At 44.6% G+C, this 254,891-nt stretch overlaps 2 protein-coding genes across 12 annotated transcripts; one reads left to right on the forward strand and one right to left on the reverse strand.

The window, feature by feature from the left end:
* Window positions 1–24,873: 24,873 nt before the first annotated feature.
* PURG (purine rich element binding protein G) lies at window positions 24,874–68,207 on the reverse strand. 7 transcript variants are annotated; one of them, XM_090031998.1, is made up of 4 exons: window positions 67,923–68,207; window positions 66,757–67,596; window positions 44,266–44,342; window positions 42,696–43,770 (listed from the first exon to the last, which is right to left on the reverse strand). In XM_090031998.1, exons 2-3 carry the CDS (start codon window positions 67,581–67,583, stop codon window positions 44,309–44,311), a joined length of 861 nt encoding a protein of 286 aa, XP_089888124.1. In that variant the 5' UTR covers window positions 67,584–67,596; window positions 67,923–68,207; the 3' UTR covers window positions 42,696–43,770; window positions 44,266–44,308. The 7 variants fall into 7 exon arrangements, 5 of the variants coding, with proteins under 5 accessions (XP_089888122.1, XP_089888124.1, XP_089888123.1 ...); XR_016440169.1 differs by lacking the exon at window positions 44,266–44,342 and adding an exon at window positions 60,815–60,917 and having other exon boundaries at window positions 42,710–42,836; XR_016440170.1 differs by lacking the exons at window positions 42,696–43,770; window positions 44,266–44,342 and adding exons at window positions 58,122–59,100; window positions 60,815–60,917.
* A 23-nt stretch (window positions 68,208–68,230) lies between these two features.
* On the forward strand, window positions 68,231–240,194 carry WRN (WRN RecQ like helicase). 5 transcript variants are annotated; one of them, XM_090031990.1, is made up of 36 exons: window positions 68,282–68,355; window positions 79,723–80,044; window positions 91,456–91,568; window positions 94,473–94,588; window positions 96,043–96,188; window positions 114,975–115,123; window positions 118,790–118,939; window positions 132,263–132,335; window positions 138,867–138,978; window positions 142,977–143,397; window positions 146,043–146,123; window positions 148,161–148,308; window positions 150,501–150,576; window positions 152,489–152,556; window positions 152,773–152,881; window positions 154,033–154,101; window positions 158,594–158,676; window positions 174,288–174,394; window positions 177,608–177,795; window positions 181,525–181,699; window positions 185,286–185,467; window positions 187,584–187,685; window positions 188,037–188,129; window positions 191,722–191,863; window positions 204,053–204,223; window positions 204,306–204,403; window positions 206,755–206,827; window positions 209,770–209,843; window positions 215,380–215,440; window positions 216,581–216,693; window positions 220,114–220,228; window positions 220,902–221,033; window positions 223,445–223,607; window positions 228,293–228,516; window positions 229,144–229,293; window positions 239,256–240,194. In XM_090031990.1, the coding sequence occupies exons 3-36, from the start codon at window positions 91,485–91,487 to the stop codon at window positions 239,376–239,378; spliced, it is 4,371 nt and encodes a 1,456-aa protein (XP_089888116.1). In that variant the 5' UTR covers window positions 68,282–68,355; window positions 79,723–80,044; window positions 91,456–91,484; the 3' UTR covers window positions 239,379–240,194. The 5 variants fall into 5 exon arrangements, with proteins under 5 accessions (XP_089888119.1, XP_089888115.1, XP_089888116.1 ...); XM_090031989.1 differs by lacking the exon at window positions 79,723–80,044 and having other exon boundaries at window positions 68,232–68,355; XM_090031992.1 differs by lacking the exons at window positions 68,282–68,355; window positions 79,723–80,044 and adding an exon at window positions 68,640–68,793.
* Window positions 240,195–254,891: the final 14,697 nt, after the last annotated feature.

Raw genomic sequence — 254,891 nt, forward strand, 5'->3', positions numbered from 1 at the left:
AACAGCAGGGTAAAAGTGTCTTGTGTAGGCTGATTCTCCAGCACTACTCTCTCCTTAAGCATGGCCTGACAGCCCCCCTTTTCCTTAGCCACAACCACGCTGCTGTGCAGGCAACCATGTGGGACTGCTGACATTTTGAGGTGGGTGGTTTAATTCACCATCTGAATAGTGCTGCAACAATGTGCCTTCTGCTCTGTGCTGGGAACTCAGCAGACAATCCACCTGCTGTGATGACCTGGTCAAAGTAGTGGGGTCCCCCTGTATGAGCCAGGGAAATGCCTGCGTGGTGTTAGGGAGCATGTCATGCCCAAGTGTCTGTGTAGCTCCCAGTCACAGCTCTTGGTATATTGTAGGAGCTGCCTGAGAGAGGGTCTTTGTTCTATGAGCACAGTGGTATGTAGGGGTATCCAAGAAGCATCTCTTTTTCAGTGCTCTGGATAGTGCTTCACTCCAGATTTTTCCTGGAAGTTTGCTGGAGGAGGGAGACATCAAGGGTACATGTGTGTGTTTAAGTGGGTCAGTAGTTGTTACTTGCATTGGATGGCATATGTTTGTGTCCCTCCCAGAAGATTAAGATAAATTCACCTCCACCAAGTGCAACCTGGTGTCCTTCCCTGGGAAAAGACTGAAGGATTGGAAGCACAGATATCCATACTGTGCTGTCAGGGAAAATGAAGTTGTCTGGGATAAGGGTTATGAGAAGCTTTTTGTTTTTTTTAGGACTGGATGGGATAACAGAAGATCATCTAGTCCAACCCCCTGCTCAAGGAAAGATCATCCATATCTGGTGCAGAAGACACCAGTGAGCAGAGAAGAAAAGAAGCAGCAATTTGCTACCAGGAGGCTCTCTAGTATCCATAAGGTGTATGGATAGAAGTCAGTAACTGTGTCCAAGTACTTTGAAATGGAACAGCTGGAGAAGAGGCAGAGGCAAAGGCAACAGTTGGAAAAGACCAGAGGCAGACCCTGCAATCCAGAATGCAAAATGTGCAGGGCCTTTGAGATGGGGGTTCCAAGAGATTTCCACAAAGAAGGAAGAGGAAAGTTGCGGTGGTTGAGGACTTCCATCTGCAAGGGATGGAAGCACTCATCTGTCCTCCAGATCTGGAGTCCCAGGTGGTGTGCTGTTTCCTTAGAGCCTGTGTTAAAGAGCTCACAGAGAGAGTGCCAGAGTTCATCTCTGTCAGACCACCACCCTTTCCTGTTTTTCCATGTAGGCACCAATGATACTCCTAGGAGTAACACTAAACATAGCAGAGAAGACTATGACAGTTTTCGCAGCAGGATTAAGGGATTTGATCAATCCTCCTGATCAAAGATGAGGTGGTGTTGATCTGAAGACCTTGAGCTTTTGACAATAGGGAAATATTCCAAGGAGGACTGCTATTGAGGACAGGATCCACCTGACAAAACTAGAAAGAACATCATTGAGCACTGTCTACTCAACCTAGTAAATAAACTAGGTTCCACTGGGGATAGTGAACAAAATGCTCCAGGCACAGAACAAGCAATTCAGAGGGAAAAGTGGAAGAAGCAGCTCAACTCAGAGGAAGTGTCAGGGACCCTAACAGGTAGCCCAGCCTAGATGAATTGCTCAGTTGGCCAAATCTGCCAGACGCTCTAATTGGCAGACCCACCTTAGCTGATGAACCACTGTCTATTGCTGATAGACTGCTGGGGACAGCAGACTCCCCGTTTAAGTTAATCTGTGTCAAGAGATTGCAAACAGTTTCACCAGGTCTGCTGTGGTAAGCCTCTCCAGTCTCATGCTCTTTGGTTTTCTGGTTTCTGACTCTGCTCAGCTCTGCTACTAGACTCTGGTTTTGCAAACTTTGCTCAGTTTTGGTAACTTGGTCTCAGACTCCAGAACTCTGACTCTGTCTCTCGAATTTCCCCTGGTTTTGATAACCTGGACTCCAGGTCCTGTCTCTAGCTCTTTCCTGAATGTGGCCTATCAAATTGCACCCACTAGGCTATGACACCTGCACCCTGGTCTCTACAGGAAGGGCCAGAGAGCCCCAACAGGGGAAAAAAAGAGGGTAGGTTGCAATGCAAAATACCTCAGGTGTGTGTACACAAATGCAAGTATTGTGAGAAACAAACAGGATGAGCTAGAAACCCTACTCTATGAAAGAGACTGTAACCTGATTGATATTACATATTTGGTGGGACAACTCTCATGACCAAAATATCAATGTTTGAGAGGACAGATATGGGAGAAAAGATAGGGATGTCATCTGTCATTGGCAGCTATTGGTCTCAGGAGACCATAGAGATTGCACCTTTGAGTTACTGGGCACCACCACAGCTTCTTGAGTGGCTAAGGAGTCCAATGCATGACAAGAGGATGCTCCAGCAAGTTGAACATACAACTCAGTTGAGCTTGCACTGGCATGCTGAGTACTGTCTTGTCTTGCTTGCCTCTGATGCCTTTTCTTTATCTCATCATTGAACCTCTCCATCTTAAAGCAATGTAGGCCCTGCTTCACAGTGGCTTTCTATTCACGGCGGTCCAAAGCAATTTGATTCCCAGTGGTAGCCATTGATGCACATCTCACAAAGGTTTTTCTTGCAGACAGCAATAAAATGGAGGTCAGGCCATCTAAGCTGACACTTGCCAGTGACCACCTCACTGTAGAGTATGTCCTTAGGGATTCACCTATTGCTCATATGATTCACATGTTTTAGCCAATGGATCTGTCTGTGTCTCAGAAGTGTGAACGTACTGGGTATCTTGGCCCATTCCAGAACAGTGAAGTTGGAGATTTTGTAATGCCCAGGATGTGGTGGAGATATCAAAAATGGAAACTGTTCAGATATCGAAAATGGAACTGTTCTTCCTTGGCATAAGGAATCCATGTTTCACTGCTGTACAATAGAGAGCTAAGTACGGAAGCGCTGTAGATAGAAATCTTTGTCAATAGAGTGAGCATTATTTTTTTCCAAACTCTCTTTTGAAGTTTAGCCATGGTGTTGCTTGCCTTTCCAATGTGAGCATTAATTTTGGCTTCCAAGCCAAGATTTTGCTAGATGGTGGAGCCCAAGAAAGTGAATTTTTCAGCCACTTCCAGGCTTCTATCATTTATTCTAACTTCAGGAGGGCAGTCAACTTGTTGATCCATGACTACTGTCTTCTTTAAGCTAATGGTCAGACCAAAATCATCACAAGCACAAGAAAAGTGATCCATGAGACTTTGCTGTCCTGCTTCTGAATGACTAACAACTGCTGTGTCCTCAGCAAGAACTTCTTGTGTTTTCATTTTTGCTTTGAGACAAGTGAGATTAAAGAGTTTCCCATCGGATCTGATCCAAAGATATATACTCCTTCTGAAGAGCCACTGAATGCATATTTGAGTAGGACAGTGAAGAAAATCCCCAAAAGCATTGGAGCTAATACACAGCCCTGTTTGACACCACTCTTGATTTCAAATTCTTCTGAATGTGGCCCATCAAGTTGCACCATTCCATGCATACTGACATGGAAGAACATGATGATGTTCAGGAGCTTAGGGGGGCAGCCAGTCTTCTTCAGGATTCATAACAAACTATCTCTGCTAACAAGATCAGAAGCTTTGGTGAGATCAACAAATGCTATGTACAGAGATTTCCTATGTTCACAGCACTTTTCTTGTAGCTCTCTCAAGGAAAATATCATATCTGTCATGGATCTACCAAATCTGAAACAAGGATAGACTCTGTCCACGAGGGTCTGCAGTCATAGCAGGCCAACTTTTGGCGAACAGCTTCCCAATGATCCAAAGTAAGGATATACCACAATAGTTACTGCAGTCACTCATATCACCTTTGTTTTTGTACAGAGTGACTATGCTTGTATCTTTTACGTCTTGAGGAACTTTACCTCTCCAACACATACATATTAATTCATGCAGATAGGAGGAGGACAGATTTCCCACACTTAACAACTTCAGCAGAAATGTAATCTGTACCTGGGACTTTACCACAAGCAAAATGATCAATGCTTTTTCTACTTCATCTATGGTAGGTTCATGATCAAGCACTGTCAGGGTTGAGAGGTCCTCACAGACCACATTTTCACAAGACTAGAGTTCTGAGTAGTGTTCAACCCATTGAGCCCTCTGCTTATTGCAGTCATTGATAACTTTACCTGTGGAAGATTTTAAAGGGGAGGTCTTCCTTGGAACAGGCCCAAGAGCTTTCCTGATGCCCCCCTACATTGTTTGTATGTCACCTCTGTCAGCAGCTTTTTGGATACTTTTGCACAGTTGTAGTCAATAATCATTTGTATGCTGTCTTGCTGTACATTTGACTTTTTGCTGGATCTCTCAAAGCACCTGAAAATTGGAATGGCTAGGGTCACGCTTATATTTAAAGAGAGCTGACCATTTCTTTTCTATGAGTGGGATAATTTCAGATGAGTTCTCATTGAACCAATCTTTTGAACTGTGATGCAAGGTACCACAAGAGTTTAAGGCAGTTGGATAGATGGCTGTTTTGAGCTGAATCCATTTCTCCTCAGCAGTATTACATAGAGATGATAGAGCCCCAGACAGAGTTTAATTGAGACAATGTGTATTCAGCTTTCAGTTGTGTGGTATTTATTTGTAGTAAGGAGAGTTTCTTGGTCTTGTACAATTTCTTGGGATGCAAGATGACTTTAGTGCATAGCAAGGAATAGTCGGTGTCAGAGTCAGCACTCTGATAGGATTGTATAATGATTAGCAGGTGATAATCAGTTGATACCAGTGGGCAGATCATGGGTGGCACCGAGATACTTTGTGCTGAGGTTTCGCATAGAAGAAAGAATTTGTTATACGTAGCTCATTATATGAACATAGTTTGAGCAAACATTGTTCGTTTTCATTCCGTTTGCTGACATCACTGGTGCCCAAACAGTGAGGCCAGGCAGCGTGCTCAGCACCAACCCTTGTGTTGAAGTCTCCGAGCAGGAGGACTTTTTCATTAGGTGAAATATTACTGAAGAAGGCACAAAAATCATCACAGAAGCGGTCCTTTGATTTGGATGAAGCAGTGAGAGTTGGAGCATATGCACATACGAGATTGACAGGACCAGAGGCAGCAGCGAGTTGAAGTACCATTAATCTTTCAGCTCCTTTGTTTGGGAGCTCTGTTACAAACAGCAGTTTATTTTTGACTGCAAAGCCAATACCATGCTTTCTGATTTCTTTGGGCTATTTCCCACACCAGAAAAAGGTGTCGTTCTCTTTCAGGCAGCCTGTGCCTGTTAGTCTGGTGTCTTGTACAGTGACAATGTCAACATTCAGGCTCAACAATTCTGCATCAATGACTGCAGTTTTGTGTGTATTGTCAATGGTTTGGAGGTCTCTGGCTTCATTGTATGTACATTCCAACTTTCAGTCTTTAGGACTGAAGATTTTTCCTCACATTTTTTGTAGTGGCTGGTGATGCATGACAGCAGTCTGCTTTCAAGTTGAATTTCTAAGCTCCAACCACCCATTGAAGCAGCAGACTGGTGGAAAAACACCTTATTGGCTGGGGACTGCCCAGCTTGAGCGGGGTGGTAGTTTTCCAATGAGGTGCAGTGACCTCTCCCACTGTTGAAGAGAGAACCCTGGGTGCCTGAGACCAGGAAAGCAAAACTAGGACACTAGATTTTAACAGAGTGGATTTTAACTAACTCAAGGAGACAGTAGGCAAGGTGCCATGGGAGGACAGATTGAAGAATAAAGGGGCCCAGGAAGGGGAGCAGCTTCTATGGGGCATGGTATTGCAAGCTCAACAAGAAGCTATTCCAACCTGATGGGAGCACAGGAAGAATGGCAAGAGGCCAATGCAGCTATACAAGGAATATCTAGGATGCCTTAAAATCTAAAGAAAAACATACAGGCAGTGGATGGGTTGGCAGACCAATAATGGAACCAGGAAAAAGCAAGAAGTTGTAGGAAAAATATTGGGGAGGCAAAGTCAAAAAATGAGCTATACCTGACAAGGGAATCTAAGAACAAGAAGGTGTTCTATAAACATACTGGTCAAAAAAGAAAGACCAAAGAAGCTGTAAATCCATTGCTAAATAGCCAGTGAGCTAAAAAGAAGGTAAAGCTACTTAACAGTTACCTTGCCTTACTTTTCACATAAAAAATAAGCTGCAGTCAGCCTGCTAATAAAAAAATTATATAAACAAGGACAGGGACAGGCTTAAGGTCATGATAATGATAATGAAAGAGATTATCAGAGAACTTCTGATCATTTTGAATGAATTCAAGTCAGTCGGGCTTGATGAACTTCATCTCAGAAAACTGAAGGAATTGGCAGAAGGGATCTTAGGGCGCTTGGCAATTATATTTAACAAATTGTGCAAGATAAGCAAGGTAGCAGAGGAATGGAAAAGGATCAACATAGAAAAAAGGTGGGGGGTGTGCAAAAAGGAAGATCAGGGTAATTATAATCTGGTCAGCCTGACTTCAATAACTGGGAAGTTACTGAAGCAAATCCTAAGGAAGTCCAGTTGTAAAAGGACTTCCTTTGTTGGAGGAGGTAAGACTGATCACAACCAGCTAGCATGGATTAGATATTAGGAAAATCTTTCTTCCTAAGAGGGGCAGTAAAGCACTGGAACATGCTATGAGGTTGTGGACTCTCCACCCTTGGAGATTTTTAAAACCCAGCTAGACAAAGCCTTGGCTGGGATGATTTAGTTAGGGATGGTCCTGCTTTGAGCAGGGGATTGGACTAGATGACTTCCTGAGATCCCTTCCAACCCTGATTTCCTATGATTTACTAAGAATAAATGGTACCAAACAAATGCAATCTCTTTCTTTGGCAAAGTAACTAGCTGAATGGATGAAAGGAATACATTGGACCATCCTGTACTTGGACATCAGTAAGGCTTTTTCATGAAGTCCTATACAACCTTCTCATAACCAAACTGGAGTAATGTGGGCTAGACAAAACCCACTACAAGGTGGATGGATAACTGGCTTAGTTGCCATAAGCAAAGTATAATTATAAATGAACCATGACAGAACTCTCCCAAGGGCAGCTGTGGTGCTCCCTGGTGACCCAACTAAATCCTGCCCTTCACTCTGGCTTTTCTGCATACTTTCTCTTGCTGTCTCAGTTGCCACACTCAGTTGGTGTAACTTTCTATAACTAAAAGGGAGGCGCACACCCAATGGAAGGGAGGGGCCATCACCAGGGAGGATTATACTGAAGTTGCTCGGGGATGTAGGGGGCAGTTAGGAAGGCCAAGGCAGAGATGGAACTGGGACTAGCTACCCGGATCAAGGACAACAAGAAGTCCTTTTTTAAATATGTAAGGGGGAAAAAGAAGGTAGCGGCTAACGTGGGGCCCCTGCAAGACACGCTAGGAAATTTGGCCATCATACAAAGCTAACCTATTTAACGATTTCTTTGCCTCCATTTTCCTGAGCAGGGACCAGATCGGCCCCCTCCACCAGGCCCCCCTCAGGCCCCAGGGGAGGCGCACCTAGGCCAAGGGTCAGTCAGGATCTAGTCAGGGAACTTCTGGAGGGACTGGATGCATTTAAATCAGCTGGTCTGGATGATCTCCCCTCCTTGAGCACTGAGGGAATTAGCTGAGGTCATTGCGGGACCCCTGGCACGGCTGTACGAGCACTCGTGATGCTCTGGTGTGGTGCCAGAGGACTGAAAGAGGGCCAATGTGGTTCCCATCTTCAAAAAATGGAAGGAGGAGGACCCGGGGAACTATAGGGCAGTTAGTCTTACCTCGATCCTGGGTAAGTTTTTTGAGAGAATTATTCTGGCGCATGTCCACAAGGGGTCAGCAGGGGTCAGCTGCCCTGATCATGCTTAGAGGCAACCAACACGGGTTCACTAGAGGCAGGTCCTGTCAGACCAACCTGGTGGCCTTCTACGATCAGGTCACAAAATCCTTAGATGCAGGGGTAGCAGTGGACATAGTCTTCCTGGACTTTCGGAAGGCCTTTGACACTGTCTCTCACCCTGTTCTCGTTAAGAAACCGGGGGACTGTGGTATCGACACCCACACAGTCAATTGGGTCGCCAACTGGCTGGAGGGCTGCACCCATAGAGCAGTGGTGGATGGGTCATTTTCAACCTGGAGGGATGTGGGCAGTGGGGTCCCCCAAGGCTCGGTCCTCGGGCCCACACTGTTCAACATCTTCATCAGTGACTTGGACAAGGGGGTGACAAGCACCAGGCTCAAATTTGCTGATGACACTAAGATGTGGGGGGATGTGGGCATGCTAGACAGGAGGAATAGGCTACAATTAGACCTAGACAGGTTACAGGGGTGTGCGGACAAGAATAGGATGGGATTCAACACCAACAAGTGCAAGGTGATGCATCTGGGGAGGAACAACCGGCACCATACCTACAGACTGGGGAACTCCCTTCTCGTCAGTGCAGAGGGAGAAAAGGATCTTGGAGTCATTGTTGATGCCAAGATGAACATGGGCTAACAGTGTGGGGATGTGGTCAGGAAGGCCAACTGCACCTTGTCATGCATCCACAGATGCATCTCAAGCAGGTCCAAGGAGGTGATCCTCCCCCTCTATGTGGCACTGGTCAGGCTGCAGCTGGAGTACCGCATCCAGTTCTGGGCGCCACACTTCAAGAGGGATGTGGGCAACATGGAGAGGGTCCAGAGGAGGGCCACTTGCATGATCGGGGGCAGCAGGGCAGGCCCTATGAAGAGAGGCTATGGGACCTGAACCTGTTCAGCCTCCACAAGAGAAGGCTGAGGGGGATTTAGTGGCCATTTACAAACTAGTCAGAGGGGACCAGCGGGCATTGGGGGAGTCCCTGTTTCCCCGAGCACTACCAGGAGTGACCAGGAATAACGGTCACAAGCTGGCAGAGGGTAAATTCAGATTAGACATCAGGAGGCGCTACTTCACTGTCAGGGCAGCTAGGATCTGGAACCAACTTCCAAGCGAAGTTGTGCTGGCTCCTACTCTGGGGGTCTTTAAGACAAGGCTTTACAATCACCTTGCTGGGGTCGTTTGACCCCAGTACTTTTTCCTGCCATGGCAGGGGGTCAGACTCGATGACCTGCTCAGGTCCCTTCTGACTCTACTAACTATGAAACTATGAAACTATGTAGGGAAGCTGCCCTCAAACCTTGGAGTGATCCTTGTGGTGCTCTCTGTAGTTTCATTTCCCTTCCTTTGCTGGACCCTAAGTCCTTCTCATCCACAGACCCTCTGCATGCTGACAAGGTTAGTTCACTTCTTGCCTTGTATGACTCATGCCCTGTTGCCACCAAAATGGCCCTTTTGACAGATTCTGGCTCTACCCCAGCCTAATTGCATCAGGGCACTAATCATGACCCTCGTGGTCTGAACTGCACCTTGAGGACTCGAATTGTGACTTCAAGCCTCCCCTGAAGCTGTGGCCGTATCTTGAAGGTCTTATTTTAGTTTGTGCTGCTCGGGCATTGGCTCTCAGCCTCAGCCTGTCTGGCTTTGCCCTCTGGGCCCCTGGCTCTTGCAGGGCTCAAACACACAGGGCTCCTCGGGTACCCTCCTGTGGCCTTCACATCACCTCTACAACCACAACCTGGTCCCCCAGTGAATTAAACACAAAATACAACATAAAACCTTCAATATCTAATGCAGCCTTCTACACTCATCTTGGCTTTCTGTGCTGCAAACTCCTGGCTATTCTGTCAACTTCCCTGCAGCCACCACTGCAGACAGGAGCTCTTCTCCCCCTGGGGACCAAGGCCTAACTGACTGCTCTGGTTCATCATGGCTGAGCTTTTATTTCTCTGAACTCCTCCCTTTTCTGGCCTCACAGGTCCCTGACTGAGCCCAGGTATCCTCCTTTAGCTCAAGCTGCTTGTTTCCCTATGCTGCATCTTGCAGAGTTAAGGTGCTTATTTAGCAACTGGCTACGCTCAAATGCCCCGCCAGAATGCAGCACTAGACTGCTGCTCTCCCCTCATAAAGTAATAGGGACTTTAGCTACATTATACAAATCCCTGTCAGATTTGTAGGATGTTTGGAGTGGAGTCCCACAGGGACCTCTTCTGAAATTAGTACTATTCAGTGTGCTTACTAATCATTTGGATGCCAGAATAGAAAGCTTCCTGAGGGAATCTGCAAATGACTCAAAACTGGGAAGGACTGCAAATACACTGGAGCACAGAAGAACTATTCAGCAAGTTCTTGATAGATCGGAAAGATGGCCTACAACCAACAGGATGAAATTCAGCGCTGACAAATGCAAGTTGCTGCACCTTGGGAAGAATTATCAAAATGGATGGCAACAGGCTGGATGGCAACAATGCAGGGGAAGGTCTTGGTGTCTCAGTGGATCACAGACTCAACATAAATCTGCAAGGCAAAGCAGCTGCAAAAAAAAAGCAAATGTAGTTTTAGGTTGTATCAATATGAGTGTAAAGTATTATTATACATATAACCATGGCTAAAGAAATCTCTCAAGCCAAACTTCTATAGAATCACCCCTTTGTGAGAACAACAATGAAAACCTAGGCTAACACACATTAAGTAATTAAGCTCATATCCATCACCTGTATGTAATAACATTGAAATTAATGTTAATAATTTATTAGAAAGCTTCAATATATGGGAATATATTGGTATCATATGTTTTAGATAACTATTCTAAGAACATATATTTAGAGCTTTTGAAGACATACTGTGTACTACAGGTGACATTAAAATCCCATTTTTCCAATACCTGCAATTAAGACCCTTTTCAACACACTCCCAAAGAAAGGTAAACCTCAGTAGAAATTACAGATTTTGGAAACATACAGGTTACGCTCTAGCCTATTATTTGTATAATAAAGCCATTATAAATAGCCATATAGAAGGAAAAACATGGTATATGACAAGGTGAGCTAATGACATTGGATCAGAAATTAATGCTGAAGAATGGAAGACCATCTGGAATAATGGCCCTCACATATCCATCTGCATGTTAATAAAATAAAATTATTTTAAAATCTTATATCAGTGATATCTCACACTGCTTGAAATGAAATACATTTATAGTATAGGAAGAGGCAAATACTGAAGGGAGTGTGGTTAGCTTGGAGAATTCTGCCACATGTGGTGGATGTGTTCCAGAATTAAACTGTTCTAGAAGTTTGAAGACATGGTGAGGGAAATAACAGGATGCCATCTATTAGATAACCCTTAGTATTCCTACTGAACCTCCCTGAGAACTCTGAAACATGTAAGTGGTATAGGGAATTGATCGCTTATCTTCTAATGGCTATAAAAATTACAGTTGCAAAAGTTTGGAAAAGAAATTACATCCCTACAATCACTGACTCATTTTTAAAAGTCTGGTACGTTTTACTAATGAAAAAGTTATCCTATCAAGTCAGTGTTCTACATGGGAGAAGACAAAAAGATGGTCGCTCGGGAGTCTGATGGAAATTATTTGAATCTGCTAAAAAAATAATCTCCTGCCTTCAAAGCAGAATATCTGAGAAACTTTGCTGAATATTGAAAGTTCTATGATTTAAGACTTAAGAATAAATTTAAAAATTAAAAGCAGAGATGAGTAGAAGATAAGGAGATCTGTGTTACGCAGAGTTGTATAGAGATGAAGAAATAGGCTCAGCACTGAGAAATGTTGAGGTACTATTGGAGAGCAAGGTGAGGGGAGGAGGGAAACGCAAAACTTTTGAAGACATTGATTTGGGTTGTGGTAGCACTGCTGATAGAAGATTAATGTCTCTCTTTGCGTATAATTTGTGGGATTGGATATGTTTTTTAAAGTTAAATCTGTTATTTTATGGTTTGGATTCATTAATAATTGTATGTTGTTATTTACAAGATGTATATCCATGTTTGTAACAATACCATTCTTTATTAGAATTGCGTGCTTCCCTTCCCAACAAAGTCTTGAGATAGCTTACATGAAGACAGTAACCGGCATCCCAGAGTACAGTAACCAGTATCGCAGGGTACAATAGGAAGCTTTCTCTGACATGGCCAATGCACAGGTTATTCCACAGCTTGCCTGAAAGCCTAGGGCCTCTAATAGCAGGCTTAGTTGCCTGTACACTAACACCAGACACATGGGAAACAAGCAGGAGGAACTGGCCCTCCTGCTAACCAACAACCAAGATGACCTCATAGGAATTACAGAGACCTGGTGGGATTCCACCTATGACTAGACCACAGGCATAGGGGGGATACACCCTGTATAGGAGGGGTTGTGCTGGGAAGAAGGATGGTGGAGTTGCTCTCTATGTGAAGGAACATTACACTTCCCTAGAAATGAAGAAGGGTGACTTGAAACCCTCTGGGTCAAGATACGGGGAGAGCATAGGGAAACGGATTTGACTGTAAGAGTTTATGACAGACCTCCAAATCAAGAGGAACAGCTCAACCAGGAATTCTCTGGAGAACTAGCAGAGCCTGCATACACTTGGAGTATAGTCGTCATGGGTGACTTCAAATACACAAACACCTTGTGGGATGAGCACTCAGCTAGACCCAATTCCCCACAAAGCTTTCTCACTTGCATTGAGGAGCTCTATCTAACACAAGAAGTCTATGGGGCAAGGCACTCCTAGACTTGGTTCTGGCCAAACGGAATGATCTCATAAGCAACCTGAGGATCAAAGGGAAACTGGGTGACAGTGACCATGAGATGATCACTTTCTCCACCCACTGTAAGTCAGAGAAACTGGCTAGTAAAGTAGAAATTCTTGATTTTAGGAAAGCTAACTTCCACAAGGTTAGGGGGTTGGTTGGCAAGGTCCTGCAGGACCATGGTCTGATGAGGAAGTGGGTACAAGAGGAGTGGTCATTCCTCAAGGAAGCGATCCTAAAAGCTCAAAGGATGTCCATTCCTTTTCATATGAAAGGCAGCAAAAGGCTTGGAGACTGGTGCCTCCTGGGTCTGGGGGGACACCCAGGGTTCCCCCACGGCTGATTGCTGAACTGGGCGGTGCGGGGGTGGGGGTCCTTTGCGCGCTTGGCAGCAGACCCAGAAGTGGACTGGAAGTCCTTCCGGTCCACTTCTGGGTCTGCCACTAAGCACGCAGGGCCCCGCCCCCACACTCCTGTGGGATGCTCCATCCACCCCACCATCTCAGTGTTCACAAGCTGCGCTTGGTACCTCGAGGTATGTAGAAAAAGCATATAAATCTGTGTCTATGGCTGAATCACTGATTCTCCGAATCAGCATTGAATCTTCAGATTTGGATTTGAATTGGGACAGTGATCCAAATCAGGTAATCGAATCACTGTCCCCCAAATCAGGCCAATCTGAATAAAATATGGCCTGTTTTGCACACCCCTACTGATCAAGTCACAAATTCCAGGACAGATTCTCTGACTTCCTGAGCCATGAAGTAGAACTCAAACTTTTCAGCTGTCCTCATTCACTGTCCCATGCACATATGTGTATGAACAGATGTTCTCAATGATAAATATCAGCACATCAAATCAGTGCCCAATTCTTAGTGAGAAGCACTTGAACACCAGCTTGGGAAACACTGTCCTTGCAACCAAATACTGGGGAGCTGGTTGCAGTGAAGAACCTGTGTGGATTTGGGCATGGAGGCATGGGACTCGGAATCCCTGGTGCTCCATGCCTCCACACTGGGACCTGCTTACCCAGACCAGATGAAAGTTATCAGAGCTTAGACTGTCATCCCTAGGGGTTGCAGGAAGGGGGACCTGTCTGTTCATGCTCCATGAACCCCAAACAGACATTAGCAAGATGTCTGAGCAAACAGACTGCTTCACTGTGCCTCCTGGTCTGCATGGAACCATTCTAAGTTGCTCCTGCTCCTGGCTTGGACCTCCCAGCTCAACCAATGGCTAGCCTTAACCACAAACTTGTCTTGACCCCCAGCTTGGTACCTTGCACTCCATCTCTTGACTTTGGCTTTCACCAGGATAACCCCTGTTCTAATGACTGTCTATGCTTCAGTCTACCCTAACATACACAGATACATCCTACTTCTTCCTGTGGAGGAGCTAGGACCCCAGACCATACCTCTTAAAGTCTAAGGGCCTGACTCTACTTGCTGAGGCGTTGCTGGGGACAGACAGTTTAATGCTTTCATTGGCACCAAGTTAGTCATAGTCTGTGAAGTGAATCTGGTCTCAGTGTTTGCAGGACATGGCTCCGAATGTTCCCCTTGCAGCCTTTTATTTTACTATATTTTGTCTTTTCTGTTTTGTTTTCCATTACGGGTTGCCTTAGATGCTCAGATCAAACCATATCAAAGAGGACAGACAGCTCTGCTGCCATGCCAGCAAGTCAATTAACATAATGGGAGGTGCTAATACCTAAAGCAGGTATTACAGCTGTTTCTTTACATGTTGCAGACAACAGAGATAGAGAAAGAGAGAGACAGAAAGAGAGAAACTGCATTATGGAAGGGCGCTGAAGCATTGGAGAGGGTGTAGAAAAGAGAAAGTACTGAAAAATATTACAGCAAGGGAGACTTGAATAACCCAACCTATTCAGCTTCATAAAAAAGAGTAAACTGTGACTTGATTACCATGTATAAGCACTTTCACAGTGAAAAAGCAACATGACCCAAAGGCTCTCTATTTTTGCAGAGAAAAAGAAAATGAAAAGAAGCCACCCATCTCTTTCTCAACTGCCCCCATTCTGATAGCTTCTTACTAGGCTTCTGTCTCCTAGTGCTGAAGTTTCCTGTTTCCACTCACCACATCAGGGTTTTATTCAGATATATCTTCTGTGGAAGAAATCAAACTTCACGTTGTGGTTGAATCAGCATTGACAGAATCAGCTTTTCTTTATTTAGGGCCATACTGTGATCACAGGGAGAATTCCAGACAGCAAGGGGAATCACCCACTTGTCTGTTTCAAAGGAATCCTCCCCCTCTCTAAGTTTTCAAGCATATTTATACTTAAGATAGATAAAGAGAAAAAAAATACGACCTTGGAGACACCAAAACAAGTTTACTTAATTGGACATCTGTGCACAGGGTAACAAGGCATGCAGGATTCCTTATCTCAGAACATGTAACTGAAATAAGCAGTATCAGCTCTTCTGGTCTTTGTCTGTTTTCCTAGTCAAGTAGGCCAGAAGCCCGACTAAATTTACTACTACACTTCACAGGCACCAGATCCTCTGACACACTGTATCCCCAACAGCAGCTAATTTTAAGTCAGCAGTCAACTTGGTTCCACTTTGCATGAGACTCTGTAGAGAAGTTAATCTCAACCAGGGTGCCAAGGAACTCTGAGGTGTCAGGAGATCTTTTTAAGGGTGCCTCAAGGTGTGAGGACACAATCAAGTGCATGGAGGCAAGCACAGGCTCAAGCTTGCACCTGCCTGGTGACTGCCCCACCTGCAAGGAGATAAGCACTATAATACATTTGCTTTTGAAATTAAGTGCTGCTAAATTCACAAAAGTTATGGGGGCGAAGGGGGGGATGTGCCTTGAGACAAATGAAGGGTGCCTCAAATCTAAAAAGATTGACAAATACTACTATAGAGCCTGATGCTAGAGCACTTACCTGGGAAGGTGAAAATCTGAGTTCCAGTTTTTCTCCAAAGAATATTTCTGTATTTTATGCAGAGTGGAACAGCTTTGACAGGAGAAATTCAGAGGGAGATTTCTCTGCAGAATATCCTATAGTCTTGTGGGTATGCCACTCTTTTGGGGCAGGGGGGAGGCTAAGACCCCCAGTGTTTTGAATCTGGGACTCCCACTAGGGGAAAGCCTAAATCACTGAGCTATTGAACAAAAAAACCTTCCTGGCCGTCTTCCACATGGGACTGTGTGTGCTCTGAAAATGCCTACCAAGTTAAGCCCTGCAGGGAAAAGGAAGAAATTTCCCAGCTGTGAATATCAACAGGGCTTAGACATGAGCTAGGCTGAGGCAGTACTGGATTTGCCCTGTAGCAAGCATCCAGTCTCCCAAGGAATTGTACTGACAGCAACTTTGGTACCAGCCAACAGGGGTCTGAAGACCTACACTTTGGAGTTAGGTACACAATATTAATACTAGTCTGTAGAAGTGAGCTTTGTACTTACACCTTGTGTGTCTCCACATCAGTGTACTGTCTCTTAAGCCAAGGCATATTTCAGCATTGGAAAAGAACAGGAAAAGCATTTTGGTCAATGTACCACAAAGAAATCTGTTCTGGTCTACAAGATTTGCTCTGTCATCTGGGAAGCACACATCATGGCAGCAAGGATGTTTAGACATTTTAGTATCAAGATTCTAACAAGCATTATCAAATAGTGACTTGATGTCATTTGTAACTTAAGGTAGTTTCATGGACAGGAAAAGAGGCACTTCTCTGACTCCAGGACTGCCTATCACATTTCCAGTTCCTGTTCCAATGCCTTGAGTTATCATTATTATAAAAAATGGGTCTAAATTGTTAAAACTGCCTATTAAAAACAAACAAACAAAAACCCCAGATCTTTTATGAAAACTGAAAAAAAAATTCAACTTGAGGCAGAGAGCAAGAATGGCAAATTTTGGCCTCAGGATTGAGTTTAGTAGTTAATCAGTTAAAAGAGGCTTATACAGGATCTGCTAGTCGTTTTTAATTATCACATTTATTTGCATAGGACACACCTTAAATCACATCTTGCTTTTGGAAGGCATAAAAAAATATTTCATCTTACCTACTGCAGTATAGGCTCACCATAGCTGAAAGCTGGCTCCACCTAGCAGAAGCAGAGTCCACTAATCAGCATCATACCCCCTCCCCTTGCTGTTCAGCCAAAATCTATAGGTGCACTCTCGTAGCTGCTCCTGAATAAAGCAATAAATATTGCTGGCTCCACCTATAATCTTTAAAAGAAAATTGCTTGTTCCTGAGTGAATAAATTATCAAACAAGAAACTATAAGGGTAAGATTGTCTAGGAAATTCCAAGAGGGACTCTGGAAAAGGCTCTATGGTAGCAATGCATCAAGGGAGGCTTTGCTACAAGTTGGTTATCTGTGTCTGATCAGAGCCTGTTTGCAGTGCCTGTTTGATTGTATGTTTTATATGTGGCTGTGTGTTGGGCCTTTTCTGGCTTATCAGAGAATGAACCAGGAATAAAAGGTCATCCCTTTTGAACATGAACTTGCCTGAGATCTTTTGAGCAGAATAGTGGGAAGACTGTGGTTCTGGGTGCTGCAATTTGAGAATTTTGTGGAGAAATTGGAGCTGTATGAGGAAAGGTTAAGAGAACACTGGTTAAATTAAAGTTGGCAAAAAGATTAAATGTGCGAACACAAGTTCTTAGATGACATAAAGAGGAGAGACAAAACTGGTTCTCCTTGCTGCTGAGGGGAGGACACAAAGCAACGGGTATAAGCTGCAGCAAAGGGGATTAAGTCTAAATCTCAGTTTTTCCTTAATGTCAGAATAGTAGAACAGTGGAACCAGCTGCCTACAGAAGTTGTGGAATCTCCTTCCTGGGAGGTTTTTTTAGAAAAGGCTGGATAGGCAGCTGTCTGGGATAGTATAGAAATAAGTGCATCCTGCATTTGTGCAAGGTGTTGCACTAGATCAGGGGTGGGAAAAATATGGTCTGTGGGCCGGTTCTGGCCTGCTAAGGGATTTTGTCTGGGTTACAGTGAGTCCTTTGGCTCCACCCAGCCCAGGGACATGTGGCAAGTCCCACCACCCCTGTGTGCACAGTAGGGATGGGGTGGTACAGCAGCTGGACTTGATTCCCAGCAGCTCTGGGGGCAGAGCACCTTCCAGCTGCCACTGGCAGTCTTTGCCTCTGCCGTTGCCAGCTCCAGCCTCAGCCCCGTTGCCCAGCACCCTGCCCATCCACCCCATACCTGCCACCAGGAGTACTGGATGGACCAGGCAGCTGGGACCCAATTGGGTAGGGCACATGGACCTGGATGGAAACCAACCTGGGACCCAATTGGGTAGGGTACACAGTTAGGTGGTTGGGATGGGGCTGTGGGCAGGCAGGCAGGGAGTGGTGTCCAGGAGCAGAGCAGGAGGGCAGGACCAAGGCCAGGGCTGGGATCAGGATCACGGGGTGGTGACAGCACAGGGCTGGGATCTGGGACAGAGCCATGATTGGAGCAGGCAGGTTAACTCTTCCCTATCTGCTTCTTTGGGGGACATAGTGTGGGCAGCTAGGTTAACTCTTCCCTATCTGCTTCTTTGGGGGACATAGTGTGGGCAGCCACAATGCCCTGGGGGCAAGGGACAAATTGGGTAATGCCAGGGTCAGGGAGGAAGCCCAGAATGGCAGGCAGGGGGGAATTCTTAGCTTTCAGTCCTCCAGGCCCCTGCTGGCCTAAAGTGCAACTGCTCCAAACTCCAGCTAGCACTACTACCAATCAGGACTTGTGCCACTCACAACGTAAGGTTTAATTAAGCCATCACTTAAGTCTTCAGGCTAAGATTACAGTGTGTTACTAAAGAAGGAACATTGACACTTTTTTTTCAGAGACTTGAAGGATAGAATAGGTTCAAACTTGGGTTTTTCAGTCTATTTAGTGCAGGGGTGGGCAATTATTTCAGGCAGAGGGCTGCTTACTGAGTTTGGCAAGCCAACGAGGGCTGCATGGGTAGCCCCACCCCTTGACATGTACTCCACACCCTGGTCGCCACTGTGGAACTGGAAGTCCTGCCCACTAACCCCTGACCTTTGCCACCAGAAGACCCTCCCCTTGCATCCAGAAGTACTCCTTTCAGCAAGGGGTTTTGCCATCTCAGAAACAGAAAAATACCAAATGATATTCTAAAATGCAAATGTACTACAACATTCATTAATTTAATTTCAAAAATATTTTTGTCCTGATTTACATATATTTGTGTAGCGTACATAGAGGTGATTGTATAATAGGTTAAAATGAAGTCTTACTCTTGTATATTGTGGGAGGGCGGGCAATTATTTCAGGTGGAGGGCCGCTTTCTGAGTTTTGGCAAGCCATCAAGGGCTGCATAACAGGCAGCCCAGGGCAGATTAATATTAATTTTCTAAATTTTTTAGGGGCCCCGCGGGATGGATAGAATGGCCTAGTGGGCCGCATCCGGCCCCTGGGCTGCATTTTGCCCACCCTTGAGTTTGTGGGTATGAGGGGGACGGGGTGTGTGTGGAGGGAGTGGATGGGTGTGGGGGGTGTGGGTTGCGTGGGTATGAGTTTTGTGGGGTGCTGTGAGTGTGTGGAGGGAGGGTGGCTAGGGTTGTGGAGGGGGAGGGTTTTCCCACAGCCTGCCCTTCCCCATCCCCTGGTGGCAGGCAGAGGCCCCACCAATGCATCTGCAAGCCTGGCCTCTGTGCTTCTGCCACTCCTGGCCCCAGGGCACTGGTGCAGGTCCTGTGCTCCTGCTCGCTGCCTCTCATCCCCACATCTGCCACTGCTGCCATTCTCCTGCTGCTTCCCTGTGTCCCCCCCAGCCACTCCAGCACCACATCCCAGTTGCTCCTGTGGTGCCAGCACTGCAGCCAGGACCATCATCCACCCCATACCTGCCACCAGGAGTACTGCAGCTAGGAACCACATGATGCCGGAATGCAATGAGTGGAGAGGGGGAGTGGGAAAATGGCTGTCAGGCAGGGGGAAGAGGCAGTGAGCAGGCATGCAGAGTGCAGCAACAGCCAGGTGGGAGCACAGGGCCCACACTGGTGCACCAGGGCCACTGCTGATGGGGCCCAGAGCAGGGTGGCAGGAGTCCAGGGTCTGGGCTGCCAGGGGTCTATGGAACTGGGCTGGGCTGTGCTGTTCAAGCAGGAAGAGGAGGGAGCCAGCCCAGTTCCACAGAACCCCTGGCAGCCTGGCCCCGTGCTCCTGCCACCCTGCTCTGGGCCCCACCAGTGCACCAGCATGGGCCCCACACTTCTGCCCAGCTGTCGCTGTGGTCTACATGCCCACTCACTACCCCTTCCCCCGCCTGCTGCATCCATTTACCTGCTCCCCCCGCCCGCCGGCACCATGTGGTTCCCAGCTGCAGCCCTGAGTAACCAGGGCAGTCTCTGCCTTTGGTTTGGGAAGTGTGTGTGAGGAAGGAATGGCAAAAAAATAGCAGTTGATGCAGTGGCTTCTGGATGCACTACCACCATATGCCTGACTGTATACCACAAAAACTCCAACCCAACCTTGGGCCTTGGTCTGCTGTTAGCCTCCCAGCCCCTTCACTTGCTGTCTCCAAGCAACACCATGTTCATGGTCCATCATTAGCATGCAACTCCCTGCAGAGCTCTTTTCTCTTCTATAGCCAGACGAGAGCAGGCTGGGACCTGTCGCCACTGTAGGCTCAGGCTGGTGACAGCACCAGGTTCTTTCCGGCGCTCGGGGTTCAGGGCATGGTGCAACCCAGTGGCTGCAGGCAGCTGGCATTGGCTGCTCCCAGGGCTGCTGCAGCAGGGGCTGTGGTGAGTGGGGAGAAGCGGAGCAGCGGGGTGAATGGGAAGAAGTGGGGTAAGTGGGGCTCCCACCTACCCTGAGCCCAGTGCTGCCCCTGCTGCAGCCCTGGGAATGGGAGACACTGCCTGCTTGCGGCCACTGGGCTGCTCCACACCCCTCTCCCCGCCCCTTCCCTAGCCCCAGCCTCACTCCCTGTCTCCCTCACTGCCCTGGGAACACATCCCTATCTGTTTCATTGTAAACTGGGTTTGCTTTATGCAAATTTGATTTATGTGCCATTCCCTGGGAACGCATATACCACATAAAATTGAGGGAAACCTGTACTCTAGTCAGTAAAGCAATACTGTTGATAATGATAGGAGAAACAGGGCTGAAGAGAACTTGGGAAACTCTCTATTCCTACCTCTTGCTTTAGGCAGGATCATCCCTACCTAAATCATCCCAGACAAATATCTGAATGTATTTAAGTGGAAGTTAAGTGATGCTGGAGAGTCTACACTCCTTCTAGGGTAATCTGTTTCACCTCTTTCAGAGTTAGAAAGTTCTTCCTAATATGCAACATATATCTCCTGTGATTTCAGCCTGTTACTTTTTGTCCTGTCTCCTGTAGATCCAGAACTGTAATAAGTATCTGCTTCATAATAATACTACGGAAATAGAAAAAGGGTTATCAAATCCCCCCTGCCCCCACGAGTCATGTTTTTCAGTTCAAATAATCCCAGTTCTTTCCACAAAGGTTTAGTTTTCTAGATTTTTCGTAAATTGTGTTGCTCTCCTCTGGAAGATTTCCAATTTGTCCATATCTTCCTTGAAGTGTAATGCCCAAAACTGGACCCAGTACTCCAGTTCACCACTGCTGAACAGAGCTAAAGAATAATTTTCTATAAATTGCTTATCACACTCCCACTGATGCATTCCTGTATTCTATTAGAGTTGCGGTGTGTTTTTTTTTCTTTGCAATAATATTACACAATTGACTCTTTCAGGATGTTATCTAGTAAAGCCCCCTGTTTAAAACCCCTTGGTCCTCTTTTTTCCCTGTTTTAGAGATGGGCACTAGAAGTGTTTTTTGTTTATTTTATATGCTGTCCTTGCCAAGAAACCTTGGGGCAGTTTACAATAAGAGAACAAAATAAATTATAAAATTGGAAAATGAACAAGAGAATAAAGTAACTTAAAAGGCAGCCCCCCACCTTTTTTTTACTTAATTTCTGTAACTTCACGAGTTATCAAAGATAATATCCAGTGGCTCTGCAATTACTTGAGCCAATTCCTTGAATACCCGTCTGAATCTCAGCAAATTTGCTCATTTGAAAACATCTAGCTTATCTAAATAAGCAGTAACTTGTTCTTTTCCTTACTCTAGGCTGTGAGTCTACTCCTGCCCCCCCTCATTACTAACTATGCTTTATCGACTGACAGTTGATCATTTTTTTGTGAAGACTGAAGTAAATATATATGAACTCTTCCCATTCAGTAAAGATCCTATGCTTTCCTCAGTCTTCCCCTTACTTCTAATAAGTACATTTTTACTGCTTGTTTTATATGTCCTTTGCCAACTATATCCTCAGTTTGTGCCTTAGTCCTCCTGATTTTTGTCTGTACATGTTTACACTACACTCTTGTACCCATCATTAGTAATATGACCAAGTTTCCATGTTTTGTAGATTCTGTTTTTTAAGTCCTTGAAGAACTCATTTAGCTAAGTAGGTCTTCATTACTATACTTTCATACTCTTGTGCCCTGAATGTTGTCTCTTTAAGGAACAATTAACTTTCCTGGTCTCCTTTTTCCTTTTGGATTTGTCTGCCATATGATCTTGCCTGCCAGTTCCCCAAGTTTGTTAGTCTGCTTTTTTGAAGCCCAGTGTTTGTGGGTTTCTTTTATTCTATTCTTCCTTCTTATGGATCATGAACTTCATTGTTTCATGATCACAATCACTGAAATTGCATTTCTATCTTAGATTTTTATCCATACCTCCCTATTAATAGTCAGAAAGTCAAAAGCAGCCTTCACTATGTGTACCAAGGACCTGACCCCAACACTATAAAGGAAGTCATTGATCTGCTGTGTTACCCTCTAGCAGACACCATGGTAATACGTACAACATACACCTTTTCCCCCAAAATCGGGGTGCATATGTTAGGCAGGGAAGCTGTTTTCTTTACTGGAAGAGAAGTATACCTGGACACAGGAGATGCCATGAAACTGCTAAGATGACTGCCACTTGCCCAGCACAGCAAGCTAAAAGGGTGGAATCATATGCTAACCCTCTCACAGCCATAACTATTAGCTGAGCATTATAGCTTGCACCTGAAAGCAACAAATAGCTGCTGGTAGTATCCTGATGAGGCTTGTGATGTGGAAACAACATTTTATTTACAGGAACTTGTATAAAGAACTACTTACAGTAAAAAAACTAATAGTCTTGCTACTGTCCTTTCAAGGAGCTGGGGCCTAACCTTGTGTGACAAAGTAAGTCCTCCCTGGTACATAGTGTCCAGGAAGTGTGGCACCCCAGGAGACAGTTTGGGTGGGGTAGCAGGCAGCAGGAATTACCTGGCACACCAAGAAGCAACACCGTTGGCCATGAGTCTGAAAAGAACCCTTTTTTTCTATTTTCAGCTTTCCAAAAACAAGATGCATGCTTTATTTGGGGGTATGTTGTATGCAAGAAATGTGGTTGATTACTAGATCAAGTCAAATTAATGATGCAAGGTAATCATATTCAATAAGTTAGTTCTGAATTTGGAATGAAGCAGGATGAGGTACTCATTACCTGAAATATTTCAAGTGCCAAAGTAACTTTCCCTCAAGAATTCTAGAGACCAAGTATATCTCTTGCTTATGTACATTTTTAATAAGTTTTGTAATGATGGAGAAAACCCAAAGACTAGAAGAGGGTAAATGTTGTGTCCTAATACACACAAGACAAGCAAAATCAACTGGGTAACTATAGGCTGCTTGGTCTTGCAGCAGTTCTGAGCAAGGTCAGCTATGGGATTCAGTTACTAATTGATTATTCATTAAGTCTTCATAATAGGTTAGACCGGGGATTGGCAACCTACAGCCCATGGGCTGGATCTGTCCTGTGGAGCCATTTTATCTGGCCCATGGCAGTGGGGGCTTTGTAGGTGGTTGGTTGTAGGGTGGCGGGGTGGGGAGGGCTTCACCTCTGTGGTGGCTAGGTGTTAGGCAGAAACTGCGGTGGTGGCACTGCAGTGGAATGGGGGGCAGTAATTACAGCTGTGACAAAGCAGGCCAGGTTGGAAGTAGCTTGCGCTAAGGTCCATCTCTGTTATACTGACCCCCCGCTCCAAAATATTGCTAATGCCTGGGTTAGAAAAAACACTTGTCTAGTATGATTCAGGCACAGCTGATCCTGCCTTGAATGGGGAGTTGGACTAGATAATGTCCTGGGGTCCCCACTTTATGATCCTATGCATAAATATCCTGTATGGTCAAAACTGAAAATACTAAAACAGGTTCAATATTCTGATTATGCCAGATTTTTTAAAGTATCACTTTGAAAGAGAGAGTTCTGTGGGAAGCCTATGTACTGGCCCTATAACCAGGAGATGCACTAGAAAAAGATTCTATGGGGAAAAAGGATGGAGATTGCAACCATAGTAAAACATGGGCTCCCTAAAATCCCAAGTGTTGGCTATTGACAAGGAATAAATCAGAGGAAATGTTTTCTGATATTTGGTTCAGTTTTGGTTTGTTCCCACCCAAAGTGGCAACTGGTCTGTTTGCTGAACTGGTCTAATCTGCTGCCTGGTCACTAGACATGACTCCTGACCTGGGAGAGATGGTCCAGAAACAAAATTCTTGGGTAAATGATAATTCACAAAACCAAACCATCTCAATATTACTTAGGGTTTTAAAACAGTATCTCGGGTACTTTTGCTTTTGATGCTAACCATTCTGATCTCCACGGCCCTCTAGAATATAAGTAATTGAAAGGTCAGACTTTTAAAGGAATGCCAGAATACTCTGAAGCATATGAACCATAGGAATTTCCCCAGGCCAAGTCACTCTCATATGTGGATGATTCCTTTATTCATCAATTAAAATGTTCCTTTTTGTGTGTTGCTATAGGAGACCAACTTGTATTGTATTTGCATTTTAATGAAGAGAGTATTTTGCAAAAATTTCTGCCTTGTGGTCAAGGCTATTTCTTGATACCACTCTCAATTACTGCATTGCCATTAATGAGCAAACAACAATAAACAGGACTAAGCTTAGAATTTGTTTATCTTGAAGAATTCCTTTAATAACTACAAAAAATTCTTCATTGATGAATATAATGCCAGAGAGCAAGTCTTCTGTTAAGCACTTACCATATAGATGATTTCAACGATGAAAGCTACTGGAAGGGCAGGAAAAGAGGAAATAAAATTAGCAAATAGAAAAATAATTGCAAAAATACAAAGACTTAACCTCTTTATGAGGTTTCTCTCCCTTCTAGATAGATAGATGTTCTTCCAGGACATTTAATGGAAAACGTCCAAAAGATTGAACATTTAAGGATGCTTCCCAATTAATATTTTAAAGTAAAATTACATTGTAAAAATGAAACCAAACTGTTAAGACTACACAAGTAAGCAAATTTATTTTAAGACAGAACAGATATTGTGGCAAACAACCATATGCAAATTCAGTTGATAACAGGGGTAAATATCAGACTTTTTTTCAAATAGATAAAAAATATATTCTGATTTTTTTTGTCCTAAAAAGCAGCTTGTGTCTTTTTTTTCTTTCTTTCTTTTCATCCAATAAGCCAAGGAACTCCACAATCAGAATGTAGGCTCCTCAGCTGGCAGAGATGTTTGAAGACCCCATCAGGAAAATGGATGTTTCCTTGCAGTGGTTCGAGCTTCCACTAAATCTACACTAGTGTAAAATGAATGTGTCCAACAACTGCAGCAAAAATACTATGGAAACACAGTCTTCCTAGTGTAGATTTGGTAAATTCTATGCATTTGTAATTCTGGTTCTCTCTAAGACTAATCCTTTTCTAGTTAGTTTTAAGTCTCCTATCTACCATTTCCTTTTCTTGGCTTCTGGCTCTTGATTTTCATAAGAAAAAATCTATTACTACCAAAGACATTGCCTTTATTTTGACAGATTGGGAGAAGCACTGATTTGACAGTCAAAGCTGTGACAAATTTAGCTACTTGGATCTGATACTCCTGAAAGCCATCAATTTCACAAGCTAGACAGCTGCTTCTCATTTTTATCTGTGGGACACGTGTCCACAAAGTCTAAAGAACAGTAAGTAGTGAAAACCAAGTTTCTCTTCATTTGTACTTCATATATGACAGAGCAGCTGGGGGTATAGACCTTACATGTGACTAAGCCATCTTACCCTGAATGGGCAGAAGTAGCATTAAAAAGATGAAGAAACGCGTTTGAATCTATATGCAATGCTCAAATAATGGCTTCCAGGGTGAATTTCTAGTGCTACCAACAAATCCACCCGATGTCTTTACTATTACATTTCTTCATCATACAATACACAAAATATGTTCCTAATTTGTCTTGGCAAATTTTCCATCTCCTCAGTATTCACCCAGGGATCTGTGCAGTGACTACCACTCTTTCTACCCCAGAGTAGAGCAAGCTGCCAGTATTACTCCTGTATGAGGCCCAAACAGCAGCTGCAAAAATACTTTCTTTCCTTTCTGGCTAAGTGGGCAGTCTCTAAAGAATTCCTATTCCCATCTTTCACTCACTGAATAAACAAAGCACCTAGCTCTTTTGCATGGCTGCAAGAGGTGCACTACTATGTGCTCTTTGGTTTGCTTCTGAATAAGACTGAAGTTGTTGTAAGGCCTGGCATAGACACAATCATGCAACTGTGATGCAAGCAGAAGACCAAGCTACATGACATGCACAATGCTGAGGCAGCATGAGGACTGTTGATGCTTAAGAGATGGAGTCCTTTTTAGGCCTGTACATCCTATTCACATCAGAAAACAAATGACTAAATTCATGTGAATGAAACTGGTGCAAAAAGCAGGTAAAGGGTCAACCAACTTCAACTACCTGAGGAGTTGGACAGATTCTTGGCCCTGTGAGGTGAAATCATCTCTTAGAAGAAATACCAGTGTGTATTGTGTAGAAACACAGCTGCTTTCTGGAAAAAAAACAATTCCAAACCCAAATCAAGCACACATAGAAAACATTAGATTGTCAATGATACTTTGAAACAAATTCAAGTTTATCATCATTGTGTGTGTGTTTACATTATACAAACAGACAAGAAAGACTTTTAAACTTCAAGCTTTTGTTCAGCATGTCTGCAGTTAGCATCCACAAAAGCACCATTGGATATGGAAGAATTAGCACCACATAGTTTTAGGACCTAACTGGCAACATGCATCACTGAAAAACTTGGAATATGGAAATTTGTGTAGTATATGGTACAGTCTATTATAAACAATACAAGGCAATTGATGATTTTTCATACAGTACAATACAGTCACTGATCAATGAAACCTTTCAGTACAGTACGTGACAAGTAACACCTTGTACCCTGTTAACACTAGGATAGGCTGTAGATTTAATTTTTCCTATGAGAGGAACTTGGCTGGTAGTTTATCTCCTCCCTTCCTTTGAAATTCAGGGTCTAATATTTACATGGTCTCAGAAAGCCTGCCCAGATTTGTCTGTGTGTGTTTTGGCAGCATCAGATATGAAACTTTAACTTGCAGATTTGGAGGTGAAGGAACTGAATGAGAGAAACAAAAATAAACTACAAAATATAAAGATGAACTCATTCCCACCACCAGCCTTAGCTTTCTTGAAACTTACTCTTTGTGTTATTTCATGGAGTCTATATGGTGAGGGAGTGCCCTTTGAATCTGATGCCTGGTGTGGAGGAGATCCTGCCTCAGTCTAAATCTGAAGGTTTCTGTTTTAACATACTGGTGTATGGTGAGCAGGATGGTGTCCACTCCATGGAAGGGAGCGAAACCTAGGGAAATGAGTGCTTCCTAGGGTAAGAGAGCCTGCCCCTACTCCCCAGGATACTGGAGCTTCACAAGGGCCAAATGACAGTACAAAGACAACTGCCTTGCACTACAGCTTACAGGAACTTCCAATAACCAGGATTTAAAATGGCCAGGACCTCTACACCTGCTACACTGCTTGTGGACCCATCTTCTTAAATCACACTCTCCTCCTACTCCCCATTTGCTGCTACCTCAAGCCCTTGTCCACAGCACCTCTTAACCTGTTTTTATTACTGCAACCTCTACCTCCCTCCTTTATTGCTACTATTGGCACTTCTCTTGTTGCCCTCCCTTCCTTACAGTATTTTTAAACCTGCTGTTTGCATACATCCAAATCCCTCCTTTGCTCCCTTCTGTCTCATCTGCTTCTCTCAGGTTACCTTCGTTTGTCTTTGATCTTGCCTTTTCTTCACATCCTATCTCATGATGCCTTGTCCACCAGCATGTTTTTAGCTATCATATTTAAGTGGATCACTCTCAAGTTTATCCCTTTGCTAACAAATTTGTATTTTGCTGTCATCTCAACATCTTGGCCTATCTCCCAATCAGGTCTGTGTCATTCAAACAGCATCTCACCTAGCCCGCATGGGACTCTTGATCTTCTTCCCTCCTCCCTTGTATCACCACAGAGATCCTTGTAACTCCATAAACGTGGGCATCTGCCTCAGACTAGTCTCCAACAGAGTACACACCCAGCAAGGACAGAAGCTTGTTGCTACTTTTTCACTAGCAGCATCTCCAAGACTAGATATTTTTTGTTTGTTTTGCTGGCTGTGGTTCCTGGTGACATCACCCCTACCAGTCCTAGTGGCTATGACCTTCTTGTAAGCCAGGACTCCTGAAACTAGACACTTCTTACTCATTCCTTTGTTATATCCCTGTCTCTACAGTCTTGCATCTGTATTTTCAGAGCTTATAAGCAAACAGGGGCCTCCGGGCAATATAATGTTAAACAGGATTACCATGATCATGGATGCTACTATTAACAACAAAGAGGAAAATAGAAAACCAGGTTTAATGTGTTCATTTTCATTCTGTTGATAATGTAAAAGTGTACTGCATTTTATTTCATGTGCTGGGAATAAGCACCTCCACGTTCATTTCTGTATGGCAGTGCTATACAAGATAGATAATATTGTGAATCAGGATATATGAAGTCTTGACTCAAGAAAGGCAGCCAGTCCTTCAAGAAACAATCCCATTTCATCAGGGACTTGGGGAGAGAAGAAGTTAAAGGCAAATTCACAATGATACTAGTTAGCTCTCTGAATAATGAGAGAGTGCAATGTACAATACAACCTCTGTCCCTGGCAACCCTGACCTGCCACCCTATTTGACAGTGAAATATCTTTCTGCAAAAAGATCATGTAAAGAGACTCTGAACTTTTAACTGCATTTAGGCCAATTATAATATTTTTAAGATGTGGTGTAACAAACGCATAGAAAATGTTAGTATTTTAAGGGCTAATATGTTAATATTAATGGAAGTTGTGTTTACATGTCAAGAAGGGCAAAGCCTTGATGTACTCATGCAAGCATGATTACATCTTCCACAACAAAAGCATTTCCTATCACTTGTTTAGTGAGAACAGGGCCCATTAGAAAAGTGCTAAATTACAGTACATTTGCATTTTTATGTCAACTATTGAACAGCAAAACAGATTGTTTGAAAACAGAATCAGTATCGTACAGTAGGTTCACATGTAATTCTCCACCATTTCTACACTTGTAACACATGCATTTTATTTCCGTTATTTTAATTCCAGTAGGACTAATATCCTTCAGAACAATGATCTAACATTAAACAAAACTTTCTAAGAAAAATATTAAGCATCACATACATTTCAGAAAATTCCGTTAATTAGCATCACAATGTACTTGGGTTTACATTTACGATTCTTCATGCCATGACTTTAAAACACCTTTCAGCTAATAATATCCTACTGAAAAAGTGCTGTTGGGAAAGAATGTTTGAATTTGCTACCTGCTATACACAGGTTACTGATAAACTTGACTCATTTCAATGTCATTTCACAAATATATGCAGCTTTGAAAATACTTTGAAAATAAGTAAAGAAAATGGAAATGACATAATATATTGTTAAAAGGAAAAAATGTGGTAAACTACAGTGAAACATTGTGTGCCATTATAATTTTTTTGCCGATAGTTCTACACGTGTTTTTTCGACATGTTTTCTTTTTGAAAGTGTTCTGCTGAAAAGGGTGTTTTACTCTAAATTACATGTGGGCTTCATGTGTGAGGTGTAAGTAAAGAACTTGTAAATTTAACTTGTCAAAGAAGATTCTTAATTTAGGGGGCAGAAACTTCATCTTCAGAAGAACAGCTCCATGTTCTCCTTTATCCTGGTCTAATTAAGTAAAGGCATACTTCTACCTATTTAGCTCACTCAGAACTTTTTTGAAAAGCAGCTAAGATTTCTGGAGCCCATGTTCCACTGAAAGCCTGCAGGATCTAGGTTCCTAAATTATAGAGGTCAGGGATTTTCAACTGTTTTGGATCAGTGTACCCCTGGTGGCTGGACACAGAGCAGTGTACCCTCAGTGGCCAAATGCAGAGCAGTGGCAGCTGCCGCGTGTGAGCTTCCCCTGCCTGGGGCACCTGCAAAGCAATGTTGAATGGTGCATGGCAGCACTCTGTCCCTGCCCGCACATACCCATTAGGGTTTTCTCAAGTACTCCCAGAGGTATGCATACCCTAAGTTGACAACCCCTGATATAGGTGCTTTGTGAAAATGCCCTTGCAATAGAGCTGATCACTAAGATATACCAAGATTTCCAGGTGTTACGCACTTGGGCCATAAAATAAAAACTAACTACTTGGTTTCAGTGCTGCTAAAAATATAGAACACAACATTAAAAAAATAAGATTCCTATTAGGCTGATAATATTTAATCACTGAATGTTTTTTAATTGCATCAAAATCTAGTCACATGCCAAACCAGTATGAAATCCTACTACAACAGGAAGCTCCAATCAAAGCCAAGGCAAGTAGTTATTCAAATCCAGGGCTTGTCACGAAAAATCTCAACTGCTGCAGCAAAATAAACATAAATGATATATCTACTCTTTAGTTGTATTAGAGCATTCAGGCTAACAACATTTAGTATTTTATTGTTTGAAGTGTATCGCTATGATATAAGCTGTTTAGTAGTTATGTATGAAACCCAATTAACAGTTTAGACTGATCATACAATTTACCTTATTCTGTTTTATCCAGCAGATACTGTAAGGGGAGAACTTTCAAAAGGGATATTGCCTGAGTAAGACATGATCAACTAGTAACGAGTAAATTGGGATGAATGTATGTCCCGTACTAAAATCTAGATACCCATAGCATTAGAGTGTAAGGCAATGCCTTCTTAATTAAGAAATTTGCACCTGCAGCCCGGGGGGGGGTGGGGAATGTAAGGTTTCACTTTTTAAAGAAGCTAAACATTATCAAGTTCTTGAGATTGCAGTGTGGGTATATTAAGAAATGCAAATACTACAACTTTAGAGTTTTACTTTATTTTCAAGCATTCTAAATTAGCATAATGTTTAGCAGTTGGTAACAAATGATCAAATCAAATAGTTTTGCCAATAAATTTCCTCCAAGGAATGCATGTTTGGAGATCACACAAACTGTAAAGAATATGTGCATCAAACTTACTTCATACCAAAAAATGCTGTACATTCTTAACGCTGCTCCTCAAGTTCAACAGCAGACCTAATGGCTGTTATGCATTACACTCCATCCCTCCAAGTATTAGTTCTTTCATTTAAAAACACCTGTTTTAGTTCCTAATACATCTAAATTGAACTTCCAGAATAGACAAATTAACCGATTTTACTGTAATGGCTGAAGCACAATTTATACTGATACCACATCTAACAAACTCAACCTTAAGAGAGGTTTTAATTTTTATCATCCATCCTACTTACCTTGGTAACAAAGGGAAAATTCTGGTACCAAAAGCAACCATATGTAACCATACGTTTTAACTGCATTTCTTATTTCACAGCTTCTGGTCTGTGCTTAATTTAAAATACAAGTTTTGCACTGTTTTTATTCTTTTCTCTTTTTTTAAAGATTTCTCCTATATTTTTGTGTTTTTAAAAGCCTCGCGCATGCTTTTCCTGATGACATCAACATTTAAGAGAAACTATTTGCCTGGATGTCAAAGATTTTTTTAACAATACATAAAGTTACATAAAATATGTTTGGATCATTTTTGTTTAGTAATTTGTGATTTCTAACATACAATTAACTGAACTCAGGCACCAGGCTCTGGTCATCTTCACCTAAAATTCTGATGGCCACTTTATATTTTAACACCTTATAATGGGAAAATAAATGGGTCAAAATCCAGGGCTTCTAGTACTTATAAAAGTGCAGTGCTCCATGTAGTCAGAAGTAAAGTGACAACTAGTACTTAAAGTGCTAGTTTTATTAAAGTCAGTTTGTTTCAGTGTCCAAAAACTGGTCAGAATGCATATGGTAGATAAGGACTAAATTAGGAAGAGATCACTACAAATGTACATGCCACACCAAAAATGCTCCAAATTACATCAGTTTAGCTTAAAGAGACGTACAATGTTCAGCTAGTGAATGTATACAAACACTCACGTTTTATGGATTACATTAAAGTACACTTCTACAAACCAACTGAAAGCAAATTATATCAATTTACAAAAAAACTGAGTCTCTTGAAGCACTACAACTCTTTGCTGCTATAACAGACTAGCAAAAGCATCCCTGGAAAATCTAATAAATGTCAGCAACAAGCTTTACCAGTGCTTCATCATGCAGTTTACAGAATAGTCATGTTGACAACTGCTTCCTTGTACATTCTGTCTTAGAATTAGCCTATTTTTGAGTGCTCTGCCTATGCATTAAGCTCATTTTTTCTCTTTATCACTGTAGCAGTGAAAAGGCAATTAATACAATTAATACAGCCTGACTGAACATGAAGTTCTTAACATTAGGTATTTTTTTTCTACAAAGGAAAGCATTGCAGATATGATTTTGGATAAGCAAGTAATTCACGTGCACATGGTGCCCTTGCCTGACTGCCCTCCTCCTGCTCCCTCCCAGCCCCCTGCAGGCTGGAACTCTGCCAGGTAAAATGAGCCATAAACTAAAAATTGTGATTCTAATATGAGCGATTTTTACATGCAATAATATACAAATGGTTTTAGTTTTCCCGTATTGATTCAAATAAGCATGTGATTCTATTAACCAGTGATTCTATAAAGCAAAATCCACTGTATTGTCTTTATGCTTCCAGTGATTATTACTATACAGCTATGAAAATGACCAAGAATGCAACAAGGAACAACATTACATGAAGACAGAGAGCCAAATACCAGCAAGCAAAACAACTGTAAATCTATTTTGTCATTGCATGGTCAATTACTACAGCATTTTTACATTTTTTGGAATAAAGATGAGAAGTATAGGATCCCTCTGAAGAAATGTCTTTGTCAGATGTTCTCTAAGTAAGCTGCATGTAAGCTAAACTATGTACCAAGATGAATTTTGTTTCAGTTGTTAATGCTAGCTTTATTGTTACCTGTGAATTATTATGTCAAACTAAAGGCCTAAACCAGCTGAGACAAGTATCTAAGGATCAGGTAGTTAAGATCAAAGAAATGTAATGTAGGAGAATTAAGTAAATAGCTAGAATATCTGTCACTCCTACATGGCTTTACAATGAAATCTAGAGAGAAGAATTTGAGGTATGAAGTAGCAAAGTAGACTGATGTCCTTCAGTGCAGATAAATGTAAATGTCTATTTTCTTACTGTGTGGCAACTCTTGCACAACATAACATGTCATAACCTACTTACTCCTCTGCATTGGTTCCAGACAATACCACTGGCCTGCCCATTATTTTAAAATAGAGAAAATGTAAATTTAAACTAAATTTAGAAATGAAAGAGTTCTATTTAATAGAACTAAGAATCAGAACATCTCTGCTAAAGATATGAACAGATGAAACAATTATGCCAACCTAAGGAGTGGGAACAATTTACCATGTCAAGTTAGCCTGCAGTAACTGTATTGTGTGCCTATTCTATCCTTACAGTAAGTGGAATCTAAAACATAGCGATTCAGCAGTTGTTTCTTTCAGAGTAAACTGCCTTGGTTTAATTTCTATTTACTGAGGAATAAAGTGAACCACAAAACAATTATTAGGGATCAACATGACATGTGATAAGCCCCAATATTGCATCCTAGAAAGACTGGATAAAATCTGAAGGTTACAAGAGGTAACCAGATGAACATAAACTCTCAGTCTAATCCTGTGACTAAAGTGATCCTTTGGTGCAAGAGGAGGGAGGAGTTACTCTGTATATATACAGTGCCTTTGAGACTATTTAGGTGCATCTACATGTCGCTGTATGACAACATTGCTATAGTACCGTGCTTTAGTATGTTTTGGAAGTACTAAAGCACAGCGCAGTATGGGTGGTTACTGTGCCATGCACAGTTAGATTTCCTCGCTATGTCGCTGAAGCAGAGTGCTATACCTGGGGAGTGCGCTGCTTTGGCAATGTAGCTGGTGATCATGTGTAGACACGTGATTGCTATATCACCATAGTGAGCCATATGGCAACATAGTGTATTGCTAGGTCACCGCAGGGTGATGTGTAGACACACCTTTAATGTAATACTGTGTTCAGTTTTGTTCTCAGCACTTCAAAAAGAAAACTGAAAAAATTGAGCGATACAGAGAAAAACTACAAAAATGCTTTGTAGTGGAAAGTATGTATTACACTGAGACTACAGGAGTTTAATCTATTTAGCTGATCAAAGATACAATTAAGAAACTTGACAAACATTTGGACAGAAAAGATACCTGAACCCTGCTGACTCACTAACTCAACATGAGTCAGCAGTGAAATGTTGACACAAAACAGTAATTGAAATTTCGTGCTGCATTAATCTAAATGTTGTGTGTAACATACAGGGGATAATAGTACCACTGTACTTAGTACTGGTTAGGCTTCAACTAGAGTTGTGCGCCGTTCTAGGCACCATAAGAATGAGGGAAAAAAAGTGGGAGAATCTAAATGTGAGCAACAGAGATAAGGGGGTTGGAATGCAAGTTGTATGAGGAATGGTTAAGAAAACAAGGGGCATTTGTTTGCCAAAAAAGGTATTAAGGAGGGTACAATGGAGTTTCAAATATTTGAAAGGCTGCCATAAAAAAGAGGGAAACTGTCCTCCCTTGCTGCAGGGGGCAGGCTACAAAGCAGTGGATTTAAACTGCAACAAAACAGACTTAAATTAAATTCAATTAAATTAAATTTCAGGGGGGAAACTGCTGACTAAGAGCAGTAGGTCAATGGAACAAGCGGCACAGGAAAGCTGTGGATTCTCCCTTGCTGCAGATTTTCCAAGACAAACTGGACAGACACCGCTCTGTGATGCCTTAAGAATAGTGCATTCCTGTATCTGTGCAGAGGGTTGGATTAGATGACTGGTGACAGCCCCTTCCAGCCCTATGATTTCATGTATGTAACATTAGGCCAGTGGTGCTCCACCTTTCTGGCTGGCAGGCTGGATGGGCAAATACTTATCCACAATAAGTATATGGATGTCCACATGTTAAACAACAGAGCCACTTGATATATTAATTTGTCATGATTATCTGCCTCATCTGCTCTCTACTTTCCAGGACTTCTAACATTTCAATCTCCTGAACTGCTTCAGACAGCTGCTATTTACAACAGAAGTCACCTGCCGTGGAAACATTTTCTTTCTACTTCCCATCCCATGACACCTGCCTGAGCCTCAGAAGAGGAATATGCTATCTCTGTTTGAATATTGCTTTAATGTAAGTAATTCTGGAGCTCTCTGAGGCTACAGACAACTCTTACACATCACACTGGGAAGCTACCATCTCATATTTCTGTTATTACAAGGTTCTCAATATATAAACTTACAGGCCATAGATTTTTAAGTCACGACTGTTTCTGTGAGGACGGTGCATCTAAAATGTGACTTTAAAAGTTTAACGGGACTTCCATAGCCCTAGAATAGTGATTCTCAACCTGCAGCACCCTGGGATGCCTTGAAATACTTCCAAGGGTGCAAGAGTATCATGCAATGTTAGGTGAGCAAATACAATTCACGAGATATTCAGAGATTTCAACTAGGAATTCATAGTGTTAAAAATATTTTGAAATGTTGTGGTTTTCTGAGTTCTTTGGAATAGAAAAACTGCTATATGATTGCTTAGGCATCAAAAAACAAGTGAAACTAGGAGTTAGCATTTTCTGAGGGATGCCTCAAATCTAAAAAGGTTGAGAATCACTGCCCTAGAAACTTACACAAGTGGTTAACTAATCTGGCATTAGCAGTGTGAAGGATACAACCCTAGTCTCAGTATAGCTTCTATACATTCTAAAACCCTCCTAAAATAATGTGTGTTACTGTATATGTAGTGGCATGGGGTACAAGTTTTATTGGTGCGCATATGGGACAGATTGCACCAATTCAATTCATTCATTCTAGGCCATACTGATAAAAGCTTTGTACCGTATCACCCCTCATGAATCTATCCTCTTTCATGTATATACTTACCTACACACTTGGTTTATCAAGTACTCAAAGATTAGAACATTCATAAAAAATGCAATGGCATTTCATTGTTAGAAACCATTTGAAAAGAACCACTAATTGGGCTACATTTACAACCTTTAACTAAAACAATGTGGGTTGCATTTTCCTGACAACCCTGAAAGCAATATTACAAACAATTTCTGGAATATGTTTAAATGCATTTTTACAATAAGCAGTAAAAAGGCACTCACAATTTACAGTTTTACTTTCTTATATAATATTTTTACTAATACTGCTTTTAGCTTTCAGTTTTTAAGAATCAAACACTGTTTACACTGAATGTCCAGAAGTATCAGAACTTCAATATCAAAACTGTTTTTACAGTTTACTTTTCTATTTTTCTAACTAGATTTTAATAATTCGCAAATAACTATAAAGTTAAAAAGTAAAATTAATAACTTGTTAATCAGAAAGCTTCCCTTCACTGTCATACATACAAGTCTTGGTGCATTACATCTGTTGTTGACTTACAATGATGAAAGAAAACATAGGGTGCATCCAGATGAGTGAGGCGATGCAGTACGTGGCGCCACAAACATGTCTGCAGCACCACATACTGTTCATTTAGATGTTCTCTGTGCTGCAAGAGAGCACTGCAAGGGATATCCAGGGGTCAAAAAAACCCACAGAAAAAAAAGCAGGGCAGCAAATGCACAGGCAGGGTGTACTGCACAAAAGCGAAGCTGGGCTGCCCAGAGCTGTGCCGTAGCTGCTGGTCAGGCTCTGCAAGGCAGAATCTCTTCTGTTGCAGCCCCGGAAGGCCCCCAAGACCCAGGTAAGGCTGCTGGGGCAAGCCCAGTGCTGGTCCCAGCCTCCCCTACCCGAACTGGGGTAACTTGCTACTTGCTAAAGCACGCATGGCACAGGTGTTCCCTGGGGACAAGTAACGGTGGCACAAGGTACTGTTACTTCTCCCCAGGGAACCAAACTGCCATGCTTGTCTGGACACGCCCATAAAGGGCAAGACTAGGTCAAATTTGTGCTTTCTACCAGTTTTGCTTTGTCATTATGTGAACTTTTAACACATATAAATAGTTTTAAAAAGCACATTTTGCCAAGAATACTTCATCAGCAAGTTTAGAATGTGGTTTGAAGCCATAATGGTCCAGGAAATATGCAAGAAGCAAGACGTTTTAGTGATATCTTTTGTTAGACCAACTGCATAGTTGGGAGAGATGTTAGACAAGCTTTCAGGCACAAAGACTACTCAGTTTTTGTGACCAGAAGTTGAAGACACTTGCACTTCACAAATAAATGCTATTTTTCAGTGCTACATAAAGTAATTCCTCTATGAAATATATTGTAGAATATCAGAAGAAATTTGAGATCTTTCTTTACCAAAAAGCATGAGGCCATTAAGGAACCTTTTTTTTAATTACATGCAGTTTACTGCAAAGATAATAAGTCTGGCGTAGCATAAAACCAATTTCAGGTAATGGTTTCCTCCATCCTCTGTGGTCTTACCAGTTTTCTGTTCAACTATTAAAAAATGTAAATGTTCTTTAAAAAACGGTTACTAATAAATGAGACAACCATTATATAGATATTGTATTCCATTATATAGAATTGTGACCCAATTCCAAAAGAATTCCCATTGATATCATTACGAATACTGTAAGCTGTGAGTTTACAGGGTCGATCCCTCAGTTCATCTTCAGAAAAATAATGCTTTCTGATCTTGGATGGACTGTATTCTTACTCACACCTTATGTCCTGGTACTACTAAACTGTTTCATCTTTGAAAATGTAGAATTTTATTGCTGTCCTAAAATAACTGTGCACAACTAAAATAAAAAAGATCTACTTTTAATTCATTGTTCTTGTGTACTGACTCCCTTGGTGATAGAACAGCAGGGCACAGAGTTGGAACAGACGTCCAAAGTCTTCAAGTTCAGGCCCCTGCTCTTGTATGTAAAGTATTCTATTAATGTTTATAATATGCATGCGTCCCAGTAAATGTGACTGATAAGGGGAGTATGGAGATTGCTCTACCTACTCCAAAATACTACAAAATAAGTACAGCTTCTAGGATGAAATTCAACAGTTTTTTAACTAAATGTAACTACAAGCTTGAATTTCAGGGTGGAAAGAGGAAGAGAACTGTATACAACTGAAAATGCTGAGGGAAATTAGTTTGGTAGAATATAATTAACCAAACCAAAATTTAACCAGGAACCCGAAGTTAATTTTTATACCGCTAAAAGCAATGGTATCTGACCACAGTAAATGGTCCAGATCTGTTTCAAGAGACAGCACTTAGAGGAACAGCTCTCCAGTACAATCTGATTGCAATGGCTGTCACTAATGATTCAATCACAAGTCAAGTACTAACTCAGAGAGATGAGTGACAACTCTAAACACCACTTCTTGCAACAACTGATAGTATTTGGAAGTTTCCCACCAAAGGGCTAATATTTTTCAAACTGTTCTTGTTTTGGCAGGTCTGTCAGGAAGGATGATGGTGTACTGAAGACAGCACTGCCAGAATTACACTGTCTTGGATTCTCATCTGTAAAATGAGATAATTGTTCTTTTTCCTCAATGTTATGTTTTGCTGATTATAAACTCTTTAACATCAATCTGGAGAGAACATCTGGCACTGAGTGCAGCTCAACATGAAGCAGCTTTGATCCAGAGGACGGAAGCAAAGCAAGAAAGCACCAGCTTGCTATAAAATGAGACTCAAGTCAAACAACACATGGATCTGTGAAACTTGTAACAAGCCATGTCATGCTCTATTCAGGCTTGTAAACCAGAAGTGGATTCATCAGGCATCTTTAAGATAGGAATTATTTTTTACTACAGTAAAATCTCTGTTATCTGGTACTTCGCCAACTGGAATACCTTATTAACCGAAATTTCGGCGCCGCACTGCACAGCAAGCAGCAGAATGCACGTGGCACTGTGCCATGCCAGTTTGCTTTCTGCTGCGTGGGGGGAGGGGAGTTCGAAAGCTTGCACACAGCTGCCGCCACCACTGCCACACACCTCCCTGTGCTGCTGCCACTTTGTGTGCAGCCACCATCCCCACTCCTCACTCCACGTCCAGCCAGAAACCCTGTGGCTCAGGTAACCAGCACTTTTAGCTTATCGGCACCCTCCATTCCCCACTTATGCCGGATAACAGAGATTTTACTGTATAGGTATATATAGCACATAACACAAAGGAGCCTGATCTCAATTAGTGTTATACTAACAAGCAACAGCACAAAACAGTATGAACATAGGGCAGATTGACTGGCATATCAGTTTTGTTCAATGTACTGGTTCCTTTCATACTACTGATGACCAGCTGCCATTATCAACCAAATATTTCAAAGCAGAAAACTGCAAAGGAGCAAGGAGGAGGCAGGCAGGTGATTTTAACCTTTGCAGTAAAAGTGATGAGACTGCTAAAAGAGTATTGTTTCCAGTTCTGATGTCCACATTTTAAACAGGATATTGAAAAATTGGAGAGGATGCAGAAAGAATCACAAAATTATTTGAAGACAACAGTAAATGCTTTAAAGGGAGACTGGTCTTTCACTCAGTCAAAAAAATCACAAGACATCTTCACCATAGCACATAAGCATCTTTACAGGTAGAAAAATACTTAAAGGTTTTAAATGTTGTCAAAAAAGTCAAATGAACTACCAACAGCTAGAAGATCTAGATTAAAAAAAAGTGTCATATTTCTAAGTCGATGCCAACTTCTTGGACTTCCAGAAGGCCTTCGACACAGTGTCCCACCCAATTCTGGTGGGCAAGCTGAGGGACTGAAGCACTGATGAATGCACGGTCACATGGGTGGCAAACTGGCTTCAGGGGCACACCCAGAGGGTGGTGGTGGATGGGTCGATGTCAACCTGGGAGGGTGTGGGCAGTGGAGTCCCCCAGGGCTCGGTCCTTGGGCCGGTGCTGTTCAACATCTTCATTAGCGACCTGGATGAGGGTGTGGAGAGCACCCTGTTCAAGTTCGCTGATGACACCAAGCTGTGGGGTAAAGTGAATACACCGGCAGGCAGGGACCGCATCCAGGCAGACCTGGATAGGTTAGAGAAGTGGGCGGATCTGAACAGGATGCAGTTCAACAAGGACAAGTGCAGGGTGCTGCACCTGGGGAGAGGGAACCAGCATTATGGTTATAGGTTAGGGGCTGACCCTCCCAGCAGCACAGAGGCAGAGAGGGATCTTGGAGTCGAGATTGACTCCAGGATAAATATGAGTCGCCAATGCGATGAAGCAATAGGCAGAGCCAACTGCACCATCATGCATCAACAGGGGCATCACTAACAGGTCCAGAGTGGTCTTGCTCCCCCTCTATGCGGAGAAGGGGGAGGGTGACTGGAGGCAGGGGGTGCCACGTGTGTGTGTGACTAGTATGCAGCCAGGCAGAGTGGTGTGACCAGCATGCAAGTATAGCGGGGGCAGGGGTTGGAGGGCCAGGGCTTGGGGATGCGGGTGGAAGGGATGGGTGTGTGACGGGGGTGGGGGCAGGTGCCTACTGACACTGAGAGAAGCTGCCCAGATCCTGGGGCTGCAGCAGGGTGGGGGGAGCACCTGCCCCTGCAGTGATGGTAGGCCCTTTGAGGGCTGCAGCACCAGGGTTGGTGCCTGTGCCTGCAGGGGCAGCACAGCCAACAGCCGTTGCCCAGAGGGGGCATGGCCAGGCTGCCTGGCATGGTCCAGGAGCTCCATCCTAGAGTGGGGGGTGCCACAGGCATCCCCATCTCCTCTCTCCAGCCTACGCAGGGGGCCAGACTCACTCCACCACTGCCTGTACAAGTCAGAGCTGCTCTGCTCTGGGCCAGTTGGAACAGGAGCAGCTGAGGGCCCCCTCTGGCATTGTTGGGCTGCAGGTGGGGAGTGAGGGGCACCAGGCTGTGGCTGAGAGTGTGGGGCACTAGTAGTATCAGGGGACTGCAGGTTGGGAGTGAGGGGCATCAGCAAGGATGGGGGGCTGCAGGTCAGGAGCAATGAACACCAGCATGGCCTATGGGGGCTTTGGGTTGGGTTAGGAGTGAGGGGAACTGGCAGGGCCAAGGGTCTATGTCTTGGGAGTGTGGGGCAGCAGCAGGGGCAGGGGGCTGCAGGTTGGGAGTGTGGGGTGCCGGCAGGGTCAGGTCGCTGTGGGTTGGGGGGGGAGGTGCCTCCCCCCAACAGGAGCTCTCCTTTTTTGGAACTGGAAATATGGTAAGCCTAGCTGTTGCCAAATATGGTGTCAGGCTCAACAAAGAGCTATTAGGTTAAATTATCTGGCTTGTTTTAAACAGAATGTCTAACTAAATAATTTAATGGTGTTGTCAGTCTTGAAATCTTTGTTAAAACTAGAAGGCAGCTCAGCCAACATGTTGTGCATCTTAACACCAAAGTACTGAACAAACATTAACTAAAACTTTGACACCTGAAAGAGATCATCTTTGTTACGTACAATGAAATTTTACTGATATTTTAGCAGTTTATCTCCTTTTTGAAAAATAGGAGACAGTATTGCCTGAACAGAGAACAGTGGTAGATGAAGAACTTGTGGAAAAGACTGCAGATCTCCTCTAGGAATGCTTAGAAATCATCATTGGCACTTCCTCACAGTCAAAGATGATTGTCTTCCACGACTGCTTTATCTCTGGGTCCCAAGATGGCCGACAAGGTTGATCCAGGACTGAAAAAACAAAAAAACCCAAACAAACTGTTGTAACTCGGGTACAAGTTTCTGTGCGGGGTGGGTGGCTCTGGATTCTTGATTTGGTCTGTGACGCACTGTTTCTGCATCTCCTGTTGTCATTATAAGGTTTCAAAATACTGAGATCCTTGCAGCAGACTCTTCTTTCATTTGGCATGGTCCTGGGTGATAGTCTCCCACAAGTTGATGTTACATTTTTTCAAGTTGGCCTTGAGGCTGTCTTTGAAACACTTTCTCTGCCCTCCTTTTGAGCATACACTGAGAATGAGATGGAAGAATAAAACTTGCTTTCGGAGTCTGGAGTCATAAATCTGGATGGAGTGGGAGGCCCAGTGAAGTTGTCAATGATCATTGTCTCAATGCTTGTGGTGTTTGCTTGTTGGTGTGTAAGGATCTTCTGCAGGCAGCATTAATGGTACTTGTCCAGCAACTTGAGGTGTCCCCTGTACATTGTCCATGTTTCAGCCCCATATAATAAGGTGGGGATCATGACTGCTTGATAAACCATGAGCTTGGTTTTGGATCTGATGCCATGATTTTTGAATACCCATTTCCTCAGGCATCTGAAGGCTGCACTTGCACTTTTAAGGCAATGTTGGATTTCTTTGTCAATGTCAGCCTTCTGAAAGAGATGTCTTTTGAGGTACAGGAAATACTCAATGTAAATCGGAATTTCCAGAGCTGGGGACTGCTCATTAAGAGCTTGTTGATAGAGGACCTTAGTCTTCTGAATGTTAATCATTACCCCTATTATCTTGTATGCCTTGGTAAAGATGTTGATAAGTGAGCACATACTACTGGAGTTTGATGACTGAGGTTGGGGTGGTCTTGGCTTTGGTTCAGACTTGGCTGAGACAGTTTACCATCCATTCAGTAGTTTAGCTCCACTCCGACTGGAAGCTTGTTGGTGGTCTGATATACCATTGCAGGAAGAAATATTATGGAGAAGAGTGTTGGAGTGATAACGCAGCCTTGCTTAACTCCCATCTTAACCTCAAAGGGATATGTGATAGATCCATTACTGAGAACTACCACTCACATATTGTAATGGAGCAGGCAAAGAATGGTGGTAAATTTTGGAGGGCATCTATCTTCAGAAGGATCCCTCCACAGTGCTTCTTGATTGACAGTCAAAGGCTTTTGTGAGGTCAAAGAACACCACATAGAGAGGTTTATGCTGTTCCTGGCATTTTTTCCTCCAGCTGGCAAGCAGTGAAAACTGTGTCAGTTGTGCTTCTTGAACCTGTGGAAAAGACTGCATATAATCTCCTCTGGGAATGCTTAGAAATACCTGACATTCAGTAAAAGTTTTGCTTTATCTAATTTACATCCTTCTAAATTGTTAATATTTTTCTCTTATTGTAACAATTTTGGATCTTGGATTCAAGTGCAAAATAAAGCCTATTTTGTACTGTAGGATGTGATTTTCTAGTGTACTGCTTGAGTTTGTATACCCGTAGCTGGTTACTTTGATGACGAATGCTGAATTTCTCTCTTTCTTAATTGATTGAGGCAGTTGGCGCACAGTTCTGAAGTTGGGTATCTACAGTCCACATTTAAATAGCAATCTCTGGTTGATATTCTAATCAGAATCACTGTCCACTTTAGTTTCTTAATATCAATCAAAATGTCACTCCCAGTTTGGGCTCTACTCATTACCAGACTTTTAAAAAATGTTAAGCCCTCAAGCAAATTTTTGTTGGTAATATCTGTTATTGATGCTTAGGAAAGATATTAAATAAGATTTTAGGCACAATGTGCCCATCTTCAGGTTTGGAAAGAAGCACATACAGCCTAAGGTATATATCAGATAAAACAATGACTTTTGTTTAAGACTATTCCAACAACCTTCCAACTATACAATTGGTTTAAAAAAAGATAGTAACAAATAAACACTGTTTCTTGCATATTTCCTGAACCATCACAACTATAACAACACTACGATCCTACCCAAGTCCTCAGTTAATACAGAACATGCCCTTCTTGAGGACAAATCTACAAGTGAAGTTTGTTGCAGTTTTTGTGCATCTGCATTACACAATCCACAATAACTGCTGCATAAGTAGTGCTTCCACACTACATTGTTATTCTACGATTAAGCTTCTTCCACCTCATGTCACTTCAGCCACACATCCTTGTGATGTTTCAATACAATATTCAGTATTCTGGTCAGACATCTGTTGCATTATGAGAAGGAAAAAAAAATCAACTGTTAACTGTGTGCAAAGTTAAAACCCATTAAAAGCTAAACTCAAACTATAGTCTGAAACCAAGTTTTTTTGCAAAGAGCTTCTCTCTCTATCTTGGTGTATAGGATGGCAACAGAAAGGCCTATCTTTTACAGGTGAGAAGGACCAGTATTCTCTTTGTTTTCTGGCACAGAACATCTAGAAAAGGATCTGCATGTGGGTGCTGTTGTAGGAAAAGGTGCATGTCAAATGCAGAGATGTCAGAATTAGAGGACTTCAGAGGACAACTGTTATGAAACACTCCTTGTCCAGAGAATCACCATATTCTCAAAGGAAGCTGTCAACCTCTTTGTTATTCCCAAAGGTTGCCTCAGAGACATTCCTTCCTTCCCCCTAACTGTATACTTTTAGAACCTTTTCCTCCACTCCTATCTTTATACACCCTCCCTCTTTGACAGGTATATAATAATGCTTTGACCATACCATTTTTTGAGTTCCTTTTCCTCCTACATACCGTGGCCAGACATCACCCCACCTGGTTACCACAACAGTGCCAAGCGCTATGGGGAAGAGAAGGAACAAGTAACTAGTTATTGTCCAAATTGTGGTGTTCATGACAGCAGAGATAAGATGTTTCTTCCTCAGTTTTGGAATTTAAGTCCCAGAGGGTCTTGACATTCTTGGGAGCATATAGAGAAGTTAAGATATTTTCAAACTGTTGCTCTGGGTCTGTAGAAGGAGGATATTGTAACAACTTGTGGAAAACATAAGTAAATGACAGATGGCCTGTTTATTATCAGCAGAGGCAGGTTGTAACTGCCCATGCACCTCTGCAGGTTGTCCTTACTTTGGAGGAAGTTACCCAGCTGTGTGTACTCAAAAAGAGGAAAAGGACACTGTTCAGAACTGCTTACCAGAGCAATGCCTTCAGAGCTAGTAGAGGACTGGAACTAAACAAGCTAAATGGACAGTACAGAGGAAATTGAATTGTCATGCAATCAATCTCTCTGCCAAATTACAGTGCCATCTTTGGCCTAAGTTCTGTTTTGAACACCTCTGGATCACATGGAGTGCACTGCAAAAAATAAATAAAATTCCGAAGCAAGCCAAATGGTAAAGCCAATTGCTTCAAGAGTTTCTCTATACCTTGTCCAATATCTCATATATTGGCTAAAAGCTGAAGGACATTGATAAGAGATTGAGCCTGAAAAATAATTCCAGGGCCTTTTCTTTTCAATATCTGCCAATTCAGTAAAAGTGTAATTCCTTCAAACTATCTTCTCATTAAATCCACACAGGGTCTTGGTTGTGAAATAACTGAGCTAGGGCCAGTGCAATAAAAACTGCAGTAAGACAGAGGATAAAGCATTTAGAAAACTTAAGCAGTGTGTTTTCATACTTAGATAAAAAATGGGGCAGACATCATTCTGAGAACCAGGAAGGGAATGAGGGGAGGGAGAGGTAAAGAGGACAGACTAACATGATAGGGCCCAAAACAAAGTTGTTTGAGTTTCCTCTAGTTGTACTGTATTACAATACATACAGAAAATAGTTCTGTTCATGGTTTGGGGTTGCATCTATGATCCAGATGGATCCTCAGACTACCGGCTGTGGGGATCTGAGAAGATCTGGACTGTGTCTTTTTTTTTTAATTCAAGGACTTGGCAAGATTCTGAATTTCAAGCCCTGCCCTGTCTTGGTTTGAGTCCTAGCTGACACCAGCAGGCATACTGTTGGTGGAATCCACAGAATGCAGTTATGATTAATGGGATCTCTAGTAAATACATGATCAGCTCCTCACCTGTAGCTACAGACACTCCCAGCTTTCCCTGGGATCTCATTATTGTCTACAGCACTCCTCTAGCCTGGGAGTTCCCAACCTTTTTTTGCTGTGGACCTGCAAACCACGGACTGGAAGTGACCGCAGACTGTATGTGACCAGCATACTGCGGGCAGGCAGCCAACTGAGTATAAAAAAGGGATGGCTGCTGGTCTTCCACAGTTCCAGTCCAGCAGCCAATCCTCCTGTGGACAAGCAGCTAACCTGGTACCAAGCCATGGCCCAGGGGTTGGGAACACCTGCTCTAGCCCAATCAGAGCTCCTTTCCTTTATCATAGCATTGGGTGGGTTCCTGGTTATGCTCCTTTGTTTTTACTTGTTCAGGTGCCTGGTTGATATCTGTGCATTAGGATGGACAGCACTTAGAGATGCCTATGCATGAACCTTTCCCCAGAGAGCAATGAACTCCAGGACCTCAACATGGGACCAAGCTAAAACACAGGGCATGACATAGGCATGTGAATTCCCATAAGCTGAAATTGCAAAGGACCTCATGTGGCTGCAAACCAGCATTTAAATGGGAGATGATTGCTGGGCAGGATGATCTTGCACACTGATTTGCAAGATGACACACGTAGCACTTTGGGGTAGTAGTGGGAAGACTCTGAAGAAGTAAAAACTGCTCTGAGATTCGGGTGCATTCATACCTATTTTGAAGGTAAATTTACCTTGCTTGCTTGAAAAGACTGTGTTAGCAACCCAATACAGTTTTATTAGTATACATTAAAGTGAGTTGTATCCACAAACACAAATGTGAAATAACTGCAATTAGCCTGCTACCATTTTCTACTGCCAGTGTAGGTAAGTTCTTAGGGAAGCACGTAAGTGAAATCATAGCACCATCCAGTTAATGAATTCTTATGGACTTCAAAGACATGAAACTTCAACTAAGTTGTAGGAGCATGCTGCTTCTAGGAAAAGCACATTGGTTGATTCCTTTAAACCAGAAAACTCAAAACAATGTAGAAATGCCATACAAAGGAATAGCTGGAATTGTTTCATTATTTTAAAGCTGGTAATCATCAACTGCAAAAATCTAGTGGCCTATAAAACAACTGCCTCATTACATAAAGATTTCCTATTGCACAGTGGATAGGCATTGAAAAATCAACAGGAAATCTTTATGTAGGACAACTGCCTCATTATGTTATGTACAGAATGACAACCAATATGATGGTGAAGTAAAGCTTATTCAAAACACCATGGTATGCATGGAGAATGAAGGACTGTGGAGCTGGTGGGATCAGAGTACAGAGGAACTGCAGTCTCCTTGCCTAAGCTTCTGAGGATGTGAAGAGCTGTTCAGTCCCATCATATCATTCCTTATTTGTTTTTTGCAATTCCTATAGAACAGTATCAACTAAACTAGCCAACTGACCATCAAGAATGATGGGGGGAAAGGGGCAAGGCAGCGGGGATGGAGACCCCCTTCCCTGCCCCCCATCTGGGCCCATTCCCCCTTCCCTCCTGCTGCTTGGGGTCTGGGCCTGTGCCTGCTCCCCCCTTCCCTGTGGCAGTGGAGGGGGGATGGGAGGAGCAGGCCTGGGCCTGATGCAGGGGATGTGGGAGAGGACCAGGCCCAAGGGTGGGGAGAAGCTGTAAGATTTATGCAATATACTATATTTGAATAATATTGTTTACCTGTCTGGATAAATAGATATCAGCATGATTAGTCACATACTTAACACTAAGGCTTTATAATAAATGTTTAAGAAATGAGAAACCCTTTTGAAGAGGTTAGATGTACACAAGCGCAGTTGAAAATTAGAAGGGGTTCTATGCTTAGAAATACTGTAAGGAATATTATTTTTTAATTTTTAATTGAGTAATTAGTGACTGAAGTGCAAAACTATATTGTGGTAGCTTGCATAAAAATTAAGAAACACTCAAAAGAAAACAACACAAAGGAAAAGTTGAAATTGAAAATATAGCTGATAAACTCTGGAAAAAAAAAAAAAAAAAAAGAGGTTCTTAGTCCCATTTTGGAAGCCTTGATGTCATAAACCAGTTTTAAAATAATGCTATCTTAATACTACAATTTCCAGAAAATTATAGTAAAAAAGGAACCTAGACACTATTAAGAAAAAAGGAATATAGATCAATGTTACTCATTAGGAGACATTTATAAACTTATGATTTTTTCCAGAAGTCCTAAATCACATGGCACACACCAAATTAATGTAATCTTAAAGTTATCTAATAGAGGCAGATGCAAAAGAAAACATGACAATGCAGATCATAAATCAACAGCTTCTGAGATAAAAACACATTAGAGTCAAAAGTAGTTCTTTATTGGTAAACTTGCCCTCTCTGTCCTAATGAATTTTCCCAAGGTGTTTAGGTTGATGTTAGAACAATTGTAATATAATGTGATCTGTTTTAAAAACAGTCTTTGCTATGCCTGACTCAGACTTCTGAGACAGTTGCTCTAGAGTCATCTTTCTGGAGACTTAACAGGGTGAGATAAAAACATGTGGCTGCTTACAGACATGGAAAAAAAACCGAACAAAACCTCTGTGCTTTAATTTCAGCTCAACACACCCCTGCACTGAGCGCACATGCCCAGAAGAGGCATCACATTAGTCTGACCAAGCTTGCAGATCACACACTTCAGCAGAGCTTTTTGGTGCTTTTATCTAATAGCTGATTGAATCAGCTTTTCCTGGTAAAGGATTATTTTTTGGGTTCTTTTCATGTCTGTCAGTGCCTACTCTGGCAATCTCTTGAAAAACCAACATTCCAAAAGTTCAGTGTTGACTGCATTTAATCAACTTCATAGTTGGTTTCCATTGCTAAATACATGCAGCTTTGGGCAGCATTTTAATGATAGACAAAGTATTTAGTAAGATTTCCTTGTATGCAGTAAGACAAAACACTCCTCCTCCTCCCCCCCCACACCACAGTTGCGGGGAAAAACCTCATCTTGTATTCAAGTAAATACAGTACCTTAATTGAGCTTCAATCTGTTATTCAATATCAGGTGATTGACTCTTACCTCTAATAATAGAAATTGACCAATTTATTAAATTTTCAATTGCCATCAATGCTTGGGGAACTCTCCATAAACATCTAGAGAAGAACATCTATTCATTGTTCTTCAGATCTTTCAAACCAGTTTTGATGCTTACAAGCAAACAAAATGCCAAAACAACAACAACAAAAACCAAGACCCTTTAACAACACTGGAAATACTAAGGCTAAGTACACACAGTCAAAAAGCCAAGGCTGAATCAATTCAATCTTCAAAGGTTAGTGTAAACTGCATAAATTGAACTGATTAACCAAGTGAACAAACATTCACTTTTGATTCTGGAAATGCAGCCATATGCCTGCAGTGGCTAAGGCCAGAAGCCCGGGGGCACTACAGCATGCCTCCCTACCTGGCTGGAGCAGGGAGCTTGGGCCAAGGCTAGCCCCCCCGCATCCTGCAAGGGGGATTTGCAGGGGAGGTGCAAAGCATCCTGGGATACTAGGGGACTGTGAGTTAACTCGAATCTGGAGGGGATCTGGGAAAAAAAATTCAATAAACTGATTTAACCTTAATCAGTTAAGTCTGGTACTACATTCATCCAGGTTTATCTTAAACAAGTTTTGGCCATTTTGGAGGTGGTTTATGTGCATTGAATTTCTGTTGTGTTAGATTTGAAATGGTTTCTGATCACTTATATCCATTCATGTGTAATTTCTGTCCTTAGCCTAATAGTCTTAAATCCACTGCCTATTATGCAAGCCAATATCATTTCATTATTTCTTTGTGCACCCAATTTGTCTGTACCCATCTCTTTTCTCCTGTGTTATACTTAGATGTTTACACTCTTGGGGAAAAGACTGCCCTTTTGCTTCGTATGTGTATTGCAAATAGCATGATGGGCTTCTAGTCACTACATTAATACAAATAATAAGTGTATAAAACAAGAATCAATTATATACAAAGATGGGGAAAAATGATGCATCCAATCTAAAAAAAGAAGAATTGCTAATTGGAATTTAAGAGAGAAGATGATGAAGATGAGATCATTTAAACAACTGTCTGCAAAAACTAATCATAGAGCCTAAACTTTTTCATTTTTACTAAAACTAAACATCCTCTATGAAATGCCCGAGTCAGTGAAATCTTCAGAAGAAATTTCACTATCAGGCACAATACAGCTGTCCATTCCAAAGGTGACAGCTTAAATATCTAGGAGACAGTGCTTTCTAAAAGCTGCTCAAGTGCAATAGAACAAAATCCTACAGGCAATACTGCAAACCACTTTCTGCTACAAGAGCAAAGGCATACTTCTTCAGCTCTACACTGTATGATCAATTTTCCCCAGAAAGAAAGGAAGAAAGAAAGAACAATCCTTACATTTCAGTTGTTAGTAACATGCTAAACTACAACTTCAGGAAGATCCTATGGTGTGTGATTAAGGCAGAATCAATACCTGGATAGAACAGAAAGGTTTTCTTATAAAGCTGTATCCACATATTACGTTGCCAGATTACCTTGCTTTTCAGACTGAATAACATTTTTACTTAGGAAAATCCAATTAATTCTTCAGCAAGAGCTTTTGGCAGGTTGAGGAAAAACAAGCAAAATAAACAAACAAACAAAAAACCCAAGGACAAGTCTTGAATCAGAAGTTCCTTCAATGGATAGGCATAGCTTGAATCAGAGCTTGGAGTAGATGATGTCAGAACCTGCATAGAATAACACACTTTACCAGTATCGCATGTGGTGTGTATCAGTCAAGACCCAGCAAGAGCTGTCTAAAGCAATGGTTTTCAAGTATTAATTTGTAGAAGCCTAAAAAATTTGGAATGGAGATGCAGATTCCTTTGAATGTTAAGTGTGGGTGTTCACATAGTTTTGATTGATCATAGTTATTTTTCATGTACTCCTTAAGCCATAGTCTGTGGACCCCCAGGGTTGGTCTAAAGCACTCTCAGAAGCAGCAGCAGCTCAGGTAAAAGAATGGAATGTGATTGTGGCTTCATTGGTTGCAATCCTTGCCAACATCAAAACACCTAAAGACTTCATCCAATATATTTTTCTTCAAATTTCCAATTAAATCAGATGGTAGCTAGTCACTTTCAGATTGTTAAATTAGTTTCAACATGGGTTTCAAAGAAGGATAAATGCAAACTATATACAATCACATAATGTTTTTCATTGAAAAGACCATCTTCCAAAGGAGAAACCCTACTAAAACAACTGAAATGTTATAACATTTCTCACCCAAAGTAATTACAACACTTTGGATCTGCTTAGCACTAGCATTGACCTCAACCATTTCCTATCCAAGCTGAGCATGAGAGAAGTCTCAATAAGAAGCTATAGTTTCATGAACTACTATAATAGATCATTTTCACAGTGTGGGGACACAATAAGCTTATAATATAACTATATCTCTCTGGCTCTACTGACCTTGCAGGACTTTCTAGATCAATCTTTACTGGAAGATGGTTGCTTATTACTTTCATAATGTGGATCTAAACAAATGCCAACAAACAATGACAATGAATTCAGGGAAGATGTGCCCCACTCCAATGAGCCAAAAATCTTCTGAGAATGTTTTCAACAGGGGGAAGCACAGGCCATCCTCTCAGCATTTGATAGGAATAGTCTAAATGCTGGTTCTAGATTCTGGGTCATGCAATACCACTGTTCTTGACGATAACACTTGTGCTTTTCATACTTTCCTGCCCGGCCAAAAGGTGCAATCATCCTATAACTTCTAAGATAAGATCTCTACAAGCAAGAAACATAAGTAAAATAGACACTAACTAATCTTTTCAGCTGTATAGCTTCTTTCCAACCCTGAAAAAAATGCAGTAGTCTAAATAGAGGCTTAATCCCTTTCTGTTAGGAAAAAAAACTTCATTAAGAATTGAAGCTATCCCATCAGATATGAGTTACACCAAGTTAGATTTCATTAGAATCAGACAAACTGGACAATGGATCAAATTAGATGGGGTGTTGAAGACGGATGGTAAGTTACATGTCAGAAAGCAATACCTGCTGCATTGTATGCATTTGGGTAATTGTTTTAACCTAGAGAATCAGATCCCCAGAAAATGATGTTAATATTAATCATGTGGTTCTGGAAGATTCCTGCCATGGGTCTGTGGTTTAGTATTTATGTGTTTTTCTTTTATTTCTGGATTAGTAACTTTAAAAAACTGAACTGCTCAAAATAGGTACAGCAAAGATTGCAGCAATGCAGGCTTCTCCTGCTACTGCTTTTCTAATGTGTCTCAACTCTGACTTAAATCAAATGAAGCACTTGCCTACTCCTGAGCTTTTGCACTAATTACTTCTGTTACATGTTTATTCTAAAATTGGAATTGCATATGAAAATATTCGGTTGAATGCTGCTGTCGTTCCATGTCTGAACATCCCCCAGTAAAGCTGGCTACAGTCCCTTACTAATAACGCTGTTTACCAAGGCACACTTGTTTTCAGTATGTTTGCTCAGAATTATTATACTTTACTGTGTTACAGTTATATGCAGTCGTAAGTAATCTATGACAATAACCAATTACAGGCTGAAATAATATGTGAAAAAGCCAATAGGCTTGCTTCATTATATAATATTAAGGTGTATTTGCCAACTGGTTCTTGAGTAAACTGCTATAATATAATCCAGTTTCTAGATATTAAAAAATTACCATGCTGTGGTCTAAAAGATCACACACAATTTGTATGAATTGGGAACTGTGGGTAAATCCTACAATATTGTTATCTTCACTTCAAACTGTTTGCTAGTTAAGCATTATAGCCTACAATATCTTGAACTGTTTTGGAATGCCTTATTAACTCTATTAAGGGGGAGAGAGACTGGCTGCCACTAGTGCTGATGGAAGGTAGCCTCACAGGTGGGTATGAAGTGTGGCTTTAAATTAGAAACAGGCTTGATCTTCCATGTACTAACCATTTGATTCACACAGAATGGACTTCTGCAAGGACAAGAGTAAGTCTTTCACAAAAGTCTTAGACTTCAGAAGGGCTAATTTGGATAAACTAAGGCAATTGGTTTAACAGGCCTATTTGATTAAAGAGCTAAGAGATGTTGACAGGGTAGTAGCATGGAACTACTATCTTTTAAGGCAAAAGTACATATCTTGTTGGTGGCTTGTACACGAGACAAGAGGAAAAAATTGGTAGAGAAAGATTACAGACCTGCATGGATGAACTAGAACCTCAAAAAAGCCATCAGAAATAAGCAAAAGATTTACCACAATGGAAAAATAAGATTAATCAGTAAAAAGAAATGTCTTTCTGTGGTTAAGGAATGCTGGAACAGAGTAAGAATAAATGACCAAATCCTTAGTTGAGCTTGACCTTGTGAGGAATAGTAAAACTAACAGAAGTGTGTCCACTATATGCTGGGGGAAGACTGAAGTTCAGAGATAATTTAAGCATGACCCCAAAACTCAACAACTATTTTGCCTTAGTTTTTAACCAGAATGAAGTGGTAACTGAGAATTTTGGTGGTACATCACAGGGCAAGGACAACATGAATATAAGAATTACCATGCCAGAGGTGGCAGAAAAATTTGATTCTTCCTGCTAAAAACATGGGGGACCTGGATAATTTTCATCTGAAATACTGAGCGAATTCCCACATGAAATAGCAACTCCTCCAGCACAGAACTTCATGGAATCTGTCCCTTATGGGATAGCACTCTATGACTAGAAAAATAGCAAATGTAGTGCCCATGTGAAAAAAAAGAAGGCAGGGAGAAAGACTTATCCACCCAATCACAGGTCAGGCCTGCACGGATTGGATTTTTTTGTCATCCTCAGTAGCACAGGGTATGAACCTATTTCTAAGACCTTCTGTACATATATTAACTGCTTCCATGTCTTTGTAGTGGAAGATGATTGCCAGTGCCCTCACCTTCCCTACCTTTACCTGCACTGCATTGTAAGGTGCTCTGGGTATTCTGGATTTTGTTTTGGCTCTAAATGGCAATTCCCTTGGTTATGGCCCCAGATTCCTTTGCCCAACTGGATGGCCTGAGATCAGAGATGTTCTGTAGGTTACTAAAACCATCTATGGGGAAGCACTAATTAAAAAAATGACATTTACACAAATATTTCTGTGGCTAAGCTAGGTTTTAGAAAAAATGGGAAGCCTACATCTAAAAAAGTCTTCTCAAGAATGTTTGCATTTTCCCTATATATTTCTTTGACATTATTATAAAGTATTTCTACTCGACCTTTCTGAGTAAGTTGAAAGAAATGCTGTTGTACTGAAAATAAAATGTATCCAACTAATTTTTCTTTCCATCTAATATTAGGGCCAGGTCCTTTGTAACTGAGATTTTGGAAGGCTAATTACATGATTTTTTTTTTTTTATCTGCATGATGTACACCTGGCTAAAACAAGATTGTGGATACTTTAAGTTCGAGAGCACAAGGACAGTAAGAGCAATTTATCCTGAACTCACGAATATTCAAACAATCTGTTATAAACTATAAATATTATTTTCGTTCATCCTAGTTTAACATTTCAGAACCTAGAATGCCACTTAACATGTCCTCCTTTTTAATAGGATTATACACAGTAATAACTCATCAATAGGCATTCTACAGCAGACCATGCATACAAGAGAGCATAAAATGATTTGATTTCACAAAACATGTTTAAAATGGTATTGTGATCTTTGAACATTGGGGATCCTCAAAATGTTATAGGATGGAAGTAAGTTACAGCATTTGCTTTTGATAATGGCTAGCTTAGGAGCAGGTAGCGAAGAATGAGATTTGGCAGTCAGAGAAAACATATTTTATATTCCTTCTTTTTTAATATGATTGATGAAACTGTGAACCATTATAGATGCTCCCTAACACCTTCCAATATAAAAAGATTATTTTTTGAGAAAACCCTCATACCTTCACTGCCTACCACAAGATTTGAAATTCAGGAGAAGAATAGTGCTTAGGCTAGAGTTTGGCTTTGTCTTTATCTCATGCAGATCCAGTCTGGCTTGGCAGAACTAGAGACTATTAAAAACAAAACAAAACACCAACCCTCCCATCCTTGCAGGAAAATTCTAGCAATATGCTAAGGGAATTGCATACAAAAATCATTAAAATTTGAAGTCAATCTCTCAAAGTCAAGAAGTCCCATCTGATCATGTGTCGCAGGGCACTTAAGTGCCCTGCGCATGAAATGCAAGCAACCAGGGAGAGTCCCTTAGTGGTGAGGAGGGGGAGGCTTGGCTGCCAGTCACCAGGGCAGCACAGGTGCGGGTTGCCAGGACAACCAGAGAATACCAGCTGACGAGAAGGGGCAGGGCTTGACCCTTCTTAAGCCCAGGACTGAGGGCAGAGAGTGAGTTCCCTGCCAGCAGCTGAGGAAGAGGGAGCTCTGCTGGAGTAAGCAGAGCAGAGAAGCCTGATGGCCTGAGCAGCTTCTGCTTGATGATGCTGGGTGGAGGAAAACCTGGTAGGGATATGAATGATGGTTAGGCAGCTGGCTTAAAATTTATGTTGTAGCCCAGGGGCTTGAGTTTTCCGTTTGTAGTTTTATAAGACCAGAGGACCGGGCAAGGTTATAAGGGGTTGGAGGAGGCCTCATGGGGGCTCCACGGTAGCATGGAGACCCAGTGCCAGAGAGGGTGCAGCGTTTAGGGGCGTATTGACCCCAGCCCCAGTGCGGGCAGGATCGCGAGGCAAGGCCCCAGTGCGGGCCACGAGAGTGAGAGGAGCCCCAGTGCAGGGCGTGAGCATGGAGAAAGGCCCCAGTGCAGGGCGTGAGCGCAGGAGGAGTCAGGGAGCACCGTGAGGGCGCAGGCAGACAGTGAGACGAGCCAGAGAGTGTCTGTAAGGGCACGGGCAACGGAGATGACCCATGAGGGCAGGGGCGACTGTGGGATGAGCCAGGGGGTGCCCGTGAGGGCGCCAAGAGGGGAATTGACTAGACAATGTCTGGTACACCTGTGAGGCCTGGGGTGTGATACAGGGGTGGTAGGAGCCACGCGTAGCCCCTGAGGCTTTAGTGCACTGTGTCACCGAAGGCAGAGCACGTACTGGGACATCTCAGGGCACCGTGCCAAAGAGAATAAAAAGGCAACCTCCCTTTAACAATATTAACATCAAAGATGTGGCGGGTGAGATAGTAAGGGTGCATTGAAACCAATTTGGCACGGTAAGGGGCACTAGGGGAGTTCACGGCACCCCTAGGTCCCACCGTCACATCGTGCCTTCTTAATTTTACCTTCTGCATGTGCACAGTATTTAACTGCCTTATCTCATGCTATTTCTTCCCTCCAGAGAAGTCTTGCCTCAGTCAACATGCAGTATTGATGTTACTCTAGGAATGACTTGGCTATTTTACTTTACTTTTTTGTTCATCATATTTGAGCAAAACTCTGGCTTGCATCCACAGAAGCTTCTCAAGCAAATCCCAGGATGTCATCCTCCTGCTGTACTCGGCCTTGGTGAGGCTGCAGCTGGAGTACTGAATACAATTCTGGGCTCCACAATTTAAAAAGGACGTGGAAAAACTTGAGTGAGTTCAGAGAAGAGCCATGTTTATGATCAGCCGGCAGGAGAACAGGCCCTATGATGAGAGGCTGAGAGTCATGGGACCCTGAAGAGCGCAGGCTTGGGGGGAGGGAGGGGAGAACGGGACGGGGGACCTGGTGGCTGCCTATAAGTATATAAGGGGTGTGCATCAGGGCTTGGGGGAATGCCTGTTCATCAGACTGCCTCAAGGGATGACAAGGTCAAACAGTCACAAACTCCTCCAAGACCGTTTCAGGCTGGACATAAGGAAAAGCTTCTTTACTATCCGAGCCCCCAAGGCCTGGAATAGACTTCTTTCAGAGGTGGTACAAGCACCTACTCTGGACTCTTCTAAGAAACACTGGATGTCTATCTTGCTGGGATCCTTTGAACCTAGCTGACTTCCTGCCCCTGGGGCAGGGGGCTGGGCTCCTAAGTCCCTTCCAGCCCTAATGTCTATGAAATCTATGAAATTCCATGTACAACTCTATTTTACTGCACAGTATGCAAATCTTTCACCAAATATAGATTTAATAATGTTCTTATGACATTTTTGCCAATGATTATCAGTATCTGGGTGCTTTATAAGCATTAATGAAACTTATTTTCATCAAAACCCTGTGAGTTAGGGAGGTACTATTTTACATAACAGAGGCACAGGGAATGAAAAGTAAAAATTGTCAAGTACTTATGGATTTCTCACAGTACTTTGCATTACATTGCACTTTATATGTTCAAAGCATCCAATGACTTCAGTTCAGCAAATTAGGCCCTGCAGAACCAAGATGGGGATGCAGAAAATAAGGAACACATAATTAGCAAGCTCCCGTGAAAATTTTTTCTTAAGTAGTTTTTTCAACATCATACTCAGAAGTCTGTAGAAGAAGCAAGTATAGAATTAATTTCTCTAAGAGACCATTGTTTTTTTAAGTGCAATCTATGCTTTGTTTACTGGACAACAGTCAGCTTTTGCAACAAGCACCAGGGAGCTACAGATGACAATCTTCTTCATGAAAGAACCTGATTCATTCTCGTATATTCATTAGCTAGCCAGTAGAGTGAATGAAGCAAGGGTCATGTGGACGATGGCCTCTCCTTACATGATCACATACTATCACAATACACATGGGAAGATGGGGGCAACTGCATAAGGCGATCTTAATTCATATTTTAACTTTGGACTACTTGACTTTGCAATTTTTATTTTTTGGGGGGAGTCGGTAATATTCTAAACAGTCTGAAAAACAAATTGGAACTCCCTGCTACACAAAATTTGCATCACTTGGAACTTTATTGCCCTCTACATGTCTCCTCATCAGGAATAGAAGTTTAAAGTCTACTACACTAGTCTCTGCCTCTAAGGCTAGCAGAATAAGTACTTTTTGTAGTAGACTGTCATCTTTGTGGGCCAGCTTTGAAGATGGATGAGGTGCATATACTTTGTCAGTAGTTTTCACTGCTGACATGCTGAGACTCAGGACTCCTGAGACAAGGTTCTTAGGGTAAATCTGATATATTTTATTAGGCCAACTCAAATAGCTGGAAAAATTCTTGTTAGCAAGCGTTTGGGTTTAAATGCCCTTCATTAGGTTGAGGAACCATCTGCAGTTGGTATGCGCTCTACCTGGATGGAATGAATAGTAAAGCCAGAGGCTGGTATGCATGCAAGAAAGCCAGTCTGTGAGGATGTAAAGTGAGGAGTCAGTGGGTGAGAAACAGGCTGCGGGGGGGATGAATGTACCAGGTAAATAGTAGATAGGTTTCCTGCTACATTCATCCCCAGCCTGTCTCTCATCCAGTGACTCCTCAATTTACATCTTCACTGACAAGCTTTCTTGCATGCATGCCAGCTTCTTTACTATTCATTCCATACAGGAAGAGCACATACCAATTGCAGATGCTTCCTCAGCCTGATGAATGGTATTTAAACCTGAAAGCTTGCTAGGAAGAATTCTTCCAACTATTTGATTTGATCTAATAAAAGATATCAGATTTATCCTAAGAACCTTGTTTGCCTCTGTCCTTAGACCAACACAGCTACAGTCTACACCCCTGTAACATGGAAGGACTCCTGAGATACATTCTAGATTCTGGCATTAAGTGTTCGCTAGTGGTTACAGGATATTCTGTACCTGTTCAGCTCCTTTTCTCATGGGTATGGGTAGTTATTAATCCCTGTGCTCCTATCCTTCTCATACCACTGAAGGAAGCTTTCACCCCTGTCCCTATTTGCTTCTGTTTCTCCACCTTCTTTGACAGCTCCTCTCTTTCTCCTACCATGTTCCTATATAAAAGGATCCACTACAAATATAACTGGAGAGGTATCTCCAGGACTTTGAGGTTGATCAATAACATTTATTCCAGGTATTGTTTTATATTATAATAAAATAGTTTTGGAGATTCAATTGTACATCATTTTGAGTTTAAGTTTTTTGTTTTTACATTAACATCAAATATGTTGATATTGCTTGATGAATCAGGCTGTTTATTACATACTGAATACATTTAAGAAATCAAAAGTTGTTCTTACTACAATTTACACATAATATATCCTGTTGCTAAAAGGAAAAATCCCAATTACTTCATGTCTGCTCACAGAGAGACCACTGACACTTATCATGGGGTAAAAGAAACCTCACAGCTAAATGTTTAAGAACAACTATTTTTTTTAATATAGGCTAATCAGTATAGGCTGAATCAATTTTAAATTATCCAGATTAAAAAGGCACTTAAGCCATGTGATATTCCTCTGCCACGGGGTGAATTTTCCCCATAATGATCAAGAAATCAATTTAATTGAACATATTTAATAGCAACTCAAATACAAATTCTAATACCCATGATTATCCTGCTTCAAAAAATTACAACTAAGTGCCACATAAGGGATTTAATATATTTTTTAAACATATACTGTATATCCACAAAGAGTTTAAAGGTTTCATAACTCACAGTTCCCATCTTAAGTGTTTGAGGGATCGGACTGTCAAAAACAAAGAGGAATAAGAACACTATTATAAGTAGCATTATTGCACAGTTTAGGAAGCTAAGTTATGGATCAGAATCCCACTATATTATCAGATTTAAAAACACAGATCAACAGACTAAACAGGAAAGGGCATAAAGATAGGAAATAAAAATTACTGAACCCTCTTCCCCCCTAAAATGTAATATAAATTTAAAAATACCCTAGAGCTTTGGTCATAAGTTAAAATAATTAGAACCAGGTAAAATAACAACTGTATTAATCACTGGAATGCCACAATTACATCAACATAACTTCAATTGATGCTTTGACGTTTCTAGAAGAAAACCACTGTTATCGATGTCCTCTGAGGCTTTTGTTAGCATTTTTAAAAAATTTAGAACCCCTAGGGATTCAATGAGGCACACACTCTCACGTGGAAAAAGTGATATTTTAAACATAGTACACCAAAAGCATTTTCTTATCTCTCTATTACACCTGAAACCATGACTGATTGGTTCCCTAGCTGGGCACTGAAGGTCTTTGCTACGATCATGAAATGAGCATGGACGGCTATCACCCATGGGATGTTTGGATTGTATGCAAGCCTTCAGCAGATCTGCAAGTGGGAAACTGGGCTGCATATGCAGTTACATGTGCAGATTAATGCACCAGTCCACAGTGAGGACACAAAACTTGTTATTTCAAATCCATTTTAGTTTAATCAAGTAGTTTAATAAGGAACCATAGTGTGCCACTTGGATTACCCTGGTGGACTGCATGTGGTTTGTGTGTTGTGCACCACTGAATTAAGGTGGCTATTTCAGGCTATTTTAGAAGTTGCCCTATTTCACTAACTGAAATTTTGTTAGAAATGTACACTTCTAGCTACTTCTTAGCTATTCTGTTTTGCATGCTGCTAAAATATGCTTAATTTGCTTGTGAACTGATCAAGTTACCCCTAGCTATCATGCAACACATGGCACTCTAGGAAGCCATGACAATTTCTTAGGTCTTTACCTTTCAAAATATAAAGTTTCTCACATACAATACAGGTACTGTACTGATCTCAGGTGTGGTATATTTTTGGGAAAAGTTGTTTGGTTAAAGTAAAAACTGCTAATCCCATAATATGTAATAGGCTGTCAACAATATTTAGAACTTCCTCACATTTCAAAGACCTGCTGGGCTAAAGAAATTCTGATTCCAAATTTCCAAAATGCCTAATTCTAAAAGTGGACTATTTCCAAACACAAAGCTTTTATTCTGTAACCAGGACAGAATCCAACCATTCTTACAAAAGATTCTACCACTATAAACAAAGTCACCAACTAGAAATTCATAGTGTTGAAAGACTTCTAAAAGATAAACTACAAGCATTTACTATATAAAGAAAAATCAATAACCTTTACAAGAACTGCATTCAGGTATGGGTTCATTTCTACAAATAAAAGCAATATAATGGATGAATCTTATGCTACTTTCAGATAACCATTCTTGCTTTTCACTTTGTAGCAGTACAATAAAAACTTAATGACTCCAGCTGAAAATGAAAGTACAATGGGTCAACGTAAGAGACATATAACTTGTTTACATTATTAATGCCATTACATTACATTAATAATGTAAAAAGTTATATCAATTACTGAACTGAGAATATACAGTGTAGCTATACCTACAGACAAAGGCTTCTGAACTCAAAAATATAACTTGTTGATACTGAAAAACCTACCTGTATAAGGAAACTGGCCCAGTCCTGTTTCCATTGAAATAACTGGCAGAACTCCAACTCACTTCAGTGGAACTAGGGTCCAAGTCTGAAACCTACAGCATTACTAACAAAGATAAATTACACTTTGTAAACTCTATCCTATAATCCTTACCTCACACAAATACTCCAATAGAATTACTTTCAGCAAAGATTGCAGGACTGTGACTTCAGTTGCATTTCAAAACGTGAATCTGCCCATCCAGGTATTTGATACATATACTATTATAAATACATGCACACAAGTACTTGATCTATAACTACATTGCTATAATCATTCAAGGATTTCTGTTTATAGTATTAATGTACTTTTGTACAAAAGCACAATGGCTGGAATGTTAAGTGTTAACTACATTTTCAGACTATTTTAATGGAAAAAAACTATTTTAAACCTAAATCATCATGGAAGGATAGAGGAAAGAAAAGGTGATTTTTTTAAAGCCATGACACACAGAAGAAACAATTAAATTTTTTCACCTTGGAAGATGTAGCATAGAAAATAAAATGCAAAGTGTATAATATTTTTAGGAATTATTTTGTAAATGGTGTATATAATTGTATTTACAGCAAACAGATATGTACCACTACAGTGGGACTATAACCTTTGCTTTGTAACTCATTTTCCACACTGTGAAAACATCCCACAATCAAATTAAACAGAAAAATAAATTCATTTCCATTGTACAATTACTACACTTTTGGTTAAAAGGGTTGTCAGTCACCTGAATAACAATCTTCCTAACTATTACTAACTCTTTAATTTGCCTCTGAAGAATGATGCAGACTTCAGACTAAAATATGATTAGCAGAAAAAAGTATGTTAAATTTGTTCATGGTAATTTGTTTGTATGAAGATCAGTTTTCAATTCTTCTAGCAGTGTATTTGGGATTTCATGATTATTTTACATAAAGATTTGGAGCATTTGGGGTTTAAATATAGACTTAAAGCACTATGGCAACCCGCAGAAAATTTCTATAAGTAATTGCCAGTAAAGTATAAAACTTTATTTCTCATGAAAGATACCTTGAAATAAAGTTGTTACCTTACTTTTTTCTACTATTTTTTCATATCAGATTTCTTATCTCTTCCCACCCCACCAAATCCAAATAAATTAAATGAAAACATTTAAATGCAGAAACATTACATAACATATATAACAGCTCCCAGTGAAATAAAGCATTTATCAAAGCTGTGGTTGTGGCAGAAGTTACTTTTTATGCCCCATCCTTAAAAAGTATTGTGTATTTCAGATAAATAGATTATTTCTCCATGAGCTATTGTGTAAGTACAATATACACAGATGAACATACTGAGTATAATTATATGTAAATATGGATTTATACATGTTAAATACAAATATGAAACACTTACGATGAAAAATAGATTAATTTCTTTCTGGCTAAAGTATCCAGTTTTCAAGCCGTGATACTCAGCATTCTTAAACTTTGAAGCATTACAGCATATTTCCACTCTCTTAGATGCAATAGTGAGGTTATTGCTTCTGCAAGTCCATAATCTAAACCTTCCTTTAAGGACTTTCTGTTACTTTCTTTGTATTTTAGAAATTTGATAATCTATTTGATCACAACTGGCACGATGTCCTATGCTGGTGATCCTTACCATTCCAATACAGAAATCTTTACAAGTCCCCTGTAACACTTTTGCTAACAACATATTACATTTGTACTTTAACTAGAGCGAAAGCTTACACACTTGGGACTGGACTCAATACAAACTATTCAGTTTCAACACTGCAGAAGCCCATAAAATCTTTCCATGCCAAATAACTATTCTGGGACTGCATGGGCATCTCTGGATGCGGTGAAGAAAGCCAAGAAAGATGCCATTACTGAACCCAGCTCTAAAAAGTTTATAAACACATGTCCTTAAATCAAGTATAAATGTTTGGGGCCTGATTTGCAGAAATGCTGAATAACCACAAATTCAAAGTCAGTCAGTGGGAGTTGTGGTATTTAGCACATCTGAAAAGAAGCCAGGCTTTTTGGAAGGATTTTTAATATAAATGTCTATCCTCTGATATACCAGTGTAACTGGATCAAATGATTTGGGTAGGTCTCTGAAAGACATGTGCATGCAGGAGACCACTCTTTTCAGAATTAGACTGTGTTTACTGAATCACATCCTACCAGACTAGTAGCAGAAATGTGCTCCTATTATTTACAAAGTATAAAGTGCATTATGATTTAATTATAGAACTGACAGATTTTCTGCCTGGACCATACAACTTTGAAATAGAGGTGAGGGCTTTATGTAAAATTCTCTCATGAGAACCTATTAATTCAAGAGGTTCAGACTGATGTTCTTCACCCTGTCCTCCTAGAATTGTTTTTGGCCATTCTCTTTAGTGCAAATAAGCTTGTGTTTTTATCAAGTTTAAGGGACATGGCAGTTTTTCGGCTTAAAGAATGAAGATTTAAAATGCATCAGGAATTCAGTATTCCTCTGCATAATGATAGGCCCTTCTGCACATAAGCAGCATGTTATTGCTGCTCTCAAAAGCTGGGAATACACTGCCAAAATAATGAGGAACCCGTTTAGAAATTTAATCGCTTTAAGCTTGCATTGCTACATTTCCAGTTCGCTGTATTACCTTGAAATAGAAGTTCTGCAAACATCAGTGCTTTACATTGCTGTGGAAAACTAGTAGCTAGTGCTTACCCATCAATAACTAGCTACTAACATTAAGGCTCGGGTTTCATCTTAGATACTCAGGTGGGAGAATAAGTGCAATAGCTGATTTTACAAAGTAGAAGGCAGCGCCTGCCTGTGTGTCAAAACTGAGAATTGAGCCCTATTTAGTAACCAGCAAATGCTGAATTCCTTGGGTAATATTTAAAACAAGCTAATTTCTTTTTGAACTCCAATAAATGAATACAGGAAGTAAAATTAAGAAGCAATGGTGCAGAGTGACACTGGTCTGCATCTAAACTGGAACACTTCTAAAACCCAAGATGCAGTGTAACTGTAATTGTTTATACAATAATTAAAATGGCAACCTGATACTAAGAAGCAACACTACATTGCATTTTTTTTGTTTTTTGTTTAAATCTGTGAAGAAAATTTATCTTTTTAAATTACTTGTTCAAGGAAACTATTCTCTCCTTTAAGAGGAAAGGAGCACATGGAATGCAAACTTATGGGCATTAAACATATTAGCCAAAGGAGATTTAAACATTGACTGATGAAAACATAACTTTAAACTGGAAGATCTTGAATGTACAGGGGAAAATGCCACACACAAAGAGAAGGTATGTGTATGGGGGAGGAGGAAGGAGAGTAAAGGGGAGACCGGGATGGTGGGGAAAGGGGGAGCATAAAAGGTTCCTACATTCATAGCTCCAGGTGGTTGGAATATTTGACAATGTCATCATTACTCCAGGCACTGTGATGGGCAGCAGCAATCAGTGATACAATATCTCATGCATCAGTTAATCTTTCACTAAATTCTATAATCAAACCAAGAATAGAACAGAAGGCTACTTGATACCATTTTTTACCTCCTTAAAACTTTTTTTCTCTATGGAATATGAACCAGCATCCCCAAGATTAAGAAAAAATTATAAACCTTAATTGATTTGTCATATTGCCAGATGGCCTACTAACAATTAAGTAACTGAATAAGGAAACACTGATTTTGATTAGAGAATATATGAAACAGCAATCTATGCATTCATTTATGGTATTTTTGGCACAAAGCCAACTACTTATTAGGCATAACTGTTACATAAGGGGGAATCACCTAAAACAGTTAAATTAACTTCCTTATGTCTATTGTTTTCCATCACAACTATAACATTTTCATAACGGTTCTTTGGTGACTTTGGTGCAAATTCATTTTTAATTAAGCCAGACAAATTATTTTTAGCACTCAAACTAAAATTCAGATTACTTGCTCAATCCACTCAGTCCCCACACACAGGCCTCTTTGAAGTTAGTGGTGTGGGAGATCAAAGATATGATGCGGCATTGGAATTTATTGAATTTGCTTCATATTGTGTAGGTGTATTAAAGTAAGACTTAACAAACATCTTGATGGCAGATAAATATGTTTCTGGGCAGTCCAATATATGTTTGGATTAAAAGATAGGTGGCTAATATACATGCTGGGGCAACTGATAAAAAAGGCTGATTTGTGTAATAGTAAGTTTCCCTACCTTTATGGAACATATTTTAAAACACTTAAAAAAAAGGCAGGGAACATAGACAGATGCAATACAGAAAGAACTCACTGCCCAATCTGACTCCTACTGACTTCTGTGGGACAGAAACTGGCTCTCCTGGTTGAAAAGTTCCTTGTAACAATTTTCTTGATTTAAGGATAGAATATTCAAAATGCTATCCATTTCCCCTTTTCTAACTTCATACTCCTGAAGCACTGTCTCCCTCTAAGAATCCCACAGTATTACAAGAGACTTTATTACAGACATAAGAGTCCATGAGCAAGAATGAAATAGCCAGATCATAGCTCCAATTTACCACAGTGAGGAGGCAGTGTGTGTGTGGTTGACTGGAAGCATGATATTATCTTGAACTATTAAAACACAAACTATTACTAAAGCTATTACTTATCAAGAAAATGAAAAACACTAAAAGCTTTAGCCATGGCATTGCAAATATGCTACCAATAAATATGAAAATTAAATGATGCACCAAATCCCCCATAAGGTCTCTCTCTAAGTGTAAGAAAACCCCCACCCCCAAAAGTTATCCTAATACGTTTAACATTACATAAGTGCTATGATTACATTTGGGAGAAAACCCTGGAATCTCAATCACAACAATCATCCAACCACCAGAATGCCCACCTCTCAGCTGCTTCCTGGAGCCCCAGAACACCACCAATACAAAAATATTTTTTGAAATTTTGAGAAATGCATTAAAAAAATTCTCACCCTTATATAATATCACAGATAGATGAAAAACTGATCATTATTAATTTTCATTAAATTTGGAATAACCAATCAGAGCTCAAGAACACATTTGCTATTCTGTGGCATTCAAATAATTTGGTTATCACAAAATTTTGGAATTAAAAAATTAATATTCCACTCTTTATTAGTACATTATAAAGGTTTGGTCTGCTATCGAGATTTTTCCCCTTAAGAATATAGTTTAAAATTCAGTAACCAATCAACAGATACCGATTTAAAATTTCTACTTTTCCTTACACACAAGTAGATAAAATTCATATAAAGTCAATTTGGGAGTTAAATGCCCTGTAGTTAAGTGTTTCAGATTTTAACTTGTTATGGACAACATTTATTTCTGGAAAACCTGTCATAAGCAGGAACTGATACTTTTCAGCCTAAGATGCATTTGTTTTGTTTTGTTGGGTTTTTTTGTATCATGTTCTACTGCAACACAAGCCTTACCTAGACTATATAAAGGTCAGAATGTCAGATTTTTGTGCTGATACGCATACTTCCATAGTCTTCGACAATTGAAGCAGCTGACTCATAGATTTTGGAGGCTGGTATTCCCATAAGAATTTCAGAGATGTGTTGGGTATAATTTAATGTGATAACCAGACTCCTGAAGTATGTACTGGAGTTATTACTAATAAATGGGAAAGGACTTACGAAAAAGAAGAGAGACTTCTTCAAACTATTACACATCAGTACCTCTATAGCCAATTTATAGTTTTCTGTATTGCCTTTCGGCCAGTTGAAATGCACTCAATGCACTCTACTCGAGACCCTCTTGCTCTTCACCACTGTCCCCTCTGACATCCATTCTTTTTTCCTTATGGCTGTTGTAAATTCTCCTCATCTCTTCTTCATACTTGATAAAATTTTCCCCAAACCTTGTCCATGCTTTGTAAGGGACAGTGATGGTGTTACGGTAAGGTGGTCTCACCTCACTTACCTTCAAAAAAATGCCATACCTGTTGGATCCCACATCAAAATAGAATCGCTTGTTGTCCACCCTGAAGGAAGTCCCCTCTGGAAGTTCAGGGGGCTCATCACCCCCACTTCTTCGTTCTTCTATATCCCCCTCACCATACTCTTCAATTAGCTGGACCAAAGCATCCCTGAATTCAATCATCCCTTGTGCTGGAAGGACAATAGTCTGCTCCTGTCCCAAACTGTGGCCAAAATAGCCTATCATGCCAGGTCCTCTGATCATGGTTTGTCTAATCCTTAAGAAGCGCCCACGCTGATTCTCCTTTAGATCTAAGTAATATTTTCTGTTGTCTCTTTCTATGTACTCAGTTTTCAGGACACTATGGGGATGTTCTTCAGATCCAACAGATGCGGGAGGGGAAGGTGGATGATGCGGCTGCCGCCTCCTCAGATCCTGCTCTTTGCCATTACTGTGCTCATGTCTATGACTATGGCTGCCTTTTAGGCCCAAATGGGCATAGTGTTCAATGAAATTGCCCAGGCAATCCTTCAGCTCAGCTGCCACGGACAAGGAGAGAGTCAGTTTACTTTTCCTGATGTTGTCTTGCCTGCCCCTTCCTATCCAGACCTCCGCTATCTTCAGGAAGCGCCCTCGGGAGCTCTGCTTCACATCCAGGTAAAATCGCTTTTTCTGGATGTCCACTCTCTTGGAGGCCAACTCCTGGATCTCCATGCAGCCCCCTGGAGAGGAGGCTGAGTACTGATACTGCTGCTGAGACTGGGAGTACACACTCCTGTGCAGGCCAGAGCCTCCCAGGCTCCTTCCTCCTCCTCCTCCTCCTCCTCCTCCTCCTCTCCCCTTCTCCATCTTTACCAGTCAGCTGGAAATGACACACACCAGAGACACAGACCATCACATCGGTAGTGGGGCCTGCTCTGCTTCTCAGCCGCCCCAGGGGGATGGATGCTTCCCTCCCTGCCGCCCTCCCGCTGGGCAGAGCACGCAGTAGCGGCACCCGGCGGGGCCCACGGCCTCCCCCCTGGACCATCGCAAACTTCCCCCACAAGGCCCGGCCAGCGGCCTCCCCGCAGCCGCCCCATTCCCGCGCCGGCAGCGTCGCCCGCGTCCCCCCACCCTGCACCGCCCCGGACCCCACTGCCCCCCGCGCTGCGGCGGGCGCCGTTGCCAGGCGACGGGGCCACTTACAACATCCCGCCCCGCGCCGCCGCCCGCCGCTCCCGGCCCCGCCGCCGCCGCCGCCGCCGCGCGCAGCCCCGCCCGCAGCAGGCAGGATCATGCCCCGAGGGCGCCCCGCGGCCGGTACACCGCCGAGACCCGCCGCGAGGCGGCCGAGCGGGCTGCCCGCAACGAGGCTCGGCAAGCGCGGGTGCTGCTCGCCCGGGAAGCCGCCAGCCGCGGCCTGGAACTACAGCCCCCAGGGGCCTCCGCGGCAGCGCCTTGTGCGCCGGCGCGTCACCTCGCATGACCCACTCCCCCACCCAACTTCGGCAGTGGGAGGGGAGACAGGCAAGGGGTGGTGGGCGTGACGTGTCTGAAGTGCGACCAGTCTGCGGGTGGTGACGCATTTTGTAGGCGCCTATGGGCGGATGCGGGATTGGAGGCTGCTGAGAGCGGCAAGGTGAGGGGGAGCCTGGGCCGGGGCTTGTGACGCCATCCCGGTGGCTAAGGGTGGCGACCCCGGCGCGGGGGAGCACGGAGAGCGCTGCGGCGAGCGGGCTGGCGCATGCGCGGGACACGAGGGGGGCGGGGCTGCTCGGGGCACGTGCGGGATGCGACGGGTTTCTTCGGCCCCTTGCGTGGCTCACGAGGCACTGCGCGTAGCGAAGTCCCCAGCATCTTCCGTCAGCCCGGGTGGGGGCTTGGGAAGGCCCCGGCGGGGCAGTCAAGGAGCCGGGGCCCATGCCCTGCTCGGTTGAGAGCACCTGCCTGTCCCCAGAGGTTCCCTATCTTCCTTCAGCCGACGGTACTGCCTGCTGCTCCTGCCAAGGGGGACTTGCCTGGGAGCAGGGCCATGGTCCCAAGCGAGGCAACCCAGAACCGAGGCAGGCAGGATCTGGTGAGTTCCTGCATGTCTCACCACAGACATTAGCTCTACTGAAAGAGCAAGCTGTTCAGCTAGGGTGGGTGTGGTCCTGTTTTAAAACCCACTGTCTCCTGTCCATTTGTTAATGAGGAACGGGCTGCAGAAAGGCTTGTTTTTCAGTTCATCAGTAGAAATCTATGTCGATCACTCATCCTCTCAATTCTGCTTGCTGTCCCTAGAGCCAGGGCAGTGCACAGCCAAGAGGAACAGGGCTCTATGCCAGGAAGAGGAAGGTGGACTTCCTCCGGTGGCCCCACCCCTTGCTGCTGATTGGCCAAGGGAGCTACCACTAATCAAAGAGATGTTTTGTATTCTGGGCATGTGGCAGTGGCCACCTTCTCTTCAGGGGAGCAGCTGCCTTTGTTGTGACCCAGAGGCCTTCATGCCTGGGTTTTGACCTGTGTGTTTAACTTAAGCTGCATGCTTAGCTTGAATGGTGGTCAAGGCTTGCACCCAGTAAAAAGGAGCAGATGGAAAAATACTGTCCCCAACTTAAAACGAATCAGAAAGTTGGCAAACTAAATTGAGTAAATATAGCATAGGCAAAAGAGGAACAGTCAGAACAAAACTTAGCCACCTCCCCCCAGCTAGGAATGAGAAGATTACCTCAGAATAGAAAATTCCAGTTAAGGCTAGCCATATTTGGGAAACAGAAGCAAGATGATTAATATGGATTGGAGGGGCGGGGGGGCTTAAGGTAATTTTATGTGTTAACAAATGCAAGCTATCTGGTATGTAAAGCTCCTGGTGAGAGAATGTATATTTCTGAACCTACTCTTGAAAGATCTGGTTACTGATCTGAGATTCAGAACTTTAGATGAAGGAGTTGGGAATCATGGACAAGACCTCGTGGACTGGCCATCTAGTGATGTTTCATTCATTAAGTTTTAGGGTGGTGAGCATGTTGTATTGCTTTCGACTAAAGTAATAGAATTGTAACTGCTAAAGGATTAATAAATTCCGTATTGGTTAAGGAGTAACCATGTCCTAGTTTTGGAATTAATACCTGGTATGAGGCCCAGTTTAACATTACTCAACATATAATGCCTTGTCTGTACATCTTGTAACACTCTTATTTAGGGTGACCATAAGGAAATCCAGGACATCTGAGCCACTGCTTCCCCCCTCCCCAAGTCACCAGGCAGGGGTGTGGGCACAGTCTGATGTGGAGATGGAGCTGCCTGGCATACCATGCCTCCCTATCTGACAGTGCCTGTGATTCAAGGACTCTTGTTTTAATTTCTACCACCCAGCTAGGACCGGCCTTCGAAATCTGGGACTATCCTAATCAAACCAAGACATATGGTCACCCTACTCATACTGTCTTTAATTGTTATGGTAGTAACAGCTAGCGATCTCCCCAGAAAGGGGTCCATCCTATCATGCCAGATAATATATGTAATGTAAAGGTGACTAAATGAGACCCTGGCCTGAGGAGCTTTATAGTCAAAATAGATAAGGTCTGTAGGATGACTGGAAGGGGTATAATAGAGAAGAGCAACCAGGGATATGTTTTGAGGGGCTGCATGGATCTTGGGAAAGGAAAGTGAACAGAGGGAGGCCCTAGGGGGAGGAGGGCAGAGGAAGAGAGGGAGATAAAAGGCACCGTGGAGAGTGATTTGTGATAAAATGGGGAGGGGGCAGAAGGAGGTTGGCTGAAACAACAAAGTTCACACGGGGCAGAGAAGACCCAGTAGAAACGAACAGCAATGACAAACTGTCTGTCCGTTGGTCCTAGCTTTAGTTGCTTCCCTCAGCTCTTTAGGGCTTTGTGTTGGCTCTGTCTTTTCCTGTCGTGTTTTTCTTGTAAGGCTACAAGCAGTGAGGGTAGTGTTTGGTTTCTTGTATTCCCAGGCTGCAGGGCTGTGTCAGTTTCCTCCTTGACCAGTTCTGGCTTTTGAGTGAATGGACAGTTCTGGCGTATGGATTGGTGGATGGAGTGGCTGGGGTACCAGTTATAATGGTCTCATTTGTGGTGCCTCAAGTCTACAGTCATACACATTATTCACTTACTGCTTCTGGAAGTTGCAGTGTTCCTTATGGAATTTCTGATTTGACTTTGAATTTATTTCCTTTTAATAAAAATATTGTTACCAATTATCTGTCCTGTTCTTTGGTGGTGGTACACTAAAAATCATAGTGAACGTTGTCCGTGCCTATTAACATTTAGCATTTGTACTGCAATAGTGTTGTCAGGGCCCAAACAGGATGAGATACCTCTATACTAGCTGCTGCTCAGACATATAGGATTTCACCCTGTTTCAGAACTGACCTCTTCCTGGAGTTCTGAAAATGTTGCATTTTCTTAGCATATTGTTGCTAAGAAAGGCTAAGAAAACTGATTAGTATCTTCAAAAAACATTGTCTGCTGTATTGCAAAAAGAATTATTTAGAGAGGACTACACATAAATTGTGAACATAATGCCACTAAGAGCTCCTTTTGTCTTCCAAAGAGATGGGGATTTAGTATTAATAAAAATAATAATATTTGTTATCAACTTATGGATGTCAAATATGCAGGACTGCACTTTCAGAGAAAGTAACATATTTCATAGACATTAGGGCTGGAAGGGATCTCGGGAGATCATTGAGTCCAGCCCCCTGCCCAAAGGGCAGGAAGTCAGCTGGGGTCATAGGATCCCAGCAAGATAAGCATCCAATTTACTCTTGAAGGTGTTCAATGTAGGTGCTTGAACCACCTCCGCTGGCAGGCTGTTCCAGAGCTTGGGGGCTCGGACAGTAAAGAAATTCTTCCCTATGTCCAGCCTGAAACGGTCTTGCAGGAGTTTGTGACTGTTCGACCTTGTCATCCCTTGGGGCGCTCTGGTGAACAAATGTTCCCACAGATCCTGGTGGTCACCCTTGATAAACTTATAGGTGGCCATCAGATCACCCCTGCGCCTGCGCTTTTCCAGGCTAAAGAGTCCCATGGCTCTCAGCCTGTCATCGTAAGATCTGTTTTCCAGACCTCTGATCATGCGCGTGGCTCTCCTCTGGACTCTCTCAAGCTTCTCCACATCCTTTTTGAATTGTGGAGCCCAAAACTGGATGCAGTACTCCAGCTGCGGCCTCACCAAGGCCGAGTACAAGGGGAGAATGACTGGGATTTGCTCGAGAAGCATCTATGGATGCAAGCCAGCGTTTTGGTCGCTTTACTAGCCGCAGCATCGCATTGCAGGCTCATGTTCATCTTGTGGTCAATGATGACCCCCAAGTCTCTTTCTTCTGTAGTGCTATCCAATATAGCACTGCCGAGCCTATAAGGAAGCTGCAGGTTTTTCCTCCCAAGGTGGAGAACCTTGCATTTTTCGGTGTTAAACACCATCAGGTTCTCATCTGCCCATTTGCTGAGCTTGTCCAGGTCAGCCTGGATCACCCGCCTATCTTCTGGCGTGGATGCTTTGCCCCAAAGTTTGGTGTCATCGGCGAACTTGGCCAGTCCACTCCTGACTCCAATGTCCACATCATTAATGAAGATGTTGAACAGTATGGGTCCCAGGACAGAGCCTTGAGGGACCCCACTGGTCACAGGGCACCATGATGAGTGACTGCCATCAATTACAGCCCTCTGGGTCCGACCACGGAGCCAGTTTCTCAGCCAGCGGATCGTGATGGAGCCAAGGCCACAACTGGCCAGTTTGGCCACGAGGTGATCATGGGATACCAGATCAAAGGCTTTTTTGAAGTCAGGATATATGACATCAATCTCTTCTCCCTTGTCCAGACGATAGGTCACCTGGTCATAGAAGGAAATGAGATTGGTCAAACAAGACCTACCTGCAACAAACCTGTGCTGGCTATCCCTTAGGATGTTAGCCTAGGCCAGTCCCTCAAGGATGGCCTCCTTAATAAACTTTTCTAAGATCTTCCCCAGGATAGTCAGGCTAATGGGCCTGTAGTTAGCGGGATCCACTCTCCTCCCTTTCTTGAAGATCGGCACCACGTTGGCCTTCTTCCAGTCTTCGGGCACTACACCAGAGCGCCAGGAGTTTTCAACGATCCGTGCCAGGGGCTGGGCTATGACGCTCGCCAGCTCCTTGAGTACCCTGGGGTGCAGATTGTCAGGGCCGGCTGACTTGAAGGTATCCAGCTTCTCAAGGTGTTCCTTCACGAGGTCAGCATTTATGGAGGGGAGGGGATCCCCATCACCCGGATCTCCCTGTCCCATAGCAGGCATGGGCGTCCCATGGGACTGATGAAAGACTGACGCAAAGTACCTATTTAATAGGTTGGCTTTTTCCTGGGCATCAGTTGTTAGTTGCCCCATCTGGTTTAGCAGGGGTCCAACATTGCCCTTGCTTTTCCTCTGGCTCCCCACATATCTGAAAAAGGACTTTTTGTTGTCCTTGATGCTTGAAGCTAGTTGGAGTTCAGTTGCAGCCTTGGCTTTCCTGGTTTGGTCCCTGCAGGACCGGACCAATGCAGAATAATCCTCCTTGGAGGTGAATCCCGTCCTCCATCCTTTGTAGGCTTTCCTTTTTAGCCTCAGGAGGTCCGCTAGGTCCCTGGAGAGCCAGGAGGGCTGCTGTGCCTTCTTGCTGCCTTTCCTCCGTGTTGGAATAGATTTAGCTTGTGCATTGAGGATCGCTTCCTTGAAAAGCAACCACTCTTCTTGAACTCTCATCTCCCTGGGGTCATGGTTCCTGAGGGCCTGACCGACAAGCCTCTTGAGCTTGTCAAAGTCAGCTTTTCTGAAGTCAAGGACTTCTGTGTTGCTGACTGACTTGCCAGCTTTACGGCGGATGGTGAAGGTGATCAGCTCGTGGTCACTGTCACCCAGCTTCCCATCGATCACTAGGTCGCCGATTAGGTCATCCCCCGTAGCCAGTACCAGGTCAAGCAGCGCTTTGCCTCTCATTGGCCCATAGACTTCTTTAGTCAGGTAGAGGTCATCCATGCACGAGAGAAAGCTTTGCGACCGCTCGGATTTTGCTGAGTGATCTTCCCACGAGATGTCCGGGTAATTGAAGTCACCCATGACAACCAAGGTCCTGGAGCAAGCGGCCTCAGTCAGTTCCCAGGTGAACTCCTGGTCAAGCTCAGGACTTTGAGTGGGAGGTGTGTAGTAGACTCCCACCGTTGTGTCCCCTGTGCCGTTTTTCGCACGAATTTTTACCCAGAGGGTCTCTAGCTGTCCATGCTGGTCGCCAACATCAGCTTGCAGGGACATGTAGCTTTCCTTCACATAGAGAGCTACACCCCCGCCCCTTTTGTCAACACGATCCCTCCTGTACAGGGTATAGCCCTCTATCCCCGTGGTCCAGTCATGGGTTGAGTCCCACCAGGTCTCCGTTATCCCAATGACATCATAATTCTTTGCACTGAGCAGGAGGATAAGCTCCTCCTGCTTGTTGCCCAGGCTCCTGGCATTAGTGTACAGACAGGCAAGTGTGCCCTTAGGGGCTCTTGCCTTGCCCACAGATTGTGCCAGGGCTGAGGCAGGGGTGGGCTCCCTTAAGTGCCTTAGTCTGCTGGCTTTGCAAGGGTCACTCAGTGGGCCAGTGGTGGCAGTAGTCCCCCCATATCTTCTGGCTGGTCTACTTAAAATACATTACAAGGCATGGATTATGTATTTCCACATGAAAATAATTTTTGATCAGAAGCATCACCAAATTGATAGGGATTATATCAAAATGCCACATTTACTTGAATACAAGATGAGGATTTTTCCTTGATTGGCATGGAGAAAAATACTTTTTGCATACAGAGAAATCTCACTAACTATGTTGTTTATCATTAAACTTGCCAGAAGTAGCATGTGTCTGGCAATAGAAACCAATATGAAGTTGATTAAATGCAACCAACACTGAGCATGACTACAGAATGCGTGGCCCACATTGGGCAAACACGCTGAATCTGCCACAAAAATACATTAGCATAGCCCATCTGAATAAAAACATATGGTAGTGCCCATTAAGTGCAGTTGTCCTCACTGCTGACTCTTTTTCAAGTGATGGTGAGCCATAGCATTGTATATAGTTCTCCAAGAATCCCTCTGTTTGGCCCCCTCTCTCAGCCTGGTGCATATGATTAGTGTGGCCCAGCCCTCCAGGTGAAGACAGACCTGGTTGCCCTGTGCCTCACCTGCATATACATTTTTGGAGCATGCCAGCACTTGTGACAACAATGCCTTGTTCTAGTCATTGGGGGAGCAAATTAGCACATGGATCGTTTGGGTGAGGGTATCTGGAGTATACACACTTGCTTAGCTGTGGGGCGACTATGGCTTGAAATACTGTTGATTCTGGGGCCCAGCCCAATGAACTATATGGTAAATCATGGGACTTCTTTGATTTTGGACCCATATTATGCATAATTTGTATTACATATAAGTAGGTGTCAAAGTGCTGCTCAAAAGTATGTCTATGGAGTACTATACTAAAACTTGCAAGCAGTTTCAAGAAAAAGGTAATATGCATCAATTCTGGATGAACTGAGTGCATGGGTACTATATGCAAATTGCTACAGCCATGTTTAATGTCAAGGTTATTGTTTCCAAATTTGCTCCTTGTTTCCATGTGCTCAGGGAGGGCAGGGTCTGACGGTAAGGAGAAGGGAATGGGGCTGTCAGGGGAAAAAGTTGGGGGGGAAGAGAGAGTGAAGGGCTATCTGCCCTCAGATTTATTTTCCCTGCTGTATCAGCGCTAGGGGGACAAATTCAAGGCAAACCTTGACAAATTGGATTCTACGTATGGAAAATTATAACAAGTTTATAAATTTTACATCTATAGAATATAATGTGGGGGTTGGGATGTTGTCCTATAATTGGGGTAGTCTTCTATTCAAGTAAAAATGGTAATTTTTTGGTGAAAAAAGGCTTTGCCTCATCTCATAAAATAATATAATAGGAGTTAATAATAGCTTTTAATATCAATCATTACTGTTTATTTTCTTCATAGCCAAAATGGATTGGGAAAAATATTGCTGCTGCTTGTTCAAAATAAAGAACATGCTAATTACTAATACTGGTAGTTGGACAAAATGATGAATAACTCTTGATTAGCTGGGCCTCTGATTAAAACTTCTTTACTTATCTAAGTTTATATTTATTCCCAACTGGAATGCACCCTCCCCCCACTATAATTTTTTTGCATAAAGAAACCAATCTCTTCAGAACTTAATTAATCTGAAGAGTGTATGTTGTATAATAGACCAGTAATGGCAAATTAGTTACTTTAGAACACGCTGATGTAGTAAAATTAAAGTAAAGATCTTTTCTCTCTTGAATACTCAAGGACCTCATGCTTAGGTATTTGACTGGTCAAAAAATATTTGGTCAGTTAATCGGTCAAATATTCTTAAACGCTTGTAAAATATGTTAAGCATTAATATATTGGAACACTAGAGAGACACTTTAATCTTCAAGAGGTTAAATACTTGTGAAAATAACAAAACACAGGTTGCTTAACTTAATGGAAAACAAAGTAATGGAACGATTATAACAAACAACCTTAGATAAGTAAAAGTGTGAAGGATATTCAAGGCAGAGCAGTACTTCTATGGCTTTTATCCCAGGACCTCAGGGTCAGCACAAATAGTTACAAAGTAAAGAAAAGAAATTATACAGACATAAAGTGCATACAGTAACTGTAAAAAGAAAAAAATCTGTTTTTAAATACAGTTAAGATAAAGTAGACAGCAGGCTAAGTTCTTAAGAATCTTGCTGTTTGTATTTTCATAGAATCATAGAAAAGTAGGGCTGGAGGGACCCTGTAAGGTCTAGTCAAACCCCCCACCTGAAGCAAGTTTAGTTTATAGAGAAGTTGTTTATTTTAGTTTTGTTGCTTGCCTTGGAACACTTTCTGTCTTCTCCATGTCTCTCTTTCTTTAAGAAAAAATACATAGCCCAGAACTGCATACAGTACTCTGCGTGGTGTTGGTTCACGTCTCTTTTCTTCCACCTTACACTTCTGATGAGCAGCCCCAAACTGCATCTTTTTTTTACAGCTGGATTACATGATAGACTTTCACTGAGGTTGTGATCCACCCAAACCCTAAGATTCTTCTCTGCAGTGCTGCCATCCAGCCATTCTTTATTTGTACTTTGGATTTATTCTTCTTGAGGTGCAATACCTTGCATTTGTCAGTGTTGAACATCATGTTGTTTCCAACTCAGCTTTTGAATCTGTCAAAATCTTTTTGAACTGTAATGTTTTTTTAGTTCTTCCTAGTTTTCTCATCTACAGATTTGCCAGCAAACTCTCTATTCTAGTATCTAAATCATTAAAGAACACATTGAACACTACAGGTGCACCAGTACATTGGTCCATATTGTATCGGCACCAATAAAAGGAAAATCAACATTATTGGCAACTGGCATCTTTTGGCTGATGTGGCTGATAACGTTTCCAATAAATGCTGCATGCATGTGCACAGCTGCAGCATGGACACAGCCAGGAGTGCAGCCTGGCAGAGTGGAGAGCAGCATCCGGTCAGGAAGTCTGTTGGGGTGGAAGGGGCGTGGGGGTGGAGACAGATCAAGGCCCCTGTAGTGAGGGAGGGAGTGGGGCAGGGGCAGGTGCTATCTGGGTGGGGCGGGGCACAGAACAGAGCCATGAGTGGCTCATCTGGAGGTATGTGCAATCCGGATCTGCATACGGGGTGAGGGCAAGCTGCCACTGTGGGCTGGGGCTGGGGGTGGTGCCAGGCTCTTCCCAGTAGGGGGCAGGGGGGCTGTGCTTGGGGTGGGTGATGCTGGTAGTGGGGGCTATGGGGTGGGCTAGAATCACCCCAAAATTCCTCATAGCTCCCCCAAACCTGCTCCCAGCACCGCCACTACCTCCTGCCCTGAGTGCAGCCTCAGCCCAACTCTGCTGCTGGGAAGAGCCCAGCACTGCACCCATGAGCAGCCTGCCCTCACCCTGTGCCCAAATCTGGGAGGCACGTGCTCCCCATGCCTCCCCTGGGGTTGCACACAGCAGCAGGACACCTCCCCCCGCCCCCTTCTCTCCCTGCCTGCCCCCTCTGATCAGCTGCTTGCAGCTTTGTCCTGTGCCCCGCCCCAGCTGGGCAGCACCTGCCCCTGCCCCTGCCTCAATCTCCGCCCCATTCCCTCACTCACCATAGGGGCCTTGATCTACCTTCACCTTGCCCCTTCCCTCCCCACACAGACTTACCAGCTGGATGCTGCCCTCTGTCAATATGCAAGCATGGCAGCTTAATCACATTGGTATTGCTCGATATGGCTCATTAATAATCAGCCATTGGTATCTGCCAAAAAAATCTTTATCAGTGCACCCCTATTGAAGACTACCATAACCAGGACAGACCCCATGGGACTCCAACCAAAGATTCCTGACTTTTTTACATAAATTCATTTATAAATAACCTTTGTTTGCAGCTTTTAATCCAGTTGTCTATCCACCTTGTAGTTTTATCCAGTACATTTCATTTTGTTAATTAGAAGGTTGTTAGGGACTGTCAAAAGCCTTACTGAGGTCCAGGTGCACTATATCAATTGCATTGCCTTTGTCCATCCAACAAGTTTCCTTGTCAGAGAAGGAAATCAAATTTGTTTGGCATTATTTGTTTTTGTAAATCCATGCAGGATGTTTGTGATCAGTGGGGATCCTGGTTTTCTTTATAACAACTTTATAATTTGCTCCAGGAACTTCCTGATTATTTAAATCATGCTAACTAATCTATTATTTCCCAAGCCCTTTTTAATTTTTATTTAATTTGAATTTTATTTAGTTAATTAATTAAAAAAAAGACTGGCATTATGTTAGGCAAGTTACCAAAGGACTGGAAAAGGTCTGTCTCCCATGACTTAGATACTTTAGCAATTATATTTACCAAGATTTTATTCCTTCTGCCAAATCCTTCAATATCCTGGGATGAAATTCATCAGACCCTGCTGACTTGAATTTCTGGTGACTGAACAGAAGCTCTCTGACTTTCATTATCATCATTATAGTGACTCTTGGCATTTCTCTTTCCTTATAATCATAAACCTCATTAACTGTCTGGCTGCAGTTGTTTTGTGAAAGTAGTTGTCAAGTAGCTCTGCCTTCCTTTCATCTTGTGTTAAGAGCTCACTCTGGCTATTTAGCAGTGGACCCACTGCTTCCTTTGTCTTTTTGACTGGTATATTTCTAGAACCCCTTCTTGTTCTTGACTTCCTCACCAGATGTAAATCATGTTTTACCTTTGCCCTAAAAATCTTTGTTATTTCCTGCTGTGTGTCCTTTCCTTTGCTTGAATGTTTATTCCTCATTTTGAGGCACCCTAGAAACTTCTTGTGCACCCGCATAGGTCTCTTCCCATTCTTCTTTTGCTACCAAGCTTCCTTTACCAGGTTCTTTTCAAGCTGCCAGCCCTCCTGGGCTCTCTTATGTTGATCCACCTTTGGTACCTTGCCTAATATTACCCTGAGTCAATTGAAATTCATCCTTTTGCAGTCAAATATCTTTCTGCTGACTTTATTCTTTCCTAATCTTAGAATCATGAATTGTGTTGTATCATGATCACTTCCTGCCAAGTTTCCCATCACCTTCACAGCCTCAATCAATTCTTCATTATTAGTCAGGATAAGATAGATGATTCCACAATTGTCCTGAACTTCCTGGAACAGAAAGTTGTCCCCCCCTGCAAATTAGAATCTTGTTCATTATAGTATTCTTTCCACTGGTACCTGAAAAGTTAAAATCCCCCATTAGTACCATTGTATAAATTTTGGGTAATTTTGTCATTGCCTTGAAGGATACTTCATCCACCTCATTTTCCTGACTCGGCTGTCTATAAGAAAACCCCACCAAAATATCAGCACTGCACTCTTACCCTCTTGTCCTCCCTAATATACACTCCAGATCTACTTTCTTCTTCCTAGATCAGGGAACAGGTATGTACGTTTGACATATAATGCAGTACTACCTTTTATTTATTTTTTCTTCCCAACCTTAGTTTTAAAGAGCAGTGCAACAGGGCCCCGACTGAGACCCTGTTACTAGAGGGATGTGGACAGCTAAAGACAATTACAACTCAGGGAGAGGAGGTGAGCCCTGCCCATGAAGGACCAATGAGGCCCGGGCCCAAAGGATAAAGAGGGAGAGAAGGCAAAGGAGAAATTGCCTTTGGGCACTGCAATCTACAGAGACACCGCGGAGGACACAGCTACGAAGGATCCCAAGGGTGGATCCTAAACGTGAGAGTCCCTACGAGGATGACAAGGAGTACTGGGACTGGCTACCTCCTCTCTACATACCTGGAGTCCACACAGGCGATGGTGAGTCAGAGAGAAGCGGAGCCGCACTGCAGGAGAAGCTGCAGCTCCAGGCTAGGACGCGGCGAACGTACTTGGGAGAAAAGGGGAGTGGGGAATGCCCGACCTGGCCCTGAGGAGGCAGGGATCCAGCAACCCAACCCTGAAGAGAAGGGGATTGGGACAAGAGACCCCTAGCACATGGCGAACTCCACTCTGGCGAAAGATGCGGCAGGAGGATGTTAAACGCGCCGCTAACAAGCTGTTGATGGGATAATTAGTGACAGTTACCGGGACTCTGCGTGGTACTTACCTGTTGTATAAGTGGACAGGGATTGGCCGGGAGGTCTAGTGGGTCCCGAAGATCGGTCTGTCAGACTGCTTCCTCTTCCTGTAAATAATAGAAAAAAAGGGCTGAATAAAAGCACCTGCATTATACCTCGATCCAGTGCGGACACGCTGACAAGCAGAGCATACCCTCAGTGTTGATGTTCCAGTTGTAAGACAGTATGTCTTTGTGATAACAGTCAAGTCATAAATTTCTTTACTTCTGCAGCAAGCAGATGGGGGGAGCACAAAGAAAAATAGATTGTATTTGTTAACGTGTTGGGCAATGATCTCAGCATACCAGCTGCCTAATGGTTGTCAAGGATTTTGCAGGAATCCTACATGAGAAATGAAGAAGAGTGGTGTGGTGGCTTGGAGAATGCTTGGAGGGAGGTCCTCCAAATTCTCATTGAGCGAAGAAGTGCCAGTTTGAAATGTTTAGAATTCAGTAATGAGGGCTAACATTGTGGCAGAGTGGAGACTGAAATTTGATGTGTTGATGTAGCAGTACGAGTAGGGATCTCTATATATCCCATCCGAAGTTCCCCCCCTCTGCAGCGGCTCCTTGAATATTTTTCATTTTGCAGCATATTTAAAACTGTGGTTTTCACTTCCCCGGCAAATGGCCCAGCTGGGATCTGTTGCAGGGCACTTCCGGCACAATTTACGGAGATTATGTATATTGTAGTATATGCTGTGAAGCATCTTGAAAAGGAAGATGTATACTCTACTGCAGCTAAAGCAAAGGCGGAGCCAGAGGAGGAAAGGATAGACATTTTTCTGGGATGACATCAGAATAGTGCATCCTGCATTTGGATAGGGTTCTGAATTCAATGACCCTTGGTCCCTTTTAACATTATGCTTTTGTAATGTGAAGAGGGGGCATATGGATTGTTTATGACATAGGTGCTAACTTTAGTTTTTGCTGGGGGGGGCAAAGATGATGGACACATGGGAAGTTTTACGCATTTCAGGTGACAGCCCTTTTATCAAGGTCCTTGGGCCCCCATGTACTCGGCACCTCCTGGTTTATGAACTTTTTATGATAAGTAACAAGAAAAGGAAATACATAAGGGTGGTGTTAGGGACCTACCTAAGTCACAGCAAAACAACCGATTTTTCTATGGCCCACTCACAGCATGCAGAGCTGATTTTTGTTGGTATTTCAAGGTGGCCCCACCAGGGATACAGAAAATTTTCCAGTGCTTTATTTTTCCGGGGAAAATTTTCCATTTCTAAAAATTCATTGTTTCATAAAATTCATTAGTAACAATGACTAGATGCCAATACAATATTAGGCAAGCTTGGCAATTTCAAAGTTGTAATTAATGTTTTTCAGGTGATTATCCCTAGGAAGTGTGCAAGAGAGTACATATATAGTTTATTGATTTGTAAACAGGGTAAATACACTCACATAATATTCTAACCCAAAAATCAAGTTATGAATTGACTTAATTGCCTGTGCAGGTCAAATCAAAACCATATGAATACGCCTCTAAGCTTGTTTCAATTTCTCAAAATCTCTTGCTTGTGGAGAATCAGTCAGAAGCACAATTAGTGAAGAAGTTGCAGTGTGATAAGTTGCTCTTGCCCATAGACTCATTGGTAAAACTCATGTCTTCGTAAATGATTTGGACTCTGGTGTCAGAAGCGGACTAGCAAAGTTTGCTGATGACACGAAACTTTGGGGAATAGTGTCCACACTTGAGGATAGGTTGGTGATCCAGGTTGACCTCGATAGGTTTGCAAGGCAGGCGGATGAAAACCTGAGGCATTCAACATGGAGAAACGCCAGGTGTTCCACCTCCAGGGAGAGAAAAAAAACACATCGCACTTACAGGCTTGGCAATGCTACACTCGCTAGCACCATGACCAAAAGAGACTTGGGGGTCATGATTGACCACAAGATGAACGTGAGCCACCAATACGATACCGCAGCTGGCAAAGCGAACAGAACTCTTGCTTACATCACTGATGCATCTCAAACAAGACCCAGGATGTTATTCTGCTGTTGTACTCAGCATTGGTGAGGATGCAGCTGGATTACTGCATCCAATTCTGGGCTCCACAATTCAGGAAGGACATGGAGAAGCTTGAAAGAGTCCAGTGGAGAGCCATGCATATGATCAGAGGGTAAGAGAACAGGCCTTATGAAGAGAGGCTGAGAGCCATGGGACTCTTCAGCCTGGAGAAGCGCAGACTTGGGGATTTCATAGACATTAGGGCTGGAAGGGACCTCGGAAGATCATCAAGTCCAGCTCCCCGCCGAAAGGGCAGGAAGTCAGCTGGGGTCATAGGATCCCAGCAAGATAAGCATCCAATTTACTCTTGAAGGTGTTCAATGTAGGTGCTTGAACCACCTTCGATGGCAGGCTGTTCCAGATTTTGGGGGCTTGGATAGTAAAGAAATTCTTCCTTATGTCCTGCCTGAAATGGTCTCGCAGGAGTTTATGACCGTTCGACCTCATCATCCCTTGCGGCGCTCTGGTGAAGAAACGTTCGCCCAGATCCTAGTGGTCACCCCTGATAAACTTATAGGTAGCCATCAGGTCACCTGTGAGCCTGTGCTTTTCCAGGCTAAAGAGCCCCATGGCTCTCAGCCTGTCATCGTAAGATCTGTTTTCCTGACCTCTGGTCATGTGCATGGCTCTTCTCTGGACTCGCTCAAGCTTCTCCACATCCTTTTTGAATTGTGGAGCCCAAAACTGGACGCAGTACTCCAGCTGCGGCCTCACCAAGGCCGAGTACAAGGGGAGAATGACGTCCCGGGATTTGTTTGAAAATCATCTATGGATGCAAGCCAGCATTTTTGTTGCTTTACTAGCTGCAGCATTGCATTGCAGGCTCGTGTTCATCTTGTGGTCAATGATGACCCCCAAGTCTCTTTCTTCTGTAGTGCTAGCCAGTGTAGCACTGCCAAGCCTATAAGGAAGCTGCAGGTTTTTCCTCCCAAGGTGGAGAACCTTGCATTTTTCAGTGTTAAACACCATCAGGTTCTTGTTCGCCCATCTGGTGAGCCTGTCCAGGTCAGCCTGGATCACCCGCCTATCTTCTGGCGTGGATGCTTTGCCCCAAAGTTTGGTGTCACCGGCGAACTTGGCCAGTCCGCTTCTGACTCCAGTGTCTATAACATTAATGAAGATGTTGAACAATATGGGTCCCAGGACAGAGCCTTGGGGGACCCCACTGGTTACAGGGCACCATGACGATTGACTTCCGTCAATTACTACCCTCTGGGTCTGATCACGGAGCCAATTTTCCAGCCAATGGATTGTGGTGGACACAAGGCCACAATTGGCCAGTTTTGCCAAGAGGTGATCATGGGATACCAGATCGAAGGCTTTTTTGAAGTCAAGATATAGGACATCAATCTCTTCTCCCTTGTCCAGGTGGTAGGTCACCTGGTCATAGAAGGAAATGAGATTCGTTAAGCAAGACCTACCCACAAGAAACCCGTGCTGGCTATCCCTTAGGATGTTGGCATTGACCAGTTCATTAAGGATGGCCTCTTTAATAAACTTTTCTAAGATCTTCCCTGGGATAGAAGTCAGACTGGGCTTATAGTTAGCTGGATCCACTCTCCTCCCTTTCTTGAAGATAGGCACCACATTGGCCTTCTTTCAGTCTTCGGGCACTGCACCAGATCGCCAGGCGTTTTCAAAGATCCGTGCCAGGGGCTGGGCTATGATGCTCGCCAGCTCCTTGAGTACCCTGGGTTGTAGATGGTCGGGGCCGGCTGACTTGGAGGTATCCAGCTTCTCAAGATGTTTCTTCATGAGGTCAGCATTAACGGAGGGTAGAGGATCTCCCTCACCCAGACCTCCCTGTTCTGTAGCGGGCATGGGCATCCCAGGGGACTGATGAAAGACTGACGCAAAGTCTCCGTTTCATAGGTTGGCTTTTTCCTGGGTGTCTGTTGCCCCATCTGGTTCAGCAGGGGTCCAGTGTTGCCCTTGCTTTTCCTCTGGCTCCCCACATATCTGAAAAAGGACTTTTTGTTGTCCTTGATGCTTGAAGCTAGTTGGAGTTCAGTTGCAGCCTTGGCTTTCCTGGTTTGGTCCCTGCAGGACCGGACCAGTGCAGAATAATCCTCCTTGGAGGTGAATCCCATCCTCCATCCTTTGTAGGCCTTTCTTTTTAGCCTCAGGAGGTCTGCTAGGTCCCTGGAGAGCCAGGGAGGCTGCTGTGCCCTCTTGCTGCCTTTCTTCCAAGATGGAATAGACTTAGCTTGTTCATTGAGGATGGCTCCCTTGAGGAGCAACCATTCTTCTTGAACTCCCCTCTCCCTGGGGTCATGGTCCCTTAGGGCCTCGCTGACCAGCCTCCTGAGCTGGTCAAAGTTGGCTTTCCTAAAGTCAAGGAATTCCATGTTGCTGACTGACTTGCCAGCTTTACGGCGGATGGTGAAGGTGATCAGCTCGTGGTCGCTGTCACCCAGCTTCCCATCGATCTCTAGGTCGCCAATTAGGTCATCCCCTGTAGCCAGTACCAGGTCGAGCAGTGCTTTGCTTCTTGGTGGCTCATAGACTTGTTGAGTCAGGTAGAGGTCATCCATGCATGAGAGAGAGCTTTGCGACTGCTCGGATTTTGCTGAGTGATCTTCCCACGAGATGTCCGGGTAATTGAAGTCTCCCTTGACAACCATGGTCCTGGAGCATGCAGCTTCAGCCAGTTCCCGGGTGAACTCCTGGTCAAGCTCAGGACTTTGAGTGGGAGGTGTGTAGTAGACTCCCACCATTGTGTCCCCTGTGCCCTGTTCCCCACGGATTTTAACCCAGAGGGTCTCCAGTTGTCCACCCTGGTTGTCAACATCAGCTTGCAGGGACGTGTAGCTTTCCTTAAGAGAGAGAGCTATACCCCCACCCCTTTTATCTACATGATCTCTCCTGTATAGGGTATAGCCATCAATATCCGTGGTCCAGTCATGGGTGGAGTCCCAGCAGGTCTCCGTTATCCCTTTGACATCATAATTATTTGCATTGAGCAGGAGGATGAGCTTCTCCTGCTTGTTCCCCAAGCTCCCGGTATTTGTGTACAGGCAGGCAAGTGTCCCCTTGGGGGCTCTTGCCTTGCCCACAGATTGTACCAGGGCTGGGGCAGGGGTGGGCTCCCTTAAGTGCCTTGGCCTGCTGGCTTTGCAAGGGTTGCTCAACAGGTCAGCAGTGGCAGTAGTCCCCCCAACCCCCAACAGGCTTAGGTTAAAGCCCGGTGGAGCAGGTCAGCCAGTCTGGCTGAGAAGAGCCTCCTCCCCAGGGGAGAGAGGTGGAGGCCATCTCTTCCCAGCAGCTCGCTGCCTCTCTTGCCAAAGAGCGGGCTGTGGTCATGGAAGCCAAAGCCTTCCCGATGACACCAGCGCCCAGTCTTTGGTTGACTACGTGGTTCCTCCTCTCCCTCCTCAGCCCATACCCTGAGACTGGGAGGATCGACTAGAATACCACCTGTGCCCCCAGACCCTTTAGCCCCGCTCCCAAATCCCTATAGGACCTCATGACCCAGCTGGGAGTGCTCCGAGCCGTGTGATTGGTGCCCACATGAATAAGGAGAATAGGATAGTGGTCTGTGGGCTGGAGGAGCTTTGGGATATTCTCCACAATGTCCCGGATGCGTGCCCGTGGGAAGCAGCAGACTTCCTGGGCTAAGGGGTCGGTGCGGCAGATTGCCACCTCAGTCCCCCTCAGGATGGAGTCTCCCACAACAAACACCTTGCCTTTTGTCTTGGGGAGAGTGGAGGTGGTAGCTGCACTTGTGAGCCTGTGTTGCCTGTGGAAGCTCGCAACTCAGTAGGCTCTGCTGGAGGAGCAAGAGGTGCGTACCTGTTGCTAAGCTGTGGCGGGGCAGAGGCCTTGGTGTGGCAGGCCTTAGGGCCCTTAACCACCTTGGTCCATGCCCCTGACTGGACAGAGCAGGAGGTCCTGGAGTCCTCCTTTGTCCTGGAGGGAGACTGTAGTCTACCCTCCGACTCCCAGGGGAGAAGGGCCTGGCAGTAGGAGTTGATCTCCTGCTCACAGTCCCTAATGTGGCCTGGGGCTCCTCCAGTTGGCATGCCAGAGACCCCAGTAGGGAGCAGACCCCACAAGGGGAGGTGGCCATTCTCCCGGGCCCCAGATCCTGAAAAAGCAACAGGCAGCCCCCGCAGCTGAGAGCCGGGGCCTCCATCTGTATGGATCCCGGAACCACGGGCTCCGTCTGGGTGGCCATCTGTGAGGTGCTGTGGGGGGAGGGCCACAGAGCCCGAGGGGACCCTTGGGGTGTGGCGCGTTCCCATCCGCGTTATGCCTCTGGTAGGCTGGCTACGGCTGGGACTATCTACCCTGGGGGATTCGCAAGCAGGGTCTCAGGCCCTCCTGCGCCAACTCCGTGCTAACTCATGTGCCAGCAGACAAGCGCGCTTGTTTGCGCAGCCTGTTTGTGTGGCTCCGGTTGCGTGGCTCCCTGGGGGGCTGCGTGAAGTAGGGGCCTGGGTGGGGCTTGACCAGGCCTGGCTCCACTCAGCCGCCTCCTCCCACTCACTCAGGGGTTAACCCCCTCCCACCTTGCCTCCAGCTGTGCTGGGGTTTGGCAGGGTTTCCGTGGCTGATTGGGGGGTCTTTGGGAGAGCGGGGGTGCAGTGGGTTTTCACCTGCACGTTTCTTGCCACTCCAGAGCCTAACTGGTTGACTTGGTGGCAGCCTATAAGTACATAAGGCATTTGCACCAGGATCTGGGGGCACGCCTATTCACCAGAGCACCCCAAGGGATGACAAGCTCCAATGGCGACAAACTCCTTCAAGGCCATTTTAGGCTGGGCATAAGTAAAAACTGCTTTACTGTCTGAGCCCCCAAGGCCTAGAATAGATTCCTCTCAGATTTGATTCAGAGAGATTAATGAGTCTCCTGATTCCATTCAGATTTGGAGATTCGGCTGAGATTGGGCCAAATCTCCTCCGAATTAAATCAGCGACTGAAGCTTCATGCAGCCCTAGTGTGTAGACTTCAGCCTTGCTTTATGCTCAGTATGCAACCAATATGTGTTCCTTCCTGTGTTCTTTCCCAGCCCTGTTCACAGGAGAAGTACTTTCATATATTGTAGATTAAAATAAACCAAACACTGTCCTCCCACCCCCTCAAACAAGAGTCCTTTTAATTCTTTTAAACCTTTGGAATGTGAAAGTCACTAGTGCAGGGGTGGCCAGTTATTTTGGGCAGAGGGCTGCTGACCGAGCTTTGGCAAGCTGTCGAGAGTCACATGGGTATCCCCGCTCCTTGACAAGTGCCTCCCCCTGGTTGCCATCTTGTGGCCAGAAGTCCCACCCCCTAACCTCTAACCTTTGCCACCAGAAGTCCCTCCCCTTGCCTTCAGAAATATTCCTTTCAGAAAGGGGTTTTGCCATTTCAGAACCAAAAACGTACGAAATTATATTCTAAAAATCAAATATCTACAAGATTCATTAATTTGATTTCAAAAAATATTTTCTAGTTTACATGTGTTTGTGCAGTGTACACAGAGATGTCTGCACAATAGCTTAGCATGAAGTCTTACTCTTGTATTTATGGAGGGGGGGCATGGGTATATGTTTGTGGGGGGGCTTTTAGTGTGTGGGTATGTGGGGGTGTGAGTGGGGTGATGGAACATGTCAGTATGGATATGTGGAGTGTGGATGGGTATGGGGTATGTGGGGGAGGGTGGCTGGGGTGTATGAGGGGATCTGGGCGCATGTGTATAGTGGGGGGGTGGTGTCTGGGATTTGCCCTTTGAGCGCACACACACACACACACACACACACACACACACACACACACACACACACACACACACACACACACACACACACACACACACACACACAGCCTCTCCCCCCCGGCTCCCCCCATACTCTCTCCCTCCAAGCTGCCCACTCCTCCTGCTCTCTCTCTATCTCTCTCATGTGTGCTCTCCCTCCCTCTCTCATTGCAGTGACAAACACACACACCTCCCCCTCCTGGCCTTGGGGTACCCGCAGGGTCTGTGGTCCAGCAATGCAGCTGGGGGCTACTTGATGCTGGAGGCTGATAAAAGCTGTGGCAGACATAGACTTTGGGGTGGTGTGGTGGGACCTGGCTGGCTTTGTTAGTGAGTGCTTCTAGCTTTCCCTGGGTCCTATTGCCCCTGGCTCCTGTCAGCTTTGACAGAGAGTGAGGAACAGATAAATATAATTTTTCTACATTTTAGGGGCTTTGCAGGCTGGATAAAATGGCCTGGCAGGCCACATTTGGCCTGCCCCTGAACTAGTGAGGTAGTCTTTATCAGGAACATCAGACTCACTTGGCCCTGGCAGTGTGATCTGGACCATGGGGTTGCTTGCGTGCCGGCTGACCTGTGAGCAGCAGCAGCATTAATTATTGCAGGTGCTGTAGCTGCTGTATCGGGGCAGCTCTTGAATCCAGGGATTAATACTGCCACTAGACCCTCTTTTCCTTGCCACTGATCTTAGTGGCTAGTGGTGGGTAAGTCGGGGAGGGAAAGCGGTGAGCTACAGCAGCATTAACTCCCTGGGTTCTGGAGCCATACTGATAAGCATTGTGGGCCAAAGCTGGCCCACTTTCAACAAAGGTCGGTTGAAAGTGAATTAAAGTCTATATAAATCAAGAGATTTGTGTCTACCAGTGCTAACAGTATTGAGGAGCATTCTTTTAGCACAATTGCAGCTTCTGTGTCATGCCTTAGGTCCTTCTCAGTAGTGGAGACCTCTGAAACAGCCATTTGGAGTTCAGAACATACTTTTGCCATTCACTGATCTTGGAGCTAACTGTCTTACTTATGCTCAGTTTGCGAGAATTGTATTACAGACTGTTTTCCTAAGAAATCCTCCCACTGTTCACCTGGGCTGCGCTGCTCGTTAGTCTTTGAGATGGAATGCACAAGGGCTCTCAGGGAAGAAAGATTTAGTTCTCTAACTTCCCCAAGTCTTGCCTTTCTACAGGTACACTTCACACATACCATTCCCTTCTACATCAGAGTCCTATATAACATCAGGACTCCTTGATTCTTGGACAGGGACAGAGAAGGTAAGGTGCAGAGACAGACTTCTGTTGTATATTGTTGGCAGCTTTAAAATATGAAGCCAAGAGAGAGCACTCACCTGCCTTTGCACCTCTCACTCCTGCAAATATGAGCTGGCAGTGTGAGTTTCATGGGCCGGCAGTGTGGGGAGGCAGTCAAGAAGGCCAACCGTACCCTGTCATGCATCCACAGATGCATCTCGAGCAGGTCCAGGGAGGTGATCCTCCCCCTCTATGCGGCACTGGTCAGGCCGCAGCTGGAGTATTGCATCCAGTTCTGGGCGCCACACTTCAAGAGGGACGTGGACGATACGGAAAGAGTTCAGAGGAGGGCCACTCGTATGATCAGGGGTCAGCAGGGCAGGCCTTATGAGGAGAGGCTATGGGACCTGAACCTGTTTAGCCTCCACAAGAGAAGGTTAAGGGGGACCTTGTGGCCTGCTACAAACTGGTCAGGGGGGATCAGCAGGTATTGGGGGAGTCCCTGTTCCCCCGTGCGCTCCCAGGAGTGACCAGGAATAACGGTCACAAGCTGGCGGAGGGTAAGTTTAGATTAGATATTAGGAGGCGCTACTTCACAGTCAGGGCGGCTAGGGCCTGGAACCGGCTTCCAGGGGAAGTGGTGCAGGCTCCTAGCCTGGGGATTTTTAAAAGGACGTTAGATGAGCACCTTGCCGGGGTCATCTGACCCCGGTGCTCTTTCCTGCCAAGGCAGGGGGTCGGACTAGATGATCTACCTAGGTCCCTTCCGACTTTAGCTACTATGAAACTATGAAATAGGAAGGTCAGCACAGTGCTTTCAAGAGGGGTCCGTGTGTTTGCTGCTGGTGGAAAAATCCTACAAAAGTGATTTGGGAATAGTGAGTATTAAGAAGTGGCATTTCACTTCCTTTGGTTCCTCATTCCCCTAGTTTACTGTGGCTGCTCCTTCTCTAGACTCTTCCTTTTTCCCGTTTAGAAGTTCTCACTTTATTTTAAAATCATCTTCATTGCATCCCTTTGGACTGCCACTCCTTTTTTTTACTTGCCCTTCTATTGCACTTTAATAGGTGAGGCTACTGAGGATCTTTCAGAGTTCAGCTGTTGATAATTTTTGTTGTGACTATCTGCTTTGGTACGGAGAGAAAAATGAGTGAAATTTGGAGTGACTGGGGGCTGCATCATGCAGTCTGATATAACAGCTCAAGCTGGCCAATGCAAAGTTTCTTATCCCCACTACAGGGAGAGTTTTAGTGAATGTCTTTCAAAACATGGATTAAACTGAGTAAACTAAGTAGCCAAGTAACACAACTGTGTATCACTAGCTTAAATAGACCATGTTTTCTCAAACACTACCTCCTGCCTAAGACTAGTCTGCATGGATAGATCTGTGATTTTGAGATTAGCTAAAGAGTTTCCAGGGCTGTGAAATAAGAGGAGAAAGACCAGATATGTCCAGCAGACAGAAAAATACCCTAAGAAAGGTTAGCTTGATTAGTAGAACATCAAAACTATTAAAAAGGAGAGACTATCAGTAATACCTCTGAAGTAAAGAACAATGGGTCACTAAATCAATTAACTTGCTTAGCTGCCTAAATAGTAATACCACAGCTGCTGCACTGTGGAGCTGGGTACTTCTATCCCAGGAAGAAAATCAGCTTTTCCACTTAATGCACGCACCTCAATTTGGGGGGACTGATTTTGGGGGGGAGGAGGGAGGTGTGTGTTGTATGAGAAAAAAATATAGTAAACATTTTCTAAAGATTATTTCATGTTTTAACACCATAGCTGAATTGTCTGGATAACTGGAAATTGTTTGTTTTTGTAAGGTTGTGCGAAAAGCTAAACCGAACCTTATCTTTCTCAGAAGGAATTATACGTCTATTCCCTTCCCACGCATTCTTATTCACATGTAGCAGGTGGAAGAACTCTGAAGAGTTACTGCATGTACCTGGGTCATGTAAATTTCCTTCCCCCTGTACCATGTATTGATTGGATCCTAGCTGATAATCTTAAATGAAGTCCCTCTAGGTCTGGGGGAAATCCTCCAATACAGTAATAATTCTTTCTATACTGATTATTTACTGTAACTTTTTTTCTTTTTTTTTCAGTTTTACAGCAGTAACAAAAATGTAGGCGAATGAATAAAATGAGTTCTCTGCAACATAAACTTCCACAGTGGATGTCTTCACAAAGGAAAGGCTATCCTTGGGAAGACAAAAAGGTATGATGTCATGTTTTGAAAGTCTGGTTGGTTGAGGCTATGTAATGTAACCAAATAAAATGATAGATATTTTAAGTTAATCTCTAAGCTGTATTATTAATTATTTAAACATTTATAGCTTGCCTCTAAGATTAATAATAATTATGCACATTATGGGTCAATTATCCATCTTACCTGCATTCAGTAAACCTGTCAAGGGAGAAATTTATATCGAGTTGACAATACAATACAATTCAACCTTCAGGTTTTCTGTCAGTGACTAACAACGGAATAGCATAAGAATAAAGTTAATTGCTAGCAGTCAAGATGCACACATTATGGTGGCTTAAACACAAATCCATATATCATGTTAACTGACTGAGCTTGCTAGAGTTGAATACTTTTAGACTGGTACTAATAAATTCCACTATTAAAATTGTTGCACAGTTTCCACTTTGAACGTGATTTAACCTTCCCTTAAATGGGACAAAAACATTTTATTGTTAACTTTATTCTCAACATTTATGAATAGATATGAAGTCAAATTATAATTTATCTATCTAGGATTTATGGGGAAAGGGTTTCGTAAATAGATAGCTTATACGTTCTCTTTTTGTTCTTCAACGATTGCTTTTAGTTTGTAACTGTTAGGTAGTTTCAGCCATGGATTTGAGTTCTTAAGTGAATGTGAGAGTTTCATAAAAACTGCTGAAAACTTGTTTATGATTATTTGAACAACAAGAACAAAATCCTTGTATTTAAGTGCTTCTATGCCATGCTTGAAACTAAAGCAGAATCCCGTTGAAGTTGTGTGGTAGAGGCAGAAAATTAAACTTTCCATTCTGGTCCAGTTTCTTAAGATGGGTGAAAGATTAAAAAAAAAAAAAAAAGGTAAATCTAGCTTTTATCACATTTGTATATGTTCAACTTTCCTTGCACTTTATTAAATTGTAACAGTGAAGTTTTTTCCTGATACCCAGTCTAAATGTACTTTGCTGTAACTTCAAGCCATTGGTCGGCATCCTCCTCTCTGGAGCAAGAGAGAAAAGGTGCTTTTCTTACTCTTTATGGCAGCCCTTCAAGTATCTGTAGACTGCTGTCAAGTCCTCTCTTAAGTGCCTTTTCTGCATGCTGAACACCATCTGGTGACTCAGAGTGGCATGGGGCAGCCTAGCTACAACCTGGCCCTGTGGGGGGAGGGGCCATGCCCCTCTCCCCACTGGCCCTGTAGGGCAGGGGGTGTGGCTTATTCCCAAACCAGCACAGCTAGGAAAGGGGGCATGGCCTGGTATCATGGGGGTAAGGAGTATGGCTTGACCCCAACCCAGCCCATGCTGGGTGGGAAAGGGGTGTGGCCCTGCCCCGATCCAGATGCGGGGGGTGGGGTATGGCCTGACTGCACCCAGTAAATGTAAATTTAAACCTGCTGCCATCTGCACAGTTTTTAATGCATCCAAATTGCACAACAAATGTTATTTGTTATTGGTGCTATAGTTTCTTTTCCTAATGTGGATTTAGATTCAGTGTTATTCTCAAACCTAGTTATTTCTTATTTCCATGTTTTATGCTAGCTGTCAAAGCACTGAAGCTCATTTTCATTGCAGCCATGCAAAATTATATTTGTATAAAATTAAATCAATTGACTCAATGTTGCTAAGGTCATATTCAACATTATATTAATGGCACTCATTTTCTTTTATTATCAGTTTCTTTAGTCACTCTTCAACAATTAACATTTTGTAGTAAAGACAGAACCTGAGCCAGATCTTTGATGTGGCACATTACAAATTAAACAGGAGCAAAATAGAAATACTAAGCCAGTAAAGTGGATTAGAGATGAAAAATCAACTAGAATGTCTATTACTTTTAAGATTCAGAGCACCTGTCCGGCACAAATTTAAAAAATGTTATTCTAATAAACTAGGTAAATTTCCCTCTCCCTCTCCCCTTCTGCCTCCCCACCTCCTCACTGATGCACATGTATATTAAGACCATTACTCCGGTTACGATGTCAAGCATTTCAAAGTTAGGTGGCCTTCCTTGCACCATTCTGATACAGTTCAGGGCTCTTTAAAGAATGGGAATGCCGGAGTGTTTCCAAGGCTACAATTGCAAGAATTTATAACATGGGTAAAGAAACATATTTCCGTTAGTCTTGTTTTTCGGAAATAGCTGTTTCATTTTGGTCAAAATTCTCAAAAAAAAAAAAAAAAAAGCCAAAATACATACTCGGCATGCAGAATTTAGTCCACATGGTTATTAGCAGTACAAGCTACTAAAACAGTTAGACAATCTTATAATAGTGGGTATAATCAGCTCTACCTATGAGAAGCTTTGTAAGTCAGAAGGCAGGTCAAGGTGACACCTGATAGATTCACTCATTCAGAGAGGCGTGAGCTTTCGTAGACTACAGCCTACTTTATCATATGGCATAGCTTATAGTACCTTATAGACCAACTTGCAGATCAGTAACCTACAGCCCAAGGAGCCTTTGAATCTGGCCTGAAGACCACTTGGACTAACTTGTCCAGAAAGAAATGTGCCTTTTTAGGCTCCTGCTTCCTTCATCAGATGCTATAGATATAGCAAGTCAACCTCTGTTTTGGGGGAGGGGGGTTGTTAGTGACTAAGGTGATAGCTTTAGCATCTGCCAAAGTAGCCTGTAGCCTACAAATGCTTATTCCTTTCTGAACAAATTAGTTTATAAGGTGTCACCCTGCCTTGCCTTCTGCCTAACTTTAGACTAACACAGCAGACTTGCAACTGTTCAGAAAACTATTTAGCAGTAACAACTAATGCTAGATTTGTTGTGGTGGCCAAGAAAAGGCTTTAAGGCATGTTGAGCTATTGTAGTGCTAACAGACATATTTGCAGTGTGGCTTAATGTGCCTTGTAACAGAGCCTCCTTTAAATGTTGTTAAACAGAAGTCTCATGTTCAGAAGAGTCTTCTGGAAGATGACCTGCCTTTTTTAGTGTTCCATGGCTCCATTGTCTACAGCTATGATGCCAGCGATTGTTCCTTTCTCTCAGAAGATATCAGGTAAAAGCTGTGTATTTACTTCAAGTGCCTTTATCTCTCCATTAGAAGGGTTTATGTCTCTGAAAGTGCCTGTTCATAATGATTATGCAGTTTTTATATGGAGACTGGGTCAGTTGTCTACCACAGAAAATGTTGGCTTATACTGAAGTCTTTTTTTTAGCAAAGTGGTGTTCAAAGTCTGGCTTGTGGGCCATGTCCAACCTGCGGAGCTGAGTCATGTGGCCTGTGGGGATGTCAACAGGCTCAGAAATTTGGTGGAGGGGAGCCATGGCAATGTTAGTTATCATGGCTCTGGTGTTCCCAGTGCACAGCCCTGCAGCAGCATACAGCCTCAGCCCACATGTGAGATTTGACCCATGTGCTGGCTCCCCTTTGCTCATCCAGCCTGCATGTTGGAAAAGTTGAGTACCACTTCAGCAAGTAGCAGAATTCTCTCTGACTTTACACATAGCTTATATCAGTGGTCTGAAACGCATCCAGCTGCTGTACATAGTGCACATGCCGGACTGCCCTGATCTGGCATATGGGGCCAGTCCAGCATAGAATCATAGAAAACTAGGGTTGGGAGGGACCTCATCTAGTCTAATCCCGTGCTCAAAGCAGGACCATCCCCAACTATATGACCGCAGCCAAGGTTTTGTCTAGCTGGGTCTTAAAAACCTCTAAGGGTAGAGATTCTGCCACCTGTTCCAGTGCTTTGCCACCCTCCTGATCAAAGTTTTTTCCTAACCTAAATTTCTCTTGCTGCAACTTGAGACTGCTGCACCTTGTTCTGTCATCTGCCACTGCTGACAACAGTTTAGCTCCGTCCTCTTTGGAACTACCTTTCAGGTAATTGGAGGCTATTATTAAATCACACCTAGGTCTTCTCTTCTCCATACTAAATAAGCCCAGTTCCCTGAACCTCTTCTCATAAGTCATTTGCTCCAGCCCTTTAACCATTTTTGTTGCCTTCTTTTGGGTTCTCTTCAATTTGTTGACATCCTTTCTGGGCACAGTACTCCAGATGTGGAGTCATGAGTGCCATATAGAAGGGAAAAATCACTTCCCTTGATCTGCTGCCAGCACTTCTACTAATGCAGCCCAGTATGCCGTTAGCCTTCTTCACAACAAGGGCACACTACTGGCTCATGTTAAGCTTACTGTCTACTGTAACCCCCAGGACCTTTTCTGCATTGCTGCTGCTTAGCCAGTTGGTTCCCAGTTGATCCTAAGTGCAGGACTTTGCACTTACCCTATTTGAACCTCATGGGATTTTCTTTTGGCCCAATCCTCCAATTTGTGTAGGTCTCTCTGAATCCTAGTCCTATACTACTCTTCCCCATTACCTTTATTTGGAGTGAAAGTAGTACTACCAATAATTTTAATCACTCATTTTTAAGTGAGGTATGTGGCTGTTATGTTCAAAAATACTCAATTTTTAAAATAATTAAATAAATTTATTTTCTTTTCAGAATAAATTTAGCTGACGGATCTGTGATAGGATTTGACGTTGAATGGCCACCATCATACATTAAAGGAAAAGTGGGAAAAGTGGCCCTAATCCAAATTTGTGTGTCTGAGGAAAAATGTTATCTCTTTCACATATCTTCAATGTCAGGTGAGTGCTGTTTTTTTGTGCCCCAATTCACGTGAACATGAATGGCCTCTTCATGTATTTAATCTATGTTTTTGCTCCTAGAAGCAGCTAGTAGTTAGTACTTCAGTTAACAGCAAAACCCTCTCACTATAATATGCATGTCCAGTTATGTTGTGCTCTGCAGGTCTCTGAGCCCATGTGCGTCTCTTAAGAAGAAACCGCAAATTGAGCCCATTATAACTGAGATGCTTTTGCAGCATGGCATTTGGCATTTGTTAAAATTAATCTGTTATCTTATCACTGAACTAATGCGAATTCTTTAAATTTTTGGAATAGTAGTTTTCAAATGTTTTGGACCGGAGCTGCAGTTTAGACCCCATGATACGGTAACACTCATTCGAGAAATACCTATGTAAGATTCTGTGAAGAGTGGACGCAGAGGCCATAACAATATCAAAATTGTAGTGTAAAACGTAAGTAGTGAAACAATAAATTCTGGGACTGCATATACTTACCAAGTTAGTGGAAAAACTCAGTTTCTGTTTTCTACAACTAACATTTCTAACTGTTAGTATTTTTGGGTGCATATTTACAAATCAGATGAAAGTTCCTGAAGATATATACTGCTAAATAAGATGTCTAGAATGCAAACTATCCACAACTGAGGGAAAATAGATAGCTTTTATATACATACAAGTACAGGACTGGAAGAGGCCCTTAAGGCCATTGAGTCCAGTCCTTTGCATTTTCAGGCACCTGTTTGACATTATAGAGTCCTAAAAGTTCATTCACTTTAAACTCTCACACTACAACCACAAAGCAAAAGCACATTTTGTAAGCAAAGAGTTAAAGATGTCGCTATACTTTCAGTGCTACTGCAATGGCAGAAACTAAATATTTTGGCTGCCATGTGCTCAGCCAGATCCAGGGAAACTACAGATCCTTGGAAGAGGACTATGCCTCGTATTACGGAGAGAGGCACCTGCTCTCAAATAATCCCATCTGACTTGAGGAAAAATTCCTTTCTGACCCTAATCGGTGATTGGTTTGATCCTAAACAGAAAAGCAAGGTCCCCTAGTGCGGTTCTTGGATGGTTTCTAAGGCTCCTGACAGGCATTAAAATAATGGCGTGACGGAATTTGATCCCTGATCCCTACAATGCTACATCCTACCGCGCCACATGTTGAGGAAGCCTAGTGGGAACTGCAGAGCCAGACATGACGACATGCTGGCTTGCCATGAACCCCATGGACCAGCACCACCTGATATAATATTTGTCTTGCCCCTCCGCTCCTGAAGGAGTTGGAGAGCAAGACATGGTGCTTGCAACCCCTTTGGGAACTGCTGGGCAAGGGGTGATGGTGGTAAACTGTATTTTCCCATTTTCTGTTTACTTCCATGTCTTTGACTGTTCTTTTCTGAATATCTGTTCTGAGACCTTATGCACTATTGAAGTCGAGATAACAAACTGTAATTCCCTGAATCACTTTTTCCTGCCAGCCGCCCCCCGCCCTTTTTATAAGAATAGGTAGTACATTTGCTCTTTTTCAGTCATAAACTGCTGTACTTGAGCTGAAAATGTTGAAGATCCTGTTTTGTTGAAAAACCTGTTTTTTCAGTATTGTGGAACAGAGATTATTTGGACCCCCTTACTTTGTCACAGTTAGCAATCTAAGTTGTGTTTCGCATCAGATGTAGTATTTCCCTAAGCATGTCCTCATTCCCATTTGCTATTCTGCCTTTGCTAGGGTTGGTTCTTTGACCAGTCCAAAAAATCCCAAAAAACATTTGATCAGTTGACCAGTCAAATATTGTTAAGTAATTTTCAAGTGTTTAAGCATTACTTTATTAGAGCAGTAAAGGGAGAGACTTGAACCTTCAGTAGCTTAGTTACTTATGCTAATTACAAAAAAAAGTTTATTGTAAAACGATGAAATTAGTTCATTACAGTGTTTTTTAGAATTTAATAACTAACAATATAAGTGTGAATGTAAACAACATTTGAGATTGGGAAGTTCTTATTCCCATTTTTTTTAATCCCAGAATTCCAGGATTAGTCTCAACAGGTACAAAATAAAATACAAAGAAATGAAACAGAAATAGAATGCACATAGGACTACAAAAGACACAAATCTGCATTTAAGTACAGTTACAATAAGTAGGTAGCAGGCCAACTCTTCAAGCATTTTGCTTTGTGTTATCATCACCAGCATCAACTGCTTTACTTACAGCTTCATCATCATCAGTATCTCCCTCTTCCCTTTCTTTTGAATATTGACCCAGCTCTTTATTTTCTGTTTTCATTGCTCATCTTTAAATTGTGATACACAGTCACCAGCTTTGCAGTATTTCTTTCTGGCTTTTGAATGGATGATTCCCCAAACTGACTAGTCTTGTTCTGTACATGCAGTAGTGCAGGGAAGTGTTTAAAGAATTTCTGCCCCTGTAGCTAGATTGAAAGGAAGACCTAAGCCTTTCCACTCTGATGGAGTTTTGATTCAACTGCTAGGATTGCACTCCACATTTTTTTATGAGTGAATGGGCTGCTGCTTGCTTTATAATTTGCTGCCTCTGCCAGAACTGCTTGCTTGTTTGTTTTTATATTGTTTAACATTTGCAACAGCTACCATAAGGCTGCAAACTGAATCAGATTAGTCATCAGAAAGGTCATGGTCTTGGAAATGTGGGTCAAGAATGTAGGCAGCGCTGTGTGTGGGAGGGATCACTTGGTCTTTTCCATGATAAATAATATTTTTGTCTTTTTTTTTTTTCTCTTCTGGCTTTCTGAGTGATCTTTGTTCAGTGTTCTGGCAAATATGTTTCTTTAAGGATCAGGAATTCATGCTAGGCATCTGGCAGTGTAGAACTTATCATTTTCCATCTTTTGAATTGGACTGTGTAACAAGCTCAAGTGGTGAAATTATTAACATCATGAAGAACATCAGGGTGGATTATGCAGGACAATACCTGGCTGTTCAGCAGCTGACTGATGTGTTTTCTTACATGTTTGAAAAGCTTTAAGAAATTTAATGGAGGTTGTCTGTTGAGTACAACAAGGCTTACTCAGTATGGATACAATTAAGTGCTATCCTGTCTGATGCATCACTTGGATACTTGTTTATCAGTGAAGCCCAAGTACCTTTCATATTCATAGCGGTTTTAGTCACAGCCAAAATGACCTTCTTTGGACCAAAGTGATTCAAGATATTTTTAACTGGTCAGCAGTGTACTAGGCTGTGTGGTTGTGATGCTCATTTGTGCATTGGAATAAGAAAAACACTGGTTTTGGCATTGTTAAGAAGTTAATGACACCCTCATTGTGAATATTGCTCCATCCATCAGACACTAGAGACACATGAGAAGCTTGTACAAGCCATTTCTTCATAGTTTCATAGTAGCTAGGGTCAGCAGGGACCAGAACAGATCATCGAGCCTGACCCCCTGCCACAGGCAGGAATGAATGCCGGGTTCACAAGACCGCAGATGGGTGATCATCCAACCCCCTCTTGCATTTGCCCAAGGTAGGGGCAAGGACCACTTCCCTGGGAAATAGGTTCCAGATTTTGGCCACCCTAACTGTAAAATATTGCCTTCTGATCTCTAACCTAAATGTATTCTCCATCAGCTTATTACCATTGTTCCTTGTCACCCCAGGTGGTGTTGGGGAGAAAAAAGGGCTCTACCTATTTGTTGTTGATCTCCCGTGATGAGTTTGTAGGCAGCTACCAGGTGCCCCCTCAGCCTCCTCTTGCTGAGGCTAAACAGGTTCAGGTCCCTCAGTCTCTCCTCATAGGGCCTGTCCTGCTGCCCTCTCACCAAGTGGGTGGCCCTCCTCTGAACCCTCTCCAGGCTGGCCACATCCCTTTTGAAGTGCGGCGCCCAGTACTGGATGCAGTACTCCAACTGCGGCCTGACCAAGGTCTCATAGAGGGGGAGTATCACCTCTCTGGACCGGCTTAAGATGCACCTTTGGATGCATGACAAGGTATGGCTGACCTTGCTGGCTGTGGTCTGGCTTTGGCAGCTCATGTTCATCTTGGAGTCAATAATGACTCCAGGATCCCTTGCTGCCTCTGTGCTTTCAAGAGGGGAACTCCCCAGCCTGTATGTATGCTATGGCTTCCTTCTCCCAAGGTGCAGCACCCTACATTTATCTACGTTGAACCTCATCCTGTTATCATCTTGCAGCTTTGTAAATTGGATACAGTTTATGAACGTACTCTAGCATATAAGTATTTTCAACTAAATGAAATAGCGTACTGCTTGCATTATTATCTGTAGGAGAGAGAGAGAAATGCATGTTCAAGTTCCCTTTTTTGACCATTGTACATTCAATCCAGAAAACTCTTAATACCAATTTTAGTAGCATCTGAAGATGGTACTTCCCAGGAGTAAGAGCTCTTGATACTGAACTATGTGGAGTAGCAAAACTGTTAGTGGATGGTATAAAAATGGAACTACCTTTGCTTTCACTATCACTTGCATCTTCATTTAAGAGAATCTGTGCTTTATGAAGATACTGCAGCAATGATGAAGTGGGACAATGCAAAGGGAAAAATAAAGTTTGATTCAGACAAGTTTGCCCTTCCTTGCTGTTTGACTATAGTATTCATAATCTGTTTTGATAGTATCTGGACCCCTAGCACAGTGGTTCAACAAGTATTTCTCCATTTTATCTGCAACTGTCATATACTTGGAAGAACTGAAATTGTACTGAGCTTTAACAGCTTTTCCACATACCTTCCTACTAAAAATTTCCAAAGATAAGATTTTGGCCTTCCTAATTATCCATAATTGAATGTCTTACAATATCTCTTGAATTTAATTTAGCTAGTAGCCTTCAGTGCATCTATGATATTCTAGACAACTAGGATCCAGTCCTTTCTTGCAGCTTTACAGAGCAGACTGTTGGATCCCAGTGGGAGTAGGTGGCCCCACTTCCCTACAGCAACTGCAGTGACATAGGGGGAGTCATGACTTGTAGGCACTTGTGACCTGTGACACTGTGGTGACTGCTTGTGTGTGTGTGGCTCCCTGCTTCCTGCAATTACAATAGATTACCAGTAAAAAAAGCTTTATTATTCTGTTGGTTTGGGGTCCTTTTTCAGCACACAGTAGCTCAGGTAGTCCCATGAGGCTTAATGGGGGAGTAAGAGAATTGCTCCGGAGAGAGGAGCACAGCAAGGGGTTCCTGCTTCTAAACTGTGTGTGCGCATGCTTGCTTATACCAGGGATGCTCAATCTCTGGCCTATGGGCCAAATGCAGCCCATGGAGCCATTGCAGCTGGCCTGCAGGGTGAGCATTAATATCATCACCCTCCCCCTGCCAAATTCCCAAACTCCAAGTCCCAGACTGCTGGTTGCAGCTGGTCCATGCCCCCTTCCCCACATCTGGAATCAGGGTTGGGCCACAGGCCAGGCTGGGGTCAAGCCATGCCTCCTTTCCCCATTGGGCTGGTTTGGGGTGGGCTGTGCCTCTTTTTTCCCTGCTGGACCAAACCACACTTCCTTTTCCCCCATGGCACCGGGTTGCAGCTGGGCTGCCCCCTGCTTCCCCGAGCCTTCTTGCACATGGTTGTCTAGTGCCCAGTGTGCCAGCCTCGGTGCCAGATTTGGACTACTGGAGGGATCTAGCCCACAGACAGATGGAGCACTGCCCATCCAGCTTGCCAGGGAAAAAGGTTGAGCGCCACTGCCTTATGCTGACACCTGCTGGGCTAAAGGAAAAGGAGTCCTCCTCACTCTTACCTTTGCTATAGGTGGCACCATGATGCAGTAAAAAAGGTAGGCCACAACCTACACAAGGGCATTCTTGGCTTCATGAAGTATTTTACAGTATTTGACTTTGTCAAATAAAAGGTGGTCATTTGATCTGCTAATTGACATTATTTGACTGATCAGTTAACTGGTTTGCCAACCCTAATCTTTGCCCTTAATTACATCCTCATCCTTGTTTAAGGCTGAAGCAAAGTATTAGCATCTGGCCCATACCAAGCTTCTCCTGAATCTTGACACTATCTTCCGTGTATTACAGCCTTACTTCCTTCTTCCTAGCTAACCCCTTTTATATAGCTGCAGAAGCTTTTGCTGTGTGTTTCTAATTTTCCTTGCAGGATCAGACTTAGTTAAGGCTTTAGCTATTCTTGCTCTGTTCCTGCATTCTTTCACCACTGAAAGATCTTTCTCCATCAATCCCTTTTCCCAGTCCTTGTAGATCGGGGCAGGGAATAATTTTGGGCAGAGGGCAGCTTACCCAGTTTTGGCAAGCTGTTGAGTGCTGCATGGGTAGCCCTACCCCTTGACAGGTGCCCTGCCCCCTGGCCACCATCTTGGGACCAATGTCTTGGGACCAGCGTCTCAGGGCCAGCACCGGTGGGGCCCAGAGTGGGGTGCAGGCTGGCAGGGGTCTGTGCAGCCGGGCTGGGCTGCACTAGCAGGGAGAGGGGGGAGCTGGCCTGGCTCCATAGAGCCCATGCCAGCTGGGACCCAGTACTCCTGCTGCCCTGCCCTGGGCCCTGCCGGCGTTAGCCCCAGGACACCGGTGCAGGCCCTGTACACCCACTTACTCCCAGCGCCCCCTCAGCCCTGCGGTATACATGGTGGGCAATGTGCAGCCTGACCCCTTGCTCCCTGGCAGGGAATGAGCTGGTCTGGGGAAAAGTGCCCCCCTCCCCTGCCCTGTGACCGGCACTCCCTGTTGCAGCCACTCGCAGCCTGCGTGGGGCTGTCCTGAGCAGGCATAGGCAGCCCCACGCAGGAATGCGAGCGGCTGCAGCGTGAGGCACCGGCCACGGGGTGGGGGAGGGGCCACTTTTCCCATGCACAGCACCAGCTTGTAACCCGCCCCTGCTGCCAGCCTCGGCCCTGTGCTCACTCTGGGCTTTCCCATCGGGGCTGTGCAATGGGGGCAGCTGCTGCCTCCTTGCTTGCCGCACCAAGCAGCGTTTGCCATCTCTGCATCTGTGCTGCCCAGCGCATGAGCTCCGGGTGGGCAGCAGCAGCAAACACTGCCTGGTGCAGCAAGCGGGGGGTAGGGGGAGCCGCAGCTGCTGCTGCTATGGCGCAGTCCTGACAGGCGAACCTGGATCTGGTGTGGGGCCAAGGCTGGCAGCTGGGGCAGGTTATGAGCTAGTGCTGAGTGCAGGAAAAGCAGCTCCTCCCCTGCCCTGTGACTTGCGCTGCAGCTGCTCACAGCCTGCGTGGGTGGGGCTGCCTGTGCCTGCTCAGGACAGCTCTGCATGGGCTGCAAGTGGCTGCAACAGGGAGCACGGGCCACAGGGACGGGATGGGCTGCTTTTCTCTGGGCTCCTTCCCTGCCCACGATCCTCCCCCATTTACCTGAGTTTCCAGTGTGGTGCAGCCACATGGTCCCTGCTGGGGCTTCCGGCTAGGGATGTGGAGCTGGGTGGGCCCTGCTGTTGCAGGAGCCCACCGGGCTTCCCCTGGGTCCTACTGCCCCTGATTTCTGTCATTTTTGACAGGAACCCAAGACAGATAACTATTAATTTTCTAAATGTTTTTAGGGGCCCCATGGGCTGGATGGAATGGCCTCGTGTGCCAGATCTAGCCCGTGGGCCGTATTTTGCCCACCCCGTTGTAGATACTTTGCTCATTGTTTAACGTTGTATTTGAGGAGCTTTTTTCATCCAAGTAAGTTTGCAGCCCTTCCCAACCAATTTTTACTTTTTGCTTGGGATGCAGCCTCCCATTACTTACAGATAGAAGTACTGTAGACAATTACTGTCACTTTCTCTGTATACAAGCTCATAGACTAGAAGGCACAAATTGCAACATCCTGGAGATTGGTGTTCCATAAGCACCAAATTGAGGAGGAATATAGTAGTGGTCAGGTGAAGGAAGCAGTCGTCTGTTTTCCAAATCTGGAATCTTGTGACATCTGCTGCATGCCTGGAGCTCAAATTCAGGGTATGATGAAGACATTGCTGTAAGCCATACATTCCTTAAGCCTCAACCTTTTTCCTGATACCCCTTCTGGGTATTTATGACACTGCCATGAATGACTTGTAGTAGGTGAGAGGAGACTGTGAGGCTCCAGATAGAAGGATAAAGGAGTTTGGATTGCAGGTGGTAGGCTAGTTGATGCTCCTCACTGAAGTTAAAAGCTGAGGTAGGAACCGTGCCATTATGGAAGTTAACAGTCAGATCAGTAGGTGGTACTGACTGGAAGGGTTTGAGTTCTTTGAGAATGGGTTGATATTCTGGGAAGGATTCCTATCTAGTGATGGGATCTGTCTTACAAAGAACAAAAAGATTGTCTTTAGAAACTTTACAAAAACTTGGATGGATAACTTCCATGATTGGAAAATTAACATTCAGAGATATCCCTCATTTTGGAAGGATCAGTTTTGGGGGGATGCAGATAGTACTGCGCTCTGTGGACAGTACATATCCCTGCTCCCAGATCTGGGAGAAAGAAAGCAACAGATCTGGGTGTTGTATCTGGGTAAAGATGAAGGGTGAAAAGAGCAGCACTGATATTATGATGAGGGCTTACAAAAGGTGGAGGAGGCATTCTTCGAATAGGCAACAAGATAAAAATTACAAGACAGGTTGAATGGTGAAATTTTAAATTCCTTTTGTTTTTTTTGGAGAAATAATACAAAAAAGATGTTTTCTATACGTTAAGAATTTTCTGGACAGCTTTCTGATTCAGAAAGTTAAAGATACAACTGGAAATTACCTACTTTGGAACTTGTTCTGAACAATAAGGAAGAATTTGATGTGAATATGAAGGTAATAGGAATTTTAGGAGGAAAGGATCATAACATGACTGATTATTCTAAGAAAGGGAAGGAATAAAAATAGAAAGCAAAGGCACTGGACTTTAAAAGGAGTAGATTTTAACTGACTCACAGAAATAGATGAAAACCTTATGTGTAGACAGATTGAAGGATCATGGGAAAGTAGGACCGGAAGGGACCTCAAGGTCTAATCCAGCTCTCTGCTCAAAGAAGGATCATCCCTGACTAAAGCATCTCATCCAAAAGACTGTCTAACCTGCTCTTAAACTTTTGAGGGTGGAGATTCTTTGGTTTCTCTAGGTAATCTGTTCCAGTGCTTGACCACACTTATAGTCAGAAAGTTCCTCCCAGTCTCCAACCTAAATTTCCCCTGCTGAAGCCTAAGGCTATTGCTCCTAGTCCTGTCCCCTGCAGTCACAGAGAATAGCCCTTCTCCATTTTCTCTGTAATAGTCCTTCAGGTGTTTAAAGACACTTACCAAAGCCTCCTTCAGTTCTCTGTTCTCCAGACTAAATAGCCCTAGTTCTGTCAGCCTTTCCTCTTAGGTCTTTCTTCCCAGGCCCCTGATTATTTTTGTTGCTCTTTGCTTGACTCTCTCCAAACTGTTCACATCTTTCTTGAAGTGTGGGGCCCAAAACAGGGCACAGTACTCCTAGTGAGGCCTCACTAGTGCTGAATAAAGTGGAAGAATCACTTCCCTTGATTTGCAGGCGACACTACAACTCAGTACACTGTTTGCTTTTTTTTGCAATGGGCACGCTGTTGTTCTGTCCCAAGTGCAGGACTTTGCACCTGTCCTTGTGGAATTTCTTTTGATTGATTGATTATGTACCATTTCCTCAGTCTACCCTGGTCATTCTAGATCTTGGCTCCACCCTCTGGAATGTCTGCAACTCCACCCTACTTGATGTTATCCACAAATTTAGCCAAGTGTACACGCACTCCCGTTCTTCAAATAATTGCTGAAGATATTGAACAGTACCAGACCCAGGACAGACCCAACCTAACCTTCACAAGTCCTCAAAGAGGATAGCTAATGACTCTGAAATTCACTTCAGCCAATTCCTTCTGTACTGTAGGGGTGCATCCTGTCTGGCCAACTTGAAGGCATCACACTTCACTAAGTAATCTCTAGCCTGTTCTACTGCCAATTTGGGCTGTTTGTCTCCTTCCTTATTTTTGGCTGCCATCTGCACTAATCTGGTAGCTCCTCCATTTGTGAAGACTGAATTTAAGAAGGGCATTAAATACTTCAGTATTTCCTGCATTATCTGTAACTAGATGGGTTGAATAAAGGCTGGCAGTACCTAAATGGCACATTATTGAAAACTCAGTAAGGCTAGGGACAGACATTACACATAACCTAGTTTAAGTGATCAGGCTTTTTGTAGCTAATCAACAGGTGACTTAATGTCCTTCCTTGGAATTGCTGTTTGAGAAGAGCTGTTTGCTCCCCTCCCTCCCCCTCGCCACTCTCTGCTAAGCGCAAATTCCGCCCTCCCCTCTGCCTTGCTGAGGAGGTGTCTGTGTATTAGCCAGCAGACCACATGCTGGGTCTGTATTGAATCAACAGATAGGCAATGGCTTTCTGTTTTCTTAATGGGGCAATGAACACTGAGATATGGGTGATGAACCCTGTTATCAGCCCTCCCCCCCGCTCCCCCCGGCTTGTTTGCCTGTCAGTTTGGTGCAGGCAGTACTGTATACAGAAGCATGGAGGGAGAGTGAAAAGCTCTGTATCATCAATAGATGCATGCACTGTACACCCCACTTTGCCTCAGAGTGCTTACCCAGGGCTGCAGGCTGGCAACACTCCCATCCCTTGAGCAGCCAGTGGGGAAAAGCCTGGGACTGCAGGCAGGGTGGGGGTTCACATCCCTCCCTAATCAGAGCCCTGCTGGGGCCTGGCCATGCCCCCCTCAGTTTAGCTCTGTGGAAGGGCAGGGAGGGTTGTCTAGCACCCCCACAGCTTCTAACCTGAGCCACTGCAGGCATTTGCCTGAGTTTCCTTAGTCCAGAGGAATTTTCTGTATGGTTGGAAACCAGTTCAGCCTAGACAAGTTAGACTAACCTGCAAAGGTTAAATAAATTCAGGCTCTGGATTTTTGAATGTCTGTCCCTAGCCTAAGAGGTTTATACCAAGCTGGTGGAAAGATAAGAACTGCAGGAGACCTATAGGACTATGCAAGGAATTTCTTAACTACTTTAAAAATGAGAAAGCAACAAAGAGATTTCAGATTTCATAGACATTAGGGCTGGAAGGGACCTCAGAAGATCATCGAGTCCAGCCCCCCGCCCAAAGGGCAGGAAGTCAGCTGGGGTCATAGGATCCCAGCAAGATAAGCATCCAATTTGCTTTTGAAGATGTTCAATGTAGGTGCTTGAACCACGTCTGATGGCAGGATGTTCCAGACCTTGGAGGCTCAGACAGTAAAGAAATTCTTCCTTATGTCCAGCCTGAAATGGTCTTGTGGTAGTTTATGACCATTTGACCTCATCATCCCTTGGGGCGCTCTGGTGAACAAACGTTCCCCTAGATCCTGGTGGTCACCCCGATAAACTTATAGGTAGCCATCAGATCACCCCTGAGCCTGCGCTTTTCCAGGCTGAAGAGCCCCATGGCTCTCAACCTGTCATCATAAGGTCTGTTTTCCTGACCTCTGATCATGCACATGGCTTTTTGGGGTTGATACCGATAGCCGATTTTTAAGAAGGCATATTGGCCAATACCGATCTGATTTCTGATACCAGCCCGGCAGCTTGAAGAGCAGTGTCCGGCTGGTAAGTCTGTTGTGGTAGAAGGAGTGTGTGGAGGCATATCAAGCCCCCCATGTTGAGGGAGGGAGTGGGGCTGGGACAGGGGCTGGGGCAAGTGCTGCTTAGCTGGGTGGGGCGCGGGATGGAGTTATGGCTTGTCTGGGAGGCGTTGCGGGGAGGCAGCTCCTGCCGCTGCATGCCATTTGTCCAAAACTCGCCCACTCATCCGGCTGCTCCCGCTTCTGCTCCCACTGCTCGTTTGGGAGGGCATGGGGGGAGTGTGCCCCCAGATTTGTGCGAAGCAGGTGGGGCTGGCGTTGGGGTGGGCTGGGCTGTGCTTGGTGCGGGCGACACCAGTGCTGGGAGGGGGGGCCTTTGCCAGGGCTACGGCAAATTTTGGGGTGGCTGCAGCCCCCCGTAGCCACTTCCCAGTGCCACTGCTGCCCGCCCTGAGCACAGCCCAGTCTGGCTCTGCCCCACCCTGCGCAGATCCGGGGGCATATGCCCCCCACAAAGCCATCCTGGATGAGTGGCAGTGCTTGCCTCACTCCCTTCTTCACTGCGGGGGCCTTGATCTGCCCCTTCCCTCTCCTCTCTTTGTCCACCACAACAGACTTACCAGCTGCATGCGGCTCTGCCAGGTTGTGCTCCCTTCTGCCTACGTGCTGCTCTGTGGCTGCACATACATAGGCATTTACTGGGCAAATTATCAGCCACATCTAGCTGATTTTTGATACAATATTGGTGCCAATCTGATAATAGACCAGTGTATTGGTGCACCTCTACAAATAGACAGTGCCAGGGTGTAAGCAGGTCTTGCCCAAGGAATAGTAAAAATTTGCTGAGACAAAATTGGGAAAGCAGAAGTGAAAAATGAGATACAACTGACAAGGAATATTAAAAAGAAGAAGAAGGGGTTCTATAAATATGACTTGCATTTCTGACAAGTTTGAAAGGTAGCAAAGCTCGACAGAATTCATCCCATGGTGCTGAAGAAGTCTTGTAGCCATTGATGGTAATAATTGTGAAGTCATGGATAATGGGCGAGATGTCAGAGAAAGAAGGCTTATAACATTACCTGTGTTTGAAAAAGGGACTGGGGAATTATAGATTGCTCAGCCTAACTTTTATACCTGACAAATTATTAGAGCAAATAGGGCAAGAGTGGTCAGTGCCTGCCAACCACCGAGACCTGCCTAGGTGACCAGTCTGAGTGTCATCCCTTACCAGTGAGAGACAAGAAATAAGAAAATGACCAATTTTTAAACATCAAGAGTAGGAAATATATTGCCAGCAGCCAACATGGTTTTCTTAAGAACAGATCGTATTAGATCTGCAAATACAGTGGGCTCAGTGACACAGGAGGCCCCTTCCAGACCTTTGTTCCTAAATTAACAGGTCTTCCTTCTGTCAGTAGCTTGACAGATTTGGTTATTGGGGGAATGAGGTGGACATAATACACTTGAACTGTAGTGAGCTTTTTATATAGTCCCACAAAATATTCTGTTAAGTAAAGTAGAGAAATGTGGGCTAGATGGATACATAATTGGTAAAATAAATACAAGCAGAGAGGCACTATGAATGTATCATCATAATGGCAGAAATTCTTGAATGGGTTTTCATAGGGATGTATTGAGTCCTTGTTAAACACTCTTATTAATAACTTGGATGGAGGAACAGAGAGACGTCTGATCAGATTTGCAGGAGAGACAAAACTGGGAGGGGTCACATATACTTTAGAGCAGCTGTCAGCAACTTTTTTGCTGCAGCAGGCTGGAACAACTGGGCTTGGGTCTGAGGTGGGATGGCTCTAGGACTTGGCTGCTGCCACTGTTGCTGCTTTCTGCTGCCCAGCTGCACGCGGGAAAAGCTCCCGACTGCTTGGCCTCTGGTGTGGTGCGTCATAACTAGGGGTCTGGTTTTCTCTGATTTAAAGACAAACAAACAAAAAAACCCAGTTCTCTGATCAAAATCCCCAAAATCCATGTTTACAACTAAAGGCCACCCCCCAGTTGAACACAATGTTCTCTTGGTATATTTACAATTTTAAAGCAGTTTGGAAGCCTACCACTGCCTCAATCACTATATAATAAAATAAATTCAAATACCAATATGTATAGGTATTGAGATTTTGAGAACTAAAAGAACTCCCCCTGCTTCCTTAGCTCATAGAACACAGGTCCAGGCCCCTGACTCCCCCCTCCCCGACTTCAGTCCTCCCAGCCCTGCTGGTGTGGCTCACCTTCTACTCCCGGACCTGCTGGAGGGGGCCCCTAGCTGCCAGGACTACAGGGCTAGGGACCCAGGTCTGCAGCCCCCTGCCAGAGATGGTGGCCACTGCAGTGGAGTGGAGTGTGGAGCCTGGTTCTGCCCCCCAACCTTGCTTTGGGCTTGGGTGGGAGTGGGGCTGGATTCCTGCCTCTGCGCACTCCCGGGAGGGCAGGGGAGACCCATGCCCCCAAGATGCGTGCATGGAGTGGGTGCGGGCCTGCCCTGCTGCCCTTCCCTGGGGCCTTCACAGCCCAGCGCGTGTGACCCAGCGCTGCAGGGACCAGTGGGGCCATGGGGGAAAGCTTGTTCCCACTGTGAGCTCCATGTTCCCCTGGTGATGTGCTTCCTGCCCATACGGCAGCAGTGGGGGCAGTGTCGCAGGGATGTGCGCCTTGCTGCTGCCATGTGGGAAGTTGTGGAGGCCCCGGAGGAGGGCAGCAGGGTGGGGAGCCTGAGTCCACAGTGGGTAGTCTGCCCCCACCCCACATACAGATCTGAGGGGCAAGGGCCTTCCTGCCCTCCGGGAGTGCATGCAGCGGTGGGGAGCCAACCCCAGCCCCTGGATGAATCACTCATGGCCCCATCCTGCTCCCTACTGGGGCCCTGCAGCCTTGCATTCCTGCCTGGGTCTCCAAGCACCACCCTGCTGGGCAGCAGCCTCAGCCTCAGCCCTGCCCAACTCCTTTCCTCCCTCTCTGCCTATGGGGGTCTCAGTCCCCCTGTTTCCCTCCCCCCTGACTTACCTGTGGGAGTTGCTTTCCAGGCTGCCTGACCACCCTCCTACTGCTCCCCACCAGCCCCTTGCAGGCTGGAACTTTGTCTGACTGCAGAGAGCTCTTTGTAAAACTGCAAAATCTGTGGGTTTCTCTGTTAAAATGAGAAATTGGTGTTTTCCTTGAGTAACAGGTGAAATCCACTTTTTTTCTCTGTTTTCCCATGGGAAATGGGAAACCTGGATTCCCTGGTTGTGACATGGGCAAAGTCCCCTACTGCCAAATGCAATCAAAACCCCTTGGCTCTGTGGTCTGTAGGTTGCTGATCCTTGCTTTAGAGGGTAGGATTATAATCAAAAAAGATCTTGATAGATGAGAGAACTGGGCACTAGATAAAAGAATGTAATTCAGTAAAGATAAATGTGAGACTTCACCAATGGCAGGAAGCTCAAGTGCACAAACAGAGAATGGGATATTACTGGCTAAGTAGCACTGCTGAGGAGGATCTGGGAGTTATGGTGGACCACAGACTTAACATTAAGAGTCAACAAAGTGATAACAGTTTTCAAAAAAAGCAATTTTGGACTGCATTACCAGGGGTTTTGTGTGCAAGATACAGAAGGTAATTGTGCCATTGTAGTTGGTATTGGTTAGGGCTTGGCTAGAGTACTGTATGTTACTCTGGGTTCTGCATTTTAAGGATGGAAAAACTGGAGAAGATCCAGAGACAAGCAAAGATGGTAAAGGGGTGGTACACAAGCACTATGAGGCAAGATTGAGAGAAGTTTGTGGGTTTAGTTTGTAAAAAAAAAAAAAAAAAAAGGTGGGGGGGTGAGGGGCAGAGACCCAATAGTAGTTTTCAAATCTTTGAAAGGCTACCATAAAGAAGAGAGAGAGCATCCATTTGCCCTTGCCACAGAATGCAGGACAGAAAGCAGTGCATTTTTAGAGGGACCAAAACAGATGTAGATTAACTCTCAAGGTAAAAACTCTTTCTTTCAGAACAGTGGGACAATAGAACCAGTTGTGTAGCTAGATTGGGAAATCCCTTTTATTAAAGGCTTCCAAGAAAAAGCTGGGTACTTTAGGAATAGTGAAGTCTGCATTTTTTAGGTGTTTAGATTAAATTACTTTTTAAATAGGGTTGGCATCCAGGAAAAGTACAAGAAGTAAGGGCATTTTTGTCATGAAGCTTTATTAGACCAACTAGATAGACTTCTTAAAAAGCGACGAGCTTTCAATCACACACTGCCCTTCCTTAGGTCTCATGATTTTTTAAGTTGCGTCCAACCCCTTGTTTCATGGTAGTTTGCACATTAAATTAATTCCATGCCTCTCTTGCATCAAAGTTCATCAGTTCTCAGATCAAATGACCTCAATGACTTTAGTTTCTCAAGGCTGGCCCTTATGAAATCCAGAACCACAGATGCAGATCAGATGTGTTCTGTGGTTTAAACTGAACTGAATCAATTCATCATCACTTGGCCCAAGATTAACTTCTACAGCCAGTTCTCTAAGATCCTCATTGTATGCAGAAACTAGGTCTGTGACAGCATTGCTTCTTGGTGATACAGTGACTGTTTACTGGAATTAGCTATCAGCTAACTCATCCAAAGTATCTGTGTTCTGCTGCTGTTTGGTAGTACTTGTTCAATCTATATTGAAGAAATCAGTCTGTCATAATTGCAGTTTCCACTATTACACATTTTTCTATGATATTATAGAAATCCTTTTTCATTTCTAAATCTGAACCAGGGTGCCTATAACTCCTCCTTGCCCATGCTCAATCCTTCTAGTGCCCTTGTTGTGTCTCCCTAATCTGATTGCTTTTTTTTTCCTTTTTTTTCACCCAAACTGACTCTGTTTTGTCTATGCTATCACTATATTTTGTTACAGTCTGCCACTCCTTTGATACTGCTTGCCTAAACACCTTTTCCTTTTTGGTTCTTTCCCTCTAAATAGCTTGTACTCCATAATTCCCGTGTTCCAGGTTTGTCAAATATTCTACCACATTTTCATTATTCCTGTAATGTCCAGTTTTGTGTCCCACACAAGAAGTTTACAATTCCTTTTTTATTGCCTAGATTCTTTGCATCGATATACAAACTTCTCATTGGTTCTGCCTAGCCTTATCCAAACTTCCAGGTGCAATATATAGGATTGAAATCCCTCTTTTTGGTTTAATTTTTAATTATGGTGTTGCTGGATAATTGAAAAATGTGTTTATGCTTGACCAATCGTAGGAGAAAACAATACGTTCTTGAATTAATTTGTATTTAAAATTTTCTAATTTTATTAAAATCCTTGGGAACGTTTGACACACAGTACTTCTAAAGATCTGTGGTGTCATAGATAACTCTTGGCTTTCCCAGTTGGGGAAACAGTATAAATGGAGATTTTTCTTACGCCTAGAATTGTATGACAGTCTTGCATTCTGAACTCCTGCATGGGGTTTTTGCTAGGAGATAAGCTGCTTTTAGTATATTATGCTGATCCACTTGGATTTTTGAGGAGATCTGTTTTTCTAATTGTGCATTTTCCAAGCACTCTAACTGAACACTGGTGCACATATTAGAACTAGGTTTACCATATTTCCAGTTCCAAAAAAAGAGGACACCTCATTCCCAACCCACAGCCCCCCCCCCAGGCCCTGCTGGTACCCCTTACTCCCAACCCGCAGCCCTCTGGCGCTGCTGGTGCCCCTCACTCCTGATCTGCAGCACCCTAATCCCTGCAGCTGTGTCAGAGGGGGCCCCTAGATGCCCCCATCCACCTAGCCCAGAGCACGGTGGCTCCAACATGTGCGGGCAGTGGCAGAGTGAATCTGGCCCTGGCATGGGCTAGAGGAAGGAGGAGGAGATGCCTGTGGCACCCCTTTCCCTGGGCTGGGGTATCCATACTGTGCCAGGCAGCCTGGCCAGACCCACCCCCACCCTGCCTCCCAGGCAGTGTCTCCCAGCTGCCCTGCCTCTGTGAGCACGGACACCAGCCTTGTTGCCCCAGCTTGGCTACAGAGCTCCTTGCCACCCCCAAAATGGCCCCTCTGCCTCCTTCCCCTGCCAGAGGGGCGGGTGCCTCTCCCATGCCCAGCTGCAGCCCTGACAGCTTCTGCCAGCGCCAGCAAGTGAGTACACACCCTCCACTCCCCCCACTCCCAAGCCCTGGCCCTCCAACCCCCGCCCCCCATAGACTTACCTTCATCCAGCTGCCGAGGCTGCTCCCGCCACCCTGCGTGGGTGGATGCTGGTCACGTTTGTGCCTCTGCCTCTAATTGCCCACCCCCTGCTCCCACCAGTGGCGCAAAGCAAAATCTCGGGCATTTGTTTAGATTTTTAAAAAATGCTGAGTTGGAAATGGGAGGACCCACAAAGAGGACATGTCTGGGAAAACCTGGATGTATGGTAACCCTATTAGAACTTGATATGGATTTGTGGGATCTGTTATTTGCATATTCCCCTGCATTTGCAGTTGAATCTGTTTTAAATTAGTATTAAACTGCTTAGGATTTCAGTACTGAGAATAATTATGTAAAAATACAATTGTGTTTTACTGAATTTTCTTTTTCAGCAGTATGGATTAGAAATCATTTATCAAAAGAAATTGCCTTTTTTTTTCCTTCCTGATTTTCTTTTAGTAGGGTTGATCAATTGGTGGCCCGTGGGCTGCATGAAGTCCCCAAGGGGGTTAACCTGCAGCCCTTGGGCTTCTGGTCTGGGCATTGCTCTTCTCACCACTTCAGCTGCTGTGGTCACAGCTGGAGTCTCTTTCCCCCTTCCTCTTTTAACCCTGGGGGTGGGGTGAGGTGGTTTGCAGGGCTGAGGCAGCCTGTGGCTAAGACGTTCGCAGGGGGACCTCAGATAGTAAAGAAGTGCTGACGCAGTGACATAGAGGGGAAGGGGCATGCAATACGGTGGGGGAGATGCATGAAGCACAGTGTGATGGGGGCCTATGGCCCCTGGCACATTAGACAGCCCTGTCCTACAAAAAAATGGTTTTTGTATGTGGAAAATAATTTTGCATAAAATCAGTGTTTTGCCTATACAGAAAATATTAAAAATCAGTCAGTTTTCCAATTAGCCAAAAAAAAAGGACTGTTGTACTTTGGCATTATAATGGCTTCCTGTAGTCACTTTGGGCATTACTTTTTCTTTGTTAGTATGTTTATAGATTTGGGCATGGTGACCATTTATTTGGCTATTACTTAAAAAAATGAGGATTACACTAATTGATCGTTTTGATTTGAATCTACCTATTCTCATATGAACATAAATCCTGGTGTCTTTTGTCCTTTGATCTGTTTTAGGTTTTCCAACAGGACTCAAAAGATTACTGGAAGATGAAACAATTAAAAAAGTTGGCGTAGGAATTGAAGGAGACCAGTGGAAGTTGATGAGTGATTTTGAAATCAAACTGAAGAGCTTTGTAGAGCTGGCTGATGTTGCCAATGAAAAAGTAAAAACAATCAGTTTTTTGGTCTGGGTGGGGTTTCATCATTAGTTTATCAGAAGGGGAGGCCTTTATTTTTATTGACTATCAATTCTGATGTCAGAATCTGTTGATTTAACTGAGAATAATAGTACCAGTTATGTTTCTTTTAAAGCATGTTGAATGATCACTTCAGTAAGAGCCTACAGTATTAAATACCCTTACTTTCATTGCTTCTCCTCTGCCAGTTATTGCAAACTCATGTCACACGTCTTTTTCCACCATTTTTGAAAACTTAACAATGACCTCAGCAAAACTGAGACAGAATAATACCCCAAATAAATTGACTATGACAATCAGATGTGTTGAACTGCGGATACAAAAGAATTGCTGTTAGAGTTGGAACCAAGTGCCTTTTAAAGTTCTTAAGGTGTGTGAAAAATACTTTAATGAGCAGTCTGAAAGCAATAAGGAGATCTGGATGCTACTTCTATACAGACTTGAGCCTCTTTTGGGAAAGGCAGGATATAAATCAAATAATGATAATTAGTTAACAGATCTAGGAGTTGTAGCTTGGCTATTAGAATGTTATGATTTTAAATCTGGGGTTCCTGAATTTTATTCTCGATGTGTACAACCTGCCTGTAAACTAGTAGTTACCAAATCTCCTCCCCCTCCTTTCTAAGTAGCAATAAGTTTCTTTGATTTCATACACACAATAACTGTTTGTGTGCCTGCAAGTTACAGGGGGCAGGACTTACTAATGCCTTACTTTCTCTGTGGTGATTGTCCCTGTGTCTGCAATTACCCCACATTAAATGAAAGCTGAACGGAGGCAGGGTGTTTTCATTCAAGAGTAAGCTGTCCCAGGGCATGGACAAACTACTTCAGTGTACATTGTAGCAGAATGCCTACAGGAGCCTGTAGCAATACAAATGTAGCAAAACTATTCCAGTTTTAACCTGTTTAGTCCAAGATTAAAGATGGGTCAGGTATGTATGGTTAGACTTGTGTACACAGAACAATTACAACGTAACAGTTGCTGCATGCTTCTGAGCAGCAGTTTCCCATCCCCTTTTGAAGTTGCTCCGAGTGTACATTTGTCCGTGCCCCTAATTTAATTCTTGCTGCGGGTTAATTTAGGACACAGGGACAGATACACTGGAGAAGATGAAGGACATTATGTTCCTATTCTGTGTTACTTTCCTGTGCCCTTAATTGACGAGGAGCAGGGACTGACCAAGACCGCAGTAACTATTTGTGTGCCCTCAGATATCAGGAGCAGCGAAATCTTTATTTAAAAATAAAAAACCCACTGTGCTTATTTTCATTAAATGCTTTCTCCCCTGTATTGTATTATACCATTAAAGAAAACAATGATACAGTTGAAAGCCAACCATAGGAAGATAAAGAATAGGATAATACATGGGGAAACATATTATTAGAAGTTTCATTGATATTGTTTTGACAGAGTACAATATTAAGCTGTGTTTCTGTGGCTGTAAGAATTCTCGACCAAAGTGTTTCAATTCTAGATGATTGCCAAATATTTTAAAGTCCCAAATAATTGCATACAACAGGTTGCAAGATTCTCCTTATGACTAGCTGGTGAAATGTGTGTGTACAGTTCATTACCAGCAGGGCAACCTTTATTGTTAAGTCTACTACAGAACTCTCTAAAATAAATTGGAGAGTAAATTCACAAAGAGTCTTTAAAGCCAGGGAAAAGGGTACCTGACTTGGGAGGGTGTGGTTCTGTTCCCTGCTTCCAATTTTGTTTATGCCTTTTATCCTGATTCTCTAATGCAAAATGCTTAAAGGGTTTTTAGAACCCAGTACTTCCACCCCTCCCGGGCCAGTGCCCTCAGTACTGTGCTACCTGCCTCTTGGAGTCTTGGAATCCTTTTTACTCAGTGACCCAGCTTCAGTTGTGCAGAGGAGAGTGCCTAAAGCCCAGCTCAGTTGCTAGGCTAATGGAATAAGTTGGAAATATGGTTTTGAACTAGAGCTCCCTGTTTCTGCATGAGGCCTTTAAACACTAGGTAACTATATAAAAGGTAGCTTTGCCTATGTTCTTGAATGAGGGTGACCAAGTATTACATTCTTTGCAGATTTAATAAGGCTCTTTGCCTGACTACTCCTGTGTTCTGACTACTCCTTTCAAAATCAGACCCTTCAGGGGACTTAGGCATGGGGATTTTTGGGAAGACTACATGGAGTTAGGCATGAGAAAAGGGTTTAAAGCCAAGTATTTAGGATGAGCAAAGATTGCAGTGCCTCTGGGTGTGCATCATGATATCTGAACTTTAGGCAGCTAAGTGGATTTTTTGGTGAAAACCTTGGTGTTTAGGGCTCTCAAGCACCTAAGGAAGTTGGTTAGCATTTGGAAGGTGGGATTGAGTGAACATGTAGCAGAACAATGACGTATACATTCAGACTGGGGAATGACAGGCTAGGCTCTTGTACTGCAGAAAAAAATTCCTGGTGATTACAGTGGATGATGGGTTGAATAAATGCTAACAGTATACTCTTGGTGGTTTTGCAATAGTAGCATTCTGGGATGTATTAACAGCAGTATCACTAGCAAACCAAGGGAAGTCATACTTTTCCTCTGTTTGGACTCATGAGGCCTCACCTGGAGTGCTCTGTCTAACTTTGTCTCCCACACTTCAAGAAAGATTTGAGAAAAATAGAGTCCAGCACAGAGCATTGAAAATAATTAGAGGACTCGGAAACATGACATACAAAGAAAGGCTGAAAGAACTAAGCCTGGAGAAGAGATGAGTGAAGGGGTGGGCACATAATAACAGATAAATGAAGTGTGGTTGTATGGTAGATGGATATATAGATTGTTTTCTGTACCTCAGGGGTCAAGACTAGGAACAGTATTTGGAGATTGGGAAAAACATTTTCTTAATGAAAGTAACTAAGCACAGGTTACCCAGTGAGGTTGTGAAATCTCCCTCCTTGGAAGATTAAGACCAGGTTAGACACACTTGAAAGGGATGGTTTAGTTGGGGACAATCCTGATTTGAGCAAGAGTTTAGAGTAGGGCCCCTTATGGATGTTGTTTTGTGTAGTGCTAAGCTCCCCCCACCCGGCCCCCTTCTGCCACAGCTGGTGCCTTGGTAAACATTATAAAGATGGTGGTCCCCAGCAGCAGCTGGAGGGCTGCAAGAGGGTCTACGTACCCAGTGGCTGCTGCATTAACCTTCTGCTTGTGCCAATGCCTCCTTCTGCATCAGCTGCCCACGGCTCAAATTGTACCAGTTAGGCCTCTGGAAAATCATACAGGAATAATATGACAGAGGCAGGAATTCTGAGTTCTTCAGTTACAAAATTGCAGTCATTGGGTTTTTGGTTGTAGCTGTGTTGGTCTAAGGACATAGGCAGGCAAGGTTCTTTGGGGAGATGTGTTATCTTTTATTAGACTGATGGAGTAGTTCTTAGCAAGCTTTCAGGCTCAGTCACCCTTCATCAGGCATAGGGAGTCTTTGCTGGTCTTTTTGTAGTCAACTCTCCTGACTCTACAGCATGTAGAGTAATCCTTATGTTGAGGATTTAGTTAGGTGTGGTGATCCAGGAACCTCCACTTTAAGTACAATGTTGAGTTGGTTTTGTTATCTTAAGAAATTATTACTACTACTACTGCATAAAATTTATTTGTACTTAATAAATATTTCTTATTTTTAGCTTAAGTGTAAAGAGATATGGAGTCTAAATGGTCTGGTAAAACACTTATTCAGTAAGCAGCTTCTGAAGGACAAGTCTATTCGTTGTGGTAACTGGGAAGACTTTCCACTAAGCGATGACCAGAAATTGTATGCAGCCACTGACGCCTATGTACGTACAAAGAGAAGTCTATTCCATGTATAACTTACTCCTTTTAATATCTTATTTGTGAACCTTTTAAGTGTTCTGTTGCTGTGGTTCTTACCAAAAAGCACGCTGAAATTTTTTTGCAACAAAATTGTAAGTACTGCATCTTTAGCATGGTAAGCTCTCTACAAGATATTATTTAGTCTGCTGCACAAATTTTGATTTGTTTCTAATTTTATTTTAATCCATGAGTCATTTGAAGGTCATTTCAAGATACTGTTTTCCTTGCAGATGAACCTGATTTGTAAATATATATATTTTCTTAGATTAGGAGTATAAACCTGTAGTAAGTAAGAGCAATAGAAAAAGGTATAATTAATATAATATGAGGAACAGTGATACCTTAAGGCAAGGATATTTGTGAGTGATATCTTCTGTTGGACCAACCACACATTTCATGGACTGTCGCAGCTACAATAAGTCCAACACAGATACCTTAAAACTTTTATTTTAGATAGGAGTGAAATTTTTATTTATCAATAATTAAAGAATAGAAGAAAAGCAATATAAAATACCGGAATAATATGCTGAAATAAATCTGTAACATTTGGCAAATCAAGGTTACAGTCTAATAGTGGGTACGTGTTTCCCTCAGGGACTCAAAATACATTCAGTCGAGTATAATATTCACTAGCTTTAGTGTCCTCTAAGCATTATTACCAGAGATCTGGGTTTTCCATTCCCTGCAGGCAAATGTGGAAGAAAACAGGAGAAAAGGAGAAAGTCCGTGTTCTTCCACATTTGCCTGCAGGGAATGGAAAACCCGGATCTCTGGTCATAATGCTTAGAGGACACTAAAGCTAGTGAATATTATACTCGACTGAATGTATTTTGAGTTCCTGAGGGACCGGACCTGCTATTAGACCAGGGGTAGGCAAAATTCAGCCTGCCAAGTGCTTCCCTCTGGCCCGTGGAGCCCCTTTAAAACCCATGTAATGGCAGCTGCCTCTCTAAAAGCCTCTGGCGGCACGAGCCACTGGCTGCAGCACCTCAGGCTGTTTCTTTGGGTTCGGGTTGCAAGGCAACCAACCCTGACCTCAGCCTGCCCCAGCTGGCCTTGCCCCGCGTTTGCAGCTTGCGAGGGGCGGGGGGGCTGGGCCAGAACCCGCGGTGCCGGTGAGGGGAAGTGTCTGGGCTGGGTTCTGCTTTGCAGCGCGGGACTGGAAAGGGCCCTGCCCTGCAGGTAAGCCCAGGAAAGTGGCTGCTAGGCAGGCTTTCCCTGTGCCATACCACTCAGGCCGTGCAGAGGGGAAAGGAGGGGATGGGCTGGCACTGGGGAGGGGAAGCAGCAGCTGGGCTGCAGCTCCGGCCCAGTCAGCACCAGGGAGGAGAGGTGGTGGCGGAGTCGTGTGCTCTTCAGGACAGGATGAGCCCAGCTGGAGTGGCAGGGGCTCAGCTGCATTTTCCCCCTACCTGCGCTGGTCAGTCCTGAGTGGCACACGGCTCCACCGCTGCTTCTGCTGGCTGGTGCAGACCCAGCCAGGCTCTCCCCGTCCCCAGCAGGCAGCATGAAGCTGAAGTTGGCTCCTCGCGTGCTGCTGGGGATGGGAGGAGGCTGGCCGGGTCTGCACTGGCCAGCAGAAGCAGTGGCAGACGCGTGTGCCGCTTGGGACAGGATGAGCCCAGCTAGAGTGGCAGGGGCTCAGCTGCATTTTCCCCCTGCCTGCACCAGTCGGTCCCGAGCGGCACATAGCTCTGCCGCCGCTTCTGCTGGCTGGTGTAGACCCGGCCAGGCCTGTCCCATCTGGAGCAGCGTGCACCTGAAGCCGGCTTCCCACGTGCTGCTGTGAACAGGAGGAGCCCCGCTGGGTCTGCCCAGGAAGGGTGGCATGCAGCTGAAATCAGCTCCTTACGTGCTGCTGGGGATTAGAGGAGCCTGGCCAGTTCTGCGCTGGCCAGCAGAAGCAGCGGCGGAGCTGTGTGCTGCTCAGGACTGACCAGCGCAGGTAGGGGGAAAGTGCAGCTGAGCCCTTGCTGCTCCAGCCTGGCTCATCCCATCCCGAGCAGCGGCTCTGCCACCGCTTCTGCTGGCTGGTGCAAACCCAGCCAGGCTCCTCCCATCCCCAGCAGCACATGAGGAGCCGACGTCAGCTGCATGCCGCCTTTCCTAGCCAATGCAGACCAGCCGGATCCATCCCATTCCGAGCAGTATGTGGCTGAAGCCAGCTTCCCAGGTGCTGCTGGCGATGGGGCGAGCCCGGCTGGCTTGGCAGTGGCCACCAGAAGTGGCGGTGGAGCTGGCTCCTTTTGGGACCAGCTGGCACAGGTGGGGGGAAAGTTCTGGGGGAGGTCTGATGCCCCTGAAATCGCACTGCTGGGGCACGATGTTAGAGGGGTCACAACCCCTTGCAACCTGGTAAGTTGTGCAAGGGGAGGAACTTCCAGTGGCAAAGGTCAAGGGTCAAGGGGTGGGGCGTCTGCTGGCAAAAGTCAGGAGGCAGGGGGCAGGACTTCCAGTCCCAAGATGGGACCAGGGGTGGGGCAACTGAAGTGATGGGGCTACCCATGCGGCCCTTGACAGCTCACCAAAACTCTGTTAATTATTAACAAGTGGCCCTCTGCCCAAAATAATTGCCTGTCCCTATATTAGACTGTGACCTTGATACATATCTAGTGTTTCATTTTAATCATGGAAAAATGTGGATTTGGGAGTTTTTAATCACAGAATTTTGGTTTTTTTTTTGACAAAGCCAGGATCCGTGAATTACCAAAGCTGAACTAGCCATCAGAAGATATGAGAAACCAAAAGGAAAGTGGAAAGCTCTTCCTTCACTGAGCAATTCCACATAGGATTGAAGTAGGAGTAATAAAAATTCCTGGCTCTGATTAAATCTGTTTTATCAGTTGGTCTCAGTGTCTTACAAAGGAGGTCAGTAAATGTCCTTTTTCAAACTTTCTCTACAGCTTATGCTAACTACACCTGGAATATCATTCACACTGGTCACTTATCTAAATGCTTCCATGCATTCAGTTCTTCTCAGGGCCAGCCTTGCACTCTTTCTTTCCTTCTATGAATATAGCACCTCCCCTTTCCCCCCTTGACCTTTCCATGTCTTCCAAGCCCTTTTCCTGTTTTCCCCTACTTGACCCTCCCTGTACTGAAGTCCCATTCCCTCTGCGCTGTATTCAAGGACACTGCTTTCATCCCTAGTAGCTTTTTTCTCCCAAAGCCACAGCCCTGCCGTTGCCTTTGTCTTCTATGGATGGTCGAGGCTTCTCTCAGCCTTGGCTCTGCTGTTCAGAAGCTTCCTTCCATTTGGAATGGAATCGGTCCTTCTTTTCCTCTAGATCTGCTACCCCATCAGGCTGGGGTAGATCAAATGATAGCCCTTCGCTGAGCTGATACTGCCCATTTGGACTAGTTGTTCTCAATAGTATCAAATTAAAAGCCTCATCATACTTTTATAATCATGTACATTAATAATAAACAGGAGACTCGATTTAAAACGCTTAGGGTGCTTTAATTTGTTTTCTGCCTGGTTTTAGACAAACTGCTTGAGGAAGAACCTAGAGGTACAGGTTCCTTAGTGGAGTGTCTGGAGAGTATATTTAATATCAGACACTATAAGTGTAGATCTGAAGATGAAGAAAAGCCTTTTTAGTTGCAGTTCCAAGACACTAAATCTGAAACTCACCTATTTCTTCATATCATATTCAGAGTTCCCTTGCCAATGGGCAAGAACCAGATCTTCTGAAAACTTGAGTGTATATTCTTAATTAATAAACTAGAAGTTAATTCAGTTATATAAAGTAAATTGATTATTAGAAGTTAATTGAAAGAATAGGATAGAGAAATGTCTGTCTCTTCTAGATAGTTCTCCAATGCAACAGTGTAACAATGTGTGTGGGACTACAGCAGGAGCAACCGGCTCCCTCCAGCACTCCTAAGCAGGGGGATTGCGCGGGGAGGCAGAGTAGAATGATTTCTCTACTGTGCACCACTACCATCCAAGGCACAAGCCTAAGTGGTCAGTTCTGTGTCTTAATGTTTTCTCAGGGTTTGTTTGAAGTTAATTCTGATTTAATGTGGTTTGAATATGAAGTATAATAGCTGTACCCAAATGATTCCTTATGTGTATGCTCTTATTTTCAAATGTGTGTCTACAGAGCAAGTCAGTTGTTATTCCATAATAGGAATTACTTGTCTAGTGTAAACAAGCTCTAAATTCATGTACAGTGACTAACGAACACAGATATAAGTTTTAGGATACATATGTCAATGCCAAACGGTAAAATAAGGATCGCCATGGAATCTTTAGTTCTGAGGGTGCATGAACAAATCATTTCAATGTGCAGGAAGAATAGCAAATGTGGCAAGAGACCAACCTGGCTTAGCAGAGAACTCTTTGTGAGCTTAAACACAAAAAGGAAGCCTACAAGAAGTGGTAGCTTGAACCAACAACTTGGGAGGGGAGTATAAGACTATTCTTTGTGCGTACTGGGATGAAGTCAGGAAGGCCAAAGTGCAATTGGAGTTGGGAGTTGCAACCAGCAAGGACGTGAAGCATAACAAGAAAGATTTCTACAAGTATGTCAGCAACAAGAGGAAGGTGAGGGAAAGTGGTATGGGTCTCTTACTGAATGGGGGAGGCAACGTAGTGACAGATGATGAGGAAAAAAGGCTGAAGTGCTCAATACCTTTTTTACCTCAGTCTTCACAGACAAGGTCAGCTTCCAGACTACTGCACCAGCAGCACAGTTTGGGGAGGAGATGAGTAGCCCCTTAGTGTTGAAAGAACAGGTTAGGGACTATTTAGAAAAGCTGGATATGTGCAAGTCCATGAGACCGGATAGGATGCACCCAAGGATGCTGAGCGAGTTGGCTGATGTGATTGTCGAGCCACTGGCCATTGTCTTTGAAAACCTGTGGCGATTGGGGGAGGTCCTAGACAATTGGAAAAGGGGCAAATATAGTGCCAGTCTTTAAGAAAGGGAAGAAGGAGGATTCAGGGACCTACAGACCAGTCAGCCTCATCTCAGTCCACAGAGCAATCATGAAGTAGGTCCTCAAAGAATCATTTTCTAAGCATTTGGAGAAGAAGGTGATTACGAGCAGTCAGCATGAGTTCACCGAGGGCAAGTCTTGCCTGACCAACCTGATTGCTTTCTATGATGAGATGACTGGCTCTGGATGTGGGGAAAACAGCCGACATAGTATACCTTGACTTTAGCAAGGCTTTTGATACTGTCTCTCGCAACATTCTTGCGAGCAAGAAAGTATGGGTTGGATGAATGGACTTGAATGTGGGTAGAAAGCTGAGTGGATTGTCAGGCTAAGTGGGTAGTAATCAATGGCTCAATGTCTGTCTGGCAGCTGATATCAAGTGGAGTGCCCCAAAGGTCAGTTCTGGGTTGGTTTTGTTCAATATCTTCAACAGTGACCTGGAAGATGGCATAGAGTGCACCCTCAGCAAGTTTGCAAATGACACCAAGCTGGGGGGGAGGAGGGGATATAGTAGATACAGTGGAGGGTAGGGTTAGGATTCAGAGTGACCTGGACAAATTGGAGGATGGGGCCAAAAATTTCATTAGGTTCAACAAGGACAGATGCAGTGTCCTGCACTTAAGACAGAAGAATCCCATTCACCACTACAGCTTGAGGACTGACTGGCTAGGGAGCAGTTCTGCAGAAAAGGACCTGGGGATAACGGTGGACAATAAAATGGATGAGCCAGCAATGTGCCCTTGTTGCCGAGGAGGCTAACATCATCCTGGGCTGCTACCGTAGGAGCATTGCAGATCGAGGAAAGTAATTATTCTGTTCTATTTTGCACTGAGACCACATTTGGAGTACTGTGTCTGGTTTTGCACCCTCTTCTGCAGAAAGAATGTGGACAACTTGGAGAGAATCCAGCGGAGAGCAGCAAAAATGGTTTGGGGGCTTGGGCACAGGACTTCTGAGGAGAGGCTGAGGGAATGGGGTTTATTTAATTTGGAGAAGAGAAGGCTGAGAGGGGATTTGATAGTAGCCTTTAAGTACCTGAAGATTGGTTTGAAAGAGGATGGAACTAGATTGTTCTCAGTGGTAAGAGATGAGAGAACAAGAAGCGATGGTCTCAAGTTGCAGCAAGGGAGGTTTAGGTTGGATATTAGGAAAAACTTTCTCGCTAGGAGGATGGCGAAGCACTAAAACAAGTTACCTAGGGAGGTGGTGGAAACTCCATCCTTGGAGGTTTTTAAGGCCCAGCTTGACAAAGCCCTGGCTGGGATGATCTATTTGGAGATGGTCCTGCTTTAAGCAGAGGGTTGGGCTAGATGATCTTTTGATGATCTTCACTATAGCCCTGACGCACATTATACCTATTGTGCAATTAAGTGGTTAAGTGCACAAAAAATGTAGACATGCTACATATGCAAAGTAACTATTGCACAGTAAAAATGGCTGGGTTATAATAATGGCCTGCAAGCTGCTAAGTTGTTGCTTGAAAACTGTAGAACATTTTTAAGCTGGTTTCTGTCAGACTTTAATTTGAATATGTGCCCTGTCATACACATGTTGATAATGTTTGGCCAGGTCCTCCAAAATCCTAAGGTAAATTCTCCCTCTCTCCCTGCCACCTTTTTCTTTCCCATGTACCACTACAGCTTCTGTTTTCTTTTCTTAGAGTTTCAGTGTTATTTTCCTTTTCATTTTGCATTTCAAATTACTTTTCAAAATGCAGTTTTCTCCATTCCCAGTAAATGTATTATCCCTGCAGCTGAGCAAGAAACCAAAGCTTTGGAGAAACATTTTCTTCTGAGATAGAAAGCCTATTAAGTGAAAAACATAGTTTACCAGGAAGAGAAGTAATTGTTATAGTTAGGCTTATGTTCAGGGTGTCTATACTAACTAAATAAAGAAGAAGATCACTCAAAATTTTGTGTCCTACAAGACTCTAAGGAAGATAATTATAATGTTTTATGTATGCCAAGGTATGTTTACTGACGGATAATTGTATTTTTTGTTTTATCTGTTGTCAAATCAGGAGGGTTAAGAAAAGCAAAGGAGCACCTTTCATGCAATATTATGTTTTGCAGGTCAGGGAAAAACTCTTATTTATTTTCAAGTCATGTGTTAAATGTAGTCAGGTATGTTTAACACCATAGTTAACCATCTCTCGGGGGAGCTTACCATATCTCCATCCTTTGTCATTGTAAAAGGACTGTATTTGGCTCTTTACAAACATCCTTATTCTGGGAAACTTACAGGTAGGTAAGTAGAATACCCAGGATATTCTTTAATTTACAAATAGATCCTGATTTTTCTTATCAGCTGGCATATCCAGTCTGATCAGATCAGTCTGCATCAGGGATAGGAAGCTATTTTGGTTGGTGGGCCACTTAATGAGTTTTGGTGAGCTGCTGAAGGCTGCGCGCACAGTTTCAGAAGATATCATTTTAACAAAGATAAAAAAACAAATCGTATACTAAAAACCAAACATCTACTGTAATATTTTAATTTTATTTAAAAAATAATAGGTTTTGACCTGACTTACGGTTTTTTTGTGTAGTGTATATTGAGGTGATTGCGTAGTAGCTTGAAATACACAATATACAAGAGTAAGAGTTTATGGGGTGTGTGAGGGTGGGGAAGTGTGTGTGTGGGAGGGGTGGGGGTGGCTGCCTGTGTGCTAGGTCCTGGGAGTCAGCCAGGGGTAATGGGAGAGAAGGGGAGAGGTCAGAGCAGGGGGCATATGCAGCAGGGCTTGCCTGGATAATGTGGCACAGGTGCAGTGCAGGTCTGCCCTCCCCTACCTGACCTGCAGCATTCCACATGGGGCAGAGCCCCTCCTGCTTCTGTGTGAGGCAGTCTGGACTGCATTCCTGCCTGCACCCACCCTATGCCCACCAATGGCAGCACCCTGTCTCTGGCCAACCTTCACTACTTCCCAGTGGGGCTGCTCCTGCTGCTGCTGCAGCCACCCAAGTACTGCTTGGTTCCTGCCACCTCCAGTAGCTCCTCCTTCCTGCTCCTGCCCTTGTCCCTGTGTAGGGAAATGGCAGCAGCCATGAGAGTGCATGCCAGATACCACATGCCCAACCAAGAAGTGGGGGAAGCTGCAGCTGGGCTGCTCCTGCCCTAGCATGCAGGGCTCTGGCTCCAGCTACTAGTTGCCTTCTACCCACTTGGCTCCCCAGCATGATGAGTAGCCACCTGCAGGTGGCAGAGTGACAGGAAGGCAGCCCTTCCTAGAAGCTGTGCGCCAGGTTCGGGGCTGTGGGAGGGCTGTCCTGGGTGGAAGCGGGCAGGGCTCAGCCCCATGTGGAGCCCCGCATGGGCAGCTATGGGCTGAATAGAATCAATTGGCGGGCCGAATCCGGCCCGTAGGCTGTATTTTGCCCATCCCTGGGAGAGAGAAAAGCCGTTCTGCACTTTTGGTGTGAAATGTGAGAAGGCTGTTGCTCACTAATCAAGTTGTGTAAAAGGATTAGCAGATCATTTTATGCTTTAAAAAATAAGATGGTATTCGGCTGTATTGGGGGCAATTAATAACAGACCATTGGGATCAGATAAAAAACTTGATGTATCTGAACAATCTTTATTTTAATAAAATTGAATTTGTGCATCATGTTAGGCAATTATAGTACATGCCAAAATTAGGTGACTAATTAAAGTTAAAAAAAACAGCAGCAACATTGTTGTCCGTGCCAGGTATTTCTCAGTTTAATTGGTTTGAAGAGAAAAATCCTTACTGTTGGTTTCGGCTGTTTGTGTCCAAACCCCTTAAACAATCTGAAATGCCAGCTGTTTGGGGGAAGCAGGGAGTTAGACTCCCAAAAGTCATTGCTAGGGAACACCTTTGCATGAGACAGATGGAACCTATTCCTTTTTCTAAAGGACTCTATGGTTTAGTATCTGCTTGCCATTGGGCTTGTGAACTGCCCTCTGTAGATGTCACTAGCCTCTCCTGTGCATAGTTAATTATATTTGTTTATAATTAAAAACCACATTTCAACACCAGCTTCTCTCTCCTCAGTCACCTAGATCTCCAAGTTAAATTGTGGGTGGATCATATGAGTGTGGATTATCACCGCCATCCAAATGCATATTTAGTGGCGTGAGTAGCAATATATGTAAGCAGAAGGGGACAAAGTCAGTTTTGAATTCCTATCATGTGCATTTTACATCTTCAACATAAGGTTACTGTTTAATATGGTGAAGGAAATGAATGTATTTACAAGCAAGTTATATGTCATTTTAATTATTTATATGGAAATTAGCATTGACAACCATCAGACAAACAAAAAAACCCTTCTTTAATGATGTATTCTTCATTAAATTAAATACCAAGTCTAATTCTCATTTTGTTTGTGCCAGTGTTAGTCAGTTTACTTGAAATACCACTCTCAGGCTTTTATTGAAGCTGCAAGGGGAAATTTGATGATGGAATGTGAGAGGAACCAATACTAATTCAATTGTCGTGCTCAAATATCTTTTAGCAAAATGAGGTCAAGCAGGTGAAAAATCTTCCATGTCTTCTCTGAAAACCTGTAGACTCCTACAGTCCAGATTTGCCTATTAAAATGTATAAAACATTTAAATGTAGCTTAGAGTGAATGTATGGGCTAATTTGATATCGGCTGTGCTTACATAAGATTTGAATCAACTGATTGCAATGTATTCATTAAACTGTAATTGTTCTGTAAGCATAAAAATTGTGCTTAGGGTAATATATTAAACTAGCCAATTGCCCATCAAGAATGATGGGGGGAAGGGGCTGGGATGGAGTGCTGCCACCTAACCCCCTATGCTGCCGCTGTTTTGCCTCTTGTAAGGACTGGAGTCGGGGAGCCAAGGCCAGTGCTGCTGGCCTCAGCTCACCTATCACCTGTCCAGTCCTCAGCACTGCTTTGGAATCATGGTGGAGCTCCCCCATGCTTGGAGCATTCGGATTGGCTGTTTCCATCAGCCAGTCAGAGTGCAAATAAAGTGTTACGGACAGACAGACGGACAGATTTTATAATATTAGAATTTGAAGGGTTTAGAAATGTTGGAACATGAGTTCCATTTTTGTTGTTGCAATCAAAAGTAGATTTGTCAACTTTTTTTTCTTTTAAAGCAATATTGGATCACATTCAGATCTTGTTTAAGTAGATGGCATTTGCGTAGATGATTGGGCCAAATTCAGGAAGAGAGAACCAGTAATGCATATTCAGTGTAAATTTTTTAGAAGAATGGTGAGGTTAGGGACAGTGTGACTTGAATATATTTGGTGTTTAGCAAGTGTGCAAAACAGCTAACACAGTGGGAAGGTGTAGCGGGTTGTCACTTTGGACAATACTGTCTTTTATTTCCCTGAGCAAACTTGGCCCAAAGGGCACAGCATAACCCATAAACCAAACACATGCATAAACAGTTATCCCAAATCTTGTGGTCTTTTCCCAAACTGGGACAGTGCTCTGGCTCAGTGCTGCAGCCTCTAGCTTCACAGTCCTCCTTCTCTCCGTCTCCCAAGGAAGAAATCTGGGAGCTTTCAACTTCCTTTGAGACAGCCAATTATCTTTCTTATCTGGCCCAGTCCTAGGCAGGCTTGTAATCACTTTCTTACTGCCTGCAGCTGGGCTGCAGCCCCTGAGACTTGCAGCCTGCTACACATCCCTCCCACCCCCAAGGAGCAGGATACGCTTCCATTTTTTTTATTTCCCTTCCTCTGCCACCCCCTTCTTACACTTATGGTTGGGGAGAGTTAGTAATTCATAGCCCTTTTTTTTTCTCACCAACACCACTGACTTAGCTTACCAACCTTTAGTTCCCATGACCTCATGGTTTCTGGTTCCCATGAGCTCCTCTCATCTAGCTCAGGGCCAGCCTTTCCCTTTACAGTAAGTGCAGTCCCTCATCTCTCCCCAATAATCCAGCCCCCCTGTCTTGAGTCTTTCTTTTCTCTAAGGTTTATAGTGGGTTTCCCCCTGGGTCCATATCTTCTCACAGTGTTCTTTATGTCCCAGAGTGATTGTAGCCCCACACCAGTTTCTGTCTGGCTGTCTCCATAAGGTGTTCTCTCTTTGTCCATCTTGACCCATGTGGGTTTGCTGCATAACTATTCATCAAAAAGGGCTATTACTTGAGTGGCTTCCCCAAGGTGGTCAACGCTGACTGTTCCCATGCTGTGGGTCTTTCCTTTCTTGTTTCTCCACATGTTGGCATACCTTGTGATTCCTGCCATTTGGAACACTTGCTTCAGATCTCTCCAGTCACCTTTGAAGCTTAAATTGTTTACAAACACGGTGAACCTGAGGCTGTCAGCCCTCATGTCCCTTTTACCCACTCTGGTGTTGGTATTACTTTTCTGGACTGCTATTGCTGATGCTGGCACCATCATCTCATTTGGCCTCAGCTTTTATCTTGGTAGAGCCTGGGGCAGGTCATTCCTGGCATCTGTTTTCCACTCCCCATTCCTGGGGACTCCTGAGGCCTCACCTCTAGCTCATAGCCACTATTGAGCTTGGTGGGTACACTGCGTGCTGTCTCAATCAGTGGTTCCTGCTTGGGTTTACCTGTCTCCTTCAGTGAGCCCCCAGACCTCTTCTGTACCCTGAAGTCTTCCCACTCCCACGCATGCCCACCAGGGTCTGCTCCCCTCTTTTCCTCTTTTTTAGGGTATTCTCTCCTCAACCAGTTTCTTGGGCCATCTGCTGGGAGTACTGTCCTTTTCTGCCTCATTAGGGGGGATACCTTCCTGGATTGGAGGTGCATTGTTATTAATTCATGGATAACCATAATCCTACCACCCAGGAACCCCACCACTGAGTTCACCATGCCACCATGCCTTTTCAAGGGGCATATCTGGTCTTCCTGCGGTTTGGATGTTCACTTTCTGGTGGGTCCCAGAAGCTAGAAGCTGGTGCCAGAGTCCCAAGCGCTGGGGCAGGAGCTGCCCAGCTGAAATTTTCTCCCGCATCACCCGCCCAGAACAGCACAGCAGAGGCAGGAACAGGAGGAGCGGCAGCAGCTGCAGCTGGAGGCTCGGGGAACAAGAACAGCTGTGCCAGCCTGGGACCTGGTCAGCGCACACAGCTTCCAGTGGGGCTTTTCCCAGTGCAGCTGCAGCTGGCTGGGTGCAACTCTGCTCCCCTTGCCTCCAGTGGGGGCTCCTCCTCCTGCTTTTGCCCCTGCTGCACGGCTCCAGGTGAGTGGGGGCAGGGGAGATTCAGCTTGGTGGCTCAGCTTGGTGGCTCCCGCTGAAGGCGAGAGGAGCAGAGCAGCACCTGGCTGGCTGCAGCCTCGCTGGGAACAGCTCTGCCGGAAGTTGTGTGCTCACCAGGGTCGGGGCTGGTGGGTGTGGGTGGGAGCCCAGCATAGGCTGACCTAGTGGGGCTTGGCCCTAATTAGAGCACTGCGGGGGCAGCTGCAGACTAGGAAAGCTCTGCTGCACACACATCCTGCTTCTCCTTCCTTCCCCTCATCCCCAGCTGGCTCTCAGGCACCCTCCCCTCCACACGCACACAAGCCCCCATCACACACCCCCATACAGCCCCACTCAAAGGGCAGGGCAGGTAGTGAGCGGATCATGCATGTTCCACTCCTGAATACTGTTCCCTGTCAAGCCAAAGCCCCAAGAGATATTACAATCCAAATAGACAAGGCAAAGAAGGAATAGAACACAAAAACAGGCTGAATTATATCATGTTATAATAACATGAATTATAACATGTTAGTCCCACTACATTTAAGGGTTTTTTGTTTTAGGTGTTGTCAAGCAAGCTTGATACTGTCTTCTATGTGACCATGCTAATTGACATTAACTATATTTTCTATATTATCAACATGTTGTTCTTTCATCTGAAATCTGTGCCAGGCTTATAGTTATGCATATCTTCCTATTTCCCTTTTTAAGTACTGTATAAACACGTTTTCTTTCTTCTGCTCCTACTTTCTGTTGGAGATGTGTATGCATGAAAAAATTATGCAACATCTTAATGCTATATATGGAAAGAAGTGATTTGGATGAAAGACTGGTATTTCTAAGGCAGCAGAGTGAAGGCAGTTTAGGTGACTTGCCAGACAGGTGCTCAACTTTGCAGTATCTGTATTTCTAAACTTTTTTTCCTGTAGAAAAAACCCACAAAAAGGTATAAACCCAGGTTTTTATTGATTGTTCACCACTTAATATTGCATTATTCATAGATTTGCAGTGAACAAGGACCCTTTATTTATAGTGTGAATTAGAATTCGTACCTTGGATTGCAGAAGCAATTTTTGGCCTTTTTAGTTTGTTTTAGGTTTTTTGAATGAAGGAGGAAAAAACTTGAAATGTGATCTCTTTGGAGTAGAAAGTATTGAATGTATTTTGTTTTTCTTTGCAGGCTGGCTTCATCATTTTTCAAAAACTGGAATATATAAATAATGGTGATCAGAAGCTATTCGGTATAAGAAGTGGTAAGTTAACATTAAAAGCTTAAGGAATGTGCTTTCTTTAATTTAATATTAAATTACTTGGTAGGATTTTTAGTAGCATCTCTTTGTGAGTCCAGAGGTGTTTTTTTAGAATTAAACTGTGTGTAATGTGAGCATTCTATATACGTTCTCATTTTATCAGTATTGTATTGTCTGAGTGTTTTTTCAGAAGTATATAAAGTGGTGTGAGAATGCAGCCTCCTGAATTTGTTTTTGCTTGAGTTGTATGAGGAAGTACTCTTGAGTTTTCATTCTCCTTTTTATTTGTTCTGGCAGTTCATTATGGCATCAGATGCTTGAATAAACAGTTTGTCACCTTGTGAGTTCCAGCATATTTATTAGCACCTCATGAACCCAGATGAAGAAAGGCATGCCATAGCTTCTCCCACAATTTCTTTCTCTATAGGATATCTGACACAGCTATACTGTTTTCTTAGGAGTTTAATATATCCTAAGGCATATGGCAGAAGAAATTTTGGCTCTGTCCCCGTGGCACACAGCATTTGTTTTTATTGGTATGTGGTGTACTGCTTTTGAGGAAGGAATTTCACAGCTGATTTCTCTGAGGTAGCATCGGTTCCACTAAGTAAGAGGTCTCATTCTAGATTTTTTTAAGAGCTTATTACCCAGTGGTTCCCATATTTATATGTCTGTATGTGGTCTGATCTTCAAAAGATCTTATTTTCTATTCATTTGTTCTGAAATATTAAGTCAAACTAAAAACCTTGATGTCACCCTTTGAATGTGCCCTTCATAGGAAAAACTTGATTCATGTATAGAAAAAGATTTTATTCCATTTCTGTGTAGGCAGCAGCATTATTTCTCTTGCAAAAACATGTAACAATACTCTTTTTGACCATGAAACTTTATTGTTGTGATCTCTGCTTAGCAAAGGGGTTGGCGAAATGTGGGCCTGATTTGGCCTGCCAAGGGATTCTGTCTGACCCATGGCAGGTCCCTTGGCCCCCCAGGCTCAGGGAGCAGTCCAGGCTATGATGCATGCAGCCAGTCCCGCTGCCCCTGGGCATGTGACGGGGCCAGGGTAGCATGGCAGCCGGACTTGGCTTCCTGGCAGCCCTCATGGTGGCAGCTCACTCTGCCCAGTTTCTGCTGTTTGTGTCTCTGCTGCTGCCAGACCAAGCCCACTGCCTCTTCCTAGACACCCTAGCTCATCCACGCTGCACCCACTGTCAGGGGTGTCAGGCAGAGCAGGCGGGGGGGGGGGTCTCCATGAATACCAGCCCGGAACCCCTGTGGGCAGGGCACACTTGGCTGGGTAGACAGGATGGGTCCACAAACGGGTGGTGAGTGGTATCTGGGAGTAGGCCAGGATTGTGGAGCAGAGACAGGACAGGGCCAAAGCCTGGGGCAGAGCCCCCGTCTGCTTCCTACATGTCCTGCCTGCAGAACTGATGCCCATCCCAAGAATGTTCAGGGAGCTGATTGTGACTCCGTCCCAGGCCTGGTCTGGCCCTGCACTGTCGTCACCCTGCAGTCTCAGCTCTGCCTGCCTGTCCTGCTCTTGGATGTTGTTCCCCGCCTGCCCTCAGCCCTGTCCTATCCACAATGCTGTGCGTGCCTTTCCTGTAGGGGTCTCATGCTGGTCTCATTGGAGACCCTGCCTGCCTGCTGGGATCAACTGTGCTTCCCTCCCCACCTCCTACTGTGTCTGGCTGAATCGGCACCCCCTTCCCTGCCCAGCCTGCACCAGTTCACTGAAACTTCCTAAGTGGCCTACACTGCCTTAGCTGGTATCTCAACCTTTTTTAGCTTATTCAGGATGCAGCAGCATGTAAATCAGTAGAACTACCAGCATATTTAAAGTTAGATGCATAATTGTTTTTAGGATTTGATCTAAGAATGTTTACTATCTAAATTTGTGAATTTACTATTACAATAGAACCCAAACATGCTAGGGCTGGTTTAAATAAAGAACATCAAGGTATTTGTCCCAAACACTATGCCAAAATTGGAAAAAGGAAAAAATCTTAAAAATAGTATCTAAGTAGGTAGCCCAACTTTTCAAAGGTGCTGTCCCTCAACAGCTTCCTTTAGTTTGAAATGAAGAAACTGGACAGGAGCAAGAATTGTGATTACACAGTTGGGTGGGTGGTGAATTGGCTTATGGGACACACCCAGAGAGTGGTGGTGGATGGGTCGGTATCGACTTGGAAAGCTGTGGGCAGTGGGGGCCCCCCAAGGTTCGGTCCTTGGACCAATGCTGTTCAGTATCTTCATCAGTGACTTGGATGAGGGCGTGGAGAGCACTCTGTCCAAATCTGCAGATGACACTAAATTATGGGGCAAAGTAACACACAGGTGAGCAAGGAACGGATTCAGGGGGATTTGGACAGGTTGAAAAAGTGGGCAGAACAGAACAAGATGCAATTTAACAAAGTTTAGCAAAGTGCTGCACCTAGGGAGAAAGAATCACCAACACGCTTACAGATTGGGAGATAACCTTCTAAATAGCACAGCGGCAGAAAGGGATCTCAGAGTCATAGTAGACTCCAAGATGAACATGAGTCGCCAGTGTGACAAAATGATAAGTAAAGCTAACGGCACTCTATCGTGCATTAGCAGGTGCATCGCAAACAGGTCTAAGGAGGTGATACTTCCCCTCTCTGCTGCATTGGTAAGGCTGCAGCTGGAGTACTGCATCCAGTTTTGGGCACCACACTTCAAGAAGGATGTAGATAACTTTGAGAGGGTCCAGAGGAGGGCTATTTATATGGTTAGGGGCCTGCAAGTAAGTCCCTATGAGGAGAGATTGAGGGACCTAGATCTGTTCAGCTTCCTCAAGAGAAGGCTGAGAAGCGATCTTGTGGACATCTACAAATTCATCGGGGGGTGGAGGGGGTACAGCAAGCAATAGGAGATGCTCTGTTTAGCAGGGTGCACCTAGGGGTTACTAGAAACAATGGCCACACACTCAGAGAGCAGATATAGATTGGACATTGAGAAGATCTTCACAATAAGGGTTGCCAGAATCTGGAATGGGCTTCCGAGGGAGGTGGTGCTTTCTCCTACTCTAGAGGTCTTTAAGAGGAGACTGGACAAGCACCTGGCTGGGGTCATCTGACCCCAGTACTCTTTCCTGCCCAGCGCAGGGGGTTGGACTTGATGATCTACTGAGGTCTCTTCTGACCCTAAAAATCTATGAAATCTAAAAGACGGGTTTGGAGCCAAACATTTAGTCTGTGTAGGGTAGAAAATGGTCAGCTTTAGTATAGTGGTGATCATTTTGATGACCACATGAGGTTGCAGACAGGTGTAATACTTAGATGAGTTTAAATGCAGTTTATACCACAAGCGTCCAGACATACTTAGACCATCTTTTGTTAAAACTCCCGAACTGTTTCAAAAGTGTAGCTGGATAATCAAGTATTACTTTGGACGAGTTGTGTTATGTGCAGATACCAGGTTTTCCATGATTAGTGTCTGGCTGGTCCTCCAGGCATCCCACATTACACAACTTCTTACCCCTCTTCCCCCAATTCCTGTGCAGTAACTGTGGTTGCTCTGGTATACATCCAGAAATCTACTGCCCCAGCCTCTGTTGGCTGTCCTTCGCTGTCATGTCCCTGGCTGGGGAGCTAGTCAATTTCTTTCCATTGGTAGCAGTTTGTGGCAGGGCACTGGAGTGTGCTTGGTCCTTTAAGGGAGCTAGCAGCCTGTGAGGCTGCTTGCAGGTGGTGCAGGGGGCTAATGAAAGGTTCACCTGACTGGAAGAGGACTCAGGCTGTAGCTATATAAGCCCAGAATCTGAGCTGGCCAAGGAGTCTCTCCCTGGCAGCTACAAGGTGTGGAGCTCTAGGCAGCAGGGTTCCTGAAGGGACTGCAACTCCTTAGGCCTGAGAGCACAGGCAAGCCCCCTGGGCAGAGAAGGACTGAGTTTTTACAGGCAAGTGGCGTTTGCTTTATTTTGAGACCAGAGAGGGTCCTGGTGCCCTGGGAAGGATTAAGCTGGACCAGAGGGTTCCTGAGCTTGGAGAATGGTTGCAAGGCAGACCAGGGGCCTGGGAGCCCAGAGTGGGGGTGGCATGCAGCACCAGGGGCCTGGGTGCCCAGAGAGGGGGACAGTAGGCAGGACTAGGGGCCCAGGAGCCCGGGGGACACTGTATAAGGGACCAGGGAGGTCCAAAAGCCCAAGGAGGCCAGAGTGTATGAATAAGCAACATCACAGAGAGAATATCTGCAAGGCTTGGGGCATGGTGTAGGGAAGGTTAGGAGCCATGCAAGGAGTCCTTAAGGTATCTGATGCCCAGCAGTTGTACAGACATGCTGAGAGGGCCTGGTAGTCTGGGAGCATTAGACTGTGACTGAAGGGACCCAGGAGAGGTCCAGTGAAGGTCAACACAGGCTTGGGTTCATGCAGAGCCCACAGGCAGCCTCCCTTTTATAACCTTCATGAAGAACAAGGTGTGGTGGGCAAGATTCAAGGGAAGGGCTGCAGCTGAGCTTGAGCCAGGCAGGGACTGCACAGCCACCTGGGAGTGTTATGGCTGCTGCTCATAGCCACAGACCTGTTACACATTTAAACTGTGTTCTATGTATCCCAGGCTTTATTTGGTGTGTAAAGTGGCTGGGGAGGAACGACACATGGTGGTGATGCCTGGATCTCTGCTTCTGTGCTCTTAGAGGCTGGGGGCACCAAAGGCCTGCCCAAGTACTCCACTGCCACCGATGGGATGAAATTGTCCAGGCAACCAAACATCCTGACCTACACCCTCCCCCACCCCCATCCCTAAATCAGCTTGAGATGCACTGAACTTTGGTCAGTTTTTAGGGTACTGAAGTATACTGATGAGTGTCTTGGTCTAGGCAATTCCCCCAACCACACACAACTCCATACACCCACATGTCCCCCCTAGATACTCCCAGGCAGGTACAGATTGCAGTAAAGTGCAGGAATGGGTCTTCACTGAACTTGGTGTTGGTAAGAACTTGCACCTAGTATAGAAATTGCAATGGGTCTGGGTACTCACTACTACCTTGGTGGTGGTTCAGCAGCACTGCAGTGCCTAAAAGGTGCCCATTGTACTTAAAACTCTTAGCAGCCTATTGTGTGGACACCTCTGACCCAGGACATTTGTGAACCAATTTCACAATCAGTTGGTGCGTTTATACATGCATTAGATCTGGGAGCAGTTTACTTGTGAGTAAACACTCCTGGGCAGGCATCCACATGTGCAGGGAAACGGGAACAGATTTGCTGCTAATGGCAGCAAACTCCTCCCCTTCCTAGGGCTCTTCAAGGGGTCCCTGCTGCCATATGCTCTAGGCTCTGCCTGGGTGCTAGTCCAGGGGCTGGCAGGGGCTGGGACATTGCATACTGCCCCTGGGGGGCTGCCTGCTTCCAGGGCAGGGACGGCTGAAGGGAGTTCCTTGCCCTGGCTCCCTGATGGGAGCAGCAGACTTGGAAAGAGCTGCAGGGGAAGGGCAGGTCCTAGCCCCCTCCCTCAATCTGCCAGTGGGGCAGCTAGCAGCTAGCTCGTTGCAAGCTGCCCCACTGATGGATCAGGGCAGAGGGCTGGGACCTCTCCACCCCTGCAGCTCGTTCCAACCCGCATGCCTCGATCACCTGATCTGGGCATGGGGCTGGGACCTGCCCCTGACCACAACAGTTCCCAGCCCCCACTGCAAAATCCCACAATCAAGGAGCTGGGTGGGGAACAGGTTCCCCAGCCCCTGCCAGAAAGAAGCTCCCAGGTCCAGCTCTGCGACCATGGGGCAGCTCCATGGCCTTGGAGCTGGCATTGGGATATAAGGCTCTTCCAGCCTCCTGCTCCCTGATCAAGATGGTGAAGTGGGGGCTGGGAGGTAAGGATCTCCCAGCCCCTGCTCCCTGCTCACAGTCTGGTAGCAGGGGGCTTGGAGCTCCCTGCTGCTAAGGCAAGAGGACATAATTCCCACCTGGTCTCTGGTTGCAGAGCCCTTCTCAGCAGTCGACAGTTCCTGGGGGCAGGGACCAATCCCCTGGTGGCCAGCTGACAGGGAGCAATAAGTAATCGCAGGTAAATTTGCTACTTGCGTTTGCACCTGTAGACGCACATGCTTACTGTGTAGTAAACTATGCTACAGCACAATAAAGCATCTTGTGTAGATGCACCCGGTGACATTCTTGGAATGATTCAAATGTGATAACTGTCCACATCCTTATGGTCTGCTGATTCCCATGGCAGAACTTAGAGGGCTACTTCTCTGCCTGAACCTTTTGGATTGAAAGTGTCTTTAGTCTCTGAACATGACTTCTCCCTAGAATTCCCCAACTCATATGTATCAAGAGTGTAGGACTACTGGATCATGCCTTATATCCCTAGACTTGAGGTGGAGTCCATTCTAAAACAGCTGCTCAGGCTACTTCTGGAAATGGAAAATTGTTTAATCTAACAACTGTAACCTGTGTAACCATGGTTTCTCTCAGGAATCACTAACTCTTGTTTGCATATGCATATAGCTGATAAATCTTAAATTATTGTAAAGAAACTCTACAGACATTGATTTTTCTAGATGGAGAAATGTTTGCAAATGAAGTGAAAAACCAATTGACTTCATTAGCTGAAGAGATGATGGATCTGGCTAAATTCTCTGGCACTTCTGGACAACTTACAAACACAGAGAGGTTAGCTATTGCTTAGCTCTTATTTCCTTTTTACCTACTGAATCCCTGTCAAGTACTGTGTTCTTGTGCATCTGTTGCTAGAATCTGGTCTAATGCTATAAATCAGGGCTGTCCAACTGGTGGCCTGTGGGCTGCATGGGGTCTTTGAGTTAAATCACAGCCTCAGGCTCCCAGTCTGGGCATCACTCTGCTGCATTATTCTCCTGCTGCTGTGAGCAGGGTCTCCAGGCTCCCCCTTCTTCCTTCAGCTTCTGCTTCCTGTTCCTGATCTAGAGGGTAGGGCAAGGCAAGGCAGGGCAGGGTGACTCGCAGAGCTTTGGGAGCCCATGCCTTTGTGTGGGCAGGCTCTGAACAGCATGCACCTGCTCAGAAATGAGATATCAGTGTTACAAAGGTATAAATCTGTGCTTCTAAATATACATCTGTCTGTATTCCTGCCTTTGCATAAGAAACCACAGTTTGAAGCAGGTTCACTTTTTCTACCTAGAGATAAAAGGGTGAAGAAGTTCCTTGTTTTTTGTTTTTGTTTTTTAAATTTTAAAGAATCCAACTTAACCAGAAATAGATATCTATCTTTACATATACCATAGGAGATTGGATCTTTAGATGTTAAATACCATTTTCTTTTTATGATTCAGGTTGACTTTATATTTTGATTATCCTATAAAAGATCTCAGTTGGGAGATTCCGGTAAAGTAGTTCTTTCCTTTGTGTGTTTCCTTTGTTATAGAGCAGAAAAAGTCCAAGATCTCTTGAGCTCCTTAGAGCTATACTTTTAGTATTTTCATATTTAGGAACTCAGGGTAGTCCTGTTGAAGATGATGGCATTGCCCCCATTGACTTCAGCAAGGCTAGGGTTTCATCCTTCAGCCTTCTTCCAAGTTTTCATGTAGGTTTAAACTAAAAAAAGTGAGAAAATCAATCTTGTCCTCTGATTTAGTTACCAATTTGACATCCCTTTTTGTGTGGGTTGCACAAACCAAAACTGCTTGTAACAGAAAACTCGGTTGAAAGCCTATCCATGAACTGTGGCCTTTCCCCATAATACAGGCATTAAAAGAACTGCATGCAACTACTGAATTAGAAACAGGCATCATGGAGTTGCATGTTGAAAATCTAGGATGAGCTATGGTTCACAAGAAAAATCAGAGTGAATGTTTAAATGTCAGGTACCTAGCTGAGGTGATAATCGGATTGCTTAGAGACATCTTTAGGTTCTCACTTATAAAAAGTATAACAGAAGAGAATCCAATAATACTCTGGTAAAAGTTGCAATTTCCAGATAATAATAATAAAAACTTCAAGTACTTTGTGGCAGTAGAACCAATTGTTTCCTGACTTGAAAAGAATAGAATAGAGTTTTTATTCATGTTGTACAGCACTGAATGTAAATGAGCTATCAAATGGGAGAATTTAAACAGTAGAGAGTATGTTTCACAATATAGTTTCAGTAATAAATTTGAGGCTTGTGATTTTTTTAAACCATTTAAAACTAAACTCTTTACTCTAAAAATGAGCTCTGTGGTCCCATTTTCTTCTTAGAGATAATATCTTGTGGTGTATCTATGTTTCATTTAATTCTCTCCCATATTAATAATACCATATTTACCCAAATCCAAGATAACTCCTGAATTTAAGATGACCCTCCAGTGTGGCTATAAGTGGAAAATTTATAAATTTGTTATAATTTTCCATATATAGAATCCAATTATTGGAAGATTGTCTTAAATTCATCTCCAGCACCACTGGAGCAGAGAGAGCAGTGGTGGGTGGGCAGGTGGTAGGGGAGGCAGTGCAGGGAGGGTTATGTAGGGCAGGCAGTGGGGGAAGTGGTGGGGAAGACAGGCAGTTTGTCCCCTGCTGCCTGTCACCCCTACCCCCACACACACAGACACACACTTACCCTTCCATTGTGCCTGTCCTCACAGCCTCTGCTCCTTGCCTACTACCCCGCCACATCCTTGGTACTACCCTTCTCCCCATCTCATTCCCCTGCAGCCTCTTCCCCCTCCCCTGCTCTTGCTCAAGCTCCGGCATTGTAGTGATGACGCAGAGAAGGGGGGAAGGGCGGGGCGAGACAGGGGAAGGGGTGTAGAAAATTGAGGCTGTGGGTTGGCAGGGGTTTAGCAGGAGTTTTAGAGGCTACAGGGGGTAGGCAGCAGCTTCAGCTTTGGCTCTTTCCCAGGGTTGGGGCTGGAGCTGGAGCTGCCTGCTCCCCCCTCCTCATGCTTGATTCCAAGATGTGGAGGTTCCCCCCCATGTTAAATGGGGATGGGAAACTTAGTCTTGGAATTGAGTGAATATGGTAATATTACACTTAATTTTCTTCACAATTATTGATATATAGTAAAGTCCTTGTGTTTTCATATTACACAATATTTTTTAGCGATAATGCAGTTCATAAGATTATATGTATGTAATTGAGCTCTTGAATGTTTGACTTAATAGCTTTCTAAATTCACGATCATATACAGTGTCTGCTGGGTATTAGAATCTTGCTTAATAGTCTCAGCTGTGTATCAGTATTAAACCCCCAAAATTGAATGCCAAAGACATTGTATGACAGACATTTTATGCTGCTTATTCAAATCTCACTTAATAGAATCAGCTGCTTATAAGCATCAAATGTTATATAACCTTTTTTATTTTCATTGGAGTAGACCAGGAGTGTCCCATGGGAGTGCGGGGGAGTCCCCGCCGTGCTCAGTGGTGGATCCAGAAGTGGATCGGAAGTACTTCTGGTCCACTTTCAGGTCCACTGCCGAGCACACGGGAGGTGGGACTTGTTCTGGTGGGACACTTCATCCGCCCCACCATTGCAGCATTCACGAGCTGTGATTGGTACCTCAAGGTATGTAGAAAAAACATATAAAGCTGTGTCTATGGCTGAATCGCTGATTCTCTGGATCAGAATTGAATCTTCAGATTTAGATTTGGACAAATTGAATCAGGACAGTGATCCATATCAACTAATCAAATTACCGTCCCCCGAATTGGGCTGAATCTTAATCAAACATGGCCTGCTTTGCACACCCCTAGCTGTTATACATGTGTATGTGGTCACCTAAGTTTCATTAGAGTTCTATTCTTCTTCCCCAGTGGGGTCAATTTTTTTGGTAGGTGTGCCAGAAATTAAGCCCTGTGGATCTCCCTGCACCTCTGATCCTTTTTGCCTGCCTGATGTGCTATTGTGCTTTCTCCTCCCTGACCTGTGCTCCCTGCCTGCTCTGCTTTTTGCTCCCTACTCTATCTGCCATTGTGCTTCCTGCCCCTTCTGTGATCTGCCGTGTGCCCCATAAGGAGGTTGCCTATGCCACTTGTGGTGCTCATATCACAGGTTGGCCACTGTGTTCTAGCCCAAACTAGTAAAGCAGACATCTTTATGCTGACTCCAATAGAAAATGGTAAGTTGAGATGGTAATTTTTTTCCTCCCTGGTTGCTTACTCAAAAACTGATAAATTAGCAACCACATTGACTTGTACTGAAAATAAGTTTTAGAAATATTACCTCAAAAAGATGCTCATAAAATAAGTTAAAGGGCACTAAAAATAGATTTGTTGGATGAATTGTATCATTATATGTTCTAGGATATTTTCTTCCATGTGACTTAAAACTTGTGGCTGCTTTACCAGTCTCTTTCAGTGGTAAGAAAAGTACAGCTACATAAATATGGTATTTGGCTCGCTTTGAGTAAATATTATATTTTATGTAAACTATCTATGTTTAAGCAGTATCATGGCATGGTGAAAGCAGTTTCCTTCGCTTATATTCTTAGAAGTGAAAATGGATGTATATTGTTTTGCAGTTGAGGAAAAATAAGGTATGTTTCTGAAAAACTTACATAGCTGAAATGACAAATTGACACTTTGTAAGAGATTGATTGGGAGGGTTTTTATGTTAGACTTATCAGTGAAGTGCAAACCTTTTTAAAAATTCTGGTAAGACAGACAGTAATATTTATTTAAAGCTTGATTTAAGTTTCTTATTTTTTCAATAGAACTGTGAAAATATTAACTTGTATATCAGAAAATATAAGTGCCTTGAGAAGCTTGTTGCTTCATGAATCAAATGATCAAGTGGAACTGGGAAGCAGTTGTGCTGTAGATTCAAGAAGACCTGGAATTCTGTCCACCGTTCTTGAAGAAGAAATGGATGTAACACCTGAATTCACTAGAAGACTGCAAGATAATTTAAACGACTCTGATAATTCTTTAATGTGCGTCAAGGGGGGGCATCCTATTGATAAAGAAACGGAAGATACCAAGATTGACCATAAAGTTGGGACTGAAGAGGCAGAATCCAAGAAAAGCCTGGATAGAGAGTGCTTAATGTCACTGAACATTACTGAATATGAACTTCAAATGTTGGAGCAACAGGCTAATGAAGAAATGCTAAAAGAAGCTGTTTGTGTGACTGAGGTAATAGAGAGAAAGTAAATCAATACAGAGCATAAACATTGTTAATTTACTAAGATATTTTAAATAGCTGTCTGTGAGTGATAGTTAATATGAAATATTTAATTGCTGAACTTAAAGTTTTAGTTTTGGCAGCATCTAAAACTTGTCAATTTGAGTTGCTCTTTAGTTCTGTTGCCAGTTGGCTCTTATTACTTCACGATCTGGCCAAAGACTGGATATTTTTAAAATTTTTCCTGTATTGTTCACATTTAATGTGTGAATTTTAGGCCCCTGGTCCATAATCATTTCAGGCCCCTGCCACGTGCTGTGCCAGTAAAGTTACTGGGAGCCACATAGGATCTGATCCCTGATGCCTTCATGGCAGGAATCATGATTTTGTAATCAAGGATCAGTTCCTAATTATGCCATTATTGCTTTCTGGTGCATTATCATGCTGGGGTCCCCCTGCACTGGCAAGTTGAAAGAAAAGTGCCCAGGTCCAGCCGGCTGACAATCAGCTGATTGTCAGATGACAGCTGGGACCATACTGGGGACTCAGACTGGCTCAGTTGTGATCTGAAGCTGGGCTGTTGATCAACTGATTGTCAAAACCCCATGCCCCAGAGCTCTGGCCAGGTTGCTAGGTGCAGGAGATAAGAGGTTCCCAGCTGGGTCAGGAGCGTCGAAAGACTTCTCTCACTGGGGACTTTAAACCCGGCCAGGGGCCTCTGATCTCCTGTGCTTGGAAGGCCAACCAGAACTGGGGTTTAAAGTCCCCAGCAGAGAAACCCAGGGAAGCTGCCCCAGTGGTGCCCTTTAATGTTCCCCATGCATCAAGACCCACAGTGTGAGGCACAGGCAGCTGGGGAGCTGGGAGCTCTCTGCTTCTCAGCTGCCCATGCCCCATACCACAAAGTAATGCCTGCAACTGTGGAGCAGAGCTCCCAGCTCAGTTGCTACTTCCACTGGTGCCCTGGGAACTTAAAAAAGCAGGCTTGCAGCTGGGGCTCCTGCCTATGTGCCCTCTTAAAGCTTCAAGATACAGTGAGGCTGACATTCGTGAAGATGCTTCCTGATGTCAGGCTCATGGCACTGCTCCTTGTCTCTCTCCCCCCTGCCATCTGCCTCTGGGGATTGGATGGGGTGCCAGGTCCAGGACCTAATTCTGCCCTCAGCCTGATCCCATTGATCGGGTAGGGGGCAGCTGTGCCTGGGATCCTGGGACTGCCCCATTCCAGATCTGTACAGTTAGCTGAGCATGGGGATCTATCATGGGACAGCCCCAAACATGCCACATGTTCAAGGTATAATGCAAATGAATCACAAAGATGTTACACATTATAAAGGCAATAGCTATGTGGCTTGTTTGCTATGCATCATACCACAAATCGGCTTTACCATGTAGCCAAGTTACTGTTTATGGCGTGCTTAGCACCTTCATCTCTTAAATATAACATGCCAGGGCTTTTAGAAGATGAAGAACCTAATTCTGAACTCCAGCAGCCCTGCCCAGTTCTTACTATAGCCATCAATTGGTGTGTCCATTTATTAGAAGACAGAATTTAATCTTCTCCTCAGCACCTCATTTTGGAGGTATAGTCCCCTTCCACATAAGTCCCAGTGCTCCAGAGTCAGCACTGGCTCCCAGTAATTTTCCTGGCACAATTCAAGGTGGTGGTTTTGATTAAATGGCCTGGGCACTATGTAACTAAGGCACCACCTTATCCTTTATGTCCTATTGTGACTCCTAAAGTCAGCCAAGAGCAGCTTCATAGAAGTACCATCCATGCTCAGTGTTTGCTTGGAAGTACATGGGAGGTCATTCCTCATAGTCACCGCTCGACTCTGGAACTTGCTGTCTCTTGAAGTCTGCCAGAGAACCAGAGCATGGGCGTCTTTTGGAAGTTCTGTAAAACCTTCCTATTTGAGCAGATGTTTAGCAGGCAGTGCTGGGCTGGGATATTGTTTAGAGCATTTTTCTTTTCTTTATAGGTTATTTTCATATTCTGTTGTCTTTTATTTTGCTTCTTCTGTTTTGTTGTAGGTGCTTTTTGCTGTCTTCTGTAAGCCACTTTAGGCCTCCGTCAGGAAAAGCAGTATATAAATCAAATAAATAAATATAAATAAACTAGTGAATGATGGGGGGGAAGGGCCAGGGGAGGACAGAGTACAGCCACCCACCACCCCATGCCACTGCTACCTCCCAGGAGCTGGGGGGAGGTGGGGAAGCTTGCCCCTGTGTCCCCCTCCACCAGCACCCCGCATTGCCATTCCACCCCCCAGTCCTGCTCCTTGGAGGTGGGCGGGTGGCAAAGCCAGCGGTGATGGACTCGCCCACCTGCTCCATCCCCTCTGTCTCTGCTATCATGGTGGTGCTCTGCAGTCTGATTGGTTATTTCACTAACCAATCAAAGTGCTCGAAAAACATTATGGACAGACAGACCGATGGACTAAGCCCTTTATTCTGTAAGAATTAGTGGTCCTACAGAGGAGTTGAATCAACCTTGTAACTTCTCCTGTGGAAGCTTTGGACTAATATTTTTCTATGTTTTATTATGGGTAATCTTCAACAACAAAATGGAGTGTTTGTAATACTTGTTTGTTACAGCAGTGTGATGATAGTTGGCCTTCAGTAAGTTGAAGCTAATCTTGAAACATTTTTTCAGAACCCTTATTCCAGGGAAGAAGAAAATAACCTTGCCTGTGTCATTGAAAGTGATGAAGAACTAGAAATGGAAATGATTAAAGTAAGGGCCCAAACTTCTTTGTTTATACCACCCTTTGTGAGGAAACTTGGTCATTTGGGGTCAAGAGTAAAAGGATGAAATTATAGTGTGTTTTACAGTGCATTTTGATTTTGGTCCAAGTTGGGTGAATTTGCTGACATTCTGGAGGGTAGGGTTAGGATTCAGAGTGACCTTGATAAACTGGAGAAATAGTCTGAAATCAATTGAATGAAATTCAGTATGGACAAATACAAACTGGATAATGACTGACTGGCTAGGCTGCAGTACCTCAGAAAAGGACTTCTACCCTGGCACCTGTCCCCCCAGCCTCTGCTCCCTGCAGCCTCTGCCCCATTCCCCACAGCCTATGCCACTTTCCCCATCCCCTGCTTCCTACAGTCTCTGCCTTCTTCACCCTTTTCCTCCCCTGCTGCTTATTGTCAGATGTGGCTCTGACTTCATTCCCTTCTGGGCCATGAAGCACATGGAAGTGTGGATCCTGCCCAGCCATGCAGCAGTGTCCCAGGGCTAGAGGCACACTGCTGCTGACTGTGGGCAGGGGATGGAGTTTCCGTGTTCGATGCTACTTGAGGGAATCCATCCAGAGCTGGAGCCAGAGCTGTGCTTGACAGTAAGTAGGAGGAGAGGGGGCAGAGGCTGCAGAATGCAGGGGGTGGGGAGGGGGTGACGGGGACAGGACAGCGGTGCTGTTGCTCCGACTCTGGCCCCTACGTTGTACTCTGTTCCAAGACAAGGGACTTTTGCCCCCCATGTTAAATGGGGAAAAACTTGTCTTGGATTTGTGTAAATATGGTATTTCCACTATTTTCAGTGAAACCACTGGCATGTTTAACTTAAAATGTATACTCACATGCTGTGCTGGATCAGGGCCAAATTAAGAGAGAGTATGATTTTTAAACCATAGAAAAGTAGGGCTGGAAGGGAACTTGGGAGATCATGTAGTACAACATCCCTCTTACTCAAGGCAGGATCAGGCCTGCTTAAACCATCCCACTCAAAATTCTGTCTAACTTGACATTAAAAACGTCCAAGAATGGAGATTTCCCCAGTTTCTCTGGGTAGCTTATTCTAGTGCTTAACCACTCTTTATGAGAATAGTCTTTCTCATATCCAATCTAAATATACTTTGCTGCAGTTTGAGACCATTGCTTCTAGTCCTGTCCCCTGTGGTCACAGGGAATAGTCTATCTCCATCCTTCATATAACCATTCTTCATGCATTTGAAGACTGTTATCAAATCCCTTCATGAACATTTCCTAGTCTAAACTAAATAGTGTTACTTCTGTCAGACATTCCTCCTAAGTCATGTTTCCACACCTGTAAATTAATGAGAACTGTAATACATTTGAGAGCTATTGCAGCAGACTGTTCCTAATGTGAGCCCTCAAACTGGTCACCAGACATACAAAAAAAAGTGTGTGTGTGTGTGTATTGATACAGATCTTTTATTTATTTATAATAATGTTACTGTGTTTCTGGACTGTAGTTTTTCTGTTTTAAATATACCTCTTTTTGGTGCTATTATACATATAGATTTCTAATTTATCTGGACATTTTGCATATCAGAACAGGGAACAGTCTTGCTGGGTTCAGATAAGCCAGGATCTACTGGATGTTTTATTCTAACAACGTCAGTTTCTCTCATGCTGTATATTCTTTCTACCTCAGGCAGGTAGCTCTTAGCCATGTTGTCAATAGTGTAGAACAGGGCTTGCCAAGCTACGGTTGGTGGAGCCATTGGATATAGCCCACAGACCAGGGGTTTCAGTAGCAGAGAGCTTTGTCTAAATCACAGTGTGCCACAGCTGAGTGATGGGGGCGCTTCATCTGTGACATGGTGAGAAGTGGGAGTAGTAGCATCTGAGTCCTAGTATTGGTCTGCCTCAGACCTGAGCCGGGTCATTCTGCCTTGCCTCCACAACACGTTTGCTGAGCACTGATTTAAAACGTATATTACCTTGTGTGGAATTGTCTTGAATAAAATTTCAGGTCTGTTCATATACTGTGCGTTAACTCCCCCTGCAATTAAATTTCCAGACTTTGGATGATGTCAGCAACTGTAAAGTGGATCTGACTAACTCAAACTCCACTGACACTAAGAAAGATAACGACACAAAATTGCATCTTGCTCCAGATGATGATGAAGATGAGGGCATTGAGGAGGAGGAAGAAGAAGAAAGCTGGGGTAAATACTGAATTACAATAAAACACGTGACTAAAAATGAAAAAAAAAAGAAGTACAATGAAAAGTGTGGGTATAAGTAAAAATTGTAATCCATGTAGAGGTGCATTCAAATGTACCATCAAGCTCTGTATTTGACTTAAAGATAAGGTCTCTGTATAATTACACATTACATTTCTGCCTTAATTTAATGTGTTAATCGCAGCATAAATTACAAGAGTGCTACACCTACCTTTAAAGTGCTGTAACATGGCACACAAGCCATAAAAATGTTCCATATATAACAGTTAGACAAGGTTCTTTGGGTACAAGCTGTCCTTGGGGGTGCGAATTGGAGCAACTGCCCTGGGCCTCGTGCTTTGGAGGGCCCCATGGAGCTGGGCAGAGCAGCGGCAGTGCGGACCTGGGTGGAGCAGTGGTTCTATGTCCAGCCACTCACTACACCACCTCCCGCTCTCAACGCTGCGGTGGCAGCTTTGGGTCTGGGATTGGGGCAGGACCCCATATGGACTGATATGCCCTGGGTCCCGCACCCTGCTTGGGTTGCCTGTGTTTGGGTAAATCTGATATTGTTTATTACACCAACTAAATAGTTGGAAAAAATTTTTAGCAAGCTTTCGGGTTTAAAAACTCTTGTCAGGCTGAGGAAGCATCTGCAGTTGGTGTATGCTGTTCCTGGATGGAATGAATAGTAAAGAGGCCAGAAGCTGGCATGTATGCAGGAAAGCCAGTCAATGAAGATGTAAATTGAGGTGTCAGTGGGTGAGACAGGCTGGGAGGGTGGGACAGGGTAGGGGGATGAATGTAGCAGGGTAAATAGCGGAGAGGTACCTGGGGAGTCAGATGTCAGGCAAGTTATAATGCGTCATAAATCCGATGTCTATATTTAGTCCATGATGTTTTGTATCCAGGGGCTGAAGTGAAGTTCATAGGCTCATCTGTGAAAAGTGTTCTGTAAATTCCCTTTGAGGATTAGCCTAGCTGCAGATGCTTCCTCAGCCTGCCCCAGAGGGTTTTTAAACCCAAAAGCTTGCTAAAAATTTTTTCCAAATATTTAGTTGGTCTAATAAAAGATATCAGATTTACCCAAAGAACGTTGTCTGCCTGTGTCCTTAGACTAACACGGCTACAACCTACACCGCTGTATACATACAGTTAAACATTTTATGGCTGATTTGTGTAGTGACTTAAATTGAACAAATGGTATGCCCAAGGCTGCCTCAGGTCTGCTGCCAACAATCATCTGATTGCTGGTCCTGGCTCCAGGATTACAGTGGGGTCTTGAATTGGCCTTGGTGCAGTCCTGGGGCCAGAGCTGACAGCAAATTGTTGGCCCTGATCCCAGGACCACACTGGGTCACAATAGGCTGTGGGAATTTGGCTTTCAGCTTGTCAGTTCAGGGGGAGCCTGGAATTGTGGTTCCAAGCTCCCCCAGCACTGGCAAGTAGAAAGGGTGTGATTGGGATCTGAAATTGCATTTTAAGTTGTAATCCAGCTACATGATGAATCAATAAATGACATGATAAAACAAGGAATAAGCCACAAAATTGTTTCACAAAAAGTGTTACAACTTTTTGGTTTGTTCTTATCATGCCATTAATTGAACATGTGGCCAGATGTGCTTGTATATCTGTGACCATATGGCCGAGGCAAACGAGGACAGTACTGGCTTCCATAGTCTGATCCTAGCCAGTTGGTCAAAAGTCCCAGAGCAGGGTCTGGCCAGGGATCCAGAGCAACACGATGCGCCATCAGGCAGTGCTGTTCCTGTGTTGGGAACAAGGTGGGTGGACTGGAGCAGACGCCACCCTATCCACATATATGGCATGTCCTTCCTGCATAGGAGCAGTAGTGCCTGTTCAGCCACCTGCCTGGTACAACATGTTGCTCCGTATCTCCACTGAATTCCACTCTGGACTTTTTTGACCAACCAGCCAGGACCAAACTATGAAAGCTGAGACTGTCCAAGCTTGTCTGAGACATATGGCCAGCCTATCCATAACTACATCAACTGGGGATCAAGGAGAGCAATTCACACTAATTCCTGGGAGTGTTTGGAGATATGCTGGGTTTTATTAGAATTGTGTAGGTTCAGGACCCTTAAAATCACTAGCAGCAAACTGCCTATTATATTTTGGGCCACGACTGAACACCTTAGAGCTAAATATACATGCCTTTTTTTTTTTGGTCTAAGATCCCTTGTTGCCCAGCCCTAGTGAAAAAGAAGAAATCTGTTTAAAAACATATTTTGGTCATTCTGCTTTTAAACCGTGAGTATGTTTTTCAGTTAACCATTACGTATCTGGTTCCTTTTTTAAAAAGATTTTGTATTGTTAGGTATTTTAAACACCATCACCAACCCTGGAATTGTTCAAAAAGGTGTAGTCTCTGCATTGAGGATCTGTCAGAGTATATCTACAGGGAACTTTACTGTGTGATCAGCAATATATTTAACAGGTTTTGTTTTTAGTAGGTGCAGGTAATTACGCCTTTGTGAAGTTAACTGTAAATTTTTAAATTATTTAATAGGAAGCTTAAGCTACAAAGATCTCTCTCCGGGCACCATAACATTGTAAACACAAATATTTTATCTTAATGAGAAAGGCAGACTGCAGTAGCACCTCCAAGGCAAGTCTACACAAAATGTTTACTGTAGAGCAGACTAATTAGCTCCACAGTAAGTGTCTCACATCTACACATCTATTAGGCTGTGGGAAACGAATTAACTCTGAAGTAGAGTAGTACTTGTAAATACAAATACTATCCTGCTGCAGAGTTATTTACTCCACAGCACTGCACGTGTAGACACTGACATGACTGGCTGGGGCATGAGAATGTTTCAGTGCGGTGGCTGCCTGCTGGCTAGCCCCAGGCGGGAGCACCTTTGTGCCCCAGGCAGCCCTTTCATAGCACATTGAGCCATGTCATAGCAGCCCTGGGCTGGAAGGCTGACCCCCCAGGTCTCCTGCCAGCCAGGGTTGCTCCAACTGGGCTCAACATGCTGCAGTCCCAGGTGCATGTGTAAGTGCGACATCCAGGAGCAATAAACTCCAGCACAATAAGCACCAGAGTTTATTGCTTCACCTTAGTGGCATGTGTAGATGCATCCAAGCAGTCTTAAATATATTTGTAGTGGGAGGACAATCGGATATACAAGCACAACACTGCTGTACAGGGAATAGATTTTTAATGGGTCAGAAACAACATGCAGCATTGGTTTAACTATATAGTCAGGAGAGAAGTTTGATAGGCTTTCTGGCTCAAAGTACACTTCTCCAGAAGTTGCAAAAGCAAAGCATACTTCTGTACAATTGATCCACTATATATCAGGCCTCATTTATATGTTATAGGTATCGTGCAATTAACTGGTTAATTGTGCAGGTGCCTTGAGACCAGCTACGCATGGAAAGTACTTATCATACTATACAAAGCTCCAACCATCTATAAATTTAGACCTCGAAAATGTGTACTAACTTTATAGCTGGTTGCTATTGAGCTTTAATTTGCATCTAGGATTGGGGTCCCTCTGCACTGGCAATAAGGCACATTTGGATCAATGCGCAATCCCACAATCACACTTACTGCTGTATACAGGAGGAGCCATGGTTGTGCAGATCACGCATTAATTTCTGTTGTGCATTTACCTGCATGTGTAGTGGGGGCCTCAGTGTTGCTAAAATCATTATACGTTCTTGTTTAGAAAATGAGTAGAATAAAATAATTCTTAAAATGTTGTCCAAGGTATGTTTGTAGCTCAAATTTTATTAAAAAAATATATAACTTTTTTGGGAGGGAAATCCTTTTTGGCAAATTTTTGAGATGGTATTTTAGATCATGTTGCAGTATTTACTTTGATCAAGTTGACTATTTTTTAAATATTATTTTTAGATCAGTTTTAATCCTGTGCTGGGTACCCATTGTGTTTTGTAGTCTTCCACTAAAGACAGGAAAATCCTGCTCAGCTTGCTGTAAGGATTTCTGTATGACTTCAAAGGTGCTGTTTCTGTTAGCAAGGCAAGCAGGGTTTGACTGCATGTAGGAATCAGGATCCCACACAGACTACATGAAAGAATATTTCTTTAGTGTTTTTATTGAACTGCCTCTTTTACTTAAGTTCTAATGTTATATGTATGCCTGATACAGTACTTTGTCGACAAATAAAAATATGTTTTTGATTTCAAGGGTCCAGTGGAAAGTGATCTATTCTGTTTTAGAAGGTAGAAGAGATAATCTTGTTGTCATGGCAACTGGTAAGTTATGTTTAGGATGTGCCTTTATAGTAAGGGAACAAATGTAAGCTGTTTTTAGGACTGTTTTGTAGTAAATTTCATGTAGATAAATCTGTACAAGATAATTTTTAATGTTAGAAGTACAATAAAGGGGAAAGTAAGCTAAGAAGCAGGGCTTTGAGGAGGAGTTGGAATTCTAGTCTTTTTAATACATCCTATTTATATGTTATGTGTAAGGATATGGGAAGAGCCTGTGTTTCCAGTTTCCACCTGTTTACATGAAACATACAGGAATAGTCATCTCTCCTCTCATTTCTTTGATGGAAGACCAAGTACTGCAGCTTGAGTAAGTAATGTAACAGTAGCTCATTGCTTCCCTATCTCCAGTGGTAATCACAGACGCTGCATTTGGTGTCTTTAAATGTTAAAGGTTCACCTTTATATGATACATATTTTATATGCGCAGTAAAATGCCTTATTTTTCAAGGAACTATAAATAGGCTAATGCTGTTACTGATAATTAAGTGCTCGGCTAAATCACTGCAAGTAAAATTTGTAAATGACCAAAAGATTGGAGAAGTAGTAAGCAATAATAGACCATTTCATGAAGAGCTGTCTGTACTTGTTGGTTAGATGTGCTCACTGATTTAAAAGTCAGAAATTTTGATCGTCTTGTGTAACATACTATATAACAGGGCTGGGCAAAATACGGCCTGTGAGGCCATTCTGTCTGGCCCGCAGGGCCCCTAAAAAATTTAGAAAATTAATATTTATCTGCCTTTGGTTCCTGTCAAAAGTGACAGGAACCAGGGGCAGTAGGACCCAGGGGAAGCCCGGCGGGCTCCCACAACAGGAGGGCCTACCCAGCCCTGCCCCCCCAGCCAGAAACCCCAGGAGGACAAGGGGCCACTTTTCCCCACTCCGCGCTCAGCACCACTTTGTAATTCAAAATTCCCCATAGCCCACCCCTCCCCCGTAGGCACCCCTCCCAGCACTGCCACCACCACCAGCCGTGTGCAACTGAGCCCAGCCCAGCCCCCCCACCAGGAAGAGGCAAGAGCAGCTCCTGGCCCCAGACCCGCGGAGGGCAGCCTGCCTCCACCTTGCGCAAAAATCCAAGAGTAACAGGTTAATAAGTATTTCTTTATAGCTAGTGGATTGATTAAGGCAATAATAGAGTAACAAACCACCTGGAAGATTATGATATGATAAGATCTAACTATCACATTTTTTGTGAAGGAAAATCAAGTTTCACTAATATATTGACATTTTCAAAATGAGCTGATTTAATCTAGCGGAGTAAAGAACCAATTGAAGATTTTAGATGTTGAAAACCCATTGCTAAAGTTCTATGAGAAACTAATAGAGAAACTAAGTATTTGTGGAGTAAAAGGTGATTTATTGTCGTAAATTAGGAACTGACTGAGAGGTATTGCAAGAAAGAGAACACAGATTTTTTTGAATGAACCAAATCTTGCTTCTGCTTGCTTTTTACAGAATGTCAGACATTCCAGCTTGTTTACTTGGAGCAGCTCAGTCAAAAAATGTTATAGGGAACATCAAAGCGTAAGTTTCATTACTTTTTTTTAGCACCCAAGTCCTGAATACAGATACTGAAATTCTTTTAAATGCTTTTTAATAATTTTAATAAATTAACTAAAATCACTGTATTTATTTTAATTGGGATAGCTTTCTTCCCTCCCGCACAGGCACAATCCTCCAGTACCAATGCCAGGGAAGTCTTTGAGAAGTGGCTCCCAGTCCAAAACACTGACAAATTTGATTCTGGTCCAACCAGTTCCTTAGCCATCCCTTCTGAGCTATCATGGGATGCCTGCATGCCATTCAAAAGGTATTCTGTGCGAGAGGCAGGCAAGGTTCTTTGGGTAGATGTTATGTCTTTTATTCAACCAATTGAGTAATTGGAAAAAATGTTTTTTGCAAGGGCCTTTTTTCTAGAGAAGGCTGAGGGGGGACCTGGTGACTGTCTATAAACTTACTAGTGGGGACCAGAAGGCTTTGGGAGAGACCTTGTATCCCCCTAGTGCCCCCTGGCATAAGAAGGAATAACGGCCACAAGTTGTTGGAGAGTAGGTTTAGATTAGACATCCGCAAGAACTACTTCACAGTCAAGGTGGCTAGGATCTGGAACCAACTTCCAAGGGAAGTGATGCTGGCTCCTACCCTGGGGGTCTTTAAAAAGAGGCTTGATGCCTACCTGGCTGGAGTCATATGAGTCCAGTTTTTCTCCTGCCCAGGCAGGGGGTCGGACGTGAAGATTTACAAGGTCTCTTCCGACCCTACTTCTATGATTCTACCTTGAATATCTACTATTGTAGAGTGTCCCTTACTCACCTTGGCTTTTTTCCCTCCCTTCCCTGCTCTTATCTTTTGTTTTCCTAATTTCCACCTGTTTACATTTTCACTGACATCCTATCACACTTTTAGCTTCTTTCATTCCTTGGAGTCTCAGAACAGCAGAGATTTCCTATGCCAGAAGAAGGGTGATTGCACCCAAAAGCTGGCAAAAAAACTTTTTTCCAACTACACAATTAGTCTAATAAAAGTTATCACATCTACCCAAAGAACCTTGCCTGCATATGTCCTTAGACCAATGTGGTTACAACCAAAAATCCATTCTCTGCAAGAGGAACCGAAAGTGGGTTTGTGAGTCCTGTGATTCTCCTAGCACACTCTGAATCTTGTCACATGGTTCAGCCTGTTTGTGTTGATCCAAATACTGGTGTTAGGATTGTCCCCCTGGTGCTAACAGTTCAGTGGTTTTCTGTCTGTACCACAAAGTGCCACCATTTTGAACACTTAGTGCCCTCTTCTGCCTTTGTAGAAATATTTTCCTTTCCCTCAGCTTTGGTGACACTTTTGTCCAATGATTTTTTTTTTCTCTCCCCTTTTGTGATTATACCTTCTCTAAAATCTCTGGGCTTTTGGAGGTGTCCATCATGCATGGATTTTATACTGCCCTTTGACATGTACACCAGGTACTTCTGTTGCATTGGGGCCACTGGTGACACTGGCAGACCATTCCAGCTGGGGACCAGGAAGGAACAGGAGATCAAATTTTGGACAAATCCCTGGGGTTTTCCTCTGACCTAAGCACTAAATCTTCTTGTCACCTCTTCCATCCAGCACCTTCTCCCTCTGGCAGCCTTTCTTATCTCCAGCACCATGTCATTCAAAGTTAGCATTCAGGGCTTGGACCTCTACCAAAATGCAGGGCTTGTCTCCACCCCATTCCCATAGGACAGAGCCTCATTCAGGGAAGTCCTCTTGATTATCTCAGGTATTGGTTTCCCTGTGCAAAAATAATTTTCCCTGAAAAACTTTTTGGCCCTGTACTGCAGGGATTCTGCAGATTCTAATAAAGCATCAGGGCTAACTGTATCAGCCCTTCCTCTTCACTCCAAGTAACCTAACCACGTGTGATCTACACAGAAGTGCATAGATCTCAGCAGGTGAAATCTCTGGTGCTGACAGGCCTTGCAGATGCCATGACATTTTATTGTTAATGTTGTTTAGATGTATATCCCATCCTAACCAGAAAGCTTCATGGTGGGTTACAATAAATGACAAACTACCCACAAATGAGAGAGAACATTAGACTCCCCAAATGATACCCCGGAACTTGAAAACTCAATCCCGCTTTCCTGTCTATCACCCATAAGAACAAACTCTCCAGCAAATTCCAGCAGTGTCTCCCAATTTTCCCAACCCCATTCATGTCTAATTATAAGAAACCTGTTCTCGTTCCAAGTGCCCTACCTATCACACCCAGGAGAGATCCCTCTACCCTCCCCTAATGTCTCTTCCATACCCATACTTTCCTGTCCTACAGAGTGTCTGTGGCTGTCCCAAAAAAAGCACATATCTCCCCTGAGTCCCTCCAACAAACACAACATTCAATTCAAAAGTACTAAAACAAGGACATAATAAAGATCCTCTGTCCCTGTCAAAGGGCAACACCAAGGAGCATCCTTAAATGTTATTTATCAGAAGGTGGCACCAGGGAGAGCTGTTGGCTCTGTAGGGTATGCAGGCTGGCTGAGTGCTTTTCCCTTGGTACAGGTAGCCAAGATGGTGCTGGGGTAGGGGGAAGAAGCTGATGGCAGAGTTGTTTCAAGTCAAGGAAACCTGCTGGATCTATAGGGCCTTGCCTTTGTTCAGGCTCTGGATCTCAAGAGATGGAAAAGGTCCTCCACCAAGTCGGTACCGTAGCCATCTTCATGACCTGGCACAATAAGTCTAATATAATAAAAACTCCAGTTACTGGCACAACTTGGTTTTACTCCTCTTTAGCTATTTGTGATGTGAACTCATGATTGTGCAATCTCTCTAAATGTGTACTGGCCATAGCTCTGTGCTTGACTCTCTGGCTCTATTGAGCAATAAGAGTCCCTCCATTTACAGCTTTGTAAAGGCTGTTCCATGACCAGAAGACCCAGCTTTCTTTTGCTGATAAGCTCCATTAATATATGGGCTCCAGGTGAAGAGAACGAAGAGGAAAACAAATGATTTATTTTGATCTTCAAGGTTTTCCTCCTGCAGCTGAAGGACATCACCTTCCCAGTCCTGATGGAGGACAACAGCACAGAAAGCATAGCAACTACAAGGAACAGTTTTGAGGGAAGACCTTCTTAGTCTTTGTACCTCTAGGGTGGTGCATGTACAATCCAGATGGCACACAAAGGCTGTGTCTTGGGTGCAGATGGACTCTAGAGAATAATGATATCAACTTCCAACCTCTACTGTGATTCCTATGGGAACTGATATTTTTAAAAGCTGCTTACTTGGCCAGATTTGGGGAGTCTTTCTTGGGTGTGGGAAAAGCCAGTTATTTGACACCAGAATAATTTCCCTTGTCAAACTTCCAGTCCCTTCTCTGAAGCTTGGAGGTGCTACAACTTAATAGAAATATTATAAGAATTATTTTAACGTGGGCAAAAACACACATTTTACCATAACCTTGTTCTCAGGAAAAATTAACTGTTTCAGACAGCTTTTGCCAAATAAAAAAACCCATAATTCCACCTCAGGCAGACACACAGCATAGTAGTCCTTTATTCTAATTATTAAAATTTGGCAAAATTATAACAAAAGGGGGTCTTAAATTAGAATGAGTTAGGTAAACTTAGATTTGTTGGTCACTGTTAATGAATTACGCTCGTAAGCCGTGTGCAGTTCACTCTAGGCTGGGGCAATGATCACGCAGAGCAAGTACCTAAAGTGATATACAGGATTGTTTATTCGCTGCAGCGAGGTGCCTCCGGGGAGAGACCCCGCCTGTTAGAATTTTCTTTTATGCCTTAGTACATTAGTATTAGCTCGTGCTTGTGAAAATACCCAATCATTTACTAACTAAACTGCTACTCTAGCTAATCAGGTGGCACTGTGCGTGTGAACACCAAAATTTAACCCTCGTGACTACATGCTCTATATACTCTTGCCAAGTAGTCTGCTTCATTAGAAAAACAGTTCTTGTACCTCTTTCAAGGTTTTTTGTTAACCGGATTCAGCTAGTTTTATATCTTATCAGTAGCTCTTACACAGCACTTCTCTTTTCACTCGTCTAGTACATGCTGTGTCCGCTTTTATGTATTGAAGTTAAAAGTAAAAGAAATGGCCTTACTTCTATATTGCAAAATCTACACACAACAGTCACTTCTAGTCCTTTCTTTGATTGCTTCTCCCCACCCCTCCTCTGTTTATCATTCCGTTTTCCCTTCCACTCTAACTCAACTCCCACTTTTTTGGGATCACCGGGTAAAATTTAATGACCTGTGCTTTATAGGAAGTCAGGGTAGATGACCTTAATGGAGTCGTCTCACTCTCAAATCTATTTAAATTCGTTTCTTCTTTCTTGTTTGTCATGAAGTTTTCCTAGTTTTCCCCTGTCATGCTTCCTTGTCTCTATCCTCTTCCTCTGTTCTTTTCTTTCCTCATCCAAAACTTTACGTTGCTCCCCTCCCCCCTTTTGCACTCCTTAATGCTTGCATGCTTTTAACTCAGTTCGTATAACAATGTATATTCCCAATTTTTCTAGAGGCCACTATAGAGTTGTCTACATGACTCCAGAGTTTTGTTCAGGAAACTTATCGTTGCTTCAGGAACTTGACCAAACTATTGGTAAGTTAACTTCAGGTTCATGGAATTGCATTGTTTTTTATTCAAACAACTACTAGGGGTGTGCGAAGTGGGTCCTATTTGATTTGGATTCGGTCCAAATCAGGGACAGCGATTCGATTAATTGATTTGAATCACTGTCCCTGATTCAATTGGGCCGAATCCGAATCTGAAGATTAGATGCGGACTGGGAGAATCAGCAATTCGGACATAGACACAGCTTTAAATGTTTTTTCTACATGCCTCAAGGTACCAGCGCGGCTCGTGAACACTGCAATGCTGGGGTGCATGGAGTGTCCCACAGGAGTGCAGGGGGGGCCCTCCATGTGCTTGGCAGTGAACCCGGAAGTGGACCAGAGGTCCTCCAGGGAGCACATAGGGGGCCCCCCCTGCACCCCTCCAGCTCAGTGATTGGCTGCGGGGGGACCCTGTATGTCCATCCCCATCCCTGGTCCAGAAGGCACCAGTCGCTGAGTTGGGGAGGAGGGGTGTGCCAGGGTGGCCCCCTGCACACTTCCTGGGAGACCTGGAAGTGGACCAGAAGTGCTTACCCAGCTCAGTACTGTTACTCTGCAGCAAAAGTAGTGGTCCTCAAGCTGTGCTGGATATGCACGATTTTGTCTGCAAAATAGGTGACAAACTAGTCAAAGTGGATTGAAACAGACTCAGTTTCTGGACAGAAACAAGTCAGGTTAACTAGACTGTTTACCACCTAGAACAGTTCCATTGGATCACACTTTGCAGATGCAGGCAGCAGTGGGGAAAAAACCGCTTCTTAGCAGCTGCCACTGCCACATTATAGTCCTTTAAGAAAGATCTGTAACAACTGATCAGCTTCAGCATGGGTCAAGAGCTACTTGCGTACCAGCTGCCTACTCTTGCACTTAAGCTGTCTCAGTACCCCCATGTGCCATAGGGACCTGTGCTGCTATAGTAGTGGGAACAGGTGTCTATGAGAGGTCAGTGTATTGTTCCATACATTAACCAGGCCATCAGCAAATTAGCTGTCATGATCGGTGAGAATGTCACTCGGAGTCCTGGAATTCTTCTGGTTCCATGAGTCTCCAGGGGCAGACCTGCAAAGTGACTGACAATATGCCAGAGTCTAATCAGAGATTCCCAGCTACCAAATATAAAATGCCACCTGCTTTTCCACACTACAAGAAACAGAAAAGTAGGGCTAGAAGCCCTGTAAACTATTTTTGTAACAAGAGCACACTGTTAGTTCATATTCAACTTATGATGCGCTATATAACCCCTGTATCCTATTCTGCAGTATTAAAGTTTAGCCAGTCATCCCTCAATCTGCTTGTGCATGCAATTACTCCACTGTAAGTGCAGGACTTTCATTTGTCCTTATTGAATTTCATTCAATTAATATTGGACCAATTCTTTAGTTTATCAAGGTCATTCTGAACCTAATCCTATCCTATCATCTCGGTTCCCTTTAACTCTACCCAGTTTGGCATCACCTGCAAATTTGCTAAAGTGTATACTCAATCCCATCTTCCAAAGAATTTCTGAAGATATTAAACAGTACTGGATTTGAGACAGATCGCTGCAGAACCCCATTCAAATGCTTCCTCACAACTAGATGCTGAGCTTTTGGGCTGCTTGCAGACATGGAACACTCCCTGAGCGTGCCTCCCCCCAATGGCACTTTAAACATGGTGCACTCCTGTGCTGAATCCAGCACATGCCCAGAAGAGGCATCATGTTAGTTGCACCCGGCTTTCCCAATGTCTGTATAGACTGGGCACTTTAGTGGTACTTTTTTTGCAATTTTATCTAATAGCTGATGATTCAATCACCTTTAGATAAAAGCATCAAAAAGCCTCGCTGAAGCACCTGATCTATACAGATGCTGTGGAGTCTGGTCAAAGTAATGCGCTGCTGCTTCCAATAAAGTGCGGGGGGAGGTTCCCCCCCACATCTGTCAGTACCCTTGATGACTAGTCCTTGAGCACAGTAATGCAACGGGTTACAAAGCCACTTTACAGTACTTTCATCTAGACTGTATTTCCGTAGCTCACTATTGAAAATGTCAAGGGAGACGGTGTCAAAAGCCTTCCTAAAGTCAAGTTATATAATATCCATTGCTCTCCCCTCATCCATGAAGCCTGGTTCCCTGTCATAGAAGGAAATTAGGTGGGTCAGGCATGACCTGTTCTTGGTGAATGCATGTTGGCTCTTCTTGATCACCTTGGTCTCCTTCAAATGGTTATACATTTCTTGATGACCTGCTCCATAAATCTTTTCAGATGCCAGTGTCAGTATCACTGGTCTGTAATTCCCTGGATCCTCATCATTCCTGTTAAGAACAAACACTACATTTGCCTTCTTCTAGTCATCCAGGACCTCACCCAACCCCAAGAGTTCTAAAACATAATAGTAAGTGGCACTGCAATTTCCTCAACCAATTCCTTGAGTGATCTAGAAAGCATCCCATCCAGCCCTGCCAACTTGAAAATAACCAGCTTCTTTAAGCTGCTTATCTCCTTCCCCTTCCTTGCTGCCAAATGCATTCATCTTATACCTGACTTTATTCAGGAAGACTAAAGGAAAAAAGGCATTAAATATGTCAGCATTCTCAACATGATCAGTTACCAGACTGCACTCTACATTTAATAAGGGACCTATATTTTCTTTGATCTTCGTGTTATTTCTGACATTACCTTCTCTTGATTGTCTTATGTCTCCTGTTAGCTGCAGTTTATGCCTTGGCTGTCCTGATTTTCTCCCTGAATGCCAATGTGATACTCTGAAACTCTTCCCTAGTACTGTGGCTAAGATTCCACTTTTTGTAGGATCCTTTGAGTTTCTACTCACAGAAGAATTCATTGTTTAGCCCAGCTGGTCTCCAGCTGAACTCCCCGTCCTTTCTTCTCTTCATGGTAGCTTTCTATTGTGCCCATACTGCAGGTTATTTAAGGTATGACTAGCTTTCCTGGAGTCCTTTCCCACCCCCATGCTTACCAGAGGACCCCTCCCAGAGGATCCCTCTACCAGTTCCCTGAGTATTTTAGTTTGCTTTTCTGAAGGCCAGCATCTTTATTTTTCTTTTCCCTAGGACCTGGAAGTCTACTGGTTCAACCTATGTTACCTTCCACCTTTACAATCCTGACCAATTCCTTCATGGGCAGCCTCATGTTTATGATTTACCTCTTGAGTGACAGGGCCAGCCTCTGCCTATCTATTGGGAGTCTCGTATCTTGGAGGTGCTTCCTTGCTGCAAGGAACTGCTTTAATATAATTTGGAAAGCTGGTCCTATCTACAAGAGTATTTTCCTCTTTTTTCGACTGATGCCCTCCAATATTGTCGTAAGAAAACCAGTTTGCCCCCCTGCAATATTTGTATTTCAAAATGTACATATTCGTCAAGTATAATGCTCTGAAAAGTCAGCTAAAGTAAATAACATGTTTTACTTTTTTGAAAATACTACTGGGAACTTCTGAAGTACTGTTTGAGAGATGTGAATTCTTCCTCTGATACTGAAATGCCTACAGAAATTCTTCCCCTATCATGGTTCTCGTTGCTGATCTTTTGCTATCTCTCTCAAAGCAAACAAATTTGCTGCCTGTGTATTTGTCTCACTGATAACAGGATTTGTTGACACTAGTTAGTAGAGATAACAACCCTGGTCTCTGAACATGCTTTGTGTTTAGAAACGAGGCTGAGAAATTCTCAGAGCAGGGTATAGTAAACCACTAAGAAAAAGAATACCAAAAAGTGCCATCAGTAGCTTGTAGGGCTGTGTGAAGCTTCAGTCCCTGATTTGATTTGGTGGAGATTCAGCCCGATTCAGCGGCCAAATCTCCAAATCTGAATGGAATCAGAGGACCCTTTAATCTCTCCAAATCGAATTGGAACCCTCTGAATCAATTCAGAGAGATACAGAAAGATTTGAAGATGTCTTGTCTTTTTCATATGGATTGTTCAAAATTGTTGTGTAGCGGGTTGGTACGCCTTTAGCCAGGCTCAGGAGTCAGCCATTATCTTTCCCTATCCCAAACTAAACATAATAACAAAACATAAACAGCCCTCCCCCTTGCCTTTCTTATCCAGGGCAAGGGCCTCACTGCACTGTTTCAGTGTTGCCTTCTCATCTTCCCTTCCTCCTCAGTGTCATCACTGGGAGTTTTCTAACTTCCTCCAAGGCCAGCCAGTCATCCCTATCAGCTCGCCCAGAACTCCTAGGCAGGCAGGCAATTGCCATCTAACCCTGTGCAGCTACTCTTCTACCCCTGAGTCATGCACCTTGTTAGAAATACCATCTCCTAAGAGTGAAGCCTGGGATACTTTGTGTTGCCTATTCTTTCCACCATTTCATCTATTCTGAGTATAGGATATACATCACACTTTGAAACTTCATTCAATTGTAGAAATCAATACAAACCAGTCATTGTGATTGCACATATATCAGGGTTTTTCATGTGGCTGGGAGTCCTGTCAGCTGTGGGTTCCCAGCCACAGGGGTGCATCTTTCCCAGCTGAAGCTGCAAGACCCACAACTGCTGGGGGATCTCATCCCCACAAGCTGTAGACTCTGGGTCCTGGCACCACCCCACAGCTGCTGGGACCAAGAGTCCCACAGCTGCAGAGGCTAGGACTCTACATCGTGCTTCCCAGTGCCAAGACCCATCTGTGTCCTGGCAGCTGCAGGGCACAGCTGCTGTCTCCCCACCCTGGGAGTACGTGAAACACCTGGGGCAGGGAGATGGTCACAGCAGTGATCTCCCCACCACAGGAGATTCACACACACCTGAGGCTGGGAGATCATCCTAGCTGTGTTTCCCCACTGCTGGGGTGCATGAGGTGCCCCTGCACCTGGGAGCCTCTCAGCTGAGGGGGCTCCCAGCTGTGGGAGTTTGCTTCCTGCTGGCTACAGGCTCCCCCCTGCACCAGCAATAAAGTGCGATGGGATCTAATGTACAGTCCAACAGTTGTGCCTCCTGCCATGCACATGTGGCATGGCAGGAGGCATGTTTGTGTGAATCATGCATTAGATCTCATTATGCCTTTACCTGCATGTGTTGAGGGGGACTCAGAGTCAGATTTGGCTGCTGTCCATATCTTTCAGCAATCTCAGGGCTGGACTACTGCAATGCGTTCTGATGGGGCTGCCCTTCAAAATCTTTTGGAGGCTGCAGCTGGTACAGAATGCCTTCTGATGGAGTTGGATTACCAAATACATATATAACTCCAGTTCTCTGGTATCTGCATTGACTCCTAGGAGCTTTCTGAGCACAATTCAGGGTGTTGGTTTTGACATATTTCATAGACATTAGGGCTGGAAGGGACCTCGGGAGATCATCGAGTCCAGCCCCCTGCCCAAAGGGCAGGAAGTCAGCTGGGGTCCTAGGATCCCAGCAAGATAAGCATCCAATTTACTCTTGAAGGTGTTCAATGTAGGTGCTTGAACCACCTCCGTTGGCAGACTGTTCCAGAGCTTGGGGGCTCGGACAGTAAAGAAATTCTTCCTTCTGTCCAGCCTGAAACGGTCTTGCAGGAGTTTGTGACTGTTTGAGCTAGTCATCCCTTGGGGCGCTCTGGTGAACAAACGTTCCCCCAGATCCTGGTGGTCACCCTTGATAAACTTTATAGGTGGCCATCAGATCACCCCTGAGCCTACGCTTTTCCAGGCTAAAGAGTCCCATGTCTCTCAGCCTGTCATCATAAGATCTGTTTTCCTGACCTCTGATCATGCGCGTGGCTCTCCTCTGGACACTCTCAAGCTTCTCCACATCCTTTTTGAATTGTGGAGCCCAAAACTGGACGCAGTACTGCAGCTGCGGCCTCACCAAGGCCGAATACAAGGGGAGAATGACGTCCCGGGATTTGCTTGAGAAGCACCTATGGATGCAAGCCAGCATTTTGGTCGCTTTATTAGCCGCAGCATCGCATTGCAGGCTCATGTTCATCTTGTGGTCAATGATGACCCCCAAGTCTCTTTCTTCTGCAGTGCTATCCAACGTAGCACTGCCGAGCCTATAAGGAAGCTGCAGGTTTTTCCTCCCAAGGTGGAGAACCTTGCATTTTTCGGTGTTAAACACCATGAGGTTCTCGTCTGCCCATATGCTGAGCTTGTCCAGGTCAGCCTGGATCACCCGCCTATCTTCTGGCGTGGATGCTTTGCCCCAAAGTTTGGTGTCATCAGCGAACTTGGCCAGTCCACTACTGACTTCAATGTCCACATCGTTAATGAAGATGTTGAACAGTATGGGTCCCAGGACAGAGCCTTGAGGAAACCCACTGGTCACAGGGCACCACGATGAGTGACTGCCATCAATCACAACCCTCTGGGTCCGACCACGGAGCCAATTTCCCAGCCAGCGGATCGTGGTGGAGCCAAGGCCACAACTGGCCAGTTTGGCCAAGAGGTGATCATGAGATACCAGATCAAAAGCTTTTTTGAAGTCAAGATATATGACATCAATCTCTTCTCCCTTCTCCAGGTGATAGGTCACCTGGTCATAGAAGGAAATGAGATTGGTCAAACAAGACCTACCCGCAACAAACCCGTGCTGGCTATCCCTTAGAATGTTAGCCTGGGCCAGTCCCTCAAGGATGGCCTCCTTAATAAACTTTTCTAAGATCTTCCCCAGGATAGAAGTCAGGCTAATGGGCCTGTAGTTAGTGGGATCCACTCTCCTCCCTTTCTTGAAGATCGGCACCACATTGGCCTTCTTCCAGTCTTCGGGCACTACACCAGAGTGCCAGGAGTTTTCAAAGATCCGTGCCAGGGGCTTCTAAGCAGCCTATGACCTACATATGTAAGTGACTCCCTTCTCCCGTATGCCCTGTCACCCACTGATGACCACAAGGCCATCCACAGAGCGATTTGTGTGTGGAATCTCTTATATTCCCCACACCTCCCAACTTTGCACTGAAACTCAGGGTCACCTCATTGCAGACCTCAGCACAACTTACCAATGAGGGCTGATCTTTTAACACTTGGCATCAGTGTTTATGTGTCTAGCAACTTCACAATTTGTAACGTATGGCTGGTGGACACAAAATCTGATGAACTTCTGTTTACCTCCAGTTACTTGGGGGGTTTTTGTCTGGGGTGCAGGAGTAGAAATCCAGACATCCTATGCTGGATGTGTCATGAGTGAGTGGGTGCTTGAAAGTCTTGCATTGCCTTTTTAGAAGCCACATTTCTAGGATTGTAATCCAGGAAATGGTGGTAGTGGTGTGTTTTTGTATCTAGTTTTTAAGACTGCTAACAAACATTGGGGGAAAAAAAACAAATGGTGCTTTATTGGAAGAGGAACTGTGTCATTTTGACCCAACTTGCCCAGCATCTGTATAGATTGCGTGCTTCAGCTATCGAATGAGCTATTAGATAAAAGTGCCAAAAAGCCCTGCTGAAGTGTGCAATCTATACAGATGCTGCTGAGCAGGGTCAAAATGATTCAGTTCCTCTTATGACCATGTGCTGTATTTGGTGTGGGGGTGCGCTGAGCTGTAAGTAAAGCACTGTTTTAGTTTTGGTTTGTTTTTTTCCATGTCTGTTAGCAGCCTAAGCAATGAAGTTGCATTCAGGGCCTGTCATACCACAGTAGTTGAGCTGGGAATAAGTCGCAGAGAGGTCATTTTGTAGTTGTGAGAGTGTAGAAAGCAAAGTATGGGGGATACTGCTGGGCTGACTAACTCCTGGCCATGCTCTGTTGGGAGGAACAACAATGATGCTGTAACAGAGAGCGAGAGGATCCTGTTATATAAAGAATACATCCTTCACTTAAACCACAGCAGCTTGAATAAGAGAGCTGGTAACCAGAGTAAACTGAGCCTGGTGAGGGCAATTGTATGAGAGAAAGGAGAGTTGTTTGTTAATTAGCTGCAGGAGGGACTTTCAGCCAAGGGCATCTAGTTGTTAATGAGGGCTTGAGGCAGCAGAGACAAGCTGCTATGGAGTTAAGTGAGCCAGCACTATTGGGGAGCACCTGTGTCTAGTCAGGGGAACAGTCCGAGTGAGAGCATTGCAGGAAATCAGGCAATGAGATTCCCCAGCCTGAGAGTGACTATTGCAGGGGCAGCTTGCCTGCAGTTGGCCCATAGGGGCAAAGTCTAGGGAACAAGCTGCACCTGTAATTATAAGTTCCCTTATAACTTGATGACCTACCATGAGGAGCAGCACTATCAGGTGTGGAGGAGAGTCACTTGGCCTGAAGAGAGGCCAGACTTTGGGAGTCTAAAAACCCAGAACTTGAGCAAAAGGAGGCCCATCCAGCTAGCAGAGAGGCAAGAGCTCTGCCTGAAACAGACATTGGCAGAGTGGCTGCTTAGGAGCAGTTCACCCTGAGGACTGCAAGACAAAAGGAAAAAGCTTCACACCCAAGTGGATCAGTAGGAGACATTGGGCAAGAGCTGCTTGCAATGTAGCCTCTGAGTAAAGGGTGTTAAAGGACCAGGGTGACAAGTTAGTTATGCAGCCAGTAGGCTCACCGTTTTAAATTTCTTCAGTGTGCTTATGTTTTAGTTATCGCTATTACTGGTCAACCAGGTTGGGACTAGAAAGGGGAGGTATGGAGGTCCCAGGGTGCACAGCAGCATGTGTGGCTTGAATTTATGGGGAGGGGAGCAGGCACAGGATGCATGTTAGCCCCTAGGGGCAGCAACCAGGGTCAGAGACCCAGCATCCCTGGGCAGAGCTCTTGCCTCTCTGCTAGTTGGGTGGGCCTCCTTTTGCTGAAGTCCTTACAGATAAGCCTCTCTATCACTGACTATAATGTCATGACAGTCAAAATTCTTTCAGGAGGAAGTGAGTAAAAAGAAAAATCCAGCAAAACAACAGTAACAGCTCTTTAAAAGGGAACTACATAAAAAAAACCTAGTTATAAGGAAATTGCAATGTACAACTAATAAGGTGAAATGCCTACAGGTAGCATGAGCACTTTATAAAAAAGACCATGTTCAGAGTAAATGTATACCTGTGATGGAGGAAGCTCAGTGACCTGGATTCTAGCCTGCAGTTCTGGTGGGGAACACTTTAGGAGGCTCATTGTGGGCAAGCTTTACTGTAAATGATTCTTGTAAATATTTCCTTATGTAGGACATAGAATCATAGAAAGTTAGAGTTGGAAGGGACCTCAGGAGGTCACATCTAGTTCAACCCCCTGCTCAAAGCAGGACCATCCCCAACTAGATCATCCCAGCCAAGGCTTTGTCTAGCCAGGTTTTGAAAACCTCCAAGGATGGAACTTCCACCACCTCTCTGTTCCAGTGTTTTACTACCCTCGTAGTGAGAAAATCCTTCCTAATATCTAATCTAAACTTTGCTTGCTGTAGCTTGAGGCCATTGCTCCATGTTCTATCATCTGCCATCGCTGAGAACAATCTAGCTCCATCCTCTTTCAAATTCCCCTTCAGGTAGTTGAAGGCTGCTATTAAATCCCCTCTCAGTCTCCTCTTCTCTAGACTAAATAAGTCCAGTTCCCTCGGTCTTTCCTCATAAGTCATGTCCCCCCAGCCCCCTCACCATTTTTGTTTCCCTCCACTGGACCCTGTCCAATTTATCCACATTGTTTCTATGGGGGGGAGGGGGGAAAACTGAACACAGTACTCCAGATGTGGCCTCACGAGTGCTGAATAGAGGGGAATTATCACTCCCCTTGACCTACTGGTAACACATCTACCAATGCAGCCCAGTATGCCGTTAGCCTTGGCAACAAGGGCACACTGCTGGCTCATATTCAGCTTACTGTCCACTGTAACCCACAGGTCCTTTTCTGCAGAGCTGCTGCCCAGCTGGTCAGCTCCCAGCCTGTACTAGTACATGGGATTGTTCTGTCTTAAGTGCATGACTTTCTACTTGTCCTTGCTGAACCTCATGAGATCTCTTTTGCCCAATCCTCCAATTTCTCTAAGTCACTCTGAATCCTAGCCCTACCCTCCAGCATATCTCTACTCCCCCCCAGCTTGGTATCATCTGCAGACTTGCTCAGGGTGCACCCTATGCCATCTTCTAGGTTGTTGATCAAGACTAGCCCCAGGACCGACCTCTGAGGTGCTTCATTTGATGCTAGCTGCCAACTAGACATTGAACAATTGATTACTACTCTCTGAGCCCAATGCTTCAGCCAATTTTCTATCCATTTTACAGTCCATTCAGCCAACCCATACTTTCTTAGCTTGCCTGTGAGAATGCTGTGGGACACTATCAAAAACCTTGCTAAAATCAAGGTACACCACATGCACCCATCTCCCTGCAGCCACAGAGCTAGTCACCTTGTCATAGAAGGCAATCAGGTTGTCCAGGCATGACTTGCCCCTGGTGAATCCATGCTGACTGCTCCTAGTCACCTCCTCCTCCAAGTACTTAGAAATGGATTCCTTGAGGATCTGCTCCATAATTTTTCCAGAGACTGAGGTGAGGTTGACTGGTCTGTAGTTCATGGATCTTCCTTCTTCCCTTTCTTAAATATGGGCACTATGTTTTCCCTTTTCCAGTCATCTAGGACCTCTCCTGTTTGCCATAGATGATGTCCAGTAGCTTTGCAGTTGCATCAGGCCCCATGGACTTGCGCATGTCCAGCTTTTCTAAGTAATCCCTGACCTGTTCTTTCAGCATTGAGGATTGCTCACTTATTCCCTAAACTGTGTTGCCCAGTGCAGTAGTCTGGGAGCTGACCTTGCCTGTAAAGACTGGGGCAAAAAAAGGTGTTGAGCACATCAGCCTTTTCTATATCCTCTGGCACAAAGTTGCCTCCCGCTTTCAGTAAGGGACCCACACTTTCCTTGATCCTCCTCTTGCTACTGACAGACTTGTAGAAAAATCCTTCTTGTTACCCTTTACATCCCTTGCTAGCTCCAACTCCAGTTGTGCTTTGACCTTCCTGACTTCATCCCTGCATGCCTGAGCAGTGCTCTTATATTCTTCCCTAATTGTTTGTCCAAGTTACCACTTCTTATAAGCTTCCTTTTTGTGATTTAGTTTACTGAAGAGTTCCCTGCTAAGCCAAGTTGGTCTTCTGCCATACTTGCTAGTCTTCCTGCACACTGGGATGGTTTGTTCCTGCACCCTCAGTAAGGCTTCTTTAAAGTACAGCCAGCTCTCTTGGACCCCTCTCTGCATCTGCCTGGCCTCCCAGGGGATCCTGCCCAGGAGTTCCCCAAGTGAGTTGAGTTGAAGTCTGCTTTTCTGAAGTTCAGGGTCCTTACTCTGCTGTTCTCCATCCTTTTTTTCCTCAGGAGCCTGACCTCAATCAGCTTGTGGTCACTGCTTACCTCTAGATGCCCTTTTCATCCCAAGGGCAGATTGTAGTCTAGGCCTGAGGTCAGACCACAGACACTGGCCCCTGACTGGTTCCCCATGATATAATGTTTCATTGTATTGGTCATCCCCGAGATTAAGACTTTAGTTTTGTAACTGTTTTGTTGCAAGCTTAGCTGATTGGGCTTGTGGAGAATGAGGAGGCTCTGAGGGAGCTAGAGGAGAGAAGGTTCTAGGGTGAACAGGGAGAAAAGAAATGGTCCTAGGGAGGACAGAGAAAAGTCTGAATGAGGACAGGGAATTGGAATGGCACAATAAATATTGTTTTAAAGTGGTACCTTTTGTGCTGCTTGGGACATTGGGAGTCTGACCCCTCCCCCTTAAACGAAGAAAATGCTTCCTCCTTCCTGGCAGCTGACCAAAAAGAAGGAGATCCCAGAGGTGAGGTTGGTACGAATCAGCAGGGAACCCAGGGACTGAGAAGACCCAGGGTCTCAAAGTCTGAGGCTTACCCCTTGTGAAGACATGCTAGCACTGGCTGCAGGGGGTCCTTTCAGGAGATTCAGACCAAATAAGGCTATGGGGGAGTCCCAAGGAAGAGCTTTGTCCTTCTCATCTGAAAGGGCAGTTTGATCCTTTTTCTTTGTAACAATACCACAAATCAAAAAGGCTCTTAAATGTTCCTTCCTTCTCTTCCTCACCTCCCCCACCAAAAAAAAAAGTAGAATTAGAAAAGTTACTGAGAGAGGCCAGAAATGATCAGGAATATGGAGTGGCGTGGGAGGAGGTGGGTGTTGAGAAATGTCTATAAAATTATGACTAGTGTGGGGAAAGTGAATAGGGAACTCCTGTCTACTATTTTGTATAATTCAAGAGATGGGCTAGAAAATGAAATTATGAAACATCAGGATTAGGAAAAAAGGGAAGTATTTTTATTTATTTTCCGCATATATAATAAATATATAGAACTCATTACCACAGGGCATTGTGAAGGCCAGTAATATAACTGGGTTCAAAGGCCAGTAGTAGTGGTCAAGTATCAGCATGGAGTCTGGGAGCGGAGGTCTGCCATCAGTGTGTTATCCGAGGACTTTCATAATTAATTAAATCAAAGTCTCTAATTGAAGGGGTGGGTGGAGTTGTCTCCCTCAGGCAATGGCTAAACAGGCATCTGGCTGGGGTCATCTGAGCCCAGCACTCTTCCCTGCCATGGCAGGGGGTCGGACTCGATCTGTTGAGGTCCCTTCCGGCCCTGACATCTACGAATCTATGAATTCGCTGATCTACCACAGCATCACCCTGGGGTGATTGGAATGAATTTGCATAAATGAATGACTCGGATTTAGGTTGAACTGAAACAAATTTAACCATTTATTCAGCAACAATTAGCTGACTATAAAGGACCACAATAACAAGCTAGGTACTATTTACTAAAATACTATATACATGATCAAGCTAATATATTGCCATATACAAAACTATTTACAGGTGCAGGGTGAGGGTCTGAGAACCACAGTTATGACTGTCAAGATAAACAAGAACACATGTAGAAGTACAACTGACACTAAGATAGCAAGGTTTACAGTTTTGCACACATACATCACTTGCCACCCCCTCCTTCCACCCCACCCCCACCACTGTTGGTAGCTTCTTCAGGGCAAGGGGCCCCAAAACTATTTCTTGCAGAGGGCTGTGGCAGTGCACCTTCGGGTGCCTGCCACCTTAAGGGCAGAGGCAGGCAGCTACCAGGTGCCTGATGAGGGCAGCCATTTTGGAACTAGGCATTGGGGCTGGGAATGGGCAGCTTCCCACATTATACCACCAGTTTATGGGAACAGAAAAGTTGTGGCATGTGAGACTGGGCAGACTGCCTCATGGAGACAGGTGGGTGGGCTGGCATGAAACCTGGCCTTGAGAGTTGCCCCCTGTCACAGGGGCCCCAAAAAATTGCGGGCTGGCCTCGGTGGTGAGCCAGACTCGCTGCCAATGGCCATGGGCAGCAGAGCCTAAGGTCTCTAAATTCCATTGCATGCCACACCCCCTGACTTCCAGTGGCCTTCTAGTAGCCTGGCAGGTTGGACAGAGTAGCTTCCTGGGCCAGATCCAACCTACACACTTTATATTGGACACTCCTGATCTAAGAAATCCATTACCCTTCTACTCAGCCTTGGTGAGGCCGCAGCTGGAGTACTGTGTCCAGTTTTTGGCTCCACAATTCAAAAAGGATGTGGAGAAGCTTGAGAGAGTCCAGAGGAGAGCCATGCGCATGATCAGAGGTCAGGAAAACAGATCTTATGATGATAGGCTGAGAGCCATGGGACTCTTTAGCCTGGAAAAGCGCAGGCTCAGGGGTGATCTGATGGCCACCTATAAGTTTATTGGGGTGACCACCAGGATCTGGGGGAACGTTTGTTCACCAGAGCGCCCCAAGGGATGACTAGGTCGAACGGTCATAAACTCCTGCAAGACCGTTTCAGGCTGGACAGAAGGAAGAATTTCTTTACTGTCCGAGCCCCCAAGGTCTGGAACAGTTTGCCAGCGGAGGTGGTTCAAGCACCTACATTGAACACCTTCAAGAGTAAATTGGATGCTTATCTTGCTGGGATCCTATAACCCCAGCTGAACTTCCTGCCCTTTGGGCAGGGGGCTGGACTCGATGATCTCCCGAGGTCCCTTAAGCCCTGATGTCTATGAAATCTATGAAATTACTTGCCACTGTCAGAAAGGATACTAAGCCAGAGGCTCTGAAACTGTGATCCATGGACTACCACTGGTCCATGAGCTCCATTCAGGTGGTCTGCAGAAAGGTTGCGGAACAGTCAAGAATATCTGTACTTGTAAGACTATTGGTATTAAAATATGAGTTAAGTGCTTTGAGTTGTAGAATAAAAAAAAGTTTATTGCCGAGACCCTCAGCAATTTGCAAGGGACCCACGAAAAAAAGTTTGAGAATCACTGTATTAAGTTATACAGACCTTTGTTCTGATCCAGTATGTTGGTGCTTGAGACCTGCAAGGCAGACCATCTAATTGTGTACACGTCATGTAAATGGCAGTTGAGGAGACAAAGCAATAGTTTAAATTGTAATGTATTTACAGTAAAAGCTCTGTTATCTGACATCCATGAGGAATGGAGGGTGCCAGTTAATCAAATATGTTGTTTACCTGGGAGTTACACTTATCTCCAGCCTGGCTGGTGCACTAGGGCTTTCACTCCCTAGCATCAGTGTGCCAGGGGACAGAGAGGGGGGCCCTGCGCAGGCTGCTTTGCCCTGGGCCGTAGTCCACGAGAAAGAAGTGAGACTTGGTTTGCGGCAGGGAAACCAGAAGTGCCACAGTGGGACTTCCAGTTTTGCTTTTGCCACTTCAATTGGCAAGTGATAAGTAAGATGGCAGATGACGGTTAATGGAGTATTCCAGATGGTAAAGTACCAGATAACACAGCTTTTACTGTATTACGAGTGATGTTTACTGTACAAGAATAGGTTATGGGGTGGAGTAGTGACCATCTTTGTAGTCTGTCTTCTGTCTAGTTTACCTGCATGGAGTCTGTAAGTGTGCCATACCTGCCAGAAGTGGGAGGAGTGGGAAGAGGTGAAGTTATAAACATGCTATCAAAGATGAGCTTGAGGGCAAAGACTTGGTAAAGAAAAGTGTGGAGCTGAGGCAGAGAGGACGGATTTGAAAAATCTCTTCTGGTTTCTTCCAAAAAAAAAAAAAAAGTCAGTGTGAAAATAGGCTCCCAGTGTTGGTGATAACCATTTTCAAAAACTTGAAAAAATTAAGTCATTCAAGAATTACATGAGATTCCTGTTTGTAGTACCTCAGAACTTGACCTCAGTTTTCTCAGACTTCTTGCTGTGAAATGTTAACATATGCAAACTGAAATTTTTTTGTTTTAGGACTTTCTGGGTACATCCACATGTGCCATTAAGGCGACATTAGAAACTCTGGCACAGTGCTGGAGAAAACTGCTCCCAGGTGCAGTTTCTGCATGTGCATCTGGGACTGCAGCAGTCTGAGTCAAGGCAGTGCAGCCCCGAGCTGGCTGGCCTGGGGGGTCAGCCTCAGGTTCTGTGGGGTGGTGTCAGTTGGTGAAGGAGCTGACTGGCACACAAGGGTGCTAAACTACGGGGCTAGGCAGCAGGCAGTCTCCCACACTTTTGCGGTATTCTTGTTGCCCCAGCCTGCCCCTATCACTGTCTACATGTGCAGTTTGATGGAGTTAGTTAATTTACTGCATCCTAATACACATGTAGACAGTGACACTTTACTGTGGAACTAATTAGTCAACTCCACAGTAAACAGCATGTGTAGATGCAGCCTCTGTGTCTTTGTCGAAATGTGTTACATAATTTCTTTGTTCAGTTTGTACTGTGGATTTTTTTCCTTCAAGGTATCACACTCATAGCTGTCGATGAAGCTCATTGCATTTCAGAGTGGGGTCATGACTTCAGAAATTCCTTTAGGACTTTGGGTTTGTTAAAGAAGACTCTCCCTTTGGTAAGGTTTTATAAAGTATCCTATTTTAAATAGGGGAGGAAGGTGTTTTTAGTTACCTTTTAAAAGTTGAATTTTTGTTCATCGTAACTTTAGGATTTCCTCTTCTGACATTGTTTTTTTCATTTATACTGAGAAATTTGAAATCCATACCATGTCTACCCTGAAATATATTGATGTCTCTTTAGAGTGGGTGCTTTTTAAAACTGTTACAGCACAGAAAAAATGCTTTCAAATATGTGCCCTTCTTCAGGCTTAGGAGAATTCAAAGATTGTAAAAGTTCTCCTAGGTAGAGAAGAAATGAAGTTTCTTTTTTGCTTGGGATAACCTTTACAGTCTTTGAATTCTCCTCCTCCTGAAGAAGGGTGTTTGGACCCAAAAGCTTGCAAAGAAGTTTTTTTCTATTATTTAGTTGATCTAATAAGAGATATCGCTTCCAACTTGAGAGTTTTGTTTGTCTGTATTTCTTAGAACAGCACAGGTACAACATGTACCTCTTCAAATATGCACACTTAGGTGTTGGAAGTGTATGTGCCAGTCTCAGTATCTAAAGGAAGATCTGCTAGAATTAAACTGAGGTAATTTTTTGCCTCTCATCATGGAAGCAAAGAACAAACTCTCCTTAACTAGCAGAGTCTTCATGAGGGAGGCAAGCCCCTGGAGACCTCTCAGTCTAGACAGCTGATGGACGAGACTCCAGAAGACTGAGGAGCTCCAGGTCTGAGATTTCCCGACCCTCTGGGATAACTTGGAAGCTCAAAAAGGCCTAGAAACAGACATAATTCCACTGTCTGGCATTAGCACTCAAAGATCAGAGTGGGGAAAACACAGGGAGCATTTTTGCTTGGGTTCAGTGAGGCCTTCAGAAAGTGGCAGAGCTTCCATTGCCAAAGACACAGAGCCAGATCTCACTTAGCAACACAAAGATCATGATAGTGTAGTTAAGTAGTCTCCACACCTCTGAGTCGTCTGTAAGGTGAGACACCCCTAGTTATAATTAATAGGCCCCAAAGGGCTAAGACGGATTTAATATCGGGATCTCCTGACCCTTTTGGTGAGATATCCTATGAATCTGCTAGTGGTATCAGCATCTTCTTTGGACTTTCCAATTTCTCCACATCTTTTTCTTAAAGAGTGGTTCCCAAAGCTGGGCTCAGTACTCCAGCTGAGTACACAACTCTGCTGTAGATCCTGGAATAATTACTTCCTCTAACTGGTGTTGGACACAAAGGGCTCTGGCAGACATAACATTCATCCTGCTTTACATTCAAATGTAGCGGAACAGAAAGAGACCCTTAGTATTGCAGATTCATAGAAGTAGGGTCGGAAGGGACCTTGTAGATCCCTTCCAACCCTACTTCTGTGAATCTATGAATCCCACAAGACTGCTCTACCTCCCCTTTTTCCAAGCGGGAGGGAGTAACAGAGAGCAGCTGGCTCCCTGATAGCTTTAGAATTCCCTTCCCCTTAAGCCTTGGCTCTGGCAGGCATTGACATCTTCAAGAATCACTGCAAGACCTTTCTGTTTGAGCAGGCATTTAGCGAGCAAGGCTAATTTTAAGGTATTGTTCAGGGATTTTTTTTGTTTTATATCCCTCATTAGTATTTTACCTGCTTTTTAAAATTTTTCTCTTACCGTAAGCCACCCTGAGCTTTTGGGAAAGGTGGCTTATAAATCTAATCCATAAACATATTATTTTGTAAGCAGATAAAACAGTATGATATAGGCATATCCTAAAATAGACATGCATGTTCTGTGGACAGTACTTAATTCTCCATGTAACTAATAAAAAAGTGAAAATTCTTATATTTACATTTTGTGGGGTTTTTTCATTTTCTCTAAGTTTTCTTGAAGATAGTATAATGAAATGTAAAGTGTGTATTTCTATTATTTACGTATGTATTTCACTGTTTTTACAGCATAAGTACATGCATAGTTTAGGGTTTTTTGTGTTTAAATTTTAGATCTACTAGTTGGTCATTCACCATTTTGTAAATTTTGCAGTTGATTGTCCCTCTCTCAGCGTAATGCTTTTTCATTTGTCTCTCTTGAGTTTCACCCTGTCTACTTCAGACCGTTTTTCCAGTTTATCAAGGTCATTTTGCATCCCAATCCTGTCTACCCCTACTATGCAGAAAGTTACATGCCGAAGGGTGGGAATTTCAAAACTATCCAAATGACCACAGAACCTAACTGAATTCTAATAATTGAGATACTCTTAAAACACCCATCCTTAGCTAAATAGGATTTAGGGCACATATAACTTTTGGCACATATCTGTGGAGACTTTGTTCTCAGGTACCTAATTTTAGGCCCTTGTATTTGAAAATGAGCGTAATCAAGTTGAAGATGGAAATAAAAGTAATAATTCAATTACATTAAAATGTATATATTTGAAATATAATTTTGTGCTCTTCTGTCTCTTCCTCCTCACTAGGCAGGTAACTGTTTGTTTGGTGACTTTTTTGAGTGATCTCTTGTGACAAGACGACAGGTCTGAGTTGCTAAGTATTGTGTGTATTTTTCAAAGCATCAGGTTTTTCCAGGAATGATAAACAGATCATCTAATATCTAATCCCATCCTGGTTGATACTCGACATTGGTGAGGTCACAGCTAGAGTACTGCATCCAGTTCTGGGTGCCACACTTTAAGAACCATGTGGAGAAACGTGAGAGAGTCCAGAGAAGAGCCACTCGTATGATTAAAGGCCTGAAGAGCAAGCCCTACGAGGAAAGGCTGACATATATATGAGACTGTTCAGCCTAGAAAAGAGAAGACTTTGCAGGGATTGGGTTACAGCTTACAGATGTATTGGGGGAGAGCATCAGGGGCTAGGTGAACAACTATTCACCAAAGCGCCCCAGGGGAAAACCAGGACCAAGTCATAAACTCCTAGAACAAGGTTTCAGACTGGATATAAGGAAAAACTTCATGGTTCATGTGCCCAGACCCCGGAATAGACTCCCAGTGGGGGTGATACAGGCACCATCCCAGGAGATCTTCAAAAGGAGACTAGGCACACACCTTGCTAGGGTTATTTGACCCCAGCAGTCTTTCCTGCCCAGAGCAGAGGGGCTGTACCTGATGATCTCACAAGGTCCCTTCCAGCCCTAAACTTCTGTGAATCTGTGATTTAGAATAATCTTACAAAGCAGGAATTAATGGCCTCTCTTATTCCTGATTTGTCTTGTTTATCTCTACTTTTCATTTCAGGTTCCTATTGTTGCTTTAACTGCTACAGCAAGTCCTTCAGTTAGAGCAGACATAGTAGACTGTCTGTGCCTAAGGAATCCTCAGGTCACATGTACTAGTTTTGACCGACCTAATCTGTACTTGGAAGTTGGACGGAAGACTGGCAGTATCCTTCAGGATTTAAAACAATTCCTCATTAAAAAGGAAAGGTGAGAATTTACTAACTGATTTGTACTGTGCGCTGCTGCTGTTCTATCTCTGATGCTATCCAAGTCCAGGATAAAGCCAAGAATGATAAGGACCTTTATGGTAGGGCATTTTTACACATGCTAGTGCTGCAGTGCCCAACACTTTGAAAAGTGTGCAGTACTGTGTCGCTTGCAGTCGTGTAAGCGGTGAAATGTTTAGTGCTGAGAAAATAGCAGTGATGCGTTTTTGAATTAAAACACATAGAAGATGTTTTAGTTGAAAAGCGCACCGCTGCCATTTTCTGTGTGCTGATGCGCATTTCGCCACTTATACAACTGCATGCGGTGCAGTGCAGTTCACATCAGCGTGTGTGCAGCAGACTCAATTATGCAGTGTGCTCCAAAGTGGCAGATATCCAGTAGATTACGGGACAAAAAGGTATGTGTATACATACCCGTAGTTAGGAGACTGGGTTTTCTTCCCATCTCAGTTACTGACTTTGTGTGTGACCTTGGATAGGCCACTTAACTTCTTTTCCTCTATATCTCCTCTTAGCCTTTGATTTGTCTTATTAATAATGTTAGGGCAGGGATGAATGAACTCTTGCTGTGTTCATACAGTATCCAGGAGTAGGGACCTTGGTCTTGGCTGGGATCTCTAGGTTTTCTATGATACAAATAATAATTAACTGAATAGCAAATTACTTTCTGACCTATAGTATATGAAAAATAAGTTTAAGTTTATCAACTGAAATGTAAATTTAAAGTTATAGGGAGGCTTTTGTAATAGAAGTGACATTAAAGCTCTTTTCTGCTAGAAGACCAATGGTATGACAGCACAGCAGAGAAAATAGCACTGGCTAGACACAGAACTGCCACAGTGCTTAACTTTTAGAAGAACTTAAATCCCCCTCTTATGTAACTTAGTAGAGGCCAAGGGGTGAGGACAACCATCATTTCTGTGGAGAGGGCAAGGTGGAATTCACCTGGGGGGTCTTATCAGCACAGTGACATTTAACATGCGTCTCTGTACCAGTTTGAATGAATCCAGACCCCCTACTTGCAAGCATGGCTGTTAAAAACTTGGATAAAATTTTCAGAAAGACTCTCTTTCCCATTGACTTCTTTGAAACTCAGAACTATAACCTGCGTACTCCCCTGCACAGACCAAGGCTTTCATTTTTCATAGAAAAAAATTAATAAGCAAAACTCCTGAATATCTACGTTGCAGAAAATTTTGCATGCATCTTTTAATAGAACAAATAATTCTTACACAGCTACACCACTATGTTAAAGGATGTAGAAAGACTTATCTATCTTCAATAGAATCATAGCTGGCAGAACTGATATACAGAATGAACTGACAGATCAGGTGGAATGGTCTGTCTCAAGACATCAGACCCCAACATCAACTACTATGAAGAACTCTCAGCCTGTTTTTCCCATGGAGAAGAACAGAGATATGTACACAACTTGTGTAGAAAATACCTTAATAGAGAGCATTTTCCACCTGACCAATTCTTACAGTTGGTTCTGTTAAGCTTGCAAAGCTCAAGAAACCCTAAACAAATACTAGGGCCATACGGTGCATTTTAATGAGTATGTACATGCAGTGATGCACATTTCCCATGGGATAAATGGCAGCAGCTCATAATTGTGCCACTACTATTTGTCCCCAGGCCTGCCCCTGCATGTGTGCTCTAGCATGTGACAAAGTGATCTGGGTGGGATAGGGGAGGCTAGGGCCAGTATCTGTTCTGGCCCAGCAGCCTTATCTGGGGTCCCGGGTGCCTCCTGGGGCAGCAGCAGCACCGAACAAGCCACTTGGAGCCTGGCTGGCAGCCAGAGAACGGCTATGGCCAGGAAGGCTCTGTTTCTGGTGATGTGCATGGCTGCCATGTGCTCTGCGCTGTATTTTAGCGATGGGTTGGGTTTTTTACGTCAGGATCTCCCAGTGTCAAAAAAACTGCCGTGTTGCGAATTAGCAGTGTGGCAAACAGGTGCTTGTGCACCACATGTGGTTTACAGCACCTCAGATTGCTTTGAGGCACTGCAAACTGCACATGCATGCTCATCGGGACACACCCATAAGATGTATAGCAAGTCTATGTCTTTCAGAGCTGGTAACAATGAGCAAAAGAACAGCTATACCATGCATTGACCACTACTAATGGAAGTTATATATGTCTCTTTTAGAGAAGTGAACCTACCTAACTTTTTAAAGAACAATGGCTCACCCAATCTTCCTAAAAGCCAACACTGCTGAAAACTTCTCTGATTACCATCCAATTTTTAGCTTCCTATACCTGCAAAACTGGCCAATATCCAATAGCCAAGACAAAAACCTTGGTAGTGTCAATAGAGTCTAGTCATACCAGTTCCTTCACTTCTTTGCTGTTGAGCTTCTGCAACTTAGGATATTATAGATGAGAGTAATGGTAATCCATATACATGACATACTAGGAGTAGGTGGCATAGCACTGTGGTGCCTCCAGTTGAACTCTGCCGCAGAGTGCTGAGTGAAGGTAGGAAACTGCTCCTCTCCACCAGAAGCCCTCTTATATATCACAGGAATGCATATTAATCTCTTTCTATCTGTGGGAGATCACATAGAGCAACAGTGAGGTACTATGAACTCATCTGTCAACACTACAGTTTAGTGACGTTGACAACTCCCATGATTCTCTAATGCAAATGTTGCCACTGCTGTGATATCAGTGCCTGCAGGAGATCAGCTCCCAACTAAAGGGTAGCTGGCTCAAAGTCAACCCTGACAAGGCTAAGGGATGTTGGTTGGAAAAAGGGAAAACTTTGCAGTCCTAATCAGGGTACTGGTTTTCTTCATCCTAAGGGTGGGACTGAAGGAGGAAGGTTTTGGGTTTCTGTGGCTTTTACTATTATTTCTGCATTGTGACTGCTGTCCTATTAGGATCCCATTCATAAAGCTGTTTTTTTAACAGTATCTAGCTCTCTGTGGTTCTATTTCTGTTTGTTTATACTACTCTTATTTTAACTGTTTTCTGTTTGGAGAGTGGGTATGTGGCTCGGAAGGGGAAAAGTAAGAGGAGGGAAGTTCTGGTGCTGGAGACAGGGCCGGGATAAAAATGTTTTACTTGGGAGCATTGGAGTAATGTGTGTACATGTGTAGGTAGGAGCAGGAGGATGTTGCACTAAGAAAAGGAATCGGATGAGAGAGGCGAGTGACACCCTGCCTACCTGTCTGAATAGTTTCCACAAGATTATGGTGCCCTTTTTAATACAGCATGGCATCATCCTCAGTTGCATGACATTTGTGTCAGAGTAGCACTATGTAACATGCACTTAGTGCATTAGCTAGTATGTCACCCACAGAAATTGTACTCTGGTGGGAGTATAGAAAAATTATTAATGTTTCAGTGTTTTTGGGGGAGACAAGTAGTATGGAAATAGAAGAGATTTTGAACTGTTGTTGACATGATTCTTAGCAAGGCTAAGAATCCAAAAGGAGATGCCAAGCTGGTATTAACTGTCCTAATACCAGTAAAGTCTACAGAATAGTGACAGTTAACGCCATCTTCCCAAGAGTTGACAACTTCAAAATAAATCAGAAAATAATGTTGAGTTTTGAAGCTGCTTATGTCCAGAATAATAACAGATTAATGCAAAATCTTCATCTTTTCACCTTTTTGTCTGTTTAGTTAGAAGTCAAAAGTGTATTTCATAAACGATTGCCATTTATAATATATATCATTTTATTGTTGTTTTTCTTAGTTCTATCTATGAGTTTGAAGGACCTACTATCGTCTATTGCCCTTCAAGAAAGATTACCAATCAAGTAGCTGCTGAGCTGATGAAAGTAAACGTGGTCTGTGGCATGTACCATGCTGGCATGGGAATCAAAGAAAGAAGATATGTCCATCATAGGTTTATGAGAGATGAAATCCAGGTATAAGGAAAACTAAGCTTGTTTGTTCCTATACAGTGGTAGTGTAAGACTGATGTTTTAGCCATGATGGTCCAGAAATTATGCAAAAGACAAGGATTTCCTAGTTTGATAGCTATTACTGGACCAAAATATGAACCTAAGAAATCCTTGCCTCTTATTATGGCATTCTGTAGGAAATGAATTGGGTGTTGCTTTGACATGTACAGGTCAGGTCAAATCAGTCCCGAGGGTGCTTCGACCGTTGGGGCACCTTTAAATGCTGTAACGATCCTTCTTGATTAGTTGAGTTGCTTTGCATCATTGGTGATTCTTCAGGCAAAGTGACATGTTTTTTTAACCTCATGTTAGCTGCACTTAAATTTTAAATATATATAGTATTATCATCTTAAAATTCTTCCAACATGTATATTGGTTGCACCAACTATAAACAGGTAGGAACTGCTTTGCTCATTGCTGAAGCACAGCTACTCTTTAGCATAGTGTTCAGCTTTTTTGACCCTTTTGTCTAATAGCTGATTCAATCAGTTGTAGATAAAAGCTCCAAAAAGCCCTGCTGAAGCACCTAAACTACACAGACACTGCAGAACTGTGTCAAACTAATGTGCTGCTGCTTCCAGTAAAGCGCATCTTTGTGTTTTTTTTCTATGTCTGTCAGTATGCATAATGATATTTTATCTGCAGGTGTATTACAATTATTATTTTATCATTATTGTTAACATTAAATGCCATGCATATCTTATCCAGTAAGATCTTGTAGCAATAGGAAATAATTATGAATGGGATCTAAGGCTGTAGACTATTAATCATTAATTGTATTTTTTTTTTTTTTAGTGAATGTCACTTCTTTTGTTTTCTCTGATGAGATCAAATGATCTAGGAGACTGCCAAAAAATCTGCAATAAGTAATTAATTGCAAGTTTGCTTTCACTGCTCTTTCCTAGTAACTGTTCTATTTCATTTGCAGAAAGTAGTAATTATATCTTGTAATTTAATAAAAATTGGTATTCTTCAGGTAGTTGTTCACACATGTATTCTCGCATGTGGATACTACTTACCTCCTGAACCTCTGATTTGAGACTTCATGACCTCAGGAATACCCTACTGTATGCTCTAGCCCCTCACCTCCATCTGCTTTCTGATCTGAAAGAATAAAGAGCAAAATATGCATCCTTGCTCTTTAGTTTCTCTTTAGTTACTGACAGGTACTTCAACTGGCTGAGTTGGAGCATTGTCTTTGTCAGTTATCTTTTGCAGCCTGCACTTGTTTAACCGAGGCTTACCTTGATTTCAGTTTATTAGTTTGTTTTTTTCTTTTCCCTCTTTCAAAATCAGCTCTTTAATTTTGTATTCTGTTTCCTTTTCAGTCCTTTTGTGCTTTCGTGGTTATTTCCTCCCCTAACTTATTTTCTTTTATGGCTACATCATGTGATGCCACCATTTCATAGCATACTGCAGTATTTCCCAACCTTCTTCAGCCCAAGGCATGCTTACATTAATAACATTTTTTGGTGGCACACCTGTTAAGGCATTCCCCATCCTCATACCCATTGTAGCTCATTGCCGTGGCAAAATTCTGCGGCACACCTGTTCATTTCTGATGGCACAGTGGTTGAGAAACACTGGCACAGTGTAGTGTTTTTTCAACTGCAGGATGTCCCTCCCAGGGAAGGGCATGAAAAGCTCTTGAAGAGTGGGGTGTTGAAACTGGTAGGGAGAATTGGAGGGAAGTAGCAGTAGTAGCATGGGAAATTGGCCAGTATACAGTGGCTGAATTAAGGGGGAAGTGAGAGTGGTTGAATGAGTGGTAGTGGGGTGTAAATCCCAAAAGTTTTGTAAGCACTGGTATAGCACTTTGAGGACATTCACCTTTTCTCTGCAGTTTTTGCTCCAACTGCTGTTGAAAATATCTACCTTGGTGGTTGTTGTTGCCCAGCAGAGTGAGGTGGAGGCCGTCTCTTCCCAGCAGGCCACTGCCTCTCTCACCAAAGAGTGGACTGTTATTGTGGAAGCCAAAGCCTTCACGATGACACCAGCGCCGCAGTCTTTTGTTGACTACCTCAACTTGTCTCTCCCTCCTCAGCCCCTGACCCACAACTGGGAGGAGTGAGGAAAAGACCACCTGCACCCCAAAACCGCTAAACCCTGCTCCCAGAGCCCTGTAGTCTCTCATGACCCAGATGGGGTTGCTCCGAGCCGTGTCATTCATGCCCACATGGATAAGGAGCATAGGGTAGCGGTCAGAGGGCCTGATAATCTTTGGGATCCTCTCTGCTATTTCCCTGATGTGGGCCCCTGGGAAGTAGCAGACCCCCCGGGGTAGGGGGTCGGGGCGGCAGATTGCCCCCTCAGGAGGGAGTCTCCCACGACGACCACTCTGTGTTTCATTTTAGGGAGAGTAGGGGCAGGTGATCCTCCCATGCCTGCAGGAGCTGGCATCTCCGCAGGCTCTGCTGGGGCTGCAAGAGGTTCATATCTGTTGTAAAGCCCCAGAGGGGAGAGGACCTTGGTGTGGCGGGCCTTGGGGCCCTTGACCACCTTGCTCCAACCCCCTGGTTGGACAGTATAGGAGATCCCCGAGTCCTCTCTTGTCCTGGGAAGTGACCTTGGTCTACCCTCCCTACCTATATTGACACATCCCTTTCCAAGAGGTGGAAAAGATCTTCAGAACCAGTGCCATTGTTATCTTCAGTATGTTCTACCTATCTAGGCCTATCTATAATTCCTCATGAACTTTTACTTTAGCTGAACTATTGTCAGCATCTCGGCCACCAGGCCATTTTGTACCAGGCCTACTGCTCTCTTACCTCCCTCAGTATTACCGTGTTTCTCATGCCCAGAATTGCTGGTACCACACTTTTAATACAGAATGTTCCAGCTCCTTCTCTGGAATGAAGTTCCTCTGTTCTAATAACTCAAGGCTCCCTTATCACAGTCTTTCTAGAAACCACCATAACTGGCACTGTCATGCTAGTACTCCTCTGAGACCTTCTAGAATTGGTCACAAAACATTTACTCCATAATGTGTATGTCAACCCTGCACATGTCCATAGAGCCTTCTCACAGCACATGGATTGCTCTAGGTCATGTTCTTCCATTTCCTATAGGGATACATCTTTGAGTTCTGCTTTCTAATCTCTGGACTGTTTTCTTGGGTGGAAACTCCCACATGTGGTATATTTCTTCATCTTTGAAAACTGTCCCTTGAGCTGATGGACCAGGAGGCTTTTCAGGTTTCCTCAAGAGCATGGCAAAAGACCTCTCTCTACCTGTTGCCAGAGGAAATTGTAGAGACATGAGTACATTCATCTTGTACCAACTTCAACGAGGCCTTTTTCCAGCCTCCCCAAATATTTGGAGCTCTCCTGTTTTTGCCCTGCCAGTTGACACACACATTGACAAGAAGCAAAGAGCGTCTCTGAAAGGTGTACAGTTTGTTTGCTTGAACTCAAGTCCTTCATTCCTCTCTCTTTTCAGTCCATGGTGTCCTGCACTTCTTTCACCTTTGCTGAAGTACAATACAAACCAGTTTATAGTCTGCCTAATCTCTGGAGAGAAGTTCAGTTGTACTGCTATCTTTGTTTTACAGTGTGTTGTTGCTACTGTGGCTTTTGGAATGGGTATCAATAAAGCAGATATCCGGAGAGTTATTCATTATGGAGCCCCTAAGGAAATGGAATCATACTATCAAGAAATTGGAAGAGCTGGCCGTGACGGACTTCCTGCTTCTTGCTCTGTATTGTGGACTCCAGCTGATATGACTCTTAACAGGTAAATTATTGGTTAACAGCATAGAGTCAATGTAATTTTTTTTCACTCTTTATCCAGAATTTAATTTTATTGCCAAAATAAACAGGAGGCAGGAGTTTTTATTATGAACATTGTAATTTGAAATGTTTATGGATAAATAAACGGTATAACTGAAGTGACATGCATTAAATATTTCTTTAAGGTCCCTGGCAGATGTTAATACTTTATAATCATGCAATTGAGATCAAAGGAATTTTATTCCCAATTCCAAAAATCTTTGGGGGATTTTTGACATCAAAGATAAAATTCCTGTGATCCCCATTGCATGACTGCCAGTGCAGGGAGCCTGGCATTGGGACCTGGTCCCTGATGACAGGTTGCCTTGCCACTGGCAACTTGAAAAGTGACCTGTGCATCCCAGCGTGGGGTAACCAGTTTTCCCAGTGTCCTGCACATGTGATTTGTTACAGCTGAGCTCCCTATTCTCAGATGTATGCCTGCTTTTTTAAGGTCCTGGAGTGCTATGAGTCTGAGATTGGTGAGTCTAGACTCACAGACGTTTAAAAAGTAGGCATGTAGCTGGGCCATGAATTTGAGATGCAATAAAATGTCAAACTAGCCACAAAGATGTTCCACATAGCTTTTATTGTGCTTGATTTTTAATGTGTGGATTATAGGCATTTAGGAATGGTGCGTGCAGCCCAGTTACATGTGCACCCTTTGAACATACTGGTCTGCAGGTAACCAGCATGTTCACAGGGCAGCAGTCCAGCTAGGCTGCACTAAGCCTTTTAAAAATCTTGGACACAGAGGGCCCAAGGTCAGGGAGGCTTTTTTTTTTTTTTTTTTTTAAGTTCTAGGTGTGGCGTGATTCTGAGATTGGAGGGAGGCTTCGTGATCTTGGGCTCACAGTGCCCCAGGACCTGAAAGTCAGGATTCTGCTGCACTCCTGCTTTTTAAGCTCCTGGGATGCTGGGTATCCAACATAAAGGAGAGGCTCCCTGATATTGGGCTTTCCAGGCCCAAGACTTAAAAAGCTCAGTGCAGCCCAGTGATACTTTGAAACATACTGCATGGGTGGCTCCTGGTTGCCTACATGCCACATGTTCAGAATCAGCCACAAACGTGCAATATTTTGAAGCTGTGTTGGTATTTTATCATAACTTAAATCTCTTGCATGTGATGTGTGTTGCCATTTATTGTGCAGTTAATCGCATGGTAACTGTAATGTCTGCCAGACTGATTCAAGCTTGGACATATATCTAGCGAGTGTGAATTCTGCTTGCAAGTGCACCTGTGAGTGTGCCTGTAATAAACTTCGTCTTTGTAACAGATACCAGCAGCCAAAATGTTGGCTCTGAGTACAGTCCTTACAGTAGGGAAGGAGTGATTTCTGGGATCTTCCTGACATACCAGCCATTAAAATCACTCAGACATGTGGAGCACAGGTGTCACATGGCTCCAGAGTTGTTAGAATCAACTCAGTTTTTCTGCTTTGAGGATCAAGGTAGTGTCTGTGGAGGCCTTCTGTCCTCAGAAAACTAGCGTTCTGTTCGTTTTTGAAGTAGAACCAATGTAGGAATGCAAAAGCTCCCTAATGCGGCCATTTGGATTCGTGGGTTTATTCACGCATGCACTCTGATCTGCCTGCTTCTTGCTTCATTTGTTTTACATTGCCAATGACTGCTGTGGATGGTGTAAAAGTAGGCAGCAGGTAGTTATATCACATCACTGAGTCGCTACTGATGGATGCGTGTCAGAGTTTGACCTTTAAACAGAATTTAATGGAAAAGAAAAAGCTTCCCTTTATATTCCTTTAAATTATTTCTCCACCCCAGTGCCTTGCTTTATGGATCCGCAGATATTTATTGGTCTGGAGTATTGGAAGGGTGTTAGAAGTACAACTGCAGTTGAGAACTGTGATCGTCAGATACAGAAAAGATAGAATGTGGTAGGTGTGCTACTCCTATAGAGTTAGAAGTGAAAGGGAAACCTGTAGGCAGTTTTTTTAAAAGTGCATTTTTCAGCTGTTCAGGGTTTCTAGTGGACTTGCATCTGACTTGAGTAAATATGTAGCTTTTGGAGGTGAGGGGTGAACAGTGATCAGGATTTGTTGGTCTTTCTTTTTAACTGACAGATATCTTCTAACTGAGATACGTAAAGAAGGATTTCGACTGTATAAGTTAAAGATGATGGCAAAAATAGAAAAGTATCTCAACTCAAACAGCTGCAGAAGAAAGTGAGTATTACAGTATTTCACTGCACATTTTATGTACAGTCACAGTAGGGAATTATTAGGGGGCATTGCAATTCAGTAACAGAAAATAGTTTCATAATTTGTGTCTGCAAAAATTCATTTTTTATTTAAAAAGCAATATTTATATCTTTGGCACAATTAAATACATGCATTAGGTATTTCTTATTTACTTTCCAAAAACAAACTTTCTTGCCTCTGGATGAATCAAGGTCAAATAATTGGCTCCCTGGAGAATCAATTAATGATGATGATTTCAACTCATCGTTTTCTGGAATGAATTTAACATGTAAATTCTTGTTCTTTTTATTTAATTCGCAATGTTCTCTTGGGTAGAATCATCTTGTCCCATTTTGAAGACAAACAACTCCGAAAGGTCTCCTCTGGCATCATGGGAACAGAAAAATGCTGTGATAATTGCAGATCCAGGTAAATATTCCTCCCCAGTGGGTGCGGGGCTGAGATTTATCTATTCTCCTATAACATATGAGACGAAATAAAATAACTGCATAAAGTATTTCTACTAAAAATATTGTGTTTTTTTTATGCACTGAAGTTTGCAAGTATTTACACTGATACAGAAAGCTTTTTGAAATGTTTCTTTTTTGTGTGTAATAGTATCTGCTATTGTAGGTTACACCCAGTAATGGAGTGTAAGAGATTCGCCAAGCCGAAACCAGGTTGTTTTACAGCCTGTTAGGATATTTTTAATTGCAGAAATCGTCTTTTATTATATCATGTCTTATATAAAATATTTTAGAGGTTGTGAAATTAAATGTTATTAAACACATTTTTGAACCTTTTGGTATCCCTGTTGAAGAATTAATCTCTGTAGAAAAAATTTGAAAGCTGAATATGTAAACACTTTTAAAATTTGCCTGAGTATTAAGGAATCTCTTCTGTGATTACTGCTGTAATGTATGTCACCTTCATGTTGTTGTATGTCCATTTACTGAGAGGAGATGCTACCACTGGGTATTAGAATAATGCACAGATAAAAAACAGACAAGGTTCTTGGTGTAAATCTGATATCTTTGATCAGGCCAACTCAAATAGTTGGAAAAATGCAGATAAAAAACAGAATTTTTTAAAACTTTATTTTAATAGACTATTCATCTGTATTTATTAGCAGTGTAAGATTTTTGGTTTGAGGTGGATAGTTGTACAGTGCTGTTTTAAGAAGAAAATCAGGACATTTCCTACACATTCACAAATTATTATGAATGGTACCCAGCTGCACCAAATCCAGGAGAAAGCAGAACTTTATTTTAGAGATGATTTTTCAACTTACGTTTAAATCCCCTTTGGAAGATGCATGGGCCTGAAGGTTTCTATGCCAGTAAAAAGGTCCTAGGATTAGATTTGGATGCAAATCCAAGGCTGTGTGTGAGTCTTCCACAGAAGACCTACTTTTAAATTCCTTTTTCTTAATTTATAGTAGGGCTTTCCTTTTTCCTATTTCCCCTGTTTTCCCCCCGCCCCCCCCCAAAAAAAAAAGAAAGAAAGAAAAAAGAAATAATAATAATAATACCCCTGGATAATTAAAAATAGGCTGTTGGGTAAAATATTTAAATACTTAAGAAGCATTTTTGTTTGGTAATATCTTTTATTGGAATTTATATGAAAGGTTATTAAATTATTTACATCCTATACTTGAAAAAGGTTACACCGTGAAAGAAATATTTTTGATCCTGCTCCTTTAACCTAGGCTTTCAGACAACCCCTCAACCTGCTCAGACTCATCGTTACAAAGAAATTCTCCACTGATCAACAACAAATAAATGGAACAAATGGGGTTCCACAAAGATCTGTTCTGGGTCTGGTGATATTTAACATTTTTATTAATGATTTATATAGGGGAATAGATAGCTTCCTGATCAAGACTTCAGATGATGTAAAACTGCAAGGGTTGCAGATAGTTTAGATTATAGGATTAGAATTCAAAAGAATTGTGATAAATTAGAAAACTGGCACTAGATAAAAGAATGAAATTGAGTAAAGGTAAATGTAAAGTGCTACATCTAGGCAACCCCTCCCCCTCCCCCCCGGTGTACAAATGACGGAATGGGAGATAATTGTCATCTGGCTGAATTACAAATTTGACATGAGGAATCAGTGTGATGCAGTTGCCAAAAAAGCGAATGTGTTTTGAGGGCTACATTATTGAGAGTATTGTATGCAGGACAGACACAGGAGGTTTTCATACCACTCTGTCTGCCACTGGTTTGACCTCCTTCTGGAGTACTGTGTACAGTTCTGGGTTCCATGTTTTTAATAAGAAAGTAGAGAAACGGGAGAGGAACCAGAAGCAAGCAGTGAAGATGAAAAAGGGATTGGGAACAAAAGCTTTACATGAAAAGTTGAGAGAATTTGGAAGATTTAGTTGGGAGAGAAGGAGATTAAGGGAGAACATGATAATAGTTTTCAATATTGTAAAGGGTTTCAGAAAGAAAAACAACCACTGTTCTCCCTTACTGCAGAGGGCAGGACACAAGGCAGTGGATTTAAACTGCAGAAAAGTACATTTAGGTTAAATCTCAGGGGAAAAAAGTCCTATCTTTCAGGAGAGTAGGGCAGGGTGATGAGCTGCACAAGAAAGTAGTGGAATCTTCTTTATTGGAGGGTTTTGAGAAGAGGCTGGATAAACATGCGACAGGTGATTTAGGAATAGTGTGCCCTACATTTTTCAAGGCGTTGGACTATATGATCCTTGAGGTCTGTTCTGACCTATGGTGCTTTAACTGCAATTTGTTTAAACAAATGCAAAAACTTTTGACATATCTGAATGACTACCAAAATCACCCAAAGATCATCAAACACATTCCTATCACAAAAGCAATTTGCCTCATTAAATGTACCAGATATCCTTGTAGAAGATATTTAGGTAAAACTAACTCTCTCAGAAAAAATGGTAGAGACAGAAACATCCAAATGCCAGTGGCTGAACACTTCTCACAGAAGAATCCACCCCATCTCTAACCAAACAGTCCTTGTTCTCAAAGGAAACTTATACCATTTCTTCAAAAGACAGTCTTGGAAATTAAAATTCATAACTGCATTCAGCAGTAGAAAACGTGGATTTAACACAGGCAGCATTTTTTTTAGCTCATAAGCATGTGTCTGGTCTTACTGCTGACCTCTGTGGGCTCCACAGGTGAGAATGGCCCTCTTCTTTTTGAATGATCTTTTAGGTTTATGTATTTCTACTGCCTTTTTACTTGGTTTGTAGCTATATCCTGATAATTTTACTTTGCTCCCAGAGGTTGCCCATTTCCTTTTTTAAATGATCAAATTTCTTATTCTTCCACTTGACATTTCTCTGATATCTGCTTCAAAGATCAGATTTATCTGTATCTGCTTTTTTCCCAGGAGGCGAATTTTCTGCCTGACAGCTTCCCTTGCATCTCTCAACCTATAAAGTTGGTCTAATAAAAAACATTACCATACAAATATTGTTTCTTGTGTGAAGAATATAAAAGGTTAAGTTGTTTAGACATTAACTATGTCACACGTTGATAGGTCAGACTGTTCATAGCAATAAATACTGTAACACAGATATACCAAAGATTTTGGCATACATTACGTTACATAGCATGTACAGTACATGGAGTATTGTTCTGATTATTGTTCTACATTTTTCCCCTCTGCAAAAATCACCATTAAAATCACACTTGATTATCCAGATGATTGACCTATAACTGGACTTCTGACAGTCATGCTATAATTGTACTATAATACCCAATTTTTAGGTGACCCTTGCCAAGGCATTAACTAATATGGGGAAGGGGTGAAGCACTATTTTTCCTAAAAATGAACCTGAAAATGTTGAACTTATAATCAGAATAATATGGTACATATGAATATTAATTAAAATATATTTAATAACAAGTTCAAATGTAAAACGGTCAACTGAATATTAAATCACTATATAGAACTACATTATAATATATTTTTATTATTTTACTTATTTTTGACTGTTCAGTGCCTTGCAATTAGTGCTTGTTTTCTTGTATGTTTTTAGAGCCTTTTGCATCACAGCTGCAGATAAGACAGAAAGTAATTTGCAGGATTTTGGGCAGCAGGCATGCCAGCTGATGTCTGCAGTGAGTGCCTTAGATGAGAAGTTTGGAACTGGTGTTCCAATTTTGTTTCTTCGAGGATCTGTAAGTTTGGTTTAAACTCCTTGTTTGTATTTTAGTGATAGAGAGAAGTGATTTGTAATAATCTTCCCTCTTTGGTCCCAAAAAAGCAGGCATGCTGTATTTTCAGTAATGGTCTCCTTAATCCTGTTAGACTCCAGCTTTATGGTGTGGCAAAGCTTTCTCTGTAGGGAGGATTGGACAATTACCTTCTGGAGCCATTCACCAGCACTTTGTGTACACTAGCAGGTGTTAACTTTGGAGGTGCTCTTTCTTACTATTTGTATTGTAGTGGTATCAAGAGATTAAACCGCATATAGTTTTAAGGACATAAGAAAAAGAGATGGTCCCTGTCCCAAAGGAGCATACTCTCTTGGGCTCCTCTGTTCTAAAGATTAAAAATCCAGCATTCTCAGCCATTACTGGCCCAGGAGGTTAGATCAGGTCAGGGGTCAGCAATCCCCGACACACATACCAGAGCATGGCACATGAGACCATTTTGCTTGGCATGCCACAGCCAGCCTGGTCTCTGGGCAGCTGCCACTGGCCATGGAGCCCAGGCTGCTTGCAGCAGGTAGCAGGGTGGGAGGCTGTGAGCCTTGTTGTGAGCAACCCAGGCTCTGTGGCAGGCAGCAGCTGCCCAGAACCCAGGCTGGATGTGGCAGGCAGCTGTGGGAGGCTGCAACTGGTGCACTGGGGTCCAGAGCCCTGGCCCAGCTCTGAGGCCAGTGATGCCTGCACATGTGTTTGGGGAACACAGTGGGGAAGGAGCCTACTGATAGCAGCCCTGGCTCTGTGGTGGCAGTGGCTGCACGTGTACCATGGGGTGCATCACAGAGAAAGAGCTGGGTTTGTACTGTCCCTGGCCACTTCTCTGCTGTGTGCCCTGAGTTGTGCATGTAGCTGCTGCCAGGAATGAACCGAGCTGGTGCCCTGGACCCTGGTGCAGCTGCTTGCAGGCTCACAGCTGCCCACTGTGAGCAGCCTGGGCTCCATGGCAGGTGGCAGGGGCCTGTCTGGAGCCCAAGCTGCTCATACCAGATGGTGAGCCCTGCTGTGAGCAGCCCAGGCTCCGTCTCAGGCATGCAGGAGGCTGCCCAGAGCTTGGGCTGCCTGCAGCAGGCAACCACAAGGAGGCAAGCAGCTCCATTGGGGTCCAGAGCCCTGACCCAGCTCATTGCTGGCAGTGGCTGCACATGCACCTCGGGGAGTATGGTGCAGAAATGGCCAGGGCTGTGTTGTCACAACAAAGATCAAGCCCCTTGTGGCTACTCCACCATCCACCCCTGGCATGCTAATGTCTTTCAAGTCCAGGTTGTGGGTTTTTTGGGCACTCAGCCCAAAAGTGTTGCTGACCCTGATTTAGGTTAAAGTCTTGTATGTGATGGCATGGCTCACCATGACTTGGGAAAGAGTTGGTGCTGAGGGGGACTGCTCTCAGTGAGCACTATCATAAGTCTTATTCAGGTAGGTTGCATTAACCTATCCTTGTGGTGGGTTCCCATCAGCATATTTGCCCATATGGCCATATACTTTATAGTCATGCTCATTGTTGGCTGCATTTAATCAGCTTCATAGTTGGTTTCCATTACTGAGCACATCCTGCTTTTAGCAGCAGTTCAGAGATAGGCGGTATATTAAATGTGGCTTCCTTATATGCAAATATAAAATGAGGGTTTTTTCCCCCATGTTGATTGGAGGAAAAACCCTTGTCTTATATTCAAGTAAATATGGCAATACACCCTATTGAATATACTTTCAGTTTTCTTCCCTGTGTTAGGAAAGCCATGGATTAAAAACATTAGCACTAACACATCTAATAGAATTATATGCTTATGGGCCTTAAAGTTTGAATAGTCAGGTTCTCAATTCCTTTGTCTCTCTACTGTTATTTTAAGTTAGAAGATTTTAATTTGAAAGTTGAAAACCACCTTAAGAAGCAGTTTGACTGGTAATGAAAAAAACTTTGCATCTGTAAAACTGAATTGAGGGGCTGTTTTAAGATGCTCCTGTTCTGAAATTTTGTCTAAAAGAGTTAAAAAAAAAAAAAAAAAAGATACAACAGAGCTAAATGTAGAAAAATAGATGGAGCGTGCCATTCTTATTACACCAAAATAAAAATTTTGTATGTTTGTATACATTTTTCCAGTGGCCTATCTAAAGTGTTTGTGTCCAGTCTGTGAAGTATTGTATAGTCTTTTAATTTGGCTTAACCTTGCAGTATAACAAATAAGTACAGATGGGCTCCTTAGACAGAATTCAGGTGGGTCACAGGAGAGATCAGATTTCAAATATTGTTTGAAAGCTGAGTCAGTCTCCACTATTGAACAAGTCCTCTTGGGAATCTCCAAATTAAGAAGTTGCCTTGACTGAAATTTTATACCACTCCTGTTACACAAAGAAAAATATGATACTTTAAAGTACATTTTATTATGAGCTATTCCAGATGCAAAAATCTCTATAGCCAATTGTGTGGAATCCTTTTAATTAAAGTTCTCAAGTTTAAAAATACTATTGTTTGAAAAATTGCTTTTTCATTTAATTATTGTTAAAATACTTTGATTTAGTTGGCAATAACCAGGAAAACTATAGATGTAAACTTTGCTGTGTTTTACATCTCTACATGTATAATGCAGATGTTTCTTTAATTGATCAGTCTTTCAATGTAAATAAAATCCATTGCATGTCTTTAGAGTATATAATCTGTGGAATAATTTATTATAACATAATATTTTTAATATAAGATATCCTTGAGCTTTAAATATACATTCATTAAACTATAACAAAAAGTGCATTGAAATATATGAGCATAGAAAATAAGGGTTGGAAGAGACCTCAGGCCGTCATCTAGCCCAGCCCCCTGCTCAAATCAGGACTTTCTCCAACTAGATCATCGCAGTCAAAGTGAGAAAGTTTTTCCTAATATCCAACTTAAACTTCCCTTGCTACAACTTGAGACAGTTGCTTCTTGTTCTGTCAACTGCCACCACTGTTATCAGTCTAGCTCCATCCTCTTTCAAACTTGCCTTCAGGTAGTTGAAGGCTGCTATTAAATCCTCTCTGTCTTATTTTCTCCTAAGTAAGCCCAGGTTCCTCAGCCTCTCATGTCATGTTCCCTAGCCCCCAAACCTTTTTGTTGCCTTCTGCTGGATTCTCTCCAATTTGTCAGTGTCCATTCTGTAGTGAGGGGCTCAAAACTGAACACATTACTCCAGATGTGGCCCCACCAGTGCTGAATAGAGGGGAATAATCACTTCCCTTGACCTGCTGGCAACACATCTACCAATGTAGCTCAGTATCCTGTTAGCCTTCTTGGCAGCAAGGGCACACTGTTGGCTCATATTCATCTTATTGTCCACTGTAACCCCCAGATCCTTTTCTGCAGACCTGCTGCCCACCCAGTCAGCCCCCAGCCTGTAGCAGTGCACGGGATTGTTCTGTCTAAGGTGCAGGATTTCATACTTGTCCTTGTTGACCTTCATGAGATTTCTTTTGGCCCAGTCCTCCAATTTCTCTAAGTCATTCTGAATTCTAGCCCTACCCTCCAGCATATCTACTACTCCCCCCAGCTTGGTGTCATCTGCAAACTGGCTGAGGGTGCACTCTGTGCTATCTTCCAGCTCATTGATGAAGACACTGAACAAAACGAGCCCCAGCACTGACTCTGGGGCGCTCCACTTGATACCAGCTGCCAACTAGATATGTAAATATTAATTACTACCCTCTGAGCCCTATGCTTCAGTCAGTTTTCTATCCACCTTACAGACAATTCATCCAGCCTATACTTTCTTAGCTTGCCTGCAAGAATGTTGTGGGAGACCATATCAAAAGCCTTGCTAAAATCAAGGTACACCACATCAGCAGTCTCCCCAGGTCCTCAGAGTCAGGCATCTCATCATAAAAGGCAATCAGATTGATCAGACGTGACTTGCCCTTGGTGAATCTATGGTGACTGTTCCTAATCACCTTATTCTCATCCAAGTGCTTTGAGATGGATTCCTTGAGGATTTGCTCCATGATTTTTCGGGGGACTGAGGGGAGGCTGACTGGTTTGTAGTTCCCTGGATCCTCCTTTTTCCCTTTCTTAAATATGGGCACTATATTTGTCCTTTTCCAATCATCTGGGACTTCTCTCAATTGCCATGAGTTTTCAAAGACAATGGCCAATAACTCTGCAATCTCATCAGCAAACTCTCTCAGCACCCTTGGGTGCATCCCATATGGCCCCATGGACTTGTATATGTCCAGTTTTTCTAAATAGTTCGTAACTACTTCACCACTATTTTCACTATTTCACTGTTGGCTGCGCACCTCCTCCCAAACTGCTGCCTGGTGCAGTAGTCTGGGAGCTGACCTTGGCTGGAAAGACTGAGGTGAAAAAAGCATTGAGCACATCAGCTTTTTCTGCATCCTCTGTCACAAAGTTGCCTCCCCCATTCAGTAAGGGGCCCACACTTTCCCTGATCCTCCTCTTGCTACCTGTAGAAACCATTCTTGTTCAACAGGCCTATCTCCAGTTTCATATTGGAGTTCTGAGCAGTCAACATCTCTTTTACATAAAGTACAACTTCTTCTCCTCTTCTCCCCTGCCTGTCCTTCCTGAACTGTTTGGACCCATCCATGACAATGCTTCAGATATGTGAGCTATCCCACCAAGTCTCTGTTATTCCAATCACATCATAGTTCTGTGACTGTGCAAGGACTTCCAATTCTTCCTGCTTGTTTCTCAGCTTCCATGCATTCTTGTATAGGCACCTAAGGTAAATAGTCAATTGCCCTGATTTCTCAGGAAGTATGAGACCACATTCCCTGTTGCCCCATTCTGCTTCTGCTTCTTCCAGGTTTCCCTCTTCCATACTTGTGTCAGGGCTTTGGGCTCCATGCCTTGGCAAACCTTGTTTAAAGCCCTCCTCACTAGATTAGCAAGCCTGTCTGCAAAGATGCTCTTCCTTCTCTTAGGCAGGTGGATCCCATCTCTTCCCAGCAATCCTTCTTAGAACAACATCCCATGGTTGAAGAAGCCAGAGCCCTGCAGGTGACACCACTTGTGCAGCCAGGTATTGATCTGCAGGATGCACCCTGAAGAGATCCCAGCCTGAACATAATTGAATTATGTAGACATTTATAATTCTACAAAATTAAATTATATTTAATTTTCAGTTTAAGAAATTTGTCAGGAACATAATTTGTACATATATTTATACATATAATAGCGAATTAAGAATGACGGGAGTGAGGGGAACGATTGGGTGCTGCCACCCACCACCCCGCACCACCGCCTCCCAGGATGGGGGGGAAGCTTGTCTTGCCATCCTCTCTGTCCCCATCCACCAGCACTCTGCATCACCACCGTCTCCAGCAGCCTGGCCTCACCCCTGCCCCAACTCTGGCCCCGCTGTCGTGGGGGTGTTCCACTGCCTCTGAGGAGCAGGGCCGGGGGGTGAGGGTGGGATGAGGTTGGCAGTGCTAGCCTCACCCCCCAGCTCTGTCCCCTCCATCCCTGCCATCATAGTGGAACTCCACACCCCTGTTGTTTTTTTCACTAATCAATCAGAGTGCTCCAAGAGCGCTACGGACAGACAGACGGACTAAGCTCTTTATTATATAAGAATTTTGTTTATAACTCAGATTTACTCCTATATTTTTTTGAGGTAATAAACTGGCAAAAATGAACAACAGCAAAAAATTACTGATGGTTACTTAATGTGATGGCATGAAGTTCTAGCACAGAAAAGGCATAAAATTAGCTTAGTCTACTCTATATAAACCCAAAATATCTCATGTCTCTTGCTAATCTCATGTCTCAGAGTAGCACATGCAATGTTGAGTTTTTAGTCCTAGAAAATTTGCTTAACTGAGCATGCTGCTCCGTAATACAATCTACGTCAGGGAAATTGGAACTGTGTTTTGTGGTTTGTTTGGTGGGGGGGGGGTGTTGTTTGTTTTGTTTTTTTTGTTTGGTTGGGGTTTTGTTTTACTTTTTCTCAGTGGGGTTTGGTTAGCATGTGAATTCGTATCCATAAACATCTACAGAAATGTTTGGGTTTTTTTGTTATAAAGTTGTCCCCTATTTTCTGTATGGAAATATGGACAGCCATGTAAAAGCCATCACGTTCTAAGATAAGAGGCCAAGTATCAGCCTCAGAAGAAACTATTTTCTTCCTAGAAATGAAACCTGTCAAGGTACCTTCTGTGAAGGAGAAACTTTTGTGACTAGCGCAGGGTTCACCTGTCTCCATGAAGGGCAATAAAGTCACTCTTTTATCATGTTAAAGCAAGGGTTGTCAACCTACAGCCTGCAGGCCAGATCTAACCCGTGGCTTCGGCAGCATTAGGCAGCAGGGAGTTTTGGCTGCACTTCACTGCAGTCAGTTTCCTGGGGCTTTGACAGTGGGGAGCTCTCTGTGCCACATGGCACAGCACTCAGGCAACCCAGAAGCTGCCGGGGTGTGCTGCCATAATCCTGCAGAAAGGATAAGCAGGAGATGCACTGGGGTCCTAGCGCCTGTCCATTCTTACTTGAGCTGGGTCATTCCAAAAATGGTGTGGACCCCTTTGTTAAAGGATGTTTAGCTTGAAGAACAGGAAACTAAGGAGGGACATGATGACAGTTTTTGGATCTTTGAAATACTGTCAAAAGGATGTGGAGACCAACTCTTTTTTGCAGCAGAGGACAGGACATGGAGCAGTCTTTTAAATGGCAGCACAGTAGATTTAGACTAGATCTCAGGAGAAACTTACTTAACACTAGAACACTATGGCAGCAGAATAGATCGTGCAGGGAAGATGTAGAATCTTCTTCATTGGAGGTTTTCAAGTGGATGCTGGAGGAGTAATTGATAGGGATAGTTTAGGAATATAGCATTCCTGAATTTTTGTTGGGGGTTTGGATCAGATGACTTTTAAGGTTCCTTCCTGTGGCGGGCCAGTAGGGGACGCTCCTGCGTTGAGCCGCCTGCCTCCCTGTGCCCGACCACCTTCCAAGCTCTGAATGCCTCCCTAGGGGCACCTTATGTCCGGCCAACCCCCTTCCTGGATCACACTCACTAGCCTGGGGGTAATGTAGCTGCCACCACCCCAAGAATGGACTCACTCTCTGCCCTGTGTCCTTGGGGAAACACAGGCCTAATGTCCTATGAGTACTCGACCCAGTACAGGCACTTGGGGCATTTCCCCAAGTCAAGGGGGCAAAAAGTAAAGTCTTCCTTAGTCCACAGACATAAGGGGTCTCTTAGGCATAATTTAGACCCACCCTTCAATAAGTCTCCCACACCAGTCACAAAGGAAGACTTTATTGGTTACAGGGGTAGGGTGAAAATAGGGTACAAGATTGAGCAATATCCTAGAAATCCTAAAGAGCAAACAGTCTGGCTGAGGTAGCCTTTTGATCACGCATCTGAGTTACTGCCAGCTAGATAGCTAATCAGATCTTGAGTAGCTTACTCACAAGCATCTTCCAGAGGCTGGTGAAGTTTCCCCTCTGGAGGCAGGCGGTTTCCAGCTCGTGAGTTTTGGGGTGAGAGAGAGCCAGTTTCAGATGGTAAGGCTTCACTGTGTCCCCCGCATGGCTGCTGCCCCCACCTCCTGGGCAGTCCTAACTTATATAGCCCCTGTGACCTCATTCACCTGGTCCAGTGGAGGTCAGCTCCAGTTGGCTGTCTGCCAAACAATTTGAAATACATCACCAGTTGCCAGGCAGATTCCAGCCTACCAGGTAGATGCCCCTCACCCAGGTAGCTGATACCATTCACGTAGGCAGAGGGAGCAGGTTTCCCCCCTCCCTCAGGAATGCAGCCAGCTCAAGTTACCTAAACAGACAGGCTGTGGTGTGAATCCTCTGTGCTGGCCCATCTAATCACATTGTCACAGGGCAGAGATTTTGGGGAGAAACCAAGGTGGCTTTCTGCCACACTTCCAACCCAGTGCTTCCATGAGGGAACGGTTTCCATAAACAAGTCCTTCTTTGGGAATGAATTTTCTTTTTCTAGTCTCTCAGTTTGTGGCTGTACACTGGAAGTCAGGCACTGTAAGTTGATTTAAGTACACTCTATATAGGGCTTTTGCAAATAATTTTCATTGTGTCCATGTAGCTTACAGAGTTCAAGCAGGCATCTTTATTCTGCTCTCTTTGAATTGTTTTCAGTAATCACATACACTTATTGCAGTAGATTTTATCAATGTATAGGCAGTCCTTGAACTTACAACACAATGGTTCCTGAAAACGGCATCTTAAGTCAAAACATAACTCGGAGCCGATTTTCCCATAGGAAACAATGTTATAAATGGTGGATTAATTCCTGAACCAAGGCCCAATACCCTATTTTCACCAAAAAAATAACCCAGAATTTTGTACTCAATCAATTATAGATGAGTAACATCGCTACATTAATGTATTTATATTGTAAATAGCAATCATATTGATTTGGAAGGACTTATTTGAGGTGACTTTGCTGGACTTTTTGAAGGGCTCTTGGTTGGACTTTTTGAAGGGTTCTCGGCTGGACTCTTCTCAGAAGTCTTGGCGGGTTTTTCTGGAGTCTTGTCTGCTTTCTTAAAGAAAGTGATCAAGGAAGTTTGGACATGTTCTCTGGGGAGATGGGTGACACGGCAAACTTGTTCACTGGTGTGGCATTGCATCAGATCAAGCGTTGTAAAGTCGAAACTGACATCAGAAAGTTGAAATAGGGGTCAATTTATAAATGTTGTAAGTGTGAAACATTGTAACTCAAAACGTTTTAGGTCGAGGACTGCCTGCAATGGAAGAGGCACCCTTGCCATTCTCAGAGTCCTTTCCATTGTCAAGCCTGCTTTTTTATTTATTCTCCCAGAGAGGGGAACTGCTCCCTAGGTAGCAGTGTCCCATCATCTTCCCAATACAGGCCTCCTGCTGCGTACATCCCATGTATGGTTGATGGGGAGGAAAGAAAGAATAAGGCTCCCTCTACATGTGTAGGTAATGGCACAACTGGATCTAATGTATGATCCACACAATCATGCCTCCTGCCGTGCATGTAGGGGGAGACCAATCTTGGACTCCCTATGTATTGGCAAGAAGCAGGCACCCATGGCTGAGAGATCCCTTTCCTGAGGGGGCTCCCAGCTGGGGGGGAGAGGGGCAGTGGCCACACACACCTGGGATCCAGAGACCCCACAGCCGACAGGTCTCTGGGTCTGGGCTGCACTTCATGGGCAGCTGGAACCCAGAATTCCCCATCTGACAGGGCTCTGTGTCCTGGCTGCTGGTGAGGTACAGCCCAGACCCAGAGCCCTGTCCATCTTGGGGTCTCTGGGTCCTGGCTGTCCATGAGGCACAGCTGGGACCCAGAGCCCTGTCAGCTGCAAGACTCTGGGTCCTAGCCACCCATGAGGTGCATCCAGGACCAAGAGCCCTGTGTGGGCCCAGGGGTTTCACGCACCCCTGAGCCTTGGAGATCGTGGCATCCACAGTCCCAGGGCTTGTGGGGATTGCATCCCTGTGGCTGGGAGCCCTGTTAGCCAATGAGCTCCCAACTGCAGTGGAGGCCCTGGTACATATGCAAAGTGAAGCTCAATAGCTTTCCTTTTGCATGTCCTTGTGACCAGGTATTTAATGCAATTCAGAGATTTGCTGAATCTGACAGGCCACGCTGTGAGTGCTTCAATCAGCTATAAAGTTAGTGCACATTTTCAGGCTCTAACTTTATAGCTGGTTGAAACTTTTTATGCTGTGATAACTACTTTGTATGTGTAGCTCATCTCAGGATAATTGTGCAATTAACCAGTTAATGCACAATACCTGCAACATGTAGAGGGGTCTTTAGAGATTAGCCTGTACCAGGAAGCAAAATCTCCTTTCTCGATCATCGTGGACAGTACTACCTTTGCTTGTAACTTTTGATTCAGAGTTCTTTCTAATGTCTGATGTCTAGGCTGTATCTAAATCTTTCAGGTTATTTTGATTCAGACATTACTTATCCACACTGATAAAATCTATCCACAAAGGTAGTATCTCCTCCATTTTTTCATCTTGTGTCTCAGTCACTCAACATCCTTTTCCCTGGTCTTGACAAATGTAATGTTGCCCTCCTCTCATCCATCCAGAATGCTGCTGCAAGGATAATTTCCTCACCTATTGCTTTGAGTCTGTCTCCGCTTTCTTTAAATTCCTCTATAGGCTCTCCTTCACTATTAACCATAAGCTGCTTGTCTTCACTATCACTTAATGACCGTTTCTCAACCTTCTTACCATCTTGGCACTGACATGTGAATTCCTGTCTCCATTCAGACTGACTAGGTTGCAGTACTGCAAAAGGATGAGAGGTTATAATGGACCTAAAACTGAATATGATTCAGCGTGATTATAAACTGTGTGCTCTTTTTTACTAAACAAGCCAATAGCATACTAGACTCTACTTAATAGGAGTATTGCTTGCAAGTCAAGACTGTTAGACCCCAACTCCATGCAGTGCCCAACGACTAGGGAGACAATGATCCAATCACTCATGGATCCTGTTACTCATTAGCCAGAGCAAGCAGGGAGCAAATGCTACTTGCACACGTTCCTCGCAACAACTTTATTCAGAATGGACTCCGTTTCCCAGCAGCCCCTGCCTGCGTCACTGCAGCTGATTTACATGGGGACCCCAGGAGTGGTGGTGCTGTGACAATGGGGAGCCTGGGTTTCCATGGAGACTGTCCCACAGGGCATGCAGCTAGGTGGGGAGCTGCTCCAGGTCTGGGATCTTGCGGTGGTGACAGCGTGGTCAGGACAGCGAGCCAGGTAGAGCTCTGCTCCGGCTCCTGACCATGCTGTCACCACTGCAAGATCCCAGCCCTGGCCGCAGAGTAGCAGCCTGTCTAGCTGTGCACCCTGCCAGCACTATTCAGGCCGGTCTCCATGGAAATCCCCTCCCGACACTGTAAGGATGCTGCTGCTACTGGGGTCTCCATGGAAACTGGCTGCAGCAACACAGGAGTCCCGCCGCTGGCTGAATACACCATTTTGTCCACCCCTAGGCTAGAAGCAGTGCAGGTTTACACTGAAAATCTGCCTTCCACTTGTTTGTGTCAGAGGTAGTGGTTTTAAGCCCAACCTATAGCTCCTGTAAGTTCCAACTGGAGCTTGGGGTGGGGGCAGAGACTGCCATGGGCAAGAGAATGAACTTTTCTGTGACCCATATAATTTGGCAAGGACAGTTACCAAACTAGTGGTTTATTTTTGCTGCTGTTCTAGTTTGTTTGAAATATATATGCTAAATTTTGGAAAGCAGATGCAGAGAGTAGTGCAGAATTCCATTCTAGGAAGCCCAGTTGGAGTCTGCTTCCTGGGGGATTTCTACCAACTGTTAATCAGGAATGTGGACTGGAAGGAACCTCCTAGTCTATTGAGTCCAGCCCCTTACTTTTACAAGAAGCCATTTAGCCAACGGTTCCTACATTAAGACCCGGTGGGACTCTCCTCTGGTTGTGGGGTAGGGTGGATTAAGATCCAACACTTCTCTGGAGTTGGTTAGTCCCTGGAAACCTTTAGTAGTCCTGTGCTTTTCATCTTGTAGGTTGAGTGGGAATCCTGGAACTTTTATTTCTGGACTCCCAATTTTTTTTTAAGTTCATTTGACTCTTTTGCTTTAAGTACTTGGTGTACAGGGACTTCTTACAATGTAGAACTGTATGTGAAGGTAATTTATGGACATGGTCCAGTGCCCTAATTCTAGCAAAGAATGTTACTCCCAAGTTTATCAACTGAGATTAAGTCAGACCAGCCAGTAGCAGAGATGGCACCTTTTGGTAATCTCTTGGCTTCTGGGAATTTTGTATGCACTCTTATCCTGGCTCCTGGGCCTGTGGTAAATTGTGGCCTTTGTCCTTTCTTGTCTGAAAGCCCAGAAATTGAATGAATAGGCACAGACAAAAGTCCTCTTCAAGTAACAGATGTGAGGCATGCTGCCATGGTTCACATAGTATGGATAGAGGAGGATTTCAGTCTTTCTTTTTTTTTTTTTTTACTGGATCTTAAGGGAAACATGGATGTTCTCATATTTGGAGAGGTTGTACTATATTTCTGGTGCTTGCGGCCTTCCTAGCTTTTTGTTCCTTTTTTTTGTGGTGATAGCTTTTCTTCATACAGAACTTCACAATTCTTTTTTTGCTTCATCAGTTACTTGGTGATTTTTGTTTTGTTTTTTTGTGCAAGGAATACAGCAGTCTGATTCAAATTTGTTTTAATGATTTCAGAATTCTCAGCGTCTCCCAGATAAATACCGTGCTCACACACTTTTTGGTTGTGGGAAGCACTGGCCAGAGAATTGGTGGAAGGCATTGGGACGAGAGCTTATTAATGAGGGATTCCTTAAAGAAGTTTCTGGTCGAAACAAATTTGCAACCATGTGTATGCTTACTCAGAAGGTAATCCTCATTGTAAAATCTTCAGGCCAGAGATTTCTTTTAATAATCGAAACTTCTTAAAAATGTTGTGTTTCTTTCACAGGGTAGAAACTGGCTACATAAAACTAAAACTGGATTGCATCAAAGCCTTCTGCTACAGCCTACTGAAGAACTATATCTTAAGAAACTTCATTTCCCAAGGTAACTACAGGTGTATATACAGTAAAATCTCTGTTATCCAGCATCCCTGGGGTAAGGGGATTGCTGGTTATGTAAAATTTCCAGTTATCTAAAAACCGCCGACAGCGATTGTAATTCCTTGGCTTGCCTCTAAGAATGACCTGAGAGACAGTGTCAAAGGCCTTGCCAAAATTGAGGTATATCACATCTATTGGTCCTCTTCCTTCAATGCATAGAGCTTGTCACCTTGTCACCAAAACAGATCAGGAGCTCAGGATAAGTTCACTTTGACTGTTCCTGATCATCTGTTCTTCTCCCCATGCTTATATGTGGATGCCTTGATCTGTTCTATGAACTTTCCAGCTATGGAGACCAGACTGATTGGTTTTTCTTTCTTTCCTTGAAAGGCACTGTATTTGCCCTTTTCCAGTCAGCCCAAGACCTCCATAAGTTTTCAAAGATAATAGCCAGTGACTCTCTAATTACCAGAGACCCTGGTTTTCCCTGATAAAAAAGAAATCAGAAATTCTCTGATAAAAAAAATCCTAAATCCATGATTAAAATGAAAGGCCCCCCACAGCCCCCCGGCCCTGTTGGTGCCCCTCACCCCCCATACACAGCTCCTGCTCCCCCAGCCCTGCCAGAGGGGTCCCCGGCTCCCAGGGTTACGGGGCCAAGGACCCAGGTCCTCAGCCTCCTGCCCCTGGCAGGAGCCAGCAGCTGTTGCAGTGGAGCAAGAGCCCGACTCCCCACCTGCTGCCTGCCTGCTGTGGACTCAGGCAAGGAGAGGGAGGGTAGATCCCCACAGCGGTGTGCACTCCCAGGGCGTAGGGGGATCCATGCCCCCCAGATCTGTGCGCAGGGCAGGGGCCACGTGCTGCCCACTGCAGGCTCCTGCCCTGCTACCTCCCCCAGGGCCTCCGCAGCCTGGCATGTACAACCCGGCGCTGCAGAGAGCAGCAGGCAGGGCTTCACAGGAAAGCTACTTACCACTGTGAGATCTGCACTGCCCTGGCGATGTGTCCCCTGCAGGTGTGGCTCCAGTCAGGGTGGCAGCATAGGGTTGCACTTAGGGGACATGTTGCCAGGGCAGTGCGGAGCTTACAGCAGCAAGCAGCTTTCCTGCATGGCCCTGATAGGTTGTACGCAGTGCTAGGTTGTACTCACTGTACTGTGAAGGCCCCAGGGGAGGGCAGCAGGGTGGAAGCCCAAGCCTGAAGCAGACAGCATGTGCCCACGTTTGCTTCATGCACAGATCTGGGGAGCATGGGTCTCCCTGGGAGTGTGCACAGGGGTGGGAAGCAGCACCCCCTGCCTGAGCCCACTCACAGATCTGGGGGGCACAGGTTCCCCCTGCCCACTGCACATGCATGCAGCAGTGGGCAGCTGGTCCCACCCCTGGACAAGCTGTCCATGGCTGCATCCTTCTTCCTGCTGGGGCCGGGCAGTCATGCATTGCAGCCCTGGACACCATGTCCCAGGCATTGCCTGGCTGGGCAGAACCCCAGCCCCTGCCCTGCCCAACTCCCTCCCTCCCTATGGGGGGCCTCAGTTCCCTCCCCCCTCTCCCCTGACACTTAGCTGTGGGAGCTGGTCTTCAGACTGCCTGGGACCATGTGCAGCACCCCCTGCCTGTTGAGCCAGTTACCTGTCCACCTTATAGTAGTTTTGCCCAGCCCACGTTTCTCCTGTTTATCTGTGAGAAGGTTGTGTGGGATTTTGTCAAAACTGTTGCTGAAGTCCAGATACAGTATATCCACAGCATTCCCTTCATCCACCCAAGCAGTTACTTTCTCAAAGAAGGTGATCACATTTGTTTACTCAGTTTGTTTTTCATAAATCCATGCTGGGTGCTTTTGAACAGCCTTTCCTTCTCCAGATGCTTGTAAATGGCCTTCCTTAGGATATGCTTCAGTAGCTTCCCAGGTATTAAGGTGAGGCTAATTTGCCTGTAATTCCCCAAATTCTCCTTTTTTTTAAAGTAGGATACTACATTGACCCTTTTCCAGTCCTCCGATACCTGGCCCATTTCCTGCAACTTCATGAAAATCATTGCCACAGGCTCCGAGATCTCCTCTGCCAGTTGCTTCAGGACCCTGAGATGAAGTTCATTTGGCTGTGCTGACTTGAATTCATTTAGACATGGTTAGACAAGTTATGCACTTATCCAATATGCATAGAAGTGGAGTATACTTGTTATTCTTCTTTTTCCCCCCCTAAAACAATCGTAATTCCAGATTTAGCAGAAGAAAATGCTCTGGAAATGCTAATTTTTAGACGTGTATCAATTCTGCTTTTATTTTACATTGACAGCCTACTATTACGAGTGATTTCTTTGTGCTTTGAATAAGATTGAGTCCATTTTCTTACAGTACCAGACAAACACCATTGGTTTCTGGGGAGCATTCATCAAACATGAAGTTAACGAAGACCCAGGTGACAAAGGTTTGTTACAGAAAAATGTTGTGTGTTATAGACTGGTTCTTTGTTTAGTAATGGACTGAGAGCTCTTTTTGCTTGACTCTAAAGTCTCCAGATATTTAAAGACTTAAGATGCACAGTGAAGCAATTTACAGGATATATAAATAATTTATACAATAATTGTCAGGTGTATGATGAGCAAAATCATTGACGCGTTACTGACTGAAGTATTCCGATCATGTAAAATTGTTTTAAAATAAAAGACATTTTTCTACCTATTCCATCATTGTGGCATAAGAGTATTATCAATGCTACCACATGAATTACTGAGGTCTTAAGCCTAATGGCAAATCTTCCATAAATGACCCTTTCTCTGAAACAGATGATCCATTGTACTCACTCCAGTTTCCTGCTGAAAGTTTTGAACTTCCACATTAGTCTGCAGATTTCATCACCAGTCTTTTACTGAGTGTTTTGGTGAAAGTTGCATGATTCATGATTTAAGGCCCCTTTGTAGTCTGGATGTAAAGAGAATAGGCTATTATCTGTGCAGGACCAAGCCATTTAGAATAAAGGTGGCCATTAGGCCCCTGGGCTGGATGAGTAGTGTAAGGCCATTGTACAGGTTGGATGAGCGATGTGGGGCTGGTCCACATGCCAGATCAAATGCACAAACTTGGCCCCACGTGCCAGATACAATATATAGGGCTGGTCCAGCAAAGGTACCACATGCAGCATGTGCTGCCCCATGTGCAGTGCATGGGTCTGATCCAGTGCATACCATACGGATAGGTAGCATATGGCTCCAGCCCAAGACTAATGGGGAGCACCAAATGAGCCAAATATTAGGGCTCCTCGAGCTGTATATTTGACACCCTTGCTTCAGAAGTTTCCTATGCTCTTATTTTTGGTTGCAGCTGAAATATTCAAAGTCACCTGTTTCCTCCCAGTGGCTTCTGGCTATATAGGTCTCTCTCATATACTGGAAAGGCATTCTCTCCTTCCACTCTTTAAGTACATTCCATCAGGACTTGGCATGCAGGGAGAAGTCTAGTAAGGCAAGAGATGAACTGAAATACAGCTAGCAACAAATGCAAAATGAAATAAAAAGCATTCTACAAGTATGTCAGAAGTAAGAGGAAGACTAAGAAAGTATAGGCAATCTAGTTAATGGGCGACGTGGAGAAGGCGGACTTATTTAAGGCCTTTTTTCCTTCATTCTTCACAAATAAAGTCAGCTATTGGATGATGAGTGTGCAGTTGGCAGAACAGACAGGGAAGGAGTAGGAGAAAGACAGCTAGATAAAGGGTTGGCAACCTTTTTAGGCCATGGGCCAGATTGACCCCATTTGGCTCAGAGGTGGGATGGTGCCAGGTAGGGGGGAGCTAGGGCCCAACAACTGCCACCATTTCTTCCAGTGGCTGAGCAAGCAAAGCATTTGATACTACTCCTTTTCCCCACAGCAGCACAGGGAGAGTACCTGCAACTGATACTCCATCCCTACAAAGGCAGGGAAAAATGCCTGCTGCAAAGCCCTGCCCCCAACTGCAAAGACAAACACCAGCTGCAGACACTCTCCCTTTACCAGTATGGAGAAAAGATGTGATGGCAGGCACTTTCCCTGTGCAGCTGCTGAGGAAGAACTGGCAGCAGCAGCAGCTGGGTCCTAGCACCTGCCCACCTCTGACCCAGGCTGGGTCAATCTAGCTGCTGAAGCCTCATGTCCACAGGCCAGGTCAAGTGACTCCACTGGCCATAGGTTGCCAGCCCCTGGGTTAGACTACCTGGAGAAGCTAGATTTTTTGTTACCAGGATAAATGAGGTTCATTCCTAAGAGTACTCAAGAAATTGACTGAAGCAATTATAGAGCCACTGATTACTTGTAGAGAGAACTTGTAGAGATTAGGTGAGGTAATGGCTGACTAGAAGAGCACAAATATAGTGACCATCTTTAAGAAGAGTAGAAGGAGGATCCCAGAAAACTTATAGATCAGTCTGTCTGACCTCAACAACTGGAAAATGTATGGAGTAGGTCATGAAGGAACCTATTTCTGAGCCTCTGAAGGTGCTAGCATGGCCTTTACGAGTACTACTGAAGCTTAAAAAAACCCCAGAAACTCAAGGGCTGTGCCCACACACAAGTGAGGAGGTGTGCAGATATTGCTTCTTGAAGTACTCTAGTTACTGGCAGGTAGGCAATACACAGTTGTAACAGCTGTATAGCTATCAAAGGATTACTGATATGTTATTTAAATCTGGTTTGTGCACCACCCTTCCTAAAGAATCTGCAGTTACAGTGCAGTTGTTACTGCTGCACGGTTTTGTGGTGATGCAAGTATAGCAAAATCCCTTCTAACTTTAACCCTGTTTCTTTCAGGCTCAAAGCTAGGGCAGTTTAGCTAACTTGTATTGTTACAGGATTGTGCAGATAGACCAGCTGATGCATGCTCCTGAGCAACACCTCTCCCCTCCCCCTTTTAAAACAGTTGAACATTACACCTGTCAATTTGGTAATTTCTTTTTTCTTTGCTTTTCTCAGTTTGTTTTCAACATAAGATACATTTTACTAATAGTGATTTCTGTTTGAATAAAATATTTGCTCACTGGTTCTAGTAACTGCTGTTTATTATAAATCCTCTTATGCTGCAATTGAAGTTAAACTTTAGACCTATTTTCTAGTTAAAATTATTGTATCTACTGCTGTCTCTTTTTATTCATGTACAGTTTATGGTAATCGGCTAGAGAGATTGCTGCAGGAAGGAAGAATTTGTCTATTGTGCTGCAGACTTTGTAATGAGAAACAATTAAGTTCATATGCACTTTTTTTCTCTATGTACAACCCTTCTTTCTTGCAATCAAATTATTGTGTAAAATATGAAATGATGTTTACTGTTAGTATTTGTATTGGGGAAACTGGATATCATATCTGATGTTCTGTCCTGGTGTCCTTGTTTTTTTAAAACAGTCACAACTGCATGAAATGTTTTCACAAAAAGGAGTCAGTAAAATTTCTGCAAGAAGTAGTGACTCAAATAACAGGTACAGTAACCAGAATTATTTATATTGGTATCTATTTCTTTATTTGTACCTTATTTTATCTATTGTGTAGCTAGTATTTTTAAAGCACCTGTTACGGGGAGGGAGCAGGAGCCAGGAAGTAAACATGTTTATGGTATAAAATTATTCTTTCTTGTCAGTCTCTATCTAGATCAGTGTCTCAAAATAAACTGCAAATTCTAGCCACATTTGGGTTGAATATGCAGTACTCAGGAACCAAACTGTCACTATGAGCTATGTACTCACCTTTAATATTTAAAAAGCCTGTTATACTTTAGTCAATCATTAAAACTCTACAATAAAAGAGCAGATTAATTTCTGTTGCACTTAACTGATGAGTAAATCAAGCAACTTTGCCCTGCATTATGTGATAAAATGTTACAAATTACAAGTTAGTTTAGGCTGCAAAGGGGAGTAAAGATAAGAGGCTATCATATATCACTCTTAGACATATGCTACATTATTTTTTTAAAAGTGACCTTAAGGTACATCTATTTCTGATTAACAGGAATGGAATATTTATTTTTGTATTAAAATAAGGTGTAATAAATATAATTTCTTATGCTTTGTTTTCTGAATAACAAAATTCACAAATTCAAACCTATGAAAACCTATTTGTTTTCATATTTACAAATAAATGTATTTATCATTTACTGCTTAAAGCAAAAATACATATTCACTAGTAGTATTTTAAATTCACAATCAAGGGAAGTAAACAACAAATATTAACTAAAAGCAATATATAATAGCTTTTTTATTTCAGGTCGCTGTGCTAGTGACCTCACTTTTACTTAGGGGCTCTTTTTTGACAACTTAAAATGTGATTAATTTCTTGCTAGGTCAGGATAAAATATAAGAATTGTTTGTACCTGTTACTTTCATAATGTGTTTTTAGGAAAAACAGAAGCTGTTTACCAGAACCAGAAGAAATTTGATTGTATATTTCATACAGTGGTTGAGAGGAATATAGGTTGTATTTTTCATTTTTTTTGCCTGTCTGGAGAAGATACAAGTGAAGTGAAATCAGGTTTGCCTTTTATCTCAAAGAGGATATTTTTAAAATAATAGGGAATTAGGGCTTGTCTGTGCAGGGGAATTTGCTACCATAAACCTACGCTTACAGTTATAGTGTTATAGACGTACACGGATGACTCTCCTGTAGGCTTTGCTAGAGTATTGCTCAATATATGCTGCTCACACAAAGTCTTGGTCAGAGCATTGGCCAAGAGTAGGCCTCACTAGGCAAACCTGACTAATGCATGAGCTCCTCACGTACACAAAACTTGGCATGTGGGCCAGATGTGCGCTCCTGCCAAAAGGTGGGAATGAGAGATGGTGGTACAAGGTAGGCTAGGCCAGTACCGGGATGATAAAGCTGGAATGGAAACACCCAGGTCAAAATATGAAACAAGCCCATGTTACAGGACAGTTTAAGATGTTCAAGATACAGATGAAATGCAAAATACAGAAATGCCAAGGCTGGAACTTTGATCGCAGTGTGCCAGTGTCTTGCTGGGACCAAAGCTGGAGGTTCCTGGCTAGAGGGTCTTGCTCTTCCACTTGGGGTCAGACCAATCAAGATACTTGAGAGTCAGGAAGGAATTTTACCTCATGAGCATACTGGTACAGACTGTGGGGGTTTTAACCTTCCTCTGTAGTGTGGGGGTGTGGCCCTCTACCTGGGATTACTTGAACATAAACTGACAACATTTCATAGACACAGGACATTAGCTGCCATGGTTCCCCTGCTTTACTTGTGGCAGGTTAGGGTACTAGGTGTGGGTTGCATCAAGGTTGATGGTAGTCGTATGTAGAGTTTAGAATCTGGTTTGTATGGGATGATTTGGACAGGGATGATCCTGCCTCAGGCAGGGGGTTGGACTGGATGACCTCTGGGAGTCCCTTCCAGCCCTACATTTCTATGGATACAATACTGGTCCCAATTGTTTGTATATGGCATACACACAGACATCTTATCTGAAACCTAGTTGTTCTGATCATTGTATAAAAAGAGAATTGGAAAGGAGGGAAACTTTGTAGTGGCCTGGGGGAGCCTGAGTGGTGTTTTGTTGACTATCTTGTCACAGGTACAAATGCCTTAGCTCCTGGTCTGATGTGCTTGTTAGGCCAAAATGTGTTAGGGCTGTGCTTATAGACAGTAAACCTGGATGAATCTTTGCCACTGAACTGAGCCTGTGGTTGTTCTTTAAGACAAGATTAGCATTGGGATCTCCTAGCTGTGACTTGTTGACACCACAGTTCCTGAGACTTCACACCCTGACAACACGTCAGTAACACCCGACAAGGGCAACAGCAACAATGACACTGATAACCCCAGATGACATCCCCATGCTAATCCAGTTTTCCAGGCCACAACAGATTGAGGTGGAATTAGACATCCATGCCATAGACGAGACTCTCCTAAAAGAGCATGATTTTTATTAACCTTTTTTTATTTAAATGGTTTTCCCTCTCTATTCAGGACAGCACAATGATATGAGTGGATTTAGGCTCTGAAAGAAACCATATTTATAAACCAGTCTCTCTTTCTCTAATGCAAATATAGTCCTGGTATAGAAAAGAGGAGATCTGGGAAAGCCTCTGGATGATGGTCTTTTATAAGTATACTCTGTGTGTGCATGCACGTGTGTTTATAGTGTAAGTATACCTAGGGGTGCAACAATGGCAATTTTTTGGGTCGATACTGATGGCCAATTTTTAAGGAGCCATATCAGCCAATACTGATCTGATTGCCAATATGTGGCCCAGCAACTTGGAGAACAGCATCCAACTGGTAAGTCTGTTGTGGGGGAATAGGTGGGGGGAGGAAATGGGCATGGGGGAGGGCAGATTGAGGCCTCTGCAGTGAGGGAGGGAGTGGGGCTGCAGCAGGGGTAGGCACTGCCCAGCCAGGGAAGGGCTTGGGATAGAGCTGTGAGCATCTCATCTGGGACGTGTGTGTGGGGTGGAGGGGCACCTCCCGCCACTGCATGCACCCCAGGAGGACATGGGGGGGGGTGCCCCCAGATCTCTGTGTGGGGTGAGAGCGGGCTTCTGCTGCAGGCTGAAGCCAGGACTCTGCTGGGCTCTACCTGGAAGTGGGGAGTCTGGGCCAGGCTGCTCTCAGGGTGGGTGGTGGTGGCATTGGGAGCGGGGCTGCAGTCACCCCAAAATTTGTCATAGCCCCCCTCCCAGCACCACAACCACCTACCCTAAACGCAGTCCAGCCCGGCTCCTCCACTGGGAAGATCCTAGCACAGCCCAGCCTCAGCCCGCAGTGGCAGCTCATCCTCACCCCACATGCAGATCTAGGGGCACACCCTCCCCATGCCCTCCCTGGGGTGTGCACAGTGGTGGGAGCCGCCACCCCTCCTGGCACCCCCCCAGGAGAGCCCCACTCCCTCCCTCACTGCTGGGGCCTCAGTTTGCCTCCCTTCATGCCTCTTCCCTTCCCTCACAATAGACTTACCAGCCAGACACTGCCAGGCTGTGGTCCCAGCTGCCTGCATGCTGCGCTGCAGCTGTGGCTTTGCTCATGCATGGGTGCATTTATCAGTGACATTATCAGCCACATCAGCCAAAAAAAGCCGATTGCTAATACTGTCAATTTTCCTGTATATCGGTGCCAATCTGATATGGGACTGATGTATCAGTGCATCTCTAATACCTTTTATAGCATAGTGTATATATTATAATTATTCTATCTTATTCTTATGTATGGAATAAATAATAAATATAATTATATGTATAAGTAGTATGTACTTATACATATATTTGTACTTACATATACATGTACTTACATGTCTCAGCGTCTTGAAGGCTCAGATGAAGTGTAGTTTGGGTCAGAAAGGTCTGTGCTTGTTCCCACATGTCTTCTAGTCTTCCTGACTGCTTGGATTTTATACTACATCCCTGATGTGTAGTGCAGCATGTGGGGGATCAGGAGAAGAGGAGTACTAACTAGTTTCATTTTCAAGACCTCCCCTGTCAGCAGACAGGGCACGCATCACAGCAGTGGGGGCCAACCATTTTGGCTGGCATGCCACAAATTAGCTGTCCAACCTCCCCAAGTACCATTCTGATCCTCTTCCTCTGTCTCTTCTGCTGCTCTGTTTTTTGTTCCCTGCCTGAACTCCTGACCTGCTTTCTGCCCTCTGCTCCCTGCCTGATGTCTTTCTCAGCTTTCTGCCCTACCTGCTGCTGTGCTGTCTGTCCTCTCCCTGGTTGGCCATGTGCCACACGGGTTGTCCATGTCACTTGTGGTACTCGTGCGTAGGGACCTCCTTAATTTGTGATTTTTGCGGATTTCACGGAAACTGAAATCGGGCATTATCAGTGAAATACCACCCCCCCAACCTTACTAAAAATAAAATGCCAGCTCCCCAGTGGGAGCCAGCAGTCCTCATAGTTGCTGTGACCCAGCTTCACAGGCTGCCAGGGTGTGGGAGGAACCACTGGTACAAAGGGAAGCAGCCAAGATAAGCCAGTCAGTGGCGAGGGGCGGGAGCACATGATGGACACCCCTCTTGGCCAATCAGTAGTGAGGAAGGGGCAAGGCCATTGAGTCCCTTCAGCCAATCAGTGGTAAGGGGTGGGGTCACAGCAAAAAAACTGCAAAATTGGTGAATATGCCCTAAGTAGCCCACAAAAATCCCTTTAGCACGCCATGATTTAAGTAGATCCCTACTCATGCCACAGGTCAGTCACCCCTGCACCATACCATGCCATCATAACAGTTCCAAGGAGACCATCTGACTTATAAAGACACTGAGGTAACAATTCTGGGTAGTGCTGCATTCCAGTGAACCAGGAGAAAATGTCCTGCCCAAAATGAATACTTCTGTGAGTATTTACAGAGGTTTAGGTCTGGAAGGGACCTTGTGAGATCATCAGGTCCAGTCCCCCTGCTCTGGGCAGGAAAGACTGCTGGGGTCAAAAAAACCTAGCAAGGTGTGTATCTAGTTTCCTTTTGAAGATCTCCTGGGTAGGTGCCTCTATCACCCCACTGGGAGTCTATTCCAGAGTTTGGTCACATGAACCATGAAGTTTTTCCTTATATCCAGTCTGAAACCTTGTTCTAGGAGTTTATGACTTGGTTCTGGTTTTCCCCTGGGGCGCTTTGGTGAATAGTTGTTCACCTAGCACCTGATGTTCCCCCTGATATATTTGTAAGTTGCCACCCAATCCCTGCAGTCTTCTCTTTTCTAGGCTGAACAGTCCCATATATGTCAGCCTTTCCTCATAGGCCTTTAATCATACAAGTGGCTCTTCTCTGGACTCTCTCAAGTTTCTCCACATGGTTCCTGAAGTTGTTTCTCCTGCTTTGTGATTTCCAGTACTCATGGGCGCCATACCATTGTGCTGGGCTCATATTATTCTTTCAGGGAGCAGGTGAGTTTTGTTCAGCACAAAGGTTGCTGCCTCCCACATCTTCATGCAGAATTGAATGAATACACTGGGCTAATAGGAAAAATTAATAACCTGTTTGTTTTGGGTTTTTTTTTTTTTAATGTAATAGTATTGTGGCACAGTCACCAGATACCCTGGAACCTGTTTCAGCCAAAGAGAAGGAACTGCATGTAAGTAACTAGAGTCTTCAACTGATTTTTTTTCAAGAAATCAATTTAAACTATACATCTAACACAATCCTAGAAACCAGTCCTGTTCCCCTCCAAACAACCAGAGGAAGAGCTGTTAAGATAGCAGGCAGTCCACTTAAGACGCAATTAACCTGTTAATTGCATCTTAAATAGTAACTCAGTTGCGCATTCACGCAATTAATGTTGTGAGAAAATGGGAAATCAACCACAAAATTATTCCACAAAATGTATGGGATATTTTTGTGGCTGGTTTCCATCACTCTATAAATTGAATTTGTGACATGGTCCCTGCCTGATGCAGGGTGCATGGCAGGGCTTGGTTGACACTTCCCCCTTGTCAGCATTCTGGCAGCCATGAATGGAGCTGCATCCTGCTATTTTCAGGGTGTCAAGTCAAGGGGAGCCCACCAGATGGGCCAGAGTGCCAGGTTTTGGGGAGCTGCAGGGCTTGTCACAGCCTAGCAGGTTGACTTCCTTGAGCCAAGAGCAAGGCACTTGAAATGTTCCAGCCACAAAGACTCTGGGATTAGGGAGAAGTTCCCTGATCCTGTGATCCCCGTGCTTTGGGACCTTTAAAAACCACATGTGCAGGTTGGCTGTACACATAGTTTTCTGACATTTTCGGTACATGGGGACCCCAGGTTTGAAGAAACTGTCCTGGACCTCAGGGACCTGGCATGCTACGACCTTAAAAATGTGCATGCTGCTGCACTGCACGTGAAGTTTTTTTTAGACGTTCTGGTGTATGGGGCTCTGGGACTGGCGCAGCTGATTGCTGGTCCTGTCCTGGGACTGTACCAGTCTTTAACTTGTTCCAGTGTAATCTCAGGGCTGAGACCAAAAATCCTGTGGCATGGTAGGAGGCACAGCTATTGGGATCAGAAATCAGATTCCCATCATGTGTTGGGGCCTAAATTTTATAACTTTTATGGTTTTACTCTTAAGAAATTGCCTTGAACTGTAATCCTGCTTGGGAGATTATAGTGTCCTTAAGTGTTGCCTTTGTACTTTTTTTAAGTGGTTTCTGGCTTTCTCTTTTTACTCAGTTGTGATACTTAACCTAAGGTGTTCTTTAAAACAGTTTCAGATGTATTAATAGTCTGCTTTTCTTCTTCACAGACTATTCTCTACAGCAAGCTATTGGCATCCAGACAAAAGTTAGCCAATGAGAAATTCATTCCTCCAGCAGTGCTGGCAACAAATAAAATATTAGTGGACATGGCCAAAATCAGGTAAAGCCTTTGCTTTTCAAAATATACTTAAAGGTATTCTATGACCTCCTTATTAGGTTCTAAATTGGCTGTCACAACTCCGGAAAGAGACCTTGGAGTCATTGTAGATAATTTAAAAAGTTTTAAAGTGACAGCTCAACATGCAACAGCAACCAAAAAGTCCAATAAAATGTTGAACATTATTAAGAAGGGAATTGAAAACAAGATGGAGAAGATCATCATTCCATTATACAAATCCATGGTGTACATACATCTTGAATACTGTGTGCAATTTTTGTCCTCACATCTCAAAAAAGGCTGTAGTAGAATAAGAAAAAGTATGGGGAATGGCAACGAAGATGCTCAGGAACATGGAGCACTTGCCGTATCAGGAGAGCTAAAGAGGCTAGGACTGTTCAACTTGGAAAGGAGAAGGCTGAGGGGAGATTTGATACTGTAGAGATCTATAAAATCATGAAGGGTGTGGACCAAGTGAACAGAGAACTGTTGTTCATCAAGTCCCAGAATACTAGAACTAGGGGGCCCCCACTGAAATTAACGAGACAGTTTTAAATCTAACAAAGAGTATTTTTTTACACAACATATAGTCAACTTGTGGAATTCATTGCCCCAGGAGGTGGTGAAGGCAGATAGCATAACCAGTTAAAGAAGGGACTGGATAAGTTCATTGATGATGGATCTAATAATGGCTATTGAACATATTGCTTAGAGATCTTTCCTCTGACATCTCTAAACCAATAATGGTGGATATGAGGGAGGGGATTAATCACTCTAGATATATCTGGTCCACTGCTTTCCCTCCTATAGCAGGGGTGGGCAAAATTCAGCCCATGGGCCATATCTGGCCCTCCAACTGATCCTATCTGGTCTGTTGGCCACTGCCAAGAGCCTGAGGAGGGAGGGCTATACCCTGCATCACTCCACAATCTCTCAGCCAGGGCTGGGCCAGGCAGATTACTCTCTTCCCCCCCCCAGCTTCCTATTGGTGCTATGCAGTTCTGGCACTGTGGCTGGGAGGCCAACGTGGGACAGGGTGCAGTGCAGTGCACTGAGTAGCCCTCCTGCTTGCCCACCTGTCGTAATGAGCTGCTGCCACTGCAGTACCACTAGAAGGTGAGTCTGTGCCAGCCATGGGCCAGATAGGATCAACTGGCATCTCCCTGTCCTGCAGTCCTCCCCCCCCGCCCAGCCTTTAGCAACTCACCAAAACTCCTTAAGTGACCCACTATCCCAAATAATTGCCCACCCCTGCTCTATAGCATCCACCCCTGCCACTGTTGGATACAGGATAATGTGGCGGAATGCCGGGCTAGCGGTTCTGGCACCACTTGGGGAGCCGCGGAGCAGGTGAGTGCACGGCTTGTGGGGAGGGATTGGAGGTAGCTTTATAGCCGCCCTCGAGGTTCGCCGAGTTGGCACAAGTAGACGACTTAGAGTAAGTTGTTAGTTTTCTTTGTAATAAGTCTATAGGATGTCCGTTGGTTCACGAGGTTCCAGAGCCAGCCCTTGCATTCCAACACTGGAACCAGTCCAATGCTAGGTGCAGCTGCCAACTCCTTAAGTCCCAGAACTGGTCAACAGCTCATTGAGATGGGATGTTAGTAGTAGAAGTTATTACAGAGTAGATATAAGGTAAAACAAAAGGTTTTATTCACTCACCTGGCCTCACCCTCTTACAAATAAGAGGAGAGGCCAGCTGGAATGAAGTTGCAGTAAATACAAGTACAGGGAGCTCAGGTATGCTGTCTAAGCTACGATGAGAGGCAGTCAAGAAGTGGAGTCTCCGATGTTTCTTTAGTTACAGTATGCCGGATACAAAGGGGGTCCGTTGGTTCACGGGGTTCCAGAGCAAGCCCTTGCGTTCCAACACTGGAACCAGTCCAATGCTAGGTGCGGCTGCCTGCTCCTTAAGTCCCAGAACTGGTCAACAGCTCATAAATGGGATGTTGAGTACAAAACTGTAACGCGGTGAGTTGTTGTCAATTGTCGGGTTTTTGAGGCCTTTGTTTTCGCTGGGATACGCCCAGGCGGGGAGGCTGGGAACCGGTCTGCAGGGTGATCAAGCCTACAGAGTTTTCCAGTTGTCGTCTCTACCTTTTCTTGCTTCCTTGCCTCTTTATAGATGTTGGTTGGACTGCCTCTATGACACTAACTATGATATGAGCTAAGCATACAGAGATAGGATAATTTCTTTTACATAATAGTTACTAGGCAGATTTTCTAATTAAGTTTCGTTTCTGCAAAACTGGCATTTTCTAGATAAGGAGTAAAATTTACAGAGCACACATGTGTCGCCTACTGCCAGCAGAGAGCAGTACCGGGTACTTGTTTTGATTAACAGTGGAGACTTCAAGGTTACATAAATGTGAGAGGGCCACGTGGCAGTTATACAAAGGAAAAGAAAAAGAAAACAGTTACAGATAATGGGTTAGGTAGACCATGGTCTGACCCAGTGTGGCATGAAGTTAGTGAAATCTAGCCAAGACAAAATATTTAACAAGTTGGAAGAAATATTCAAGTGCAGTCATATGTTACAGCCATTCGCTACTACAGGCAGTTCTCGTACTTATAGCGAGTTACATTCCTGGAAAAGGCGCTGTAAGTTGAAACGATGTAAGTTGAATCTGATTTTCCCATAGAAACAATGTTATAATAGGGAATTACATTCCTGACCAAGGGCCTGATGCCCAACTTTTTATAGAAATGACCATAAACACCATATTTAAATCAACTATTTTATCAACTATAAATGATATACACTGTACACTATAAAGCTTTCTAAAGTGTACTGTATATAAATCGATTAAACAGGGCAATACAGTAACTAATCACATAACATTTTATTTAATCAGAAGTTGAAGGAACACCTTCATCAGGGTCATGGAATTCAGAAGGGCTTATTTGGGGAGATTTTGGGGAGACTTAGGGCCACTTGATGGCTTTTTGAGAAACTGATCCAGGGATGTTTGTTTTGCTGCCCTCTTTTTCTCATTGTAAATTTCCCTGTAGTGCCGTTAAGTGCAAGGATCCAGCACCGTAAATAATAACATGGATGTAAATGGTGGAGCCCCACAAGTGCAAATCACCGTAAGTCAAAATGCTGTAAGTCGAGGACTGCCTGTACTACAAAACTGAATAGGATTAACAAAACAAGTGTTAAAGGCTAGGTAGTTGCAAATCAATGTATTTGCCAAAACCCCCCCCCAAAAAACCAATAGCAAAAACGCACGATTCATCCACTAGTTGTTTTATGTTATGTAAAAGAATAATACGACTAGAATAAAGTGTACTGATGACAGATTAATCATCTTTGTTAGTGTTACCTGTGGTTAAAGTGGATGACAGTTTTCTTTCACAGACAGTCCTATATTCAGAAGAGCCTATCAGTTCTCTGCTAATTTTTTGTTTATCCTGAAACAGGCCTACAACTATTGAAAATGTGAAGAGAATTGATGGTGTATCTGAAGCTAAATCTGCCATGTTGGTACCTCTCCTGAATGAAATCAAGGAGTTTTGTCAGGCAAATAATTCGCAGGTAAGACTCGGAGGAACTGCTAAGGTCCATCCAACCCAACCCATTACTTTCAGATTCCGTCTTTCAGGCTTGTTTACGCTGCCCTATTGTTATTGCACCCAAAGTACACAGGACTGAATTCTTAGCACAGCTTGTGAATAGTCACTTGGAGATGGTAGTCTTGATCAAAAGTCATTTCACTCCAGGATAGTACTTGTTGAGGGAAGAGGTTTGCACTTAAACCTCTCAAGCTTACGTTTTTAGGTGCCATAGGTAAAACTAATACAAAAGTCTGCCTTGTTGAATTATTACACTTAGGCATGAAAAGGTTTTTAACAGAATTACTAAATTAAAATGCACCAGCCAGCAAAGGGTATAAAAGTCTGAGTTATTTTGTGGCCCTTCTGTTTTGTTAAACAGGCCAGCCTACACTTGTGCTTTGTAGATGTGAGGGGATGTATGCATGTACAGATTGAATTACAGGCACAGCTTGTGTTGGTTTCCTGCTTGTGTGTAGAGAGCATCACCTGACTGCAAAAACTAACTTGCTTGGACATAAGCACCTGACTTGCTTGGACATAAGCTATTCCATTTCCATTTCCAGTTCTAGAAATCTATTACCTTGGTGACACAATTTGTTGGGTGGCTGCTGCCAGGTTATAACTCCTGTTATATCTCATTTGCCATACTGTAGACAGATACATTCCCAACCTCTGAATCTAGAGAACAGTGGCAAGCAGCCGTCCAGAAGGGTGTTGGGTGCCAACCTCTCCCTCAGTCGCAGCTTATAACGTACAGGCTGTTCCAGGAAAAGAACCTATCTTTGGTAAGTTTCCTATCCCTGGATACGTGAAAATGCTCATATATTTAAAAGAGGCTTTAAAGAGATTGTGTGCAGAAGTTTAATATGTACTGAGTTGTGAGATTTTGGGGGACCAAACTTGTTAGTGACTGTTTTTCAAGCAGTGCAAGTAGGTCTTCATGTTAGAGTACCCAAGCCCTACCTTGGCTGTCACTTAGCTGTGTATCTGAACTGGCTGGTCAAGCAGTACTGGTAACTGGTTTTAATATCAAATTATGTTAAATCAAGTTAGAACATATAGGAGGCCAAAACTGTCTTGAAAAGCTGATTGTACTGAGGCAATCCCATGTGCTTGGTGTAGCTTGTCCACCACACTCTTTGAGAAAGCACTGAACCAGTTCCACAATCAGCTGGACTTTTCTCTTGAGAGCTGCTGGGGCAGATGGGAGCATCCGCCTGTTCTGTAGCAGTAGGAATGGATGCAACACATAGCTATATGAAATTTTCTCTCAACCTGTTAATCAATTTGTCTTGGCTAAATTTTACTAACTTTATTTAAGGTATGAAAAAAATCTCTTTGAATGTGAGGCTTTAGTGGTCTGGAAAAAAGTCCACAAGAATGTTCAGTGAGAAACTAAAAACAAAATATTAATGCAGTTTTTTTGCAGAGACTTCCAAAGCTTTGATTGTTGGTGTCTTGAGCTTAGCTCCACAGCTAATCTCTGTCAAGGTGTAAGCTTGGGAGTCGGTGAAAAAACTGTTGCACAGTTTTGGGAATTGTGAGTTTAGAAAGACTTCATTATTCAGTAAGAGCTAAACCTGCCTTGTATTGTAGCAAAGACTGGTCCATAGGCTTCAGGACAAAAGGAGTTCTTCAACATAAGATAGCAGATTTTCAAGACTGTGCATCATACATGCATCCTCTTTGTGGATGCAAGGGCTGGCAAGTGTATGGTAGGCTCCAAGGGTAGTGAGGAGAAGCTGCATTTGGCTGTTCACTTCAGTGGAGAGAAGCAGATCCCCCAGAAGTTTGCTGAGCAGAGGATTATGTGTTTCTAATTGGCCTGTAGTATATTACTAGAGCTCACTACTGGCCTGAGAGTTTAGTCCATTCTTTGTAATTGAAATTGAAAAGAAAATATATCCTAACCATGATATGACCTTGATACAAGTTTTAACAATTAACTGCTTATTGTTTTGCACCTGCTGTGTAGGCTGAGAGCCATAATGAACTGTGTTAAGTATGTATGATACCATGTGCCCTTGAAAACGTGTTTCATAATTATTTTTCTTATTCCCATTTTGACTTTCTTGTTTTATTCCTCTTTGATCTGGTGGTACAAAGATGAAACTGTTTGACTTGCCCCTCCCAAGAGTGCAGGAGTGAACCTTGTCACATAATCACTAAATTAAAATACCCAAGGACTAATTAATGAGAAGCAATAGTACGATTAGTGTTAGGTAATTTGATGCCTGGTATCAAATAGCCCTGATTATTACATGCATTTTGTATGAATTGTCTGGGGGGAAGTCAGTAAAAGAAACATAAAGTTTAATTCTTTTAGGGAAGAAAAATAATTAATTTTAAATCTATTCTTCAAAAAAGTCCTAGTCTAGATAAGCAAGATCTGGGAAGCTTCCCTCCTATTGTTAATATTTTAAAAGATAGCAAAATAAAGGAGGAAGAATCTGCTTTTGTTAGTACTGTTAGTATTTTGAAAGTACCACCCATGTTGTACAGTGATATTGGGAATCAAACAGTGAGATCAGCAACATGTATAGATCTCTTAAAGGTTCTGATACAGACAGATATAGAGAGACTCTAACAAATAAACCTCATTTATAGATGAGTTGAGTTGATTCTACAGCTGTAATTACTAGTTTACCATAAGATGCTTCTCCCAGGATGGAATCCTTTGGCCCCGTATACAGTGAAACCATTGTTTCCTTTGCATGGTACAGATTGCCATATTCTGGGATTTATTTGCCTTTCCAAGCAGTAGATCAAAGAGTAGCGGTTAGTGTTGGCAGTTTCTGAAGGAGTAGGGATTGTGCACAGGCCATGGAGAACTTCCGATTTTAACCCACCTATTCTTTTGTTCTGTGTATCAAGGAGCTCCATGGTCAGTGGGTTATGCAGACTTTTGAACAGGGCAGAATTTTCTTTCTTGGGTGTCTCATTAAGGATAGATTCAGAGTGAGAAATTGTGCACATACTACTCATAAGATTTTATATTCTCAGCTGAAACAGCTTTTTAAAAATCGGATTCAAAGTCTGAAACATCAGAAACATATCGTGCATTGGTAAGTGCTTTGGAACACTTGTGTCCTGCCCTTTTTCTTAGATGGTGAAGGATACAGGCTTTTGTTCTTTTGTTATTGTTTTGCATACTTTCACCATCTAAGATTTCTTTTCTTATTTTTCCCCCCCACAGAGGAACATAAGTGAGAGCAGGTCTCTTCCTCTTTCTGTGATCGGCACTCATTTATACCAGGCAATGACATCTAACTATCCAGTTGACTTAGAACGAGCAGGTCTAACTCCTGAAATTCAGAAGGCTGTTTCCAATGTTATCAAAAATCCTCCCATCAACTCAGGTGAGACTTACAGGCCTAGCTTGAAGCTGTTAACAACAGCCATTGAAATATGGATGAAGTGAATGACAAACTTCTGTATCCTGTTACATTCTTAGGCAAGCATTTGGAGAGCATGAAAATCACCAGCGCCACCTTATGGTGTGTGATTATGAGATGGGAATAGGCAGAAGCATGGAAAAGAGTGAGAATGGGGTGGAGGGAAGTGAGCTTTATGAGGTACAAGGGTATACTCAGAAACACAGAGAACAGGACTGATGAGGAATTACATTGGCCTGAGTGGTATAATGGCAGGCCTGTGGGGAAGGACCAGTTTTCTCATTTCTCGGTGAGAGGATATCCTGTTTGTGTCAAAAAGTGCTTTGCTCTCTTATACGTTATTATCAAGGTGTCCTGACATACTCTGGTCTTTTATGTATCCTCTGATACAGTGTCTAAGCACAAAGCTGAGTTGGGAGCAATGTTATGCTAGCTAAAGAAGCAAAAACCTCTTGGAAACTTCTCTTCATTCTCTTAACATACAGAGAGCATGCTGATCTGGTTGTTTTGATATTATCAAAATACTTTAATAAGCATTCTGAAATATTTTTTAGGACAGGCATGGCCAACCTGTGGCATACTTGCTGTAAGTGGCACATGTGTGGGTGCCATAAGTGGTACGTGTGTGGCTCTTGGATCATGGAGGGGACAGGCAGCATGGTGGGAGATAGGGCAGAAAGCGAAGTAGCAAAATGGGCATGGAGCACAGGGAAGAAAGCAAAAAGGAAAGCCGTAGATCAGTCAGGTATCACCGGGCTGGGAGCAGAAAGCAGTCAAGGAAAGGGGGTGGGAGAGAACTGCGTGGTGGGGCTGGCAGCACCAGGGCCAATGCCTGTACTCGCTAGGGTGGGGCAACTAGGAGACACTGCTTGGGGCAAGAAGAGCTGTGACCAGGCTGCCTGATGTGGTGTGAGAGCCTCAACCCAGGACAGGAGGGGTGCCACAGGCCTCCCCTCCTCCTCCCTCCAGCCACTGTGCTCTGGCCCAAGCAGGACAGAGACAGCTGGGGGCCCCCTTCGGCAGGGCTGGGAGGTGGGTTTAGAGTGATGGGCACCAGCATGGCCCAGGGAGGCAGGGGACTCTGGCTTGGGAGTGAGGACACCAGCAAGGCCAGGGGGCTGTGGGTGTGGAGTGAGGGGCACTGCCAGGACCAGGGGGCTCTAGGTGGGTAGTGAGGGGCACCAGCAGGCCTAGAGGGCTCTGGGTTGGGACTGGCCATTGATGTTTACAAATGGGTCCTAATACAAAAAAGGTTGAGAACCACTGTATTTTAAGATTTGCAGTTGGGGCGTGCTATGGAAGCACTAGGGTGTAATTAGTTGTGATGATGCTGAGGGCTGTTCTTCTGAACCAGTGTAAGAACAGCAATTCTTTATCTTAACACATTGATCTAGTGCAGTGGTGTTCAAACTTTTCCCCTGGAAGACAGATGGACAGTGCCTGGTCTAACTGTGGACCAGATGATGGGCTAGAGCAGGGGCAGGCAATTATTTTGGGCAGAGAGCAGCTTACCCAGTTTTGGCAGGCTGTCAAGGACCACATGGGTAGCCCCACCACCTGACAGGTGCCCCACCCCTTGACAGGTGCCTTGCCCCCTAGTCACCATCTTGGGACCAACATCCCAATGTCTTGGGACCAATGTCTCAGGCCAGCACTGGTGGGGCCCAGAGTGGGGCACAGGCTGGCAGGGGTCTATGGAGGGCTGGGCTGCACCAGCAGGGAGTAGGGAGCTGGCCCGGCTCCATAGAGCCTCTGCCAGCTGGGACCCTGCGCTCCTGCCACCCTGTTCTGGGCCCCACCGGCACTGGCCCCGGGACACTGGTGCAGGTCCTGTGCTCCCACTGGCTCCCCGCCCACTCACACCCAGTACCCCCCAGCCCCGTGGTACAGGTGGGGGCAGCACTCAGCCCTGACCCCCTGCTCACCAGCAGAGAAGAAGCTGGTGCTGAGCGTGGGGAAAAGTGGCCCGTCACCCACCCCATGGCCTGTGCTCCCTGCTGCAGGCGCTTACAGCCCATGCGAGGTTGTCTGGAGCAGGCACAGGCAGCCTCATGCAGGCTGCAGGTGGCTGCAGTGCAAGGTGCCGGCCATGGGGCGGGCAAGGGGCCACTTTTCCTCACGCTCAGCACCAGCTTGTAACCCACCCCACTGTCAGCCTGGCAATGGAGCGGGTTACAAGGTGGTGCTGAGTGCGGGGAAGAGAAAGCAGTCCCTCGTCCACCCCATGCCCGGCGCCCTGTGCTGCAGCTGCTTGCAGCCTGCCTGGGGCTGCTTGTGCCTGCTCCGGACAGCCCCGCACAGGCGGTGAGGGCCTGCAGCATGGGGCGCCGGCCATGGGGCGGGCAAGGGGCCGCTTTTCTCCATGCAGGGAAGGAGCCTGGGGAAAAGCTGAGTTTGGGAAAGCAGCCCCGCCCCATGCCTGGTGCCTCATGCTGCAGGCGCTCACAGCCCACATGGGGCTGTCCAGAGCAGGCACAGGCAGTGCCACGTGGGCTGCAAGCAGCTGCAGCACGAGGCACTGGGCATGGGCAGGGAGGGGCCACTTCTCCTCCCCGTGCTCCTTCCTTTTCCGGGGTCCCACCCACTTACCTGAGCTTCCCGAACAGGGGCAGGGATGTGCTTTCAGCCTAGAAACCCCAGCTGGGACTTCCAGCTGGGGGGCGGGGCCAGGCAGCCCAGCTGTTATTGGAGCCCACTAGGCTTCCCCTGGGTCCTACTGCCCTTGGTTCCTATCATTTTTAACAGGAACCAAGGGCAGAGAAATACTAATTTCCTACGTTTTTTTAGGGGTTCTGCGGGCCATATAGAATGGCCTCATGGGCCATATTTTGCCCACCCCTGGGCTAGAGCAACAGCCACAGTCCAGCCACAGGGAGGATGGGTGGGGGAGCAGCTCAGCCTGAACCCAGCCCCATGGTGGGGAAGGGGCCTTAAACCCCATCCCTGTGGAAGGGGAAGGGGGTGTGGCCTGTTCCTTTAGGTGGCAGAGGAAGGTGACATGGCCCAGCCTTATGGAGAAGGGGATGTGGCCTGGCCCCAACTCAGCCCTGCGGCGGGGAATAGCCTGGCTCCTACTGGGGCTTTGGGTTTGTGAATTTGGCAGGGGGGAGGATGGTCTTATTAATGGCCACTACTCCCTTGTTGCCAGATTTCCAGTCCTCTTGGGAGCCCCACAGGCCAGGTATGATGGCTCCATGGGCTGCATTTGGCCTGCGTGCCAGAGTTTGAGTACTCCTGGTTTAGTGCCCAGTATTTTGTCTGGGGCTTAACACATATGTACATGCACACACGCATATCTAGCTCTTTTGTTTAAATAACACAATGAAAATGCCACAGAACACCATTTCAAGCACCAGCTTGGGGATGACACCTTCTTCTATAGTAAGAATATACTTTCTAGTAGGAGGTAAGAGTGAGTACAGAGGAGGTATTACAGATATCTCTATGCATGTTTTTTAGATTTTTTTTTTTTTTTTAAATGGCATTTTAGGCATAGGCGACTCATAGGAGGGGCATGGCAGGGCATGTGCCCTGCCTGAGATTGGCTGACGCTAGCTTCTGCAGGTGGTCACTGCTCGCCTCTGGCCCCCTCCTCACTGCCACTGCCACTGATGTCTGTGGGCAGTCGCTGCTTGCTGCCATCGGCATCTGTAGGCAGTCCCCGCTCGCCACCCCCTCTCCCTCGCCCAGCACCTGCAGGCAGTCCCCACTTTCCGCCAATGCTGCCGCCTACAAATAGTGCTCCCAGTCTCGAGAGGCACCAGTCGCTCATGATTTTAGGTTTCTAGGTTCTCTGAACTCTCTGGACTCCTCCACTCATTGCACTATGACCTATTAGTCTACATGCTGGTTAGCAGCAGTCATTGGATAATAGGGCTTTGAGCCTAATTTCCTTTACTTAAACCAAACTGACAGCCCCCTGAGCTCCCCATTTCAGCTGAACTGCAAATGCATGCTGCAAATGGCTGCAGCTTTTCATCTCCTGTCTGAGATTGTTAATAACAGGTATTTAGCAGAATTGGCAGATTTGTTAGATCCTGACAGGGCCACAACATGAACACATCTGCTATGGCCATTATGGCAGTAGAAGCACAGTGTAGATGGAGGGCGGTTGGATTTATGACCTAGGTATTAGAAAGGACTTGTTTGCTCAGAATCTCCTGCCACTGTACAGGAGATTAAACTCTTACAGTGTTCCTTTGCTGTATGTAAGTGATTCAAGGACACTATCAGTTCACTATTTTTAAATAATTGAAAAACAGTGGAAAAGCTCAGCTGCTGCAGTAAAGAGAGAAGGGAATAACAGCAGAGGGAGGCTAGGGGAGATATGATAATGGTTTTGGGTTAAGTTTGAGTATAGGGGATTGCATGAGTGCAAAATGAAGGTCAACATTTATCCATTGGTTAATATTTTTCTATCTGAAGATTCAAGCTACATAGTGTTTTGTATTGTATTATTTGTCTCCTTCCTTGCTTTAAAATATGTTACATTTAGTGACAGGCTATCCCAGGAACTGTTGATGTCTAGCTTTCCTACACCAAACCTCCAAATAATGCTCTTTAATTTTGAAACGGTGTAGAAATTTTGGGGGAATGTTAAGAAAAAATAAAAATTCACATTATTAATTTAATTTTTTTTTTACCCCAAGATGTAACCAAAATACAAGAGATTAGAACACTGGTTTCTCCAAATATTGAAACATATCTTATCAGAATGACAATTGCACTACTGGAAAAAGGAAATGGAAGTAAGCCGTGGAGTCAGCAGTGTCAGTCAAGCAACAGAAGATTGCTAGATGAATCTGAATGGCTGCAAGCAAGTATGGGACCATTCCCGGAGAGCAAGGAAGATGTTTTGTGGATTGAGACAAAGGTTAGTTTAAAAAAAAAATTATTAAACAATGTGATTGTGCAAAAAGGATTATCTCTTGATAGCAATTTACCTATATAAGGGGGGAACTTACTAATTTTCACTGGTTGATTGCAGTTTACAGTTCTCATTCCATGCTCATTTTGCTGTGCCCCTGCCTCTCAGTGCTGATTGGCAAAGAGGGCCCCTTGGCTTTGGTTGGCAGAGAGGGCCCAGGGGAAGGAGGCCATGGCTTCCCTTCTGTTTTCAGCACTCTCCCCCAATAGCCATTTTCCAGCTTTTTCATAGAGGACCTACTAAATTCATGTTTTTGTGAAAATCATGAACATGCAAATTTGGTAGGTCCCTAGCAATGACTAATGCTTCTGTGCCAGAAAGGGTGCTGATATTCAGATTTTAGCACCTTTCTGATTGGAATAAACGTCCTTTATTTGCTGAAATGTTAATCACATAAAACTCATATGAAACACTTAGAGATCTAATTAAGTGAAAAGCAATATTGTTCTATTATAATACATGCTAATTTGCTATGGGAATACATTAAAACAACATTGTTTAGTTAGAATTGTAAATGGTGCAAATGGAAACTATCTTTTAAGAAACAATGTTTTATTTTTCTAATATGGAAAGTCTGAAAAGAACAGCAAGACAGATGATATACAACCAGTTAATACCAAACAGGATGTGCCACCCCATCAAAGCTCCCTCAGATTAGCTTCCTGGAATCAACCTTCCCTTCATCTTGATGAAGAAGGACTGTTTGCTGACTCCCAGTCAATGGTAATGCCATACTCCATGAATTCCTATTTTATACAAGACTTTATACTGGCCTATGTTCTTACCAGTATAAATATTCCCCTTTGAGGATAACAAGTTAACAATGCAAACTTGTAAAATACCACTTAATATACTTACTACCTTCTTGCTATTAAAATTTAGTTCCCAGATTTATTAAAGTACCCTATTTTCTTTAACAGCAGAATATGCTGAGAGTAACATAGACATTTCTTATTGATATTATTTAGGTGCCATTGTACTGGCTGCTCAGCAGTTTGTATAATAAACAAAAGTTCTGCCCCAAAGACCTTAAAATTGAGAAACACTTGCCCTGTATTATCATCTACTGATCATTTTTCAATTAATGTGGAAGACTTCAGTGAAGGTGTCCGGTCACTTATTTATGTAGCTAGTCCCCCAGTCTGAGGGTCACTTATATGTTAGGATGACCATATGGAACCATGGGAAATCCAGGACACTGCTCTCTCCCCTCCTCACCCCCCCACAACCTTGGCAGCATCTGACCTCTTTCAGCCTCTGGTTTAAGCTCAGAAGAGCAATGAAGTGGGGCTTGGTGGCCCATAGAGAACAAGAGCACCCCTGCCCCTCCCCATGCGATCCTGCTAGCCCAAGGGACCCAAGTGATGGCACCTGGGTTCTACGCCCATCCCAACCACACAGTTGCCTGGTGGGAAGGGAGGCAACCAGGATGGACTGGCTAGGGGGGTAGTCCTAGGGCAGAGCCCAGAGCTAAACTCCAAACATGGGTCTCTGGCAGCTGGGTGGGATGGGAGGGGAGGGCAGGGGGAACACTACACTCAGGGCAGGGGTCTGAGTCATCTCCCCCCCCCCCCCAACTCCCCCTTCCCCAGGAAGTCCTTTCCTCACTTGGACTCTTTGTGGCAGCCCTGGCCCCTAGTCCATTGGGCTGAGAACTTCTCACACATAGAGTTAGTCAGGGATGGGCAACCACCCAGGGCACCATGGCACTTCACATATATGTGTGTGTGCGTATGCGTAAACACACACACACACACATACACACACACACACACACACACACACACGTGTGAGCAGCCTGCTCTCAGGAGGAGCTGAGCAGGCACGTGTGGGTGGGGTGGTGCGGTGCGGTGCGAATCCAGGACTTTTGCTTAAATTTTCACTGTTGGCCCCCGTAGAAGTTTAAATGTAGATGCTGAAGTGTTGCTGCTCTGTGGCATATTTAATCTGTGTTCATCAGAACGTCTCAGTTTTATTTTATTTTTGACACCTCTTTACAGAAGGTACTATATAGGATCATTTCATTTTTGGTTTTCTCTCCATAGGGGACAGGGTTGCCAACTCAAGAAAAGAATTTTTACTGAAGGTCTGCTAATTTTTTACTGACGTGTTTTAAATAACCTAAATGTAACCCTTCTGGCAGGCCCTGGATGGCTTTAACAAAGACAGGGTTCAAAGGCAGTATGCATCTTTGTAATGCCCTTTGCTTAACTACAAAAACCCTTTCTACAATGGTATTTCATTGCTTTCCTCACAAAAACTGTTCAGGAATAAATTCTTTTCCACAGTATATCTCATAGGCCCTTTAGTGGCAGATGCTTCCAAATTTTTCTGCGGAATTTAGTTTTCTCAACCCTTTCCTTCAGTGGTTCTTGTGTAGCTGTGACAAGGCAAAGATGGGAATCCCATACATGAGTTTGAGGGTCATGATTTCATTAGGGATTCTTCCACCAGGGTATATCTGTGATATAGATGTTTCACATTTGTATAAAACAAACTTTTTCTGGTGTGATTAATTGAAATTTGAAAGCATCACTGGCAGCCATCTGTCTTGGGAGACCACGGAGATTGTGCCTTTGCCGGGTTAGTGGGTACCACCACAGCTTCTTGAGTGGCAGAGGAGTCCGATGCACAGCAAGCAGACCATTCAGCAGGTTGCACATACAAACTCGGTTGAGCATACAATGGCATGTTGAGTACCGTTTTGTCTTGCCTGCTTTGAGGCCTCTTCTCTAGCTCATCGTTGACCCTGTCTATCTCGAAGCAACATAGGCCCTGTTTCATGGTGGCTTTCCACTCGCAGCGGTCTGAAGCAGTTGATTCCCAGCGTTGGCTATTGATGCGCAGCTCACAAACATTTTTCTTGCAGACATCAACAAAATGGAGTTTGGGCCATCCAAGTTGACATTTGCCAGTGGCCAGCTCACCATAGAGTATGTCCTTGGGGATTCAGCCATCACTTACATGATTCACATGTCCTAACCAATAGAGGTGTCTCTGTCTCAGGAACATGAACATATTGGGTATCTTGGTCCATTCTAGAACAGCAAAGTTGAGATTTTGCCACACTGTGTTATGCACAGGATACTGCAGAGACATCAAAGTTGGAAACTGTTCAATATTCTTTCTTCCTTAGCAGAAGGAGTCCATGCTTTGCTGCCGTACAATAGAGAGCTAAGTATGCAAGTGCTGTAGATGGACGTTGTCAATAGAACGAGTGCTCTATTTTTACAAAGTCTCTTTTGAAGTTTAACCATGGCATTGCTCGTCTTTCCACTGCAAGCCAAGATTTTGCAAGATGTTGGAGCCTAAGTAAGTGAAATTGTCAACCGCTTCCAGGCTTTCATCATTTATTTTAACTTCAGGAAGGCAGTCAATTTGTTGACCAGTGACTACTGTCTTCTTTAAGCTAATGGTCAAACTGAAATAGTCACAAGCATGAGAAAGGTGATCCATGAGACTTTGCAGTCTTGCTTCTGAATGGCTAACAATCGCTGCATCATTGGCAAAGAGCATTTCACAGACAACAACTTCTCAGGTTTTCATTTTCGCTTGGAGACAACCAAGGTTAAAGGGTTTCCCATCAGACCTGGTCAGAAGGTATATTCCTCCTGAAGATCCACTGAATGCATATTTGAGTAGCACAGTGAAGAAAATCCCAAAAAGCATTGGAGCTAGGCAGAGATGACCCGACCAGGGTGGGGCCTGGGGCAAATCAGCCTGTGTGGGGCCACGCCCCCGCACACCCTGGACGTGAAGAAGCTGGCAGCGGATTTGGCGGTGGGGTGGGGATGTGCCAAGAGGCTGGATGCGAAGCTGGTGGAGGTGCTGAGTCACTGCAGCCACTCAGGCCAGCTCCACAGGGCCCCCCAAACCCCCACCCAGGACAGCCCTGGAACTAGGACACAGCCCTGTTTGACACTAATCTCGATTTCAAAATTCTTCCAAATGTGACCCATCAAACAGCACTGTTCCACACATACTGACATGGAAGGACTTGATGATGCTCAGGAGTTTAGGAGGGCAGCCAGTCTTCTTCAGGATTCAGAGCAAACTGACAAGATCAAAAGCTTTGGTGCATCGATAAATGCTATGTATGGAGATTTCCTTTGTTCATGGCACTTTTCTTGTAGCTGTCTTGAGGAGAATTTCATATCCATCGTGGATCTACTGGATTTGAAATCACATTGAGACTCAGGGTAGACTGTCTGCAAGGTTCTGCAGTTTTAGTAGGATGACTTTGGTGAACAGCTTCCCAATGATGCTAAATAAAGATATACCATAATAGTTGTTGCAGTCACTCATGTCACCTTTATTTTTTTACAGAGTGACTACATTTGCATCCTTCATGTCTTGAGGAACTTCATCTTCTCTCCAATACTTGCATATTAATTCATGCAGAGAGAGGAGGAGAATAGATTTCCTGCACTTAACTTCAGCCAGTAAGCAGTGTGCACCTGGGACTTTACCACAAGCAAGCTGATCAATGGCTTTTTTCTACTTTGTCTTTTTTCATAGTTAAGAGCTGTCAAGGTTGAGAGGTCTTCAAGTGCATTGAGAGCAGGCACGGGCCATATTTTCATGAGTAGAGTTCTGAATAATGTTCAACCCATTGATCCATCTGCTTATTGCAGTCATTCAGGACTTCACCTGTGGAGGATTTTAAAGGGGAGGTCTTCCTTGGAACAGGCCTAAGAGCTTTTGTGATGCCCCCATACATTGCTTGCATGTCACCTCTGTCAGCAGCTTTTTGGATACTTTCGCACTGTTGTAGCCAATAATGGCTTGCACATCATCTCACTGTACATTTGACCTTTTGCTGGATCTCTTGAAGTGCCTGCAAGTTGGAGTGGCTAGGGTCACACTTATATTTAAGGAAAGCTGACCATTTATTTTCTATGAGTGGGATAATTTCAGATGAGTTCTCATTGAACCAATCATTTGAGCTGTGATGCAAGGTACTACAAGAGTTCAAGGCAGTTGGATAGATGGCTGTTTTGAGCTGAATCCATTTCTCCTCAGCAGTATTACATAGAGATGATAGAGCCCCAGAGAGAGTTTAATTGAGACAGTGTGTATTCAGCTTTCAGTTGTGTGGCATTTGTTTGTAGTAAAGAGAGTGTCTTAGTCTTGTACAGTTTCCTGGGACACAATTTGACTTCAGTGCATACCAAGGAATGATCGGTATCAAAGTCAGCACTCTGATAGGATTGTGTAATGATTACATCACGGAAGTCTCATGAGCAGGTGATAATCAGTTGATACCAGTGTGCAGGTCATGGGTGGCACCGAGATACTTTGTGCTGAGGTTTTGCACTGAAGAAAGAATTTGTTATACGTAGCTCATTACATGAACATAGTTCGAGCAAACATTGTTCGTTTTCGTTCAGTTTGCTGACATCACTGGTTCCCAAACAGTGAGACCAGGCAGCATGCACCTCACCTGGAGTAAATACACCAGTGCAAAAATACTAATTATAGACAAGTCCTCCTGCCCAGTTTGACTTGTCCAGAAACTTTCTTGAATTGCTTTTTAATTTGGTGTATATAGTAGTTCTTCTTGGATGAGTGTCCCAGGTTCTTAGGCAACCCAAAAATAGTTGGTCAGTTAACTGGTCAATATAGTCAAATAATGGTCAAGTATTTTAAGCATTAATTTATTAGAACAGGAAAGAAAGACTTGAATCTTCAATAGCTTAGGTTCTTAAACTAATTACAGAAAATAATCATTACTGTGAAACCATTTAAATTCTAAAAAAATGTAATGAATTATTATAATAGTGTCCACAGAATCATAGAAAAGTAGGGCTGAAAGGGTCATCTAATCCAGCCTCCTGTTCAAGGCAAGATCATCTTAGCCCATCTTAGCACTGGTGGTACTCAAGCTCCAGCCCACCAGCAAAATGCAGCCTGTGAAGCCTTGGAATTGAGACTATGGGGCTTCCCACAAGTTAGGAAATTTGGTAGTGGGGGAGCAATGGCAGTACTGCCACCCCATCCTGCTGCCAAAATCGCAAGCCCCATGAGACCAGTCTGAGCTGGGCCATGCCCTTCCCTCTGTGTGGCCAGATCGGAACCGGGCCAAGCCCCTTTCGATCCAGGCTGCCAGGTTGGGGCTGGGCCACACCCCCTTTCCTCCACCTAACCAGGTTAGGGCTGGACCATGCCCTCTTCTTCCCACAGGTCCAAGCCACTCTCTCCCCCTGCCCCTGAGCTAGATTGTGGCTAGGCCATGACCTCTCCCCACGTGGCACTGTGTTGTGGCCATGTCATGGGCCTTCCTCCCATGGGACCAGGTTTAGGCTGACCCCAAGCCCCTTTTCACTGCTGGATTGGAGCCAGACTGTGCCCCTGTCACCTCTGTGTGGCCAAATGGGGCCCCACCAGCTCCAGCCTGTAGAGGGATTAGGCATTGCCCATTCAGCCCACCAGCACAATACCCAAAAAGATCAAGAAGGCCCTAGCTTATCACAGGTAAACCAAGAGGATGAGAGCAAAAGCAATTTGTTAAAATACACTCAAGAGATCCAAGGAAAAGGACCATGGTCCCCATAGCAGAGGAATGCAAAAACTCCCACAGTCTGCCAGTTTGACCATGGAGTAAAATTTCTTTCTGATCCCAGAAAAGGCAATCAGCCCAAGTTCCCCTAGCCAGGAACCTCCAGGTGCAAGAACATTGGCACACCTCACTGAAAATCTCGCACCAACATCCAGTGCTTCTGAATAACGTGAAGAGACAAGTAACACCTGAGGCAGCAGGAGGTGAAAAAGTTCTTTTCCTGGCCCCATGTGGCAATTAGCAAGGCATGGAGACATGGGAAAACTAAAAACTCTGCGCTGCAACCTGTGAATTACAAACTCCATACATTACACACTGTAACTGAAAAACCAGAACTCTCCTTTCTGTTATTCTATCCACTCCATAAACTTGTCCCCACTCTTCAGTCCTGGTTTATTTGTGGAGATTTGCTTTATCCACCTGTTCTGGGGTGCAGAGCTCTTTTTACGATCTCCAAGCAATGTGTGTGTGTGGGGTAGGGGGGGCGTCTCCTGGGCTTCCAACTAGTGTACTTCACAGCACATTCCAGACATTACTACTCCTAGATCACCCCTAACCCATGGCTTTCAATCTCTTCTTGAAAACCTCTAGTGAAGGATATCCCATAACTTTTGATAGTGAACTTGTTCCTGATATGCAATCTAAATCTGCTTTTCTGCAGTTGTAAGCCACTGCTACACATCCTGCTCTGCAGTGAGGGAGAAAAGGTATTCTCCCTCTTTGTATTGCAGTCCTTCAGGTACTTGGAAATGATTGACAAGATCATCACCTGCACTCCAAACCTTTTAATCCTTCTGCCCAGAGCCTTGTTAGTCTCCTCTGATCTGATCTGGTCTGCTATTACTGTCAGCATCATTGGTACCTAGATGGACAGGCAGGAAAGGTTAGGGATCTGAAGGATGGCTGAGTTCTGACAGTCTCTCTGTGATATCTTGAATATGGGTTCTTCAAACTAGGGCCCCAGCACGTCCCCTGGGACTCCTGATCCAGATGACAGATAAGTGCTTCCACTCCTGCAGGAGGGAATCTCCAACTACTACCACTCTCCTCTTCCCTCTTGCTGGAATAGTCCTGGAGCATCCATCCCTAGGACCCTGCATTTCTTGCCTTCTGGAGACACAATCTCTGGTCCTTGCCAGCTGTTGTTTTCCCCTCTGCCTTTTCCCTAGCTTTTACGTAAGTATAAATGTGAGGAATATTCAAGTGAACAGTTCTTTTTCTTCTTCTATTTGCCTTTTATCCCAGAACCCCAGGATCAGCCCGAACAATTACAAAAATCCAAAAGGATGGGCAGGAAGGAAGGAAAATAAAACTCACACAGTAATTATAGAAGGCAGATGTCCATTTTTCTTTGCTGGTGGTTATAGTCATTGCCCCACCACCCCAGCATGCAGTAGGTCCTGCACCACCACGTCGGATAATAGAAATAAGGGAAAGGAGGCTGGAAGAGCTTTGAAGAGAAGCAGAGCAGGGGACGCTTGCTTCTAAATGATGCGTGGCATGAATGCTGTGTGCCCCCAGAGGATGTGGGGGCACAGTGACTGCCCACAGGCAGAGGTGTCAGCAGCGGGGGTGTGGCAGTGACAAGTGGGCAGCTCCTGCAGGCAGCAGCAGGGGTTGGGGTGGAGATGGGTGGTAACCTCCCGCAGGCGGCAGCAGCGGCCAGTGGCAATCAGAGACCTTCCACAGATGCCATTGGCAGTGACGGGGGAGCGGTGGCGAGCGGCAACTGCCCACAAGCACTGCCATCAGCGTTGGAGGCGCTTTTCACAGGGAGTGCACCACCAATCTCAGGGGCTGCACATGCACCTGTGTGCACCCTCTATGCATCGCCAGTGGTGTGTGGATCTCGGGAAGGAGCTGTCGCTTCTGCTTCTGCTAACAAATGACACGATGGAATGAAAAAGGAGGCTACCACCATCTGTGGCTTTATGGAATATTTGACAATATTTAATTGTGGACAACTGATATTATTTGACCAGTCCATTGACCAGTTTGCCAGCCCTATTATTTGCATATTTTAGCTTTTCTTTAAAATTTTAACACCTATACTGTGCCTTTTAAAACAACAAAAAATAGAAATTCCAAAGAACATCGTAACGGTTTTGGGAGGTGCTGTGTTGTATGCACCAGTCCATTCCAGACTTTAGCTGCTCCTGTTCATCAAATGTAGTTCATGTTCACATTACTGCAATTTTAAAAAAATATGCATGCGTTTCTTCATGAAATGATGTGAACCCTTCCACCACTATTACATTCCCCTAATGGGGAATTGGTTGGTCTAGGTGTGTAATATTACGTTATCCATATAAGCATGAACATGCCTCTTGCAGCATCTCAAACTCCTTTGAGACGCTCCAGGATGCATGCTGGGAACAAAAACACATTCCCTGTGCTGCAGATTTGCAGTGCAGGTTCAGAATTTTATACCTGGAGATCCAGGTGTCAAAATATAACCAAGGGGGGAAAAGTGGGGCAGGAGGCTTGGTAGCCAGCCAGAGCATCTCTATTGGTGGCCCTTGCCTTCGTGCTGAAGCACGCTGCCTGCCCATATGGGGAGGCTGCAAGGACCTGGATCTGGGCTCCGTGCCAGGTAAGTAGGGGGTGGAGGGGCTGGAAGAGGGGGGAGGAGACTATGGAGGGAGCCCCTCCTTGCTTCCCCAGCCCTCTGATTGTTTCCGGAGCTTCTCCCTCCTTCCCCCAGCTCTCTGATTTCTTCCCCAGCTTCCCCCTCCTTCCCTAAGCTCCTCAATGCTTCCCCAGCTCCCTGCTCACTTCCTCACCTGGCCCTGCCCCTACCAGACAGCTCACACTCACCAGCTGTAGCAGCAGCCTTTGGGGCTGCTCGAGTCTTCATGGCACAGCCCCCACCCCACGGGGCAGCAGGGATTGGTCCTGGCCATCTGACACCTGTACTGCCGCTGCTGCATCATGTGTGTGGCCTGGCAGGGTGCGATGTGGCACCGCAGGCTGTTGAGCTGCTCAGATTGAGTAGCACTGAGCCCTGGGTTACAGTCAGAGGAACCCCAGCTGCCTGACAGCATGCAGTGCCACTTGGTGCCCTGCCGAGCCAGGCGGCACCCGCACAATGCAGCAGCAGCGCAGATGCCAGGCAGCCAGGGCCGATCCCCACACCGTGTGGGGCAGCTGTGACGTGAGGCTCCGAGTGGCCCCAATGGCCACTGTTGCAGCTGATGTGTACGAGGACGCTGGGGCAGGGGAGCCAGGTGGGGGGCATGTGAACTCTGCAGGGGGACAGGCTGTGGGCCCTGTGTGTGTGGGGGGGACTCTGGGCCCTGCAGGCAGGGCTGGGAGCCTGCAGGGGGGGCAGTCCATTGCTGGGGGGGGCTGGGCCTTGTGGGACCCCTCATAAGCAGTCCCACCACACAATCCCCCCACACCTACCCACAAACTGATCCACACCCCTTACAACCCCTTTCTTCCAAACCCCACATCTCGCCATCACGCATCCATCATGTGATTAAAAAAAACAAAAGCAAACTTCAAAATGTATAGATATTTAGAATTTATTTTATGATGATGATAGTGACACTTGTAGACTTCCAAATTGCTTTAATATTGTAAATATAGCAATAAAATACGGCCCAGCTGATCTCTCACATGCTCTCTCTCTCTGTCTCTGTCTGTCTGTCTCTCTATATTATAGTGGTCTTTTGTTCTATTTGTGGAAGAACATGGACTTTAGGGTATTTTAAAGTGTGAATTTGAGATGCTGTTTCAGCAGTCCAGCTGCCACAAGGGGTAGTGTCCCCAAATACCAAGTAACCAGGCCCCAGAAGCTCCTGAGAGCAACTAGACCTGAGCTGCTTGCCTGGGCAGCTTTTTATACTGCTGGGACCAGTACAGGTGCTGGCACCAAGCTGTAGCTCCCCCTGGCTGCAGATCCGGGAGGAGCTAGGCAGGGTTATTTTGCCCCAAGTGGCACAATTTGCTCCACACTAAAGTGCATATGTGGGCACGTGCACTGAGGCAAAAAGCCCCATTTCAAATTTGTGCTGCTTCTATTTGAGTTGCTGTGAAGTACACATGCCTGCCCATAGAATTTATTGTCACTGTGAGTCAAAATACTTATACATGCACTACAAGTATGCTTTTCTTTTCCTAGACTTCGAGTCAGCCTTCAAAGAGGAAGTTGCCAGAATGGTTTGGGACTTCAAAGCAGACAGCTCCTTCTGATACTCCTGGCAAGAAACCGAAAATTGGAGCAAAAAAAGGACTCTTTGGTTGAACTAGGAAATAACAAATGCATTTTTTCCCCTTTAAAGGTGCTTGGGGACATGCACATGATTGTTTTCATTATGCCATTCTAAATCATGTGGTAAACAGTATACTATGAAAGGTGTACTTGGTTTCCTGAATAAACAGTATTGCAGAGGTGAAACAAAGTACCAAGCTTGAACTGAGGGGCTCCAGTTTCAGCCCTTGAACTTCTCAGTGCATGGACAGAACCAAGTTACAAATCCCAAATCCAAGTATGCTCCACTCTTCACTGTGTGAATTTTCCTTATTAATTGGATAATTCACCATTGTCTAAATTTGAAAACTTGGGACAATTGAAGGGAAGTCACAATTGAGCTGAATGTGAGCTGAATGTTGTCTTTATGAAGAATTTGTTCATTACACAGGCTTTTTCAACCGGCATTGGCTTTATTCCACAGGTTTCTATGTTTAAGGTTGGTAGCAGACTGAGTTTGGAAAAATGATAACTATCATGTAGAGGAACACAGGGTGTGTTACCCCTTCGCCATACCCACAAACTTAAAATGTTATGTTGCTGCTAGTACACACAGAATGTGTTGTATTGTGTTAGCATTCCACACTTGCTAAAAGTAAGACTGCCTTGACAGTGCTGTGCAGTATCTCTGATGCAAGATTTACTGTATGCAACTTTTTATATTATTATTAAACTTTAAAAAGTGCTTAATTTTGTGTAGAAAAACATGAGACAATTTTTTTAAGTGTCTTTAGGCAGTTTGTACTAGCATTAAGGTATATTTTTTATAGTAAAGTGTTATATAAAGGTTCAAAAAGTACTTATTTATTACTCATCTTTGTCTAGTCTCGTTCATTTATTTTTCTTTTCTTGAAATCAAAATTTATGTAACAGGGCTGTCAAATGATTTTGAAAAAAATCGATCATGATTAGTTGCATGATTAAAAAAATAGTTGCAATGAATCGCAATTTTAATCGCACAGATAAAAACTCAAAATTATGCAGGTACTTTGTATGGTTGGGGTGGGGGTGGGGTATGTGTGTGTGGGTGGAATTTGTGAAAGTGTGAAGGGACTGTGGGTGTATGTATGGGGTTTGGAGCAGGATACTGTGGGTCAGGAATGAGAGGCAGCAGCAGGGTTAGGAGTGAGGGGCAGACGCACACATTGCCCAGAAAGTAAGTCTGTGGAGGGGGAGGATATAGGGAAGAGGTGTGGGGGTGCAGATTGAGGCCCCCACAGTGAGGGGCAGGGGCTGGGGTGAATGGGGCCCCAGGGCCAGGGTGGGTTGTGGGATGGAGCCGCAGGAAGTGTGTCCAGGGGTGAGGGGGCATGATTCCGATTTGTGCGTGGGGCAGAGGCGAGCTGCAGGCTGGGGCTCTGTGCCTTGCTGCCTTAGCCCCAGGAGTCACGGTATGCCATAACAGTTGCTTGCTCAGCAACGTGTTTTGTTTTGAAAACTGTTACCGCCTTTTTGTTTTTAGGAAAGGAAGAACATTTGTTCCAAAAGAACTGTGCATGGAGTCATAATAAGCAGGAGAGTTTTTCTTATCTTAAAACATTTTAAAATACAAAGTAAGACCATTTTTGTTTTCTTCGTAGTCAAGTTAGAGGCCTGGCTTGGATGTGGGATGTTGGTGTATAAGCCAGTGACATCTATGGTGGCTACAAGGGTATTGCTGGGAAGGTGTGCTATGCTTTTGAGTTGTCACAAGAAGTCAATTGTGTCTTTGGTTGATGAGTGGTTTTAAGATGGATTTGATAAAACCTGATATTTCTTCCATTAGGGCCCCATGGTTTGAAATGATAGGTCTGCCAGGGCTCCCTTGTTTGTGGGTTTTAGGGAGCAGGTAAAAAGTCCCTGGATTGGGTGGTGGTGGGATCAGGGTCTGGAGTTTTTCTTGCAGGTTGTCTGTTGGCTTCTATTATGCAGTCTTCATGGTTAAGGAAAACCGTAGCTCCTTCTTTTTCTCCTGCTTTTGTTACTATTTGGTGGTTGGATCTTAGAGAGACTATGGCCCTTCTTTTCCAAGTACTACTCAAACAACAACCTTGCTTGCCTACATCCTTCAACCAACATGGCTACAACCCAACACCCAGCCCCTCGTCATCACTGCTCTCTTCCCAGGGGGAGCAGGTGGTGTCCTTGAACAGTCGGTGTCAGGGGCTCCTCTTCCAGATGATCTCTGCCACCTCTTCCCCATCTTCTCCTACTTTATTTTGATAGTGCATCTGCAGCTTTCTCCCTCCCATTTTAACACAGTCCTTGACTGAGAGTTTTGTATGTTGATACAGCGATGACCTGATCAAAGCCAGCTGATGGGGACTCCTGTAATTTCCTCAGGCATCCATACAACCCTGCCTCTCTGGTCATGGTCCTCACCCGTCATCTGCCAGCAGGGGAGGTTCACTTTCTTCCACACCTCCTTGGTGTCTGGGCAGAACTACAGGAGGTGGTTGATGGTTTTCACTTTCCCTTGGCAGGCTTTTGTGGAGCAGTTGGGTTGGCTCCTCTGCCCCTCTTGTGTCTCAGGGCCTGCATGGGCAGCACGCAGTGGGCTTCTTGCCAGGTCAAGTCCCTGCGGACTTTCCCTAAGCCCCTGTAGAAGAGTCTCTCCCACATGGCCTGGCAGCTATTGCCAGGGAGCCAAATCCTTGGTCAACCATCTGCCTTCGTGGAGCCCAACACTGGATGCAGTACTCCAGCTGTGAATTCACCAAGGCTGAGTACAGGGGGAGAAGGACAGCCTGGGATTTGCTTGAGAAGCATCTATGGATGCAAGCCAGCGTTTTGGTCGCTTTACTAGCCACAGCATCGCATTGCGGGCTCATGTCCATCTTGTGGTCAATCATGACCCCCAAGTCTCTTTCTTCCATAGTGCTAGCCAGCGTAGCACTGCCAAGCCTATAAGGATGCTGTAGGTTTTTCCTCCCAAGGTGGAGAACCTTGCATTTTTCGGTGTTAAACACCATCAGGTTCATAGATTCATAGATGCTAGGGTCGGAAGGGACCTCAATAGATCATCGAGTCTGACCCCCTGCATAAGCAGGAAAGAGTGCTGGGCCTACAATACCCCAGCTAGATACACATCTAACCTTCGCTTGAAGACCCCCAGGGTAGGGGAGAGCACCACCTCCCTTGGGAGCCCGTTCCAGACCTTGGCCACTCGAACTGTGAAGAAGTTCCTCCTAATATCCAATCTAAATCTGCTCTCTTCTAGCTTGTGGCCATTATTTCTTGTAACCCCCGGGGGGGGCCTTGGTGAATAAATACTCACCAATTCCCTTCTGTGCCCCCCTGATGAACTTATCAGGTTCTCGTCTACCCATTTCCTGAGCCTGTCCAGGTCAGCCTGGATCACCCCCCTGTCTTCTGGCATGGATGCTTTGCTGCAAAGTTTGGTGTCATTGGCAAACTTGGCCAGTCCGCTCCTGACTCCAATAGCTACATCATTAATGAAGATGTTGAACAATATGGGGCCAAGGACAGAGCCTTGGGGGACCCCACTGGTCACAGGACACCATGATGAGTGACTTCCGTCAATTACTACCCTCTGGGTCCGACCACAGACCCAATTTCCCAGCAGGTGAATCATGGTGGACCTAAGGCCACAATTATCCAGTTTCGCCAAGAGGTGATCATGGGATACCAGATCAAAGGCTTTTTTGAAGTCAAAATATATGACATCAATCTCTTCTCCCTTGTCCAGGTGATAGGTCACCTGGTCGTAGAAGGAAATGAGATCGGTCAACCAAGACCTACCTGCAACAGACCCATGGTGGCTATCCTTCAGGATGTTGGCATCGGCCAGTCCATTAAGGATGGCCTCTTTAATAAACTTTTCTAAGATCTTCCCCAGGATAGAAGTCAGGCTGATGGGCCTATAGTTAGCCGGATCCACTTTCCTCCCTTTCTTGAAGATAGGCACCACATTGGCCTTCTTCCACTCTTCGGGCACTACACCAGAGCTCCAGGAGTTTTCAAAGATCCGTGCCAGGGGCTGAGCTATGATGCTTGCCAGCTCCTTGAGTACCCTGGGGTGTAGATTGTCAGGGCCGGCTGACTTGAAGGTATCCAACCTCTCAAGATGTTCCTTAACGAGGTCAGCATTAATGGAAGGCGGGGGATCTCCCTCACCCAGACCTCTCTGTCCTGTAGCGGCCATGGGCGTCCCATGGGACTGATGAAAGACCGATGCAAAGTACCCATTTAATAGGTTGGCTTTTTCCTGGGCGTCAGTTGTCAGTTGTCCCATCTGGTTCAGCAGGGCTCCAAAGTTGCCCTTGCTTTTTCTCCGGTTCCCCGCATATCTGAAAAAGGACTTTTTATTGTCCTTGATGCTCGAAACTAGTTGGAGTTCCAGTTCCTGGGTGCTGCTTAGAGCCTGAAGTATAGAAAGTGTCCTCCCCTAGTCAGCTGAGTAACAGGAGCAAGAAGGCCTGCCCAATCCCTCTCAAGCATGTACAACAAGGCTAGTTATATTGAATAGATATATCTGGTAGAGAGGGTAGGCACGGAGAGGAGTACAAGTCAAAAAAGTAACAAAAGAATACCCCTTAGCAAACAGGCTTGGTAGTCCTTTGATACGCAACTAGTGTACATTAATCTACGTTTCTAATTAAGCTTCCAGTAAGTTACTCACGTCCGCATCCTGAGTATGAGAGAGAGAGAGAGTTTCGGAGGTCCACGCTTCTGTGTGTGTGTTTTAATATGTCCGACCCCCTTCTTCCTGGAGGGGCCCCTCCTAAATAGCCCTTCTGACCTCACCATCTCTACCTAGTCAGGGACAGGTGTCATTTGATGACGGCCAATCAAGTTGAAAAATATCAGTTACCTAGAGGTGTGACATGGGCTTAAGGCCCTGCCCCCAAGTCATGACATCAGACCACCATACAACCAAGAGGTTAAATTCGTACCCTCATACCCGAAATCTGTCACCTATGCGGTAACCTGAGGTAACCAGGGTGACAGATGGATGAGAGGACAAAGAAAGAGGAAAGGAAAAAAAGCCCAAAAGAGGAGGCTGGCAATGAAGTTCTTTCACAAACTGCACAGTGCAAGAGGCTGCGAGTTCATGGCTAGGCCATCTCAGAAGAAATAACAAGGTATGACTTCCAGCTTATCTTAGTAGATTCATGATGATTTCAAGGAGGCTCCTAGTTGTCTAGTAGGCAACTGCGTGAAATGTCTGTCTTGGATTAATTAGTATGGTGAATATTTCTTTTGCAATTAACTCGTGTTTGTGTGAAGGAAGAGACAGTCTCCATCTCTGATAGGTGTCTCCTCCTGATTTACCTTGGTTTACCTGGTGCGTCCCTTACTCTTTCGAGGACACTTGTATTTTTCCTGGCTGTTAATCACTTCCTTGCTATGTTCCAAACTTAGTCAAACTGGATACGCTCTTGTCACTGAGGATGGTAATTTATTCAAACTGCAACTTTCTGATAACCAATAATGAGCCACTCACTTCACAGGACTTTCCTGTCCATTCCTGCTTGGGACTCTGTCGCTGTACACAGTGACAAGAATGCCCTGACGATGCTGGACTAAGGGTATACGAAAGCAGAGAATCAGCTAACAGCGCATGCATCAAGAGTGGGAAATCTCTCTGACATCAACTACTGCTGCGCCCAGCTTCCTGGAGAAGTTGAAGGGAAAGAGACCGCCTTTTCATTGCCTGTTTCGTGAGAAATCATCACCTTATAGCCAAGTACTGGACTTTGCTTTGGCCTGGGATCATTTAACTTTGACCGCTTGTAGTAAATAAAACCTTGCTGTCACTTGTCAAAGGAGGGGTGCTATCAGTCCTCTGATACTAATCCAGGACCCCTTGTTTCTACTTCCTATCAGCAGGAGCCCAGCTCAGAGCACGAACCTGGACCTTGCTCTGTAAAGCGAAGCTGCTTCTCCCTCCCGGCTGGGAGTGCAGGATGCGGAGGGAGGCTGTGCTGTCCGTGGAGCTGCAGGGGACAGAAAACACTCCCCTCTTCAAACAGGAGAGTAGGACATGGCTATCCAGGGACAAGAACATCTTGCCCACATGTCATGGGGCCCCGATCCCATTACAGGACTGAGGGTCAGGGTGCATGGATGGCTTGGACACCCCCCACGCCCAGCTGAGCCGGCTGCCCCGAGGCATGCAGACTACCGGGCTGGCAGGGAGCAGGGTTGCCAGAAAACAGCACATGCTCTAGCTCTGCCAGGCTCTCGCTTGGCAGCAGTTGCAAGAGGCTGAATCCAAATGCCTGGGGCAGCCAGCAGGAGAGTCCCACGGCCTCAAATGTGTGTGTGGGCGGGGCAGAAAAGTAGCAGGGGAGGAGGAGGAGAGAGGCAGAGTTACTGTGGCTGTTGGGGGTGGGGGAGGTCTATGTGGGGACCCCTGGCAACCCAAGGGACTGCTGTGTCGTGGAGGATGAGCTACTACAGTTAAGTCTTCTTTCTGGTCATACCCTCACACAGCTGCCCTCGGGCCTCGCCCAGGCACTGCCCCGCTCAGCGCGCACCCTGCCCGTCTGCCTGGGGACAAGCATCGCCCAGCGCATCTCGCCTCTGCCTGTTCTTTTAATAAAAAGGAAACTTGGGTCCAAACCTGCAACAAGCACCACCCAAATCCCACCGCTTCCCCAACTTAGCTGGAGCCAAGCTCTCCTCGTTTCACACACCAGCTGTTTGCCGACACCAAGGGGCTCTGCTCTGGCAACATCAAAGCAGCAGTAAGGGTTAAATAAGAGCAGCCCTTAAGCTAAATCAAGCAAGGTGGGACTGGGCTGTAGTGCATTGCTGTGTGCTGTTCCCTCCTCCTGCACAGGCTGCACCGGGATCCCTTCAACTGTGGGAACCAGACGGGAGAGGTAGCAGCCGGAGGGACGGCAGCACCGGGCAGGCGCTGAATTGGCGCTCAGCTCCACCCGGGGTCACTCCCGGCACCGCGGGCAGGAGACGTCCCTTCCCAACACACCTTCCACTGCCGGGTCCCTGCGCTGCGCCACCTCTGCTCCCGCCAGTGCCCGGGCTGCAGCCCCTTCCCCGCACACGCAGGCCCAGCGCCCAGGCTGCCTGGGGGGCCACCGACACCCCCGCTCTGCCCCTCTCGCCAAGGAGCACAGGGGCTGGCACACATGGGAACTGGGAATCAGAAACCAGGAATAAGGAATATGGGACTGGGAATAAGCAACCAACTTTGCTGTCACAGTGGTTATTACTTGTCTTTATTAGTAGTGTAACCCCCGTACTTCAGCACTGGGTGTATTTAGATGATGGTCCCTCATTACCTGGGCTCCTCCTTAGCAGATCTTGGCTACTGAGTCCCTCCCTTCAGGAAGCCTCTTGGGAGGAAGGCAGCTTGGCCTGACTAAGGAGAGCAGTGCAGCGTGCTGTATGACACTGGTACCATGCTACTTGCTGTGCTTTCAAATCATCCCTGCTAAAATACTGCACAGCTTCTACTTGACTTTTACCTAGCTAGGCATCAAGCACCTCCCGTCCTGAAAGAAAAGAAAAGAAAAGAAAAAATACACTTGGCTGCCAGGGATCAATTGAGCAACCCTTTGTTTGAAGGATCTCTCACAAGAAGGATCTGGAGGGGCGCTTTGCATGTCAATATGGATTCAGGAAGAGGCAATTACCATTTAGACCAACCTAACCTATCTACAAAGGACAAACCAGAGTACAGCACAGGTTCATCCTAGAAAACTGATCCACTTTTTATCTGCAGATCCAGAGTCTTTACCTGCACCTGGCAGCCTGGCACATGAAGGGCACGCATCCTCGCAGCCCACCCCCGGGATCCCCGTACACCATTGCGGGTTTCCTCGACTCCATCTGCCTCGGCACATTCTGGGAGAAACCTGACAGGCTTCAGTGTCCAAAAGGAGGTGGTGGGGAATGGGGGAGAAGAGAAGAAAACAGATGTTTGGACATCCACAGAAAGGGGCTGTGGAAAAAGGAGGTGCTGTCCTGCAAACAACTCAGAAACTACGAGCCATCAGGTGAACAGTCAATAAGCACGCGGCAAATTACGGGCATCGTTGCCTCGATGCACATCCCGGAAAGCAGGCAGGGATCTGCTCTCCAGCCCAGCCCAGGGGAGCAGCGGATGCAAGGAGCCTTCAGCGCAGCTGGAGTTTATGGTGCCATCGTGTGCTGGCTGTCAAGTCCAGGCAGGCAGGCCTCCGAGAAGGGGCCTTAGCACCAGACCCCCCAGTCTCTTATCTTCCTGTGGCTGAGGATGGGCTGGAGGAGCCCCTGACCACAGGACGCTCCGTCTCCATCCCACCCTCCATCTCCCAGCTCCGTCATGCCGGGGGATGCAGCAACTGCTGCAATCTCACATCCACGCCCGAGAAACATCACCTGCAGCTGCCACCTCTCACGGAAATCTCAGCAGCTCCAAAGGAAGAAAATAAAGTGCAAATAAAAAGGCAAGATCCCGGCAGCCAAGACAGTAACTGTGGTCCTTAGCTCTGCATGTGCCTGCAACTTCAGGCCGAGGACAGCAACGTGCTCGCTGAGCTACTGTTTTTCAATCCGCTGCTGGCAGTCTCATTGGGGGCTTCCTCAAGGTCTCCCTGAGGATGGCCTGGGTGGGCATCACCCGGATCGGAGACCTCCTGGACTACGCCGAGCAAGGATGGCTGAGCCCTGCGGCGCTGGCCCGGAGCATGGGCTCGGCCATAGGCCGTGCAACTTGCTCATGCCTAGTCCGGGAGGTGAAAGCTGACCTTGCCTATGTTGACCAGGTCCTGCAGGAGGGTGGCCCCCCCCCCGAGTCGCCCATGTCGGTGGAGTTGCTGATTGATCCCACCTTGCGGCGGGCCCTGGGGCACTCCCCGGCACACCATCTATCTAGATTGGTGGACACTAGCCCGGTCCGCTTTTCTACGGTCCGCCAACGCCAGCTATACACGCTTGTCCACCAGTCGATCCATCATACTGCCCTCGTGGCCCACCAGGACACTGCCTGGCAGGACTATTTGGGCGAGGGCGAGGCCGATGGCCCAAGGCTGCCGCGGGCCGGAGCTGCAGGACAGCGGCCCCTGCCTGGTGCGGCCGGCGCCGCTCCGCCGCGGCCGCTCGCCTCGCCCTGCCCGGCCCGGCCCGGCCCGGGGCGCCCGGCAGGCGGCTCCCCCCACCCGGCCGGGGGCGGCGGGGGGGCGGACACCGGGCCGGGGGCTGCAGCCCCCCGCCGGAGCGCCCGGCCCGGCTCCCGCCTCCCGCCCGCGGCCGCCGGCGGCGCTCGCACCCGGGGGCAGCGCCGGGCGCCAGGGGGCTCCGCCTCCCGCCACCTGCCGGGCTGCCCCGGGCGGGAGCGACGTCTGCGTGCGGGCACGGCCGGGTGCTTGCACGTGCTTGCGTCCCTTCCGGTGTGTGCGCACGTGCGTGCCGGTGCAGGCATGTGTTTGTACTTGCCTCTGTCTGCCTTGCAGGCGTGTGCACATGTCTGCATGCATGCACGTGTGTGTGTGTGTGTGTGTGTGTGTGCGCGCCTGTGTGTCTGCATGTGCCTGTGTCTCTGCGTGCGTGTGCATGTCTGTGTGCGTTTGTGCATGCGTCCGTGTTCATGGCAGGGAGAATATGCTTGTGTCTGCGTGCGCACGTGCAGAGAGATGGTGCGTCATGAACGACACGTGCCCACAGCGGTGATGGGAGGGTGGCGGCGGTGGCGGTGCTTAGCGGGAGCTCGTGCAGACGGCATTGGCGCTGTCGGAGGCAGGGCTGGGAGGCAGTGGCTGTCTAGTGGGTTATGGAGTAGAGAAAGATACCACACAACTTACTGATTTGTTTGATGCACCTGCCCGGGGGAGTATTTGGGTGACTGCACAATTTCACAATGATTGCACACTTAATTCCTACAACACAATTTTATTTTCAAATTCCTTGCTACACATATAACACTGCTTAGCGTTAAGAACTCCTTCCCAAACAATGCTGTAAGAATTGGTATCCCAAAAACAACTACAATTACAAGGAGAGGTTATTTCTCATGCTATACTCACAGTCCTAGTATTCGTAGAGACCAAATGCCCGAGGACACTTTCATTCTCTAGTTCTGGTTTTAGGGTTGTTCTCAGCAGCGATAGGAACAAGTCCCCTTCCTCGGGTCCCACTCGGGCGCTCCACGGCTTCAGCGTGAACGGGAGCTCTTGTTCACGGAGAGGGTGGTCGTCTGACCCGGCCTACGCTTGCGGTTCTTCCTTCTGTTAGAAATATTATTAAAAATGCATTATCAATAGCTGTTAGCTCCCATCAATAGTGTTGTCCTCTGAATAAGCACGGCTGCCAGCCCTCCTTGTCTCCTTAATGAGAGAGGGAAGGGGGGGGGTTGGAAACTGAAGGAAAAACTCCAAAAGCTCTCTTTGTTCTGCAAATTTACTATCTCTTTGTTACACTAAATCACACTTTCTTTCATGGCTCCCACGGTTCTTAGGCTAAGATAAGAGTAATTGCCATTTTAGCCTTCAGGTTGAACCTTGAGTAACCTTGGGTCCCTTTTGAGCACGCGCAATAACCTAATACATATTAAGCCTATCCGCCCAGCATACTTAAGTAGTTAATTATAATACACATGGGATGCATGATCTGACGTATTCTCATGCATGTTTGTATGAACCGGAAATGAGTTGTAAGAGTTCCTGTTTCTGTACACGTGCCAGAAGAGAGGGGATAAAAGCCTGCTAATGATTGTGCTGGGGGGCAGAGGGTTTTGATCTTTTGTCTTCTCCCTCTGACCCTATTTGCAAATATATACCTTTTGTCTCACCAACAATGTGTGCCTAAGGATTTGTTATTCAATGAGCCTCCAAAGAAAACGAACTGAGAGAGAGTTTTTTTTACCTCACTTCGGTGTTGTGCAAGTGAGGTTCCCTCCAAATTAGTGTTAGAAATATTATTAAAAATGCATTATCAATAGCAGATTTAGAAAAAAAAACACAGCTGCTACCCCTCCTTGTCTCCTTAATGGGAGAGGGAAGGGGGGGGTTGGAAATTGAAGGGAAAAACCACCAAAGGCCCTTTGTACTAAGGTATCACTCCCTCTCTGTCCTGCAAATTTACTGTCTCTTTGTTACACTAAATCACACTTTCTTTCATGACCCTCACATTCCTAGGCTAAGATAAGAGCAAATGCCATTTTTGCCTTCAGGTTGAACCTTGAGTAACCTTGGGTCCCATCTACGCACGCGTGATAACCTAATGCATATTAAGCCTACCCGCCCCGCATACTTAAGTAGTTAATTATAATGCACATGGGACGTATGAAGCGACATGTTTACATATATGTTTGTATGAACCGGAAATGAGTTGTAAAAATTCCTCCTTCTGCACACGTGGTCAGGAGAGAGGGGATAAAAGCCTGCTAATGATTGTGCCCGGGGGCAGAGTGATTGATCTTTTGTCTCTCTCTCTGACCCTATTTGCAAATATATACCTTTTGTGTTGCTAATAAAGTGTGTCTGTAGCTGAAAGTTTTTTCCACCTCCCGAGAAACGAACCACGATTTTAATTCTACATTAGGACTGTAGGTTTCAGTTTTCTTGGGTGAGTTGGCGTCTTGGGCCCCTCCTACCCAAACCTGTCCCTCCTCCCAATTTTGGGCTCGGTTCTTTTACCCAAAAGACTCCTTTCCTGGGTCGTCTTTGGGAAATTTTCCACACCACGGCTGTGACCTCTCGTGCCAAGCCCTTCCCAAAAGCCAGTAGGTTTCGATCTCTCGGAGCGTTTGCCCACGGGTCGCTTTTAGATTAACTTTGTTAAAGGCCTCTGGAGCTCAAATTCAAAACCCAAGACCTTCCTCATCCGCTGTGACAGTGTCCTGGAGGGAAACCCTTGCGGGGTCCAGTCCTGGCTGAAGTCCCTCCTTGCGAGGCCCATCAGGTCCCGTGCAAGCCGAGCCCTGGTCTCGCACCCGGGGGCTGATCCCGCGGTGCGGGCGGCCGCGGCCAGGACGTGCCCGTGGGGAGACGCGGAGAACGGGACACGCGTCACAATGGCCCCTTCCAGAACCGGCGCGTCGCCGCGCGGCTCCGGGAGACGCTCACAGCAGTTGAACTGCCGCCGAGCCAGCAGTGCTTGGGGACGGCTGCTGTTGTCCTTGGTGTCACCGTGACCGCAAGGGGGTATGGTCACGTTTATGCTTTCCTTTCCTTCCTGAACATGACTACAGCCCCTTCAGCAGCAAGCCCCGCACTGAAGACGAGGTGTGCTTGCCTGACATGGGGGGGAGGCGGGGGGAGTGCGTGGAGCTCTGATATTTGGCTGGGCAGGCACGGTGGGTGGGGGCTGCAGCGGAGTAGGCAGGGAGGATGCGGATGGTTGCTTTAGGGTTACCATATTTTCAGGTCCAAAAAACAGGACATCTGCCACATGGGAGAGGGGGGAGAGGGGGAATATGAGAGCGTGGGGGCAGTGACATGCCAGTGCCCTGTCCCTGCCCATGCTGTTGCCCCTCAGTGCCAAGCCACAGCCCCTGCCAGCCCTGCTGCTGTCCCGCAGTTCCAACCCACTGACCCCAGCCCTGCCGGTGCCCCTCAGCCCCAAACTGCAGTCCCCTGCCCCCCGAGCCATGCTGGTGCCCCTCGCTCCCAACCTGTGGGACCAAAACTCAGGAAGCCAGTTAAAGTCACCTGATGCAAGCGATAATCAAAGAGACCATATAAAAGCGTGCACAGGAGAGTTGGCAGCAACCAGGGAGGACAACCCTGAAAAGGCCAGCGGCTGGAGGCAGCTCCCCCAGGACCCGCACCCATAGAGAGAAGGAGCAAGCGCGGGAGAGCTCGAGCAATAGACAGAGCCTTTGGGAGCAGGGTGAGAGACCTGGGTCGGGGAGTGCCCCGAGTGAGATTCATCCACTCTGAACAAGGAGGATTTTGTTGTGCTAAAGCAACAGCCAGCGAGCCCAGACCAATGGTCAAAAGGGAGAAACAGGTAAGTGATGGGGGACGGGGCATTGCTGAGACTAGGGGGTCAGTGGGCACAACCATTGGAGGCCTCAAATGCCTCTACACGAATGCTCGAAGTATGGGGAAGAAGCAGGAGGAACTCGCCCTCCTCCTAGCTGTCACCAGCCCTGACATAGTGGGGATCACAGAAACCTGGTGGGACTCATCGCATGACTGCGCGGTGAGTGTCAAGGGCTATAGGCTATACAGGAGGGACAGGATAGGAAGGAAAGGTGGAGGAGTAGCACTCTACATCAAGGAGGAATATACTTCCTTGTCAATTAGCAAGAGGGTAGAGGGGGGGCACTCTGAGGTGCTCTGGGTTAGAGTAAAAGGCAGTCCAGGGGATAGAGACTTAACGGTGGGAGTCTACTATAGACCTCCCAACCAGGGAGAAGAGCTCGACCAGGAATTCTTAGGTCAGCTCACAGAGGCAGTGAGGGCTAAGGATGTGGTCATCATGGGGGACCTGAACTTCCCAGACATCTGCTGGGAAGAGCAGTCAGCCAAGTCTGACAGCTCACGTCGGTTCTTAGCCAGAGTGCAGGACCTCCATCTAACCCAGGAGGTGCACAGCCCCACCAGGGGAGACGCCTTGTTGGACCTGGTGCTGGCCACGGGTGACGACCTGGTGAGGGGGCTGCGGGTGATGGGCCACCTGGGAGACAGTGATCATCGCTTGCTGGAATTCACCATCCAGCGTAAGGTGGCAAAGGGCTGCAGCAAGGCAACAGCCCTAGACTTTAGGAGGGCTGACTTCAACAAGCTAAGGAGGATCGTTGGGGAAGCGCTGAGGACCCAGAGGGGAAGGGAGCCAGATGTCCAAGGTGAGTGGTTGCTCCTTAAGGAGACGATCCTCCATGCCCAAAGGGAGGTAATCCCAACAAGGGTCAAAGGGAGCAGGAGGGCACATAAACCCCCATGGCTCACTAGGAGCATCCGGGAATGTCTCCTTGCTAAAAGGGAGGCATACACCCAATGGAGGGATGGGGTCATCACCAAGAAGGACTATGTTACAGTCGCCTGAGGATGCAGGGGGGCAGTCAGGAAGGCCAAGGCAGAGATGGAGATAGGACTAGCTTCCCGGATTAAGGACAATAACAAGTCCTTCTTCAAATACATAGGGGGTAAAAAGAGGGTCCCGGGTAATGTGGGGCCCCTGCAGGACACGATGGGCAACTTAGTCGTCATGCCAGATGACAAAGCTAACATATTTAACGATTTCTTTGCCTCTGTCTTCCTAAGTAGGGACCAGTTCAGCCACCTCCCTGCTGGGCCCCCCTCGGGCCCTGGGAGAGACACGCCTGGGCCAGGGGTTAGCGAGGAGTTAGTTAGGGTACTTCTGGAGAGGCTGGACGTGTTCAAGTCCGCTGGTCTGGACGATCTTCACCCTAGGGTTCTACAGGAACTGGCCGAGGTCATTGCGGGACCCCTGGCGCGGCTCTATGAGCACTCGTGGTGCTCTGGTGAGGTGCCGGAGGACTGGAAGAGGGCTAATGTGGTCCCTATCTTCAAAAAGGGAAAAAAAGAGGACCCGGGAAATTACAGGCCAGTTAGTCTTACCTCAATCCCGGGTAAGCTCTTTGAAAAAATTATCCTGGCACACATCCAGGAGGGCCTTGCGGGGGAATGCATGCTCAGGGGCAACCAACATGGGTTCATCAGTGGCAGGTCTTGTCAGACCAACCTGGTGGCCTTTTACGATCAGATCACCAAATCATTAGACGCAGGGGTTGCTGTGGATGTAGTCTTTCTGGACTTCCAGAAGGCTTTCGACACTGTCTCTCACCCTGTCCTCATCAAAAAGCTGGGAGACTGTGGTGTCGATGCCCACACGGTCAAATGGGTCGCCAACTGGTTAGAGGGCCGCACCCAGAGGGTGGTAGTGGATGGGTTCTTCTCGACCTGGAAGGACGTGGGCAGTGGGGTTCCGCAGGGCTCGGTCCTCGGGCCCGCACTGTTCAACATCTTCATCAGTGACTTGGATGACGGGGTAGAAAGCACCCTGTTCAAGTTTGCTGATGACACTAAGATGTGGGGGGATGTGGGTGCACTAGAAGGGTGCAATAGGCTACAAGCTGACCTTGACAGGTTGCAACGGTGGGCGGATGAGAATAAGATGGGGTTTAACACTGATAAGTGCAAGGTGTTGCACATGGGGAGGAAGAACCGGCACCACACTTACAGGTTGGGGAACTCCCCTCTTGCCAGCACGGAGACGGAAAAGGATCTTGGAGTCATCATTGACTCCACGATGAACATGGGCCAGCAGTGTGGGGAGGCAGTCAAGAAGGCCAACCGTACCCTGTCATGCATCCACAGATGCATCTCGAGCAGGTCCAGGGAGGTGATCCTCCCCCTCTATGCGGCACTGGTCAGGCCGCAGCTGGAGTACTGCGTCCAGTTCTGGGCGCCACACTTCAAGAGGGACGTGGACGATATGGAAAGAGTCCAGAGGAGGGCCACTCGTATGATCAGGGGTCAGCAGGGCAGGCCTTATGAGGAGAGGCTACGGGACCTGAACCTGTTTAGCCTCCACAAGAGAAGGTTAAGGGGGGACCTTGTGGCCTGCTACAAACTGGTCAGGGGGGAT

The sequence above is a fragment of the Crocodylus siamensis genome, chromosome 2, assembly GCF_052110815.1.
Source record: "Crocodylus siamensis isolate JL-2025a chromosome 2, ASM5211081v1, whole genome shotgun sequence".
NCBI lineage: Eukaryota > Metazoa > Chordata > Crocodylia > Crocodylidae > Crocodylus > Crocodylus siamensis.

Bases quoted from the DNA above. Each gene is read 5' to 3' on its own strand.
- WRN (XM_090031989.1), top strand. From the start codon at position 91,485: ATGAATAAAATGAGTTCTCTGCAACATAAACTTCCACAGTGGATGTCT. The intron at 94,589-96,042 runs GTAAAAGCTGTG...TTTTCTTTTCAG, and splicing joins TTTCTCTCAGAAGATATCAG to AATAAATTTAGCTGACGGAT. The intron at 158,677-174,287 runs GTAAGTTAACTT...TTTTCCTTCAAG, and splicing joins GGAACTTGACCAAACTATTG to GTATCACACTCATAGCTGTC.
- PURG (XM_090031995.1), bottom strand. From the start codon at position 67,583: ATGGAGAAGGGGAGAGGAGGAGGAGGAGGAGGAGGAGGAGGAGGAAGG.